We start from the raw sequence: 260,149 nt of genomic DNA, 5'->3' as shown, positions 1-260,149 counted from the left end.
TCTGCATTTGCTAATGCATTTTTATCAAAAGAATGAATTTTGTTTGGAGCAAGCCATGCATTAATCACTTATTCTGTGGTATCCAAGATCCTTGTGGATGTTAATTAAATGCTTGTGAGTGTTAGCCTCCCCATAGTTATGGCGGCATAATTACATTCCTGTCTTTCACAGCACAGCTCATTTGTGAAGCCCTTGTTTAAAAAGTAGCAGTCATCTAATCAGAAAACAGGAAGAATCCCACAAGATTTGGGTGACAAGTTATGATAACAAATGAAAATGCACAGCAAAGGGAGAGATTCACAAACCCAGTTTTGCAGTTGGGGTGTCTGGATAAGCATTACAACTACTGAAAAAAATCAGGACACTGAGACTAGGTCATGAATAACTATTAAAGCAGAATATAGCTAATTAATTATTTGAAAAGAACTGCTTCACCTGTGAGCCTCTGTGCAAAGAGTAATTACAAACAAAGAGTGTTACAGAAATCCTGTAAACTGAGAGGTATTTTGGAGCTATGGTAGATGAAAGATGACACATGATTTTCAGGGCAAGACTGAATAATGAAGGCATGTACAAAAAGCACGAAAAAGGAGTTATTGCCAGTTTTGTTGGGACTGTAAACATAGAAGACTTGATGCCCTTCAATTTGCCTTAAAAATCATCATCTGGATCAGTAACAATTGGTGTTCTCCATGATCGAAACATGATCAGGTCAGTCAACAAAGAGCTTGCCATTTGTTTTCAGCTTGGGTTTTAATTGCTTTATCAGAATTTCCATTCCCTGGATCACTGCTTGTGCTTTGCTTTCCTTTACTAATGGCTGCTCTGCCAAGTGAGCATTGCTTTAGAGAGCCTATTTCTAGCATTAAGTTGGGAAAAGTCTTCAGTTGTTGTTTTAATTATTAAAGACTTTCTAACATCAAAAGTTTGCCGCACTAAGTAGAAGTATTTGTGATCATTGATCTACAGTGCTGCAGGTGTGCAGGCTGCATCTGAGCAACATGATGGAGTGGGACATTCCTTGTAGGGTGCCGAAGCAGAGATCGTGTTGACTACAGTCCAAAGCAACACCAAATCAATCCCTCTGTCACTTTTGGTAAAACTTAATTAGAACTACTCTTCTAATTACCACAGGAATTCACATAGGCGAGTAATAATGCAGAACTTAACTCCAGCTGGCAAAGGTTCCCTCATAAGGAATCTGAACATTGACAATAAAGATTTATCATGATAGAAATCTAGGGGGAAAAAAAATCTGAAATGTAATTGCCAATCTGGAGAAAATGATCAAACAAATGACTTGGTGTTCCACATCACAGCAACGCAGGGAACATTAAAGGTTTCACTCACATTGCCACGGTGCCCTGAGTTCCTCATTGCATACAGGGAAAAATTCGAGTCTCCTCTGAAAATCTGGAGAAAAAAACAAACATTGCCAAAGCCATACAATGTGACCTTCACCTCTGAGCACTCTGAGGAGTTGCAACCGTGTTTGCAGTCAGAATCTCTAAACTGTATAAAGGATTGCACTGTGCTTAATCCCTTGCCTCTGGCCTCAATTCATCTATAGTGTAGAATTACTGACCATGGCATTGATTTTCCTCTATGGCTTTCTACTAGTGTGTCTTCAGACTCCCAGGCATGATACCAAATGGGATTCCGCTCTGCTCTGTTCTATCATTATGCTGTTGAAAGCAGTGAAATGTAAGCACCAGCTTGAAGACATTCCATGGTGAAATAAACGCAGTAAATGACTTTGAAAACAGTGTGTTTAAGTTGGTCAGAAAAGCATTAGAGTCACTTATATCCATTTAGCATCTAATGGCCACACAAAACGAATGTAACAGATTTAGCATGCATGGGGATTGTGTTAAACCTTGAAGCCTGGGGAATTTTTACCTGATAAGGATCTCCAGAACTGCTTCTGGAGCTCTGAGGGAGGTCAGCCACACATTTCATATTTAAACACGCATACTTACCAAAAATCAGGAAGTAAATACTTAACACATCTTCTGTCCAGCCTGCACCTAACTTTTAGTTCATACCATATATTTTCACAGTCAATCAGCATTTAATTTGCCATGACTCAATTAAGGAGCATGGAGCAGTAACCCTATAGGTGAAAACAAGCTTCCCTTCATTTTTTCTGCCATTGCTCTTCCCCAAAATTACCTCTTGCCAAGCTATTAACTACCAAGCAATTCAGTTCATTCTGAATGGGTTCTTTAAGCTGCAAATGAAGCTGTCCTTAGATGTGGGGAAGAAAATTTTACCCACTCCAGTAATGTAGCTATTGCACCAGAAAGCATACCCATCACTAGGGGTTCACCATGAAAGGAAGGAAACTCAAAGTTCTTCCTGGAAAGGAAATGACAAGGAGGAAATGACTTCAGTTTATAGCATAAACTCAAAAACCCACAGAAATCTTGGTGTTTAAGGCCACTTCAGATGGTCTTTTGTAATCTGCCTGCTATTAAACGCATCTTTTTCTCTAGGGAAGATTTGGTCTAGAAGTGCATATGTCCACCAGTAGCCAAAGGCAAGAGTGACGTTGACAGAACACTCTCTCTTCTCATAGTAAGTGCCAATGCTTAGGTAAAATGAGAACCTGTGAAGTGGACTAAATATGAAACCCATCAGCTGCCAAAACTCAAGAAAATGCCAACAAAATTAATAATTTTACAGTTATGACTCATTTATGTTAAGGAAAAACACAAAGTTAAGATAAAAGAGACATAAAAGCAGCGACATTCAGTTCTGATGTAAATCCATTCCAGCTCCATTATCCACTTCTTGCCAAAGGCCAACAGCACTCATCTAGAAATGCAAGAATTATGAAATTAGCAATTCCTAGAAATACTCTGCCATCTTCCTAGCCAGTTGTTCAAGAACTTCCTGAGCTGAAGACCACATCTGAAATAATTCCTCCTAGCCCCTGAGTGACCTGTCCCTCATAGGAATGTCTAATCCTACCTTTGTCACTCTCAGTCCTTTGCCTTCACCTGTTAACGATTGACATCAGTGTGCTGTGCACCAGTTGTACCACTATCCTTTCTTGTTTGTTTTGGAATTGCTTGATAATGTGAGCACAGAGCAAGACTCATGCTGTCAGAAGTGGTGAGTAATCTCTGCCTACCTGCTTTCTTGATTTCACAGCTCTAGAGACCTGTGTCATACCGCTGTTAGTCACCTTCTTTTCATAATAAAGACAACCAAGCTACAACTATTAATGAGGTCAGGACTTTCCTTATTTATTTCTTTTATGACTTCAATGCATTTCCAACTGAAGGAAGATTTCTAACATTATTATTTCTAAAAATAATATTGTTATTATTAAAAACAACAACAACAACAATATTATTATCCCACCCTACCCTGTTCCATGTAAGGTGATGCATCTGTGCTACTTTCCCAGATCATAACTTGCATAACACCTATTTAACAACCTTTTTTTTAGATATGAGAACAGTAGCAGCATGGGTCTCTTTTCATCAGGACTCAGAAAAACCGAAGAAGATAGTGCACAGTTCACGAGGCAAGCAGGTGTGCATGGTCACATTTTACAGCACAGCAGGAATTACAGAAGTGTCTGCTGCCAAGGAATTCCTCATGCAAAGCATCTGAGTGCACTGGTCTGTCTGATGGGCTGCAGGCATCAAAGAGCAAGCAGTCACACTGCATTTGGGAGAGAGGAGATTGCTAATTTTAACACTTAAATTATATAACAAAAGGAACAAGATCTCTGTACTATTTCCAGATAGGTTTCCAATATCTACTTCAAGAAACACAGTAAAATACTGCTTCAAAGAGCTTTGCAACCCAGAGTTCCCTGACTTCTGGTAGAGCCAGTAAGATCTATGCAGCAAAACTGCCATCACACCATGGGAAGTTGTCTGTCAACAATTATTGTTTTTAATTTTTGGCTTTAGTCCACTATAATATCTCAGAAGAGAGCCTGATAGCTTTGTCATCTTTTCTTAATAGCTTTCTGCAAATTCATACATTGACTTCTATTATCTCAGCATTCCCCCCCTTCCTAATTTGATGCTACTTTATACTAAAAAGGTCAGTCTTTTACACAGATGGACTAAAATCTCCCTGTCTGCTGTTGAAAGCACAGTATTCCCTGGCCAGCAGATGTGATGGATGGCATGTTGATGCGCTACAAGATTCAGTCTCATGCCATCCTGCCAGCCTTTTGCACTCTGAACTTGTGAATAGCTATTTTCCTTGTTTTCTGGAAGATGGATGAGTATTAGAAACAATCACATCACAGCAGTGTCATATCAGGTCTCCTGCCTTTTCCTTTCCCTGCTTTATAAACAGCTATAAACACTTGGGGACAAATTTGTGAGCCATTTCAGACTCAAAGGATGTGAACTTTACAGTCAGCCGAGAAAAGAACAGGGTAAGAAAATACACAATTAGGTGCCTTCTCAGCAAGCGCTTTCATTGTAAAATAACATCTGATTTATTTGCACCTTCTTTTGAATGTAATTACAGTATATTATACTGATTACATTTATGTACCTCACCAGTATTCCAGAGAATACTGGAATTCCTCTGCTAATGCTTCAAACCCTTCAAGAACTCGATCTGAACATCTTGGTGAAAAAACAATTCACAAATCAAGGTCGACCTGATGAGAGTTGCACTTAGGTTCTGCTAATCAAGCCTACGTTTTTAGTTAGGTATAGTCAAACCATGATTACTAAAAGTATTTCATTTGGGTTTCAAATATTATATGTGCAAATGCTTGGTTATGGATAGGAATAGCCCAAGAGAGAGCTCCAGGGAGCAGAGCCCTGCTGCATTTTTTTTGCAATGACTTTGGCATCTGAACATCTGAGTCCATGCCACAGAAAAGAAGCACAAACTAGAAGTCTGAATGTGACGAGAGATGCTGGAAATTTTATCCCTAGATTTAAGCTAACTGATTGCTTTATTCTGGCAGGGCTTCCTGCTCAGTCAATACAGCATGTCGTCAGGCTGGGGCTCAGAAGGACCTGGGCATGGTATTGATCCATATGCGGCTGCTCTTCTGCGCTGTTGCAGCCCAGAGGTGTAACAAAGAGAATGCCTGTTCAGTCAGACCTCTGTTGAATCTGGTCCTGTGTCAGACTAAATCATACTGAACTTTTAAATAGCCAGTGGAGTTAATTATGAGGGAAATAATCGTGCCAGGGACATCAAAATGAAGTCCTTTTTGTGCACAGTTCTTGTAAGAACTGGAGAGAAAAATGCAGGGCCTGTGCTGCCAGGGGTAAGTGGCTTTCCTAAGGGTTTTGACACTTAGTAGTTTGACAAATGCCTTACAGTTCTTCAGGATACACAAGGCTCTATGGAAATAAAATAGAGGCCATGTAATTGGCAAGCACGGTACAGGCTTCTGCTGAGCACACCAGAAATGTGCTGTGCCCTGTAAGCACTGGAACATGCTGCTGTTTGATCAGAGCACACAGGATTTAGTGTATACCTTTAATGTGCCTTTACAGGTAATTTACAATTGTGTTCTCATATATACTCAGAGAATCATAGAATGGCCTGGGTTGAAAAGGACCATAATGACCATCCAGTTTCAAGGCCTCTGCTATGTGCAGGGTCTCCAACCACCAGAGAAGGCTGCCCAGAGCCATGTCCAGCCTGGCCTTGAATGCCTCCAGGGATGTTGCATCCACAGCCACCTTGGGCAACCTGTTCCAGTGCATCACCACCCTCTGTGTGAAAAACTTCCTCCTAATATCTAACCTAAACCTAATATCTAACCTAAACCTAAATTTAAAACCATTCCCCCTTGTCCTATCACTGTCCACCCTCGTAAGCAGGTGTTGGGCCTCCTATTAGTTAACATTCATTGAAGTTAAACTGTTTCACTATATCTGAACCCTTCCATGCACAGAAGAAATACATCAGGACCATTTAAAAATAAATGTATTTTTTACAGTGAATATTGCAGAAAGATGCAATAATGTGCAGTATGGACAGTGAAGCAAAAAAAAAAGTGTGGCTGTTCTAGGGAGATTACAACATAAACAAGCAATACACAATAGCAACATAACCGAGGTTATTTATAGATGCATACTATACCAGACGTAGTGATGAGACAGGGATAAAACAATTTCACAGTTCCATGTACTGGATAAAGTTGTTTATATTTTTTCCATTTTCAAAGGAAAGATTTCCTATCTCTCTTTGAGAGTATATTCACTGGATTAGTATGTACCAATCCACTTGTTTTAAATTCACCAGAATTACATAATTGCATTAGATCAGACAGCAATTTCTTCTGGCTAGAGCGCCTCCTGTTTTTACACCTGTTTTTCCTGGAGGATGGAAGTTCTGAAATTCACAAATCTGTGGGGAAAGAAAAGAAACCTCATTCCAGGTCCCGAGGCTGCCGTGTCCCTATTTGTATGTTTCTCTGTTTTATTTTATTTTAGCGTTTATTCATAGAGCTGCTCCTCTGACAACCTGTAATTTCACTGAGTCCAGTACTGCTAAATAGGAACATTCAAAACATGAGGAAAGGTGCCTAACATCACAAGGTTAGCTTAAAAATATGAGTCTTCAAGTATTTTGGGTTTGGGTTTTTTTCATATTCCCTCTTGAACTTACAGCCTTTGGGATTTATATTCTTAAGATTTCTCTGTCAACGTTTTATTTTTCTAAATGAAAGCAGAGACTCCCAGCTAATTAAACAGGGACAGGAATCCAGAAGACTTGCAATAGAAACACAGATATGGGGTTTTTTAAAAAGGCAGAATTATAATGATTGGATCATTTCTGAGAGCTGCAAAGCAGGAGGGAAAGGAAAAAAAAACAAAACACTTTGGGAAAAAATATGCAATAGGGCACAGAAGACCGATGGTGAGAAATGTATAAGATGTCTCTTTGAATATTCCGAATTGCTGATTCATGTCAGTAATGACAGAGTCATTGATGGAATCTCCAGATTTTTGGCGCTGCCGGCAGTGAGAAGTGTTTTCATAAGATTTTGTCATGTTTTGCTAGATATTCTTCTTGTTATTCAAGGGAGCAAGTCCAGCCTCTTTTCAATGTAAGCTGGGTAAAGGATCCACTTGTGGGGTTTTTTTGTGAATCTCTGTGAGAAGCAGCAGCACTCGGCTACTGGGAGATGTTTCCATTTCATACAGGCAAGATGGCACATTAGTTCAGGCAGCGTTGGGTGATCCTTGCTAAGAAAAGTTTCTCGTGACAAATAAAAATGAAAGCATGAACTTTTTAAAAAGACATGACACCATTCTTCATGTTGTAGAAATAGATCTCTTTTGGGTGGTTTGTTTTTTTTAGCATTTGTTTAGTCCTGGATTATTTTTATGCTAAGAAACCACAGAGGGCTATGTGAAATCTGTTGCATTCATGGTGTCTGGTCTAAAAACATTTATCTAAATATATCACAGGACTGTGGGTTACAGTAGGCGAGTTTCAGAGCTGCTTAAAGTTAAATAAACATTTTGCATTTCATTTCTAAAATTATGTAACAAACCAAACCGTACCAACTTGAAGCTACGGCCAATTAAAATCAATCTTTGTATACATCTGGAATAGCCTGGGCTGTAATTGTGAGAGTGTTTATTTTGTATGGTGCTGTAACCTGATTGTATGTAATATTTAGACCTAGACATTGGGCTTCTGCCAGCTCAGGTGGGTGTGATGCAAGTACCAGGGACAGCATCAGTAGCAGAGCCACAGCCAAAGAGGACAGACCTGTTCTCAAGAGCCTCACTCTTGGGCTGGCTTTGAGTTTCCTCAGCAAGCAGTGCTGATGGGACTTATTTGCAAAAGCAGCCAATCAACTCATTTGCAAAAAACAACAGCTGACTCTAAAAAAAATGATGACAGTTTTTCTGCTATTTGAAGTGACACAAACACAACAAGCATACAACAAAGGTATTTCAAGACTCTACTTCTCAGACTCCTCTTCCTTCCCATCACTGACTGCATATTTGTTTAATAGGGCCTCAGTGCTAATCCAGAAGAATTTCCATACTGGCAAGAGAGGCCAATGAGCCCTCCTCTACAAAAACAGCGGGGTGTGAATGCTAGGCTCTCCAGGATAGCCCAAACCCAATGTGCACAGGTCGCCCCAAGCTGCCTTCAGCAGCAGTTGTAGCTACTTCGGTCCTTCCCCACATTCCTCTTTGCACAGCCCATGTCTGCAAAACTCAGTGCTCCTAAATGCACGCTCATGCAGTTTTTAAAATGTAAAATTGAAAGGCCTCTGTCCGTAGCAAGAGGTCCCAAAGGATAGGCAGCAGTTCAGTGATGCTCATTCGGACACACTCAGCTCATGTACACAAGCAAACAGAATGTCAGCACCTGTTTTTTGCTATGGATGGGGAAAGGGGCAATAGGACTTACTCTTAAGAAAGACCTAATAGCATCAGAATGGCAAATCAGACACACAGTTGAAGGGCGCTTGCTTCACCTGCTGCTTTTTCTGTCTGCATGTGCCTCTTTCATGTCCTCCTTTCTTCATGTGCTGCAGCCAGCCACCTCCGCTGACATTTTGTGGAATATTTCACTTCAAAGGCCATCTTTGCAATATTCAAGAGAAAACTGATTATTACAATCTATTTCTTGGCAGTGGTAAGAACGTCATCATAAAGAAACCAGAAACTTATGGGGTGACCAAGAACTGAAAGGATTAAAGGAAATTCTGAAGTCCATAAACCCGTAAGAAAAACAATCTTCTCAGGAGCTCTGAGGTTATTTACAGTGATGCTTTCCCAGACTTACTGCCAATTTCTCCGATAAAGGCTGAAGGATGATTTTTGTATCTTCTTTTCCAAATGGCTTTACTCTAGCAATTCTCTTGCCAGTTTCACCCAGCTCCTCTCTATTAGAAACAGAAACTTCTAAACTGCTTATAAGGTCACAACCTTTCTGAGTAATGATCTACATCTCTTTTTGTTTTTAATTCATTCTCACTTTATTTCTATTTGAATTAATTTCAGCTCCCGAGTACTATTCCCTAGGAGACTGACTCTACCTTCTGACCTTTATCCCAGCCTTATTCCCTAGTTTTAACATTATTCATGTTCTCTGTAGGGATGCGATGTCCTCTTACAACTCCATAGGGTTTTCTGACTTCTTTTCTCACACCACCAACTCACTCCAGTTTAACTGCAGTTTAACAGATATATATATCTGTATAATCTGTACATCAGATTATTTTCATGGCTTCTTCTCAAATAACACATTAGTGTTTTCCAAATATTACTAAAACAAGCATGCTTTTACAGAAAATGAGAGAAGTTAAAAATGAGACGCTGGAACATATTAAAACTACAAGCGCGAACACTGATGCACATATATTTCTTGTTACACACGTGGTATACACACTAAAAATATAGTATTTTGTGGTATTATCCTCAACAATTTTGTTTGTGAAGGTATTACAATGTAGGTGGTATAAAAAAGTAACTATGGCAAAAGGACTGGAGGAATAAGGGTGAATCCACTAACAAACAAAAATAAACCAGCCAACAGAACAAAAAAAATCTACTTTTTATTCCATTTTTGTTTAGCTTCCCACTGTTTCTTTTCAAAGCACAGGCTCTGCTCCAGCTTCACAAGCATTTCCAAAACTCTGAACCCAGTACCATCAGCATAATGTGAAATGGCCCACTATGTGAGCTGCTCCAGGATAACAGTGAATCATCACTCCAAGGCTAATTACTGCAGGGTAACAGCATGCAATAGGGGTTTGATATCCTCATTTCTAAACGGGTGAGGCTTGTCTGCTAACAGCTGTTGACTTTATATTAGTATTACTGTGAGACTGTGCCTGAGACACATGCCTAGGAATCTGTTTGACTTAGAGTCTCCGTTTGTTCAGCTGGGGCCACAGGGCAGCCCCAGCCAACCCCACAATGCATCCATTGGTACTGGCCTGGAGGTCAGTATTTGGCACACCTAACGTGGTGAGGTGGACTGGAGTTGGCTTCAGTGCTTCCTCACTATCTGCTTTCAAGCTCAACCTATTGCATTATAGAACCATAGAATGACTTGGGTAGGAAGAGACCTTAAAGATCATCTGGCTCTAAGCCCCAGTTCCAACCTCATTATGGGAATGCATCATTTGATCTAACACTACATCAAAGCTCCACCAGATCCTTGTTGTCTCATACACATTTCTTGTCAGGCTTCTTCATGGCAGAAAAAAAAGATGAACTGTTAGCCCCTAAAACAACTGCTACTTTAAAATGTGCCAGAACCAGGACAGCATTTGTCCTTCTGCATTTGTCATTTCTGTTTGCAAAAGCCTGTGTGTCCCTGCCTCACTTTACAATCAGAGAACACAACACTTAGTAATGTTAGTTCAAGCACTGAGAGCTTTCAGTGCACATGCAATTGGGATGTCTTCCAGGCAGAAACACAAAGCTTCACACAAAGAACATGTCTGGGGCTTTTATTGTTGGTTCCATTTTTATCAAAGCATTTCATAAAGGCTATTACTATACACATAGCACTGGTATATACAAGACAATCTAGCTAACTAATTAAGCAAAGTATTACACTAAAAAAGTGCTCCTGCAAGCATCTGTATTTTAGTATATATGTCACAGGTAAGACATGATGATTTCAGTGTCTTTTCAGAGCAAAGGCCAGAACATCAATGCAGAACAATAGTAAATGCCCATAGTATTTTTCCTTTAGAGTTTAGGATCTCACTGTTCCTCAGGAAGAAACTTAACTTTCTGCACTCTTATGTAGGTTGACCATCCCAGCATTCATAAATCTTTTATTATATCCTAAAATAGTTAATGACTGACAAAACTACTATTTGCAGCTTTCAGGGTCATGATTTCTTTATCAAGCTATTCACTGATAGAAAACTCTAAAACTGAGTCCAGTTTAGTAAGATTGTATTATCTGAATACATATTTGAATCAAAATGTACTCCCAATTTGAGTTAGTGCCATAAACCCCTTTTCTAAGAACATTTGATACTTGAAGATTCAAGAATAGCTCCTCATGGTCATAAATGTTGGTGTAAAAAGATAACATGAATGGGAAGAGGACCTCTTCACCCAGCCCCTCTGCTCCCTGTAAGCCTAAGGGAAGGTGTGGCAGAGTCCCTGCAAAAGATCTAACGGGCCCATGTGTAGAGCACCAACAGCACTGCCTCGTAGTAGTCTTTCAATGCCTTGGCCGTTGTTGTCCTCATTATGACACCGAGACACTGAATATTTGAGTTTTCCTTGCTGAAAGCTTTTTGAATTTTTCATGTGTGATGCTATAACTGTCTTTTTAACCAAAAGAAACCTTTTGATAAAAGGCGTTAAAACCCAAAAGAAACCAGCAGCAAGCACAGGCTTCATTCAGGCACAGGAAGCGGCTGGTAGCCAGCTTTTGCTGAGAGCTGCCAAGCGAAGGTTGATTGCTGTGCCTGGCAGCCAGGATCCTGTGCCTGACCTTGCCAAGCAGAGAGCGATGGGGCAAGGGCATTTCCATCAGGATGGTGCTGAAACCCCACTGTAAACTGACAATCCAACCATACAAAGCGGTCCAGGTTTGAGTGCTTCTGTTTAATTTCAGAGGCAAATTAGAGCCCTGCTGGAGCCCAGCTGAACTTCCAAAAAGTTGAAAGGCTTTTCAGTACGGTGCTCATTTTCTTTCCAATAGAGATCTAGCTATTCATCTTCTCTATTACCTTACCAACTGCGTGGACTTCCACACAAAGGGAAATGATGGAGGATCATGTTACCCCTTATGGCTGCCTGGTACAACAGAATCTACTGGACACTGCAGGCATGAGAAAGGTCATACTTACTGGGAAGCCAGCTGTAATTAACTCTTTTATGTTAGTCAGTAACTATTCAGTTTGCAGAGGGGTGATTTAAACACATTAGGCCTTTTTCTCCCCTGCACAATGTAAAATTTTCAGGCCATTTTCAATGCATTATCTGTGTTTCTGTATTCTGTGTTCCCTCGTATTTTACTGAACGAAAAAAAGTTTGACACACTTGCTTCAGCTGAATTTAGAACATTGTGAAAATCCAACCAAGCTGCCTCTGGATTGGAAGATTGATTAGTTTTTTAGCTTGGCAAGTCAGATCCAATTCTTTCCCTGGACTGCCAGAAATAATTCCCAGTGAAGAAAAGTGAGCAAAATGTGGTCATTCTGGTAAGTCTGCCACAATGCCCAGAACGGGAGGATCTTGCCAACAAACAGGAAGGATAGCAAAGATGCTGCAAAGGAATCTTTCCAGAGGCCACATGAGTTAATTTTACACCACCCCAACCTTTCGCTGGGGACACGGAACATAACAGAATCCTAGTGAGAGAATAAGTCACATTCCTTAAAAAGGCCAAATAACTCAGTACAAAATTATCCCTTGGTTTTTACTTGCTCCGTTGTTGACCAAATTTTCCACAGATGCTTCTGTCTGTCTGTATATATATCTTGGTATAAATGACCTTTGCAAAAGGCTAAGATCATGTACATGTGTACATGAATCATCTCAGAGACATGTCGTCCCCTACCACTAGGGCCATGTGGGGCTGCATTGTACACTTACATCACTTGTATTGAATATCATGCTTAATGGAATGTTGTGCAAGGCTCAGGCACATGCAACAAAACAGTCATTTGTGTCACCATGTCAGGTTACACAAGCTCTTCTTTTCAGGCAGAACTAATCCCATATAATATATATTTATACTAAATTGCACAGATCCCACCAACTATGCAGAAAAAGTTGTGTATACAGTCATGAGCAGGAATTTCATAAAATCACAGCATGTACTGCCATCTGTTAAGATTTACCCATGGTTTCTACTGACAGTCAACCTTTATTTTCAGAAATACAACTTTCTAGGCAGAAATTGCTGTTTCTAAGGTCAGAACTGAGTAAATCTGAACTTACTGCAATTAAAATTCCTCTGCTAAAGAAATAAAAGCTCAATCAGATGCTGAAAAACAACAACAACAGGCTGTAAGAGTAACAAAAGTAGGTTATTTTTATTTAAAGAATAAATCATTCTGTTTATAAAGGAGATGCATGTCAGGTTTTCTTTTCTCCAGCAACCGTGTCTCTGCTTGCAAATCAGTAACAACTGCAATTACTAAAACCCCCATGTCCAAAATCTGACAAACTTCTCATCTCTAAATAGAATTTCTCAGAGGTTTTCCAATTCAGACCCAGGCTATGATGCAAAAAAGGCATTTACTTAACACTGAGGAGAATTTAGGCTCTTGAAAGATTTAAAAAAAAAAAAAAAAAGTATGTCACAGAAAATAATATATTAGTAGGAATATTTTGTTCACGATATATAAATGAATATTGTTCCCTTTTGCTCCTGACATTTTGTGTAACACACACTGTCTAGAGTCTTGGAATCAAGATAGAGAAACAAACCTAAAACCCCAAGACAAGCCTACCTAGTATAACTCATTAAAACAACCGCTGGCTTCTAAATAAGAATCTGTTTCCTTTATTTCAATAGTTTGCTTTCTTCTGAAGTTCAGCTCCATGTCCCCTCTTTGAAACCGTCTTTCTTCTACAGAAAAGAATGTTTTTCTTTAGCAAACGATCTATGATAAGAATTGAACAATGTATTTTCCCAAACAACAATAAATAAACATTATTTTCTTCAACCAGTTTCCATAGATATGTTTAGGAGAGTCACTTTAGCTTCACTGAACGTCAAAACTAGAATATGATGAGGAGCAATATTAATTTAGCTTTTAGAGATTAATTTCTAATGCTAACAACAAACTTTTCAAAGCAAGGTTAATTGAATCATTTCTTATGATCCTCAGAGCAGTTGTATCTGGAAGAACTGATCTGGCTATAGAGATGGATCTAACAAGGAAGACAAATTCCTCTAATCTAGTTACTAAGGGGTAAAATAGAAGAAAAACATTGGCAAATTATGTGATGTTCTCTCTACTGTAGTCTCCTTTTCTGTCAAGGACCAAAGGGCAGTGTAAATTACACTAGCCACATGCTTCCTGTTAAAATTTAGGATAACATTTAGGATAATTACACGATCATGTGAATTCATAGAAAAAAAAATAATAATAAATGTAAGACTCCTGGAAATTTCCTATCATCTGTTTCTGTGTGAAAGGATTTAGGCTGCTTTATCTAAGCTTCCTGTTTTCGATGCCCAGCTTTGGTAACACAAAACAGAAAAAAAACATTCATTTAAGCTGCTTGCACAGCATAGACAAACACTTTAGAAGTAATCAGGATCAATTTGCAAACAATTTGCCTCTCTAAATGGTTCTTTCACTTTTAACAAATTATCTACAATGTACAGATCAATTAGCGTTTCCAGTTGTGTGTGCTTTTCAAAGGCCTTAAAAACTGCAAGACTGCCTTTTCTAAAAGGGCAATCATAGGTTAGGATGTCTGCAGTCTAAGATAAAATATTTTAATAAGGGCTAAAAATAATCCAATTTTACGTTTTCCACAGGAGACAGAACTTCCAAAATCAATGACAGCCTCTGAAACAGAAATTCCTTTACAACCTTCACCTGGTACCAGAGGTGCTGCTGCAATCATTTCAGGGACTAAAAAGTGGAACACTTTCTGTTTGCCACGGCACACTGAGCACATTCAGGATTTCATTGAGAACTTCTGAACTGTAGTGCTTAAACTCTCATATCAAACCCTTCTGAAAAGGAAGGAAAGGTTCAAAGGACAGCTGAAGGAATCTGATCAATACCTTTTGTGTGTATAGCATGGCTCACAATGTTGTGTCTGATTGCATGGAGACAGCATTTGGTGTAAAGAGCCTTTGCCGAATATCTCTGCCAGAACTGCAGAAGGAAACAAATTAAATTAGGAAAGGTACTGACTTTGAAAAAATGCTTGTAAACTGGATTGACTAAAACAGTTTCTGCATGGGAAATCCCAGCTGAGAAGAGCAATGGCTCTTCTGTACAAATGTTCTCCTATAAACACGCAGATGAAAACAGTACCACAGACCCTAATGAAGAGGGAAAGTGAATTATTCAGGCTTTGGATCCTCCAGCAGAGGCCAGGTTGAGGAGGATGATAACTCACAAAGTAATAAGAGGATTCCCAAGATGAGTATATGCACAGTGGGAAGCTGGTTAAAATAATTATAGAATTCAAATATATTTTTATAATTTAACTTCCTCCTTTTTTGTTGCTAGAATGTTAATGCTGTATCTGTGCTATTAAGTTGTATTTTATCTGTCTACCCGCACCTACAAAGTTTATACAGGCTACTTAGGTAAACAGGATAGAAAATGAGCCCCAAAGTGGATGCCCCAGAATTATCTTGCTTTTATTTATTTATTTATTTATTTTCTAATGGTCATCAAGACTGAGTAAGAATCAGGAATACTGAAGAGTTATCCCAACTGCTTTATTAATGAAAATATTGCTGGTTTCTGAAAGAATTTGTTAGCTTTTGTTTGGTTGTTTGTTTAAATCTAGACACTGCAACAAAGGGAGATTAGATAGGAATCATTAAGCTGAGTACTTGTTCTAGACTACACTAGCTTGGTACAATTCTGAAAAGAAAACTTTGCACTGCATGCATATATACTCAAACATACCAGAGTTTTTCATTTTATGATTTTCTTTGCATAAGGTCTATCTGAAATAGCATATGAAAATGAAGAGTCACAAGACCTTCTTCCATGGAATATGCAGGCAGAAGTACACAAAACAAGGACGTGTAGGAGAGAGGGCAGCAGCACTGTGGGTTTTCATGTAAGAGTCCAGAGGGTCACTGACTTAGGAAATGACTGTACCATCTCAACTAATAGAACCATGTTCACAGGAAGCCCAACCAGATTTGCAATTCAAAGAAGCTCTCTAACTTTGAGGCACTTACAAGAAGAGGATGTCACTACTCTGCTTGTGTGTAATCTGGGGTGGATGTGGGCTGGTTTGCACTAGGACTTTCTTTTACCAATAGTCGCTTACTCCCACAAAATAGCTGCTAATAGAATCCTTGATGGCTACTAAGGTGACATAACTAGGCTTCAAAAATTTGAAAACTCCTCATTAATGCTTCTGTCAGGCTACGGAAACACAGTCATTAAAGCATGGCTAGGAAGTATTTTCCTTAATGGGAACCAAACAGGATTTTCAAGTAACTCTCACCAACCATAAGGCTACATCTCAGCTGGATTTCCCCAATTCTTGCAGTACTTACCCCCAGGATGCCCTGCAGTCCCCCATGTCACACTGTGATCTGGAATGGTCTGCATCTGTGCTTTGCCCTTTCACCCCAGCCTCCTGTTCCAAGAATGGTGTAGAGACAAGAAAGGAAGCCAGAAAAGGAACTAGAAATCAAGAGTTATGAGCAGCAGTTGAAGGAACTGAAGCTACTTATTCTGGAGAAAGAAGGCTGAAGGGAGACCTCATCATTCTCTACAACTACCTGAAAGGAAGTCTGAGCGGGAATGTCGGTCTCTTTTCTAAGCCAGTGAGTAACAGAACTAAAGGAAAGAGCCTCAAGTTGCACCAGGAAAGGTTTAGATTACACATCAAGAAGGATTTCCTCAAGCATTCAGACAAGATGTCTGGGAAAGCAGTAGAGTTCCCACCCCTGGAGCTATGCAAGAGCCACGTGGATGTGACAGTAAGAGACAAGGCTTAGTGAATGGACTCTGTTAGTCAAGTTAATCATTGGATTTGGTAATCCTGAAGGTCTTTTCCAACCTAAGTGCTTCTGTGAATCCAGCCAGCACAGAACCCTAGCTCTTACTTCCCAGCAGTATGATCCCTGGGGTTTCACCACTGAACGGAAACCTTCCAATTCACACAGCAAGCACACCCATCCCATCACCACAGAACACTCCAACACTGTTGATATTAGTGTTGCCCCCTCCATGCACATACATGATACACTCAGTATTCCAGCAATTCCTTTCTTGTTAACAGAACTAACTCACCTTTCCTCATTTTTTTGCTTATTGCTATTTTCTGAGTTTCACAGCAGAATGGATGATCAGGCTAGACATAACTAATGCATGAACCATGCATGTCTTTCAAAATGGCTGACAAAACTCAGTGCACAACAATTCCGTACTGCAGAAGGTGCTATTAAATGTATTAGATGTTTATAGTATGTACAGATGTTAGCAACATCTGAAATTGCACCCTCTTGATTGCAAGATAATTTCTGTTGAGCAAACATTGAATAGGGTTGCAATATATTGCCCCTCTAAGCCTACTTGTAAGGGAAGTAAGGACATCTGTTTGAGTAAATTGCACTTTTCTCTAACCTTTTTCTCTACTGCAAGAGAAATTAAGCTTGTTGGACATTAATGCCTCTCAAACATGAACACAGCTCATGAGACAGAAGTAAATTTGGTGTCACGGAGATTATGTTTAGCTTTGCAAATCTGGTATTAATTCATTCTTACAACTAATCACAGGGTGACATAGTTTTGTTTTCTGATGATGCTTGATCTCTTATTAACATATACAGTAACATTATGAGTTGTTGCCTGAAGCTAAAATGTTGCCTTGGTAACAACAATTGAAATACAGATGCCCTCTAGGCCAGAAAAAAACTAAAACTCTTAATAGTGCAGCATCCTGCAGATTTAAGTTTTGCTGTTAAATGTTAACACATTCAGTTCAAAGCAAAGAATAATAGTCACTGACCTCTCCATTCAGGCATTCATTTTTAACATCTATGTGTCAAAAAGATTCAAACTGCTAGCAGAAACCTTAACATGAAAAAAAGAATATATGAAATAAACATGAAAGATGAGATCAAATAGAAACAAAAAATAAAAGAGCAATACCCATCACGGTACTATTTCTGTATTTATAGTTCAAAGAAGACTAAAACACACAGCTTCTGTACCTATGGCAAAGAATGCTTTCTGTTAGTGACCTATGCTGTGAACACTACTCTGTTCTGTACCACATGCCTATATGGTGATGTACAGCCCTATCCTTGATTCTCTTGATTAATGAACAGTATTCAATGGCCATATTTACCAGTACTCTAAAGTACAAAGCAAAGCAAATGGAGGCAATCAAGAGGCATAACCAGTGCCCACAGTATGTATCAGCCTGTTCTCCCTAAAGCCACTTTAAAGTGGACTGAAAATAAAACAAGAACGTAAGCCATTGTGGTCAAGGCTTATTCCACCCTATGATATTTGGGGAGCTCTTGTGGGTAGATAGAGAGATACTGATACTACTTAACACGGGTCATAGAATTCTTTCAGCATCTGATATTTAGTCTTTCTGTTTTATTCTGGGAGTTAATTAGGTCAATATTCAGCTGGAGAGTTTGGGGTGTCTCTGGAATGTTGCTTGCCTTTCACTTTCATTAGCATGTAATGCATAACACCAAGTGGCCCTTGGCATCAGTGTGAAATCCAAATCTGCGCATGACACAGAACATACCTTTTCATATTTTGGCATGCTACCTCTGCATATTTCCTTGCATCATGTCACAAAGAACCAAACCGTGTGCTGCTGTGCATGAGAGCATTTCCTACTGTGTGGCCTTTATATACGACACTGGATGCACTACTGAACTGCAAACAATAAAAGCAATGCCTTTATACACACGCTATCGCAACCATCCTGTTTGCACCAGTTGTGCTTCAGTTTTTTTTCTTTTTTTCTTTTTTTTTTCTTTTTTTAATCTCAGTGAATTATATAGTTGTCCTTACATGCATGTAGAGGAGTATATTCATTTCTGCACAGTCCATTTTTGCATCCTGGACCAAATACACAAATTTACGCCATGACAATATGATACAAAATCTTAGAAAGCATTCATTCACTCAGTGCGTAAGAAAGATTTTCATTTAATCTACATTTGGAGGGAAGGAAAGACACAGTGTGCCTCTTCCATAAACTAAACTAAATTGCTGCTCATTGACCCAAGTTACCCGGGGCACAATTCATTCTAACACAGCATTATTAAATTTGGGGAATGCAGCTACAGTGAAGTCAGGAGTAAAATAAACAGTGTTCAGATGCTATGCTGCAGATACACATTTCAGGTGCTGTCTTTGATGAATGATGTGCAACGAAAACAGTGTTTAGCTTGCTCCAAGAAAGCATCTTAAAAAACACTTCTGCTGTCTAATTACAGTAGCTCAAAAACATTCAAACTAGAAAGATCATCAACATTTTAAGCATGCATTACACCACAAGTGCATATTTCCTGATATTCCTACAGAACCTAATGGTTTGGAATGGCTCTTGGAAAAGTGATGGCTCAGGTTGTTGTTAATGAGCGAGAAACCCTTCACTTCTTGATCACTGGTCTGAATTCTGTCTAATCTGAAAGAAGCAAAGAACTGTCAGTGGCTGGTGGTGTTTACAAGTTGACAACTAGTCTTGATTTAGACTGCAGCAGAAGCATCTCAGTTTAAAAACATTTTCTTACCTTACTTGCCCCCATATTAACAACAGTTTCAGATATAACTTGGTCAGCAGTACATTGAAAACTATATATTCCACTAAGAGACAACACAGACAAAACATCAGTGGTGATTCACATTCATCCTGGCTTGCTGAGTTGACCTTATAGCTCACTGAGTAGACAAATGATTTCCAATAGATCTACTTTCACCAGGTCAGATTATGAACACTTACTTCTTCCCAGGGATACTACTGCGTGCAGAGAATAAACATTCTTCTTTGTGAATTTGAGTATTAACAAGTTATGGAATTTGCTTCAAGGACTGTGCTGCTTATTTCTGGAAAACGTGATGGCATTTCCTCCTCATTACCTCGCTTTCTTGCAATGAAGATTTTCTCAGCTCTCTTCTAAAATGAGTTTGAGGTAGAACAGATTACACAATCTGTGTTCTCACCACTCAGGTGTCCTGTGTTTATCCAAGCTAGAGATTGAGAGCAGACCAAGATTTCCATATGCCAGGGATGCCACCTAGTAGAACTAACTGTACCAAAGAGTGGAGAACTGAATAAACGCTTAAGTCTCGTCCTAATAGAAAGCTGGGATGTGTCTATATGGGATATACCAGTTATATGCACCTCTAGTCCCCAGAAACATATGGCAAGTGATTTTTGGAGTCTTTTTCTGTTAATCAGAAAGTATAGAAGGAAATTCTAACTCCGCTTGAGACTGCGACAAACATCCCATTGACTTAAATAAGGATAGCACATTTATTTGGTAACAGCGTAGTTCAGCTTCTCACTTCTTCTGAAAGTTCTTTTGGTTTGTCTCTGATCTACAACGAGGCCACAGTTTGCACCACCCACAGCTCTGCAGTCCCCAGATCAAAATATTTTGCTTCTGTTTTCTGACATTATCTTACTGTAGTTAAGTCTAGCAGCTGCCTGCTCAGAGAGACAGAATGGGAATAAGTGTGATAGAATGTAAAACATTGCTAAGTCTATATGAGAACTTTGGTGATTCTGCTTCTCGCTTTTCCTTAATTACAGGATCAATTGAGAAAATCATACCTCACCTAATTTTCCTGGCCCTCCATTTGCCTTATGCAACAGGTTACAAAAGTCAACTCAGTAGCTAACTGTGATTCAATATCAAAACTCATTCCAGAGGGATCTTTTCAGAGATTAGTATTAAAGAGAAGTTTTAATTAATTTGGTGTGGGATGGAGATTGTGGTACCACTTCCTTGAGTACAGTTCATTAGAAAAAAATAGGAAGTCAGGTGTGTTTATAAGCTTCCTAGCATTTAAAAATGGTATTTAATTAGCTAGCTGTCATTGTTATGTCTGTGTAAGTGTAATGTATGTCTAGACAGGACATGAACTTCAGCAGTAGATCATGACCGCATATATATTGATTAATAGTGTGCTGCCTGGCAAAGATCTGGTCCATACTAAATAGTCTTCTACCAAAACATACCACAGTATGGAGCAGCAGCAACACAGGATTAATTTCCTGTAAGTTACGAGAACACACTATATAAGGAGACCTTAGTCACATACATATGAGCTCTGAAATACCTCTGTCAAAGTAAAGACCCTGGCATTAAAATGTTTAGTAGTGTAAAGAGATACAAACTCATATGTTTGCATTGTTGTATGCAACAGGAAAACAGCATATGAAATAAATCGTCCATTTCTTGTCTTTCTAGAATAGAATTGATGTTGTGTCTTGCAAGGAGGGGCAAATATTCTACAGAAATAATATCAAATGAGTTAACCTTTGTTATTTCAGACTATTTAGACTATCTAAACATGCAATAAGAACTGTAGAAACCAGCTCTGCAGAAAATAAGTAGTGCATGAAGCAGCATGGATGTTCACCCAGCCAGGAAACATTATTCCAAACATAGATGTCTTTTCATATTTAATGATCTCTTATAAGCAATTATTTGTAGCTTCAACAGTAATGATAGAGCTGTCTCTGCTGGATCATCAAACAATACATTTCTAAAGTCTCATCCAAAAAGACCAAAAAACTGGGGTATGCACGTCATCCTCAATCATTACAAGGCAGATGTGAAGTACCACAGTGAAAAATGCAGGTATCCTCTGGTTTAACTACAAGATGGCCAGAATTTGGCACTCACTGTGTTATCCCTGGGTGAGGAACAAATCTCCCACCTTCCTGCCTCATGTCCACAAAGCCAAGCTGCTGTCCTTCCTGTCTAAGCAGGTTATCTTCAGGACTTTCTCCAGGCTGAGCTGTTTTGCCTGATCTCTGAAGAAAAAAATATGCCATTTATTCTGGAATTAAATTTTTTTTTTGAGAGAGAGAGATTCTGGTTGTAAGACAGACATTATATCAGGGACAGAAGTACTGTAACTCAAAATACGTCTAAAGCACACAATGGACAGGGCTTTTATGTAGGGTTTTTTGTTTTGTTTCTGTTGTTTGTTTTTTTTAATGCTAGTATGTTTAAGAGGTTGTATTTTTCCTGTCAAAATTAGCTGTGCTTTCAAAAGCACAAACACTCCTCGATTGGACAGTAGACATTCTTGTAAGAAACTCCAAATTGTTTCCTTCGCCCACTCCTCATTTTAGATCATCTTTCTCACGGGAACAGCTTCCCTCCTCCTCACTCACCTCCTCCTCCAGAAGAATTCTGACATCTGTTCCTCTACCTCTCTAGCAGCCACTCTCCCCCCATCACTTGCCTTTTATTTTATGGTGCCCACTTGTGCACTTCAACTCCATGATCCTCGGGGTATGAGCTGTTACCTGTGTTGCATTTCTAGCCCTTTGTAAAACATCTTAAATGTTATGGACATTTACAGCACAATATAAATGATAATGCAGTTAGACTGGGAAGGCAATTCCCTAGTTAACACCTCCCACATGTGGTGATTAAGTACTAGGCTCACAAGCATACAGCAAACCCGGCAAAGATACATTTCTAGAAAGAGACTGCAAATTCCTAACTCCAGATGGTCTGCAGTTGGTGAATAATTACATGGATTGTTTAGTGCTTCACTAATCAATCATGACAGCAACAAGGAGAGAAAGCGTGTCTGGGTAAAGGAAAATGTCCTTTGGAGAAACACCAAGTAATCATTTTGTGCATTTGATCTGCTCAAACATCATTTTTTTAATTATTTTTTTATTTAATTTTTTTTTTTTCCCGTTCTTTTTCTGGTCTAATGTTGTACTTAGTTGCTTAGGAATAAACCATGGAAGAAGAAAAAAAAAGAGTTGTTTGTTTTTCTACAAAATACACAAGAAGAGGCTGAACGGCAACAGCGTGACTGCAAAGCTGCACTATTTTCCATAGACTAAAAAAATTGTAAGTGGGCAGAGAATTAATCTCCAGCATTGGGTCTTGGAGACAACAAAGCCTCTCCAATAACTTCTGTCATATAAGCACAAACCCTGTAGCTTGAAATGTACAAAACAAAGACTAGGAAGAGAATCACAATCTCCAAATCTTTTCCTTGCAGCATGAAAGCACAGTTTGCATTGAAGAAAAATAACGGTACTAATCTAAACACTACCATCAGCAATTCATACGGGGTCAGTTTTACAAGCATACAAAGGATGGTCCAATACTACCTTGATTCAAACACTGACAAAGTCAATTTGATCTCTCCATGCTTCAAAAGGAAGGAAATGATGTAATGAAATACATGCAAGACAGAAATGGCTCCTGGAGATACTTCAGTGACCAGAAGTAAGACAGGTGTTTTGGAGGATTTAATTTTGAACAACAACCAAAAAGGAAAAAAAAGGCTAAAAGACCATTTAACCTATAGAATTGGTTGGTCTCCATGCAGACATTTTAGTGGTTACTTGCACATGTGTAAAGTATTTTATAAATAAGCATTTGCAAGTGGTCTGTTGGACAGCATACATTTTCTTCTACAGTAATGCCTTGAAGAGAAGTACAGCATGGCAGCAAACACAAGAAAATGTAATGGGTGTGATAAACTGCACTGTTCAAAGTTTGGACATTAGAGAAGCCACATGCTGTATTTCAATTTGCCTAGATTATCCATCAAATAAGCCAAACTTGTTTTTCAATTACTGTAGGTATGACTCAGAAAAAGTACAAGTGGGCAATATGGAAGACTGTGAAAGCAGTGAGGTAAAAACAAAACAAACAAACAAACAAAAAAAAAAAAAACAAACAAAAAAAACCAGAATAATTGGATTTCGGAGGTCTAAAATCACAGATCTTTCCACAGTAAAGTTAACTAACTCCCAGTGTTAATTAATCATGTAGCACAGAACAAAACCGATCTTTTGGAGGCCTGTTACTGAAGGGTGGATGCTGCACACTGTTGGCATTAATAACTCCTTACAGTATCAACCTATGTAATTTGCAATTAGATCTGTATAAATGATGTGACAACACTGCTGGTGGCAGTGCTTCTGCTGATGTTGTAGAAGATACATCTGGAACACAGGCTAAGATAAAAAAGTGTTGATCCGTGTCCATTGGGAAGAAAACTAGGTGAAGAATAAGCTTTTATATTCCTTTCTTCATTACTTTAGACTTAAAATGTCTTATAAAAAAAAGAAAAAGCAAACTTTGAACAATCACTAAACTTTGATTGTCCCAAAAGACCAAAGTTGCAATAAGCTGTTTTTCTATATCCATTGGCTTACAAAACACTATATGGTTTATATTACTAAACGCATTCCTTGAAAGAGAATCATCTGTAAAAAGTTGCTTCTAAGGTATCATTTAAAGAAAGCCCCTGAGAAGCTCACAAAAATTCAGGAGAACTTAGGGCTGCGCAAACCTGATCGAGCAGCAAAAGAGAAAAAGAAACAATGGATCTTGTTGGAAATATTTCTTACTGAATTTTAACCTTCTGTAGAAACCGCATTGTACAGCACATGTACACTCTATCTTTCTGCGCTGTCTAGTTGCTCTCAGCTGGTGCCAAGTACAGCCATTTCCTTCTTTGTAAACCTCTCGGTCTTCTTTGTCTTAAGCACCAACATAACCCAGGTCACTCGTGCTGATTTTGTACAAGAAACCACTTTTAGTGTTTAATATTTCCAACAAGCATTTCTATTCTTTCATACCATCAATATGCCGGAAGTCTAGTTCTCACATCACAGCATTCTCTCTGTGATCAGGCTTTGTTTCCCACAATTCATTTCAACAAGCCTGGATATAAAACTATTAACCTTTTCACCTGTTGAGCCTTCGTACATTTTTAAATATTTTCACATTTCCTCGTGCTTCTCTCCACAGGAAAATACAGCTGAATTCTGCCCCCACTTCCTTTAGAGCAACTCTAAGGCTGAATGCGATGTTCTCTGCAGTTGATAGCTGGGTAATGTTCACTTGCATCTCTAGTTACTGAGTCAGTGTATAGGCATTTAATTCCCTCCCACATTAAGGTCATTTTCACTCACTCCAGCATTTGCTGCCTCTTATCTATGACTACAGCTTTCCTTGTTCTCTCCCCAGGCATGTGGGTAGGAACCTTCCACTCTTTATTAGTTTGCAAATTCTATAGCCTCTATTTCAGCAGATTCACCATACACATTGAATAGCTCTGGGCAGGATGTGTTACCAAGTCTCGTGCAGATTAATGAAAGAAACAACAATTCATAGTTGTTTGCTTCTGATCACAGATGTTCAGAGCCCAATACTGACTGACCAGGACATGTTCATCAGTAGCTTGCACTCGGCAGTTTCATTCCATAGTCCATTTGGACTCACTGTCTGTCTCTCTGTGCCATACATTTCTGCATAAACATCCCATAGATTTTTCTGCTTCTGGTCAAGAAGCAATGGAGTATTGGATATCTTTCTTTTGAAGTTCTAAAAGCCAACAACTATATTCTGACTCAGAGTGATCTTTGCTTATTGCATGTTCATGCTTCAGTATCACTTGGATTTTAGCCAAGAAGTCATGCATATTTGTATGAATATCTAGGACATTCAACTTTGATCTTAAATTAAGAAGGAATAACATGAAAGCAATGAAGTTCAACCAAATGTCTCTTTCACTCAGTAAGCCCAGATGAGTAGTCACTTCCCATGACTTCTTTTGAGAACTTATGCACCTGACAGTCAAAACTTCACAGTTGCAAGGTCCCCAGTTGCATGGGTGAGAGCTTTGCCTCATTTTTAATGAATTTCTGTTCAAACTGCTGATAGAACTCATCAACTGCATCTCTGTCATCTGCTAACGTAGGAGTGTTAATCTGTTTGATCGACATATTGACTGGATTTGCTTGAAAAAGAACTGTAATGATTTTATCGCTGGTTGGATTACACCCAAGTATATACTTTGATCTCTTGGATATGAGGAACACAATGCAAGCTTCTTCCAATGTTTCTAATCTTAAGCAGACCCGGAGTAGCTGTTCACCATCCCAGGATGACACCTATTATTCCACCACAACACTGAGTCTATATTGAGTCTATATTTATCTACTTTGAGATTTTTCCAATTCTTTTGTTACAATAACAAGTTTTTTTGTTTTGTTTTTTCATGCATTTCATGTTCCTATAAAAGTTCTTGGTTTGCAAAGAATTGGTGTTATGATCATCAGGGGGTATAGTCCTGAAGGTTTAGTAGAGCCACAAATGCTCCACATGATCAGAACCTCTTCTGAAATGTGGCATCTTGCATTTCATCCATTTTCCTTATTGAGCACCCTTCTCCAGTCATCATCCGCACAAGGTACTGATCCCACCAGTAATGAGCTTCTCAACTAACAAAAGCTTGGACACTTACTATTTGAACAATGAAAAAGCAATGAAAATAGAGGTACAAAACTTAAAGAAAACATGGGTTGGGAACTGATACAGTGGGTCACAGAGCTGGAGAAACTACACAGTATTTGAAAACCAAAGGGAGAATTTGAATTTTGAACAAGTTACTCCAGGGAATGCACGTAGCAAATGCTGCTTAGCTGTAAGGAGTTGTGGAAGCACTGTGAAATCTCCCAAGTGTGTAAGCCTCATTGAAGCACCTGTGGTCAAGTCTCCTCTTGCATCTCAAATATTTAGATTTTATATGGGAACACAGCAAATCTCAAATTATTTTAAATCAGAACCCTACGAAGCTAAAATTATGACAAGTTTATTTCTGAACTGACGTCATGCTCAACACAGCATGTTCCTCCTTTGAAGGTACTTCTTTGCTATGGCACAAGATGGTATCTTAAGAGGACAAGGAATCACCTTCATATTCTTGAGCACTTACATAGCATTTTAAATATGTTTCTCTGTGCTAAAATATATGTTACATCTAAGGACAAACCAGCCACTCATATTTCCACTAAATCATTTTTTTGGGGGGACACAAATTAAAGCAGAACTTGGAATATTGATGTGTTCTCAATAATTCTGCATTATATTCTTCACTGGACTGCCTCAGAAGAACTTCCCGGATTAATATAGTCACACATTTAAACTGCTAAGAATGATATACTGGTGATCTGAAAAAAAGAAAAGTTTTTAGTATATACAAATTCATAACCTTTACTTCTGAAATGTAGCTAAGAGGAACTATATATTCCCCTCTACTATTTTTGCAGTTTCTTTTGAGCTTAAACTTCCTCTATGACAATTTGTGCCCGTTACTTTTGTCTTATCTTCCATGGGCATAGGAATAGTTTCCTTTTGCAGCAAGTTATTCAGCATTTGAAGAGCATAAGTGAATTTCTTCTCAAGTCTAAGCAGTATGCACAGATCAGGTGTGTTAACTTGTGTTTCAGAAATTGCTTAACTGTCTGGTATATACTGCATTTATTCCTTTGTCAGAGGGAGCATTCAGACCTATGAAGCCATTGTTAATAACAGACATTGTACCTCTAGGAACACCGCTGTTGCAACTGCCAGCTTCCACCAACAGCCTTTTCAGCCATCCTTTCATTAACACCTCCAACCAGAACACAATGTTTTTCTATTTAAAAGTCAGCCAACTCAGCTGTTTACCACTGATACACAACAGGGACACATGGCCAAGTGCCAAAAGGACTATTTAAATGTGAGATTATAGATTTACCTAAGCAACAAAGTCGCAGACCTGAATACTGGTTGGTGGAAGTCCTTCAGCAGATCGGCATAACGAGGTATTTTAAGAAACACCAGGAGCCTGTGGGGGTAGCAAGTCCACTACAAAGCTTCTCTACATTCAAGTGGGCTGGAGAGTAAGAAAACTGAGACGTGGTTACTGCTTTCTAACTACTGACAAATGAGATTTATTCTAATGAATTTTCCAATGAAGAATCTCGAAGCTCTTACTCAGACTTCCTTTTACTCTGCTTCCAAATTTCAAGATCTCTACAGAAGGAATAAGAACTGTCACGTACAAGACGTGCTTCCACACATAGACCGTGCCTTATGTCAGGACAATACAAAGCCTTAATGGGAAAGTATAGCCCAGTGTAAAGCAGTGAATAGAGGCGCTGATAAACTGCAGGCTGTCGGTGGAGCTGTGCTCCTCCAAGCTTTTCATGAGCAGGGATCCTTCCCTCCCCTCTCAACCTCTGGGGAGGGCCAACCGTTCTTTCAATAAGTTAATTCTGAATAACAAAAAGTGAGTTTAAGTTGAAGGGATGGGAGGAGCACAAGAGGGAAATGATTCATTACAACTTAAGTAGAAGAATAAGCCATTCATAATACACAAGGTCATCTGTTGTTCTGCGCCATTGTGCTAATGAATCAGCACTTGTTTATACACGGGGAGTAACACCTTACACAGGGGGGAAACAGAGACTATTTGCAGCGAGGATTATGCAAATAATTTTAGTGAAACCTTCTAACTGCGAAACACCTGGCAGAAGAAAGGGCTGTATTCATAACAGAACCCTGCAAGATTTCCCAATTCTCAAGCCTCTGAGAGATTTAAGCATATTTTTCTGTGGCCATCTGATCTGAAGCAGAATCTGACAGCACCAACACTGCTGTATTATGAGCTGCCAAAAGTACGAACAAGGGAGCACAATGTTTATGCTTCATCTGTAGTGTTAGTAGTTTAAAAGGGAAGAAAATGGAAAGGCTCTACTCAGTGACAAGGAATAAGTTTACTGGCAATATGACTAGTTTACGCTTCAATTTTCTACCTGTAGGTCTTCAGAAATAGCTTACCTCAGCTATGAGCCATCTATTCCAGTAACTCTTATTTTGGGTATTTGGGCATTGTCAGTATATTAAAGCATCACCAAAAGAATATTAACAGAGAAAGACTCTTAGATCAAACTCCTGAGAGACTCTCTCTCCTGATTTGATTACACTGTTTTGAGGGAAGCTTTCTGGAGATTGGTTTTTTGCTGCTTTGTGGATAAGGAAATCTAAAGGTCATATGAAACTCTATAATTTGATTAAAACAAGCGCCGAATCCCAGTTAAATCCTAGGTGACCAAGGGGAAAATAATAATAATAATAATAATAATAAAAATCAATAAAGTGCAGGAATATTTTTCCAATAAGAATTAGTTTTCTTCCTTAACATTTCTCATGCCTGTGCTTCTCCCTGCCCTTTATTCATCTGATTCAAGAATTCCTCTGGCCAAGTTCAAAGGTTTGAATGCCATTTGTGAGCTGAGCACAAACTTTAGGATCTCTCAAGGGATCAGGATGCAACCTGTACTGGATGAGTTGGTTGCAACCATGAATCCTAATCAAGGGCCATATTTGTCATCCTTCCTCAACTGAGTACTCAATAGGGTTGGAACCATATAGGCAAAAGTGGGAGGATTTCAACTTCTGCTTCAGGAATCCAACTGCAACCACTGTCAATGTATTTGGGAACCTCTTGTCTAAAATAATAAAAAAACCTGCTTAGGTTCTTAATATTTCTGACATTCTCAGGTTCCTGAAGCATTCAAAGACATGAAAAATGTTTTTAAATCATATATGTTTTGCATTTTGGAATGAAAAGCCTTCTCTACTAACTTGACAGAAATTAATCTCATCCCCATACACAACATACAAAAATGGCACGTTAGAAAGATCAATAATTATACACGTACAGAAGAATTACAATCAATGCCATTGCATAATACCTTTTTTTTCCCCCCCACGCTGCCACAGGTGCTCACTACACAGATGCTTATCCTAATCTTAATTGAAGCATTATAAAGCAAAACTGACATTAATAGAAGGAAGAATTCTGTCAGGAATTTTCAGTGCACCTCTCCGTAGTTCCAGTTTAACTACCATGTGATGGATGGGGAACATGTGCAGAGTGCAACTTGTGTTTTTTAACAATTGTTCTGCAACTTGCATGGAATTGTTTACATGCTTTGTGAAGCATAGCTATGCACTGCAAGTATTGCACTTCCTCAAATGCAGAAATAATCTAAGATTCAGCTATACGTTCCTTCAGACCCCTATTGGTTTCCTGGGCTTTTTCTGCCTCTGAAAACAACTGTACAGATTCTCACAGCTTTGTGGATCCTGAATTACACAGGTGGCATTGTAATACTTCAGCTTTCCATGCCAGGTTTATGAGCAAAGGGCAAATAAATATCCTGAAAAAGTAGCAACAGCATGGAGACAAATTCTTCATTTGATACCTCACAGAGCCAAGCATTTCTGAAAAAGTCTGGCACTGACCATTCATCTGTACCTGAAGATAACATCATAGTTATCTTGACCTGCTACTTATACAAGGCAGCAAACTTATGTTATTGTCCAACCTTCCCATACAAGCTGTAAGACCTAGGTTTGCTTCATCATTCCTTCCTCTAAACCTCTGAGAAATGAGAACAGAGTCAATTGTGAGGCTGCTGGTGACCAAGTCCAGTGTCCTGTTGCAAGAAAAAGCATGAAGGATAGCATATCCAATTAAAGACATGAACCAACAGCAACCAACAACAAAAATAAAATGTACAATTTATGATGCTAACACAGCTCAAGAGCCATTTCCAGTGAGCAATTTAGAAGGAATGCCAACAGCAGTCTGTACAGGGCATATACTCTGTATGTGCTTAATAGACATCTTCAGACTACAGGCACAAGCAGCCAGAAAAGCATGGTGAAAGGTTAGGGCATTGGCACAAACAAGGAATGACCATCCTATCATATATCAGTCCACAGACTGCTAAGTAGTAATTACAGACATTAATTTGTCCCGGCCATTCTCGCAGAACACCACTGATGGACCTAATACCTACTTCAGGCAATGGTGTCCCCTTCTCCTTGACATATGCGATGTAAGGCAGTTATTAGGACACGTATGCAAGTTTTATAAAGGACTGTACCAGAGTTCACTGAACAAAACTCTGCTGTTAAGTGCCCTAGAGTAACACACATCTGAAAGTCACTGAAGTGCAAGATAATAATGCTTACTAGGCCAGTGAAGCATAAATGCACGCAGTGTTAAAATTAGTTTCTTTTAAATGGGACAAATAAACATGCAGTTCTTATAAAGAACTCACCTACTGATTTGGTGAAAAAAGATGTGTTCAAATGTAACTTGATTGAAAGGATTATCTTGAATTTCAGTGTATTACAGAGAAATGCTATTGAAAGAGCTGAATTCCTCATTTTTTTCCCTCACTAGGGATGTTAATCAGTTCCTTCATGTGATATTAGTTGCATTTAACATGAAAGGAGATGGATTCACTCATGCATACATGATTAACTCTGCTAAAACATTAACAATGGAGCAGAAAATCTACCATCTAAATTGTAACTGGACTACAAAACTAACAAGGGCTATTCTCATATATTCAGAGCCATAAAGTATCAACATTTGTGTTAAGCCTGCGATGAACAAGAACAAATAAGATGATACTCTTGAAGCATGAGAAGGGGAAAAAACAATATACAACAAAACCCATTATTAGACTTAAGCCTGCAGTGTAAACGGTTTCTTTATCTGTTTCACCTATAATCTATTCTAAGCACATCAAGTTGCATTTAAACAACTTGAAATTTGTAATATCAGAGTCCTGCACGTTGCACATTCCACAAATGAACAGATGTTAATTTTACAAGGTGTTTTATTCCTTAGTACAGAATTATACTCTGGAATTAGATTTGCCTTGAAAAAGCCCTTGACTTGCATTGGCCAAAGGGAGAACAAGAGGAGGCTAGTTTACACTGGTGTATTAGAGTGTCAGAAAGTACCTCTGATTTCTCCAGTTCATAGATTAGAGCATACAGCACCAGGGGCTAGCAAACTCAACTCCACCATCCCTTTCCAGCCCTCCATCTTCCTGATTGCATGGTGCAAGAAATGTTTTCCAAAGGAAGCACAGCAGAGCACATTTCTCATGGAGGTCCAGTATTTCCTGCGTACTTCTGCACTAACTGGAAAGAAGCTCAGTAATCATCATCTACAGAGTACTAAGATACCTTTGCAAACTTGCCACTTCCCCTCCACAAGGAAAGGCCATAAGAGCCAGTTTTACCTGCTACTGCTAATTCTAATAATAAAACCAAACCAAAACAAAAAACAGGAAGTGGCACTGAATAACACATTTCACAAAATAAGTATCAAATAGTGCTGTGCTAATCGATTTGGTTGGTTTAGTCAAGTTTCCCAAGCACTAGGGTGAGGTTTCAGGATCTATATTAAGATACCTTTTGCCACATCAGTTGCTTTAGAATATGCATTCTCCCTGGCCTCTAGCTGTTATTCTACAAGGGCACAGGGCCCCCGTAGAGTTTGCAACATAACTGCACTTCACCTAGATATATAAAATGGCAATGGATGCTTTCGTTTAAATTTGTGCACATATGCAAATTATTTAAATTTTGAGGTATTTGAAATAGTCTCCTGTGGTGGCAAACTGGATTTGTTAGAATTCACATCAAATGAGGTGTCCCACACAGGGAATCTTCATTTTTTCAGCAATTAATAGGCAGCTGAACCAGGATGTTTTCCACAAGAATTGTTTTTTCCTCTGTCTTCAGTATAGCTCATTAGTATGAGTAGGTTGTTAGAGAGGCTGGCCAAGCATTTGTACTGCAGGTAGCCCAGAAAGCCACCACATCCTCTGCAGAAACCACCCCAATATGCACAAATACCTGTTTTCCTCCGTCAGTGAGTTTGTCCTTTCTCATGTAATGACCAGAGGTAGTCTGAGACAACCTGGCCACGGTCAACTTATTTAAAGATTAATAGGAGATCTGAGATTCCATTGTCTGCCAGTACACGGGAAACCAGAACCCCAAATCAGCAGACTTGGCAACCTGCTTGGCAGTAAATAACCAATCTTCCACATGTGACGGGAGTTACTGAAGCCTGATAGTATTACTAGTGTGACAGAAGCCCGATAGTATTACTAGTGTGACGGTACAGTCATACAACTAGATACTCTAGCTTAGGCATTTAAATTATGTTTGAAAAGACTAGCTTAGTAGACTGAAGAGGATTTTATTTGCTATTACCAACATGTCCTTACCAACACTGTGTATTGAAAGTCACAGCCCCTGAAGAAGCTGTTCCTCATCCAGCCCATCAAGCAGCACAATATACCTGTAACTGATGTATGATAGCCTGCCCTCACTAGATTTACAATGATTGAACGTGGAGTGTCTTTCATTATAGTTCAACACTTAATCTAGAAATACACTCATTCTTGAAAGTCAAAGAATTCTGCCTCGGCTGCTATCTCAGTAGCAGCAATACAATTAAAAGCAGGAAATTTCTTTCAATAATCCTCTGTTTCTTCTCTGTTCCACTTAGCAGATATTCAGTATTTCAGTGTACAGTCACATTTGCCCCAAATACTTAACTCAAAATGTAAAAACTTTAGGGTTTCTATCTCTTACATTGTAACACAGTGCTACAGGTAAGACAGTTTTCCTTAATTAAAGCAAATCACTAAGGCTGACTTAGAGTGCTACAGAAATAGCAGTGCATTAGAGCTTGTGTTTCTCTCTGACCACCGAGCTCGGTGAGCTCATGAGCCCATCTGAGCATCAACGATAGAACGAAATGGAAAACCTGTCCTTTCTAGATCACACACTGGCTCAGGCAGCGTGCTTGCACAAGCCTTGGCTGAGTTGCCATCATTGCCCTCAAGAGGACTTGGAGGATTGCCTCCAGAATCCACACAGCTGCTGCCATCAACAGGACTCCCACTTGAGAGCACAAGGTAGGTTTCCTACCAGTGACATTATTTGGTTTCCTATGGCTAAATCCACAAGCAATAGATCAAGCCAAAACTTCTCTGAAGGCATAGTTGCTGGGGAAAACTTCTTTTTTTTCCCTGTATTCTGTTTCTCCTCCAGTAGAAGAGACAAACAAATCATAGTCAACTTGCCTAAAAGCACGCACAGTGTTAATACCATGTTTTTGTTTTGTGCCTCGATGAAACTGCCTTTCCTTCAAAGGCCATATGTGCTGATATGCCTATCTGTCATCATATCCCCACAATTACTTTTGAACACAGACATACAGCAAATGCATACAGTCTAAAACTGTCTTTGCATACAGGACAGATAAGCTGTGAGGGGCTTTTTCTACAGAAAAAGCCCTGTGTAAAGTGAAGGAGAAAGTAGAAGCAATAGGAGGAATTTAACAGATGAAAATGGAAATGGCCTTAGTAAGAAACCTTTTGCAGCCTGACAGCCACTGGCTTATGGGTCTGCTTTTTACTGTTGGTCTCAGCATCCCTTGAGACACTCTCATCTGAGAAACACTAACCTTCTGCCAGCCTCAGCCAGCTTCAATTGCTTTAAATTGCAGAGACTGAAATAGGTCGAGTTCAAGCCTGCAAGAAACTACCACACCTTGGACAGTTTCTCAGATTTCCACATGCATACACCTGTAAGACTGCTTGGCCTGACTGATTCTGATCATGGTTCTGCTTTGCCTCTAACTTCATGAACTTAACTGTAGCTTTTACAAGTCCAATTTTTATCTGCACAATAAAATTGGGGTATTTATTTGAAATGCCCTCTTACTCATTAATATTGTATAAGCAGTACTATGTTTATTTACAACTGCTATTGTTACTAGGTTCCTGAATGCCACAGGGCAGTAAAAAATAACAAAAATATGTCTTCCTAATATTGCAGGGTTTGAGGATTCTCTATCAGCAAGCAACCTGATCTCAGAGCAGGATGTATTTATAAACTCATAGCAGTGAACAAGGCCTTTTACAAACTTCCTTAAGAATTCTTGTGCTGGTTTTGCAAACCGTAGTTAGTGTCTGGCTTAAGCACATGTGATTTTCTCCTTCAGGTTTAATAACAATACTTTGTAACCATAAGCACTTGCATTATTATTTTCCGCCCTCCCCAATCTGATGTTTAGGAAATCACTTAGCAAAACCAACAAACAACCACCACCCAACCACCACCACCCCCCAGCCAAAAAACACACCCAGCACCGCCAAAATCTCAGCCCAAAAGCAGATAAGAGGTATGCAAGATGAAATGATGTGATTTACAGTAGTAACAGACCGGAACTACCTGCTGCTCATTTTAACTACAAACCATTATGCAGAAATGTCATCAGTTATGCAACTTGATATAAAACACGTTTTTCCTTATCTACAAAGCAGACACAAACGACCAAAATATATGACGAGTTTGTTAATTAAAGTAGTGGCAGAATTCCAGTAGGACCACTTTATAAAGTTTATTATAATAGCAGTTCTTTTTGGCCTAATAATGAATGGTAAATTACCCTATCTTATTACCAGTCTGTAAAAAGATTCTTTTTAATAACACAACATGAAAAAGTTATCTCTAGCTCAACTCTTTTTCTTAAGTATTAAAAAAGATACTTAAAGCTAAGAACTATTCCTTTCCGATCTTTAACAGAATGCACTTGTGCACTGCATGCTAGTATATCTAAAATTATGCAAGAGTACACAGTAGGATTCTGCAGTGCATGGAAAGGGTTCTGTGACTGGCCCGAATGGGCTGCCTGGTACCAGCTGTCTTTGTATGTTTTGCTGTGCTGCAGCAAGGACTCAGTGCCTTCAGCTACTCAGGAATTGCCCAACTGCACTAAGAGCAAAGTACATTTACCATGAGTAGAATAAATTAATATCACAAATCTCTTTGTGCCAAAGACAGCTGGAAGACCAGGATAACAGAGCCTAGTTGGGCTTCCATTTTAATTAACTTCATGAATCTGGAAATTTAACTACTAATTCTGGCCAAAGAACTACCCCAAATGAATATCCATGACAAATGGAATTACTCTCACGTAATCTGGACCCTTCTTGATGTTTCTGCCTACTCTCTGTATGAAAAATGGTAAGATCACCTTTATGCCAGCCACCAGGGGTGCAAACTCCCAATTCCTATTACCTTAAAATCCTATTTCCTGTCTCTTGTATAAGCCATGAGCAGTCACAAGTTCGTACATCAGCCTGAGGTATCGTCTGAAATTTGGTTTTATTTCTTCATAGGAAAACTATTTTTTGCCACCTCAGAAACCCTATTTTGTCTTTACCTCCTCCTTTGTCCTCTGGAGAAAAGTCTCTACTCCCTGCAGGTTTATTCCCTCTCTGTAATTTATTTAGCCTCCAGAGTGAGCATGCTCCATAGAGCACACTTTGCAGGCAAACACACCTTTAATACTTTGTGTAAAAACCACATAAAAGCACCATTTCACCTTGCTTTGATTTTCTTTTGATCCAAGGCTTCTCTTAGTGTTTACTTAAGAGGATTAAGTACCCTTGCTAAATTACTTGTGCTAATCAAGTGATCTAATTTCTGACAGAGAACAAAGTGGTCTTCAGGCTAGTTTACCAATGCCGATCTTACACATATAGTATGACTTCTAACAGGGAACCAGGACATCTGCTGACAGGTGGTAACTCTCCCTGCAAGATTTCTCCAATGACCTCCTGAGGTTTTTCTTGGCTTACTCATTTATTTTCTAAAGAAAGAAACTGGATCCTTCATAACTTCTGCTTGTTAAGCCTGGCTCATGCATTCTCTGTTGCTTTGGCCAGGAATCACATGGCTAGCAGATTTATGTAGATTGAAAAAGGTTAGGACTCTAGTAAGAAATCCACATGACCCATCAGGTGTGATTTACAGGTCCTCGGAATGACCTAATGATTTGTTGAACGGTTATATTCTTTCAATCACTGCTTATCATCTGAAAACCAGAGTTTTTTCAGCTGATGCAGAAATGCCTTCACATCAGCACAGTAGGGTAAAAATTCTTAATGACAATTATTAATTTCTAAATCAAGTGTAGTGCCAGGCCATTATGATGAGCCCTGCCTACTTTGTACATATAAATGTCATAATCAGAGAGCTTTTATCTTACATTTCTGTAAGACTGCCTGGATACTTAATGTCCCCGCTGCCATGTCTAGGTGTTTAGCAGGGTGTTAACAATGTCTCTTTCAGAACAGGAGGAAAGGGTAGACATCACAGGAAGTCAAAGGAGAGAAGGGTTTATACCCCTAAAGAACTTAGCCATCCAAGGTGCCTGTAAACAGAATTTAGGACCACAGCCCTGAAACCTAGTTGTCTGTCAACAAACTCCAGAGCCTCTGACCTTTAAGGGCTGTTAGTGCCAAAAGCTCTCCTTTGAGAATATGCCAAAGCCTATCCTCATTGAACAGTGCATACTTCTTCAGACTTCTCTCCCACCTTTGTCTCACCATGAGTTAGAAGTTTAGTGATTGTCTCCTACATTTTTTTGGCATAAGTACTGATGAAAGTTTCTGGAGTGCTTGTCAGATGTCCCATATCCTCTAAGCATTCTGACCACTGTGCCATTGACTGCTCTGCTTTCTTCATAGTGCCACATCTCCAAAATACAGAGAGAAAGAGAATGCAGAACAAATGCAATCCTGCAGCAATTACAGGCCCAGTCTCTGCTCAAAGGACCAATTCTTCAGTTTTCAATTAAATATCTATGGGGTAATACAGTATTTTGGGCAGAGGAGCTAGAGACCTGCTCGCTCCTTCCCCTGTAATAAGCAGTGCTTTCCCTAATAGCTGACATCTTTCTCTTCCTGTCATACAGTGTGTTCATTCAGGGAAGGATGAAATCCTGGATAGAGCAGAGAGCAGAGCAAACAAGCAGCAAAGCACTCTGACAGCAATTATTTTTGGTAAATGATGTACATCTGGAGTATATACACATCAATTCAGTCCCAACACAGAAATAGCCTCAACTGAAAGCTGCTCAACCAAGCATCCTCCAAGGCCAATCCAGAGACTACACAGCAATCACAGGTGTTTTTCCATATGCCACTTACAGCTACATGATGCTGCTCAACTACACTGACTTGGAAAATACTTCTGGACAAGTACAGCATGACATTTCTATCTCTTTCTCATCCCTGCTCTTATATTCCCAAAAAGCCCATATTCCTGACTGATCACAGAAGTAGAGACAGAAAAATCACCTTTTGCGACGTACCATAAAACACAATACCTAATGTTCTAATAAAAATATATTAGAATCTACTTTTTCTTGCTTTGCTGTTAATAAAGTCCGCATGCAATAAATGTATTTATCTACTTCAGCTCCAGTACAGTTGCGAAATTCATGCAGTAATGTGACTGTCTTCTAGTTCCTCAGTGCATAACATGGACTTTTCAAAAGATCAAAGTAATTAAAAAAAGAAATAAGTATATGAAACTAGCTTCAAAACTGTCTCAGTTCTCCTGCTGTTCCTGATGCTTTTGATGTGACTTCCCCTACTTTCTTCTTTCTACATCTCTATTCACAGAGTGAATAGCGATGGCCACGCACAGAAAAGGTTTTTATATAGCTTAGATAAGAGGAGAGGCTTCCTTCTGCATAAATTGTATAGAGTTTTTTTAATCTCCACGGAGAATTACATTTATATTAGATTATCAAAGGATAATCATGCCCACTCTACCTGGGCTCTGAATTAAATTTGACTTCTGTTGCAAGAGAAGTAAAATAAGTTACTGCACCTAACTGAGCTGGAACTGATAGTGCTCACTTTCATAAACAGTATAAATTAGAGAAAATCCTTCGTCATGATCGCTTCTTACTGTCAGCATGTGGGAGAGACATTAAAGTCCATTATGTTCACTTCTGACTTGATTAAGATTTGTGGACCATATTCATATTCCAACAGCTTAGTTGCAGAAAACCAGCTCATTTTCCTATGAGATGAGATTTTGTGGACTCAGGAGCAACAAACAGAAATACAGGTGGTCCGTGGCTCAGCAGTTTTCCAGAGTTCATACACTGTTTCTTCAAGCCTTTTGAAAAGTAAAGCAAATACATCAGATTTTAGTTTTCCCAAAAAAACTTTTGAAAGTCTGGGTATCCATTATTGCAAAAATGCAAATCTTATTAAGGAAGTTGAGGATGTTTCCAGTCTTACAGTGCATATAGGAACATGCTGATGGATGCCAAAAATGGCATTTTGCTACAAAAGCTGCTGCCACTTTTGTTTCAAGGAAAGGAGGGGATTATAAGTTTTTCCTTTATTTTTGTCATGGCTGGACACTGGAGATTTATTGGCTTCTTAAAGCCATCTTTTTAATTGTAATCAGGAAACAGACCAGGGAACATTTAATGTGCTTAGAAAGAAAGATTTCTCAGCCAAAGTACTTCAGGATCTTTATCAATACTCATTTCTCTTCCTTGCTAACCGAAGAATTACTTCTCACTTTAAAATATGAATCAGATTTCTAAAACAGTATCATTCCAGTCATCTAATTCTCCCTGGTTGATTCACAATAGAGTTTAGAAACTAAGCAGAATTCTCATAAAATATAACTATACACATTACAGAAACAGTACAATATATCCATACTCAAATTCTACATAATATATATTCTATCAGGTCGTTTTCTTGTGATTTCTTTTCAAGAATGCTTTAGAAAACCTCAGAATTTCTCAGTCTGGTTTATGATCAGTTCTCACATCAGTTTAATTAACCATTATCAGGATTTTGGCATCGTTTCATCAATGAGTTCAGTGAAATATCAACTCCACCACAGGAAAAAGTGCTTTCAGAATGCTCGCATGATATACAACAAATTAGGGGTTGTATACCCTTAACTAGATAATCACACAAAGAAGAAATTGGCTCTTAACTTTTGTCTCCTAGATGGTGCATCTAATGTCTCCTTCAATCTTACCTCCTGTCTAAGGAATACAGTAGCCAAACCAGGAGTATGTGCACAGTCAGCAGAATTTGCCTTCCCAATAGTGTGCACCATTCCCTGTGCAGCCAAGGACAATTTCTCTACTGCTGTAAGGTCAGGTTATGCCAGATTCAGAGAGGTATCAAAAATATCCCTATCTGACAAGTATATTTGTTTGAAGGGGATGCAGAGTGGAAGAAATCTTTCTGCCTTAGTGCATCTAAGCCCTGTGTCACTGATCGTTTACATAAATTATGGTCCTGTTGCTGAGTTTTTGTACTTAATCTCCCTGCTTGATCCCAGCTATCTCTCAGCATGCAGAGGACACACAGGACTCACTTTCTCCCTCACAATGGATCACAAGTTGGTGGGTGGCTCTGACTGTTCTCTCTCTTCAAATGTCTCAGAACAAAGTGTGGTATTGCAGCCCATATCAGCTATACACTTGCCAATGCCAGCCATACGCAAAGAAAATAAATGACAAATGGCTAGAGCTTGTGTCCTATTTAGCACCACATGCTCACAGTCTTTTTGGTAGTACAGCTTACTTATGAAGACATCATAACCTGACTTTGCAAAACACATTAGCTGTTGAGCGCGCCATGAACATGAGCTCTTGACTTGAAATTGGGATGCTGCAGAAAGAACATATGGTCAGAGCTTCTTCTGCCATCCAGACCCTTTAGACTTTCTCCATAGCTTGGTCTTGAGTGATATTATTCTTGTGAGAGCCTACTAAACACATATTTTCCTGTGAGAAGGTTTGTTTTGAGGTGCACTTGGTCAGCTCAGGCCACAGAGAGAGGTGATTTTGTGTGTTTTGTGTTCTGAATATAAATAAACTGAGAGTATAATTTACCTCGGATAAAGAACATGGCTTTTACTGATTTGAGCTGGCTGTGGATTAGCATAAAAATTAACAGAAGAAATAGCTTGTAGTTCACATTCAGTCTTTGAACCATGCTGTTAAAACTTGCATAGATAAAAATGATAAAATACTGACAAGTGCCTTGTAGAAACAAAAGCATTTAAGATGCCTCTTAATAAACAAAGCTTGATATTTTTATAAGATAAAGAAGCAACACAGTCATGCTCAGCTTTGTGAAGTGTGTCTTATCAGTATAGCGCACTGAACAACCGACAGTTCACCATGGTTCTCCTCAAGGAGAGGAAAAACATTTGTTTGGGGTCTACAAAGCTACAGTGCAGCAGCAGAGACAAAAGCTTAGACCTGCTGATATGAAGGCTAAATGACAAAAAGGACTGAACATCCCAGATTTGTAAGACTAAAAAGGAGACAGAACAGAAATAAGAACAGTGATAAGCCACATAAACAAAAAGCAAAACGTAAGTAGTGATCTTCCAATTAAACTCCCGCTCCCTATCTCCTTTGTACTGAAAATATTTCTGCACTTGTCAGTGGCAGCAGACCAGCAGAGGGAGCCTGCATGGCTTCAAAAATTGCTGAAGGACTGTAAGATTGATGGATGAAAAAATGTCTGTTATTTATACTGCAACTAAAGAGCATAAATGAAGTCTTTATCAGATCTCACAGAAACATTTCACTCGGAAACCAGGATTAATGCGATGTTAGCTTGAAGCCTTGGTGTAAAAAAGACAGGAAGACATCCATAGTGAAAAATGGCATCGGACAATGTTGCAGTAAGAACAAGAGAAAGTGGACAGTAAACAACCAGCTACTTAAGTTTCCCATAAAACAAGAGTAAAAAAGAAAAGCAAAAACATGTACCTTCAACTCCATCATTTTCCCATTTCTGTCTGTGGGGCCTAATCTGCCTAGAGCAGGTCATTTCGGAAAAGGAATTCTCTCATTTTTGCAAAACTATGAACAAAATCATTAGAATTAATAAGAAATAAAGCAACAGATCTTCTGAACTTGTACTTCTTCAAATATTTGATTATACTTCAACAAACGTCTTTATGTATGATAAATCATATACTGCTGATTATTCTAAAAATAAGAGAACTGAAAGTGCCTTTAGAATAAAACTGTAGCTTTCACCTGCTGGTCATTAGATCTGCTTCTCTGAAGACAACCACTGTGCTTTCTGATATCCTGTATTCATGGTCATTACATTCTAAATGCAAACAGTGATTCCTTCTTAAACAAAACCACAAAATGCCGAGCTGATGTTCAGTGAAGTGGTAAGATCTATGAAACACTCTTTCAGAAGAAATTTGATGTTTCCTCTGTTGATTTTATTGAAAAGAAGATCAACATAATATCTCCCTAATAATATCGATGTTGTGGTAGCTACACATTTTCCTAGAAAACCTGGAAATTAAAAGGAAAGTGGGATAAAAGCACAAGAGACAGGATGGAAGGGAAAGAGAAGGAAATGGCAGATGAATCCACGTACTGTAGATACCAGACACTAAATGCAATGGTGAAAAAGGAAACAAAACAGCCAGTGTACCTGAGATGCCTGCATCCTCAATTCAACACCTGCGCAACTTCTGCCAGGGAAATAATTATTTGCTTCTGACACGTCGTTAGAAAGGCCTGCTGGCTTCTTGGGTTACATCAGTGCCAATATGGTTACGCTTTCTGACTGCAGTAAATGTAACATGAACATGCAGGTACATACTGCTTCCCTCCTTGTTGGAAAGGGCAATTAAGCTCATCAGAGGCCAATTGCCAGGCTGATTTCTGCTCAATCCAATAACCATCCTACGTGCAACAGGAATCAAAAGGTGCTTATCTGGAACCCAACATTTAGCAGAGATGAAAGTACTGAGACATGCTTAAGTCAACTAGTTACACTTACACCTTTCACTCTGGCTACTGGTAGGCTGACATAAAATTGTTCTTGCTTGTATTATTTTGATATGTGCTCACACTCTTTATTATACCTTTCCCAATGTCATTCTACACCATAAATGCCTCACATAAGTGGAAAAAATGCCACAGGTTATAAGAAATTGACAGGTTTAGTTTCTCATTTCTACACTTCTGTAGAAATAGCCACTATGAATGGGCTAGTTTGCCAGTTAGGAGATTCAATCTGTTAGGATACTACAATTTCAAGCATATCTCTTCCTCTTCTCACCATCTACAACAACATAGACTGGCAAAAGGAGCAGTACAGAGAGCTAAGAAACCACAAAAATGCCCTATATTCCCTCATCCTACTTACAGGACATCTGCAGTGCAGTAACTGGGGCAGCCTGTTTAATTGCTTCTGCAACTCAGCCAATTTGCTATATTACATGAAAAATCTCATAGCATTTGTTATTTTTTCATATGGTTCAGGTACTGCAGCCAGTATATTGCATGAAAATGTTAGTTTTCACTTCTGAAGAAACCGAAGTTTCCAGATGATGCAGTTCTGACTTACATCTAAGAATGCTGAAGATTTGACAGTATCTAGAAGGAATCAAAGAATTCTTATACACCTTACATCTTGTGTAATTCTTTGGGGCTACAAGGTGCTGTGGATTTCACTCGGCCTGTTTGGTTTTCTGATGATTTTCAGGTTTAATCATCAGAGGTGGTGATGCAAGGCTGATACAAACAGCCCTGATCATCTCTTGGATGAAGTTTCACCCAAAGCAATGCTAGCTTTGGAGCTTCAGACAGGGGATGTTACATGGAGGATTTCTTAGACTTTCTCCCTCTGACTCTTCTGATGGTTATTTCAGGTGGGCCAAATGGAGAAAAAGCACTCAAAAACTTTACAAAAAGCCAAAGAATGCAGGCAGGGACTTGGCACTGAGCATTCTAGTTGCTACATCTGAAGATCTTACATCACTCAGATCAAACAAAAGACTAGATTCAGAGGAATATGCGGTACTTTCAGCTCTTTCCTAATCCCAGTACTAAGAACACTCAGAAAGCAGTGATGATGAAAGAAGGTACTGTAAAGATGTAAGTCACCTGAGTATGAGCCTATGCATTTACGATCTGATAGCATGGACACTTTGTAGTGAGGAGCTGGTATCTCTCCATCTAGATGCTTCGTTGTACATTTATTACATGTCACAGGATTTTCTGTACTCTGCCTTGTGCTTAGCAAGACTCTGAGATGTTGCCTCATAGTGTCCCACCTACCATACAATCCAGATAAGGCTCTGTACCCACCTACCTTAAATAGCAACATTTTTCTAGTAGGAAAAAAAAGCAAGAAATTACTTGGAAAACTTATTAATTTGGAGGTTCAATTTAATATTATTTGGCATCTGCATTGTCTGAATAATCTGATTATCTCCTGAGGCCCGCAGCAGTTTCACAATACCGGTTGTACTGGTAGCTCAGGACATAGCTTGAAGTTTCTGAAGGAGTTTCTAACACCACAAATGAGGTAAAACCTTTGCATCACTTGTGCCCTGAATAGTTCAGTGAGTTGCTATGCTTTAATATCAATCTGTATTCGTATGTATTTTTGGTGATTATGTAAGAATGTCCACCTAAGGTACAATGCTTCCTTGACAGGAGCATCTGCTGGGTTCCATTGCAGCATTCTGACCATGGGAACAGGCCTGCTGCATTTAAAAAATACAGGACATTTTCCCTACAGTTTAATTGGCATTGAAAGTGAATACAGTCTACACTGAATAAGAAGGTAACTCAGCAAAGGAGATGTATGTGTGTGCTTTGTAAAGGTATCACTTTCCAAATATAAAGTGGCAGCTTTGGCTGTGGGAAGGAGTGCTATGTCTATTCACTTAAAAATGTGGGCAATATTTATAGCGTTCCTGCATTTTCATTTTTAGATCTCTACTTAAACATAATTGTCTACCATATACGTAATTCTAACTGCTTAACCCAAAGCTATTTTCCAATTTGTAGAGAATAAATATGAAAGAGAAATACAATCAGTATGTGTAACAAAATCCTGTGTGCAGTATCCACACTTACACATACACTTGTGTATTTCTACATTTACCAGGACTAAATAAATATACAGACCTCCTTAGAAGAGGTCAATTAAATCAAACAAATCAAATCAAAAATACTGTAATGAAATTCAAACCTGGGGAACCTTGATTGTAGTTAAAGACAGAAGAAAATAGTTTGTTACAACGCTCTACAATACATCCAAATTTTTACCTAAATATGTGAGGCCTGGATATGAAATATGTATTACATGTAGTGCAACATGGATTTAATTGGCATGAAATATACCAAGTTATTAACAAACAGCACTGCAATTAAAGCATAACAAGTGGCTTCCGCAACATCCACTAACCAGCAAGTATTACTCATTCTACACAGTTGTTTCAGAAACATTTCAAGGTGTTTATATACATACATGGATATATGGACCTACATTTATAAACACTTCAAATGCATATATTTAAATATATTTTATATTTTTTACATTTAATTTTACATTCTTCCACATCAAAAGCTAGCTACAGGTACTAAAAAACCAATCCAATATCCATATATTCAATACAATGAGCATCTTTCCACTATTTTCAATGGACTTGGTTAACCACATTGGCTTTGAAAGGAGAAAAAAAAAAAAAGTACAATAATAATAAAAGCTACAAAATTCCAGAAAAAAAACAGCTTTCTGGAGCACAGTACACCATTGCTTTGGGGTTTACTACTGGTTGGCTCTTTGAAGCTAAACCTTTCATTTCTACCTGCTTTCATTAAGTTCTGGGAAATAGATGTTGCGCCATAGCTTTTCCTCAGGCTGTCTGTCTCAACAGTAAGTATTCTTACTCTTAAAGCAGCCCTCACCACAATCAGATCTAAAAAAATATGACTAAATGGCTCTTGCATGCATCGTAATTTTAATTTTGATGACAAAAACGTTTTGCTCTATTCTTGAGATTTCAAACAGACGTTGTATGTAGTTGCTGCACATTATGCCACATCTTGTGTGCTGCACGCAATGTAATGGGCAAAAAGGCTCAGAGGAGTCCTTGTTTTCTGCACCACACAAGTCATTATGTCACTGCCTTCAATTTGCAACTTTTACTGCATTACTCGTTTGGTGTTCAGTAATCCCTGTGAGCCACAACGCTGGAGTTCCACATCTAAGCCACTTTCACACAGCCCACACACAACTCAGCATCCTGCTGCCACAATAGTCATTTCCAAAAGCCTGCTTTGAAACAGTATATGCAAAAGGCAAGCCCCAAAGAACTGCAGTGTACTAACAAAAGCCAAGACAATTTATTCCAAGGTGGAGGAATACAATGGGAGAGTCACCACTGCCTGAATCCTGTCATTTCATACCTGCAGGCTTATAGGATACTAAGGTATGTGAGTGAGAAATGTGTATCCATTGCTCTTTATGCAAGAGCACTTACATGCCTCCCTTTTGTAAAGAACAAAAACTACTTTCTATTCTGCCCTGAAGCACAGGGAAGCAGGAAAGGAACGGACTGTAACTTAGAATTTGTCTTTTTCTGCATCCAGGCCAGAGTATTTTCCTTCACCATTACTTTGAACAATTAAGCACACCTGCTACCATCTCTACCTGAGGTCTCTTCTTAAGCTCACTATCACAGATTGAATCTCACTACCAAAGGTTTTACCTCGAACACAGTAACTTCAGGCATGTTTCCAGAAGTCTTCAAATGGATTTTTTTTTTCCCCTTAAACTTTGATGCCATTGTGCATCACAGTGCATGAAAAGTACTTTGTAAAAGTCACTTCCTGTGACCTGTGACTCAGTGGAGTATCTCTGATTCACTGTGCCACAGGTGTTATGCAAAGGGTAAAAGGAGAACAGCATGCAGACATGAGCTTCCCAGAGCATGGAAACTGAAAAAGGTTGACGACATTTTTTCTTTCCTCTGCAATACCACATGCTTTTCACCTTGGCATACACAGCCCGTACCATGCTCTCTTTCCTAAGCAGTTCATACACTCATGCCTGTGGTCAGCCCACCTCTCTGGGATAGTGGGTCATGACAGTTCATGTGGGAAGTAGAGGAAGGAGGTAACAGGAAAGGAAAAGGAGGCTGGAGAGATGGAGACAACTACCTCAGTGAGATGGGCCCTGGAAATCCTCATATTTTTTAAACAGTTGCCAACAGCTGCAAAGTAGCCAAATCCGCAGACACACTGCAGGTCAAAATTAAAAGGCCACTGGTGTAGCATTACAGAAGGATTACATCACCTGGTGCTGGCTGCATGGACAGACACCCTCCAGTTATCAGTAGAAATCCCAGCAGCACCTGGTGCATCAGCTCCTTCTCTAGGGTAAAGACAGATAGCTAAGCTGTAAATTCCAGCAGCTCCCCCATCACATCCAGACAAATGGAAGAGCGGGGGAAGGGAATTCCTTTTATTTACTCTACAAGGAGATGCAATGGATTATTCAGCTGAAAACTTGTTTCAATATTCCCTTCAGGGCTGTTTGGCATGTGGACTCCAAATCATGCACAAGATGCTTGCATACAATGAGGACCTCAGGAAAGAAGCTACTTCAAGGGAAAAGAATGGGAAGTTATTTGCTTGTATCATCAGTGCATGGTATCTACTTCGCTATCTTTCAAAGAAAATGAATGGATGTTACTCTCACATCCTGAGGCCAGGTTTCCTGGGTGAAATCCTTAAGGACATCAAGGTGCACAGTGCACACAGACTTCCTTATGAGCCATACTAGAAGAAAATGATTTTTTACCAATACATATTTTTCCCTTTAAAAATAAATAAATAAATAAAAATTAAATGATTTCTGGAAACCTTCATCCCTAATTTCAGCTATCACATACACTGCAGAAATATTTTTTTTCCCCCTCTACTTTGTAAGTAGAATGAAAAACTCCTTTGTTATAACCTTAAATTCAGGTCATTCCAGAGCATCTTAAGTCCCTCAAAGAAAATGTTTTTAAAAATATAAAGTTTTCATACACAAGAAATAAGGATTGAACCTGCCCAGCAGTCACTGGATCTTTTCTCTTCCATTTTTATTTTCACGTATTAGGCGCACACTTCAGAGCACTAAGTCTTGTTGCAGTATTTTTCCTGGAGCCCTCAGAAATGTTGCTTGAGAAAGCCGTAGTAATATCTGGGGTGTGAAACAAACACCTCACACCTGTGCAGATATTGAAGGATACCCACTTCTTAAAGAACAATTTCCTTTTTCCAGTTTTAGAGCTATAGGATGTGTGAAACTCTGTTGTTTTTTGTGTTGTTGTTGGTTTTTTTTCCTTCTTGTAGCTTGCATTTATCCCTATTAGCATTAAGTTTTATTTGTACAAGGTTAAAATCTCTTCCGCATAATGGTCCTAGCATGTACAATGCTGCCAGCAAAAAATGAAAAGCTGCAAAATCATACAGTGCTGTAGAAGCTATCGCTGATTCATACAACATAAGCATGCTACAGTCTGTAGGTCTTCATGTAAAACAAGTCTTGAAAATGTTTTTAAGCGTTAAGCAGAATTGGGCAAACATTCTGGTAGCTTCTGGGTTTGTGGTTGTAGGCACATGCTGGATATTTGTACCAAATTTTGGTACAATTTTGGATATGAAACTATACTGACTATTTGTAGCACACACTATTCAGGTTACAAGCAACCGCACAAGCAACAGACATACAAGCACATTCTTTAACATGACTCTATAATTGCTAGCCAACATCTCAGCCACTTAGGATAGGCACTATTTTAACATGAAAGGAATTGCCACTGTGGCTTTCTAGGATTATATGCCTTGTTATTTATCTCTGATTCAACTTCAGAAGCTCAGCTATTAAGAATATCAGACAATTGTGGTTATCTCCATCATTTACCCCCTAAGCTTTCAAGTGAAAAAGTATCCAACAGGCAACCACAGCACTTAACAGGCAACATTAAAGTCTATCACAGAGTGGCAAGAGGGGTGGGGGGAAGAGAGAACACGCTCCTAGAGCACACTGCGCTGTGTGGGAAATTACATAATCTGAACGAAACATGATACAAGCATTTCTTTCTTTAAAATAAAAAGAATTATCATCAGCTTCATCTTTATTCACACCTCCTCCTCATCAAGCAAAAATCCTTCTGTCCACTGTAGCAGAACATTCTGGACATTTCATGTGCTACCCATAACTGACAAAAAAATACAGCATTTCACTGCACACGGCCTGGGTTACATAGCCTGCAACACTATCATATGTTCTCCAGTGGCCTAGATATCAGGGTGTAACTAGGATGTAGATGAAAATCTTTAGTTTTTAATTAATAATACATAGTGCAGCATCTGAAAGGCTATCTATAATTTATGTAACAGTGTCTCAAAAGCAGTCACTCCCACATTATATATTCAGACAGAAAATTCTGTTGCTTTTATTTTCCGATAGAAAGTATATTAAGATGTTATTACGAACCCTACAAAATGGATCAGTGCTACCCAGAGCTTCACAGCTCCCCAAAATGTCTGCTTCCACTGTGTTCTATCTGCTATAGGAGGCTGAATGTGCAAAAGCATTACTCATTGAGCACCATTCTCTAGCTCTCCCTTCTGACCGGCTTTTAAAAATGAGCAGATCATTCCTCAGATCCGTGCTAATTTACCCAGAATGTGAGGGGGGGGAAAGAGAGAAAAATGATTTAACAATAAGGATTTTTCCAAACCATACTTAAATGAAACCAGACATGTTAATATAACATGAGATTCTTATGAAATGCAGGAAGAAAAAAGCAATTTTTCAAATTCAACATTATGCAAAGCTATTACTAAAAGTGTTTAATATTAACAGGGACTCTCATCATGTTGTCCTATTTTCAAAGCATCGCCTACATATTGTTGCTTGAAAAAGTAAAAAAATAAATAGATAAAAAACAATGTGTATGCTGAACAAGCACCTCTTAGCGGTGCTGTATTTCCTTCTCCTCTCTAGCAAGCCACAAAGCCTAATACAGTAATACCAGGCTACAGAGGCAACAGAAAACTCAGTCTCTATCATGTTGCAAAGTGTAAAACAATGCAGAAGAGATGCCAGTGGCATGAAAGGAGCCCTCTCACCTGTCCCACATGCTGGGAGGTAACTTCAGGGAGTCCCACCAATCTGCCACAGCCTAAACTCACTCATGCCTGAGCAGAAATACATCACACCTCTTGCACTTTCCTGCAGCCCTTCCACATCCAACATGGTACTGATCCAAGCATGTTGTTTCAGACATGCACCTCTCCCATGATCTGGGCACCTAGCAAGGAAAAAACACTGTATTTTAAGTATAGAGGTAATCTGACTACAGCAGATATAGGAAATATTTTCCACCTCAGGTAAGCAAGGAGATTGTGAACCATTCAATATCTGTGATGCATGAGGATGTATAATGATTTGTATGCAGTGATACAGTGAAGTAGATGACACCTCAATTAATTGCTTCATAATCATTTGTCTTGATTCAATAAAAATTTAGTACTTCACAATGCATGATTTACCAGGTGGTTACCTGAACTCTGAAATACAGCAATCCAAATCCACCCTTGAGTTTTGTAATACTATTCCTTAATCTTGCAAACCATACATTCCAGCGAGTAAAAAGTTTCTAATTATTTTTCTCTCTGCTACTAAACATTTGTTTCTGTTTCATGCAGTTGCACCATTAGGTATCTTAAATCATCTCACACATTTTTCTTCATGTGAGTCCAATGTCAGCTCTCTGCAAGATGGTCAATGCTACAAAGTTGGATTCTTCATTGGAATGAAACAAGTGAAAAAGACACAGGATAGGGGAGAACAAAAAGTGATTTTGTCACATTTACCAGCCATTCTAACAGAAGCTCTGCAAATACCATAGGAAAGATCCTTACATACCAAAAGGAAGATCCTTACAAGTAGTTACCTGCAGGCAAATGTGAATACAAATATGCACCTAAGTGGCTTCAGCAACAGGAACCGTTAGATTTTTCTCATTACTTAAGAAGTAAAATATTGGCAAATTAGGCTATAATTTTAGCAAAAAACTCTTAGGTCTTGTCGTCCATTTCTTCTGCTCCAACAGGACTGAGATATTCAATGATGAAGTGTTTTTTACTACCAAATTCAAAAGCACAACTCCAATTAAAAAGTTAATTAGATCATTCCAGCAAAATGTTTTTTATAACTCATTTGCCACCTGCCAAGTTGTCTTTGAAAACCTTACCGTGAATTAAGTGCTTAAACTTCATGCTACCAGAGCATACTCCCTAACAGACATGTTATTGGTTTCTTCTCACTGCTTGAGTTGAGTTATATATGAAAAACAGTCCTCTTGGAGAATAACGATCATAATCTGTAGCAGAATAATTCCATAGTCAAAGGTACACTCATTACTAAATTAACAGGAGAAGGCTGTAATTCAACACTATTTTAACAAGCCATTACAGTACAATAATTACACTCTGAATAATTACAAACAGTACTCAACAAATCAAATCTCAGAACTGCATCAGGTTACTTGGCTACTGAGAGGGAAATGATATCACAGCCTCCTAGGCCCATTCAAGCAATGAGAAATGAGCACTGCCTGTTGATTACAGACCACACATCACCTTCATGCTGGTTTCACTGGATATCGCTTCTTGTAACCTCAAATATTAAGGTGAACTAGCTTCACTAAATACCTCCATTCATTGCTACAGCCCTACAGAGTTGCCTTTCCCTGTTTTCAACATACATGTCTGCTATCTTTCAAGAATGCAAGCCAAGTATACCCCTCCTTTATCTTTCAGACTGTTTTTAATAACCATTTTGTAATAAGGACCTAAACACTACTTCCGTGTATTTCACAAAGTTACTATTACTTAGTGGTAGATATTTCGATAGTTCATAACATTCTATAGGATACAAAGAAAGAAAGAAGAAAGACCATTGCAGAGGAAGGTATGTCCATAAACACCAGCCAATCCAGACAGACCAACAACAGTATGTATGCATCCAGTGATGCTTTGAATGAAGGTAAGCAAACACAGTATTCTGCTATTGGTGGGCTTAGACAGGCTTGAACAAACACTGTCTCTGGTCGTCGCTTTATTTGTGGGTTGCATATGGGGCATACAAACCAGCAGTTCATCTATGACCAGAATTTTCTTATAATCCATCATTCTCCCCTTTGTCTATTTAATGATCCTTGAGTTGAAATCAATCTATTTTTTTTTCCTCAGAATATCCTGTTGGGTGCTGTACCAAATGACTGATTAGCAGCGTAGTTCTTTGAGAAAGATTTTCAAATAGAGACATAAAACAACCATGATGGTAGGCATTAAAAATTCATATTTACCATCAAGTACCAAAAGACATAGGAAAAAAAGACATCATGTATTACCCTCACGAGTAGGTAAAAGTAACCTGCTGGATAGCATTACATTGTAGCATTGACTTCCTGCAGTTAGAGAGTGTATTCATGCTCATTTCTAATTATAATGTGATTAATGCAGCTCGTTGCAAATGAAGAGTTGATTGTTATGCAACTCAGATTTTGAAAACAAAGTTTGAAGTTCAATGCAACCAGCACACACATTCTAACAACTAAATCACCATAATAAAATTATATTCCACAGACAAGGAAAAAAAAGACTTCAAAAGTTTTTGGCTTTGCTCTCAGTTGAAAAGAGAAAGTCTCTTAACGGGTTTATCTATAGAGGCATTATAATGGATATGAAGTTTCTTCAAAATTACATAAAAACTCTGCAGAGACCATCAAGAAAACCATGGGAGGAAACAGACTTTATAAATACAACAATGAGATTAAAGATCATTACTAATCATTCTTATGACACACTGGCAGTGCTTTCATGTTTCAGGCCACCTACTTTATATTAACCTATATTTCATCTCTGTCTGTAACCATTTAATCAGAACGGCACTAGGGAAGTTATTTAATTTGTCTCATATGCCTTGTTTTTTTTTTTTTCCTTAAAGTAAACAGCATCTTGTTTTAGACTTGCATGTTTTCTTTTAGATCTACTTCAATACTTCAGCAGGTGTGGACAGCAGTAACAATACGATGCTCCCTACCACCATTTCCCTGCTTCCTTGAAACTTATCATACAAATTGATTAACACTCTCCTAATTCTTTGATATCTCTTCCAAACACTTAACCATTATTAAAAATAAATTGCACACTCAGTATCTCCTTTTCCTACTAAAGGTGAACGGACACAGCTAAATCCACTTTATTTCCTATAGTAACATTCGACACTGGAAACAAGTATTTGTGCGCATAAGTGGATGCACTAACATGACTACAGTAGGAATCAAAAACACTTCACGTGTACACATACTCCTGCTGAAATGCTAAAGAACAAGGCACGTTATCTAAAGTGCAACACTCCCAGCTGCTTATATGAGCAATTAGAGAGCAGTACTATCTGTACTGTAGTATATCATAATGATACTATCAGTAGAATTTCACAATGAAAACTGTGGGTAAAATGAAGTGTTAGCAGTGAAACGTGAACAAGTCTTTCAAGAGCACTTCAAACTCTGTAATAGATGAAAAGCACAGACTTGTAGGAAACAAACATGGCTGTTCTGGCAATACACTGAACATTAATTATATTCCAACAAGAAGCCACTACTCCAACAATAGCTGCATGTTCACAAAAAGAAAAACAAAACCAGTATTAGTAAGAAATTGGTATTAAGAAGATTAGTGAGTAACTAAAGCTAAAAACACTACAGAAATATAATTATCCCAAAATTAATGTTCCAACTCTGGTCTCTTTTGAGGTAAGCTAACACTTGAAGTAAGTTTAATGAAATCAAAGCTCAACATTTATATTGAGGACATTCAAACAACCTGAGCACAACACTGACATCACTCCAGAGGTATGTTTTTCACATTTCTGCATAGATGTCTTTTTGTTTTCCCTCCAGTATAACTCGACTTACCCCCTGGAGGGCCTCAAGTAGGCAGCAATCTCCAACAAGACACCCGTATCTCCACTGCCAAACCTTAAATGAGGTCTGGGCAAGGGTGGATTCTGGCTCTACCCCTTCTGGTGGCTCAGGCACATTGCATGCAACTGAGCTCCCCTGGGTTGGCCCTGCCTTTCTACCAGGTGTTAAATTACTGTTTCAAGCTGTGACTTAACATTTCTGCTACACCCATATTATTGCAAACGTTGGTACACGTGGTGTGCGTTCACAGTGCTCCACAATGGCTGCATGCTGAGCTGGGCCCTGTTTTTGGGGACTTGGTTGAAAGCATATCCTTCTACAGTTAATAGAATCCTGCCAGTTGTGTTGTCTGAAATCTGAGCAAAGCAAGTCCTCCCTTTTAGGACTTACTTAGGGCTTACTTTTCTCTCAGTTTGCAAACAGTGGTACTATCACAATTCTCTCAGCCTTATACCCAGGAAAAACTCTTCATTTTGTTTTTGTTTTAATTCAGTGTCAGAATCCCAAGTTGCACTTAAGTTATTTTTATATTTAATTACATTCACACTTCATAATCTTCATTTCCTTTTATGACAGCTTCTTTCCACAGTCATCATCATTACAGCTCACATTTCTAAAGTATTCCAACCACATCCAATCGCATCATCTAACACATCTTTTAGGAACATCAAGCATTCATGCTTTGGCAAAATAATCAGATACGATATTCCCAAATGTTTTGTCTTTCACATATCACTTCCTTCATTATAAGATATTTCTTTCCTGTTCATCCTGGTCCAGCCTAAAGACTACCAACACTCTAATGCTGGTTCCTATGTCCAAACAGAGTTCTGGAATGCAGTATCACCTAGACACTAGCACTTAAGTTCATGAAACCTTAGGTGAAAAAAAAATTACTGGAAATAATAGTGGGAGGTATTCTGGGCTCATCCTAAATCACATCTAGACTGACACAACTGATATTTGGGTTTTCCCCATGCATGTGTATACAGTGGTTTCCTCTGAGTGGCATGCCAGGCCAGAGCACCCACTCATTAGCAAAAACTGAAACAATAACAGCAACAACAGAACAGCTCAACCAAATAAAACCAAATTCCCACCTGAGTGATGACAGAAGTTGGCACAGCTCATGGTAGATCAGTTTTGCAAATACTTCCAGTGGACTTGCACAGCAGCACACAAAATCTTTGAAGAAGTAGTTCTTTCACCTAAGTCCAACCCTCTGTAGATCTGTGGTTCATGGTTGATTGCAGACTGTGAAGGCTTTGCTGTGCTGAGACACCTATAAAGACTGCCCATAGATGTGAACATTCCTTTCACTTACATTACTTGAATTCACTCTGCTGCCTTTCCTTCAGTCCAGGTGATGCTGAGCATTTACTTTCTACATTTTGGCCACCCACACGCCTGAATCCAATACTGAGCAACTTCACCTTTGAAGATCCTGAAAACCTTTGCCAAACATCACTAAAATCAGCCATGGAGTATTACAGTTCTGGCAGGCCTGGGGAACGCAGGGAGGTTCAGATGGGTGAGAGCCACATATCCACATGTGAAGCACAGCCAGAGCTTTTGCTTTCTTTGAAAAATGACTATTTCCTTCCAGAAGGTACCATTACCGATCTGCTAATCCCACTGTACAGGGAACTGCTTCTCCAGAGATGGGCTCAGCCTTTGTTTTGGACTTGAAAGGTGCCACACTCATCAATGGCTCCTGACTGAATCTGAAGGCAAGCTTTCCAACGGGCTGCTTTGTCTCACTTGTTACATTTTTCATCTGCACGTTTCAAAAAGTTAACACAGGACACAATTGAAAGGAGATGATAACCATGCTGCGCCAGAGCACCTTCCCGAGGAGGGGACTTCACCATCCTCGGAGCACTTCCCACACACAGCAGGGGCTCCTCGTGATGACAGAACTCCCACACTAAAGCCCCGAGGACACATGAGGGTTCGGTTCCTCCTTTTCTCCTGGTGCCCAACCAACTTTGAAGGCCGGGGGCTCTTTCCGTTCTTGCCTGCGGGAGAGAGGCTTCACGACGGGCACCCTCCACGGTCCCACCTGGATCCAGCCCGCGGCGCTTCCCCCAACCGAGGGAGGTGTAGAGGCCGGGGCGGTGGAGCGCTGCGGTCGGGAGGAGCCGGGGGCGGCCCCACGCTTCCGGACCGGTAGCGGCGACCGCAGTACTAGGGGCAGTACTTTCTGCTCTGAGGGGAGCGATACAGCCGGTGAGGGAAGCAGGGAGCAGAGGGCGCGGCGGGATGCGGCCCACAGGTCAGTGCGGGGCGAGCGACGGGATGGACGGGGCACGAGGCCGCCCCGCTGCGGCCGCCATCGTGTGGCTGGGGGCGAGGGAGGACGTGGGCATGCAGGAGCGAGCTGCTGTTCGGCAAGCGGTGGTGGGTAGGCATAGCGGGAGAGGGCTTGGGATTGGGTTTGTTTTGTCTGGGCTCTCTGCGAAGGAGCGTTTAGCTTCACCGGCTGTGTAGCCCTATCCGTGAGGGTACAGGTGGCTGTGCTGAAAGGTGCCACGCATGTGGTACTTTCGTGGTGTGGTCCAAATGTTGAGCTGGAGAGTGGGGAAGTTGGCATTGTTTTGTTGTGTTTTTATAAAGCTGGGTGTGTATTTGGTACATAATCTCTTAACGTGGCTTGTCCCAGCCAATTTTTCCTTTCATTTTCCTTTGGAAAAGTTTTTAGTTCTCCCCAACAAGTTAGGCTAACGTTTCTTCTGAGGAGGCTGCTCTTAGTACCTCAACACAGTTTTAGGTCACTTTTCCTTTAAAATGCCCCCCAGTTGCAAGTGCTGTTCACTGTGCTCAGTTTTGCCTTGAACTGTTCAATGCAACTTCTTTGAAGAGTGGGAAGTCTAGTACCAAGAAGTTAGGAAATGACAGAATGACCATCATATGAGCAATCCTATTCTGTCCTACATCTGCAGCCATTCTGGGATAGAGTTTTAATTGCCTAACAGCATGATGTGTAAATAGTTAAAATTTGATTGTCCTTTTTCAGTCTCAGCATGGTACCCATCCTTATTGTAGCGCATGGAAAATCCCCATAGATCTTACTCAGAAATATTCATTTCTTTATTTATATTTCCAGTGGTTCGTCACATTGTTTGAGTGCCTCAAAACTGCCAGCATGTATTTTGTCACTCCCTTGGTAGATGAGAATGTGTTATCATTCTGTTTACAGGTGGAAAAACAATAACAAAGAGAGAAAATGATTGATGAATGTCACATGTAATATAATGGCAGGCCTGAAACAGAATCAGGAGCTTCTGGCTCCAGGTTCCTCTGTTCGTTCTTCTCAGTTGTGTTTCTCCATTCACAGAAATACTGTGCGTTTACAGCTCCCACTTTCTTCAGATGCAGGAGGCTCTGCAATGTTTAAATCAAACCAGTGACTGCAAAGCTGGGCTCTCAAAGGGGAAATGAAAGATGTGTAGCCAGATGCCAGAGGTTTGGCTCATTTGACTTGCTTACTGCAGGGAATTCAGCTTATTTTATTTTATTTTGTTTTGTTTTATTTTATTTTATTTTATTATTTGCAGCTCTTCTACTAGTCAGGTTGACATTTCATCCTATTTTTATGAGGGCTGTTCCAAAAGTAATGCCTCCTTTTTTATTATGTCAGCCTGCTATGTCAGAGGCAGTTGCCATGCAACAAATGGCAGCAGCGAAGCAGTCTGACACAGTGGTGTCTGACATGGTAGTGTGTATGAAGCAGAGGTATAGAACTGAATTCTTCCATGTTGAAGAAGTTGCACCCATTAACATTCGCTGGCACTTGCTGAATTTTTGTGGAGACCAACCAGTGTATGTGTGCATAGAGAGGCAGTGGATGGTGTGTTTCAGCAGTGGCAACAATAACAGTGGATCACCTCCAGTGGTGCAGATTTTTCTGAGCACAGCACACAGTCTCCTGCTCATAGCAGGCAAAAATGCATAGCTAATGGTGGTGACTATGTTGAAAAATATCATTTTATAGCTGAGAATTTGCTCTATCAACTAGTGTTATTGTGCTCTTTGTATCGCTTGTAGTTTCCACAGGAAAAAATAGGAGGCAATACTTTTGGATCGATGTAGATATGAATGAGAAATTGAGAAATAGCGATCTGAAGGCTCGACTGCAGTAGCTCATGACTTTAGTTGACAGTTTTTGTCACTGTTTTAAAGGAGTACTTCAGATGTCATGGCAGTTCTTTGCCGAGCTGCCTAATATTTTGCTTGATTTCATAACATCAAAGTAACCTATTAGAATATTAGTTATCAAGTGAAACAATCTAGCGATATTAGCAGTGGAAGCCATGCGACTATGCTTATTATGAAGATGAAAACACAAGGAAGAAAGGCAAAGTGACTTTCCTGGCTGTTTTGTAATAAGACGGTGGTAGATAAAATAAATGAATTGAGGACAGCCTTGATTGGTACTCGGAGCTTCTTGTAAAATGAATATACTTATTTTACTCATCTTTGGAAGTTGATAAGAGAATTTTCTATTTAGGCTCCACTTGTGGTGCTGCAACCTTTTCTTAAAGAAAAATAAAGTAGTGTGCATAAGCAAAAATGTATATGTAGTAGCATTTCTAAATAGGCCTGTACTGTTCCAGTATACAACTGTGTGTGACCTGGGGGCATAGTCTGAAGTTTTGCTTTTTGTTGAATAAAGGCAGTCGGATTCTAGATATTCATGTGAAACTGCTGGAATAATTGCTGAGCAAATACATCAGAGCGTCATAGAGTTATGGCAAGTTTCCCAGCTGATTGCAGCTAGTTCCACATGTTGGCATTGGCAGGGGAACAAATGGCTGTGGGCTCAGCTAGCAATGGGCATGGAGGCCTTCTATGCTGCCATCATTTATCTCTGTTATTTTTTCATGTATTGCTCTACACAATCCTCATCTTCCACCTACAACCTCCATATGTCGAGTTTTCCCTTGCAGCTTTACCACAGCACCAAACTTCTTTTTTTACAATAGTGGAAAGAGATAAAGAGATCAATTATTTCATGATGGATGGACCATGAGCTATGAGGTACAAGTTGCTTTGGGTGGATTGCCAGAGGTCTAGCCAAGCTTGAATCTGAAAATTGTTTTGAGTGAAAGTTAGGTGAGACAGTCTTCTTGTCGTATTCGGAAGGAAGCTCTGGTCAAGATGAACTTCTTGATGCAAATTCCATTGAACATGCTGTATTTAGGAAAGATAAACCATCTGTAATGCCTGATTCTAGATGACGTCTGTCTGCACTTGTAGTGAGAGGTACTGACAGGATGACTTGCTAATGGCTGTGTTACATTTGAGTTATCACTCATCCCCAAACTTGTGGAGATGAATGTCACCACTGGGCTCTGCTGTTGTGCACTTTTCCTATACTCAGTGTCCATTTCTGTGCCTTCAGCTGTTTCTACAACTGTATTTATACAACAGGCATTCTGCACTGGAATCTAGCCAGTGAAAATAAACAAATATTTGATTTTTGTATTTTGTTGAAATTGCTTCAGTTTTTGGTAGCTTTTAAAGTATTTTAAACACCTTTAATTTTAGGGATAATGCAGTTCCCAGGCTACGACTTCATTTAAAAATCAAAGAGGATCTAGTGGTGAAGTTTGAAGTAGATTCAGCAGTAACATAGTGTGAATTATTCATATTAATAATAATGTTTCAGCAGTTTGAATACCACAGAAGCAAGTACTGCAAAAGCTGCTGACATTCATTTACAGTGCTATTTTGAAAGAAAGTCACTAGTTTTTGTTCATAATTAAGTATTTTGATATTTCTACAGTGATAAAAGAGTATAATTTTAGGGTATTTTGAAGCTGAAATTTGAAAACTTAGAAATTGAAATCTTCATTGTGCTGGAGAAGTTATTCTGATGTATTGTCCAGATGCAGTATTTACAGATGAGACTTCATGGTTAACGCAAAGATGTTGTTTGTCTTTAAAAGTGTTGGATATGGAATTCAGATTCAGAAGGTGATCCTGCTATTTCCTCTATGTGAAGCTTTTCCGGTCTTCTTTCTGCTGCTAGCAGTGATTACTGAAGCTTGCATATAATTGACCACCCACATTCAAAAAATTATGTTGCTGATGCCACAGTAATGATATAGAAGAATGAGCAATTACCTCAGTGTCTGACAAGAAGAATGTTTATGTTCAGGGGCTCGAGGAGTACAGTGTTACTGCTTTAAGTGTGTCACTTGAAGGTTATCTTTGGGCATTTGGTTAGTTTGTATAACCTATTATTTTCTCGTATGTAATAAAGAGAGTTTTGAGAGCCTAAGTGCCACAATGCAAAGGGCAGTAACAGTTTGTGATATAAACCTGTATACTGGGGAGCTAATAAATAAATGAATAAATAAATAAAAGAAAAAGAAACAAACAAAGTAAAGTTCAAGCAGAGGTATAGCTGAGTTTGGAATGCTTACTTTTGCTTTCATATCATATACATAGCAGATAAGATAAGACTTCATCCAAATACTTTATAAATAGCTACAGTTTGTGGTTGTGTGGTTCTTTGCTCCGTGTCATTGCTCGTCACCTCTAAGATTACATTCCGTACAACCCATTGCCACCTAATGACTCTTTGTTACTTCCAAATATTAACTAGAAATAACAGTAAGAACACTATATTTTAGCAGCATGTTGATGTGACTTTCATGGTGAAAGACAACTCTCAACAGCAACATGCCTGTAAGAACTACTCTGCTACTGAGTGTAGCCTGTTTTCACTAGCACCTCTGAGTTGTTCTCAGTTTCTGCTTTCATCAGAGGATGCTGTTAGCCAGTGTCATGTCTGAGCATTGATTAAGTGTAGTTGGAAAAGATGGCCAAAGTCATGACATCCACCAATATGGTTAAATCATGCTTTCCCTTATTGCCCGAAAAGCCATACTTTTATAGCAGACAGATGAGGGTGTTTGAAAATCACACATGCCAATTGGAGGGAAGCTGCTACAGTAACAACCCTAAAACCCCTTCAAAGCCATGAGATGTTCATTCTTCTCATAGAGGTGTCCTTGGTTCTCCTGTTGTTTATCCTGCTCTGCAGCTGTTGCTCTGTGAAGTCCTTATCTTGCTCCATAGCTGCTGTGCTGCAAAATCCTTCTTGTATTCCCACAATTAAGAGCATTCAAAACTTAAGTAGGCAGTAATGTCCAAGATCACATAGAGGAATACCCAAAGTATGAGTGCCTTACTGCTACAAACCTCTCTCCAGAGATGTTCAGAGAGGGTGATGGAGATCAGAGTGGAGATGTCTCTGCAAAGATGTCTGTGTTCTACCTTCCCTGTGGCTGATCCCATTGGATGTTTCTCAAACCAGATCTTGATGGTAGTGGATTTTTCCTGGAATGTAGCTTTAGCATATGCAGCTGATATGCTACCCCATAACTTTTTTCTACAGTGGAGACTTATGTTTCTGTTAAGTACTGATTCATACAGCCATATTTCAATGTTATTACTGATAAATACAATGTTAAAGTCAAGAAAAAAAAAAAAAGGCAAGCAAAATAAAATGTGTAATAAATTGGTAGGACGTCATTGGTTGTCTGTTGGCATTCTGGGTAGTCCTTTGCATACAGTAAGCATGATGTGCACATATTTGTGTTTATACCTAAAAATATCCTTTAACAAAAGGGAGTAGGGATTATCACAACTGCTGTTGCATCTGTTCAGTGTCTAAGGACAGTTCATCTAAGGCTATGAAGTTGAAGTGCAGTGTATTTGTCAGTTTCCTTATTTTATACTTCTGTACCTACTGGGAGGCCTACTTCCAGCAAGTTCCTAAATCTTGCAGATTTTTGTAGCTGAAAAAATAATTGCTCTATAATGTCTTAATAGATGCCTGTATTTCTTAATTCCTTCAGCTTATAAGAAAACGTTTGCTTCCTCTGAAGCCCTTCGCTCCTGTACACATTTGTTGCTTGTCTTTCTGCTGTTGTGAAGCATGCTGTAGCAGTTTCCTGGTTTTGCGCTTGAGTTTGGAGTAAGGGATTTGGAGGTAATGAGAGTGACTGCATTATTGTGTTCGAGGCTGTCTATCTTACTCTGTTATTTAGGAAAACCCACACCATTAAGCTATGAGGCTTTTATGGCTATGTTGTCATTCTGCTGAAGTGTACTGCAGCTTCTGTCTGTTCACATTCTTGGTGGCTTTGTTTTGTTTGCTCTCTAATGTCCAATCTTTGTATGAGAATACCCATAAGGGTCAGAGGGATGTGATTCAGAAGGTTGTGATCAGCAGTGCTGTCTTGTTTCAGGGTCAGACTGGGTGATCTACAGAGGTTCCTGACAACCTTTCTGATTCTGCAATCAGTTTGGTACTTGATGTACTCTGCTGCTTTGCCCTTCTGGTTTCTCTGTGTGGGGATGCATATGTGTTCAGTCTGCTGAGCAAAGCAAGCTATTTTCCTGTCAAAATGTAATGAAGTAGTGGTATTTTGATGTGACATTGATCATTATTCTTTCTCCCAAACAATAAAAATGCTGAATATTACTTTTTTTTAGTTATTGTCCACTCTACAGGTAGAATGATAACTCAGAAAAATAACCAACTCTTATTTTTTACTTTTACTGTATTCAATGAAATGTGGATGCTTTGTTTTTTACATCTCAGACTAGAGGTATGATTGAAATAGTTTTATTTATTTTCTAATGGAAAATAAGAAGCCTTTATAAAATAGAAAAGCGTGCTGAATGGTGTTTACAACTTAAACTTTTAAGAAATTGAACAGTGTATTTGTTGAAGTTTTTCGTACAGTGCACACTAGTATTTATTCATAGCTTTCATTTACTCACAAAACATTTACAATTTAAATAGCTGAAATGAAAAAATAATGTGCCTGGAATGAATTGAACAAGAATAATTTACAGACATTTGAGAATGGAAAATAAAAGTTCCCATCTTATGCAATGCAGTGCCTGGGTGGAGTGGAGTGAGGAGGCAGGGAAGGTCAAATACAGTACAGATGTGAAGCAGTTTTATGCTAAGTGATAGTGCGCAGGAAAAGAAAACAAGCAGTACCTGAAGTACACATTTCCCTGGATTTCAGGATTTATAATTCAGAGGTCAGCGCAGTTCGTCTCTCTTCATTAAGCAACAATTTGTGTGACAGACAATAATCTATTTTTAGTTGTTTTCTTGTTCTTATTGTTTATCTTCTGATATTGATTAGCTTCTTTTTGAAAATATGAAACATGGTGGGAAACTGGTAAATATGCAGTATTCGGGATAAAACCCTTAGTGTGATTTTTTTATTGTTTTTTTCTAAGGTTTCGTTCCTATGATTCTTTTGAAGTGTTAGCAATAGCAAACCAGCTTCAAATCAGCCATGACTGCTAAGCATGCAACAGTAGCCAAGAGTGTTTGCTTGAGTGCAAGTATGAAAAATCCACAGCCGGTGGCAAATGTAAATAACAACAAAGAAGCAGGCTTATACCCAATGAAGACACCCTTTAGAAGCTCAGTTTTGCTGCGCTTTTAAAAAGAAGATGGCTTCTAACATGTTTACAATTTTGGAGCCGACTAGAAAAATAGGAATGGCAACAATAAAGGAAAAAAGTTATCTCTGGAAAATAACTGATCATCATTATTTCTAAAGTGTTCTGATTTTTTTCAAGGGGACTGAAATGATTTCAGTTTAAGCTTGTGTTTACATCCAAGCAGGTCAAGCAGGCCTTTAAGTAAACCAAATAAACCACACTAAGTCTTTATGGATCCCTCCAGAGCATCACTTTTAGCAACTTAATCATATTTTTTAATGCTTGAAGATAATTTACATTTCATATTTATCTGATGTATTTAAATAATAATTTTAAAAAGTAGGTCTATGCTAACAAAAATGTAATAAAATCTTGCTCGGAAAGGATGATAAATATTATCTAAAATATTGTAAAAATGCAAAAAACTCAATAGTGCTCCATTCTTCTACCTTGTAAGAAGATGCTAAGGGAGCATTTCAGTGAATCTCAGTTGCTGCTGTAGGTTTCTTTCCTGTAGGAAAGTAAGGCCAATTCCACAGCTGATGCATGTCAGGATAGTTCTGTTCAATAAATGAAGCCTTAATCAAAGGGTTTTTGCCAGCGATTCTTAATCAAAAATTTTAAGGTTCTCATGCTTGCATTCCACTTTTATAACTCCATAATCTTATCAGAAAAACTTCCAGATTTCTTTGTCTCCATTATCGGTTCTGTTCCCTATTCAAGATTAACCATTTTAGAGGATGACAAATCTAATTTGGAGCTGAATGCACAAAACAGAGACTGTAATAATTAAATTAGAGGAAAAAATATTTTCTGAAGGTTTAAGGCAGAATGTATATTTATTGGCTTGGAAAGAGAAGTGTTTTGTGCTTACAGAGTACATTCAGGACAGTTTCATTTTAATTTTCCTACAGCGCTCTCGCCAAATTATTGTCATTTGATTTTCTGCAAGAGCTTAGAAACAGTGCTCTTTCATTGGCAAACCCACAGTGTATGTATTTCAACACTGAAGAAGTTTATAGAATTCGTTAAAGTGGCAATCCATATTCTTGTGATGTATTTTGCTGATAGATCGTGCGTGCTGTAAATTTGGTACTCCCACACGCTGTTGCGTCCATACTGTTCATTTTGGATGACATGTATAGTATTACTGTTAAATTTATATACAGTCTCTTCTTCAAATGATGCCTCAACATCCTAAAAAAATCAGAACTGTACCCCAAAGCTGTGACAATAGTCTCATTGAATTTAACATTTCAGAGACTTAAATGAAAAGCTAATCTTTTTTTCCCCAGAAACAGTTGAATGCTAACCATATTTAAGATATTAAAAAACAAAATTCTACTGTTCTCTCTCATCACAATTACATCACATACAATGACTGTAAAACTGAAATGATCAAAGTGTACATTTTTTTCCCCAAAGCAACACTAGTTTGCTTATTGTAGTGATAAGAGCCATGTTTTAACAAACTTACAGCAAATAAATGTTTGCCCGAAATAATCCGGAACTGGGTAAATGATAGTTATGTAGTTATGGTCTTTGTTGAAGAAGGGGTAGGATTGTTTAGATAAATTTATTTTCTTTAAACAACTCCTGAATGCATAATTCTGTTCTTAGTGTCATTTTGAAGTCTTGTTCACTGAACTTGAATGTCGTAATAAGCACTTCAGTTCGCTTCATTTTGTTTTAGTCCTAATTAGCCAATTCAGATACCTCTGAGTGATACCACAGGACTGTGGCATCTGCAGTCCATACCATGACTTCTGTGGAATTGCCTGTGTTCCATAACATTACTTGAATCACTTTCCTTGGCAGAAGAGTCCAAGAGTTAGATCTCAGGTGCACGCTCTGCAACCAAAGGTTGCTACTATTTTGTATCTCATAACCAACTCTAAGGACTCTTAGCCCTCTGTTTCATAGATACAGTAAAGCTATGTCCACACTATTTAATAGTGCTTCCAACAGAACAGGATTTGTGGAGACTAGCAGTGGACATGAAGCAACTGTGAGCCATGTAGTATATATTGAGTAGAGGCTTATTTTGGACTCACTGTACCCTTGTCCTGTGGCTGTAGCAGGTGGAATGCATTAGGTGTCATCCTGAAGCACCTGTTCTGCTTCAGTTCAATCTGAAGGGTTTTGGTATTCCAGGGACAGCTGGTGAGTTGAAGCAAAGCATAGTAGATGGGGACAATTAGATGGTGTATTTTGAAGGTATGCATTTATCTTAACTAAATATTAATGTAAACTTGCTCAAAGACATAGTTGTTGAAGTAAATGGCAGTAGTCCCCTTTATCTTAACTTCAGCAGCTTGGGTTTGTCATGTGCTTTGTTTTTGTTGTCAGCAGATGCATTTAGGCAGCTGCAAGGCAAAGCGGGATGTGATTATAATCAGAATGGTACACGTTGCTACAGTGTGTACAGGTAGCTGTATAGGAGAGATGTGAAGGGCTGCTGCTTTTGTCAGCCATTAATTTTTTTGTTGTTGTTATAGAAGATGCAATAAATGGAAGATGATGGATAGTCAGTAAATGCTTCAGATGTAGAAATGTAAGATTGTGTGTTTCTTCACATCTGTGCCAAATGTGGTTAGATATGATAAACAACTGGCATGGTTTGGCTTGTTAAACTCTGGAATATCCAGGAGTCTTAAATGTATGTACAAAGAAGATGCTGGAAGGCTGTAGTGGGGAAGTGGGGTAGGGTTTAATTCAGTTTCAGTAATGGTTCGAGCGGGATTTGTTTTCATTTTCTATATCTTTCTAATAAGGTATAGAAGGTTTTTTGCTTCCAGTTAACCTAACTATAGTTATGCTGTTACTATTCAACAGTGAGAATACATGTCAATGACAATGAAGCAGAGTTTGTAGGTATGATTTTTAAAATCCATTTGCAAGAACCTTAAAATAAAGAACTTGAAAGTGATTTATTCCCAGAAAGTAGTCCATTTGGTCAACGGTAGTAGAGAGAATTAAAGATGTCTTTAATGGCTGTCCACTGGAGGAGGACCCAGTGTTGATACCCAGATAACTTCCCAATTGGGTCCTATTTTAGGATCAGTAATAAGTTGAGAATTTGTTTTCTGTAAGCTGAAAACATAATTGCATGCATTGTACTAAGGAGATAAGCTTGCTGGAAAAATGTCTTTTGAATCTCAAGTAAGCTTTACCAGTATTTGGCCATTGCAGTTGTTTTTGCAGTATTGTTGATGAAATGTGCAAAGTCAGACTCACACTCATACAACTAACTTAATTTCTTTCTGTCTAATGGGCAGAAATAAAAATAGTTTGTTTTATAGCTGTGTCTAGAATTCTTGTCTTAAGGCAGTAGAGGGGAAGCTGAGGTTTTCTTATTAAAGAGAAATCTGCTTTCTATTGAGCTTGTTACAGAACATATTAGAAATTGTTTAATTTAGCTTGGTTTCTAACTCACTGTCTTGTCACTGCTCATTTTATGAAGCTATAAATTTACGTAACTATTTTCTATCTCATTTTCTTCTTTATTTCCCTAACGAACTTCCTTTGTTGCCATGAATTCTGTTCAAAAAGCTGGTACAAAAATATAAAGTGTTTGTCCAAAGCTGAATTGACATCTATCGTATGTTGTGGATATGTATTTTTGTTTGTATAGTTTGTTCTGTTTAGTTGGTGACCATCAGTTTTGTCAGAAAAAGACAAAAGGAAAGAGCTGGAACTAAAGGAGATGGTTTACTACAATCCAATAGCTTGAAGACATACATTTAATAGAGACCATTTCTTGCCATCTTTCTAATTTCTGGGTGAACAGTAAGTGTTCACATAGCATAGGTCCTCTTGTGATCGGACTAAAGTACTGGATTTCATATAGCTGTTTCCTTCTAAACTAATATCTGAAGATCAGGTTTTCCATTCTCAAAGTCTTCCTTGGAATACATTAAAAAATAGGAATTTGAGAGACAGCAGAGTGACAGTTGAATCCAATGTGGCAGAGGAAAAAAATGATGAAGACAAGAGGCCTAATTTTATACAGATAGAACAAATATTTGTTCTCACAAACAACTTAGCAATTAGCAATGGAAGGTGCATAAATGATGGAAATGTTCTTATTACATTCTAGTTAGTAGGCATTTGAGAATACAAGTGCAGCCACTCGGTTGGCTAATACAGTGACAGCGGGAATGTCCCATGCTTTAAGCTAATTGCTTTAATTGAAACAGGTGTGCCACAATGCTGCAGCAATTTAGCTACTTCATGATCTCACTCTAAGGTTTACAAGCAGGCTTTAATAATTTTCATTTCCATTAGTGGAAAGTCTCTGAGAAGCAACATGACTTACTTGAAAATGTTTTCCATTATCTGCAAGTATTTCTAAAGTGCTCTGTGCTGTCCTTCCCACGATGAATCCGTTTTGGCTTGCTTCAGTGGATTTGCCTTGCAGAATTCCAGCAACCAAGAGCTAGAGATGCATTTTTGAGATGCGTTTACTGGATGTGTGTCAGGTGAGCTGATGGGGAAAATCAATGCATTCAGGATGGGTGAGGAGCCGATTGGCCTTGGCCCGTTATGCCAAGGCCGCTGATCAGGGCTGAATTAAATGTTCTTTTTCTGCTTCCAAATTTTGAATTTCAGGAGTTGTTTTGATTGGAAAGTTTGTTGTTTGTTTCTTTTTATTACTTATTTTCTTACTGCATGCCATTTTAAGTGATGAGGGAAAACAGTATGAAGAGACGCATCTTTCTGACAAGATTATGTAGGGACCAAGAGATTGAATGTCTTTTGATTCTAATGCAAAGCTGGATGCACTTGGTGTATGTGCTCCTCATTCTCTCTACAACCCAAGTGGAAATGTCGTAAGAAGAAATGTTTTGCAAATCATGGCAAAGATGGAATTCTGAGGCACTTCTGCTTCTCATGCTGCATTTTTGTCATTGTGACATGACCACTTACCTTTATTTAGCAATCCTATGTGTTTTAACAAATTTTTGTTGATGGACAGTAGTTTATTACATGCTGACAGAAATTATACCCTTCTTTCCCAAACATCTTTAAGGCTGCCATTTCAAACAAATGAACAAACCCTCCCCTTTCCCAGCTGAGGGCGTCTGTTACAGGAAGAGATAAAGGGATGAATTTTTCTAGCAGTTTGTTCCCTCAAAACAGATTGTTTCAGAATGATTTGCAAGAGTTCACTCAGGTCAAAAGCTAACTGATTGAGGCAAGGTTTATAAACAGACTTGAGTTTCTCTTTTTTTTTTTTTTGGGGGGGGGGGGGGGGGGTGGGAGGGAGGGATGGGGATTGACTGTGAGAAACTGCTTGTGTGGTTACACAAATTCCTTGGCTGAACAACAAGGAATGACTGTTTTGCTCCAGTACTCTAACTGGAAAGCATTGTAGGTGACCTGAGAGATATGGTAATGCCTTTTTCATTTAAAACTTGAGTACATGATGGTGATTGTGTGGTGCTTTCTCTTACCAAAATATCCTTAGGCAATGGAACTGCAGACCCAGTTTTTAAACCCTGGCTGAGCTGAAATCATCCTCATTTAAATCAAACAAAATATGCTAATTCATTTTCTGGAAATATTGTTGCTTTTCTGAACGTAGTAGTGTTATTATCAAACAAAAATAACAAAGTACTTTGTGCTCAGTTCTAAGCAAACATAAGAATACAAAACTTCACGTTTATTAACTGAAGTGTCCAGTTGTATCCACTGGCTGCAAAGTTTTGTTTCCTCTCCTTTTCCTTTCTGATGCACTTTGCAAACTTCTTGAGATTTCCTTTCACTTTCAAATATACTTTTTATTATTATTATTATTTCTTTTTTTTCCCCTTCCATAATGTATCTTTTAATTGTTGCACAAGACAGAAGAATGCCTTTTTTACATGCGCCAGTAATTGATTCCTGCTTTGGTTGCAATAGACTGCAAAGATGTTCTCATCTCTTCCAGTTCTTGTAAGATTGAACAGGTCTTTTCAAAGGCTTCAGGTAGCATATTTTGTGAGGTGAGGGGTTTTTGTCATCTGCACATCATTAACTAGCCAATAGTTTTGCTTGTCAGAAGAGCCTTTCCGCAATATGGACGATTGCATAAATTCTCTTACTGTTTCTCAGTATTCAACTAATAATACACTTTATTTCTAGCTTTGAGTCAGTTTCCAAGTAGGAGTAGTTGAAGTATGGCTTAATTTTGTCAGGATATGGTAGTTTCTATTACATTAACTACCAAGGGAACAAAATTCATCTTAACTAGCATTATATTCTATGTGCAGTAACTTCAAAGAAATATTCATTGAGAGATGGAAGTAATGAAGGAACAAAAGCTCTATTTGAAAAGTTAAGAAACGTCACTATGTATTCAGTTCTGGGTAATGTTGCCTTAAAGCTAACTTTCAGCTTGTGTTGTTTCACACGAGAAATGGTGTTTTGACGATGGAGTTTGCAGGGAGCAGTGATTTGCAACTGGGCAGTGTTCAGGCATTTACATTGTAGTGACATTTCTAAAGGTGAAACACTTAACAGGAGCATTTAAGGCACATGATGTTGATTTTACGAGACTAAGTTGTACAAAAGTTTTAAAATAGTGATATTTTAATTTTTAATACAGTTTTGAGCAAGTAATATGTAGTTCTTGCATTCAGTGTCAAGGTTCATTTTGAAGGATGTTTTAATAACAGATCAGTGGCTGGAAAAATGTTCATGCATGTAATTGAGAACATTTGATTTGGTACAAGTAACTTAATAGCACTAGTTGCCATCTTCAAACCAATAGGCATTGTGCCAAATGGCAGTGTGAACCATGCGTCTTTCCTTAGCAAGTATGACTCTTCCCTTTCTGTGGGGGTAGAAAAGACAAATGAAATATGGCAGCTGTATTAAAGTTTGATGAGAGATTGTGAAGCCTTTCTTCCATCATCTGTGATATTCGTTTCACTTCATTTTATACAAGCAAAGCATTATTTCTCATTGCTCAGATTAAAAAAATCAATATTGTTCAACATACAACTGAGTCTTCAATAAATATCTCAAAAGTTCTTTCTTTTTCACACTTAACTAAGATCAGAGTTACAGATTTAGTTGCAGATACACAGTACAGAAAAAGAATTACTTCATCTGCTTCTCTCATTTCAGTGCAACTTGCTTTTCTCTTTAGGATGTCTTGAATGTTCAAGCCTTGTAATTTCCATTTGCACAAGGGTGAACTTCATACCTTCTGTATACTTCTTTATGATTATAATGTAGTGGCAGCTCTTTAGAAATATTTATCCCTAAAGAGTTGCATCTCCGTGCGCAGCACATTGGGAGCCCTTTAGCTGTGCTGAATGGTTGGATCCAGGAATTCTTTCCTGCTCTGGGATCCGGAAGTGCCTTTCAGGTGCCTCCAGTCTGCAAAGGAGCAGGTGCTGTTGTACTCCATTCCTCCCAGCTACTGTCATCATGGAGAGGTTGCAACCTATTGGCCAGGGGGTGCTGTGGTAGATTCCAGCACATCCTGCTTGTGCATGATGGAGACACAAGATTCTGTGAAGCAAGAAAAAAGAGTTTTTACCCTTCAACTTAAGCATGCTTTCAGAACTAAACCTATTTTATCCCTCCATGCAATTCCGTTCGGCTTTGACTTTACCCAAATTCATTATAATAGGAAAAAAATGCAACTGAGCATGAACTTGAAATGAGACCTTTTAATTTAGACTGAATGTGAACTTTCTGAGCATAGCAGAGATTATCTCAAGTGAGATTAATATTTTATTCTTCCTGTGTACTGTGTTAAGGAACTCCTACCCTGTATATGGTTTTTAGTTCCTCAGAAAGTCAGGACGGTTCACAGAAGTGCAGAAAGAGTGATGGGAGTTCTAAAAGCCTCTCTTTTAAGGGGAAGTTTGGCCTGTAACTGAGGCAAGGCTGAGTCACTTCATGAGAGACTGAAGACCTTAGGGAGAGATTTCAGAGAGCAGATAGTTGTTCAAAATTACAAGGAAAAAAACAAATAAAAATGTTTTGTGGCTGGAGGATGAAACTAAGCCATTTTAAATGCAGTGTAAGTAATGAATTCTTATATCTTTGTGGGTTAACCATCCTCTTTAAATAAAGAACATTTTTTTAATGACTACTACCACACTCTTAACTCTCGAAGTTAAGGACAGAAAAGAGAAGTTGCTTGGTGATTTTGCTTCATGTGATCATCAAACAGTCAAATCAGACTTGGAACTTCATCTGTGGATATTATTTCATCTTCTGAAACAGCAACAAGCCTCATAGGTTTTTTGGTTTTACTTTTGCTGTGAGAATTGAAGACAACCGAATAAGATTCTAAAAAAAAATACCATTGCAGCTAAGTGCTGTAAAACCATTAGTAGATTTCTTGTCCTTCTGTTATAGAAGCAATGTTGTTTTTGTCTGGTTTATGTGAAGAATATGCTACTATTTATCTATTTCTACAGTTACATTTTAGCATTCAAGCAGAAATTGGTATTTTTACCATGGAAAATGCAACTGTCTTCTTTTTGAAAATATTTAGACAATTGCACTGCTCTCGGGTGTTAATTAGGGTCAGGCATCTATCAGCCACTACCGTACTGAGCACAGCCCTTTATTATGTCCTGTGATAGGAAACCTCTTGAGGGGACAAGTATTCACAAGTCTTTAAAAGAGAGCAGCTATCCTGCAAGCAGTTGATAGACATATAATAAATGCAAGACACTAACCTACAGCATCCTTGTTCTACAAGTTTGTTTGCCTTCAATTGGGTGGACTTTGAAGTCTCCCCTAACAATGACCGAAGTTTAGAATGAATTTCTTTTAAAAAGAAGGAGAGTCCAATAATTAACAGGTTAATCCTGAACTCTGTGTTCAGTTTCTTATTTTGCACCAAGGGCTTTTGTAGGATTTTTCACAGGTGCTGTTGCTTTATTCTCCTGAGATACATCTATACTGTGCTTCCATCATTGCATCCCAGTATCCAGATATGTTGCGTGTGCAAGAAACCTTTTAGCTCCGTGTATGTGTACCATTTCTGTATCTCTTGATACTGACCAAGAAAAAACCTGGATATTCACCTGCAGAGGAGCTCTGGTGCATTGCAAGCAGTGGACGCTCAGATTGCCTGGCCTATCAGGGACCTTGGAGACAGTGAAGCCCAATGGAGTTAGAATGCAACAGCTGTAGCTGTTCCTCCATCTTTTATTGTTGTTCCATGGATCTGTGATTGTGACCTACTCCAAGGGTATTAAAACGTCCTGGCATTTTACAATGCATTGCATTGATTAGGAAGTACAATAAAGGAAGATCACTAACAACTGTCCTAACGCCATGCTGCCAAAATATCTTAAATGTACCAGTCCTGTTTCTAGTGAAGTCAGATCATGTGCAGTGATCAAATGTGTTTTCATTACTGCTGCAGTTAAAAGCTAATTGCTGCGTTTTCAGTGTTATTGCCTATTTATCAAAAATTTGAGTGAGCTGAATATGTGATGCACTCTGCTTTTCACACTATGATTTCAGTGGGTTGTTTTTTGTTGGTTTTTGTTGTTGTTTTTTGCACTACTAGCTGAATCTATTCTGTTTTACTCGTATTTCAGTGGATGATCTTTCTGCCTTGGTTTAGAAATATGCAGATGGTTGTAATTTCAGACTGATGACCTGTCCTATTTCTTGAGCTTCACAAGTACTTGGGGATGGGCAGGTAGAAACCAATGGCCTGGCATACAATATTTATAATGGATTTTAAATGATTTTTGTTTTCTTTTCCAGAGCATACAAAGGATATTCTTGTGATATATGAACAAGAAGCAGAAGAGTGGGCTCTATATTTAAAATCTCTTTTTGGACACATAGTGAATGAAGAAGGAATCTTACTCTACAATTTAGAGACTTTGTCTTCCAAGCATCTGGAGTTATTCTCTTTACCATGTTATAAATGTAAACTCCTGATACTATCGTATGGACTCCTTAAGTGCCTTAACCAAAAGAGATGCTGTTTTCTGGCAGATGTTCTTCAACCTCCAGATAATGTGGTGATCCTGCTTTGTGGGGTGGAGAATTCAGAGATGCTTTATGAGGTACTGACCTTAAGTGGAAGAAGCAGAGAGATCTTCACCGATCAGGAACCTGAGGACTATCTCTCCATTGTTACTGGAATTATTCAAACAGGTAATTTAAAAATGCAAACTTACTGTGATTAAGAGTTTTCTAGCTGTATTAATATCATTTGGAAGAGTTAAAAGCGATCATTTGAATTTCGGCCTGGCCCAGCAGTTTTGGCTTTATGCATTTGTCATTGCTGACTTATTGACTTATTTACATGTAAAGTACTGTCATAATCCAGTTTCAGAAGGAGGCAGCCTTGGGAAGTCCAAAAACTGCCACTGGTGCTTGTGAACCAGCTTGTCATGACTTGTGTTGCTAATGGCAAGATTGGGGGGCTGGCATTATATTTGTTTCTTTGTTTTCTGAGTTTACAAATCTCAGAGATGGTGCAAAGCTATGTACTTGTTTCATCTTTTTCAAAATGCTTTAACACAATGATGGTGTATGTGTATATATGTATAGATCTTCATATAAACTTGTCATCAAGAAATAATTACCTGATAAGACCCCATTTCATGGATGGTGTGATGTTCAGTGTGACACACAGGCTAAGAGTGGAAGCACCCTTTCCCTTTTACCAACAGAAGTAAAAAGTCTGTACTGGAAGGACTAGAATTGTTGAGTCTGTATGTATTTGTACGTTCATGAGAGCAACAGAGTAGAACTAATGTAAAAATTACTTCTGGAATGTAGAAAAACTTCTTTCTAGATAGTTAGAGAGAGTAAAATGAAATATATCGAAATTTTCCTCAGCATATCTTCTGAGCAGTCTCACAGGCTTCACATTTTGGAGCAAGATGTGGTTGTCTGCTATGGCTTCAGGAGGTAATAGTTGCCATTTTTGACCATGCCTGATCTTTAGTTTGAGGGGACTTCCTTGGCACCTTTTCAGTGAAATGAATACAACGGGGCTGTATCCTTTATGTGTGTGTATGTACAGGAAAGAACTGCGCCCAAGGACAACGAGTTAACTCATGGAAACTGGCAAAGTCTGCAAAATTACAAGCTCTCTCTGAAAAAAAATAAACAGTTTTCCTGAAAGGCAGATAATGGGTCTGTACATATACAAAACTAAGGCATCCATCTGTGGGATTTTGCTTGTATTTTATTGTTGTGCAACTAATAGGTACACAAATGGTCTTTTTTCTGGCAGTGGCCATCATCAGAAGCTTCAGATAAGAGTACAAAGGTGAATGAATGGATAGTTGTCAGATACCTCTATCACAATGTGTACATCTGTGTCAGACATGCACAGAATGACTGGGACAGAACAGTTTCAATTGATTGAACTAGTTGAAGGACTTGGAGAAGTGTGGCTGCCTGGTTCCTGTCTCTGGCCCCTTGTATTTCTGCTTTTGGAGACAGCAGTGAAAACAGTACAGTGTGTGTTCTCCATGACTTTCCCTTCCTTTTGTTACCTAAACATCCATTACTATTAACTTATTCTTCTATATTCTTCTTGTCTCTTTAGTATTAACAAAGAGCTGTCACTCTACTGAAGTCTAAAAATTTAGTGATGTACTCTAATTACAGTGATTAACTGGTACCATGCTGTTATTCACCGGCACAATTCAATCCTGTTAATCCCGAAGGACAGCGAGTTGTTGAGATTCTAGATTGGCTTGATGCCAGATTTCAGGAGTGATTTATAAGTAGTTATAGCAACTGAAGAAGGATGCTAAATTGGGTTGTCACCTGTTCTGAAAAGTGTTAGTGATAGTGTGTATGTGAAGTAATAGCAGTCACCACCATTTCACTGCTGCTTTCTCCATACTCTGCAAAGTTCTGAGGCAAAGTAAGTTCTTGGCTGACCATTCTCCCTTTAATGTCATTCTCTTTCCACTGTCTAAATAGTCTGAGATGGGAAGATTGCAAAATAAATCCAATTTTATAGTCCCCCTACCAATGATTTTGAAACAGCCTTTCCCCTACCACATGGTGTCTATTTCATCTTGGGGCTGGCAGCATTAGAACTTGCTTGTACCTCTAATGCATTATGTGTGCTGAAATTTCCCAGGAAAAAAAAGGCCCACATAAAATTCTCAATAAAACTAAACAAAATGCAAGGTGCAAGCAGAGAGCTCTTTCTCCCTGTAGTGTGATTCAAAATCTGAAGGGAAGAGTTTGTTATCCTTATTTGAGCATATTCTTGGGGGAACAAGTAGAGAACTGAGCCATGTGTGAACTGGACTTTTTTACAGGTTTCCTGATTGGTGACAGATTGTATTATATTCACCTTTTGCAGGGAAAAGAAAGCAGATATTTTTGTTGCTGTCAAAAGATTGCTGCAACAGGACTTGGTCACGAAATACTTCACAGTGATACTGCCTGAAATTCCTGTATTTAGATGTAAAGTTGGATTTTCAATTTTCTGTAGGTGACTTGTGCCATTAAAGATAATTCTCTGCAAGTAAAACGTGGAGAAATATTATTATTCTAAGCTGGCCCAGTGCGATCTAGTATTTTTAATTAATTTCAGTAGCTTTCTGTAATGCTGCAGAAAGCAGAATCGGGAGACATTTTGTTTACATTTAACTTTCCCTTATTCTTTCTACCATATCTCTTTTGTCTGATGAAATGTGTACACTTTTTTTTATATTACATGGAGATACCTATCATGTATACCTGTCATACCTATATCATTGATTATATACCCTCACATGTTGTTAGCCTAAACTTTATATATATATATATATATCTGTGATCCTGAAGTACTTGTACTTCAAATTCAGTCTGTTTGTTTAAGCGAATGAATTGTAAATAGGTATTTGCACCTAGTAAGTGTCCTAAATTCCTCCAGCAGTTATTTGTGCCTTGGTACTGACAATGTAGGAAGGAGGATAAGTCGCATCTAATACTGATAGCTTTCTGTGTCACTATTTCTAAAGTACGCTGACATTGTTATGAGATTTTTGTGGTGAGACGTCTCACTACAGCTCATTAGTCTGCTTGCTGTTTTATTACTGTTTGCTAACTGTTCAAAGAAAACTCTTGTCACTTTCAGTCTTTTCCCTAAGAAGAGGTAGACTCTTGTGTGTGAAAATGAACTATTCCTCTAAATGAGTAGTTGAAAACTGCTCAATAAACCTATGTGTAGCCATTCCTATTTGCTATTGTATCAAAAAAGTGGAAAGGAAGTACATTAATTAGCATAACCCAAATAGAAAGGTAGGTTCCGATTCTTTGACAGTCTTGGGAAGTTTCTCAGAAGGAATGTTTTTACCTGAGATAGCAGTATGTTATTAATTTCTACCTGCTAACAAATAAATATTCATACCAGTACACAGCCTTAATTACCAAGAAGAGTGTATTGAAAAAAGCTGCTTTTGCACCTACCCGGTAAAGTGTAACTGGGGTACTCAGATGCTAACATTTCATATTTGTCTCTTGTCTATGTAGAACAATCAGGCTGGGAGCTTAAAATAGGGCTTAACATGCACAAGACTTCAGCCTACCTCAAATATGGGGCTAATTTCCATTATGTAGATCACAGAAAAGAGAAATAGGCTTTTATGGTATCTATCTTCTGTTTCATTATGTTGGAATTGTACCAGGACTTTGAGTATAATGTTTGGATATTGAAGAAGTGTTTTGCATTTTGAATGGAGTGCTTTACAACTTCTGTAAAATCTCATTCACGTCAGTGTTCAGAAGTTGGTGATGATGACAATGCAAATTTTCTTAGGCTCTCAGCAGGGCTTGTGATGTTGAATCCCTCATTTAGGTGGAAACCATCATTTTCTTCAAAGGAAAAGTATTTCAGCTAGATTTTGATACTGACTTGGAGTCTAGAGAGAAATGAAACTGAATTCCCCTTGCATTTTCTGCAGAGTCTTGGCTTTACTTGTTTAAATGGTACTTGTTCCTTTACATCTTGTCAGACATGAAGGGCAGTAAACTTAAGCTTACCATAGTGTACAGCAGTGTAGAGGAACAAGCCTTGTTTTCAAATGTCCACCCACACATCTATACAGATGTATTCCCTTGAGGAATGTGGAAAGAAAATGAGTTTCGTCGGGGCATTTCCATTTTCCGTGAATTTCAGAGTAGAGAAAAAAGGAAGTCTCTGCAGAGCTTTTGCTTTCTGTTCCCAAAATGTCACATCTTGCTTGCCATGAAAAGGGAGCTATCTAATCTGAAATTTCAGATACAACAGTTCTAGTCACGTCACACTTGCACCATCAGACACTGTCAACCAGTGACCAGAAGAAGCACTGTGTCCACTCTTCAGCACCTGTTAACATTTGCTACTGTGGTTTATTTACGTTTGTCAAGACCCATAAAGAGTCTCACTGGGGAAAAAGGAAAGGCAAAATCTCCATTTATTCTGGGTAAAGAGCTGTTTTACGTATTTCCTGTCCCAAGTTCTTAAACAGCATTATATCTGGATTGACACCTTTTTGAAGTGTTTTGACTCAACACCGCAAGTTACTGCTTGAAACAGTCCTTGCAAAAGCAAGTGAGAGTTACCTTGGAAATCCTGGTATGGCAGTTCTCTGCTGCTGGACTCAGATTACTGCTGGGAGCCTGTCTCCCTGGCATGGTGTCTGTGAAGGACACTGCAAGCTTGATGGCTCTTGCTTAGTAGCGTGAATTCAGAATACATGATAGTCACCAATGGCATTTAGGATTTCAGCTTCTTCAAGTAATTGTACATGCTTTTATATACTTCAGTCATTCCTACTTACCCTGGTTTTGCTCACAATGCAGACCAGTCTTTGGACATGTGTCTTGGATACTTCTGAGGTAAAATTAAACTGGAAAGTGCTCTTGGGAAGCCTACTGGATGCACTTCAGGTGCTGACAGGTGTGTGCCTTACAGATCCAGGCTAGAATTATCTGAAAGTATCTTTAAAATGGGCGTAATATGAAAGTGAGTGTTTAACACCAAGCATTTGCTATGCAAAACCATCTCCTTTTGGTCTCACCTCCATTCCAGCAGCGACTGTCTTGATATTGCAGCTGTACTGGTGTGATCTTTAGCAGAAAGCTGCTGCGAAGCTGCACTATTTACCTCTGCAGACCTACTATCAAGATTTCTAAGGATGCCTTTTTCAGTCCTGTTCTGAATGGGCTGTGGCTCAGTGCACTGAAGAGGTTTGAGGTTTTGATATAAAGAAGGCTTTTTGTCATTAATGGATCATCATCTAGTTGCTCAATAAACTGACATCACTGTTCCTTTGATTATTAACTGGGATGCCCAGAAAAATGACTGTTTAGTAGGAAACAGAGAAAACAGAATTCTAAGAGAGGAATGAATCATGGAGATGTTTCTCTAAGCTACTTCTGCTTTAAACTGTGGGACATCATTCATACGAATCCTCTTCTGCTTTTAAATGGAAACTTGAAGGGAAGCATTGAGTCCAAGTTTTCCATCAACTTGGTGATCAATGTTGCAATAAAATAAATCGAACAAAAAAAATCCAAAAAATCTCACTTGAAATTTTTTCTGGAGGAACTGTCTGGACTGCAGTTCTCAGTCAATTTTTGACAGCTGTCTTGATAACACTGAATGTGTGGAAGCACTTAAGAAGAGATCTGAATTGTTGTCATCTTCTGTGGCAAATTTACTATCGTTTTCACCATTTGGGCAATTTTTCTACCACGCCGTGAGATTAGTATTATTCCTCCCTTCCTGCTGCAGCCTTCTTCCAGCTCATTGCTAAGAAATTCTATGGGATCTCAAGTAGATAGCAACCTCAGCTGTAGCAACTACAGATTAATAATGTTTAGGTATTGCTGAGAGGACCAAGGAGATTCTCAGCTGATTTGACATGTGAAAGGGCTGACTAGAAAAGAGATATACAGTAATAATACTCTGTATGTATGGTGAAGACTGACTTCTCAATGACAGCAAGGAAACACAAGGTCAAGATTTCTTCCTGGTGGTTCCACAAGGAGCAGTTATCTTGATACTTCTGCAGAACTTCAGAGGTAAAAACACTCAAAAAGAAACATTATTGCAAGTTTCAAAGTTCAGCATGTCAGTCTTTTCAAAATCGAGAAACTTGAGATGGCAACTGCAAATGAAACTGTGTTAGTGCCGTGTGAAAGTATGTGAACTTTCAGACAGCTAGGCAGGATTTGACTTCAGATGAATTGTGAAAAATGTATCCAGTGACTGCTTCTCTCTAATAAGAAGGTATGCAGCGGCAGTATCAATGGAGAATTTATAAATCAAGACAGTATTTTTTTCTGGAATCCTAAAACAGCATCTTACATGAGATCTTTAGTGGAGATTGGCTTGTGGAAAGCTGAAGCGTGCTTCTAGTGTACGTGTATGCAAAAGTAGAGATGAGCTGAGAAAAGATGGAATTTAGAGTTGATCTGGAATTAAAGTTGAACAGATCAGAAGTATGATGCTTGAATAGATACATAAAGCAGCAATAGTGGAAAGAGCACTGAGTGGTTGATAATACATTTTAAATATATATATCCAATAAAGCAAACATAGGTGAGGAATGAGAAATCACTAACAATCAGTAAGTACTGACTGACTGAAGTGAATTGTGCAAGGCGTTGAGGGAAGGGGACAGAGAATTCAATGGAAAATGGGAAAACAATATGATCACTGAGATCCTTTGGGGGAAATATGAGCTACAAGCAGATGTGAAAATAATTGATTTGTAGTATCTGTGAATGCTGGAAAAGATCCAGTTGTGGAATACTAATCACCATGATATGTATTTGTGAGGGCTTATTCCTTATAGGTGGTAGCTGAACAAGTTAGATCTTTAGCCACTTGTAGATATTATGGATTTGTTTCTGGTTTCTGTATTTTAAAAAAAGAAAAAGTCAACATTTAATTACCAGACAGCTGTATTTTGAGCAATTCCCTTGTTATTGCTTAGGAAATTTTCTGCTCTCCAAAGAATCATTATTTACAATTTGTACTAAATTTGGAGAATTGAAGCAACCTTACTCAGAACTGGATATAGTCTTGTAACTATATAGCTAAAAAATACTAATGCCAGAATGTTGAATTAACATTCATAATTTTTCCTGCAGATTAAGACTAGACTCAAATTCAAATGCCTGTTAGTTGATATTAACCTTCAGAAAAAAGGCTGTTCCCTTTTTGTTAAACAGCTTTTTCTTTGTTACTTTTTGCCTTTAAAGCTTGTGTCCAGATACTAATTAGCTGAATGACTGGAAGTGGGCAAACTGAGCACAGAAATACTAATACGTAGTAGTTGTCTACTCATGAAATTTATCAGCAGATGGTTTTTGGCGTTTCTTTTGACCCTTCTGAGTGGTGTTCTCAAAGCTAACATAAGTTCTTACTGCTATCTGTATCCTTAACCATTCTAAACTGGAGGAAGACCAGCACCTCATGACAAAGTTGATAGCATCCCCTTTAAAAGATAATAAGAGTTATTAGTGTACTTCTGCTCTGCTGTTCTTTGTGACAATGAGATCAAAAATTCTATTTTAGTGAAATGTGTGTATTCTGACATTGAGGTGCTGGATTAAAGGACAGTGTCTTAAAGGGTAAAGAACTCAGACTTGCATTCATATTCATAACCCTAACAAAAGGAAAATAAGCAAGAATTAGAATCCAAATGTGGTTTTTAGATGTCTGAAGTACTGTTCTTTATCACATTCGTAAGGATAAAGTGTTCTGTTTAGTTTACCTTAAGGGTCAGTAGATTTTATCTATTTCATACCAAATATGTGAGTAAATTGAGAAGTAACTTATCCCATAGTAAGTTGGTCTTGCTGACTAGCCATACTTTTTTTTTCTCTAATACCAAACGTGTCTGGTGAGAGTCTTTCTGCTGGCAGCAACTGCAGTAACATGGCATGAGGAGACACATGGTCTCTTAGATATGCAAGTCCTATGTAAATAGCTTCAACAAGTTATGCTATTTGATAAATGAGCTACTGCAGTCAAAGTAGTTTCTGCTACCAGATTAATTTAAGAGAGGCTGTAGCATGGAGCAGGTTGTCTTGTGTCAGTAAGCATTTGGACACTGTTAGTGATACTACATATCTTGTACTTTGCCTAGGTTGTAGGCTGAGGATATCAGCTACTGTGTCTCTTCCCCCTCCACCTCTTCCTATGCAGTTGTTAAAGGACTATTAGTTCCGTTGCATTTCAGCCATGTTGTTTCTTGAATTTTGACATTTGTAAAGGATTATTCTTCATCAACAGAACAATTTCAGACGTGGTCAGAAGAGTGAAGTTTGGCTGTTCTCTTGTAGTCCTCCGAGGCTGGTGTTTGAAAAGTCTTAAAGCCTGAAATCTGAGGTTTTGGTCGGCCTGCTAGTTGTGTTTCTTTGAGGTATGTCTTAATTTGAAAAAGCTCCCTTTTAGCTGTGCTCTTTTATATCTGCCTTATTCAAAATGTAGCTGTATGCCACTTCCAACTCTACACACAATGTGCTCTTTGGACCAGGCCAAGTGTATGAGGCTTGGAGTTTAGAAATAATAGGGCCACTAAGCAGCTGAAGGTAGCCTCTTAAGAATAACAGCAAAATCGCAGGTCCATCTTAAGAGACAAAAAAGTTTTGGATGTCTGCTTCCAAAGCTGGAGGCCTCTATTAGTCTGTATCTTCAGTGTTGAGTCAGCAACTCATCTTTGTCATTTTTGTTGAAGCTTCATGTCTTGGATTTTGGACAGCATTTGGTGCTGTATAGTCCTTCAATGAAAAAGAAAAGAGGTGTGTGTGCTGAACCACAGAGAAAAGGAGCAAAAGTCCCATGTTCTTACAGTAGTAGAACTCCAGTAAATCTGAAGTGGATAGATGGGTTCTTTAATAAAACATTAGTCCTTAATATCTGAGAACTGTTGGTGCATGCAGAGAGGCAGACTTCAGACTTCAGTTTGGCTTTCCCAGGAGGAGACGCAGGATGAAAGTACGTGGAATGTAGAAACTGGAAATAACAGGCTTGAGCTCCATCAGCACTCTGTTCAGTACCTAAATGACCTCAGGCAAGTAGTTATTATTTCCAAACTAATTGATGTGCCTAATAGCTTAGAAACTTGGGGAGAGTCTTACTGTGTGCCTGAAGTGCAGCAGAGTGGTCATATTCTTAGTGTGCTGCTGCAGCAACTGAACACCTTAGATAAGATTGCAGTAAAAAGAAATAATAATAAAAAAAAGGGTCCTAAAAAAAACCTAATCTAAATGTATGTATCCAAACCAAAAACAGTGATAACTGAGTTTGTCAGACCTATTTTTTTGCTACGCCACAAACCAGTTGGGAGCTAGTCACAGTCCTAAGTTGCATCAGAATAAATATCTAAAATCATATGAAAATTGTATATACAAACACCTGCAATTTTCTTTCTTTCTTTTTTTTTTCTTTTTTTTTTTTTTTTTTTTTTTTTTTTTTTTTTTTTTTTTTTGCTATTTTAGTGGGGGTTTTATTAATTTTTTTACAGCAGGTAAACAGGTGCTCTTATAAGGGCTCCATTAGGCAACAGCTGTATTGGAATGATAAAGTATATACAAAACTGTACCTGATTAATACAAAAAAAGATGGGTATGTATCTTTGCAATGAACATACTGAAGAAGAAACAGTCCAGGTATTACTCTGCTGTGGAATAGAAATAGACGTGCATGTAAATTGCAGCACCACCCACTGCTAAGATGACACGAACACCAAGTCTAAAAGCACAGACAAGGAAACACAAACACTATTCTTTATACCTCTAAAGGAACTGTTAGGTGAGGTTTATTTGCAAGAAAATTTTTTCACTATAAATAAAGTAGTGACCATTTAGGCCAACTCACAGAAAGCTGCTATTTTTGACAGAACAGCTCAACCATCAAAGCAGAAACTGGGACTGAAAATGATTTTGAGAAAAGCAAAGATAATTGTCAAAGTATTTGTAATAGATGAATCAGCAAAGACAGAAATGTTATTTAACACTCATTCAATAATTAATACATTTTCCTTGGTATGGAATTTATACGGTAGAGAAATGACAGGATGAGGGGAAATGGCCTCAAGTTGCTCCAGGGCAAGTTTAGGTTGGATATTAGGAAGAACTTCTTTACAGAAAGGGTAGTTAAGTACTGGAATAGTCTCCCCAGGAAGGTGGTTGAATTGCCATCCCTGGATGTGTTTAAGAGCCGTTTGGATGTGGTACTCAGGGATATGATTTAGTGGAGGGTTTTTAGAGTTAGGGTACTGGTTAGGCTGCGGTTGGACTTGATGATCTTTAAGGTCTTTTCCAACCTGGGTAATTCTATGATTCTATGAAAAGCAAAGGAAATAAAGTCATGTGTTTATATGTTTGGGTAATCATTTTCTGAGATTTTGAAAACCTTTTAATAGCTAAGGCCTCTCTCACCATCAGTAAAAGAAAACTTTTCAGCAAAGGAGAAAAGGGAATTTGCTTTGAAATTGCATCGTAGAAAGGATTTCTAGTAAAGATGAATAAATCTCAGTGTACAACAAGCTTACTGAATGATGCCCAGCATGAGGGATATTTTCTGCTGCCATGTGTCTCACAGCCTTTTTCAAGTCCTCTGTAGAGCATTTAGAAGTAGCTTTTATTCCTTCTCTGCTGCATTCTCTGCTGAGGTCATGTAGTGTTTAGAAACAGCCATAGTTTAAGATTAATTTTTGTCTATGATAGAATGAGGGTAAATTGCAGGGAAATATGCTGTGCCTAAGTAATTTTTCCTGATTTCTCTATGTTTAGAGGACTACATATTTGGGGTGTTCTTTTGTTGTTTGGGTGGTGGTGGTGTTAGTTTGTTTTTTTCTGTGTCTTACCTTTCTGTTCTCACTTTTGCTGTGTGCTCGTGTGTGAGTTCAAGCTTTGAAACTGAAAGGAAGCCAATTTTAAATGAGCCTCTCCTCAGTTATACCTCACAGAAGACCATAGGACCATCTCTGCCTATACATAACGTCGTGCTGGAGAGTGATCCCACTGGATGACTCATTCGCTTCACTTGCTGAATCTGGTCTAAGTGCTCTTCCAAAAATCATCTTCACTTCAATCTTTTGACACGGTGGTACCATGTCTTTTCTTTCATCTGGCCACATATTCTTAATCACCTTTCCATTCCTTGTCACCTTCCCGACCTGATTTGCCCTTATTTCTTCTCTTCTTATTTGTTGTGTGATATAAGGATACGTGAGCACCCCAAGTGAAACTTGCTCAAGGCAGTTTCATTTTTTTTCAGCTGGCATTGCTTTAGCAAGAATTAAGAAAGAACTGAAATTCATAAAGCTAGCAGGTGTTCTGTTTTTGTAAAACTAACAAAATGTTAGCTGTAAAAATAATTCCATGGGTAACCGTAGAAGATCTATAAATCTTTTATGTTTGTTTTCTGCTATTTTTAATAACCCAGATCTGTCACATGCATTGTTGACTCAAAACACGTAGCAAGTAATCAGAGACAGAGACAACATATAATCCTTGTATAGACTGCAATAGGGAAAGCTAAGGACTGTATTTGCAGAGTTAGGATTCTTTTTTTGGGAAGAGGTAGGATGTTATGTGGATGTTGTTCAGAAGCCTTGATGAGGCATTAGTTGTTGAATTGCACAAGAGAATTAGAAGGGCTTCATGAAAATTTCAGTGCACGGGAAGGAATGCAGTTTCAGAGTAGTTGAATGAATTTAGTTTGAAACATGGAGTTGAAAGCAATAATGCTTTCCAAAAGATTTTGTGTAAAATATACCAAACTGGTATATTAAAGTTAAGCAAATGAAGTAGAATTGAAAACATCAGTACTGTCTCCAATTAAATAACTTGTAGTAAATTTAGTAATATCTTACACTTCTATTATATTAATCACATTTACTTAAATATGAACTTCAGATTAAGAGCGCTCCTTTAGGCGAGGTGATCAATGATAGGTGTTTGTCAAAAACAATTCTGCAAAAACAGCCTGAAAAGGATGGAGCACTGTCTTGTGTATCAGATGATAATTCCCACCAGGACTGTCCTGAATGGAAGAGTATCATAGATTTTCCTTTATTTCTAGCTGCTAGCACATACTGCTGTCTAAGCATCATTAGCTATTGTTAATAATTTCTTATAATTCGGTCATGCATGAAAAGGTCCAATTTTAATCATCCATTATTTCAATCATTACTGCTACATTTTAAGAACCTCACGGATAGGTCACTAATATACAGAGTTAAAAGAACACATTTATCAAGCTTCACCTATCCTTTAATATATCTTTTCTCTTAGATACCTCAGGATTGTAATGATTTCCTTTTTATGTTTCTTTTAAGACGATCTTCACCTACAAATGTAAATTCTTGTTACATGATTATTTTTCTTAAAGCCTTCATGATCAATGAATCTCCCTAGCCATTGCTTTCTGGTTAAATTCAAAGAATATTTCCAGTGAAGGTGTCCGAAATTCAAGTGCTCAAAAGGCCTGTATATTGAACACCACCTTCTGCCCACAGTAAGCACAAAAGATATCTATACTTATGCTCCATCTGTATTTACAGAATCTTTTTACTGTGGTATTAAACTCTTACTAATGACATTGTTTTATTTAATGCTACTAATCCATGGTTTGTTTGACTGGTCCGCATCTGCAAGTAGGACTGCACTTGGTTGTTCCATGTTTCTCAGCATTTTAGGATAGGCGCAACCACTGGATGAAATGTTAAGTGCTGAAAATCATAGTTCTAGAATTTGGTCATTATACAGTAGTGATAATATCCCTGTTATTCTTAGGCTGCTGCACATCATTTCCATTGGTGCCTGTATAATGTAGGCCTGACATTTACTGAAAGAGGTTTTGCTTGATTTTATCTATTTATTTATTTATTGCTAATAAATTGCTAACCACTTTCAGTCATCAGGAGAATCCCTCATTCTATTAGAATGATATATGAAAGATGTCAAAGTTTGTGATATAAAAAACACATTTCTTAATAATTTGTGCAAACTCTAGTCTCAATTCTGATTGGACTGGAGCTATGATATTGTAGTTAAGTGTCACTATACATAAAATATATATATATGTATATATATATATATATATATATAACAATTACTGTGTGAGGAAGATGTTAAACTAATTTGAATCAAATTGTTAGCACTAGCATTGAGGTCATTGGATGAATTATTGCAGACATTAAAAGGTAGAAGTAACTGCTGTTGTTGTCGATCAGTGGAGTGCAGGCTGTTGAAATGCAGTTATCATGAACTTAACATAGATTAGAATGTGTCAGTGCAATCCTTGAAGAATGATAAATGACAGAAGGCTGGCATCTATGAATCCACTGCCTACCAGATTTATTATTTAGTTCTTCCATTTTGTCTGTCTGATAATAAAATGTTTCTTGTTTTCAGAATCCTGTACCTCATATGAGTTGTCTTCTGAAGCAGTTTCTATGTGCTTTGGTATGATGTTAGAGTGAACACAGAATATTTCTGAAGTACTTGCTATGGGTGTACACGATCCTAGATAAACAAAGCAAAAGCCATTTTCCCTTCTGAGGGTGCAGGTTTTTCTTTTCCAGAAAGGCAGTGCTGAATAAAGTCTGATATTGATAATCAGGTAAATTAACATACTCCAAAGTATTTGGAGACAGATTAAACTTCACCAAACTCAGGATCAAAATAGTCTGACATTGTTGTCAAATAACCCAATTGTACTGGAACCTTGACAGTCTGGGGGAGAGAAACACAAACATGGATGCTGTGAAGTTAACTCTCTCTTCCCCATTTGCTGCTGCATCACTTTCCTTATATATCGTCCTAATTCCCACACAGATGCGTATGCCTGCCATGCACCCAATACACGTGAGAAGACCTATACACACACCTACCCAAACCCCCACCTACTAGCTCCCTAATGTACAGGCCGTAACTCAACTATTCCAGAACATTCATCCTACTCAGAATACATTCTATGCACTTGTTAACCGTTACACAGAAAACTGTCTCCCAGGAATAATTTTTGCTCAATTTAATTTATTTCACTTTCAAAATAAACTAAAGCAAGGGGAATTAGAAGTGCTTTAGTTCTGCAAAGTGTGTCTACATGTAGGCTCAGTGTACTTTTACCAATCTGAATTCACTACTTTTCTGTACAGAGTGTACAATTCTGTACATCTACACTGAATTCGTAACTTACATAAAGAATTAGTCTACCTTAAAAGCATCACGATATAAGCAGGAGTAGACTGGGATAATTTTCATACCTGCTGATGAATGCTGAACCACTTACCATAGATTTTCACAGAACCTTTAGCTTTCTCACCAAAACACGGACAAATGATTTGTTTTTCTTCCACAACCTCTTTATCAAACATCATAAACCAAAACATCTCTATAAAAATTCTATAGAAGACACTGCTTACCAAAGTTTCTGCACTGCGTTCCACAGAGTAACTTTGTTTAGCTGTTGCATTTCTTATAGAAGAAATCTATTAAAATCTATGCCTTCAGAAGCAAAGCAGTGCTGGTAAAGAGAGGGAGCACTCTGTATCATAGAAACGGATGTATTTGAGAAAATAAATACAAGCAAGAAGTGGGGAAGCTAACTGTAAGTTGCCAACGCTCATGCTGAATGGTAGGAGTTTTGTGCTACTTGGGAGTGCCACGTGGTTTGTGTACCTCAGCGACTTGGGCTCTTTGGGAAAAAAGTCAGAATGGCTTTGGTACTTGCTTGAGCAGAGCCAAATTGCTGCTGTTCTGTATTCTGCCCATTGATAATTTTTATTAATATTCTACATCCGCTTAAGAGGAAAAGATGTGCCCAAGAAGTTGTGTCCTTGAATGTAATTGGCTGTGTGTGTTCTGTAGTTTAAAATAGTACAAGCTGCTGTTGCTATCTCTCAGGATATTCTCGAACCAGCCAGTCAGTATTTTTTTACTCTGGACTACTTGGGATGTTATCATGAAGCTAACGAGGTGACTGCAACATTCTGGATAATCCTGTGTGTTTAAGAACTGCTGCAAGTCCTTTGAGATGGGTGGCAAGAGTGTTCTGTACAGACTAACAGAGTGTCTGGAAAGGAGACGCAGCTGAGCAGTAGGAAGTGTGAAGAATGGCTTTTCTAAAACTCAGGCTTAGTTAGAGCTCTGCAGATACAGTTGTCAGCTCTTTTATATTTCCTCATTAAAACTCTATGATTTGGTGAAGAGTTCATTATGGCTCTTGGGCCTTTCCTGGCATAAGAAATGTATATGAGAATTTAGCCATAAACTGCCTGTGTAGTTTGTGTAGCATGCCCAAACCCAGTCTATTCTGCACAAAAATGTGCATACCTTCATATCTGTCTTCTTGCCCATAAAGGGGGTTAATGCCTATGGAGTCTTTGTGTCAAGGAAATGTGTGTCTGCTCTTATAGTTAGATGGTCACGTGTATAGCTGTTTTCATACAATTCCTCCTAGAGACAGGTGGGTTGAAATTTAGAGTGTAGTGTGACCCTCTTTAAATACAGGCGAAACAGAAGTGGTAAAAATCTCAGTTTACCCCAGTGTATGCTACCAGCAAGAGAGTTTATTCTACTGGAACAGCAAAACCACCTGATATCTGCAACCTCATTGATGATGGTAACCAGACTGAAGGCCACGTCTTCTTTCTCCTTAGTAATATGAAATATATAAATAGAACCTGTTCACATTAATAAAGATTGCAGGGTAAGAATACAGCAACACACTCTTTCTCTAAAGGTTAGCCTTCCCTTATTTAACTTAACAGACATTTGGCCAGGCTTTCACATGGTGCAATTAATGTGACTCCAAGTGCTATGTGAGTCCTCTGATCTGTTGTAAACCGCATCACTGCCACTTTTTATTCATATGGAATAGATAACAATATCCTCATTTCTTCTTGTTTATTTCAGAGTGCCAGGCTACCTCTCATGTTAACTTATCAGATACCAGAAGAGCACCAGAAAAAGCAGATCTTGGTTTTGAAACAGAAATACTTACTGAGACTATAGAAACTAATGAATACTCAATATTGGTGCTTCCAGCAAGAATATCATGTGAGGTAAGGCATTTCAGTGCTTTAAGTCTTTGGGATGAAGGTCAGCGTTCTCTCTCTCGTTCGTACTGTGTCACTTTTGAAAACAAATCTCAGATAAGTGTCCAAAATGAGAGTGCACTGAGACTGCAGTCAGATTTTTTTTGCTTTTGTCTCACATGCATACTGCAGCCACCAAATCTGCAAACTGAAATAGTTTTTAGCTTCTGAGAGATTCTGTTTCTATGAGACTCATTTGGCAGCTTGGATAGAGATGTTCCTGCCATGAGGACCTTGTAGCTCAAGAGGGAGTGTGTGATAGATGACTTTTGGAGGGATGTAGAGTGCCTCTTTGAAGGAATCCATAGTGAGTGTATACATAGGTGAGTTCTGCAATGAGTGCTTCTGTGAGCACACACCTTGCCTAATTTTCAATTGAAATCATGCCTAATCATTGCCTAATTTTCAACTGAAGTGAAATATTTTTTATATACATATCTAATGGACAGAAATGTTCCTATGTGTTCTTTGTTTTTTTATCAAGGTTTCTGTGGGAGTATATGTGAGAGTGTAAACATAGGAGGTATATTATCCAGTACTGCAGTATTTTATATAAGTGAATGGCCATGGTCAGATGAAGATTGCAGTGTACCTGGAATGTCATGTTTTGATTATTGTCTGTCAGAAGGCTGTTCTGCATGTCAGCTCTTTGGAACAGATTACAGCTGAATATCAAATAATGATGTACCATTTAAACCATATTCTATATATATATTAACAGTATATTAGTGTAAGTCACTACAGTTTAAAACAGTGTCACTGCTACTTGGAAACAGTGAAGTGTGAACCTGTGGAGGCAGAAAACTAGCTGGTTAAAGAAAACTGCTTCATCCCATGTCTTGTTTTCTCTGTTTGTTTTGGTTTTTTTTTTTTTCCTCTGCTTCAGTTTTCCTAAGACTATACAATTTGCAATGCTAAAACTGATTTATGCATCTTATATCTATCAAATGTGCTTTACACAAATTATTTCATTGTTGAAATCTGTAAAGTTCCAGGAGAGTAGCATCCCCTCTAGTTCAGAAGGCAGTAGAAAACTACTGGCTCAGGTTATTAGTTGTTTCCATCTTACTCCCCTATGATCTTGCCTTAAGAATTTAAGTGAGTTCTAAGTATTCTGGGTTCTTGCTCAGCTGAATGTCATTTTTCTAGGCTGTACAGTAGAAGTGTCATAGAAAAAATAACTATACTTGGATCTGCATTTAAAATACAGTTTAAGAATGTTGCTAGGTAAGCTGAACTTAAAACACAAGATTAGTGTTGTTGTTTGTTGTATATAAAATATTAAAGGATAACACTGAGATGGCAGCATGTTTTGGTACTGTTATTTTTTTGCATGAGGGTACTGGTAAAAGAACTTCTCTTCCAACTTAAGTTTCAGTTTGCATATAATTTCATGAAGGACTAATGGGAACACATTTTAATTTTATAGAATCCTGGTGAAATATTCATTTTGTTGAAAGATGAAATAGATGATGAAACTTTAGAAATTGAATTCGTAGCAGATAATCAACGAGTTAGGACACAGCCAGCCTCTTGGAATAAGAAGGTCAAGTACATGAAAGCACTAGGTAAGGAAAAAAGAATTCTTGTAAGTAAACAGAAAGTTTTTTACTCCCTTCGCTTTTTATAAGTAGTTTCACTTCCCATTGCTTTGTAGGTGTTTCCTGTTCACAGGTTTTGCATACAGAAAATTTATTAATAATGCAGAGAGGCAAAGCCTTGTGATTTATGGGAAACGAGGTTCTATTTGATTGTTTTTGTGTAGTTAAATGACTGGTGGCAGTCCTAAAATGTCATTGATTAGTCACTGATTAAAATTCTTCAAAAACACTGCCTAAAATGGGAAGCTAATATTCTTGTTACTCTATTACTGAAATATTTCATTTTATATCTAATGCAGTAACTTTGGTTATACATGCTCTATAATTCTTACTGGCATAGGAGTTATTTGTTCTTTGCTCTTTCTTCATATTCATATCATTTCTCTATATCAGTTGGATCTGCTGATGTCTAACATTTCTTTTCAACTGCTCAATTCGTAATCCTTGTTGCCGTTCTTTCCTATTTTGCCTGGGAAATGATAAACAAAGGGAAAAAAGGAACAACTTTTATCTCAGGAGACAGACAGTGCCTGTGATAACACTCACACCCTATACGTTCATCCATTTGATGAGAGTTATAAATTAAAACATTTATGACCTAAGGAATCATAGTATAGCTTGCCAGTTTATTGCATGCTGTGAATTCCCAAAGAAATTTGCATAACATTTTATTTTATAACCATTGCAATACAGTGTTAGGAAGAAAATAATTACAAAGGCTTCTTGATGCTGCTTTTAGGTAATTCTATGGCCTGATTTTTCACCTAGACACTGTGCATGTGTCCTGAGAATTCTTTAGTACTGTGACAGTGAAGAGTCTGTTTTCAGAGACCTGAATGGGAAGTACATCACCAACAGTAAATTTTCATTAGTAACTGGATTTCACAGAAGGAAAGCTCAGATCCTCATTCATAGTTTTTCCAGAATTGTTCTGTAAGAACATTATTGATCATGGTAAGGCTTCAATAATGGCTGAAGTAATAAGATATGAACAGCGAATAAAACAATATGAAAAGTGTGGCAGAGAGCTGCAGCCCACATTTTATTTCACTTCTTATATGTTTTAACACTTTTTTTATGTAGTCTTTGCTGTAAAATCTGGAAATATTTTTGAATAAATTCTTATACTGAGGGTCTAGCTAATCTAATGTTACTTTCAAAAATGTTTAAAGGTTTGGGCAGCTTTCTGTTTAAGTGATTGAAGTTAACATTCTATTCATTCAGCTTCTTTGTCCCTATTACTCTTCTCCTTTTGCAGGGTTGTCATTTTTAGTGGGCAGAGTTAGAATTTTAAGAGAACTGTGCTAGTGCTGGTATGGTACAGCAGGATGCCTGGCACAATGAATTCTAATGAATTATAAAACGTACTAATAAAGCGACTTCATGCTGCATGCACAGAGCAAGTCATACTTAAGTAACAGACTATACAAATGCCTTTTTCTATTATTTCTTTCTTTTGCTTCTTTCCTTTGTTTTTACCAGGTAAACAACTGGAATGGAAGTAATCAGTACTACTGTAACTTTTTGCAGTTTAGTGCCAGTTCAATTCTAAGAACCTTTCCTGCAATTAGAAAAATGTTTCAAAAGGTGATTAGTGAGCATTTTGTTAATTTGTTGATGTAAGGAAGGTGATTATGGGTCATCAGCCCAACAAAGGGTAGATGGAAATTGGAAGTATACTGTTTTTATCTACTTACTAACATGAAGCAATACATGAAGTCTATGTCATACAGATCTACAGATATCTGTTTTCTTTTGTCGACTTTATAATGCTTGACTGAAAGGCAACAAAAAACAAAACTGCTCAAACTAAATCATCTGTGAAATGCAAGTCCTACACATTTTCTGTGATATTTTCTTCTGCTCTTTTATTCATTCTCTCAGATTTCTGGTCTGGGGTTGTAAAATATTTTCAGCTACTGTTCTGATTTGTGTTTTATAAGATTTTCCCGCTGGCCCTGTATATATAAATGTCTACTGTGAGGGTGTCATTAAGACCACTGCACAGATTGAATATTATACTGCAGCAGAAGAGATTGAGCGCATCTTTCAGAAAGTAGCTGACCCAATAGCTTTCATTTGTCAGGTAAGTAGACATAGAATGTAAGTGCCAATTTGAGCTAAGAAAACATATGGCATGATGTAAAGACTTTTGATTGCATAGTAATTAATAATGATTCAGTAATAGCCTCGGGGCTAGAGGGGCCTGTCTTTGCTCTAACGAAAGCAGGCAAGTGAAAACAGACTTTCCTTTTTTTGTTTTTCTTTAGAATGACCTAAACATCTTTGGTGCTGTATGTGCCCAATGAACAACATCCTGCATTATAGAGGATGAATATAATAATAATGAGTAGCAATGTCTCTCTCCCTTCAGTGTTTTTTTGAGAATGTTCTAAAGCCACTAGAAACAAGTAATCGTAAGACATATCGCATTTGGAAGATTATTATTCATTCACTAGTAAATGGGATTTTTCTGGCATAGCTTGCATGGATAGCATCAGGTTGCAACTCATGTAGAGTCTGTATACAGCTGCTGAATTAGCATTCATGTGGTTTGCTGTGTCATGCAGATTCTTCACATAAATCTAGAAGAATGCAAGTTTGGAGCTGGGTTTTAGATCAGCATGGCAGACAGCAGTGCTTTGCAGCATCCTTTGCCAATAGCACATAAAAAATAATAAGAAAACATTTATTATAAAAGGACAGAACCTCAAGTATCATTTGTTGCATGGTGTGTAACCAGAGCAGACTTGTTATGATGTCTGTATTGTAATTGCAAAAGCAGAACAAAAATAATAGTCCCTCTTTCCAACACAGACAGTCTCATTTTCCCATGACAAATCTACCTTATCTACCACCTAAGGCATTATACTCATAATAAATAAATAAATAAAAAGGATTAATAAAAAATGATGCATTGCATAATTTGTATTCTTTTCAGAATGAGGGTTGATTGTTTCTAAATACAGTTCCCTTTTGCTCTAAGCAAACAGGCCACTGCACAGGAGGATAGTGTAACTCTAATACGAGCACATTCTTAAGATTCTTGTAATATCAATCCTTAGAAGGGACATCGAAGTAAACTTCTAACAGGTTTATTCAAAATTTTACATATAAGTAGTGTGTCCTAATGATTAAAAAATATAACTAGCATGGAAACTTAGATACCTACAGCACACCTGCTATTTCTAGTGAAGACTTATTTGTGTTGTTCAGGATTCTGGCCCTTCATTTAACCAGCATGCCTAATACTTGGTAAGACGCATGCAATTCAAATTCTATACAAATGCAAACATAATTATGTGCAGAGCTATAGCACCAGGAAATACAACTGTGGTGTTATCACTATCAGGTATGTTTAAAAATGTGCGTGCCTTTACTCATCTGGATAATAAGAAAGGATTTAAATGAGGAGGCATTGTATGCCTCAGTCTTAATTTCATTGTGTTGGCAACTGGAAAATCAGATAAAATTTTCATTTGCTAGCGGGTTTTACAACCCACACAGTATGATGGCTGCTTTGCAGGAAAGTACTCTAATGGCAGTTCTTCTGTAAGTTTGCTGGAAGATTTGTCATTGTATTTAATGATACCCACTGGGCCATGGAGTGAGGTATATTAACTGGCTGGGTAGCTGAACTATTTCCACAGACCTTTTAAATACTTTAAGCTTTCATGTAAACCTGATTTAATGGCAGTGAGATACATTGTAAAGATGCAATTTGCAGAACATGATTTAACTTAATCTTAAAAAATGTGTTCACACTAGGAAAAACAAAACAGCCTTGGTACTAATTAGAATTCCTATCAAGTAGCAGGAGTACTAGTAACTTTTATTTAACTAGAATAATTAAAACCTTTGAGACTTCAGCTCAAGATATCAGCTTATTTGCAAAAGTATCCTGGGGCAGTGGTGGTTTATCTATGCAAAGTAACAGTCAAACACAATAGAAAACTAAATTAAAACAAAATAGAAAAGCTTACAGCAGTAGTTGATCAAAGCAGTATTGTTCTGTGGTTCAAATAAAAGTTCAAGATTTTTACAAATGCTTGTAATACTTATAAAATTTCTGTGATGCAAGGAAATTGCTGCACTAATGCATTCCAAAGATATGATGCTTTGGTAAAACACTTTCATTTTATTGCTGACTTTTGCAGCAATTTTGAGGTGATATCAGTGCTCAGACTATTGTTCTCTTCTCCACTTTGGCCCCCAGTAAAACCAAACCGAACAAATAGACTTACAGATGTTCATTCCTTTCACTGATGGTCAGGTTAATTCATGTGCCTCAGTAGGAGACCAAGAAGGTACAGTAATACTGCTCCTATTAATTGTTCTTTATTTTTAGGTAGGAATTGAAGATAAGCAGTAGTTATAGTTAAGAGAAAATGGTCATTTATTGTGTGACATTCTTTGCTTTATCTGGTAGATTGTTATTTTCTACGTTCCTTATTTGTAAGAACCTATAACAGTATTTAACATTAGCAAGACATTTTAAGCAGCCAAACAAATATTGACAATTTATGAAACAGTAAAATTTTGGAAGAAAGCAATCTGAATATTTATATATTAAAGCAGAAAGAGTTGGGGTCATTATAACCGAATCCTAATTCTGAACACACTTGTATCAGAATGCATGGGGCTAGATGTCAGAAGGCCTCTCACTTTAACATAGTTCTGCATTGAAGCAACTCTCCCGAGGGGGGGTTGTGCTCTTACAGTAACCTGCTGGACAGACTGGTTTTAAAGTTTTTGAAATTCATAAATATTTTTTTGAAACTTCTTACCAACTTTTGATTTGAACATTCTGCTGGATTTGCATGTTGTATTGATTTTTTCTCTCAGACTTTCTACCAAATGCAATTATTGATTCAGTTATTTAGTGTTGGGAATTTCTTGGTACATTTGTTAGGTTTTCAATAAAAGGAAACTAAGGTCATATCCTTATTACTGAAGGTGGTAGGTTCCTTTTAGTTTGAGTGACTTAGAATGTCCAGAGAGATTCAGAAGATCTTAGAGAGATTCAGAAGGTCTTTATGAGAAACGTTGGCTGAATAATACAATTCTGAGGACCTGTGATTTAAAAAAAAACCAAACAACCAAACAAAAAAACCTCATAAAGCTCTTGAGATTTTTTTTTTTTCTCCTAGTCATCAAATGAGATTCCGGTTTCAGGGTTGATAAAAAGAAAAATGAAAATAAACTACCCCTTTTTGTATTAAAATTTGTGAGAGTTAGCTGTATGACTCATGTGGAGATATTACATATATATCTTTACCTGATCCCCTAAGATACTTCCTTTGAAACTGTTTTTAATATTGCTATGCCACATCAGTAGTTGTTATTTTAAAATGTTTATTTATTTATTTTCATCTAAATATGAAATCTCTCTATATTCCATCTCTGGCTAAAGTTGTGAGAAGTGCCTGCCTAATTTGAACCCTAGCCCTTGCTCTCTGGTAGAAGTAGTATATTGAAGTGAGTATAAAGCATTACCTGATACATAAGAACTACTGAAGTAGTTCATCTTTATGTAAATGTAACCTTGTTAGTACTGCTAAAGCCAGTGAAAAATATGTTAATTTACTGACTGTATGCTGTTTCAGTGGCACACATTTTCAGGACTTTGTTAGCAGTTATTACAGAATGTAGGTCATCTCATTCACAAAAGTAGCAAAATCTATGTTTACTCTTTCCCTTTTTTAAGAAGGTTTTTGATGTGATGCCCAGGTGTGATGGACAGCACTTGGGACTGCTCTGTTCTTCACAGCTATATACTGTTGCTCTAAGAAGGGAGCAAGGGCCTGGAGATAGTGCCTGCACCTGGAGAGGAGGTACTAGATAAGGACTGACTTCTGGTGAGAGCCCTGGAGTGTGTAGGTGGACTAACATTGAAGGGAATGCTTCTCTAGGCTCTAAGGCTTTGCTGTCCTACTCCTGATGGCTTTTCAGCATGGGATTTGGGCATAGTGTTATTGGGATTTCTCAGGAAGATTGAGGTCTTTAGACCTGTAGATAGTTGTAGAAAGCATATGACATATCAAAATACATAAATACAGCTGTAGAGCTGGGTGAGATCTCTAAACTAAATTCATTCCTGGTAGAGGTAGGTGATGACCCTTTTGTTGTGGAGCTCTCTCAGCTGGATAGTGAAGTGTGGTCCTATTGCTAGTTCTGTTTCACTGTTACTGCTGTTAAGTTACTGTTACTTCACATAACCAGGGGGACATAGTGGGACAGGCTTTCCAATATGTGAGATGAGAGGTATTAGCGTCACATTTTTGTAACAGTTAAACTAGATTTTCCTACCCTGTCTTTTTTGTAGAGCAAATCTAGCCATTATGATTCAATTTACAAGATAGCTTTTTAAACCATGTGCTTGAGACTTTAGATTCCAGATCCCTGGAGGAAGAGAAAAAAATTGTGATAGAAGACTTGAAGCAAATTGCACCGTGATAATCATGTGTAAGAAGGATGTTGTGCCTGCCTTTAAATTCCTAGGAATGGATAGCCTGGTCATTGTAAGTCAGGCTTGTTAAAGCATTAGAAATATAGTTCTTCTTCAATTTAGGCCCTTTTGGGAGGTCAAACATGCTAGTTTCAGAATCTTGTAGAAACTAAACTCACTAAATGTGGGTAAGCCAAGTAACTGTTTATGACCTTGAGCCTCCTTTGTCGTAACACAGCCTCTTCATATATGCTCATTTGATCTCATTCCTATATTATTGCTTGTTGTAAAATCTCAGAATGGTTTGTGTTGGAAGATATTTAGTTCCAACTTCCTGCCTTAGGCAGGGGCACCATCCATGCAATCAGGTTGCCCAAAGCCCTGTCCAACCTGGCTTTAAACACTTCCAAGATTACCTTTGTCCTAATCTGGTTTGAAACTTATTAAAGTAGCATCAGTGTTGATACCATGTCTAAAATACCTTCTTGGGATAAGAGAGGAAAGCATGGTTTCCTAACTGAGTTTTAGTATTATTGTTCTTCATAATTTTTAAATCTGATGAGGCTATTTATGTTAATAGGTATTTTGGGGGAGGGGAGGATGTAGGTATTTAGTAGACATTTATGAGGTTTTCAGTTCCGTCTGCAAATGTAATGCTCAGGTTAGGTCTTTATTCTAGAACATGCTTTAGGGCATTTCTTTTCTAGGAGGCATCATTTGGTTGTGTTTTTTTTTCTTGTACAAATACTTTTTTGTGCTTTTTTTTAAACAAGTCTGTACGGTAACAATTATAGAAAATATTCAATGTTGCAGTACAGAGAGTGTGAATATAGAAATAAATAGATCACAAGTTACTATCTACAATGGCTTTTATATATCAAAATTAATACCAGCCAATTTTGGTTTTTGGAAAAATGAGTGATCATATTTTATTGATGTTAACTCCCTTTTCTGCACAAACTTTGTCAACAAATTCTGGATCATTCATGTAGAACTCAGCCAAAAATATCATCCTGCCAATGCATTCAACTTTTTCTGATCACATAAGAACTTCTTTCTTATTCATTCTTATCAGCATTAGGAATTAAACTGCATGTTCCATCAGTAGACATCTTCCTCCTTTTGTCCTCAGACTGTCAGCTACTACATTTCTTTGTAAGCTTATATATACTAAGCATGTCTGCAGATACCTGTTAGCAATCCAGAGTTGTCTTGTCCAGAAATGCTTTAGATATGTGAAGCAAAACACATAATGCAGGGTTACTGACTCCCAAGCAGTGTAAACCAATTCTCTTTTCTACTGTTGCTGAGCTTCTTTTAGTGTCCAGTGCAGCTCAGGCTTTGCTAGCTCTCTAGTGCTTAGTTCTTACTGTTTGAATCCCTGTAATCACACTTCTCATCACACCAGGAAGAGTAGCATTTAATTATGACTACCTTGAGAGTAATTAGGAATGGATCTTGGCCTTTTGTCTAGACAAAATTAGGCAATCAGAAAATGTTCTCATAGCAGTCAGGATTTTACTTGTCTAAAGGCTAAGTACTTAGTAGGAAGCTCATCTAACTGATTGCTTGCTATCAGTTTCTTAATCTCTCAGCAATGTTAGACCATGGCTGATGGAACTGATGCTGTTTGCTACTTAGCAAAGTGCACATTCTTATTGGAAGGATTTTCAGTAATGCAGTGCTACTGTATTCCTTGAACTCATCACGAATTACTGCTATAATGACACCTTGAATTAATTGATAACTGGCATCTGTCAGACACAGTTGTCGTACAGATCCTTCCTGTCCTTACCCTTCACAGAATCACAGAATAGCAGGGGCTGGAAGGCACCTCCAGAGATCATGTAGTTCAAACCCCCTGCAAAGCAGGTTCCCTAGACCAGGTTGCACAGGCAGCCATCCAGGTGGGTCTTGAATATCTCCAGAAGAGAAGACTCCACAACCACTCTGGGCAGCCAGAGTGCTCCGTCACCCTTACTATGAAGAAATCCTTATACACATTTGTGCAGAACTTCCTGTGCTTCAGTTCATGCCCATTTCCCCTTGTCCCATGCACTGCTGAAAAGAGTCTGGCCTCATTGCTTTGCCTCCCACACCTTAGATATTTATAGACGTTGATGAGATTCCCTCCCTGTCTTCTTTTCTCAATGCTTAACAGATCCAGGTCGCTCAGCCTTTCTTTTGAATAATCTGATTCACAAGCAGCCCGAGGATAAAGTTAAAGTTGCATTGTGCAATAAATGCAGGTTTTATTTATTTGTCTTTTAAACAGACTTCTAAGTTTTCATCTGTGGAGAGGCTGGACAGCGTTCTGACTTTGTTACTGGAAAGCAAGATAGTTACTTGTGAATTCAGTGCATCCCAAGGTGAAGAGGGATACCATCAACAACCTAGTGAGTCCTTTCTTTTTTGCATTGATTTTTGTTACTGCTGCGATGGTTATTGCTTATAAATATTAATAAGACAATCTCCAAATATTTGAGACTGTTGGTGAAGTACAAAAGTCCATGATAAAGACAATATAGCCAAGGCAGAAATGGGGAAAAAAAAAAAAAAAAAAAAAAAAAAAAGTATTTTGTAAACCATTACTTCATGAGTCAGTACTTATGTAATTCAACTTGTCTGGATGTTTGATCAGCTTTGGATTAAATTCAAATTAGCAGCCTTTCAGCTCAGTAAACTTATACTCACAGAGAAAATAGGCAACAAGAGACATGATGAGGTGGCTGTACATTATGTATGTATTATTTTTCTTCTTAATTGCTCTTTTGAAGTACTCTCAAACTTTGCACTCTTATTTCAAGCTAACAGAGAAAATCAATTTTATTATTATTATTATTTGAAGAGAATGGGTTGCTTTTGAACTTAGAACACCATTAGGCATCAACATTGATTTTTAGTAACTGTGTACTTAATGGTTACCAGTTCCTCATTCTGGCCAAAAGATAATTACATTATTGAAGTATACGTATAGTGAATGAAAGTTGAATTTGTCTGTGAAGTAAATGCATTGTACATACAATTCAGTAGTGTACCAACAGGAACAACTGCTATTGGAGGGCTTGGTTGAATTAATTTTCCACTTATCAAGGATTCAAATTGTATTACAGTAAACCAAGAAATTGATTATTTAGTATGTGTTTTGAAAAACATCATTATGATGTTATTTCAGATAGAGGTAAACCTCAGGTTTTCTAAGAAACTGAAAGTTTACTTTCTGAAATTGTTAAGGAAGAAGTATTTGAGTTGTTGGCTGCTTTGTGTTTTGTATAACCAGGCTGGTGATTTTTGAAAGATTGAAAAAGGTAAAAATTGGGGATTCATACTGTTCTTGTTTTGCAAACCAGTATTTCAGAAAAAAGAACAAAAAGAACATTGTCAAAATGTATTTAGGATTATGCATGGATTTTACCTACTAGCATTCATTTATTTAAGATAAAGATTTTTTTCCAGCTTATTAAGGAGAAGAATGCTTATATAATAAGTGATATTTGACGGCATGATCTCTGAAGTTGTATATTCTGTACAAATCTGCTTTCAGGATATCTAATATATATATTATTCCTCTATAGTCTGGTAAAAGGCTCCAGTCAAAACACAGTAACAAATCCAGATGGGTATTTCAGGACTCTTCTTGAGTTGGGGATGTTCTAAATCTAATCTTGAATTTTCAGCTTTGTGAATTCTTGGTGTGTTCATTCCTGAGGTCAAAGAAAAAACAGCTTACCTGAGGAAAACCTACCTTCTTTTCTCTCTCAGTGGACTGACTGTTATCTGTTAACAGTACTCTAGATAAACTCACATGCTGAGGCCTCTTTAAAATTGTGATTTACTTAATTTATAGAAAATACTGCTTTTCATCACCTAGAACTACAGGCAACATAAATTTTATCCTGATTTCTCTGATTCTTTCTTTCAAGCTGAATAATCAGTCTCAAAAGAATTAATTCAAGATTCTAGTTGCTAGTGAAGCAAGGGGTGAAAAGACAGACAGGGAAACAAGTGCTTTAAATGTTTCCTTGGCTTAATTGATATTGACACTGTAGAAATCATCTTAAATGTCTATTTAAATTGCTAATAGGAATAATGTCCTATATCAGTAATTTCAGAAATAAAAGAAGTATGTCTTAAAAGTCTTCAGAAGTATAACTGTAGGCTGTTCTGTTTGCTTACTGCAATTTTATGAAAATTCCCACAGGCTAAGACAGTGCTATAATAAAATAATATTAGATTTTATGCTCTGTTTTATGACTGAGGTGTTCCAGAATGCTCTACAGAGAAGAGCAGAGAAGGGATTATGACAGGACAAAACTGCAACCCCCATTAAACCTTGGGTGTGCCAGCTAAACCATTTAAGAGCAAGCACTACTTCCAGAGTTAGCTGAGGAAGTTACCTTAATGAACTTAAAAATAAGCCATATGGTCACTGTCTCTGTTCCTGCTTATAGAATCATTAGGGTTGGAAAAGATCACTAAGATCTTGTTCAGCCACTGGTGCATCACCATCATCACCAGCTTTTGAGCTCTTGGTGTAGCTGCCAAATGATGGCAGCTTTTCTCCATTAATGTTCTGAAAAATAGGCTAAAAATGGTAAACTCCTGTTTACCCCAGTAACTACTACATTTGTTCAGTTGTGTATTTCTTTAAGTATATTGGTTGTCCAATCTCACAACTAGTAAAAGTTCCAGTAATTTTCCCAAATTCAATGTGACAAAGTTGCAAGTTCATAAATGCTTTCCTGCTTTAAGCATGTATGCATTCAAATAAGTTACGGTACTGCTACTGCACATAATGCAACATTTCAGTTACAAGAGCTAAACACAGTAAGGTACAAATTTCTATTCAGTCGAACATCTGATTTGTCATAGGAGCGCAATTAAACTCTGAATTAGCAATTTAGCAAACAATTATAATTTAAAAAATAAATTAGATCTTTCAATGTGTTGTTCTTAATTGTTTGTTTTGATAACAGTAGCTGTAGTTGTCACTGACTTTGCTATAATTCTTTAGAAAAGAGGTCCCTTCTTCACCTTTATCTAGTGATTTGGGAGGCATTTAAACAGCCACTTGTGCCCCTTTTCAAAATGAGAGCAAAAAGAAAGACCAGTAGTTTTCAATCCTCTCTTTTCAGGTCGTTAACTTTACTATATTTTTAAGTTAAATGTGCTGTTAGGGGAGGAATTTCTGGAACATCAGGTCCAAAAATGTCTCTGACCCCATTGCATGGATGTCAAAGCCATTAACTTATACAGAATGACTACTGATACCACAGCTGCACACAGAAATGGGCATTAAAGTATTATGGAGGTGGCTTAAGGGAACAGCAGCCCAGACAACTATATGTATAACATTTATCAACAGAGCGATCATATCCAAGTGGCCTCAAATACTCAACACTTTGAAGGTATCTATCACTTGGAGGACTTTGGTCCATACCAAACTTCGGCATCCTTCTTAAAATGTGGGAAACTGCTAGTTGAGTTTCCTAAAATGGCTTAGCACTGCAGAGTGTTAAAAACTGTTTTAAATGGGTAAGCTCATTAACGTCATGTGGAGGTTGTCACTATAACTTATGACAAGTCAGGGGCTTCCTAATCCCAGGTAGTAATCTATGTATCTTAAAAAATAAAATAGAAGAATTACTCTAGTCTTCAAAAAGGGTAAGGAGGATCCTGGAAACTCTAAGCCAGTCAGCCTCACCTCCATACCTCCAAAGGTAATGTATAATGTAAAATGTATTGTATAATCTGCATGTCTCATAAGGACTGGGAGAACTCAAGAAAAATAACTGAAAGAGAAACTAAATGAATTAGAGAAACTAAATACATTATTTGCATCAGTGTTTGCCCTAAAAGAAACTGTAGATTCTGAAACTGTAGTGCTGGTTGGGACACAAGAAGAAAGGGGCTGCAGTTGAAAGAATAGCAGGAATTCTAACAGCAGCATGCAATTTTTCAGTTTTGTAGTACTAAAAGATGTAAATGTGATGCCAAAACCAAGTTTTGCTAGGAACCTGACTAGGCAATTAATATAAACTGTAATAAAATAAAAATGCTGTGACATTTGAAGTGCGTGATTTTTGAATGTTCATAATATTGATAATTCAAATAATTTCTTGCTATTCTTTTTGATTCTGCAAACATCATCAATTCGGTAATTGGTTGCCTATGGCTGAATAATTTTTCAAAAACCCAGAGGTAGGTGGTACAAAAAATACTTAGCCTAATAGTGCAAAGCATTCAGAGTAGTGAGGATAAGGGCTGCTTGGGAAGTAGTGGGGAAAGGCCTTGTGAGATTTAATAACTGTGCCATAAGATGGCAGATGATATTCAGAGTAGGTAAAAATGAAGTGATTCAAGAATCCCGTGTTGTCATACAAAATGAGAGGCTGTGAGTGAGCTATTAGCACTCAGGAGTGAGACATGCAGTTGCATGATAAAATCAACTGGTTGCTAGGTAGCAGATCAAAAAGCAAATGAAATTAGGAATTATTAGAAAAGGAACAGAGAACAAAACAGAGGATATGATTATGACAGTTCCTAAATTATATAGTTCACCCATAAGTTGAGTATCATGTGCAGTTCTTCTCCTGTCATTTCAAAATAGTTATATTAAAGCTGGACAAGGTACAGAGAAGAGTAGTGAGGCTGATGGAATTGATTCTCTGCACGGCACAGCTAAGTAGACTGGATCTCTTCAAAAAGAGGTTGTGGGAATACATCATTGAAAGTATAAAGAGGGCAGATAGAGATGGGGAGTATAAAATGAATTAGGGACTAGCAGTAGAATCTAGCAGCGATCATGTTGAAACTGACAAATCACAATACAACAAGCAACAGATGATTAGAAAGTACAGTTTGAAGGCAGAGGGAGATACTGATTATGCTTAGTATCTCATTTGTAACTTGTGGCCTCTCTTTGAGTTTTAATATGACCAAGTGTTGAAATTATAAACTTCTGTTTAGCTTTGTCCCAGTTCTCAAAGGTGAAACATACAGATTGTGATGCAAATGAATATTGTGCTATTTCAGATAAATCCTGAAAACTTTTGTCTGATGCATCCATGATGTTTTCATTATTGATAAGCAAATTTTTGCAAGTCTTCGGTAGTCATGAGAATTTTCAGAAATGAATTGTAATATGAAAACATACTTTTTCATAGTAAAACAGTGCTTCCAGATTTCTCGTATGAAAAATGTTTCTAAATCATTACATAATACACACATTTGTAAAAAACATGTCTTTGCTGTAGGATTTTCTTCCCCTTGCAAGGAAACTTATTAATAGACTGAACTACCTTTTTTTTTAAGATAGAGGGATCTCTTAAGTATGCTTAATTATCCTTTATTAAGATATGTATGTGATTTGTATGTCTGGGTAGGCTGAATTGGTGGTCTGAATCCAATTGTATGAGCTTTAACAAGACCAAGTGTCAAGTCCTGCATTTCAGTTACAAAAACCCCATGCAACACTGCAGGCTTGGGGCAGCAGAGTGGCTGGCAGACTACAGTGAGTAGAAGGATCTGGAGGAGGTTAGGACTGGATATTTGGAAGAATTTCTTCTCAGTGGTGAGGTATTAGAACCAGCTGCCCAGGGAGGGGAGAGAGCCACCATCACTGTGGTTTTTGAGAAAAAGGTAGATGTTGCACTGAGTGACTTGGTATGGTTTGATGGTTGGACTAGTCGATCTTAGTGGTCTTTCCAACCTTTATGTTTCTATGATTTGTAAAAAAAAAAAAAAATAACAAAAATATATATTACATTTTAGTAGTTGTTCTTTTATCGCCAGTTCTGTGCTGGCAGTTGGAGAAACCGTTATTCAGTAGCACTAATATTCAGAAGACTTCTGTAATAGAAGTTAGCAGGTGTTTTAAAAAAGCAAAAATGTTTTTATGAAAGCTTTGGTGCTTTGTTGTTTTTTTTTTTACAGATAGCCATTTGGAAGAATTTCCCACTCTCCTTCACTGTGCAGCCAGATTTGGATTAAAGAACCTCACAACAGTTCTACTCAAGTATCCTGAGGCCTCAAAGGCATGTAAAATAACCAATATAGATGGAGATGTTCCAGCAAGTATAGCTGAGAAGCATGGACACAAGGAAATAGGAGAATTAATCAAAGAATTGTTGGTACGTTTATGTGTTCTGTTATTTGCCATCTGTAACCAGATAACAATGATTTTTCCATTACTGAAATTTCCTAATACTTCTTTTGTACATTGTAGTTCTCCTATTGTAAAATATTGCTATATTCTTTCTACCTCAAGAAGAGGGATCAAGATGGGGTACAGCCACTTTTTCTGCACTGTTGTAATGAAAGTAAGAGTTTCTATGCTGCTTGAATTTTGGGCACTAAATGGAAGAACAGTAGATCACTTTTCAGCACCATGTGATGGTTATATTGTGAATAGTCTAGCCCAGTCATCTGGATTAGTAGATACAGATAACTACTTCAAAATCACTTCAGAAGTGATTTCTGAACTCTCTTAGCATTGTCTCTCATTTGACAAAGAGAATGTTTGTCCTGCCTTAGTTGTTCGCTTTATTTTATCTCTCTTTGTTAAATGAACTACACCTTTTTTTTTTTTTTTTTTTTTTTTTTTTTTTTTATGGTAATGCAGAAGTGTGTTTGAGCAATAGTTGCCTTTCCATGTGGAAGAAGATAACAGAAAAATGTTCTATATTCTAGCAAGCAAGCTATTGCCAATAAAAGCTAACGTTATTGACAATACAAAAAGGGATGTACTGCAGTAACTTTTGAGAGCATTCGTCTATTTTAAGTCTTTATTGTGATAGCTATAATATGAGCATAGGTTGTAATTCTTGCCCCAGATGTTTTAAACCCTAGAGAAAAAATCAGAGTAATTTTATACTAGAGAGAAAGGCAGCATGTGAAGGCTAACGGAAGTAAGCTTATGTTGGGAAGACCTGTTACAGTTTTGCTGATTATGTGATTTTTTATTTATTTATTTTTGTGTTGGACTCCATCCGTTTTTTCCTCTTCAAAGTCTGTTGCAACCATTTGTCTGTGAACATGGAGTGAGAAAGCCAGAAGTTTTACTTGCTTATTAGCCGGACATCTTGATGTAACTATGGATAGACATAGAACTAAAGGTGAATTTGCAGAAATTTACCATAATAGTTGTGTAGATTATATCGGGGAGAATTTTTAACATGCCTGGTGAAAAAAGTGCAAGAAATCTAAAAGTGAATTAAGGTTGAAAATATATAGTAAAGACTGGAAACACTGGCTGACTGATATTAGCTATTAAACCGTTTTCTATAGTCAGTGTTGAACTATAAAGGGGACTTTAGCAGTGCGCTATGATCTGATCCTCTTGAAATGGGTTCAAGGGGAAGAAAATTGCAGTCTGTAGTGCCTGGAAGTAAGACATTTTGGCAGTGGCCAAGATGCTGAATGAGAATGTACTGTTTACCCTTTCTGTTATGGTTAAACAGCTGTTGATACAGACTTGAAATAAAAGTGAGGGAGGGAAAATACCTGCAAAGGAGGAAGTTCAGGTCTAAGAGAATGTGCTCTGGCCTCTCATCTGAGGTGACAGGGCATATTTCATTACATTTACTGATACAGAGGTGATGCCTTTATATCGGGTTTTGATGCAGTAGTTAGTATCAAAATTAACTGAAGAATATTTGGTCCTCCTTACCATCTGGCATAAAGCTGTCCATGAAACCATACAAAGGTTGTCTTTCTGGTTTAAAGAATGTGTATTCTTTTTAGGATATGTAGTATACTTCACATTTTCATCTGATTCGAATACCATGTCTCACTTATGCAACACAAGTAAAAACTGGATATTGCTTCAAGTCTGCTAAATGTCTAATATGGCATTTTAGAAATGTTAGCTCCAACCTCAGAAGAAAAATGGCTTATTTGTGTCCCTTGTGATAGTGCACTTAATAACAAAAACACTTACTGTACTTATGTAATTGATGGGAATGTGGAAAAGAAATTCTTGCATGGCTCTGAGCCAAGCAAAATTTAGTTTAATCATGATCCAGGAACTTCCTGTTACATTTGCAGTATTGAAATTGCTCATTATTAGAACAGAAGTACCTTTGTACTTCACATACCTCTCGCTGTTTTAAAATTGTTACCTGTGTTTTGCCATTCCTTTTAGCAATAGTTGCAAAATATTCACAGTAATTCATCACATCTATCTTAAAGAGCAACAGGGTTCAAGAAAAATGAATGTATTAAATATATGTTCAATTTGTCTAAAAACCTGAAAAGTGCCTTTCATATGCCTTTGTACTGGGGAGTCCATTGGGGAGTCAGAATTCTTTTAGATGAGTGGTTGAAGAGAAAGCAGCGAAAGTGGAAAGGGCTCCTGCAGCTTTTATTTATACCTTCAAATCCAGAGCTTTGCCATGCTGGCCTCTTTAGTGTATGCTCAGCAGACCTGTGCTTGGAACTTTCTGGTGATGGAGTTTTGCTGGTAATACCCTTTGTGCCCAGCAGGCATGTTGCAAAGGTGCTCATGGCTTTTTTGGCCAAGGAGAGCTGTAGGACCTAACTTGCACACTGATTCATCTGCAGTACAAGTTCCCTGTATTTGTCTAAAAATCTCTTTTCTGGACCTGGATGCTGACAGTGCTGATGTGGGGAATGTTACAACCACAGCAAACAGATCTGGCATGATCAGCTGACAGGCCAGAAGCTGATCTCCTGGTCTGTGTAAGTACAAAGCACAAGGGAGGGATCACGTAACATGTAGCATGCTTCTGTTGATACAGCTGCATGAAAGAGAGAGTCAGGAAGAGATTTTTCTCTTCTAGTATGAGTGTTAGATTCAGGAACATTTGATGCTGAAATGTCCCACCATTTAATAACCTGTATAAATGTGTGCTCCCCAAAGTGATAGTGTATGCCTTGTCTCTCAGAATTCTGCATTTCAAAAGCTCCTTGATGATGTCTCCCATGCATCAAGGGAACATTGCATGAATCAATCCATTTGTGTTAAAGGTACTAAGTTGATGGAGCAGTCTCTAAAAGAGAATCTGCTTAATAGGGATTGTGATAAAGCTCTGTCTCAAATATACCAGTAATTTATTAAGCAAATTGTATTTTTATTGTATTTTAGCACAAAACTACTTAAATGGGCATTCATTTTCAATTCTAACATGTGTTTTATTAGAACTTCAATTAAATTCAGTTACCTCTTCTGTGGCATAAAATAGGAATATTACTTAACATTCTGTGATTACATCCTGAATTGTCACTTTGTCATGTGATATTATTCTGTGGAATAAAGGAATCTAGGGCTTGAATGTTTTCCATTATTGCTTTTAGATTGAATTGTTATAATCAGGTCTGTGAATTTAAAACTAGTAAGAGGAGTTAGTAACTAGAAATACTGACAGGAGCCCCTGTCTCGGAGAATCTGAAGAGGAGAAATGATGAACCTTTTAAGCCATTGCTCCTGCTGATAGCTCAAATTTCTCTAAAAATGGTTTGGCCATTTTGATGCTCGCTGTTCCTGTTTCCAGTTGTGAGCTTTTAAATCTCCACAAAAGTTCTGTTTACAGAAGAAAAGAAATTCTTATCCAGCACACAAAGGAAGACCTCAAAAACTACATGAGAAGAAATTTTTGAGCATTAGGTGACTAATAAGGGAAGTATATACAATCTGTGACCTGACCCTTTAGAACTGGAGGTTGTACTAATAGCCCCTCCAGGCATTTAAGCTTTGGAATGGGTGTCATTCCTTATTCTGACACTTCGGGATGTTAATTTCTCACTTCCTTCGTTGCGCTAGGTCATTCAGGAAGATTTCTGTGTACCCCTTGTAGTATATGTCACCATTTCTATGAAAAACACAATTCAGAAAGTGCTTTATTTGTTGTTATTGCCAATAACTTCTGATTGTTGGCTGTGGCCTTTAAAGCAGTTTCTTAGTGGTAAAATAAATGTTATTTAAATATAAAAATTGAAATAATTGTAGTCAAGACAGCACAAATTCAGTTTGTTTTTTAAAACATCTTCTGGCATTCCTGAATTGGCTGTCTAAAATTTGAACCAGAAAATGGAGGTTTGTTTCTTTTTAATCAAGACCTGTGGCCAGCCCTGTGACAATACATATCAGAACAGTGGACTGGTGGAAGCATTCCCTCTGCTAACACTGTCTGGATTTCTTAATATTTTCTATGTCTGCCTTTTTGAGGCATCTCTCTTAGGCAGCTATTGAAAACATAATGAGTATTTAATCCTGAACATTTTAGTGAAATTTCTGTGAATTTGTGTAGACTGGAGCAGTCCTCTCAAGATAGGCCTTTTGTGAGAAGTCTGCTTTCTTTTCCAGAAGGGAGAGTCACATTAATTCTTTTCCAGCTGTTGAGGGACATCCTGTAAAATCTACCTTTGTAGTTATTGGGTTTTCTGTTTTCAGCAGTTCTCTCAGTAACACAGAAGAGGATAATCTTATAAGTGGGTATAGTTTTTGTTCAGAGCTTATTTTGTAAAGATGTGTTAGGTAAGTGTTGGGGAGGGTATGGGAAATTGGTAATCACAGCCTGAACCTCTGATTAATCAGCTGAGGCAAGTGTCGGGTCAGCTGTGGGAGCACAGGTGAGAGTAATTTAGCTGTGCTCCTGGAAGGGGTGGAGCTTGTCTTCACCTCCTCTAGACCTCATTTAAGGGCTGACCACCACTAAGGCATCATCTTTTGGAGATTGCTCCCCGGTGGAGATTGCCTCAGCATTTCCCAGTGAAGGTGTCCATATCAGTGAGTTTTTCCTTATAAATAACCTTTTGAATATCTGTTATCATCTTTGTATCATTCCACCTTACAGGGAGGAAATTGTTTCTGTGATAGCACGCTGAGTTTTTATAAATACTTGGGAGCTTAAAGGATGGGTAGCCCTGTAGGCTGACATAATTCATCACTGTACACTTCTCTGCTCATATCCATCTTATTGGAAACGACTGTTAAATCAGAATCCAGGATTTCTTCAGATTATTTTTTAAATAAGAAATAATCTAAAAAACAAACAAAAAACCAATGCATTGTGCAATTTGAGGGCACTTTTTTTCTTCAACTGGTTGATGCAAAATGAATATTTCCTGATGTTTTAGCCACCATCTTCAAATCCCAGGGAATCTTTAGGTGGCAGGAACCCATTTAACAATGGTTTGATAGAGAGTTCTAGAAGATCATGAAATATAATCTTTGTCAAATATAAAAGCATTATTCTTACATCAGTGTTTGGCTTTCTGTTTTTATAAAAGGCAGTATGAAAAGGCACAGCTCCCTGCCATGAAACTATTACGTGTTCAAATCTGATCGGTCTCTTCCTAAGCTAGTAATTTTCTGCTGGATAAGGATCACATGTAACAAGATGATGTGTATACATATTAAATAATCTTGAATGAAATTAACTTGATTGACCAATCAGTTGCAATCTCAGTATTTAATTCCTTTAAATGCTACTGTAGTGTTGCCCATTGCTCATTGCTTTCAGATAGCTGGGCGAATTTGTGAGAGAGAAGATTAATCTGGTTCTAAAATTTGTGCTAATCCACTAGTGACTCCTCCTTGAAGGCTGCTGGGATAATATTCTTTCAGCAGTATTTTAGTGTTGGTAGTATGCATCCTTTAATACACTAGAAGTTATTTAACTGAAATGAAGAGCTGAACATTGTTTTCTTTTTTATACTTACTGGTGAGTAGAATTCACAAACCCTTGGTGATGAAATCAAATTCCTGAGCTTCTTGAGGAATCTGAGCAGGAAAACCTGTGAACTTCAGCCAGCTGACAGGCAGAGATCGCCCTGTGATTTCATTTAGATGTTTGTTCACAGACACCTCTTCATTTTTTTTATAAAATTTCTTGTAGAGAGGCTTTGCATTATTAGTGCTTGGATTCTTGTAGGATTTGGCTGGGGACGGGGTATTATTTTTATTTTACTGGCCATCTCTGTTTCCTCCTCTCTTTACATGTTCTCAACGGGACTTGTTCTCTGTAATTAAAAACTGGCTGGAACTTACTGCCTTTTAGGATTAGAGTGTACAACTTATGTTTAATGAAGAGATGAAGGTACTGACTGAGCACAGAGTTTGCTTTAAGGTGAAAAGCATAAATTTCTCCTTAAAAAAAGAATTACAGACATTAAACACAATTTTAAACTTTGTGTTGACTTTTATTCAAACTAGAAACCTATGCCTTATTTTTAAATAGTTCAATCTTCTGTCATAACAACCACACACACAAAAAAAAGCTGTGGATTTGGTAACCTTTTATATGAGTTGCCTATTAAAATTTTTATATAATTTAAAATGAACAAGGATAGGGTTTTTTTGTTTGCTTGTTTTTTGTTTTTTTGTTTTTTAAAGCATTACCTGGTATTTTTCTGGTCTTCTGATATTCTCCTGCTACAGCAGTGGCACAGTTGTTTGCAATTCTGTGATTCAAAAAGCTTCTACAGTTTTTAGGGAAACTTGAATGCTAATGGAAACTCAGGCAAGATGCTTGTGAATTGGGTTGTTGGAGTCCTGCTGACTGTTTGGTGCCAAGGCAGTGTTAGCAAACATGTTCAGAAAGGGAACTTTGTGGGTTGTTGGTTTTTTTTGCTTGTTGGTTGGGTGTTGCTTTTGGCTTTTCAGAAAATAGTCAACCCAGCCAGTCATTTGCATTACTAGGCGCTGAATTTGATTGAACACGTGAAAAAGGGTTGGATAACTTTTTTATGTTAATAAAAATGCCAATACAGTGCTTTACAGAAAAATGAGAAAACAAAACTGACCACGTTGTGTCATCATAAAAAATCAGTGCCATGTTACGTCAAGAAGCATGGAAATAAATATGTTCAGGCAGATAGAGACTCTGCACTAGCCTGAAGAGTTGTTAGAAAGTATATGGCAAAGATACACAGAATAACACCTGTTTTCAAAGTAAATTAGCTGTTTTTGTTTAACCTCTCTCATAAGGGAACAAGCAAATTTGACATTAGCTGTAAGATGTAATTACTCTGTTCAGCTAGTTGAGCTACTACTGATGCCAAAAAAATAAGGATTCAACAGGCTACACATTTTGTGGATGCTGGAAACTTTCAGTCACTACATGTCAAGCTTTACTTTCATCAGATGAGTATGAATCCTTCACACAAGCTGCAGACCAGTTTCAGGAGGTTAAAGGAGCTGCTTCCTGGGAAGAAGCTACTCCACAGTTGTCCATTAGAACAATTGTTTCTGGTACCTTTCTATCAACTTTCCTAACCTGTGCTGTTCTATTAACTGTTAGTAGGTGAGCAGGTTGCTCTTCTAATTATTCCTTGGATACAGACATCTTGGACACGCTAATAACGCAAAGGAAAAGTTTAGATGATTTAAAGCTCATCTGCTTATTCCAGGTTTACTGCACGAGGGAGGAGTGCTGGTGCATTCCAGTGCAAAGACAGAAGCAAATTTTGGGTATTTCTTCTATTGGATGAAATGATTTGCAGCTATATGTATAGCTGCCAAAAAGCAGATGTCCTTCAAAATAGCATGTGATCTCAGTGAGACTATCTGGAGTATGCCCTTTGGCTGCCTCCCAATGATCTGCAAATGAATCAGATATCTGACTCATCTTACAAGTTGGTAAGTACAAGGAAAGATAGCACCATATCTAAATCACCTTCCTCCAGCCCCTCAGAAGGGAAAGAGGAGTAACAAAAAACATGCAAATAGCAGAACTATTTAAAGAAGGATTTCAGCATCACGAGGGAAAATGAACAAAAATGAGAAGAGGAAGGGAGCTGTTAGTTATTGTGGTGTCACGGCATTATCCCTAGATGTAAGTTCATGGCAGGGGGGCACAGGCCCTAGGAAAAGAGGAAGGAAAAAAAAAAAAAAAAAGAGAGAGAAGCAAAGGAGTGAAGGAAACAAAATGAAGGAGCTTTGCCACACAACCTGGCTGGCCCTGGGCCATGCTCTTCAGGAGAGAGCCAGCAGATCATTCTAACAAAACACAATAGCAGTGACCTAAGGAGGAATGGTAATTTACTAGATGTTCCAAATCAAATAAAATGAGAGAGACACAAGTACCTGAAGTACGAGTCAAACTATGGCAGTGCGAAGAAAGCATGTGCTCCATGGCGAGCTGAGATGGCCAGAGGCAGAGAGTGGCTGGGGTCCAGTCTGGAGTCCCATCCCATTTCCTCCACATGCCAAGTCCTCTGGGGATGCTGCACCTCCACTCCAGGAACCCAATAATGTCCAAAATGACAGTAACATGGAACCAGGACATGAACTGTCACTGTTCTGCATAATGTTCTGGTGTGGAATACTGACAACAGAAATGACAAAACCACAGCATGTGGTAATGTAATCTTTGATCTTGAAGCACCTAATTTTTGATTGCTATTGAGAAGTCTGGAAGGAAAGGTTTGATCTCCAAACCCAAAGAAAAACTCAGGGGAAAAGCAAGAATTAATGAATAGGGTTAGGTAAGATGTTTGCTATGTCTTTAACAGTCTGAAGCTTCAGAGCTCTGCACAGCTCTAACAGTAACTTACTAGACTTCCCCACAGCTATAATTTATTGCTTAATTAGAAAAATTGTCTTTAGGCCCTACATCAATAGAATGACCACTGGGGAAAGGCATTTCTCAAAGTTACCAAGCCCATTATATGAAACTGCTTTAAAAAAAAATCCATTTGTGCCCTGCATACCATTAGTTCTGCTTAGTACAGCTGTGAAAAGTCTCCATCTATAATTCTGAGGATCCTGCACAGAAGGCACGGTCTTTGTTTTGCTGCATTCTCTTCCCACCCACATATATTATTCTACAATAAATGATTCAGTATTTCATACCCAAGACTGTAGGGTACCTAGCAGTATTATTTTGCTTTTCCTGTATTCGGTGCAAAACTTAAAAATGGTTCCCATACACTAACTCAGAACAGAATATGTGTCTCTTGCTATATATGTTTACTTTCATGAAGAAAGACAATATGCTAATAGATTGCTTTATAATACATTGATATGCAGTCATTATAATGCTGTATGTAACAGGCATAGGCAGCCATCTCTTGAGCTATTTGCCCAAGTCCTTGTGAGTATAGAAGCAGCAGTGTATGTATGCCAGAAGTTTGGGAGTTTTTCTTAGGCAGCAGAAGTTAATGGTGAAGCATAAGTTAAGAGTGAAGCATAGAACAGGATCTCAGCACTCTCTGGTGAGTCACATTGACTTGATTTTACTTGGCTTTGAGATTTCACATAATTTAGCTGTTCCTCTGTGGTCATAAGGGTGATTTGGGAGCTATCCTTCAAATATTAGTGAACAGCTTAAGAATTGTGGTTGGCCACCTGTGGCCTTCAGAATTCCAGCTGAGTACATCTGTTGTTAATAAATAACACTTTCAGAGAGCTGAAAGAATGGAAGTAGGCAGGAAAGTCTCCATGTAGAAGATGCTAGCAAGTTCCCTTCAGGTTACCTAGGAAGAAATACACAAATCACTGTCTGAGCCAGACATGAAAGTAACTTAAGTGTGATTCCTAACATGATAATTTAGTCAAAAAACATTTTTAATGACATATATTTAAAAACAAAAAACAAAAACAAAAAAAAACTTCTTCCTGCTGATGAGTTTTCATGGTGATTGTCTATGACTCCTGGCTGCTTTACAAATTGGAGTCCTGTGATGCAATGAAAAGAAGCTAAAGGTGACAAAATCTAGTACTTGTATATAAGAACTGCAGTAAATTCTGGCCAGTTTGTTCTAGGGCTACCTATCATCAGTGACAACATGATCAGTAAACTTCATAGCTGTAAAAACTGGCAATTTTAATAGATGTATTTATAGATGCTCCTCTTTTTACAAAAGTCTTTTCCACAGAAATAGGCAAATGTGGATGGAGGCCTGAGCTAGCCATGCAGGCAAAGTACAAGGGAAGACCTCCTAGACAGTCCAAAAATGATTCTGAAAGCAAATGTGATTGAGCTTATCAGTGAGAACTGCTCACCTCATTTATTATTACAGGTTATTAAATAGAGAATAGCGCGTTATATTTAATTTTTTTTCTTGCTTTCCTGTGCAGCTATTTAGTGCACATGTGTAATATAAAATGAAATATATTATTTCTTTTTTTTTTTTTTTTTTAATTAAATGACGGAGAAGTAAAAAATGATGTGCAAACTTAAACAGTTCATTGAACTGCATTGTTTTTCTGTGGCTCATGAAATATGATGTGTTTAGTTAGAACTTCTGGCACTCTGAGAAACAGGCTTCATTCAACCCTTTGGCTGTGAATCATTACTGAAGAACAAATAATGCACAGTGCTGAGAGCAAAATGCAGTACATTTTTCAGGCAGTACCTAGCTATGAGGAATAGTTAGACTTGTGAGAGGTGAAATATCTGCGGTAAACAACTGAATAGGGTTTTTAACTCTGTAAGCAGTGGTTGCCAGCAAAACAAGTAGATGGTGGAAGTGCATGTGTAAAAGCTGTAAGCAACTGGGAAAATGCAGAACTGCTGAGCTACTTTTGAACAAAGATATCCATTCCACAGAGCAGAAATGAGCATATTCAGGATGTAAATGAACAAAACCAATTCTTCATCAGAGCTCAAGTTTTAATCCACCTACCAGAGCAGAGTAGAAAAAAGACTACACAATGATTTGATATAGAGAATTTTTTTTCTTAGGAAATGATTTCTGATCCAACTACTTAAACCAGTAACTGGGGATCACTGAGAATGAAAAATATGCATTGCACAAAGTATGCTGATGTAAGTAGAGATGAGATTACGAAGTTATGAGGTACTTTGAACGTGAGCATCAAATTAACTTAGAGTGTGGCACCCTGCTCATGTAAGCATGTAGTCAATATTTGATGTTTCTAGCTGAAGTAGCATGGCCATGAGTAAAAATGTATGCCATTATACCAAGTAAATGGAGATTTAATGGAGTTTCAAAAAGTTTAAAAGATTAATATGCTTTTGAAAAGGCATGTATTAAATGGAGTGGATCATAAAGTACTTTTGTTGCCTAAAAAGGTCTGTGATGACTCAAGGGAAGGCTAGCTACAGATGACTACTGGTTATAAAGAGCTAATCCAAAATACATATATTCTGGTTTTGGTAAAAGTGAACTTTGTGATCTGTTGCAAAAAAGATCTCAAAGATTTTGTGGGAAGTAAAGGTAACAATAGTACAAAACATCAGAAGTTGCACATTCTCAGTTATTACAATGAGATTATCTGCTACGAAGTTGGGATTTCTTCTAGTGATTCCTTTACTGGAAACTTTTGAACTATTTTGGCTGAATAAATTGCAAAATATGCAAAATGATAGGAATGAATTTAAAAACAGAAAAATCTATGGTGGGGGAGGGAGGAATGTTTTATATTTTCATTAAATAAACGATATGATTGGAGCCTCGTCTAAGGCTTTTCATACACATCAAAAATATAGGCTGGGTCAAGTAAGATAATTCATTGTTGATAGTTCGTGGAAAAATTGGCTCCCTAGACAAAAGTAGACACAGATTTGTTTATATTGCTGGAGCAGAGGAGATCATATATTCTGTGTTTTTGTTCTCATTTCCCTAAGAGAGCCTCAGAAGATGTTTCAACAGCTTTCACAGCAAATTTAGATAAACTAGTGATTGGATATATCAAACCTGTTTTTGCTGAATAACACTATGCTTCACACAGTAATATCTGAAAATCAGTGGTATTTATGTGTGCAAGAGTGAAATGCCTTGCAGTTAGATTTAAGAAATTCAATGCTGCTATTCGTAATTTTAATTCTTTAAAAGCCAGTGGGGAGGGGGGGGGGGGGTAGGGAGGAAGTATTAAAAGCAACTATAGACTAACACAGCTGTAGACTTGTGTTAAATCCTGTAAATTAGCAGAATAATGCAAATAACTCATGGAATGTCAGCATCTGTATCCAAAAAAAAAAAAAAAGTAAACATAAGTACTAGAGCAATAGGGAGTGGTCAGAACTCAGTGTGAATTTGGGATCTTTTCACTAGTATAAATGTTTTTATGGTGGACTATTTCGCATGCTGACAGGAGATTACCATGAAAAGCTGAGGCATCTACTGCAGGATCTAATCCATCCAGTAGAAAAGGAGTATTGACAGCCGTGACTTTGGCATACTTTACAAGACTTATTTTATGACATATATAGGGAATGGCATGGGGTGGTTGAATGCTACTGGTTTGTTAATAAAGTGATTGTAAAAAGTTTAATTGCCAAGAATTTGTGAGTCATTTGTGATACTCAGAATTGTAATTTGACCTTTCTTTTGTATTTCTCTAGTTAACAGATATTTCCATTTCAAATACTTAATAGTTAGGAAATTCTATTATGTTCATTATAATTCAGTTAGCTGTGAAATGTTAATTGAATACTGCTACATTTGTTTAGATAATAGCTCTAGGTTAATTTGCAGGTAATTTCTGATTGGAGGAAGTTATACGTTAGATTGGTACGCAGATTATTACAGTGTTGTTTTAGCTGTTATTGATTCCATCAGTACTACATCAGGCTCATAGTGTGCTAGTTTATAGGACAGGCATATGGCTGAGAGTTGTTGGGTGGTTTGTGGAGTAAATGCTTCCTTGGTTACTGAATTCTTCAGTTTTTGGTCCCAGCATAGAGAGGAAATGTATATGAACATCCTTATCTCTAAATAAGTGTCAGTAGTGAGACTTTACAAACCAGTTCTAGTCTTTGGCTTATAAAATATATAGTTCTGTGTTCTTAGCAAAATGTTTTCTAATTTAACTCTGATTTTGATTATGTCCTTTAAGCATTGCTTTAGATCTAGTATGTGTGTATTGGAGTACGCGGTGACCTTTGCTAGAGACTAGACAAAACATCATAGATTAACACCTGTTGTTATAAATAAGAACTATGAAATTATGAAAAACTGTATTTGACCTATATATGTAAACAATTACCAAGCTGTATTCTTAGATTTTACTCCAGCCAAAAGATGTTTCAAACATTTTATGCAGAGTATGTTTGCTGTTTTTCAAGAAGTAAAGCTTGTAGTATGTATGTATGTATTACACAGATTAAAAATCCATCATCTTGGATGAGCTGCAAGAATGACTAGAAGTCTAAATTCAGTGATGTCATTAGAATCACTGCCTCTGACCTGTTAGGCTTGCATTGTGCTTCTGAGTAGGGATAAGGGATGAAGACAAATTATTTGAGATAAGAATTTTACATGTTACTTGTAATTCCACAGTTTTGGGCACCTCGGTGCAGAAAAGACATTGAGGTGCTGGAGCAGGTCCAAATAAGGGCAACAAGTTTTGTAAAGGGCTTGGAGAATATGCCCTATGAGGAGAGGCTGAGGGAGCTGGGGCTGTTAAGTCTGGGGAAAAGGAGGCTGAGGGGAGACCTTATTGCTCTCTTCAAATACCTGAAAGGTGATTACAGTGAGAATGCGGTCAGTCCCTTCTCACTGGTGACAGGATCAGGAGAACTGGCCTCAAGTTGTGTCAGGTTGGCTATCGGGGCTAAGCAGAAATCAATGGGAGGAGTAGAAATCAGTGCAGAAATACAATACTTTTTATTAATATCTGCCAGTCCTTCTTCACAGAAATTACGTTATATTTGTAAAACAGGGGTTGGTGATTTCACCATTTGGGGTTTTTTTGTGTTCCCCGTGGTGATGTTTCTAATGCTTTAGGATAAAGTTGCTTATGAAATAGAGATGAATTTGTGGGTACATTCCCAGTTCTTTACAGATTTCACAAGTGACAGTGTGGCAAGTAGCTCTTGACACAAGTTTACGTCCTCTGAACTGAGTAGGTGCTTCTGTCCCAAGGAATCCAAAAGGTAAAAAAATCAACTCCCTAGGTGAATGCAAATATATAAAAGATAATTCTGAATTTTGTGGATTGTTTGTCTGTTTTCCTGTTTGTATCTTGGGGAATTTGATTCCAGTCTCCATATGTATTTGAGTGTGTCAGAGCCCCCAAAGAATCTAGGGAGATGAAAAGTGTGCTAAGGTTAGGAAAAAACAGGTAATTAGCAAAAACACTAAGTTATTAACTATAGAAAGCTTCATTAGATTTAATCTGGCTTAGTTTTTCCTTAAAAAGAGGTTTTATTGTGCTTCTTGATTTCTTATGTAAGCGAAGGTATCTGGCTAGTGCTTACTCAGATGCTGCAGCTTGATCAGATCTGACCTGCACTCCAGTTTCTATAGGGGCAGCGCTTTGAAAATTTGCGGTCTTTGACTTGGGTGGTTTTCTGTAAATGCTTGTTGTTAGAGGTACTTTAAACTTTGGAAAAATGCTGTTGGTGAGTGCATGTAGTACCTTTCAGCACATGTAGCTTTAACAGCTGTTGAATTTGACTTTCGTAGCCTGTTCTTTTTTCATCTTTACAGATAGGGTCTTTGTGTGACAGCACGAAACCAGAATTTCTGAGCTGATATACAAAAAGACATCAGTTCTAAATGTGAGATTTTGAAAGCCAGGGAACTTGCGAGTACCAAAAATAATGACCAGAGGTGAATTTATTTCAATTTAGGAGACTGTTTTGAAGGGTCTGGTTATTACCCTAGAGAACCTCCAAACAAGACAGACAATGTGTGACATTTTATACCTGTGTCTTTCATTAGCTATAAAGCCTTCAGTGGCATTAAGGCTGACAATCCACTTAGTTCCTTCACTTACAGAACAAGTTAATGATGACTCATCTAAAATGATATGTTTTCAGACCAATTAGCGGGTGTGATTTATACAGTATATTCTCAACTGTTAAAATCTAAATTTGCAAGTGTTATTAGGAGCTATTTCATAAAAAAAACAATGCGGAATTGTTGTATTAGCATAAGTGAATCATCTTTTTTGCTAGAAGTGGTTGGTTTTTACATTGTAAAACGCTTGATTTTTTTGTAATTTAATTTTTTTGTTGTTGAATCTGTTCAGTTTATGAACTTGTTCACAGTGATTGCACTTTTGGTTATAACTTTTTTCAGTAGCTGTATGTCCTCTATAAACATGTCACAGTTCAGGTGCTTTCACTGTTTTATTCTTACCTTGGTCAAAATTATGTTTGTTTTTGCACTGATTGGAGAAGTACAACATTCGTTAAGAAGAATGCCATGTATACGTGTGGATTTTGTTTTTCTGTAAATGGACATTTTGTTTAGTGCTACCTGAATTATTCTGTTTGTATAATGTGCATGTGTCTTAATTATTTGTGAGGTGGATATGTTAAGGAGGTCTATGTAATGTTCTCTCAGCCTTGTGTTAATTTTCTCTTAGCTAGTAGGTTACTGACCAGTGGTAGTAACCTCTGTCAAGGATACGGGAGTCATGTAACCTGATATTTTTATTCCTCATGGAGAAATATGTGGTACCTATAGACAGAAGATAGCTTTTTATTTTAAGGTTTGGGTCTCTGATTTCTCTTTCCGTCCATAATTCCATTTTTTGACCCACGTGGGATTCAGAAGAAATGCAGAAGATGAAACCCACATAGACTATCCCTAAATAGTTTCAGAAGGAAACTAGCATGTGTGCTTCTTTGAAATGAGAACTTACCTTGTTTGATATTGTTTGTGCTGCTTATCAGCATACAAAAAGGATAAAAGAGGAAACAGTTGGAGCGCAAGCTTTGAGTGGCATTTTCAGTGACAGCAGGCAAAGAGCAGTGATGTTTTTGTCTCTTTTCCACACTCAGAGGATTATAAAGTAGTTGAGTTTTTGAATTTGAAATCAAAAACACGGGGATTTGGAACGTGGGAATCTTGATCCAGGCTGTAATGTAATTAGGGAGTAAAGTCTTCAGACAGGAAGAGATTATTTGACAAGGAGTGTTTGTAAGTGCCTCCTGATCTTAGTCTTGTTGTAAGTCAATAGACTGGAGGTGAACAACTAGAGATGAATAGAGATAAAATGTTTATGTAAACGTGTTTGTAGATCAAATGCGTTTTTAAAAGTACATGTGCAGATGGACTCAGAGAGAAGAAATGTATAAACTTTGAGTGGGAAGGACTGAAGGAGTAAAATCTATTTTGATAGAAGTAAAATTCACCTTGGGATTTAGAAAAAGTCTGGGTAGAGTTTTGTGTTTGTTTAGTGTGTTTGGCCCAGGGAGATTTCTTTTCATGCTTTTCTGTAACGCAACCCATTTAAGTGGGTTAAGGACCAATAGAAGGAGATAGGCACAGCTGTGTGTTACAGTAATATTTCAAAAACACTTTGTAGATGAAGTCTTTAGTTAAGGGCTCAGTAAGAAAGTTAACAGCCATATTAAATCCAGTGACAACTGGGGTATGTTGTCCATTTATTTGTATTTAGATGATTCATCATATATTCTGTAATTACCAAGTTGTTCTCTAGTAGCAGTGAATAACTAGATTTAGATGATGAGAAACAGTAGCAATATATTTAAGCAGACACACACCAAAAAACAAACAAACCACCAGTACGGCAAAATACAAGAAGGAAACTTCAGAACAGTCTTAGTTCTGGAAGCTCTGTTTGTTGTCCCATAGAATCAACCTGACATAGCTCCTGCTTAGTTATTGTGCTGCCATGGCCAATAAAATGTAGTCAGCAAAGAAGGTAGTGAAAGACTTGTGGCTGTTTTGGCCTTTGAGTCATATTTTAAAAAATCATTTTGTGTGTGTTATCTCGCCTCTCATTTTCATAAGGAACTGTAGCTTGTTACTCAAAAAAATTGGAGGAAGTGAACAGAGTTCTGTGCCATCTATGCACTGAGATGGCAAGGGATTTTTGGGAAGCCAGACTCCATGGGGAGCTTGAGGAGAGGTTATGAATCTGCTGTCTCTCCAGTCTCCATGGTATAAAAGAGTTGTAAATGGGGAAATGGAAGGCAAAGGAAAGGAACTGTTTTCCCTGTCACTTTATTTATCCATCTTCTCTCTCTCTCCTTTTCTGGATAATTTTGAAGGATCTGAAGAGGAACAGATTGTTAAATTTAGTATATTCTAGTCATTTGTGTGCTTGCAGTTCCCAAAACTTGACCAAGGTGTTCTGATTGGGACTTTCTAAATGACGTTTACTGTAGCTAATGATTCAGCTACAGCTGTTACACCAAGTGTTACTTTATCACTTATACATCAAAACAGACAAATTAAGTTCGGCAGGGACTCCTGCTGTAGGAGCTCAAGATTTGCGAGGGATGGAGGAATCTTCTCTTTTTGGTGAAACTATCAGATAAGGCCATTTAAAGTGTCTGTTCTTAATTTCTAATATGGATTTGCTGCATCTCCAGTAAATAAAAGAACAGAAGGAAAAAGTCTTTCTGTCCCTTTCCCCTCTGAGACTGAGCAGAGGAATCATTTCTAGTTGGTCCATGCAGAGGTGTCGTACCCAGCTCCCATTATGCTACAGTGCACACTGAGAACTTTATGCTAGTAGGATCACAGCAAGCAGCCTGCATGTAACCATCACAAATTTCAGGGGGTCTGCAAGCCAGTGGGATTTTTACCACCTTGTTCTGATAACTGATAAATTGCAGAACTCAAATTGTGATTTCATACTACAACGGTTTGGAAAAACACAGGTATGTTTGCTGGGCATTCTGGAATAATAGTATGGATCCTGTTAGTGTCAGATTTACTGGAGTTTATGTAGAAAGCACTTTCCAGCCCGTTTTTGCTTGTCAGTATGTTTTTAATCCTATTTTGATACCAGTGCTAGTCTCAATTCACTAATCTAGATTTGATATTTAGAATTCCACACAGTGTTCTGGTTTTCCCATTCAACTCACAGAGACAAATCACCCTCTGCTTGTGTGTCTATTGAGGCACTTTTAGACTTGGAACTGAGTCATGAAGGAGGTTCTGCAGTCACATGATACAAAGCAAGCATGCTGGCGGTCGTCCCTACTTCAGCTGTTTGGGGAAAAGTCCACAGCACTTAATGGTTTTGAACTGAAGAGACTGAAAGGAGTAGTAGCCTTGATAAATGTGATTTTTAAATACAAATTATTATTTTCTGCCTAATTATAAGAATTACTGAGTTTTAGTTCTTAACCCACAATAGTTGTAATGAGCATAGCACCGCATTATTCCCACTCGTTACTAATATGCTCTAACATTAATGATGAAGATAATGTATTATCCTTCTGATTCATTACCCATCAAATTAATCCTTTGGGTACTTCTTTTAGTTTCATTTGCCTTACTCTAGTAGGTGGTCTGTCTTTAGCCCATTGTGTTCATGCACAGAGATTATAGATTTCTCAGTAAAGAATTTTTGTTTGCTTTTCCAGGAAGACCTACTTATTAGCAGAGAACTTGTAGTTAGATGTGGTTCTGTTTTGTGTGTTCTCCTCTTTTTTTTTTTTTTTTTTTTTTAAATTTTTTTTTTTTTTTTTTTTTTTATTTTCCGTGAATATTCCAGAAAGAAAAAACATATGGGTCAGAGATAGCAGGGATGTAATTCAAGGGTAAGTTGCATTCACAGCTGAGGGATCGTCAGCATCTGGTAGGAGACCTTCATGAGAGACCCTCATTTAGATGTGTATGAGACATTACAGCCAACGTAAATATGAACACAGGGGTGCATTCTGTGCAGAGCCCTCTTACTGTCTAATGAGCATCCTTAACAAAACAACCTTTCTCTGGAGACTTTAGTAATTACTATCAGTAGTTGAGAAACACCAATCCCTGGCCTTGCATGGTTGTTTATTTTAACGTTTGCATGTTTGTCTCAAGCTTTGCACAAAATGTTGTAGAGCTACAAAAAAACAGAAGCAGAGATGCAGGCAAACTTGTGAGGAATAGTCAAGCCAGCAGGGAACTTGAAAATATTCAAATTTTAATTCTATTCGGCAGTTTTGAAATGTTCTTAATGACCTGAACATAGTTTCTTATTTACAGTTCTGTGCATTTTTGTACATGTCTAAGATGCTGTATTAGCTGTATTTTGAAGACTTCAGCTAAAAATATTTGATGCTGATTGTCAAAATACTGCTGAAGGACAGAGACTGATTTTGCAGGACTTTATGTTTTCTAAACAGATGTTTCCAGTTTTTGTAGTACTATTGATCTTAGTTCTAGCAGTGCAGCCTGAACCGGTGTAATTATGTTCAGATGACATATGTATGTGGGAAGCAGTTTTGTCAGAATGTCTCAAACATGATTGTTCTGGGGATGTGTATGACAGCAGGTCACTGTTTAGCCATCAGTATTCATGGCTGAAGTATATTTTAGAGCACAGATTTAATTTGACTTGACATGTGGCAGAAGACATCTGTTATCAGTTGTTTTTATCACTTCCCCCTACTTGTGTACTTTTAAAATAATAGAAAAATTGGGGAAAATGTCTATTAAAATTTGTTTGATATCTTAATGCAGGTTTCACAGAAATTTAATGTTAAAGCCTATTATTTTTCTTTTGTTTTTCTTTTTAAAAATTAGTAAAAATGAATGTCTCTTGATGAGTTGATTAGTTTGATCTTAATTCATGGGACTAGTGCTGATAATTCAGTTGTTTTCATTCTATCAGACAATCTTAAGGGTTACCATTTTCTGCATCATTTTTTATTGTTCTGGTAGAGCAGCGCCCTTATTACATTTCTCCTATTTTTAGAAACAAGAGAACTGCAAAGAGACTTTCAACCTTAGCTGGAGTTATTTTTCATTTGGAGATGAGGAAGTTCCTGACCTGTGTCAGAACGTATCTGAGTAATAAGATAGTTTCCTCTAACCTCTGCACAAGTTGTAGTATAAAAATAAATAAATCAGAATTCTAATACAAACATAATACAGTATTGAAATGCAGATAGAATTTCATCCTCTGCAACACTCATCTGATTAAATCAGTTCCTGTTCATATACATATACCTCTGGATTTATCATAAATATTCTGTGTACATAGCTGAGGGAGTAGACGTGCATCATGCTTGCTCTGTATTTGTTGCAGTACTTCTGTTCATAGCATTGTGTACAGTTGGAGAGAGCCATGTTGCACACCATTTTACATCTTCTTTCTGCTACAAGAATGCCAAAATAAAAAAAATATTTAAAAAAGATAATTAAAAAAAAAAAAGGCTAGGGATGGTTTGTTTTCAGACAAAAAGGAAAATAATAATAATAAAAGACTTTCTTATTGGCTTTAGACCCAGGAGTAAAAGCTCTCTAGATAATATATGAAGTAGGGATTAGATATCCTTCAGTTTGTGGAACTGGGTGCTATTTAGGTTCAGACCAGTGTATCCAGTGCATCATAAATCCATTTTCTTGAGCATCTGTGTGAACACTATGGCAGAGGGGTTTGAATATCTATGGGACTTTTCAGTCTGATTCAAGATATTAAGTCTTCAGGAGACTGTAGGTGATATTCTGTCTTACAGGTGCTAATACCGTCCAGAAGACATTAATTTAACCATAGGAGAACCTATGCAGTGCAATTTGAAGCAGCCTCTCCCCGCACCCCCACCCCCACCTGTCCCAATGGATAGAAATCCAATACAATATCCCATTAAAGTACTAATTAATTTCATGATTTAAGTTGTAGAGGATTTTGTTGATATGGCCATGCTGCTAGAGTTTACATTTGAAGGTCAGAGGAGATATACCTCATTATATAAGTAGTCCGCATTGTTTATATATCTTACATTAATGCTACTGTGCTGACCTTTTAGTTCTGGAACTGATATGGCCCCCAGGGTTTAAGGTAATGTACATTCTCTGAATTCAGTTGAGTTTTGTAACATATTTGCTCTAAGCCATTGTTTCCCATAGAGCCTGTGGGTAGAAAAGAAGATAAAGGTTTTATGAGATTGTATTTATTCCCCTTCTCCTCTCGTCGCTGAGTCCCATAGCTGAATAATTCCCAGCCATGTTGGAAGGGAAGGTGTCTAGAAAGAATGAGGATGGGGCACAAAAAAGCATCACAGCCACTTTGGACATTTTTGGATTTCTTTCTTCTGAAATCTGAAAATGGATGCTGGCAGGAGGTTTCACTTTCTCCTTCACTTTGGAGTTTGTGGGAGGAAAGCAACAAATGATGGACAGCAGCAGCTCAAATCTCCATACTAGCTAGCTATACAGCACAGTGCTGGGCACTTGTCATCAGTGTTGACAGCAGCAAAGATGGGGGTGGACAACTGATTACTAGAATAGCATGTACATCACCAGGAGGATGTAGTCCACTGAATGTGGGAACTATTCCTACTTTCTGAACTCCTTACTTTTAATAGAAATTGGATGCACATTACCCAGGGGGTTAGGCTGCTCTGTTCTCAAGCCATCCTTTTGCCCTGTTATAGAAGAATGTCTGCTTTGCAAGGCATTTAATTTTCTTGCCTAATTAAACCGGAAGGAAAACTAATACTATTTTATAAACAGGAAGTTTTTCAGCAATTTACTGGAGGTTAAGTAAAAGTCTAGAAATTCATCTTTGTTGTGTGGAACTTAGTTGGTTCCTATCAGCAGTGATGTCTTGCTAGGTTACGATTCAAATCTAGCCCTTATCAGCAGAAACTGGAAAGTAGCAGCTACAAATTGAATTTCGTTCTTGCCCTTTGCTTTACTTTTGCAGAATATTGCCATCAATAAGGTTAATTGATGCCTTTGAAGTCTTACTGGAAAGGCCAAACCACATTCTCTTGCACGATGGAAGGCAAGAAGGCAGAGCTTATAGGTTAAGTAAGGCGGGAAGTCTGTACTGCTTCTCTCTTGTAGCTAAAGGAACAAACAGGCTTTGAGATGGCAACTTGCCATCTTAGTGAGAAATCCACTGGATAATTTTTACATGTGAAGAAAAATAGCCAACAACTCTTTAATCTGGTAGTTAATTCTGATTCCTGACAGAATGCTTGAGTAGACTATGAGCAAAACTACACTGCAATGCTATAATTAGTTATTTTTCCCCCACAATGTATAGAGTGTATTTCCTAGAATATTAAATGCCTAGCAATGTGACTCAAAGAAAAATTGCAGCCATGTTACAGAAATGTTGGGAAAGTTGAGAAGCAGCACTCAGCTGAAGAAATAATGCTGTGTGGACTCGTGGATCTGATGAGTAGATCTGCATGTAGGATGCTGAAGGTCTCGTCCACAGTGAGGGCTAACAGTTTGGTTTTCTTTTTTTGCTAGATTTGAGATTCTTGCTGTTCTGTTCCTTATACATGTCTGAAAAGATCTTTTCCCCCCATTTTGATTTTCTTCACTGGAAGTATCTCTGCTGGTTTGGAGCCCTCATTTTCATAAAGGTGATCTGCATTTACATGCACTCCTCTGTTTTTACAGTACATGCTGAAGTAATAGTAGTATATAAAAGTGCATATAACTTTGTCTCAACATTGGTTCATGTTTACTAAACAAAAAACAGAGTGCAAATTTCATACAGTTGATGGTGAAGTAAGAGGAGGGAGGCTCTGATGTGTCCAAACAGATCATTGTAATTAATTAGACAATAATGTAAAAGGAGAAATTAGTGATGTCATTTGGGCTGACTGCCATAGTAGTGCAGAAGACTGCACTACTTTAAAGACCTTAATTATATGACTTAAATACAGAGTAAAATATCATATGGGCAGATGTTCCCCATGAATTATTCCAGTAAGGATTCAGTATGAAACTTCAATATCCTGGAAGCCACAAATGAAGGGTTCCTCCCTGAAAAGCCCCATGGCTGTTGACTGATGCAGCTGCACCTGAAAGGTTCTTCTGTGCTTGTCTCTTCTCATTCACCTCCAAATGGAGGTGATTAGATTAACCAGTTCTAGCTGACAATGATGTGGTAAGACATGTTCAGAGTTTGGTTGGTGTTGCAAAACAGTCTAATGAAGACTCACTTTGACACCATCGACTAGGTTAAGAACAGAGTACATTGACTTCCAGTCTGTCAAGGAAGCAGCAAACTTAGAAGAATTTAAAGCATCAGCTGACAAATGGGAAAAGGGAACAAAACTTGAGACTAAAGTTTGTGTAAAAGCTGGTGCTTTTGCCAGTGAGAATGCAGGCAGATTTCTAGAATTGTCTTTTCCAGATTCACCCCAAACTACTGCTGTTAGACAGTATATGATGATTCCAGCATTTCATTGTGTCTGGCAAACTTTGTATTAGTTATACTTGTTTGATTTAACATATTGAAAGTAACATTCTTCAAATAAGAAGGACGTGAGTCAGATTTCAGGATGATACATTTTACTTAGATACCATTGGGATTTAAATGTCAGGCTTGTATTTAATTTTCTCTTCTGTATATTTGGTAGGCTTTCGGCTGTTGATTTTTACATGGTAGCACTGAACAATAAGTTGACCACTGGAAACTTGCTACTGTCCAGTGACCGAAAAAACTCTCAGTATGTCATAGTTCTACACACAGGGATGAGTTTGATTACATTGATTTAATATTTTTGTTTTTCTGTTCTGTCTTTAGTCTTTATTGCTTGCATCAGATAAGCTGGCAAACTGCTAACAGTAAAAATATGAAGTTGACTGTCTGTGTAAACAAAATTTTCTAGTAGTCTCAGTGGATCTCAGTAAAAAGTCAGTACTGCTGTCTCAAAAATAACATGGAAAAAGAAATACTGAAAATAGTGAAGAGAAGGTTCTGTTAATAAAAATACATTCGTAGCAACAGCATTATGCAGAACAGTATAGACTTGGCTTTTGAACTTGGACCTATGCTCCCTTACATCTTGTTTGTCTGTCTAGGATGATAATTATCTGTGTGATGGGTCAGAACATGGTAAGCATTGTAAAAAGGGGGAAAAAAAGAATGCATGAATATCCCTATTATGGGTTCATTATTTGTTATCTGCTTATTTGTTGTCAATTTCTTCTGTCAGCTATGTTCTAACATAAAGTGAAGCACTTTCAATCATAGTTAAATGAGTTAACTCTAGATTTTACATTTCATTGTTAACAGAACACATACTGTCTTTTCTTGTAATCTGTGTCAAGGGTTTCTTCAAGAACATCCTAAAGTCCGCAGGTCCTTTTCTCTTGGGCTTCCTACTGTTTATACATGATTCCTTTGGCATATATAATGTAGCTTGAAGTGAGGGATCCGTTAGGATAATGAGGACGCTTCCTCCTAGATTTTTGTCTTGAACACTGTTTCATGGTTTTGTTTTGTTTTGTTTTTTATTTTGGTTTTGTGTTTAGTCCTTTGGGAGGTGTATTTGTGCTATAGAGGTAGGTGATGATATTTAATATCATAATCTGTTTCTCCTACACCTTTCTAGTAGGGCTAGAAAAGGTAACATTGAGATGTTTGTCCATTGCTAAAATTACATTCTTTAGATTTTAGCCTTTTTGTGTTAGTGATGGGTGATACATAGTCTAAGATTTGAAGACTGTAGAATTTAGTTCAAAGCTGTATGGAAAACAACCCAGTGTGAGAAGCACATGTATGTCTTGGACTAGATGGCCTTCAGTGGTCTCTTCCAACTCTAAGGGTTCTGTGTCATTTACATGATTTTCCTTTTGCTCCTCTTAGCATAAAATATTAATATCTCTGCTACTGTTAGTTTAATTGTATTGCTGTAGGCCTTTGACCTGCATTTTAGATGAGAAGATGGAAAAGATTTGGGTATTCAACTTCATCCTAGGAGGTTTAAACAACTGTTTTTAATGACATGTTCTAAAGAATTTGTATTATACCAAATAACAAGCTTGGTGATCACAAGATAAATACTCTCTATAGATGGATTTTCTCAGAAGCATTTCTTGTGGCTGTTATGTAGAAGGACAAATCCTTAAGGTGTTATATTTGTTTAAGAGGCAGTTCTTTTCTTCTCTGATGTTTCATAATCTTCGGAAAGCCAGCCTTCACAACAGAATTACCACTTAGATTGCAAAATAAATATCAAAGTTCTATTCCATTGTACATTTTTCAGGGGAAAAAAAACCAAACAAAAACAAACAAACAAAAAAACTTGAGTTGATATGCTGACATCACAAGAGCAAATTGAAAATGATAGACAATCTTGAGGACTTGTGTAATAAAGCTACAAACTGGAGAAACAATAAAGTCCAGTCAGGAGGTGGTAATGTTAGAACTGCAGCTTCTTTTTTTTAATGTATCTGAAGTGTCAGAATTGTGAATTAATTTCTGAAACAATGTGCAGACCGTTAGTTTTCCACATCAGAATAAATCTTAAAAACCACATCTGCAGAAGGAGTCACTGTTTTGACGTGCTTCTTTGTGCCTAGCCGTTTAGAAGAGTGAGGCAGTGCACATAACCAGTTGTGACAGAGGAAGACTAATGTAGCGTGCATTATTAGCCTTGGTAGTGTGATAAGTATTTTCTCTTCTAAAGAAAGGCAAAGCTGAAAAGTGCAGAAAATGTCCTGCTACTAAAACCACTTCTATGTGCAGAGACTTACTTGTCACATTGTTATTGCATAATACCACTCTATTTAAAATACCTGTATAGAGAAAGTAATTCAAGCAACTGAGATATAAAACAGCTCTTGTAGCTGTGAAGATTGGTCAGCAACAGTTTAGTCTAAGATGTTGTTTCAAGTCACATCATAATGCAGTACCAGGGAGTATGTATTTCAAGATTCTCACTGCAGATAATATTAGTACAGAATGTATTGCAACCGTTTCCATATTATGTATACTTACTAGGAGTGCTCAGCTTGTTCAGTGCAAAGTCTTTCTTTCTGATTGTTCCCAGTAGTTTCCTTAGTTTATTTTTAATTCCCAGTAAATTCATAAGAGTGATCTTATGAGTTTTGCAGTAGCTGTAAATCCAAGACGGACTTTTGTTTATAAATCCATTTGCAATTCACTAAGCTGAAAGGCTTAGTATTGATGTAAAGAAATGTAACTGTTGTTGTCTTTAAAAGATACTTGTTTTCTGCAAATTTTGTGAGAGGATATGACAGAGGTGGAGCAGATTGCCTTGGGACTGAGCTCAGAGGGGAAAGTAGCCCATTGAGCTCATGCCCTGTTACTCAGCACTCTCACAAGTAGTTATGTGAAAATGCTAAAAAAGCATTGCTTACAGTTTGGCCATACTTGAAAGTTCACTCCTTGTTCCAGCTTTCTCTGTTTCTGTGGATAGTTCTGTTGCAGGCTCGGTATTGGTGTAAGGAGCAATTTCCTTTAAGAACAGAAACCAACCCTAAATCTAAATTTGAGCAAAATTTACTCTTGAAAGGAAGAGAAAGTGAAGACTGGGACAGGTAAGTGGTGAGGAATATAGAAGTTACGGTTGATAATTAGTTCTGACTTGGCCAAAACCAATGCAACAGGAGGGCACCATGACTAGAACTGATTTTTCATTTAGCGTGTGTGTGCAGAGTATCATAGGTGGAGAACTGAACTTGAGCTCTAAACTGAGAAGTGAATGTATGATGCAAATGTGGAGTCTGGTCACAAACAACAAGGGCACAAAAATGCAGTTTATCTCCTCTTTTCCTTGCTGTTCCTAAAGGTGAATTCAGCCCAAAATTGCTCAACTCACACTTATTTTTTCACTCAATTGCTGTCATTTTTTATAGCAATACTGAATTTAGCCAAGTTATTTTCACGGAAGTTTCTTTCTCTGGACCTTTTTCTTTCTGCAAAGTGGCTCAAATACAGTGCATCCTTAAATCTAGATAGTGAAATGACTGTGTTTACAAGCTAGCAATATGTTGGAACAAGTTTCCAATTGTTCATTTGATGTTGTTTCCCATGGGGCCCAGGCAAGTGAAATAAAAATTTAGTCAAACATTGACATCTCCAGGCAATATATTAATTCTGATGACCAAATCTATCAGGTGTTGTAGTTACAGTGTCTATGCTGACAGCCTGAAATGATGCTTTTGCCCTTAGACTGCTAAGTCTATCAGAAAAATTGTGAAATAAAGAAGCTTTGAATAGTTTGCTCGCAGCTCTTAGGTACTTTATGGTTTTGATGTTCTGAGGAATAATGCAACAGGAAAAGTTACTAGACCACAATGCATAATAATTTGGAATTAGCATTCAGAATTGTCCCCACTTTCATGCTATGCAGTTAAAAGATAGTTCCACTATATTCTTTCCTGAAAATATGCTCCAGTCTGATCGGTAAAAAGGCACACAATGATTTTTCTTGTTTCAAAACCAAAGGTAGTTGCCAAAGACTTTTTTTTTTAAAAAAGTCTACTTTAAATGGGGTCTGGCTCTGAAAGGCCCTTCAGTCTTCCCACTACTCACAGTGCTTGCCCTCCCCTCACCTCTCTTCTTCTATTGGTTTCAGAACTCATCGCATATTTGTCATAGTGCCGGACTTCACTGAAAAATGGCAAAAACTCAGGGTGCTGCTTGCTTGAATTCAGGGAAGTCCTAGCTATGAAATTCATTTGCTGATTGATCTGCACTCCTGGGCCAAAACATAGGAAATTTGTTTTCACTGGATGTGGTTTTGCAACAAAATGCTAAATTAATGCAGTGCTCTATTTACCAGAATGATGCTTAATACTGTTTTCTGTACTTCTGGAGAAAAATGAATGGGAAGCATGCTAGCAACAAAACACAGCTGCATTACCCACAGTGTTCATTAATAGTAGAACTCACTTGCATTGTCTAGGGGTCACAGCAGGCCTTGATGTGGCAGGTATTTGATGAGACTGACAGCAGAAGCATAGGCAGCACTGTGAGAAAACGAAAACACGATTGCCAACTTTCACTGAGCTCATTTACAACCTTTTGACTGTCAGTCATGTTTTAATTTCTTGTGTTCAAAACCTTGTAGAAGGCTGTTGGTCAAATTAGTGTTTCTGTGTTCTGTGATGTTTGGAACAAGACAAATAGTATCCATTTAAATGAGGTTATAGTACCTTGTTTATTGGTAGCTGTAAACATGCTTGCTCCTGCAAAATGATGAGCCCTGACTCGACAGAGGTTCTCTGTCCCAAGTTCATTGCAGCACTGCAGCACAGACTACTGAAATATAACACAACTCATGTAAAATGCATAAACTCATGTCCAGCTGAATGCAGTAGATTTGCAGAAGCATGTGTAACTCTGAACATGCTAAGCTGTTTTGATGGGACTTGGATATAAAAGCTTTTTGGATGATAGCGTTATTGAAAAGTTTTTCCCAGTTAGGTCATAATTGCTAATCTGTAACCATCTTATTCTTTTTACAGATAGAAAGCTGATAAGAACAAAACCCAAACTGGGTGTTTTACCTTAAAGATAACTCAAGAATTAAGAATAGAGCTTAGAGTATTAGTCTATTGATTCTTCTATGTGATATTCACTATACAGTGATATTCCTGCTTTATTCATTTTTAATTAGTGGAGAAAACCAGGCCTGGGGAGTTTTAACGTTTTCTGGGCTTTAAAAGGTGAAGAAGCAGAAACCACTGTGTTACAACAACTCAGTGATGGGAGGTAGTTAGGGCCTGCTTTTGACTGCATTACAACGTCTTGATCTGCAGTGGAATCATTTATGATTTATCCTGCAGATAAATAGCTGAGAATCAGACTGAGAGAATATAGATAAGTTTAAGCCATGAGTATTTTTCTGGTAATATGAGCAAGTGAAGTCCGTTATGGAAAATTTGTGGAAGAATGTTCAAACAATGATTTGAGACCGCTGTGTAATGCCAGGAGTACAGAGACTTTTCTTGTTTGGAACCCTGATTTCACAACTGCCATAAATACACCAAGATAGAGATTCAAGGTAAGTGATGAGAGGGTAGTGCAACTAAAGTAGTAGGTGAATTTTACTGACCAAAAACTGCCATGCTGCCTAAAGTTACTCCATGGTTTTTTGACTGCTAAAAAGTTACTTAATAATCCCAGTCCCCGTAAAGTTTCTTTAAAACAAGAATTTGTAATGTGGATAGAACTGAAAAGTGCTGTTTGCATTTCTGTATTTTATTGTTCAGAAACTGACAGAAGGATTTTCATGACACTTTTGAAGTTCAGAAGAATAAAATAGAAATTTGGTCAAGAACTTGACAGTTCTGTCAAGAAGAGTTTATAGGGCAGCCGCATTATTTTTTTTGCAGATTCATAGTTGCTAGGTGCATCTTATTTATGAAAGGAGCAACTTTCAGGTCAGAGTATTTGTATCAGTTAGAATGGTGATAACTTTTCTTGGAAAAGGGGATGAACACTGAGACATCTTTTAAATAATTTTTAGTCACGATAAAAACAGCAAGTATAGGTAAAGTTAGATCAAGCTTCTTTATCAGTCTCGGGCCAAGTCTGAGGCAAACCTACCAGAGGTTTAAAGTGAGTCCCTATGGTTGAAGAGAGATGGCGTTAGGACTGGGGAAGTGAAAAAGCAGAGGTTAGTAAGTGGAAGGAAACCATATTTGGCTCAGGAAATCTGTTGGAACAGTGTTGGATGGACCACTGATTTGACTCTGTATGTTCATTTTAATTTTCTAATGGAATAAAAAGCTTTAAGGCAGTTTTTTGCCCTGGGATTCCAGATGAGTTACTAAGTAGCAATAGTGTCTAATGTGTGTGATAATATCTTTCTAACAGAACAGTGTGTGGGAGCCACATCAGGCTCTAGTGGAGCTGCTGCTGGAGTTGATATCAAACCCCTTTCAGCACTGGCCATCAGCTTTCTTGCTTTGGTGGAAAAGGAAAGTGAGGTCAGACTCAGTAGTATGCTGCATTTCGTGGGCTCTGCCAGCAGAATTTCTTCTATTGTTTTAGCTTGATAAAAGTGATCGCTCTTCAAACTAGAAAGAAGAGAAAATGAGTGACAGCTGTGGATTCACAACCTACTGTGTTTACAGTTTCCCATGGTTAGTGTTTCTGCCTTTTTTCTTCAGGTGCCAAATCAATTCTCTAACGGGACTGGTTTGCTGTCTGTTTTAGAATCTTCAGCTTTTCTCATTTGCATCCATACCAGAACAAGAAGTCAGAGATAACATTACAGGCAGTCAGCCTTTTGCTCAAGAAACATTGGTACAAAGTTCCACTCACAGTATTATCTTCCTTTGAATGACATTGTTTATTACATTACAGTTATTGTGATTATAACTTTACCATTATTTCTTCTTGTCTGCTATTTTTTATTAAACTGTCAGACACTCAGATTAGTAGAGCCTTCTTTTAGCTGGAATCTTTCTATTCTTCATCTCCTTTTGTTACTTACTTTATTGTTTGTTAATTTATCATGAAACTCATTGTTTGAGATCAGAAAACTCAATTTAAGCTCACATCTTTTAGTGTATTTCTTTCTTGTTGAGCTTATTTTAAAAATTATTTCCTCCTTAAGGAAATGCGTGCATATAAATCATAAGCACGAAAGCAATTAGAATAATTGCAGAAGTTGTTGTTATCAGTAGATGATATAAGCTCTGTGCATTTCCATTACTTCTGCAGAATTCCGTTTTTGAGTCTCATTATATCAAGGTAGAGATTTGCATTTTAATGGGGAAAGCATGAAACAGGGTCCAGTAACTCTTGGATTGCTATTTAACAAAGGGACATTGTTCAGAGTGTGGAGCACTTTATTTTAAAGAGCTGGTGGTGAAGCAACATGGATGGAGGTGTACACTTTCTCTCACTGCAAAATATAAGGATATATACGTTCTTGAATCATGCATGCACCTCTTAAGCTTTACTATTTTTTCAACAATTGTTTGGATTGTTTTCTAAACCTGGACTGGACCATTCTCAGTTTTAAACAGAATACCTCAGTCCATAAAAGAGGTGGAAAACAGCTTCCATTTCATGTCAAAGCAGTCATAGAGGCAGCTGGAGCATTCTGGAGAAGGCAGCTCCCCTGGGAACTACAGTTTCCTCTCTCCTAAGCTCAAAATGAGGGAAGGGCTTTTAATTCCCACCTCTTCTTTTAACAGTCCCCAAATTCTTCCCTGTAGGTTTCAGGCACTGATGTTTTTCTGCCCTTATTTGGATTTTACTCTTCTTCACACTGTAATCTTTTTAGGGGAATGAGGCACTTTCAGTTTAGGGAAATGAGACAAACCTCACTGTACACTTGCATGGCTTCTGGAGTACCATGTTGGTGTTCCACTATTGGGCCATAGCTGGGACTGTGCTGTATGGGAGCCTCAGGTTTATTCAGATGTTTCTAAGCAGGAGGAATGCTCCTGTGCATATCTGTAGTTGTTTTGTATTAGTTTTGAAGTTCTGGATGATCTTAGAACAGACGTTACTGCATTCTTGCTTTGTTTATGTCATGTTGGAGGTAGTATTTGCAGTTTCTTTGAACACTGAGAGGAAAAGATTATTGCTACTCTTGCTTCAGCTAGGATGCTGCTTTTCTTCCCCGTTCACAATGTTTTTCTAAAAGGGAATTCTGTATATGTAATATAGCTTGATGTATAGGCTGAATGCAGTGAAAATCTGAGATCAGAAAAAGTGTACGGAGCATAGAAGTGACTTTTCTTGTCAAAATCTGTAAAAGAGTCTTCTGGAAACTAAATGTGAGGCCTGCACTTGGCTGTAGCCTTGAAACCTGCTGCCTGAGGAAGTTCACATGGGGATCTCATGGAGATATTACATTTGTTTCTGCTTGTTTTCTCTAATAGGGGAAGTAATTGAGGATAAAAATATGTTTTTTCACATGGAACATAAAATCACAATGGCAACGTGAACTTGTCATCTATCCAGACTACAGTAAGCCTTTTGCCATGGTAGCCCATAACATCCTCCTCTCCAATTTTGAGAGATATGAATTTGATGGATTTGATGGATGAGGAACTGGCTGCAAGATTGAGCCCAGAGTGGTGGTCATTGGCTTAATGTCAGGATGGAAATCAGTGATGAGTACTGTCCACCAGGGGTCAGTGCTGGGACGGATGCTGTTTAGTATCTTCATCAGTGACACTGACAGTGAGATTGAGTGCACCCTCTGCAGGTTTGCAGATGATACCAAGCTGGGTGATATAGTGGACGTGCCTGAGGGATGGAATGCGATTGAGAGGGACTTAGTCAAGCTTGAGCAGTGGGCCCAGGAGCTAAGTGCAAGGTCTGCACCTGGGTCGTGGCAACCCCCCACTACTAGCACAAGCTGGTGGGTGAAAGGATTGAATACAGCCTTGATGAAAAGGTCTTAGGGGTACTGGTGGACAGGAATCACAGAATGACCCAGGTTGGAAGGAACCTCAAGGATCATGAAGCTCCAACCCCCCTGCTTGGCAGGGCCACCAAATTTCCACATTTACTAGGTCAGGCTGCCCAGGGCCCCATCCAACCTGGCCTTGAACGCCTCCAGGAATGGGGCATGCCAGCAATGTGCCCCCACAGCCCAGGAAGCCAACCGTATCCGAGCCACATCAAAAGAAGCGTGGCCAGCAGGTTGAGGGAGGTGATCCTGCCTGTCTACTATGTGCCGGTGAAGCCTCGCCTGGAGTAACGTGTACAGATGTGGAGTCTTCAGTACAGGAGAGAGATAGACCTGATGGAGTGCATCCAAAGGAGGGACACAAAAATGATCCAAAGGATGGAACACCTTCCCAACAAAGATAGGCTGAGAGCACTGGTGCTGATAAGCCTGGAGAAGAGAAGGCTGTGAGGCGAACTAATAGCAGCCTTTCAGTATCTAAAAGTGAACTGCAAGAAAGAAGGGGACATTCTCTCTTAGCAGGGTCTGTGGTGATAGGACAAAGGGAAATGACTTCAAACTAAAACAGGGAAATTAAGGTTGGATATAAGAAAAAATATATATTTTACAGTGAGTGTTGTGGACTGGAGTGGGTTGACCAGAGATGTGGTGGAAGCCCTGTCCCTGGAGACGTTCAAGACCAGGCTGGACCAGTATTAGTGTTCTCAATATAATACAAGCTTTAAACTCTCATGAGGCAGTTCTTCACCTTGAAATCAATTTCAAGGCACAAAATCATTATTTGATGATCTGCCCCACAGAACGTAATACAGTTAAGGGTTGTGTGTTCTGTCATAAATATTCCACATTTTGAAGCTTTAATTATTGCTTAGGGGGCTTTGTTTTATTCTTATATATTACCACTCCTTACCATATTACCTTCCTGCTTTTAGGATAAGAATTAATAACAATTGTAAGGTCCACTGCGGAACCATTGGTTTATATTTCTCTCATGGAAATCTTGATATTTATTTTTATTTATAATGTTTTATTGAAATTTCTTTATTGTTTCACAATACTAAGTAAGGTGGGTTTTGGAAGTGTGGAAACACGGCTACAAGAGATATAATGCAAGTAAGCAAAGCACCCTTATATAAATGCAGTATAAATACAAAAAGGAAATTGTGCAATTGGTTTTGGAAGCTGAGAGTGCTCTTTGTTCTCAACGTAAGCTAAGTTTTGTTATTTATGTCATCCTATTGCTCTTTTTTTGTGTGATCACCATGATGGTGTCTGAGTATCTTGACTACATTTGATAGGGAAACACATCCTGGCCTTGTGCTGAGTTCCAGTCTAGCACGCACCTCCTGCTCACATCAGTGATGGGTGCTCAGAACACAGTGCCTTGTGGCCTTCCTTCACAAATCAGCCTTTGGACCTGATTCTTCTCCCACTGTACAGACATCAGTATCAAATATGGGACCTCTAACATGAGATTCTCTAATGAGGCAGATGCAGAAACAATATGCAGGCTGTATTTACAGAACTGGACAGACATGTTGCAGATGTCTCTTGATCTGTGTTCCCAGGTAGGATGTCTGGAAGGCTGTGTGGTGAGAAACATGAACACGAGTTTGGGGAGGAAGCATTGTACTTCCTGTAGGTCCATTCTGTGGTCATGGGCAACAGTTTAGTCAGATGATAAAAACTGTTTTCCAGCACAAAAGCTGCCATTAGAACTGCAATCTCAGAACAGTTTCCTGGGTCAGCTTATTTTGTGTGCTTCCAGCTATCTAACTATTTTAATTTGTTTTTATGAATTTCAATCAGCTAGATTATTTTTTACCATCTTGAAGCCAGAGTTTCCATGCTTTTATTCAGTGTCAGTAGTCCTTTATCCTACAAGTGTTTGTGCTGTAAAATATAGAAATATAATGCTATCTAATGAAAATACAGCTGTGGGAGATGATTCACTCCTGCAGTGAATGTATCCCCATTATTGAACCTTGCAAAACTGCTGTGGCCCAGGTGCTTGCTAAATTCATTTGATTTTTCTGATGTAAATTGACATTTGTATTTAAGGTCCTGATGTTATTTTGTCCTAAATTATCTCCAAAATTGAGCTACCAGTGCTGCAGAAGTGCCATCAGATTTCTTCTGAAGGAGTGGAAGTCTTCCCCTTAACTTATTTGGTAGCTGGGGCCAGAAGCAAGATTTTGCCATAAATCTTTATTAGTGTGTCTCCTACAGGTATCCTCTGTCTTTGTTTCCTAAGTTATTCCATGTGCATAGTTGGAGAAAAGGTAGCAATTTTGTGAGGAATGTGTGTTGTGAGGGTGGTATATCTGCAAGATAAACTATCTTAGTGTTAATGGCCAACACTATTCTTACTGGAAAATAGTTGGGGAATGCAAAAACAAAGCAAGGTGATATTTTGTATGGCATGTGTGAAATTCTTGGCTGGCTGTTAGGGACATACGGAGGATTTTGAGAAGCATTATATCACATTTTATAACCACTAACAACCTTCCCAAGAACACAGACTGAGGCTGGAGCCTGGCGCTGGTCAGATCTCGTACTGCAGACAGTTGTTTGCCCACAGGAATTGAGGAAGGGGAAAAGTTTTTCCCATTTTTTTCTGTTTCTCAATTCTCAGTTTGTGGATGCCTAGGGAGAGAGTCTAGAATAATTCAGCTGAGGCTGCAGGAATTAGTGTGGCTTAAAACTAACAACTGAAATGTATGACTCAGGCCTGTAACTTAAGGTTTTGGAGGAGGTGGAAAGAGGTCAGATCTGAGGAAACTTAAGAGGTTCTGTGTATAATTATAGTGGATTTGAGTTCTGATGGAAACAATGAAACACACTCATACATCACCTAGCAGCACAATGTTAGTATGTTCTAGGCAGATTCCTGTACTTCACTGCGGCAAAGTAAAAGCTACCATATTAGTTCCATGTAAAAGAAAACCTAATGTTTCAGATGTGTTCTCTATCTGCGTCAGATACTATTGGAATGTTTTTTCTTCAGTTTTTATGCAGTGTTTTTATGCAGTTTTTTTTGTGTGTGCTGGGAACTAAGTTTGCATCAAGCTACAAAAACCCCACTGGAAAGTGGTGCCTGGTTTCTTTCTTGGCAGCCTCAATCCATGTATTGTTATAGAATGTCCGAGAGAGAAGTGGGGGAGTATTCACAGTCCCAGAAAGTGAAAATAACAGGTCACTTTAAGTACAATTAAATGTATTTATTTAAATAGTGAGATATTTTTACAGAAAGTTGGCTATTGCCCCAGACAGATCATTTTTGAGTCTGAAACACTCAGGAATAGTAACTAGGCAACAGATCAGATGGTGGCACGTGGATCACTTAAGGAGGAGGATGGAAGAGTCCCCAGGTGAAGGGGATGGGAATTGTAAAACAAAGGTGATTGTAGTGGTGTGCTTTGGAGAGGAGGAGAAAAGGAAGCAGGCTTCTTCACAAAGGGGGAAGTGGTTCCTTTTTTATGAGAAACCCCATGTGCTGACCTTCTCATCTAAACACAAGGAGTGCCGATACATAACAAGGAATCTGAAATGCAGTAGGGCGTGTGAGCATCCGTTGTCTTACAGATATCTGATTTTATGTTGCTGCTAAAGGTTAAAAGTCTGAGTCCCCTGAAAAATTTAGGCAGTCTTTTCTTTAACTCTCCTCTGGGACTATGAACAGGGTGGTGGGAGCTATGGACGAATGATAATGGTACTTCAGGGTCGCAGGAGGCAGCACTTCCTGTATCCCTCCTACTGTAGTATCCAGTCTCTACCCAGCAAAAGCACTAGAGAAAGGAAATGGAGCTTTTGCAGAGATCTGAGAAAAATGAAACCGAGCCGTATAAGTGTTGTAGAACATGAAAGCAGAGATGAGGTTATTCAGTAAGCAGGATGTAATCAAGGCCATACAGCACCTTGTGAAGATAGTGTCATGGCTTGTTTACTTCTCTTAGTAGGAAGTTACCTCCCTGCCTATGCACCACTGTATGTTTCCCTTGATCTTTTCATTCCTGTTCTTTCCAGGTGTTGTACGAGAGTCTTTGTAGTTATCTCCAGGTACTCTCAATTGCTTTTTCTTTGTGAACCTCACAGAAGAGATGAAAGTCTTGTCCTCAGGTGGGTCTGCTAAGTGTTGCAAAGTGGAGGCAAATTGTGCTGCTCCACTGATTTTTAAGAAATTGCTACATTTGTGAAGTACTGCTTGTAATCTAACAACTATTCACCTTCAGCCACAAATCATAAGTGGTTTCATAAATAGTACGTGTAAATACAAAGCCCTCTTGTCGTGTGAAGAACATTAACTTATTTTCTAGATTTTTTGTTATGAGAGTCATCTCTTTTGCCAAAAGAGGAGTCAAAGATGACAATACTTCATGCTTTATTAATTTTACATCTGGAAAGTCATTCCATGTAGGCCAAGTGTTCTGTTCAAGTGGCAGGGTTGTGTTAGGGGGATGGTGATCAAGTATAAGACCATCATTTCAAATCTCTCTCTGCTTAACCTCCTTGATGGATGTATAACACGTTGCTTTTCAGTGAGAATGAAGATTTTTTTCCATTTCTGTTCAAACGCTTCCATATCTTTCCATAGCAATTATTCTGACCTCAAAGTGGTAGCATTTTGTGTTCAGGAAATTTTAGTTAAAAGAAAATGGCACGGCATTTCAAAATGTGAGGTTTTCCCCATTTCTTTACAAATGCAAAGTTAAAAGCATTCTTGACAAGGTAGGTTCTTTTTGCTTTTAAGTGCATGTGCATGGATTACCTGTTCTGAAATTTTGTGGTATGTGCTTTTAAAGTATTGAGTTCCGCACTTTAATGTTGCAACAGTTAATAACTATGACACATTTACTACTGTAAATAGAAAAGAATTTGGCTGCTAGATTAATTTCAGTCTTGTAATTCAGTAAAAGCCTGTTTGCATACATAGCATGCAGAGATTTGGGGGTGACTCGGGTTTTCCACTAGATGTGCTGACTTAGATGAACTGCTGCAACTACACTGCTTTAGAACACACAGCATGTTATTTCAGAGTACATCTCAAGAAGAACAATATTATGGACTATGATACTTGTGCTCATGTGGATTAATTTACAGAAAGCTACAATGAAAAACATAATGCATTCCCAAGATTGGCACTCCTTATAGCTGCTTTGTGAAACAAAACGTGTGTGAATATAATTTCTTTGACCAGTTTTTCTTTACTGGCTGCATAGGACACTGCGTGAAAATCTAGTCTGGTGTCTGGTCTTCTGGTATGTTGTTTAGATGGGAGACCTGCAAAGTATTAAACATGAAAAGAGAGAGAGCTTGTTCCATAAAATTTCTCATTGTTGATCCTAGTAAGTTTCTCTTCATTACTTGATTGAGTTTTAATCTGCTGGATGCAAAGTTTGGGCTTGAAGTTTGCATGGCAAGGAGTCTGGCTGGTAGCTTAGGTTGCACACTCCTGCATTGAGGACTGCAAGGTCAAGTTCTTTAAGCTGGTTGGAGATGCAGGATTCTCTGAAGGACCCCCTTCCGTGCTTGTACCTAGGGATTTTTCAAAGCTCTATTTTGCATGGATTTATATTTGTAAAATCATCTTTAGGTAATTTAGTAGTTTAGTACTTTAGCTTAGTACTTCAAGTACTAAGCCTTCCTTCCCTTAGAAACATTTATGTTTTGTCATAGAAGTAAGGTTATCATTCATCTATTAAAATTTTAATTGAGTCAATAAATAACCTCACTGAGTTTCTACACTGGAAGACTGCTAAAGTATGAAACCTCAGTTCAGTATCTTGTGTTTACTCAGTTGATTTTAGGCAGGAAGTTTGGTAGTGTGTGTTTATCTGTTCTTTCTGCCTTCCCATAAGCTTTATATTGCCTCGGCTCACTCATTTGAAAGACAAATCTAGGGCACAGAGGACCCCAGGGTTTCCAAAACTGTGCATCTGAACTTCATGGGAAAGAGGTATGGTTCTTTCTTTTACTTCTTTCTCCTTTATCCTTGTATGGGAAGGGAAAATGATGTGAGGTCTGCATCCTCTCAGCTATGGCTCCAGTTTCAAGATTTGCTTTCTGGCAGCATATGTGGGGGGTTATCAATCTCAGGCAGCTCTTAGGAAGAAGAGCAAGAGCAAGATAATGTACTTGTGTTTCAGTTATTTTACCCTTCCTTCCTGATGTGCTAAACCACCATCATCATTAGTGAAATGTTTTTAGTGAAGTGTCAAAACTTTACTTGTCTGCCTTTTTGCTGGAAAATGTAGGTACTGCTCATATTCCTTTGGTATTTTCATCATGTCAGTTACACAAGGTACTTCCATGACTGCAGAATCTGCTATGCTGAAGGGAAGCCATCTCATCTGAATCAGTGGAGAAGAAATAATGAAATTGGTTGGGGTCGTCTTAGTACCCATGAACTGTTCTTCATTCATTTAACTTGAGTTCCTAAATGTGAATGCAATAGTCTGTAACCACACAGGTAAGAGACATTGACAGCAAGTAACCCACAGGGCACTGAACTGCAGGCACAGCCAAGTGGTGAAGCTACGTGTGTGTCTACCATACTGAGTAAGACCTAAGATCTGGTGGTGTCTCTTCCTGTGCAAGTTTTCAGTGATATTGCTAGAGCCTGGTGCTCCACAATGTTGATGAATTCATGTCTTGAACCCCAATTTCCTTGTTGATCTGTCAATCTCTAGCTCTTTTATCAGTCTACCCTATCTATCTAGATACTGAGGCTAGAAATTGTTCAGAATGCTAAGACTTGGAGCATTTGAATATTTTTAATATTGGTCTTGTATCTCTCTTGCTTTTGAATTTAAAAATGTATTGAATGTTAAGGTTACTTTTTCACCCATTCCTGTTTCATCAGCAGAGTTCTGTCTCTAATGTTCCACAGCTGTCTGATGGGACAATAAGTAACCTCCCTTCAGTATTAAAGATTATTTGAAAATAGCTTCCAACCTCTGCAATAAATCCCACTTTTAAACTTTTTCAGCATGTCCTGCTGTGTGAAGTTGTACATATTGTGATTTTGTTCAGTGAAATGTGAATGGCAAAAGCAGCCCATTGCAGGAATCATGTGTAAGACTTCATACACAGTATTAGATTTTCATGAAAGGGGAATTCATACTGTGACAGAGAAACAAGGAACCTAGGCAAAGACATTCAGTAACCCAGTGAAAAGGAATACCAGAGTACTGTGGGGAAGAGTCGATACAGTACCATTTCTGCCTTGCTTGATTATTATTGTTGCCTGCCAGGGTTGCCACGTCGAATAGGAGGCCTTCTGCAATGGCTGACCTTGAGGTGATAGCTGGTAGCTGTGGTAGAGTGAGTCCATTTGCCTGGAACTTGTGGAGCAGTTTTTATGGGTGCATTTTATAAACCTCTGGGTTCAGAAATTCTGAGGTGGGAAACATTTCATTTAAAAAACAAATGAACAAACCTACAACTGTATATCCTATATTCCATCTTCCAGTACCTGAAAGGTTCTTACAGTGAGAGTGGGGCAGGTCTCTTCTCACTAGTGACAAGTGACAGGACGAGGGGAAATGGCCTCAAGTTGCACCAGGGCAAGTTCAGGTTGGATATTAGGAAGAACTTCTTTACAGAAAAGGTGGTTAGGTACTGGAATATGCTCCCCAGGGAGGTGGTTGAATCGCCATCCCTGGATGTGTTTAAGAGCCGTTTGGATGTGGTACTCAGGGATATGATTTAGCAGAGGTTTTTTTTTTTTTTTTTTTTTTTTTTAGAGATGGGGTACTGGTTAGGCTGCGGTTGGACTTGATGATCTTCAAGGTCTTTTCCAACCTGGGTAATTCTATGATTCTATGATCCTGTTTGGAAAAAACAAAATTCCCTTTAAAAACAACCAAGGTGAAAATGTGGAATCCAGTTGCTCTTAACTCCGGTATCTCTATTTGCTCATACTGCTCTTCTGTCATATAGTGTTGTATTATTGACAGTAGTGGCTGCAAGGTGTCTGGGAAAGAGATGGGAGTGGGGAAAAAAACAATCAACTAATGTATTGCATCCCAGGTTCATTAGCATGTTGCTTTACTCTAATGCAGCAGGTATATTTGCCAAATGAAAAATTTGGCCCACTGCTCTGAATTAAAAGCTGAGTAACTGAGCTTCTCTATCCTGACTGAATTAGAAAAATGTAAGTGACAGCAAAGCTAATTGCAGCAGTCTTAAGAGTACTGCTGTTAAATAAGAACACGATGCTGTAGGAAGCCACATGCTGAGCATCAGATGTAAGTTGAGTTCTCTTTTCTCTTTCTCTTCCTAGGATCTGTCCTCCTTTTATTTTGTTTTTTACTCCTTCTTTCTGGTCTTGAGAACTGAAAGTGCTCACCAAAAATGTTATGTTTGAGATCCATATTCTTATCAAGTTCTAATCCAGTAACAGCTGCCTTTAAAATGACTGTCAAATACATTTTTTGTGAGCTGTGCTTGCTAAGCATTTTCTAGTACTGATGTCATTAGCATAAAAGAAGGCTGATTACCCATTTGATTGGTTCCCCCTCCCCCCCCCCCCTTAAATGAAAAGTAGTATTAGATTTTTTTTTAATAGAAGAAAGTTACAATTTGTCATTATGTCTCTCTTGCCCTCTCAAAGCAGAATAGGCCTCAATGTACATCATGCCATTGAAAGTAATTTTTATAACTTTTAGCAGGTAACCAGTTGCTCCCTACCAGCAGCATTTGAATTATTTCAGCCATCAGTCAGAGGCTGCATTTGTTTTTCATTCATGTGAAACAGTCCTGTGTGTTTACCCTTTCTTCAGCAATGGCAGATTTTATGGTATGTATCAGATAATTCAACACATTAGGCTATTCAACCCTTATTTGCTCTCATGAAATTCAGAGGGCATGTAATGATGCATGTAACAGGTGTATTTAAATGCTAATGGGTTTTATATGGAAAGCAGCATTACAATTGTTGGCAGACAGGAACAAGAGAAGCAATGCATCACTATATATATTACAAGAGGTCATGAGAGTCAAAGTACAACTGGCCCCTGGTACAGGTCACATCTATCTTCTCTGTGAGAAGTATCAAAGAAGTGGCTGCACACTGTTTTGTGGCTGTTCATAGAGCAGAGACAGATATATGCGTTCCTTAAGATATGGGAGCAGGCAGAGGAAAGTAGTATAGAAGACCAGGACAAACTGACCCACTTCTTTCAGTCCTATTTCTGGTGAACTGATGCATCATATGGTGTAACTTTTGATCTAACATCAGGAGTTTCTCTCTCTAGAAACACTTAAATGAAACACAATGTTACTGCTGCTTCTTGCAGCAAATCAGTAAAAATAAATTCATTTTGTGAAGTTGCCAGTGTCATCTTTACGGAAAAAAAGCCATGAAGATGAACTTCATATTGCTTGCATACTTGTGCAAAACTAACCTGAATTAGACTGGATTTTTTGCCTCTTTTGGCTTAAAACTTGCTTGTATAGAGTTAGTAAATTGTGAGCTGCGTTTTGCAAAAAGAGGAGATAAGTGTGGAGTCTGTTTCTTGTTTAGCTCTTTATTGCTTTGACTACAGTCATTGTCCTTCAGTTTGTGTGTGATCTACCTGAACTAAAACAATCGACCACAGTCATCAGCAACAATTTCCTACTATTTGAATCTGAAAGCCAAATAAAATATGCACCAAGTTTGAATCTATTCAGCATTACACAAACTAAGAGAGGACCTTGGTTGGCCTTTGAAAACAAAGTTCTCCTGAGGCTAATAATATGTCTGATTAACTACAGATCTAATTTATATGATATGTTTTTCAAAGGGGGAACTGTGTTTTACCTTATTTCCTGCTTTTGTTTCTCATGAAGTGTCTAATTTTAGCACATGCTGTACCAATATTTTCACCACAGAAGAAATGCTTTGGTAGATAATTTTTGCTGGTGTGTGTACACACAGCCTGAAAGCAGCAGCCTTTTAATTGATACAGTTGAGAGCAGTACTCTCAATAACTGCTACTTCAACTGGTCTTCTCATCCTCTCTGAGCTGTTGTTTGGGAATATAAAGGTGATTTTTGTAACCTGAATATAAATGCCTGTATCTGAAAACTCTGACTATTGATAGCACATGTATGTGTAACTTATTCTAGAAATACCATGGCATTTCACAGATGTAGGCTCCTTATCCCACTCCTCTTAAATTCATTTCTAAAAATAATGTTGGCTAGACAGAGCAAAACTCCTGCTGGTTTCTATGAAAGAAGAAAGATTTCCAGGAACACAGCAGGATCAAGAGGAAAGAGCTAAATCTCAGAAGCCATCAGAGAGCTTAGAATATCCTGTTACTTGAATGCAGAACACAAGCTGTACTGTGACTTTATCGGCCTCCAAAATGTAATTCTTTTGATATAAAGTACATCATCTGGTTAACGCTGTCGAGCAACACTGTGCATTGCGTATTTAGAATACAAAGCAGAATATGGGGAATAATTTACTGTTGCTGTAGAGCTAGATAAATCATAGATGTTCTGATAGTAGCATAGGCACAACTGCATTTGACTCCAGTAAATAAGATGCTTTTAAGTAATCGTGAGCGCAGGGTTTTGAAAGGCACCATCTTGAAATACTGTATGCTCTTCTCCATCAAATTGTGTTCATCTTCATTGCACTGGAAGGGGGTTGGAAGACCCATGGGACGTATGCTTGTTGTATTTGCTCAGGGCCTTCCCCATCGTTGTCCTTGCCTTCCAAATAGTTGCTGGTCCAAAACCTTATAAAACATAAGATATTTCCACTTCCTTTTAAGCATAAGCTCTTCAGTTGTGCTAACATTAACTTTTCTGCAGGTCTTGCTCTTCCACTGTCTGGTTTCCATCTCAGATACCATTGTTTAGCTACTGTATCCCTGCTGAATTTTGTAGCCCTCATTGATATTGTGGTTATTTAAAAAATAATCATGCTTTACAAAGCCAAAATTCTCATATTTCCATATTATCATTGAATAAGAGAATAAAAGAGCTCTTCAGAGCCAATGACCTTTTTCTTCCTTTGCAGATAATATTTTTGTGCGTTTTGTTCATCTAGATGAATGCAGGAATAACTAGGTATAAGATCTAAAACTCTTCTCTTATTCCCTGTCATTCAGGCACTGCAATTGACTTTCTCTTTAGCTGAGGAGCCTCTAGAGCAAATAGAGCATTTTTGGATCCATCACAGGTGTGAGATGTGGAGGTGTGAGGGGCCCAGATGAAGCTGTGCCAGGGTTGTGTTCAGCTGGACAGCAGCTTCTGGAGAACTGTCCTAAGCTGATGGAAGCATTCATTGTGTGGTGGCTGCTACTGATGCTGATATGGCCTGAAAGGCTTTAGAAATGAAGGTTGTGCCACACATGTCCCATTTTAGAGGGTTATACTTGTCTGATGTGGTGGGTTGATTGTAGCCAGCAGCTAAGTGCCCACACAGCCACTCACTCACACACCTCTGCCCTGCCTGTAGTGGAATGAGTGAAAGATCATAAAGAGCAAATGCGAGAAAACTCATAAATCAAGATGCATACAGTTTAGTAGGTGAAGGAAAGAGGGGAAAAAATACAAGCAAAGCAAAGGAAGTCGTTCACCACCTCCCACAGGCAGTCTGAAGCCCAGCCAGTCTCCAAACAGCATCCACCTTGCAAGCTAGAGAGCCCACCCGCTTCTTCCTCCCCCCATTTTTATTGGTGAGTATGACATTATCTAAAACAAATCTAAAACACAGCACTATACTATGAAGAGAGTTAACTCCATCCTAGCCAGGCCCAGTGCATCTATACTTACACATAATATTCAGATACCTGTGGGGAATCCTTATGGAAAGGATTCTTTTTCTTGCAGCCTACACAATCCATTGTACTTAATGAGCCTTCCACCTCCTCTCTGCTACCCCATAGTCCACTGGGGGAGGAGTAATTTAATAACTACTCTGAAAGTTCAAACAGAATAGTTGTCATCAAGTGAAAGAGAAACTCTCTGGAGAATGGTTATTATTTGGCCCAGAAAAAATAATTAAGAAAAGCAAGGGAAAAAAAAATGTATTCTGCTAGATTGAAAAATTAACCTGTTGGTGAGATGGGAGTGCTTTTGTGGAGCTTGCAGTGATTACACAGCCTGTCAAATGGCAGTGGATATTTTGTTCAGCAGAATCAGTACTCGATGAGATTTGAAAGTCTTTCAGAGAGTCGTGTGGGTGTGTGAAAAGTGAAGGAACAAGAATTGTTGTTAAAGGAGAAATGAGCTAAAATGAGTCTGAGGAGGAATTTTATTTTTGAATGCTCAGAAGAAAAAATTCCTTGGTATTCAGTAGTTAGAGAACAACAGAATGCTTAGAAAGGAGAAAGTGGGCACAAGTTCTTCAGTGGAGAATGCGGTGGTTTGGTTGAGAAAAGCATTTTTGTATAAAGTGGTAAATGAAGTACAGTGATTAAAATCCACCCCCCACCCCCCTTTACTGCAGATGGGGAAAGAGAAAGAAATGTTTTTCTTTCAAAGCTGTGCTCTTGGAGGCTCTATAAAAGTAAACGGACACTTAAAACACACAGATATGCAGTTACAGATATACACACTGCTCTTTTACTTAGCTTGGTGGTGGTGATGGTGGTGTTTATTGGTTGTTCCTCTATGGTGATGAAATGGTTCAAAGGCAGAGCTTTTTTTTTTTTCCCAGAAATTCAGTTTCAGAAGTTTCAGAAAGATTGATAGACAGGCATACGGAGTAAGTGTGAAGTTAGATGAAATAAAGATGCAAATAAGGATCAGCTCAGGAATGTTAGCTGGCTGATATGTGGTGCGGTAGATCTGCTTGTGATAAGGTTACAGGCAGACATGCAAATGAAACAGTTTAGTACAAGAGCCCGAAAGGTTATTACATAAGATTACAATAGATTACTTCAAATGATGCAGTTCTTTCGCTCGTGTTAAAACAGCTGAACCAGAAGTTGGGTATCCATTGATGTTTTAGTTTTGTTTATTTTCTTAATAGGCTGCAGATCATCTGAGTCATGTATTTACTTCAACCTGATCCCAAAATCATTACATTCTGGCAGTGAACTCTTTCATGTCTCCTTTCTTTTATTCTATATCATTGTGCATCTTTGACAGCTGTGTGCCTTAATACACCTCGAGCACATTGGTGTGAGGTTCTAACGCTTTATTATCTTTTAGTATTGGAGAAGATACAGTAGCTGTTGGAACTTCTGGCAAACTGTATGCAGAAGGAATTTTACTAATTGCCTTGAATATCATAACATTATTTTTACTGTCGTTCTGTTGTCATACTTTATGTTCTGCCTAATTTAGTATAGGGTTGGTGGGTGTTGTGGTTTGTTTTTTTTTTTTCATTTTTTAGGAATAGTCTTGTCAGCAGTTAAATACGGTGGCCCATTAGATTGTGGCACTCTTGATGTGAAGCGAGTAGAGCAAGAAACTGGCCAGTGAAACTGAAATCCACACAGATAAATAGATTATACACATGCATGACTTAAAAAGACAAATCTATGCTCAGGGAAAGATGGTGCTGCAGTCTTAAGCAACAGGAAAACGCCTTTGAAAGAAAATTGTTTGTACTGCTGAGGATGAGGGTCATATTTAGGAGGTATCAACACCGCTGCATTTTCTGTGATATCCTGAGCACAGTCTGAGGTGTGTGAGAGCAGCACAGAAGCACTGGGGCATGCCTGCTCCTGCATCCCTGGTGAAATGGGGAAGGGAGCTGAGGGCCTCCTTGTGCACAGCAGTGCCGAGCTGGGGTGGCTCAGTCACACTGCTTGGCTGGGTTCATTGCTGCCGTGCAGCTCGTTCCAGCAGTTAGGGAGCATGCAGGAGAAAGCAACCTTTTGGGCTGCCAGGACAATACTGCTGTTCTTGTCTTTCTCTAAGACAAGCCTTGCTGAGATCAGAAGGTCAAGTTCAAGTGTTTCAAAGTTTAGATCCAGCCCCCAGGCTTCTCAGCACACACTGCTGTAAAACCGCTCTCCTTTTCTGCATTCCATGGCAGAACATGTGCAGCAGAACTGCTCTCCACCCCCTTTCTTCCCACCTGCCCAGCAGAACGAGGGCTTTGAAACCAGATTATTCCCAAGTGGATTTGTTCTTTTTTGTCTTTGATTGTGACTGTATTGAATGAGTTTCACCAAGCTTATGCTTTAGAGAAATCTGCATTGTCTCATCATCTGGATCTTTTTTTCAAGCTTGAGTTATCAAGCAAAGTAATAGAGTAGTACAAGTGTTTAACATTAATAAAGATAATGAACAGCAGCGTTGGTTCTGTCCTGATGCATGTAATCAATTTTATGAAGCTGGTTTCTTCAGTCCTTACTCCAGGTGCTCATACAGGGCCCTGAGAAGAAGCAATAAATACTTAAACACTCCCAATGCTTTGATGAATATTTAACATTGTAGAATATGTGAGTAATATGCAAACTCGAGAGACAGAAAATTTTTATAATCAGAGTGGTTGGTCTCTAGGTTGTAGCTCAGGAGTACAGGTGGAACTGAATGAAAGAGTTTTCCAAACTGTCTGCCTATGTTTCAGAAAATATTGAGAGTGCAAATGCAACAGATCTGCTAGAGTCTATCTGGTTCTCATCTTTGCATTCTGGAAAACTGTGGCAGACCCATGACAGAGGGCACTGTCTTGGTTGGAGTGTGCTGAGAGAGAGAGCAGGAGGAATAGCTGTGAAGATGGCTGCCAAATAGCAATGTGGTTATAGTGCTTTCTACTTCACTTGCTGGTGGGGGCTAAGCAGATGGGGCTGGTGGGTCTGAGGTGTGTAACAAGCATATCAGCTAGGCCTGGGGAAATGTCCAGCTGCTATGTTTCTTTCCAGCTTCTCCATCCTAAAAGAAAGAATACGACTTTAAAAACAAGTCTGTTAAGTCCATGACAGAGAAATGGAGGAAATATCCAGCTGAAGAAAGCAGTTTCTTCTTTCTTGAGGTTCTGAGAGGAGTTAGCCTATTTCCATCCTTTTTACTCCCCTTTCACTTCCAGTGAGAGAATGCTGTAGCAGTGGTTGTGGCCTGCTAAAAGATGCACACAATTCCCACCTCTGCAGTTTCTGCCTGACAGATCTGTATTTGCATCATCTGCAAATGCATTGAAGCCCTCTGTTTAATAAAGCCTTCAGAGCACAGGTGATACCTCCTATGGAAATAAATAACCTCCCAGGTATGTCACTGAATACCTCGTAGCAGAGGAAAACAGTGTTTTATTGTTCCTGCTGAATTCTGGCAGCAGCTGGCACAGAATTGTCCATCTCGTTCATGTAGGCCAGAAGGACAGCCCTGTCTTTGGGAAGGGCTCTCCACTCTGATCCCAGTGTTATGCTCTCACTGGAAGATAAGTTCGTCTTCTTTTATCAACAGTACTTGACCATCAGAAACTACCCTGAAATGCTCCATAAAGTTAGCCTTAAAATTATAATTCTACTAGGACATAGTTGGAATCTAATCCTCCTTTTGCAGAATTTAGTCCTTTCTAAATGAAATGTGGATGCATCACCCATCCAAAAACAGCTAACATTAAAATGCAGACAAAGTTGGCTGTGTAGAAGGCACTTGGAAGCAACATAGGGGTGAGAAATATATTGTGACTATGCTTTAACATTAAATAAAAAAGTAAACTGAGTTTTCAAATAAACCCCTTAGTCAAAACTAACAAATGATTCAGTAATGAAGCACAAACTGCTGGGATCATTTAAGAAAACATAGTTGTGCTCCTGAGATCAGAAGAACCAACGTAGGACACAGAATGTAACATGGCAGCATTTTGGATATATGTTTCTATGTCTTTGCAGTCTGGGTTAGCACTCCTTAAAGTAAATTTTGTGGGAAGACTTGCTGGGCTTTTTCTATGGGCCTGGTTTTCTGTGGATACTGTTTGTGAGGAGATCAGTAAGGTTTCAATTAGGTCAGGAAGTCACATGGAAAAGGTATCTAAAAGATCTCTTAATTAGGAAAATAGTTTCATAGTTTTCTCTGCAATTTATCTATATAAGATATTCCACCTCACACTATAGAGGCGTAGAGTAGATGAAAACCATTCCTTTCTGTGGGAGTAGAGAACTTTACATGATCATATTAGAATTTGTTTTTCTCAGAAATAGAGACTTAGGTTGCTTATGCTATCTCCCTTTTCCAGAATTGCAAATACTCATCTGTAGTGACGGGTATGTGTTAACAAACTGGAAAGGCACAAATTTATCTGCTATTTCATTTAGAGAAATGAAGCCAAAGAGAAATGGCAAAAAATGCTGCTTGTATATCAGCAGTGCATAGTCTTGCTCAGAGGTCCGGATCACAGAGAGATTCTGATAGACTTGCTGAGCATCCCCGGGGACAACCAAAGTGACTTTTAGTGTCTGAGACTGTACACTGCAGAGACTGTCAGACTGGAGGACTAAGTGAGCAGCTAACTTGTGGGGCTACCAAAAAACATTACTTAGCTGTAGTAAGGATTTTTTTAACTCTAGTTTGGATATAATTAAAGCAGGAGGCATTATCCAAAGCATTTGTAAATGTTTGGTTAATATTTGATACTTTAGGGGAAGGAAATAGTTAAAGGATTCTTTTCTCTGAACCCAAGCAGAAAATACTCATTAAGGATGTCCAGGCAGAAGATAAAAATCATGAGAGTGGTCTAGGATATGTTTGTATATACAAAGTTCTTACGATGAGAATGTGAAATAATAGCGGTAGATTTCAAAGGAGTGCAAATTTGCTTTGTCATGTAGGAAAGATTTGACGTGTAGCAAGAGACCAACTCAAATAGGAGAAAGAAGTGTAAAGAAAGTAAAAACTCTATCAGGTAACTGAGGGCAAACTCAGAAGTGTAGCAGAGGCACTTAAAGATCATTAGGAGAAAAGTTAGGTGCAAAATGAAATGCAGCTAGCAAGAGGAATCACAAGTAATGTGAAATGTTTGCATAAGGCTGTATTTCAGCAATTCATTGTCAGAGTGGAAAGGCATATTGATTAGAGTTGCATAAGAGATTGTCCTTTTTCCTCTACTGTTCAGTACTCCATTAGCAATTTAGATAATAGAAAGATTTTTCAAATTCTTCCCAGCTCCACAGTCCAAAAAGGTGATTTATGGCTGGCCATACTCTTATCCAATTCCATGAAGTTTTGAAGTGTTCCAAGCTCACATTTACTTCCAGGTTTACTCGAGTCAGTAGTGAAGAAGAAAAAATGCAACTGCAAATGGGCCCACATTCCCTTGGTTTTCATTAATAGTGATGGTTATAGAAAATGGAGCTCTTTAGGGAGCTTGTATGGACTGACAGCTGTAACAACTGTTTGGCAACTTGTGCTAGTGGCTTTCCAAAATAAATAACTGCAATCCATTCAGGCTTTGCATAAGTGGGACAGCTTTGGAGCTGTTCAAGAATTTGGCCTTTTTTTGATAGCTTTTAGCTCAACAGGAAGCTTAATCAAAATAGTTAAAATATGTAGCTGAAAGAAAGCTAAATACTTTTTAATTTTAGTCTTAGGACTTAAAATATCATCAGTCTGACAGAGCACTTTCAGTATTCCTGTTGCATCTTGAAGTAAGCAGATTTTACTTGCTGACTCACACTTGCCATTTGTGGTTGTCCTCCATTGGCAGATCTTTATGGACAGCAACTGCGTTTCTCCAGCTTTTCTATAATACCGGTTTCTGTTAAAGCAAGCTCTTCCTCCTGATGGTTGCTTGAAACCCATAAGAAATCCTAGTGTACACCAAAGAGCTATTTTCAGACAGTCTCAAAAGACTTCAAAGTTCATGTCTGCATGGATATTGTGTACCACACCCTAAATTCTACTGTAGGAACATCGTGCTGGCTGAGCTACTACATTCAAAGTCTGTGACGAAGTGCATGTAACACTCCAGTCCTGAAAGAAATATGATCGTTCAGGGTGGCATGGAAACATTTGCAAATTCTGCCATGGTGTGTTACTCTGATTCAGCTGTGTAACTTACTATCCTGAAACAAGGAAGGACAGAAGGGCACTCACTGCCTTTGGTCTTGCCCCATTTTCAGCTGCACAGCATTTCTAGGCATTGTGTTGCAGGAGGTTTCTAATTAATTCATACATTATACATAATCATTATACATGAAGTAGTATGAGTCCAGATAAAGAATCTCTGTCTATTCATCTTTTTTGTATCTCCTTTAGGAAGTGTAATAAGTGTCTAAAGTTCTGATTGTCATCCTGGCTTTTTTAAGATTCAGCATTATCAGAGAAGCCACTAAACTGACCTTTAATCCTCCAAAACATTCAGGTTTAAAAGATACATATTAAGCATATCTATTCTGTTGGCTTTCTGTGAGTTCCCAGGTTCCTTTCAGCTGAGAAATATGTATGTGTAATAAGAAAACAAGGAAGAACTAGTTGTTTCCTCTACTGGTAATCACTATTAACGAGGTTTATTTTTATGGCTCCATTCTCTGTTTCCATTTTGACCTCTTTCTACTATATATATATTATATATATGTGTGTGTGTGTGTGTGTGTGTGCATATTTCATGTTCACAAAGATGAACACCTTGAAAGAATTTTTCTGAAACAGTCCTCTACTATAATAGAGGGAGTGATTACATCTAGAGCTCTGCTTGCTTGATTTCTCCTGCAGAGATCATCTGTGTCACCCAAGAAGTACAGCAGAAGACCTGTTTTCTTCCCAGTTGAATGGTTACATTTAAGCACATGCAGCTAACCTCAGGACACTTATAGATAATCCTGTTTCTGTGAAAGATAGGGGAACCAGCTAAACAATGGGGAAGCTCAGATAGAATGGGGCTCTCCATTTGGGCACAAAAGACGAAGATTAATATTTTAGTGCTGGGAGCAGATATAACTTAGTGAAGATCTAGGCAATATCCTCAGAGGAGAAAAAAAGAAAGCAAGGGAGGCACCTGATGCATTGTCTAATGGATGCATTGCTGCAAGACTCACGCTCATGAGATGCCTGTGTAACAGAGCAGCAGGGAAGAAGGCATTCTCGCTTCCCCAGAAATAAGTTTCTTCTTTTTTTTTTTTTTCCCCTTTTACCCTTTGATATTAATTATAGAATTTGGGAACAAACTTCTTGAGAATCTGGCACAGGACTGCGAGAATCAGTGTCTGCAGCATCTGGAAAGATATCATCAGTTATCTCTCTTGACTTCTCCACCTTCTCGTCTACTTGCAATTAATCTTGCAGACTGGATGTATGGAGCATACTGTCTCCATATACTCATCTGGATTAACATGTTCAAACTCACAGAGTTAATTTTTTGTGCATCAGAATCCCTCAGTAATTATTGAGGTCTTGATTGAGCCTGTGCAGGATAGTTCTGTATTATATTCTCACTGGAATTGGGGTCCTGCTGAGTTCCTTGGAAAAAAAAAAAAAAAAACAAACAACAGTCATCTTTTGTGACTCCATTTTTTTCTGAAAATCAGCACTTAACAGGTGTGTTTTGTAAGTTTTAAGACAACAGAAGTGTCTGTGGTTGCATTATGAGTCAGTCTGCTCTTAGTGGCTGTGGATGAGTCCAAGTTTCTACCTCTTCTACTGGAAGAACTACAGTGATAGCATTTTAGAGAACCAATTGATCTGACCCTCTTGAGCCAAATTTTGAATATAATAGCTTTCTAGAGGAAAAAGAAGCAGTGCTTTGCCTCATTTGGGCGTTGAGGTGAAAATGCTAACATGCTTTACAGTTCTGTTTCTGGTTTTTCAATGTATATGTGGCTTTTGGTGCCAACCATTAGGATTCAGGAGCTGTTTGTAGTGAGCTCTCCAGAGATTTCTTGTACTCTGTGCACCCTCTGGCTATTCAGTAATGTCCTATAGACTTTCTGTTTTTCTGCTACTGATCTCTCTCATTACCAGTGGGTGCTCTGGAGTTTGGAATAAAGCTGAGAACTGATGGATGGCTGAGCAGAGATGATTTAGCTTGAATCTTTCCTTGGGTATTGCTTCATGGCAGTACCTCATGTACTTTATGTGTACCCAAATACACACATTCCTTCTGTCTGTACTAGGTATGTGTACTGCTGCATCAGTTGTAAATGCATTATGTTTTGGTCTCCTATTTAACCTTAGTAAAACATTGAAGATTTTTTTGGCAGAACCTAAATAAGAAAATGTGGCTGCTTCTCTCAGAATAGTGTTTTTTTCATTGACCTTATATGGCTTTGTTTAATAATATTGTTTAAAAATATATACCCTACTCTGTTTTGATTTGTAGATTAAAACAACAGATGATTTCACCAGCCACGAGGAGGAAGAGGAATATGAGGATGCTTATGTCCTTATGGGAGGCATGGAAGCTCGACCGGCCATGAGTAAGTCATGTTGTGAGACATCTTTCTCCGTCACAAATCATGTGCTGCATTGGGTGGGATTACTGACAAACACAGGGGCCATATTATTTTAATACTTGTAATTTCCATGTTATTCCTACTTCTGGGGAGGACAGATGTCCTAGGAGATGGGGGAAGGCAGGCAAGGGATTCAGTAGTAATGACAAAATCATCACTCAGTGAGACAATCACAGTGCAGTCAGTGTTCCTGGTAAATTCTGCAAATTTCTGGTCTCTCCTTCACATCTGGAAAACAGCTGAATTCTCCAGGTTCTCAGAGAAACTTTATGTAAGAGAAGACACTGTCTGCAGGTGTGGGAAACTCCTTTGTTTGGGGCACAGGTAGTAGATATTTTGCATCTTGATCTTCATACGCCTAAATACAGACTGATCATGGGTTTGTTGCTAATCTGTGTGATCATATGTATTCCCCTGGAAAAATGCAGAGTTGTTTGTTTGCATTTACTGATGACAGTTTCTTGTAGTTAGATATATTTTTGCAGCATCGTGGATTTATGAAGCTAAACTTCATCTTGTTTTTGTCTTATCTGTTTGTTGGCAATTTTATCTTTCCAACTGTCTCATATTCTGTATATAAATTTGCTGTGTTTAAGCCTGCTGTTTTGGCACGTCTAGGTATCGACACTGAAATGTGGGTTAGTAATCTATTAGCCCTGATATATATCTACTGTCTTTATCATGTTTCCTCTGTGTATGGGAGCACCTGAGAGTGGACACATGGAGAAAAAAGATGTAAATTGTAGCAGCTGGCCATGTTAGTCAACTACATGCACTAATCTCCCACTTAAATCAGTGGTGAAATAAAGACCTTCCCGAGGGGTAACTCAGAATGGAAAGAGCTCTGTATTACCAGCTCTGTATTGACTGTAATTCTGCTGACAGGCCCTTATAGTTTACTTTATGCCACTGAGATGGACTACCCAAATCTTGATGCTGTACTTAGCGTTGGAAGTTCATCCTTTCACAAAGCTGTGGTCCATAGCCCCCTGAAAACCTAGAAACCCCACAAAATTTCCACGGAAGTACAGCCACGTCTCCAAGGGCACTGTTTGTTTCATTTTACAGAGATAGAAATAAGCATCCAAAATCCATTGTAGTAAAATGAAGCCATAGCTTACACAACTGTGTAACGTGCTTTCCTAAGTAGTGCACCGTGCTGCACTGAAAATCAAGCAATACATATTTTGGAGGCAAGGTAAGTGTGTGTGATCTCATTCTGACAGCAGCTCCAGAAAAGTCGAGCGTACTGCGTGCACAAAGGTGTTGTGCACCAGAGTAGAAGATGTAATAAAAACTTCCACTGTTGATTTGGTAAATATTTTAAAAGCTGATCACTGGCAGTATGTATTTGACAGTCTTTCTGCTGCATTAGTTCATAAAAGTTTTATTAGCCATTGTGTTGCTTCTGTGGGAATCCTTGGAACAGAAAATGTTTCAAGTTAGCAAACGTTAAATGAAATAATGCATTCTTTAACATTACAAGTTGAGCAGAACCCAGGAGATCAACATGGAATCGGATCAAAATGTCAACAAGGAGCTGGGGTCGATAAGGAAAAGAAAGGTGATGTAGAAGACAGTGGAGAGGAAACTGAGGAAGAAGATTCCTACACCTTTGTCAACAGTCCTGACAATTTGTATGCCAGCATACCTGACTGTGATTATGAAGAAAACAGCAGAGAATGCTTCTTCTACAAGAAACCACCCCCACCTCCTCCTCGAAATCTGCCTGGCACCCTGAGACAGGATGAGCTGCACCATTTGTCACAAGGTACGATCTTGGCAGGAAAGTAACCACAGATACAAACATGAATGCAAGCACATTAAGTGTTGCTGTAGAGATTGCATAAAATCACTTCTAATAGTAGCAGTTAGTCAGTATGATCCTAATTCTGCAACACAAACATGCCTATGAAATTTGCTGTGTCAAGGTCTTTGTGACCAGGTAAGTCAGCTGCTACTGTAGTGCTGGGTTCAGGCTTCAACTTTTCCTCGCTCTGCACATCTCAGAAAGGTACTAAATAACACAAGATACTGGATTTACAATAGACTTCTGAGATGAAACACTGAACTTGCATTTTTTCTTAATTTTTAAGACTTATCTACATTAAAAATGTGAAATGCTATCATGGCTGAATGAGGTTTGTAATTTCACAGATAGAATGCAGAAATGAGAGAATGAAGTAACACAGTACTTTACTTCAGTTAAGCCAACGTTGTGCTGAGAAATCTAACACTATACTGTGTTACGAACAGAAAAGAGAGGGAGAAAATGTGACTTTTAATGAAATGCTTTGACTCTCTTCTTATTTTTTAAAATATTTCAGCCCATTTTTGATGATTTACTGTCATCAGATAGTAAAAATCGAAGATGTTTAGCTGTAGGTTATTCAAGTATGAGAAGCAGAAAATACTTTTTTCATTTATTTCAGGAGTGTTTACCTTTTTTTGCTTTTCTCATTGGGAAAAAATAAGTATGCGAAAGAATTCAAGCTTAAATAGCAGTCTTTAAAAATCATGTGGGAAAAAAACCTTGTTGTGGACTCTACCTGTAAGTGTGTGCACAAACTCTGTTTTTAAGTGTGGCATAATCTAATAGAATCCTGAATTACCATAATGAAGGACTTTGATGTTCACACAAGTACACAGAGATAGCCTTTCAGTTTATAGCCTGCTTGGGGTTGGTTTTCTCCTATTTTCTGCTGTGAAGGAAAAAGCTGGTTTTATGCAGCACGTTGCAGATTCCAAAACTAAGAGAAACAGGATAAAATTGCTACTGCAGATGCATTTTGCTTGCTATGCAATACTCAACTGTAGCTAAATATGTGCACAAATGAGGGGGCAAGTTTGACACACAGGATTTTTTTAGTGCAAGCTTGATATAAATGCCTATCTTGGGATAGCTCTTATATGGCTACAACATTAAGTAGTGATGCATTGCTCTCTGCCAAATGCTGGTTTCTGTCTATATATCTGCATATGGATACCAACCAGCAGAGAAAGCTTTTCTGCTGTGTAGTGTCCTTTGCTGAGTCCTGTGCTGATAAAGCCAGTGCAGCTCAAAACACATCTGCATGACTTGTTCAGTTAAGACGTGCTGTTAAGACATGCTGTGAATTTTCCTGAGGTGTTGGGCTTGGTTTCATTTCGTTTCATTTTGGGATGTGAGGATGGGGGTATCAGGATCCCTCTAAACTGGGATGATACTTACTTTCAAAGAAGAGCTCCAGTGAGTCACTGCTGCATATTTTTAGTCAGCCACTTTCTTCAGCTATTGCTGTGGAAGACCTAAAAGGCAAATCCCCTCTTTTGAAGTCTTTTTTAGGCAGTAGCATGAGAGTGCCCCCTGTGGGGGTTAGAAGAGAAAATTCTGCAGAGAAAGAAACAGAACTTCCATAGTGGAATGCAAACAAAATATTTTTCATATTAAATCTGGTAGCTTAATATTCATTTTGTGTTTTTGTTTTGTTTTGTTTTGTTTTTGTTGTTGTTGTTTTTAATATATCAGAGCAAAAATACGTGTTATTAATTCTTATTAATATGTATTAATATCACAAGCTGTTTTGAAAGGATGCATCTCATTTGTAAACGTATCAGGCTTGTAGGCATTGTTCAGCTTCTCCGAACCCACAAACAGTTAAAACAATTATTTAAATAGCAGCTAAAGGATTTAAAATTATGGCAGTGACCACAGCCATATACAGATACAGATGTATACAGTGCACTAACACACTAAGAAAAGGTGGCTCACTGCAGAGGTTTGCTGTTTGCACAGGAAGGATAGGGTCAGCACAAGGAAGGTCAGAACAACTATGGAACTGGCAGTTTCTTTAACAGCTTCCTCATTCTTAACAGTTTGTGGGAGTTTTAATACAAATAAACCCAAACAAACCCAGGTACGAGAAAACTTATTACTTCCTTTTAAAGCTATAAAATGCAAAACCTAAAGAGCAGCAAGTTCTGTTTAGATGTACTCTTAAATGTAGGGAGAGACCCAAGGAGATCACTTGGGTGTGGAGTATTGGATGGTCTTAGCATAATTTTTTTCATTTATCCTTTAGAGAGCTGTTTAATTTTTTAACCTTTCCCTATAGTACCTCTCTAGAAAATCCTCAAGAATAAACGGGACATTGAAAATGTTGGAAAGACAAAACCCAGTGTTTTACAGAAGTTTCCATTCTTAAGTTACTGTTGCAGCAGCAAACAGCAATTTCCCAAAATGCCAACAGCCACAGGGACTCCTTACTTGGCCACATCAGTAATAAAGGTGATCCTATGGCTCTTGTGGGAGAAACTGCAGCATATTGCTCTTAAATAAGATTTATTTTGGAGCTAATATATTAGCATCTAATTTTGATAATCTGATGTGAAATCAGGAGGAGGCCCTGGAGCTGAAATTATTCCTTTCAGATATCCTTCATACTGACTTAGATGATGAAGCCTGTGAAAACTGGAGTACCTTAGTTTAAAAGTGAAATTATAAGGACTATAAGTTACATTAGGAAAATCTGAAGCATAAATTAAGTTGTAATATCCTTTCTTTATCACCTATGGAGCATTTTTCACTTTTTCAGAGAGGAATTTTGTGGAGGAGAGAAGTGAAACAGAACATGGACTGAAGACAGCATGCTACAGAGAAGACCAAGATGCGTGTGAGGAAGATGAGGATGAGGACCACCCATACACTTTTGTGCAATTTGATGAATGTCTGTATGATTTGATACTGGATGAGGAAGATGAGGAGAAAAGGAAAGAACGCAAATCATTTATCATCAACAGGCCTCCTGCTCCTGCCCCTCGTCCTGAATGTTCAGGAGTCAGACATGAGAACACTCCATATATAGTACAAGGTTGGTGCTTGCTGTTTTGTATTTGCTGATAGAATGTGGACATCTGTTCTTTTTTATGAATAATATTTTTTTTAAAGACTAAGATCTTTGTTCAGTTATTTTCAAACCAGCAAATCAGTTGATTCAGTCTACCTATTCGCACCTTTCAAATGAGCTGAGAACATGTCTGACTAATGATACTTTTCAATTTGCATCCAAGATAACATGGCTTTTTTGGTTTAATTTTACAAAAAAACGTTATGACAGAGTGATGGAAGAGATTAAGAATCACTGTGCTAGATGCGAGTGTATCTGTTTTAACAGTATAATACAGAATGTACTATTCAAGCAGCTTTTCCTTTCAGTTTCTTCATCAAATTATTTTGCCTTAATTCTGAGAGAGATGTTAACCGTATTTCTTCATTAACCATGTTTTCCTGATGTGAACAGCAGAGAGAAATGCTGATGTGAGGACTCCTTTGAAATACCCTTATTGCAATGCTAGAAATTAGCATGTGAGAAAGGATTGTCTCCTTTTACCATTTCTGTGAAAAATTGTGAAAATTCTTGGAAACGTAATGCCATCTTTTAGCCTAATTCAGATTGAAGCCAAATTTCAAAGTAACAGAAGCTCTTGTGAACTTTCAGGGAATCTCTGCATAAGCCCCCAATTACCTGATGTTTGCGCTTCCAATCTTCTCTCTAAAGGAACCTTCCAGATGTGTAAGAACATCTGTAAGAATAAATGATAGAAAAATAGGTTTCAGAAGGAAACCAGAAGCTTATTTACTCTATCCAGTGAATGTTTGGCATTAAGACAGGTCTACTGCTACCCAAATATTCCTATCACAGAGAGAAGTACCTCCTTTGTAATTCCTGTTTCAGTCAGAGATCTGTTTTATTCTTCCTAGCTAGCTTCAGGCTGTATAACTCCAGGTGAGGGCTGGAATGCGTGGGTTCATGTCTTCATCATTTAGTTGCTCTTTCTTCAGCAGGTTTGGGAGGCATAAGGATGAATCATTACAGTAGATTGAGAGAGTAATGCAAGAATGGATGTGTACAGGGGGTCTGTTAAATTACAAAAGCCTTGAAATGCCTGCCTTTACTGGAATGGTTAGGGCAGTGTCTTGAATCCTGGTCTTCCATCATAAACATTCCAGTGACTTGAAAACCCTTACTGTGAAGATGCCTTATTTGGAAGGTTGCTTTTACTGTCTCCTGTTGCACTGAAGTGTTTCTGCTTTGTCTACCCTATCTGTTCGATAAGGAGGAGACTTTCAGCACAATTGCTTTGATGGGACTATGGTGCTTATATACCATATACGTGAACATGGGGTGGCATTTATAAGCAAGTAGCAGGAGACAAATTATTTTACTACTGTTCTGTGAAATCAGCTTCTGTTTCAAGTTAATTTATTTGCACCACAGATGAGAAAATTAAAAGCACTTCACTTGACCATTTAGGCCTCTGCTTCCCCTGCAGTCACACTGCTTCCAGCTCAAGGGTTTCTCACTCTCCTGTTTTGTGCAGGTATTTCTGAGACAGTGAGATGTTAGGCAGAAGTGACAAAAATTCAGCTAGAAGATTTCTCTTGCTATTTGTTGTCCTTTCCAGCAACAGTTAAAGTTATTCCTCCAGTCTAGCAATATCCCTGTCTCTGGTTTAGTATATTAAAAAAGCTTATAATCGGAACAGAAAAGATTGTTTCAGCAGTAAGAACTGGAACATTTTATTCAAATCCATCACTAAAATCTGCATGTGTTTGCATCCATTGCTTTATAATTTATCTGATGTAAAATAAAACTGCTGTGGCTAGTACATATAGGCATTATTCATCTCTCAAATGAATAGATGATGGTTTTAGGTTTTGTTTTCATATATTATGTTTAAAAGAACATTGCTGAAGATGCAGAGTCAAAGAATTAAAAAGTTATAAGTTAAGGTCATTTAGCAGTTTTACTTCCCTGCCACAAACATTAGGACATGACCCTTAAATATGTAACTGCATCCTGCTGTTTATCCCAGGTGTTTTGTTTCATCGGGTATTTAAAGTGGATGAGCATAAGATGCAAAACTCTTCAGTGTTTTTCATTCACATTTTTGATTAAAATGTGATTCCTGCCTGCCCTAGGTGCAGTGTTGTTCCTTATCCACTGAGCTTTTGGACACCCAGTATGAAGTAAATAGAATGCCGTGCTTTGGATAAACACTGCTCTGCAGCACTTTACTCATTCACAGCAGAGATCCCATTGTTTTCAGTGGCTGCTACAAGTGGTCAGAACTTCACATTCATTAGCATATCTAATCCTGAGTCAGCATCCTGATATCAGATACTCGTGAGCCTGTGCTAGTTTCAGTGGCTTGTATGGAGTTATGCTGGGGCCTTGATGGAGAGAGAAGTTCCACAGAGCGGCTTTTAGTTACCCAGGCATCCTTCTCTATTCTGTATTCCATCTCCATTCTCTAAATACCTTTTAAATTCTATATCAGATAATATTTGTGTAAGAAACGGGTCATCTTCAGTACACAGTTTTGGTTGATCTTCAGAACCATTGCCCTCTGATATTCATTAAGACACAGGTTCTGTGGGAAAAGTGGGGTTTGAGAATGGTTCACAGAAGAGCTGTATTAAGGCTGTGCAGTCACCTGTAGTTTGATCCTCATGTGCTCTGTGAGTTTGCAGAAGAAACAAGCTTTGAGCTCTATGACTTACAGGGGCTGTTGTGCTAATTCTTTGCAGAGCTGCAAGAGAAGGATTTCTTTCTCTCTTTGTTGGATCCACAGAGGGGATGGAAAACTGGGCCTGTTTATTGACAAAAAAATAGTGTAAGCATTGCATAACAAAAATGGATTGTGTTTTGGGGCTTCTGTTTTAATTTAGTTTTTCTGTCAATCAGAACAAAGCAAGTGGCTGAATTCCCATGACAGCGCTCAGAACACGCTGAAGTCCATAAAGTTATGAAAGAGTATCTTCTGCTTTTAGCAAAAGTGGCACTGTTTCTATGAGAATAGCAACAAAGAGAGCAAGCAAATAGCCCTCTTTGTAATTAGAAGTAGCATTCAAATACATGGTTGCACAAGCTTGCAGTAAGCAAAAACCCTGCTCTGTGTAGATTACCACTTGGTGCTGTGTAAATTAGGAGAGTGGAACTTTTAATTAATGGAGAGCAGGGCTTTGCAAACCCTTTCTGTTGTTGCTTTCAAAGTAGGATCTACCCTTTGAAACGTAGGCACTATATGCAAGTAGGCCTAACTGAGCTACTGCAATTTATTGTTTGAACAGCTGACCCGGATTTGCTGACAAATAAATCTGGGGAATATGAGTGACTTTAAAGATTTAAAGCATAAGTGTTCCAGTAAGTTTGGGTTGTTTTCATTTATTCCTTTTTCAACATTTTATTGAGTGTGCAAATTTTTGAAGGGTCACTGCTAAGCATACTGCGTTTGTTGTTTAATGTGGAACACTGCAAGAATTCTGTCTTATCTGGGGAAGGTTCTTCAGTCAATGGAGATGCAAATTGGTGCCTAATAACTAGCTGTCCAGATGGTGTGCACTCTTCATGTGCTCCCTTTCAATTCCTCAGCTGCTTAGTATTCTGTTGTTGGTTATTTCAGTGCTGGTTGGTTATTTGTTGCTGTTGTTTTTTAATGGTGTGTTGCCAAAACAACTGTTAAACAAGCGTATAAAGGTGTTGTGTTTTCAGTTTACAGTGAAATTTAAATACTCCATACTGGATACCACTTTGAGTGGGAAACCTAAGCCCACAGTACGTTCTCAGGACAGGTGTGTGGGTTTCTTTAATACATCTGTACCACTTCTGAAGTCTAACCTAGCAGACTCCCCCAGGGCATGAGGATTACAGCCCTGTCCCAGCTGGATCATTTATCTCATGTCAGAGAGCACCGAGACCAAAGGGTTTCTCCACAGCATGGACTTCTGTCCTACAGCATTGGTACAGGCTGCGTGGGGAAGTGGTAGAGTCACCATCCCTGGATATTGTTCAAGAAGCACAGAGGTGTGGTCCTGAGAGACATAGAGGGAAATATTGATGGTAGGTGGAGAGTTGGAATAGATGGTCTTAGAAATCTTTCTCAACCACAATGATTCTATGAACTAAAACTTCATATGTTGTAGCCTTTGCTGCTGTACAAAACACTCATGAATCCTTGAACAAATGCATCTTCCCTCTGTGCAATGGAAACATTTTACTATATAAAGATAGCTGTCCATGGAACTTCACACGAGGGTTAAAGAATTGGGGAATATATTTGCTGTTTACTTTTCTGGAAGAAAATAACATTTAAGTTGCTCATCAAATTCACAGGGTATGCAGAAAAAGTAGCAGGCGGTAAATGTTTTCAGGGAGGCAAAATAATTTATGTCCAGGATAGACAAACCCAATTGTAATGAGGAAAAAAAAATCCAAAACAGAATTGTTAGTATCTTAGAAAATTATCTGGCTGATTATTGAGAACTACAACGGTCATATCCTGACTTAAAAATTCTTATTATGCAGATGGTTTAAATGCTCTGAAGAGGATGTTCCCAAAGTGAAGCCTTGGAGCACATGCAAACTACAAAACCTTTATGTCCCACAAAGGGATTTTTTTAGTATTTTCCTCCAGTGGAGATAAAATTCTGCACTGCAGATGAATTTCATTATGTAACTCCAAGCAAAGAAATATTTTCCATGGAAAAAAAAAATACTAGGAACCGCTATTCATCTACCTTAGAACACCTTACAGAGATCTGGTGAGGAACTGGTCTGCCATGTGCTATCTTAACTTTGGTAGATTATAACATATACTGAATTAATGATTATTATACTGAATAAGGCCAGCAGATAGAAAACAGTTTTAGGATGCAGCCCAGTTGAAAAGTAACCCATTCTAAATGGCATTGTTTAGTTTAAACCAGATGGTCTTTCCCGTTTTACTTTTCTCTTCTGAAGTGGGACTGCAGAAGTATAATTATGTTTTACATGGTGGAACAGATATTCCTGAGAATACTGTTGGAGTCCTTCCACTTTCAATACTAACCTAAGTTTAACTGATGACAAGAGCAGCAGTGTGAGGTACAGCAAGTTCTCTGAGACCATGTTCGAACTCACTCTTTATCCTTTCTATAAAAGCCGTTCCAGTATTACTTTGGTTGTCTTACCTTACTGTAGGGGAAAAAATGTGCAGCGCCCTGTGGTCTCTCCTAATCAAGGTTGCTGTGATTCCAGCAGCTTTGAGCTTGCATTTGGCAGCTTTTGAATCTGACTGCAGACTGGAAAGAAAATTGCTGGTGTGCGTGCTTGGGTTTGCATTATTTTCACGTTGTCATTACATTGGAATTCTTCGCAAAGTCATTTTATTTTTCATCTGGGAAAATGGGAGTTTATCAGCCCTTACTCACTGATGATGCTGTACAAGGTAGAGGCTGACAACAGCCCATGGACTTGCAGTGGGCAGCTGATGCTGGAACTGTAACTCAGGCTACATGTATTTGCCTGCAAGTACTGGAGCAACATGGCAGTGTGGTGTTCCCATGAGTGTTCTTGACATTGCTTAGTCTTTATCCTGATGAAGTGACTGTTGTGTGCTGTCAGAAATGTCCTAAGAGTATCTGATGGTGTGTTTAGGACAGATAGATTTCTGTACCAGTGCAGATGTAGTCAAGGGTTTTCCCAAACTGGCTCAGCTAGACTTTCCCCTTCTGATGTTGTGAGCTTACTCAGACACTATCGCCACCGCAACAGTGTAGCTTCTGGGCCTTGAGCCACCTCTGCTACCTTGCACAGCACACACATCCCTTCTCCACAGCACTTGTACCAGACTAGGCCAGAGACACAGGGCTGCTGTGCTTCTGTTCAGTGCTCAGCTGCACAGCTTTGGAAAAATAAAAAAGGCCATACTGCTTACACTATCTCGTTTCCTTAGCTGATTTGATGATGTGAATCACCAGAATTTTTGTCTTAATCTTGAATATGAAATATTTTATATAGTTTTAGAACAGTCCTTAACCATCTCTGAGCATTGCATCTCCAGGGCTCACCCTGAGCAATGGATGCTCTGGGTGTAAGCAAACAAAACTGGCTACAGGAAAATGAGATCTAAAAAGATGTGAACAAACATCTGCATAGTTCTCATCTCCTGAATAAAAAGCATCATCCTACTATATTTTTTCCTTGCTATTCCCTGTGTATTTGTCATCCCTCACTGTGCTACATTTAATTTACAATCTAATCCATACCAAAAAAAAAAAAAAAAAAGAATTTGTGAGCTTTATTTGCCTTGGTATATGCACACACGGTTGGACTGTTTAAATATTGTGGCAGGGGGTAGGCAACAATAGGAGCCTCTCACTGCAGCACATCCTAGCTAGCTTGCTAACTGACTCCAGTTTGCATCCAAGTTGAGATGTGTTAATAAGTGCAACCCTGGTGTATTAATTAATTTGCCTTGTGTTTCTATAAAGATTTGGTTCCCCCCAGATTTTAATTTTGAGTGTCTCCTAAACAAAACAGGGCGGTAGATAATTTTGTTTGGAACACCAGCTCAACAAAGCTGATGAATAACTGCATCATTAATTTCCCTAAGCAAACTGAATTCAAATCAATGGTGGGTAGTGGTTATTTTGCTGTCTCTCTTCCTTTGCGTTTGTTCTGCCAAAAGCGTTGAGTAAATAGCATCAGGGTGACGGTATGATTAGCTCACATGTTCTTCTGGAGGATCAGTTCATCAGTCAAGCTTTACTTAAATCAACAGTGTAAGGTGCAAAACTGCTGTGTGTTTTCTTAGAAGTAATGTGGCTTCATAGTGTAGGCAGGTAAAGTAAAATCTAAATGACAGACCATATCCGTGCCTCTTAACAACACAAGCTGTCCCCTTTCATAATGTAACTTTCTCCACATTTTGATTGCCTGCATTTTTCATTATATCACTTCTTACTGGCCCATCATCAAGCAGTTTGTAAAATGTCATTGTGCAACTATGACTCCTTACCATCCCAGCTTTGTGTTAGAATCTCAGCTCATTCTGAAAATCAAATTCATGTTCCTTTCTGTCAAACTATGGCTACTGTAAAACATTGCATTCTCTCTTTTCAGACGCTTTCTACTCACCACAGTTCTTGTCAAGTTCTGTACCATTCTGTAGCAAGAAGAGCATTTTATGAAGCAGGAGACTTAGGTTTTAAATATTTTGGTTTTCTACTTAAGGTTTACAAAGAACTCCCTCTGTGTTGTGTAGCAACCAAAGGGAGGTATATTTAGTTCATAGTATTTGACCTGCACAGGTCCTTCAACCAGGCACAATGTGATTATGAATTGAAAAGGACTGTCTTTATGATCTTACAGATACAGTTGAAGATGCATGCTGTAGCAGCAGCACTGCAGTTTTTCAGTTGGGTTATCTATGGCAGAGAGGATCTGAAAATATTTTTCAGTTGAACAACTATGGCATTCTGATACCTACAAATATGCTGTATTGATAATATTGTTTTACTGAAGGAATATTCACCGTATTTTCCACAAGAACAGGACATATCTCTGTACACAGTGACCTGTTTACTTCATTCCGCTGAGTGCCAGCAGTAATTAAAAAGTGAGAATGAAAGAGTGAATCACTCGAGTCTTCCCTAACCTTGTGGCAGTCATGCAGCAGTGTGTGTTCATCTTTCCAGGCATTCCAGAAGCAGGAATAATTTGTTTTCATTTACTTCACCCACACTGAGTACTTGCTGCCAACTAAAATCACTTCAGCAAGATGCAGCACGTAAAGTGGTTTTAACAGTTTTACTCTGAAAAACCATAAGAGTAATTCCATTTCTGATTACTCCAACACTGCAAAACTCAGCAGAAATTTCATAGCCTATCAATTAAAGTACTTTCCAATCAGGGACATTGTTGAGTGCATCCCTCTTCCTCCTTTTGCAGTGAAATTCTAGCTGCCTGCATTACCTCAGCATTGGGATACTTCCACACTTCCTCTCTTCAAAGAAGTCACTATTTCAAGTAACGCCACAGCCACATTTAGGATGATTTTTTGGGGAACACAGAGAGCAGTATTACAAATGTTAAAATATATCAGTATTAGGCTGAAGTTAAAGATGTAACATCAACAGATTGGACTGCCTGGATAGTTCTTTTACCCTATCCATTTAACCTGTCTGATAACATTTTCAGGAACACCAAGTCTCCAGCTGTTTTCATTCATCATCTCCTCGTTAAACTGGCATACTCAGGAGTCCTGCTGTGTAGAAAACACCCTCTCAGGAGCTGTTCCTTCTTCACCTCTCCATATGGCATGTGCGGAGTTTAAAAGTCACCGTGCCCTTGATGCTCCATTTCACAAGTTTTCTTAGAGAAACAGGGCAGCCTGAGCAGGCAGACAAGGAACAAACTGAGGATGCTGGGTTTCCTTGGCCTGCATGAGCAAGGAGCCCAGCCTGCAGGGTGCCATGCACAGCATGCTGCTTGTGCACAGCTCTGCTGTACCTGGCCTTGGTTCCAAAGCAAAGATTTGTTGCACCGAAATGGCCACGTGCTGCTTTGCAGCAGTGTCAGTAAGGTGCCTTCTCTGCAAGGTACTGTTCTAGATTATCAAGGGGGTTTCACTAAAATCAGAACTGAGAACTAATAGGAATTAAGAGGGAAATGCATCTATAACAGTAGTTAAGTTAGAAACCATCTGGGTTTACATATGCTGCCTGCAAAAGTTTACAGCATTTCAGGGCACACCCAGCTGGCTATACTCAGGGCATCTCACAACAATGGAGTGATGGGCAAGAATTATGGAAAAAGCAGACAGGATTTGCTGTTCTTGGACCTTGTATTAGCTAGACAACAGTATGCCTGTATTCTGACTTAAGCACTATCATTCTTAGCTGGTACTATTGGTTTCCCTGCCTTAGCTTTCCCCCAAAATAAGATACAGGCTGTAGCTATCGTTGGTACCGTGTGAAGAACTCTGAGGTTGAGCTGTGTTGGTGTTTTTTTCTAAATAAGTAGCATCAATACGATAAGTCTTACTTTGTTTTATTCAAAGCTCTTTTCTTGATATCTGTATTATCAGCAATCCTACCATTCTGTGCAACAGAACAATTTTTCAAGTAATTAGCATTAGACTGACGAGTGGGTTGAGAAATACGTTTAGGCTAGAATAAGATGCATTCCAGCTTATTTCTGTGAGCCTCTGTCCTTCTTCCAGAATTCATATCTTTTATTATTGTTTTTGACTAACTTCCTTATGTTCTTAACTTTGCAGTGTTTCAGCAAAAAGCCACTCAAATGCCCAGTGACTACAGCAAGATGTACTGCAATGCCAGGAAGCACGGTACAGAATTCAATTTAGCTCTTTAACTTCTTTGGTGTTTTTTAGCAGAACTAGTGGAAAATTGCTACGACTTGATTTTGACTGATTTAGCATCTATTTTCCTGCATGTGATTTATATCCTTAATGCTATCACAGCATGAATAGAATCAGATTAAAGAAAGAAAAATAAAAGTTGCAGTCCTTTGGGAAAGATTTGTAGAGCCAGAGTTTACTTTATGCCTTTCTGTTTGCTTTTTCCATTGTGATTAAAACCAAGTAAAGTTAAAACTGGAGGGCTCAGCTGTGCTCACTTAATTCCAGCCATGGAAAGGCAGCAGTGAGTGGAGCCTAAGTTCTCTCCTGGGTGCCCCAAGATCCATGTAAAATGAATTACTGGTGGCATTCCAGTTGTTATTTGAGTTGTAGCACATCAAAATGTTGCTACCAAATTCCTTTAACGGTACCCTAAAGTAACTAGCAACGTTACATACAAAATGAATGAGCAGAGTGAATATTTTTCTTAACTGTTCTTCTAACTAGTAGATCAGGATTAAAGCATATTGAGCAGCATGCAATAGCCTGTGTTGTTCTGTGACAGGGAGCTGGAGTGCTACTGGCATAACCTGGCACGAACACTAAAACACTGAGGAAAAGAACGGCATACCCTCTATATCTTACTGCGTGTTTGGTCTGAACTCTGAATGCTCATTTCAGACGCAGGTCATTAGGGTTCTCGTTCTGTCAAAATGGAAACTGTTAGCAGAGATGAGAAATAAAAAATAGAGAATCCGGCCAAATGTGCTAGTATGGAGTGTGATCAAAAGGAGACGAAACAGTAGCTGTTTCTCTTCACTTTCTTCGCACAGTCCTTCCTCACTAAAAGATATAAATGCACAACATGGCAGAAATACTGACACAATTAATAACATGGTTTAAGTTCTCAATCTGCCTGCATTCTCTGTGCAGTTTGAAACAGGTGCTTCGTGGTCCCTTAGCAACATCCTCATACACAGATAGATCCCAGCCATCTCAACATCAATATCCTGGATACAGCCATGCTGCTGCACCTCCTTGGACAAAGCAGTGAATTTGATCGCATACATCTCCCTGACATTTCCCTTTGGTTGTGCACCTGCACTGTAATCTGTTGGAGAAGTAGAGATTCTGACATCTTCTCATCACTCAGTGTATCAAATAATTACCGCTGGGGAGAAAAAGAATCATGTAAAATCTCACGATGCTTTCTGACCAGGTTTCAACCCTCACGTTTTGAGAAACGCAGTGTTAGAAGTTGGGGAAGGAATAGGGGGAGAAACATTGTGGAAATGTTCTGTCTTAACATGTCAACAGTTTCCTTTAAAGTGTCTGTACTTATAGCTTTAGCACTGGAAGGGAATTATTGTGTGAGCTGTCACTAATGGTGAGTCTGTGGATACGGGCTGTAGTAATGATTGAAATGTTTAAGAAAGATATTGCTCTGCTGCCAAAGACTAATGGTAGATACTTCATTGATTCATTGGATTTCTCTCATTTGGGGAATTAAAAGAAAAAAAAAAAAAAGGGGGGGGGGGGGGGGGGGGGGAAATGAGAGAAAGAGAGAGAAGGGTGGGGAAAGCCACCCTATGGATGCTGGGTTTAACTAATGGCAAATGGCAAAATCGCACTTACACGCCTTTGACAAAATTACTCAGATCATAAAGGAATGAAGTGAGTTACTAATGTTTACGTCTACGTGTTGTGTTGTAGCAGCATGCAGAAGACGCACTGGCATGGAAGCTGTGAAACACAGCATCCCTGCTGAATGGGAAGATCTTACCCGTGTGCAGAAACAAGTGAAAAAGGGGGCAGCTTCTCTGGATGAAGTCCTTGATGGATGTAAACAGTGGCAGGATGAAAAACAGAGACTGCAGACCGCTCCACAGGTATGAGTCTGAATATTTATGTTTCTTGATGGAATCTTGGTCAGAAGTTTGGAAAACAAACTCCTGTATTTCTGCTCCTACATGAGATCAAAAATTAGAGCTGTGATTTATCTTGTCATGATTTATATGCCCATCAGCTCCCAAGGAATTTGCTGCTTGTGCTTCTGAATTGCACAGATACCTGTTTCCACTGGTGCTCATTGGAGATGCTTCCTGAATTTATTTTGGTTGAATTTAGGTGCTGCTGCATTTGGTTAAAATCCCAAGTTAAATATGTTGATCTCCTAAGATTTTTATTTTACACCGTTATGCGAGGCACAGGTACATGCATCTTTTATGAAACCACCATCTTTCTGTAGCTGAACAAAATAAATGTGCTTTTGAGCCCCGTCAGCTAACAAAAATACGACTCCTTCAAACATACCTCGTTAATATATATTGACTGCATCAGGCTTTCTGCCTGTCTGAAGGTGTTGATTCTACCTAGTGAAATTCACAATTCTCAGAAAAGCTCTTCAGCTCTTTTATATTCAGTGTATGGAGTAAAATGAGGTGCACAAAAACAAGATTTACAAAAGCCCACACAGTGAGTCACTAAAAGAATTGCATCAAAGCTAGATGATAGGCTGAGGAGAAAGGCACAGTGAAGAACTTTGTTAATTACTCCCAACAAGACATCTGGAAGAAGAGGTTATGCCCTCATTTTATATCAGGTCATCCATTAACAAAAATAGTTTATTGTTGCCTTTTGAGTAAATCTAGTAGAACGAAGAATACTAAGACTATTCTGCTGCTCTATGGAGTGGGAGAGCTACCAGGTGCTGCTAACAAGGACCGATGAAATGCCCTTTTGTTTGCATTTACTGAAAAAATCCTATGAGCTTTGTCATCACAATGGAATACTTATTAGCAAAAGCGTGAGGCCTTAGAACAGTTCAGGTGTACAGCCCCCAGACCACGCACCACCAGCACAGCATGAGCTGTTCTCAGTGGTGTAGGGGTGTCCAGTGCCCAGATGAGAACAGCAACACTGCTCCCTCAGCTGGGGAGGTACACAGGGAGGAGGTGGACTCTAATCTGTGCAAAAGATAACAGCATACAGCGCAAGTCTTTTTTGGTTGTTAACATGAAGATCATATTGGGGGGAGGATTTACCCAGCCTGATTTCCCTGCTTAAGGAAGATAGCTGTTTATATACTCTTCATTGTGTATGTTTTGTGCCATAGAAAAGTTTGTCACTGTTAACCTGCAACATAACGAATTAGCTTCACACTATCACTGCAGTTGTCCAATGTTAAAAAATTAAAGCTCAAGTCTCTGTAATTTAACCCCAGAATCAGTGTAACTTGCTGATAGAAAACAAACACCCCAGGACTCAAGGCAGTGTTCAGAATGCTAGAATCCAGCTTTATAGATTTATTTATTGTTTCTAAAGCAAACTTCCATTGATGATTCTTAATGCATGTTTTTTTACTTAAAGGATAAAGTGTGCCACCTTAGAGCCACCAGTACTGGGAAGAGACTAGAAAAGGAAAATCTGAATGGTGAGTTACACTTTCTTTTGGATTTCAAAACACCAAAGACTTGTAATGTTAATAAGTACATTGCTAAGGTTGGATACAAAGCATTGGCTTCATAATGAGCATAGCCTGCATCTTTTTACATTGAAGTTAGTATAGTGTAACCAGGACTTAGGTGGGGTTGAGATTGCAGCCCAAGAATAAGCTCAGCGAGAGTTAATGAGGGAGAAAATTTAGCAGGTCTTTGCAGCTCAGCTTTTCTGTAGTCATTATTTCCTACTGCTTTGTCAGATTAGATTAGATGATTCCTTTATGACAATTTACTTAATGACTTGGGTATTTGATTTGTGTATCAGCTATCAGTTAGCACTTGCAAATCCTTGATGAGCTTTCTGTTGCCACAATAGTTCAGAACTGTGATTCAATAATCAAAGCTATACCATTAGTCATTTAAAATGCTTTTTACCTTTGTGATTCAATGGTCTCTGCAGCTGAATAAATCACCTGTACTTCCTGCAAATTATTTTGTTGTTATGAAGAGATTGTTTTAGGTGTTACTGGCTTTAGGCCTATGATTTCTGTAAACTTCAGTATGTACAAGTTTTTGGAGAGAAAACATACTGCGGTTTTTTTGACACTGGATTTGGTAGTACAGTCTTTGCATTTAAATCAATCACATAGGTGATGTTTCCCTCTAGTACAAGAGGGGAAAAATAATGCACAGTACTATTTTGATTTATTCTATTAGCCAGTGTTATAACTACATAGACTCAATACCTGGGATGCTGTAAATAAGTGAATTTTTTACTGGCCCTGTGGCAGAGTAGCAGTTCAGACTATTTCAGCTTGGTAGGGTTGCAGCAGCCTGCACACATGAGTGGGCTGAGTCTTTTCAGCCTTTGTAAAGGTGCTCAGAGCTAAAATCTGTTCCCTGTAGACAAGGCAAAGCTCACTGTGACATGAGGTTGAATGTCAGAATGCATTTGGCTGTGGGGTTTTCTTTTTAAGGCCACATCAGTCTGGTCAGTGTTGCTGGCCTCTGTCCAGCATTCAGCTAGTCAGTAACACATACAGGCAGAAATGTAGTAGCAACAGCAGAATTTAAAGTTTGCTGTAACAATGAGGCTTGTATTACCCAGTAACTCAGATAATGATCACTATGTCCCCTTCTGATCTTAACCTCTCTGCCATCTGTTACGCTATTTTATATTCTATGATGAATATAAAGCAGAAATACAATGGGAAGAATCATTATGTAGGCCCTGGTTCTGTCCAGTGGTACACTATCAGAGATCTAAATCCTTGAAAATAAGTATATTTTTTTTTTACCAGATGGAACTCCATCTACAGCTGGAGCATATTAATGATGAGTAAGGAAAGGTGTCAGAAAAAGCATTATCTAAATCCCGATATGAATTGCCTGAATCAAAGATAATTGCATTCTTTTCTCTGTCATAGTTCTAAGGAAAGCAGAGCAGAGAGCATTTTGAGACTTTTTGTACCTTATGCCATTGAAGAAGACAGTGCTATGGATGTCAGCAGTTTGCAGATTCGTGTATCAGACTCTAATTTTTACACCTGCATGTAGATTCTCCAGCTGTACCTTTAAAATCATGGGCTTTTACCATCAGCTGCCATGTTTGAAATCAGGATTCAGATACCCATTTTCATAGGCTGTTTTTGAAGACTTGATTTGGAATTTAAACAGATCGTATCAGGAGCTTGTTAGAAAAGGAATTTGATTTTTAATGAGAGAAGAAAATATATGCTATAAATAAGTGAGGAACATAATTTTTAGTTTCTTGATAAGTTTGATCTTGCTTCCACTGTAATGAAAGTTTTTAATGAGAGCAGCAGTAAGTTCAGTCTTCCATTATAGCATTTGATGATATCTTGAAGTCCGCGTCTCAGTTTGCAACAGTTTAATATAGGATCTGAAAACTAAGAGTAGCCTGTTGCCTATGGGGAAAAATTGATCCCCCTTAGTTAGGCTTCTGTCTGATTTGGAAAGCCAGCAGAGAAGTGAGGCTTCTACAGGCATTCGGCATCCCTGTTTTGTAGCACACACCCATATTGTTTAAAAACCTACACAACGCTTATCCACACCTTTTAGATGTTTGAACTGCCTCTGTGAGCACTGCTTAGCCCTTCCTGAAAATGAGATTTAAATATCTGCTTTCTAGTTCAGTTACATTATGGCACCTTATGTGCCACATCCCACAGGTTTAGTCATCCAGCATCTAAAAATAAGTACAAGACTGCAAAAACTACAAGAGATTACTTAGGAATTGCCTATAGTTAGATAAGTATCTCTTCATAGCTGATCTCTGTGGAACCTGGAACTTGGTCTTGCATTAGGGATACAGTTTGCACAGTATTGCTGAATCTTACTATTGCATAAGATTCCTCATCACAATACGGAGTAACTGATTCTCTGTTCCCCACTGATCTCAACAAGAACTGAGTAGCAGGTGTCACTGCTTCACTGCTGGGTAATGAGCAGGACAGAGGCCACAGAAGATGAATTATAACTCAGATGGACTTCAAAAGACTAATACTGCGTTATGCAAATATCAGCCATTAAAAAAAAAAAAAAAAAAAAAAAAAAAAAAAAAGTCAGTAGCTTATACAATAGTTTTAAATGAAGGCAGATCTCAGGAAGCACCATCAGATGCTTAGTCCTCCAGTGACACCTATGGGGCAAACAGGCAATTCAGTCTCCAGCTCCTAGTCAGGACTGGCACAGCAGGTGGTCTGCTGAGGAAGGCAAAGGACTTTCTGCACAGAAATTTTGCAGGGAACTGGACTGAAAACTGTTTAAAAGCTGAGCTGTTAATCAGTAGGTACTTAAACAGCTGGTCATTAATCATGTCTCTCTGTCACTGAAAGTGTCCTTCATATCCAAGAAATAACAACCCATTGGTACGCAGCCCCACTCCTCTAAGGCTGTGCATACAGCCAGTCATCACTCCAGTAAGAGCAACCTCCAACAAAATTTCTTCTTCCAGGCTGTGATTTCCAGCTTTTTAGATGCCTATTACAGTAAAGCAGACAGTAAAGTTTAATTAAGTTTGCTCAGCCAGCTGCCAAAGACCAAATCTCTTCCTCAGCTTCATTCAAAAAGCACACAGAAGAGCACTACTCAGCTTTCACAAACTGTCAGATCATTGATTAAGTTTGCAATCCCCAACACTTGGCTTTGATCCTCAACCCTCATCAGCACCTTGCTTTAGTCCAAACTGCTAGCAGACTGCTTATTCAATGGTTGACTCCACTCCAGCATGCAGGTGGCTTTAAGCAGACATTTCCTGAACCAGCACCTCAGTTGGAGCCTGTTAACCAATAGAAAGAAGAACAAAGCCTCTCATTTTGACATGTGGATCACTGGAAACTCGGACTACCTTACCTAATCCTGTTATCACGGTTGAAATAGCTCAGCACTTTCAGTGGTATCTGTTGGACTTGTGAAGCTTCAGCTTTAGCCTGGTTTATTTCCAGCTTAAGTGTTTCGTAGCTTCACTTAATGCTTACAGTATTAAATATGTAAGCACATACATACGTAATAACAACATAGCAAACATAAATAACAGAACTCAGTTTCCTGCCCATCTGTCATCAAATCAGGCCTTTGTGAGGCAAGCCTACAGTAAAACTGTTGACTAAAGAATTCAGAAAGACAACTGACTTTTCTGTGTACCCTCACAAATGCACTCCTTCATCCACCCAGAGAGGCAATCCTTGCTGTTAAAAGTACAAAACTCATCTCATGTCATTCTCCCACACAACACTCGCCTATTTTTGTGGCTGCTCTATACTCCTCTGCTCCCAGAGACGTGCTCATAGTTGAAGGAAAACACACAAAAGTGACTCGTGTGTATTTTGTGAAATATTAACTTTGAAAGACGTTCTGTACTGGCCTAATTTATCTCTGCTATATACACGACTAGTCGTTAATTGCATCAATTTCTTTTTAGCGTCCAATTAGGACTCCAGCAGAGAAGGAAGAGATGCCTAATTAACAGAGGTAAGAGCATGTATACAAAAAAATACACAAGACATTATTTGTCATGGAAACTAATGCTTGTGGAAGTACTTTTCATCAGAGTTCATTCGCATAACAATAGAACGGAAGAGCATCTTGATCAGAGGTCTGATTTCACACACACACACAAAAAGAAAACAACCATCAGACATCCTGGTTTATATTAGAAATTATTCTGTCGGGCTTCTACCTGTTCTTCTGACAGGAAGGCAAACATGCAAGCAGTAAGTCCACTAAAAGGCTAAAAGCTATGTTAGAGTGTAGCCGTCCATACAGAACGCACATGCATGTCAAACATAATATTTAAATAAGATTTTATAGCTGGAAAAAGTTGTATAGAGGTGTACAGAAATGCTGATTAATCTGGAGACTAGAGGTCATTTTAGTGCTAGAAAACTTGCCCATGGCGAGACATTCTCTCTGAGCAGCAGGATTTCCTGATGTTTCTGGTCCTGATTTTGGCTGTCTTCCTTTTGGCACCTAATAAGATCTGGAACAGTTGGTTTTGTTATTGTTTTCTACCTGTGTCTTTCAAAAATAATCATATAGCATGTTTTAAAAATATATAACCTTTCAATGAAAACTGATCGCTAGGCTTGCTGCTAAGACATAAGAGTAAATAAATGCTTTAGAGTAGTCACTGCTTTTGCTTGTTTACTTGTATGCTTTAATCAGTTCTGTTTTCAGACTCTGTTCTGAGAACAGGATTACCAGGAACTGAACTCAGCTCAGCAGCTGAGGCTGTAGACAGACTTCATGGATTATCTTGCATTTATTCTGAGCATGGGATGTAGTGAAATAATCACCTGGTAAATTTACTTTGATAATCCTTCATTTATTGACAATGATGAGTGGATGCTGTTAAAAGTTTAAGGCCGAGAACAAGGATGTCTGCATCTTTTTAGCCTATCTATAAGTCTTGAGATCTTCACAAATTTACAGTACCTCAGTTTTCACAGGCACTGGATTTCTTTGGTTTGTCAGTCTCCACAAGAATATCCTGGGCAAAGCAACTCCACAAGTTGTATTTTCTTCTTCAGCTTCCTTGCTTTCTTTCAGATAAGTTTAGAACTTGACAGAGACGCTGAAAAATTCCAAAATTAAAGTTTGGGTTATGAGCAGCATTTTGCATTGTTTGAGTTATAAAAGGGTCCAAATGCAATCTGTTCACAACATCAAAATGGTACAGCTTACCTCTGGAGACTAATGGAATAAAGGTTTTGAATCAAAATAACTAATTATTTGCTTTCCCAACTTTTCCAAGGCTGGAGAATGGTATGTTTGATCAGTTGTAGCATTTAGGGCTTTTTTGGGCAGCACTGGAAATGGATCTCTTCAGTGAGGTCTCCCCTGCCACCCTTTTCCACATACAAAGGAGAGGGTGGATTCCCTCAGTGAGAATTGTATTCCTCTCATCACTGCACTACAGTGCCCACCGTAAAACAGGGACCTCCTTTCCTGCTGCTTATCCTCTAACATTATTTGTTCAAGCTTCTCCGTAATTCTCATAAAACTAAAAATATCAGTGCTCTGATGTGACCTGAAAACAAAAGAAATTGTCACTGCCTCTTCAAGAAGCAGCTCAGCTCCTAACGTGGGTTTTTCTTTATGGTTGTTCCTTTGAGTAGGGCTGAGGTCACCTACACCAAATGGCTAAAAAAACTCTGAAGCTGGAGAAAACGTTACAATTAACAATTTAGGTAATAGCAGAAGTGCTTGTAAACTGCAGCTTGCTCATGTGAGATGAACTGTTCAAGGAGGGAGGTGGAATTACCCCTGAGATTAGAACAGGTGGTCTCTGTCAATTTTAGAAGGTGAATTACATGTGGGAAAACTTAGAAAATACAATTTATCTAGCACATTCTATCTGTAAACTGTAACTGTAAAGCATCAGGATAGCCCTGGGGTGTCGGGTTTGAGGATTTTTCTTCCCTCATTTTTATTTCCTCATTCCCACATTTAGAGAAAAACAGCAAGGTTTAAAAGGGAATGTTCATTCACCTGCATAGACCAGAAAACTTGTGTGCTTATGGTGATGTTCAGCAATCCCCCAAGAAACCATGTTTGATGTTTATGGCGTCAATGTTCTCCCTTAAAGTAATGAGAACATCCAGTGCACACAGTGCCTAGGAGGACTGGACTGTTCCTGAAAGAAATAAATTAGTTAAAGTTAAAACCTGGGGGAAAAAAAAGAGTTGTTTGTTAGCAGTCCGGTACCGATTCCTATTGATGTATTTTCTTAGGAGAAGTCGTGGGGGAATCTGAGTGTTTGCATATTGCAGACCATCAACTACTGCATTTCTATTGTTAATATCCTGATTTCCCAAACAAACAACAACGCAGCAACTCTTAGGTATTTAACACTCAGACCATCGTACCTTTTGACCCAGCAGGTGGACTGCGCGGTTGAGTTTCTCACACTCATTTCAACCATTGCTGTGTTCCATCTTATTCAGAAAGAAAAAAAGGAAGAAGTCCATTCAGGCATGAGCATTATTCGTTATTTCTTACAGCGCAGCTCTTCAGCCAGCTGTGCATCGCTTTCCCCAGTCTGGCACCCCGTGTGGCTGAACCCCAAGAGGCTCCAGTGCTGGCACACAGCACAGCAATGCAGCCCTGGCTGCACCGTCAGCATCGTGGGATCGCTCACCTGGGCCAGCTCTGGAAGAAGTCCACTATCACTTAAAGCAAATGAGTACGGTTTCTTGTAAAGTCAGCACCGAATTTTAGTCTTTCTTTGCCAATGTTTTTGTCCAAATGACAGCTGAAGTTATATATAAGATATATATAAGATACATCACATGCTTTGATTGCTTTCAAACTGTTCAGTTTTTCCGTGATGGCTGACTTTTCCGTGATTGTTAAGAAGTAGATTTTATACAGAAAAGAGGGAGAAAATGAAAAGTTAAAGATTATGATTATATGAAGATTATAGGCAAAGTTTAGTTTTTACTTTCCATTAGAACGTTTTTGTATAAACTTTGTGTGCAGGTTTGTCTTCCGTAGGACTAAAAATTGTACTTTGTGAGTTTTAACACATATAGACAAAGTGAAACTCATCTCTGAAGTGAAACTGTACAAATTAAGAATGTAAATCAGTACTAATTGCGTACTACTGCATTCAAGTAATTAAAATAATTGTATTTAAAGGAAAACGTTTTGTCTAATAAATTGATTAAGATCAAGCGATACCCAGAATAAACCAAGAAGAGCTCTCATGGCACTTACAGAGCACAAGCAAAGACACAAATCACAATTAATGGGTCTGCATTTATGCAGTGTAATACTCCATTATTTAAGTGAGCGTGTGATGATACAGGAGCATGCAAGAAGGTTTGCTCATACACACAAGAGAAGAAAACGATCACATATCCAACTTGCAGAGGACGTAAGAGAATATTTGATCTTTTAAGTAGTAGCTCACAGAGACTTCTCCCACCCTTGTTATCTGAGCTTTCTGAAAACAGTCTTAACAAGCAGCTGAACATTCTACTGTCCCAGAAAGCCTCACAGAGATCATAATCTTTACCCTCCTCTCAGTCGCTTGTTATTCACTGGCATCTTTAGGAACATGAGATTTTCAAAGGAAGCTCCCCATCAGGCACGCTATGAGAGATTTAAGAGTTTTGTTAGGTAAAACTTTATAATCAGAAACCTCCAAATTATGCACAACTCCTGATCCCTGCCTACATGTTAAAGTGACCAAAATTTGGAAGGCGGGGGGTGGGTGGTGGTGGAGGATTTGACGTTCAGGCTTACGAGCCTTGAGGGTCATATTTCCTCCATTTCAATCGCTAACTTACTGTGCCAAGAACCATTACAAATAAAAGCAAGCCAAAAAGACATTATTGGGATTTTATAATAATGAGAGAATCTTGCGGAGGAGCATTAGTGTCCACATATGGTTTTAGGCTAATTAAAATTCTATTTTAAATGGGCTGATTAAACATTTTTCAGGAAATTATCTGTTCTCTGGGGAAACCTCCCATGTCTGTGAGGAACACTCCCACAAACACTGCAGATGTATTGCTATGGAGTTATAAATATTCAGTGGCTGCTGCTATCAACACAGCAGCACAGCTTTGTATTCTGTACGAAGACTTTTCTTGAGCTGCTTGAGCCACAGCAAAAGCCTTGAAATGTAGAATGCCTTCCAGATCTTCAATGACAGCCGGTGCCTATGGCCTGGGGAACCTGGCCATGTGGACATGGAGCAGGATATATTACTTGAAAAGCTTTAATGCATATAATCTGCACTCCATTTATTTATTTCCTCTTAAGCAGTATCTCTTAAGAAAAGTTGTGTTTATGTTCTTATAAACCCAGCTACCCAGAGTATCCTCCAGCAGTGATTTCCAAAGAGGCCAAACGTAAATGGAAGAAAAGAATACACACCGTGCAACATGTTGGTGTCTGGTGTTTTTCTCTGAAGTTTGATGTTTGCTTCCACAGCACAGGAGATGAATGGACCTTGCTGGGATCAGTCCTCTTGGTCCTCCAGGCAGGATCCAGGTCCACTGTGCACTACTACATGAGAGGCAACAGTTTCTTCACCCCAGTTAGAGGGCTCCTGGGAATCATTGAGATCTGGGGTCAGTGGTAAGAAACTAAAAAACTTTATAAAGTCACATCAAGGAAACTTTAGATGTTTCCTGGCAGACAAACTAGGAGCCATCAAAACCCCAAAGCTGTAGTTCCCCATCGGGGAAAGCAAGCAAAGTGTGTTCAGTTTTGTGCATAGGAAAATTTGGATCTATGATGTGTGGTACATGATATACCACAGCTTTCCACCCAGGGTGAGGTAGGATTACCCATAACAAAACACCTCATTCTCTGCTTTTGCTGCTTCATAGAAGTTCAGATCTGAGCGTACCAAGTACAGCAGTTCCGGTGTTACAGGCAGCTTCCTGTTCCAAGCCCAGCAGCTGGGAACACAACCAGGGAATTCCTTGTTCCTATAAGTTTAAGCACAGAAGAAACTATTGTTACACAGTAATAACAGTCGAGTTTTTAGAAGTATAAAGGCCAAATTCAGCTCTTTAAGAAGCATTCTAGAACCTCGGTGCTTTACATCAGTGAGATGTAAAGAGCAAAAAAGCTCCAGTAGTCCTCCAGCAGGAAGGGCCAGAGTCACAGGCACCTCGTATTTTTCAACAGTGAAGCATTTGTTTGTAGGGCATTTTCACAAGCAAACCCCAGCTCCCAAAGACACTGACAAATGGCAGGCGAGCCCTCCCAGCCAGCACAAAGACTTCTCTTTTTTTAATCTCCCCATAATTTCCTAAAGCAATGTCATTCCTTCAGGCAGCAAGTGCAAGGAGCATCTGATAGACAAAACGTCTGACTGTTGCACAATAGAAGCATAACAACAGTAAATATTTAAAACAGCTAAAGCTGTCACTGAGACAACTTCAATCTAGAGCTCCGATGTGCAAAAAGCAATTGCATTTCCAACTGCTGTAGCTGGGACTGCTACTAGTGCCTGTTGCAGAAGTACCGCTGTGCCGCAGCACGCAGGTAGGCCACAAAAGATCCACGAAAACAACAGGGAAGATACACAGTGTCACCTCAGGGAAGAAATACTTGCAATGCCAAAGACTTGCTCCCATCACTGATTCTCAGCTGGGGGAAGATCTGACACCAACAGCTCAATGTTTCCTCTGATTGCCGGCCTTTTAAAGGAGAACAAAAAACCTTTCAATAACTTATGTGCTATATCTCAGCTACGCAGTTGTTGTTATACAAAATCTCTTTTGCCAAGAAGGCTCATCACTAAGGCATTTTGGCAGAAAGGAAGTCCTGAAGTTCTGATAACCACATGTGTGTTACTAACAGGAAACACCACTGAGTCTCGTTTTAGCAGTGCATGAACAGTGAACTAAATCACAGGAACCTAAAAGCCCCGCTGACGTGAGATTCCTGTTAGTGAGATTCCTGTTGTAGGTGCTCTACAACATTATCTTCATTGCAAGCTAAAAGATTCACTAACTGACCAATCAGCAACGTAAGAGCTGTCTGTGAGGTAACCCATGGCTCAGACACAGTGTGCCGTCCACAAGGGTGCAGCATGCCCTTGCTGGATACTCACTCTACAAGCAGTGCAGCAACAATAGTGGGAAACGGCAGAACAAGGATGAAACTGATGGTCCTGCTTTTGTTTTATCAAAGAATCTATATAATGCTTGCAGGGATTTACAGATCTCCTCCATCACATTTCAGCCTTGGTTGGAGATCTTTACCACAAGAACAGGAGCAAATGACAAGAGCTGCCCTGACAGCCCTAGAGGGGAAGAGAGCACCAGGCACAGACAGCTGTTTGGTACAGTCAGCAGTGCCAAGAAAAATTCCCAAGTGTTACATGTGTTGGCTGCAGTTGTTTGCAGACAGAAGTGGAACAAGATGTGCTCGTACAGGATATCTAAGCTGCATCATTGTCTGAACAAATAAAATCATGCGTGAAGAACCGCTACCAGCAAGAATTAAGCTTACAGCTGCCACCTATGCAGAGCACGCATCTACCTGCTAAAAGGAATGGAAGGAAGAATCTCAAGAGCATAATCCATCTCCTGTGGGAAAAGCAACTGAAGATCTTTTTCAGCATGAGATGGAAGTAAGAGCAGAGCAAAAGAAAGGAAAGAGAAGGAAGCATTCTGTTCCGATCATTTCACTGCCACATCATTCCTTATTTTCTTCTGCCCCCCTAAAGTGGAAGTTTACAAGACATGAACACACGGTGAGAGGAGTCTTGGAGGAAAGATGCACCAAAAGACTCTCAGCAGGACTCTCTGTCCTCAGGTACCTTCTGTTGGTACATCCTGCTTGAGAGGGTGAGCACCGAGCTCCCTCCTGTCACACAGTACGCATTACACATCTGTGTGAAGCACAGCTCAGTCGCTCCCTCCTCCCATCTAAGTTCAGTACATGCCTGGAGGAAGAGATGCCAATATCACACCCACGCACTTCTCCTCCTGCCCGGCTGCCCTCCCAGCAGGCACAAAGGATGCATCCGCCTCCATGGTGAGGCAGCTAACACTGAGGCTGAGGGTTTATTTTTAATCTCTTCCCTTAACCTTTCTGCGTGTCCAGCTGCAACACAAAACCATCTCAGGGGTGGAAAGCTCCCTTTTAGCAGGAACAGGCCCAGCCCCAGATACTGACTGCCAAACTGAACAAAGTGACTGCATGCCCGCTGTGCCTCACCGATCCATCTGTTTGCCTAATGCTTCTTGCTTCAGGGTATTGGGGCACCGAGTCAGTCATTCAGCAGCTCTCATACTGCTAAGCACTCCTTATCCAGAGGGTGGTGAGATACTGGGACAGGTTGCACAGAGAGGTTGTGGATGCTACATCCCAGGAGGTGCTCAAGGCCAGGCTGGATGGGGAGCTGGGCAGCCTGGTCTAGTGGGTGGCAAACGTGCCCACTGCAGGGAGGTTGGAACTGGGTGATATTTGAGGTCCCTTTCAACTCTAACCATTCTGTGATTCTACAAGTACCCAGCGGGGAGCTCAGCAAGATCTGCTGTGCCATGGGAGCTGCAGCACATTTGCTTGGGAAATCCAAACATGCTTTGGAAAAACACAGCATCAGGGCTCTATCCTTGAGATCACAGAAACAAAGGCATGCCCAAGACAAAACCAACCTGAATTCCAGTGGCTGGGGGAGTAAAAACTCCTCACTGCTCTTTGTGCTCGTGTACATCGTTGTAGGGAACGCATTACAATGGTGGGCGAGCCAGCTTCAAGCCTCTGCCTTCCACCCACAGCTTCTGCTGCTTTTACCTCTGTTCCATCACTCATTCACACTCCCTCAGCCACTCGCCCACATACACTCCTTGCTGACAGCACAGCTGCATGTATGCATTCAGAACTACAGGAACTGCCTTTGTAATTCTGGTATTGAGAGAACAAGCAGCAGCAGCAGCAAGAGCAGGATCTGAGGGGCTGTGCTGGACAGATGGCTGCAGGTGTGCACCACACACTCATGCAGCGTGCTGCTGTTCCAGCTAACTGATGCAAAGCTGCTGAAACAGCCCCCGGGGGCTCTTTGCAAGAGCAAGTTCTGGCTAATTTTAGATCTGAGGCAGCATCAGTAACCATCAAATATGGGAAGTGGGGTTTTCAAAGAAGCTGAATGCAGCTGAAATCAGTGAGAACAAGCTGTTTCTTTCAGGCCCTCTTGAAAAGCTCAGCCCTGGCAGCCATGGGAAAGGCAGAACCCCACTGCAGTCTGCAGTGAGAGGCGATCCTGCTCCCCCAGAAGACACAGATATCCTGGGAACACCAGGCCAGATCACACCCTTCTTCCCGGGGGCAAACAGGGCCTTCGTGCCCAGGTGCACACTGACCTGGGGTGCAGGACAGGCTTCAGTATCACAGTTCTGCCTCACAAAGTGAAGAGCAGTGACCCAGCAGCAAGCTGTACTAACAGCCCCGCAAGTGCTATTCCAGGCTCCCAGAAATCCACATTATGAAGCTGGGTGTCACCAGCATGACATGATATATGCAATAGCAAAGGGAAGACGCAATGTGGCACAGACACAGAGCACAACAGCAGGAGCAGTACAGTTCCTGTACTTTGTCTTCATTATTTGACAGCTCGCCATCTCTCCGGGATGAAGCCCATAGTCTCTTATCAGCAGTATGCTCGGCTGATTGCAGCAGCACAGACCACAGTAGATTTTACAGTAGCCAATGTAACAACCCCCACTGTAGCTGCAGATTGGAAGTGCCACATTAATCGATTTGGGTCTCAGGATAGGTGTGGGCTGCTTATGAATCACCACACCTCAGTGCAGCAGAGGAGTGGGTCACAACTCAGCCAGGTAACCAGCAGCATGCACCATACAACAACACAATATACAGAGCGTGGTGGGGAAAAAAAAGGCATTCTCAGAAGGCTTTCAACCCCAAATAAACAAAACAAAGCTTCTAAATTATATAAGCCATTAAATAAACACACCAGTCATCTCAAAGATGGTGACTACCTGCTAGGGATACACTGCAAAATTCATGCTCATTTTAAACTGAACAAGGAGGAAAGTGAGGGATACTCTTGCTCTTACCATGCAGCTGAGGTTCAGACAGCAGGGCCTGCCAGCACAGTGCAGCAGCTGCCACACACAGCTTGATCCCGCATTGCCATTGTGAGCCACTGTGCTTCTCCAGAGGTGTCAAATCGAGCACTGTTGCCACCCCCCTGCTGTGGGTGTACACAGGTAACACACATTCCTGGAAGATCTGGTCTCTGCAACTGGAGCTCTTACAGGGCATGAAGGCATTAAGCTCTGAGATTCATCCCAAATCTAAGCACTGTCCTCAGAGCCCAAAGGACACTGTTATCCACTGCCTCACTTGAACATTTTGACTTCATCCTAAGGCACCAAAACCCGCGTGCACTGTAGGAAGGATCAGAATACCCATTTGTAAGAAAATAAGGGTGTGACACATACAAAGCCAGTTCTGAGTAGCACAACACAAAACCTGTGCCCATACAGGAACGCAGCCTCTCCAGGCCTTCTCAGGCAACTAGCAGTTTCCACTTAACTTAAAGAAGCATAAAGCTGCTGAAACAGGAAGCAAGATTAGGACAACAGCAGCACAGCACACACTGGTGTACAGTCAGGACACAGTGCACAAGAGGGTTTGTGCAAGTCCCCGTGTTGGTTATTTTGTCTGAAATGGTTCACTTGTTGCTGAAATGTGTAGCGCTTTCTCAGCTTTCCGGCCAGCTGCATTGCAGGTATGGCTGCATTCCTACTATCCACAACCGCTGCAAGCCTCCTGGAGTCAAACTCTTCACTGTGAAAGGCATCCAACAAACATAAGGTATTTATTAGCAGCAGCAGGGGAAGTAAATAATGGTACAGAGGAGCACTCCTCCTATGCCTTCAGATATTTAAATAAATGAGGCTTAAAAGCCATTTATTTTGGAATCACTGTTGCCAATGATTAACACGTTATAACTACTCAGCCTTGTGTTAATCTCTCTGGGCAGACAAGGAAACATCGCATTAACCTACACTGTTTGTTCATAATCTCCAATCTGAATCTTTGTTATGTTACCCTGGGGCCCAGAAGTTCAATGTAGATGGAAATGCTTTTTCAGATGCCCACGGCCCAAGACCGGCAGGCTTTGAGTTAGCACCTTGTGCTAACTGGCACGGCTTCTCATTGTGCTCACTGCAGAATGGGAATTATCAGAGCAATATCACTAGCTGTGCTAGAAAACTGTTCTAAAATTAGCAGTGTTGCCAGGAACATGCACTGCTTTTTCTTCCCCGAGATCAGTAACTAAGTTGTGGTAAAACCAGCAGAGAGAACTTATCATCATTAGCACTGTTGAGGGTTATTTCAATGATAATATCAGGGGAATTCAGATGTATGTGCAATTCAGGTGGTTCCCTTGTTGATTTGGGGTGGGGGTTTGTTTTGGTTGTTGTTTGCTGTGTTCATCTATTTTAGATCTGCTGATAATGAAAGGGAGCTCAGTGCTCCAGCAGTCAGCAGCAGGAGGGGGGGGGAAAAAAAGGAGGACGGATGATACCAGAAATCCTTCCACTCTAACCATCTCTAAACAAGAACCCGGAAAATACTTGAATTATAAAGAAACAGGGAAGGCTCAGCTCAGCAGACTCAATGGTGCTTGTCCATCCCTGCGCTGGACGTGAAAGCATGATTGTTATTAACGTTTTATCTGATGTGTTCTTCGTTAGAATTAGTATTCATCCAGAACCCAGCTTCTATTCTAATATATCCACCTAAATTCTTATCAAATTTTGACAAGTTGTTTTTCATCAATAGTATCTTTTTCATCAATAGTACTCTTGCTAAAAGCCAACTCCCTACTTGGCATCGCAGCATACCTTCAGCTTCTTTCAGATCTGTCTCGCAACGGAGAGCTCTTTTAGTTACAACCGTTTTTCCAAGTTCTTACAACACAGAACAGAGATCAGCGCTACAGAGAGTCCAACCTACATTAACAGTGGGTAGGGTTAACTGAGACTGCTCGGGGGAACCTGCAAACACCGACTCCAGAGCTCCAGCAATCAGCTCAGATAACTGCAGAGCAGCACTGAGGTGTGATGTAGTGATAGAGCAAGTCTCTTAGCAAGCCTAGAGGGGAAAAAAATAAATAAAAAGCATGACAAGCTTCAGGAGAAGTGAAGTCATAAGAAGATGAGATACCAGGCTGAGCTCACATTGTCAAATCAGGCACATTTTTCCCCCTCCTATTCAAGTAAAATATGCATTCCGCAGGAGCCTGGATGAGAAACTTGGAAAAAGCATCCAGCCATCTCCGTGATTCATCGAGGAATTCTGCTGAATCTGCAGTTGTTGCTAAAGCAACAGAAAGCTGATACTGAAGCAAAAAACTGATGAAGGATTAAAGCTGACAACACACCGCTACTTCTGAAAATGAGATAACATGCATCACCTCCACACATGCAATCTTGAAATCTATTGTTTGCCATGTTTTGCACTGTGGGATAATTGTGCGAGAACAGTGAGGCTGAGATCAGAAAGTCCAGTAAGAAAACACTGGAATGTGTGCGAAGGTACAGCAAGAGTAATCTCAACATGACTATCAGTTGTACTTCCAACATATAAAAGAGTGAACCCAAGAGGCAAGATTAAGAAGCAACAGAAAGAAAATACCTGTAAGTTAGCCACTGAACCTCTTGCTAAAAATATAGCTGAGAACAACAGTATACCAACATAAGGAACATTTGACATGCCTGGCACAGCTGGTCAGATTCACACCTTCACCAACATACCTCAGGACATGAGCTAGCCAATGGATGTTTTTTTCTTATTAGAGGGTGGGGGGAAGGGGAGGGTATCTATTTCATCTCGTTACCACTGCTGTATTCTGCTCTTGTTTTACTCTGGAACCAGATATATTAGCAAAAACAAAAGTAAGGAATCCCAAATGTTGTTGGAGAACATCCACAGGATTATTTGTGACGTGCTTTATATTGTAGCCTAATTTTTTAAAGATTAAGGCACAATGTTTGTATGCAGGAAAAGAAAAAGAGAAGTGTTACAAGCCATGGTAATGAACACGGGCACTCTGTGTCCTTTTGAAATCCACTGGAAAGGGAGAAGAAACATACGACTTTGTTACCAGGAATCAGTGCCAGGAGATACTTTGAAAGCAGACAGAGTTGAAGCCATAGGTCTTCTCCTCCCTCACAGCACAGCCCTACTGTGAGCAGAAACCCGTCCCTTCACAACATCAGGAAGCAGCAACATTGGGGTGGCGTTATGCTGTGGAGTGTTGCACAGCACCTGCCTCTGCACTTCAGAAGTGATGCAGGGGCAACCAAACCCCCCAGCAACATCAAACCAGCAGGCAGCCAGAGAAGAGGCTCAGCAGAACTGCACAAAGCAGATCTCATTCAAAGCAAATCCTGATTTGGAGAAGCTTTACCGATCAGAGCACATCTGTGAGGATTTCTTTGCCATCTTATACTTTGTGTAATGCTCCAGAAGCAAACAAGTAACAAATCATTGCATGGGGCAAATTTGGTAAGAGTTACAAGGAATACTGCTAATTGTTAAGGCTTCGGTTTCTTCAGAATTAACTTCAAGTATCTGGAAAGTGATGCACTGTTACACATCCCTTCCTATGAGTACTGCAGTAGTAAGCAACCTCAAGAATCTGTACTCGTGCTTCATCTCCCTCAGAGCCAAATGAGTCTGGAAAAGGAATATTTACTGTGGGTTACAACGTCATTGTGGTTGATGTGTTCTTTTTGCTTTGATACGATTCATCCAGATCCCTCTTCCTCCGCTAAAACAAAAGGAAACATTTTATTGTTTTCACTCCAAGAATGGTAAATAACTCCAAATTAACTCTCGTTTCCTTCCATCTCAACTCTTATCAGATTTTTATTAAGCTTTTGTTTGTTTTGTTGTCATCGTTTTGGTGTTGCTTTTTTTGTTTTTGTTTTTTTTTAAAATGGTGGTGGTTAAAGGTGCACATATGCAGGAACTTCACTGATCTTCCAAAGTAATCCATTATGCATTGAATAAGCCACCAAGTTAGAGCAATTTATTGCAGTAGGAAGGCAATAAAGATATTCACTATTTCTACATCTCCAGATCACACCTTCTATATCAAGAAACCAACAAAATCTTTGGTAGGAATTTAGGTCAGGTTAGTAACCTCATCTTCTTTACAACACAGAATCTAGTTGCTTTGTTTGTTTGTTCTTTAATATAAAAGAATGATACGCTGTTTGTGTAAACATGAATTCAGTGGAACCTTATGCAATACATACTAATCTTTGGCAAAAGGTGGGGGTTATTTCTCAATATACATGTAAAAATGCATCATTCACCTGCTTTTGTAGTGAAGCTCTATTTGCATTATTTTTACATCACAAAAATATTTAACTTTTCCTTTCCCCATTTTATTTTCCTTTTATCCCTTCCATGGAGCTATTGCAACTAGATTAGTCCTAGCATATCTGCAAGCCTAACCTTTCAAATTACCCTGATGTTACATACATTATTTACAATCTTTTGACAAAAAAATATCCTCTTAGAAGACACACTTTCCCATACAAAGAAGGCTAAAAGCACCAGCTCGTAAATACATGACAGCATCTAAGTGGAGCCTTACTACTAAACCTCTCCGTCTTGCACTTCGGGCAGTGCACAGTTGTGCAGCATTGTAGTAATTTTCTTTAATTTTACTGTTGTATACGATGTATATGTTATTTATTGGCTGAGGGAGCTGGGTGTTTCAGCCTGGAGAAGAGAAGGCTGCCAGGAGATCTCATTGCAGCCTTCCAGCATTTAAAAGGGGATTATAAACAAGGGGGGAATCAACTGTTTATAAGGATAGACAGTGACAGAACAGCGGGGAATGGTTTTAAGCTCAAGGAGGAAAGGTTTACACTGGCTGTCAGAGGAAGGTTCTTTACGGGGAGAGTGGTAACGTGCTGGAATGAACTGCCCAGAGGGGCTGTAGATGCTCTGTCACTGGAGGTGTTCAAGGCCAGGTTGGATGGGGACCTGAGCAACATTGTCTAGTACTGCATCTGCTTGTTGGTAGCCCTTGTCTGTGGCAGGGTGGCTGGAACTTGGTGATCCCTGGGGTCCCTTCCAACCCAAGCCATTCTATGAACAGTGAGACAGAGGCATTTTGTTTGCTAGTTTTTTTATACAAACATGACAAATCAGAGGAAATCACCTAATTTCAGTGGGTATCATGGATTTCAGAACCAAGTTTGTGAAGGCATGGAAGATTTTATTTTGACAACACAAAAATTCAGAAGAGTTTCTAGGATTACCAGGGAGGTGTCCTGCACTACCTAAGGCTACACGTTAGAAATGAAGCTCACAGCAGGTGACTGCTGTACTTCTAAGTGCACTCACCTTTCCTAGCTGCTGCTCAAGTTGGTGAGGAAGCATGTCTCATGAGGTGCAGACACTACTACATCCTCCCTGTTTCTCCTACTCACCCTTCCCAGCCCTCCTTTCCAAAACTAAATTTCTTTTTCTCTCACCTTCCCAATTCAAAATGTTGCTCACTTTTATACGCGTGTTTTCCAAAGCTTTTTGTGGAGAGCTGGGAGAAAATCCACCCCACCATTTACCAACACTAGCATGAAGCGTTGCTTGGGTAAGAGGCTTCCACTCAAAAACCACAGGAACATTTAACTACTCTGCCTCAGGTTTGCTTTGAAAATAGGATGCGACTAGTTTAGCCACTCTCACTGAAAGCAGTTGTGCTGTTGCTATTGTAAGTTACTGCCTACAGAGAACAGTGATTGAGCTTACCCCTATGACAAGAGAATACCATGTGATAGGGATAGAAATATGAGAAATATTAACTATAATTTAAAAAATTAAGAAGGTGGGGAAAAAAGTCTTAGTTACAGAATTTACAATGGTAGCACAGGGGTCAGTTCATTCACTGCCATTGCTGCTCCTGTCCTTCCTACCCTTTTGAAACCTTTTTTTCTCCAGATAAGAAAGAACACATAGAGTTTCCTTACATTCCTTTTCTCTTTCCTTCTTCCACCCACACCCTGAAAGCCAGCTCAGTGAGTTGCCAAGGATTATGAAGAGGCAGTTAATCTAGCTGCCAGAAAAGCTATAGTCCATATTTCGCAAAAACCTGGGATGCATTTCTGCAGGAAGATTATACCTGCTGCAGATTCACATACCCTGAGAAGCCATCTTATGCATTCATTGGACCAATTTAATATAGAAATCATATTTTTCAGTACATTCCACTGTGAAAAGTCACAGAACAAACATTTCCTAGGATATCCTATCTTTACCCTCGGAAGATAAAACATATCTTGAAGCTTTCCTTTAAAAAGGGAAACATCTAACAAGGGAAAAACCACTCTGTTAAAATGACCCCAGGTCTATCTCAAAAGTCTAGCCCCAAACCCATTCTGCTGCTTGTCAGCAATAACTGTTAGCAAAGGGTTCTTGTGGAATATCCTGCCAAAATGACAGACCTCTTTTCAGCTCTTCTTTAGAGGTTGTTTTATGACCTAAGCAAGCGACTAAAGTCTCAGCAGCATTCCGTTAGTGATGTATTTAATATAAAAGTGGTTATTTATACTACTGAAGTGCTAGCTAGAAGTGATCAGACTACACTGAGTAAAGCTGTGCTTTCAGACCATGATTATCTGTGCCTAAAGCAGTTTGCAAGGGGAAAAGAAAGCGCACTCTGTGCCCACGTGAGCTACCATCACAAAAAAGATGAGCAACGTGTGAGAACACATCGCTTACTTGCACAGTAACACAGAAACAGACTATTACAGCAAAAGTAGATGTGAGCTCCCACACTACATCCTACGTTTCATTGGTTAGAGGCATAACTTCATTTTCAGTATGTATTTAATTTTACAGCGAATTTGCCCTTTCTTCCACAGAGCATTATTTCTCACAGGAAGAAGCAAAGTAGTTAGGATAACTGTCCATTTCTGCATAGGAAACATAACTGATAGACAGACTTTTGTACTGAATAAAATTTGCTGAAAACCCAGGACAATGCCTATATTGCATGAATGCACCACACTTGTTTGACAGTATAGTGTGATATGAAAGCAGAGTGTTTGAACAGCAAGAAAGGATATCAAGACTGAAATATAAAGGTGAGGCAACTCTCTGAAATGAGCTTTAGTATTTCTAAGGCATTTGCAAACAGTGGCACAGAAATAGGCAGAGGACTGTTTGGTGCTATGCAACCATCTCCCATTTAGAACCACAGCCCTTTAGCCAAAGCACTGCTGTGTGCCAACTCTTACCCAGTAGAAACCAAGAAACAAGTGATCTTTCATTTGCCAAGCAGTAAAGCCCACACAGAATAATTAGTGAGCAACAGCCAATATGTTACAAACCTGAATTTGTTTCACAGCCATTCTCTCAGAGGCACGATTGCTGAATGTGTTTCAGAGATCTGGACTAACCTGGATATGGAGGAGGCTGCCTTATGGTGCAAGCACAGGTCTCAAAGAAAGGCCTTTCTCCCTACTGCTTGGCACCCCCAGGCAAAGCAGGATTTGAAATGAATGACTTTTAATCACTGAAATCTCTCTGTTCCTAGTGGCTCCCATGTATCTAAAGAACAATGCTATTCTGGAGCAAGCAAATCTTCCTTCTTCCCTCATGATCTTCCACGCCTGCCCACACTAGCTATGATAGAAATCACTGAAGAGGCAAGAAGTAGTTGGTCAGAATAACAACAGGCATAATGAGGAGGGGATGCCACAAGAAAAACAGAAAATCTACAGTTTGGCAGCTCCAAAGCAAGATCTCTTGGCCGGTATCTTCACCTCTTTGGGAACTCATTGCACCAAGACCATCAAAAGCAGCACTGCCACCCTATGTTGCAGTCAAAGACTGGGTTATTCACATAGCTCTGCACAAAAACAAAGGTATCCAACTCTGGAAAGGTAACCAAGAAATAAACCTTGCTTCACAATCTGCTCCAAGCAACATGAGCCACAGTATTTTGTATCCTTTCAAACTGTAAGGATGTACAGTAGAAGACAATGCTTTGAAAAGCTCTCTGATCTCGCATGGATAAGAATGAGAGCCCAGATGCTGTAAGACAGTAACCACAATAACCAATTCTCCAGCAGCATAGCTCTTGGGATGCCTCCAGCAGGTTTGCTTGTTGCTGCCAACATTTTTCTGGGAAACAGAACGGACCTTCTGGGGCAATACTCAACCCAACCTTTCCCACACAGCCAAAGCAGAGTACAAGATGGAGAAATGAGGGTACAGGATGCACGAGATGGCTTTTAAGAAGAACTTCACTGAAGACAGATTCCCCCATGCCAAACATTCTTATCAAGAAAGGTGCTGTGCTTGAACAATGATTGCATTCAGAACACACAGGAAGTGGAGGGTGGAATTTCATACACTTTGTAGTTATGATTTTAAATGGTCTTATCATCACAGGGTCTGAGCCATGCCAGGCAGGAGTGGGAATGTGGCTACTGAATCTCTTGCTATTAGGATCAACAGGTCTAAATACATCCAATACAAATCATACACAAGTCACAGCTGCTCTAAAAGCCAAGTCAGTTCATTCACAAGCAGGCTGCTGCCTTTTGTAAAGATATAGAAGCTGGAAAACTATTGCCTAGCAGCAACCTCCCATTACTTCTTCCAAAACCTACTTAACTCTCATCTGCACATGGATTTCTCAGTCTAAATAGCTGTTAATGAAATACAGCCATAACTGATACCAAACTTTAAGTCTTCAACATCTTCACTTGTATTTTTATAGGGAATGGTTCATTTCATTGCTTAAAAGTTGTCTGTGACAGGAATTGCCACTGCTGCCAGAGGAATTATTGCTTTTCAGAGCCAAATTAACCTTTAATCTAATGAAACTGAATACAATGACACTGCTCTTTGGTGAGACAAATTACTCAAAAGATTTGTCTGTAAGAAGAGCGAAGTAATTCTCTGTGACTACAAAATACAGTCTGAGTTGTGGCAGATATCACTATTAACTTGATTCTAATTGAAGCCAGCACAGACTAGAAAACTCAGATCTATGTGCGGGGCTGCACAGGCGATATGCTCAGCCCCTTCTACAGTTGCAGCTCAGTACAATTAATACATGCACACTCAGACACTTGGGCTCAGGATGGACTAGAAAAATAGATTAAACTTGTGCATTTGTTCTGGCAGAAAGCATTAATCGCTTGAGATTCACATTTGAAAAAAGCAGTTGGTGCTAAATTAGTACAAACAAATTCTTGCTTTTCAGCATGGTAAGCAAGTAGGCAACAGAGTTAAGTTAACCTCAAAGTCAGCAAGCTCTGCCTGAAGTCATAAGTACTGCTAGGTTCACATAAGTCTCAGGCTGAAAAGGATGGACATGAATAAGAATTTCTGCACATGCACAGTTAAGACAAATATGAAGCCTTACAGTTTATGAGTCAGCATCACTTTCTAAGCACTCTGTTGAATATTCAGCGTGATCTCTCAAGAAAATCTTTTGGACAGAGTAGGCCTTAGTGTAGCATGTGCTTGCAGTCAGTAAAAAGCTTCCACTCACCTCCGCATGAGCAAAATAAGCCTTTTCAATAAGCCTTCTTGTTTATCATACAGATACATTCTGTTTACTTATTTAGAAGACTCTTCTCTCTCCTGCCTAGGTAGGTACTCAGCAACTGCTGCACTGCTTTAATATAGTTGGAATATTTGAAGCATGAACCAGAAGATAATACTGCACACACTGTTTTGTTAGGTGTTTTATGATAGATTATACTCATTAAACCTGTGATTACTGTTTGCATTTACTGTGTTCCAAGGAAGGATTACAAAACAATTACCAATCCCACAGACCTGCTAGAAGGCTTAATTGCAGATTTGCTGTATTCACATCACAAATTAAAACAGCAGCAAGTTACATTCTTTTGGTAAAATTAAAGTTTGCCCACACATACATACATATTTTTTTTCCCCTACTAGTTGCTCTGTTTTAATCATACTTTATTATGCACTTCAAGTATACAACAGCCTCTGTTTCTATACACTATGCTTCAGGGATCAGAAAAGGAGAAATAAATGTAGTTATACAAGAATATTAAATTATTCATTGTAGTAATAGTCATTGGTAGCGGTACCTCCATTTACTTGGGCAGTCTTGATCTTAAGCTAGATTTAAGATCAAAGTCCATCCTGGTAATTCTGTTAAATTTTCTAAGGGTTGCACAGAGTGAATTGGTTACATGGAGTCCAATTAAACAAGTCAAAGTGTTTGCCATCATATTAAAAAAAATAAATGGTAGGTTTATGGCAAGTTGGAAGTCTGCAGAAAGGGATGAGAGCAGAAATTAACAACAAAGCAACACATCACCTTTCCTGCAGTAGCCAACAAATTGTTTTTTTACATCTCGGTAAAACTCAGGCATTGTCAGCTCTCTTCCTTCTGAAGGCTGGTGTTATTTATTCAGCACTTCAAAGGGACTGTACTTCATTGCAGCCTAAATCTCTGATCTCCTCCCACCTAATTGGAGTAAAACTGTTTCTGATTTTCAAGAGTTTTCAAGGTGGCTTTTTTGTTGTTTTTTTGTCCTTAGTATAGAGATCTTTTTAAAACACTGGTGTCATGTGGAAAATAGAGACATGTTCAGGCTAGCCAGGCAGGAACCCACACAACCCATCTGAAAGAAGCCATTCAGCAAAGCCCTTGCAACACTGCCATCTTTTCCACATCAACCAATCCACGTCTAAAGGGGCGCTCCAAAGGAATCACACTGAGTCATTTCCAGAGAGCACATCAGCAACCCAAAAAACAGCTCTCCGTAAGAACCTCTGTGTATAAAGTAGGTATGTGACAGAGGAGAACTGTGACAGGTTAACATTGTACACACACATTCTAAAAGTAGCGCATGCAGCAAGGCTGTAGGAGACCAGACCTGCAAGGAGTTCTGCTTGGAGGCTGCCCTGTAGCACAGGCAGGACAGACACTGTCACTGGAGGTGCAAGAACTACAAGTTAAGTTTGTCAGTGTTCACACATCAAAGATGAGAATACATTTGCAGGTGTTGAGTGACATCTAACAGAAAGGAATTCATGTTTATATCCAAAGAGGGTGCAGATGTAAGTCTTCTCCAAAATCAAGCACGCCTAGAAGTACTGAGTGCATCCATAACACATGGATGTCCACAGCAAAGACGACTCTGCATCTTAGAATTCCCTCCAAATTTTTCCACCACGGTCCATGACAGTCAGCTTCTTTCAGAGTCTCAAAGGTTTATCCTGGACCATGGCATCTTTCTTGCCCACTTCAGAAAGCCGCTAGCCACTACTGATTGATCCATTTCCTCACCAGTTAAAGCCATTCTAGTGTGCAATTACACAAGCTATAAATAAGCATGGGTTTTGTGCAGCAAAAACCTAATTGCAGCAGCACACCTATGCTGTGACAAGAAGTGATGCAATTAACAACTACTAAGTATCTGACAACTGATTGGTTTGATTTAGGTAACCTGAAATACCTTCCAGATCCTGCAGTTAGCATCCATCTCTTGCTGTTAGTTCTCTTCCTATAGAGGGGAAGATTGTTTCCAAACTTAAAGAACAGTCAGCATGCATGCATGCCAAACATCTGCGGTTAATCAAATGAAAAACTGTTTTCTCTGTCCTCTCTACCCATTGAATTAATTGCTGGCGAGTTCACTGCTCAAATCTTGCAAGGTGATACAAATTGTGATTAAAAATAAATAAATAAAATCCACTTTTAGCTATTTCCATAGGCTATTTTTCAGTAGGATCTTAACAGAAACTCATTATGCCTGTGAAGATGAGGAATTTCTCTTTTAGTGTGTGATTTCCTTTAGAAGTAAGGGAGACAGTCGCAGAGGATGGAATTTACCAAGGGAAGAATGTGAGCAGCCCTTATATTACAGCGCCATGGAGACAGCAGTCTGACAAGAATAAAGAACACTTGTTTAAGCCACAAAATCCCTCAGCCTCAGTTTACAAACTACATGCTTGTGGCTAAGAATTGGGGTGATGCAGTTGACAGCGTTAGTCAACTTCTTTCTCCAACACAGACAGTATTTATAGGAGGGACACTGAGAACTTCACAACAGCTTTCAGAGGCAGATAGAAGCCAACTGAGGAGCCCTCTTCCCCTCAGTCTATATATTGAGCACAGTTGTATAACAGCATTTCTTTCTGCAAAGTATCTTATACAGAAATCCAAAATGAGCGGACATTGCAGACACCAACACAATTTTCCAGTGGCAGTTCTCCCATAAAATTTGCCAGCAGCATTAAGGGCAATGAAAATACTGTGGAAACTGCAAAAAGCAGCTGATCTGTAACACAGACAAAGCGTTGTTCTTTGGTAGTAAGAAAGATGAGAAAATTGCAAAGAAAAAAGAAGTTCAAGACTAAGAAACTAATTTATCCAGCTGCCGCATCAACCAGGCAAAATGAGAAAGACTTTAAGACTTCAAGCTGATAACAACTCCTTGTCTTTGGCCTCTCCTGGAAACCACAACTAAGTAGCCAAAAGCAGAAGGAAAAAAGATCCACAGTATGCACTATATTAATTTTAACCTTATGTTTATCAAATGAATACCAAGAGCTATGTTAATTAGTTTGCCAACTGTAAGCAACCTTTGTTTCCTTCTTGTTACTGGGTTAAAGGGAACACCTAACACCAGACCTGTCATTCAAAAACACTCCTTGGTTTTTGAGAAAAGCACATGGATGCTCCTATCTAGGAAGGGCTTTAAGACAGATCTCAGATAGAAAAAGATCCCTAAGACATTCCTGTCATTCCTCTCAACTAAAATTAGGGCTCAGTAGACTCCATCCATCAAATGACCATGCCACAGACAAGAGCTTCATGAGCTTCAGCTGTCACCAAGAAGTTGCAGCACAGAGCACTGTTACCTGACATAGGAATCAATTCCAATGGGAAAAACAGGAGCCCAGCAGGAGGCATTTTATAAATCTTAATCTCAAGTAAAAAGTACAAGATTCAAGTTTAAGAATAAACTGTTGACTCCATTAAATCTCCTTGTACAAACACTGAGGTCAAACAGTTCCCATAAAGTTAGTAAGCCAACAGATAGCAACAAAAAGAATAGGTTGAATTTACCAAGGGAAGAAGTCAGTTGCTCAAGAGCAGCAAAATGCAAAGTTACAGTACATCTGTCTTCAGCAAGAGATGGCCTGTTTTGATTTTCTCTGCTCCCATTTATTTTGGAAAGGTACAGTACAGCTGTGGAAGCTTTTTTAATAGGGAGAAGAAAGGCAGTTGCAGTATCTTTTTTAGACTTGAGGACAAAATAGGTGTAATATGGCTAAGCTTGATCATATTCTCAATTCATTCTGTAGTAAAGCATTGTTGCATCCAGTTGCATGAGAAGCGTTGTCACCTCTTACACAAAAATAGCAGCCTAAGTATCTGTCAGTATTCCACCTGCAAAACAAAGGTCAATTCACTCTCTGCTTTGAGCCCCCAGCATCTACCACTTCAAGCCGTGACTCCAACTAGCTATTCATAAAATCGCTTGGTGCAGCTTGAGCTGTCAGCTAAAGCACTACAGTATAACATTGTCTGCTTTATTTCAGCCCAGACTACATTTTCAGGTCCCCTACCACAAACGTCTCAGTGCACAGGTATCTGCTGATTTGTCCCATAGCTTTCTGGTTTATCCCATAACTTATAAATCACACTCCTTCCGTATGCAACACTGTGTAATTCAGCAAACATTTCTCCCACACCTGCATTTCCACTGGCATGCATGTTGGCTCAGTACTTAGAAACTGCTCTGACCTGCAGCCCACACATGAAAACCAGACCATGTTTTGTTGCCAAAGGCCTGGCTTACCCGGTTATACTTGTCAGTCTGCAAAGGTCAACAGCTATGCATGAAGACTAGGCCTTCAACTTTCTTTTACCTAGAAAAAGCATGACAAAAGTCTGGTCTAACAAGAGCGTTCGAAGAAGCCAACAGAAACTGCTGAAAAAGATACACCCCATATATATTCTTACAGGTCCTACAGGAGTTACCTTAATCACATCGTTCAGAGAAAGCCTGTGTATTTGTGGTGAACATGGATTTTTAATGTGACTGGATTCAGCTATATGGCCCTACTAAAAGCAATACTACCAGGACTACTTTACCTGATATGAACCAAAGCATCAGTATGGACACAGATCTAGATGGACTGGACATCCTTCCAATTTTGCTCAGCCAGTTTGGATTCTTGTATCTGTCTATTACATGGAGACAGTCTCTATATTCTTATCTTACCTGAAAGAACTGAGAGCTTAAAAATTCAACCTAAGCATTTTACTTGCACAACTAGATTGTTGTCACATTGTTGAGTTGGATCTTAGCTTTTGGAACTAGGAAAGACAATGCTACTTAGTTTGCCAGACAAATCAGTGTTAATAGCTGTAGTCACCCATGCTAAATGCTACCCTTTGGGGAAGACACAGGATTGATCTGGGACTTCTCACTGAATATCAAGTTCTGACTTGCTGAACTGTGTCATTTTTGTAGAGAGGAATGCCTTGTCCAAGGGTAGTTAGGAAGAGCTGGAGGAAGGCAGATTTATAAACTTTGATAGACCTATCTTGATACACTCTATTTGAAATACAGAAAGACAGGACCACGAAAGTACTCAGAATCCTTTATAGGAACTCTTCTGACTACCACCCACACACCTCCCTATTGGATTCCTGTATATTGCATATACATATATATTTGTTTATTTATTTGTTCATCCCCAAGTTTATTCACAAAGTGCTTAATATTTTATTTTATTTTCCTTTTATCCTGACAAACTCCCCTGCAACCTGCCTGACAAGAATTAATACAGATGTAAAGCAGTGTTATACTTCCAAGGCTTGAAAAATTTATCCTTGCTTGGTGGATTGTTGAACAGGCAGCAAGTACCTCTGTTGCCCTTATACAAGTCATGAACTGGCTTCCCAGACACTGGCCACAGCATTGTCAGGCATGGGGTCACAAGTTGATCTAAGGCAAGTAGACACTGATGTGCTTTGATTTCCATGGTGAGAACAGAGTTACAATTTAATCTCACCCAAGATGGCTTTCATTTTTGAAGTGGTTTAAAAACATTCACAGTTTGCAATTAGCACTGCTCTGAACTGACAGACAAGATGGACAATTACTGCTATTTGGGAGCAGCAGGGGAAATGAAAGGAAAACTGAAGGGAAAAGTGAACCACAACACAAAACCACAGCAACAATCAAAGAAAACAAAGTTGACTTTTCAGATCCAACTTGAAAACCTCATTCTGCCTTTGTCTAAAAGCCCACAGATCTTCAAATTACATCATAAACCACCACACAGATGCAGCAGTATCATTTCAGGAGTAGCAAATCCATATGAACTCATATCTCATTTAACTAGACACCAACTGTATTATCGTCTGTCAGCTTTGTTCTGGACACATGCTGTTGCAGACCCCAGGGACATCAACATCTCTGTACTGTATTCCTCAGTGTCTCCATTCAGGAATTACTACATGCAGCATGTCACAGGGTCTTACTCCTCCTTCACCACTTATTTTCTAGAGAACACGGGCAACATTTAAATTTTAGCAGTTCCAAATGCTATGTCTGATACTCTGCATAGCATTCACTACACCAGGTACATATTCAGGAATTATGCTTATACTACTTCTGATAGGAGATTTCTGCCTTATAGGTCAAAGGTACAAAACAGAGAGCTCTCAACATTCCTTGCTACCCCGCACTTTAAACAAAGTATCTTCCTTACTATTCATTTTCTTTTTAAACTAATGTTGAGCGATTTCTTCTCCCCATCCCACCTCCCTTAACAGAGAGCAGGGACAGAAGTTGGTTCCACGTCTCCCCTACAAACAAAATCCATTCACATCCATTAAAATTCAGCAAAAATGATAATATTTAAAAGAGACCCAACCATTTAAGGTGCCTGGCACCCTAGAATGTCCACAGCCTCTAGTGCCTTAACTTGCACTGAAAATCTCAACAGCTTAAAGGATATCACCCTCATTACAAGGACTTAATCAAACAAAAAAGCAACTAATAAATAATAAAAAACACACAAAACAAAACCAACCAAACAAAAAGAACAATAACAGAACAGATGAACATCACACCTTTTTTCTGCCCTTTGCTCTCTACTTCCTGTAGTCTCCAAGAAACTCTTAAAAACTTCTCAGGTACCCAGCATATTTCTGTATTGATATACAGCTGAACATGTAACCTGGACAAATACTAGCAAGATGGAGCTACTTCTCCCTTCATCATTTTCTATGGTGCCCACAAGTTATACCCCACAGCCATGATACATTTACCAGCTCTTCCTGCAAGTCAGAACAAAATTCTACATAGATTTTTTTATAGAATCCCTTTAGAAACACCATACTGCAGCCACCACCACAGTATACTTATTATTCCTGGAGAAACCTGCCACTACAGTCCCTTTGCTCTTGGGATTTCTATACTGGGTTGGAACATAGCTCTCAGGCTGGCAGACCCAGGACTTCACTTCAAAACAATAGCATCATCCAGTGCAGGCTCAGAAAAGTAGGAAAATACAACACAGTTTCAGACTACCCACCATGTTACATTGCTCTCCAGCTTCCCCAGCTCATTGCTCACTCTTCCCAGCAACAACACCCCTCTTACCTCTTCCTCAGCTCACATATAGGCAAGAAATCCAAAGCAATTCAATATTTCACCCAAAGTTTCCTAGTACAATGCACAATCCAGTCACTCCCTTTTTAGATCCAGACATCCCGCTTCTTCAAAAGCTTTTGGTCAGCAAAGTCTCTCCTTTAACTCCCTGAAAGTATGAGGGGCAGTAAGATGCTGGCAAGAACCATCTGTTCTGTTATAAACAACCTTAGAGCGATTCTTTAATCTGTATCTTCATCAGTTACATACGTTGAAAAAATCCTTACAGCAGGTTTTTGCCTTCTCCTGCAAAAGGCTCAGCCCTCTTAGCTGCCTGATTCCAGCCAGCAGAAGCCGTGAAGGTAATTAGGACAGATAATAGCTTCATACACACCACCTGTGCTGGGGCAACTGCTCACAGCCCACATCAACCTGAGCTTCTTTCATTGATGTATAATTTACATTTTCTACAGCATATATGTTAATTACCTCACCCCAGAGAAGAATTACAAATTGGTAACTCTGTCATATGCCAAAGTCCATCTTTCCCACACTACAGGAAATTTACTTTCTTCTAGCTCTTTATAGCATGCACTCCAAATCCACGTGAGCTTACAAAAAAAAATCAAGAGTGAAGGCATGGCAGGCTGCAGTCACTTTCTGCTTGCCCTTTTCCAGTTTATGTGGTGCTTTATTCTTCTTTCAAGACATAAACCACTCAAAACATTACCCTACTTTCTCAGGATACCTGTCCCCAGACCATCCAGTCCCAAGTACATCCATCCTCCTAGCATGAACGTTGCCAGCCCCAAGGCCTGGCTTCACTTCATTAGTTTCTCACCAGTTGTTCCCGCTCCCCACAGGAGTTGCAGTTCCTCCTAAATTCCCTCCACAACAGAAGTTGTAGGTGTTGTGACACTCCATTCTCACACAGAAATGCTCTCTTCTTCCCTTCTTTGTACCCACTGCTGGGGATTCAACCTTGCACTGCAACCTGACCTGTTAGATCTGGGTGCTACGTTATGTGGATAATCTTGTTTACATAACAGTGAGACTTACAACAATTAGTTGAGCAGAACTCTCTTTTCCCTGCTCTGAGGGAACAGAGCCCAGAGGTGCTATCTGCTCCCATCCTTGGGTGATTTTCTTAAATAAATTAATTGCTGTTATTTGAAGTAAGAAGTACAACATTTCTTCGTCTCAAAAAGGAAGTTACTATTCACAGTACAGGGGGAAAGCTCTACTTGAGTCATCTTTCACCTTGTAATATTAATTGCAGCCATTAGCCCAGAATTACATTTATGTAAATAAAAGCAATTATAATTATTATTGTTACTGTGGTGCAATTTTATTGCTAATTGTGCCCACCCAATCATGATCACCCTGACTTTAATTTCTGGTGTTGGTTAGTCTTTACATATTTTTTTTCTCCCACCTCAGAAAGAATTAGAAAGTCCATTCAGTGCAGTCTGAAGCATCACTCCTCACACCCAGCATATCATCACCTCTCGGGAACTGGAAAAAACTATCCTACCCTGACCTGTTAGTACAGTTACTAATCTCACTTGATTTGTTTTTCAGGAGACAAATAGAGTAGATACAGCTGGGAGGAAAGCAGGATTGTAGTTAATGCAGTTTTTTTTTCTATTGTGTATTTTCCTACCAATATCAGTGTTTTCAGGTTTCTAATAAACTCAAACAGGGGTGCATTTCTGAAACAGAGCATAATCTTCAGTTACACATTCTACTCTGAGAAAATAAAAAGATGAGTGTGCTAAATTGAATTAAAGAGCGAAGATGTTGGTCTATAGGCAGCTGTTATCTCATAGCTGTGTTAGATCACTGCTATGACAGAACAAGTGTTTAGAGCAGTAACTCCAGTACTATAGACATTTAAGGCTGCATAATCTATGCCTGATGCTGTGAAAATACATAATGCTATCATTTCATTGAGATGTGCTATCACTGTGTCACAGAGATATAATCTCTTCCTGACTTTTATTAGGGTTGACTACCTCTCCATTATGTTTATCCTTTTTCCTGCATATGCTATTAAAGAACATAAACCGCTCTGTTGACCTGAGTTGGTACAGACCTCTCTCCACTCTTTATTTTGTGGCACGTTTTCAACAAGTCAAACAAATAGCACGCACAGTGCAAGTCTGACAGTGCCACACTGATTTCTAAATCCACTAATCAATCTTGAGGAAGACATCTTCAAAGACAAATTTTCAAGCACATAGTATATACTCATATCCTGAAATCAGTTATACGTCCCTTGCATATCTAAAGTTCCTCTGAAGTGTAGAAGTTTAAGTAATTCAGTGAACAAGGCTATGTGTTGTTACCAATGACAGCCACTTCTTTGATCTGCCAAGACAAGCGACCATAGATCTGGCTAAGATTGGAAGAGCAATAAAAATGCAAAAAGGGAGAAGTAATTCGTATGGACTGATCTTTTTTAAAAACAAGAAAGGGACAGGTAACACAATGCACCTCATCTAATCACTTACCAATTTAGCAGAACATGTAGCTTTGATTTCACTAATATACCAATGAGGTGAGAAATTGCAAAATCTCTAGTGAATGGAGGACAATTTCTTTGTTGGCAAAGAAAACCATGTTCTTTTAAATACAAGATCATTAGTCAAGATAAAATCATTTTTTGCACTAGAATTTGCTGCCTGCAACAGGAAATTTCAAGCAAATCACACCATAACGTACTTCTAATGAACACTTAACTATTGCAAATCACTACCAACATTTTTACAACCAAAAGGGGATCTGTATCATCGTACTAATAACTTATTAAAGTGGTCAAGAGCTTCCTGCAGACTGTAAGAGTACCTTGAAAGTTCAACAAAAAGAGACAGTACAAACTCTGTGATGACCTTTTCTGGATGTAATTAATTCTAGTGTTTGAAAACCTGAGAAATAATTGCAACATCTCAGCATCACACACAAGTGTATGTTATCACAGCTATAAAAGGGACACTCAAATGTCATTACAATTGTCAGCTTAGTGCAATCCATTGCCAGGGCAAATATATACAAATCATTGATACAGTAGCTACTTTTTTGTCTTACAGAAACAATCTGGAAATTATTGAATGTTCTGTAGACCGCATTTTGTCACTGTATTTACTGGGAGACCAAAACTACTATGTTTCACTGATGAAAGAGTGGATTTTAGTGCAGCTTCTCTATCTTTTAGGTCAAAGACAGCAAAACTATTTGGTATTTTCCAACAAAATATACCTGACTCATATCAGTTTATTTCATGTTTCTTCTAATTAGACTGGTTTTCTCATACTTGAGCAGCAGGAGAATGCCATTGTGCACTTTTTCTTCTCAAGAACCAGTTTATTCTGAAATGACTGCCGCTCCTTCTCCAAATTTCTAGGGCTAGCTGGATAAAGTTAATTTTTTTTCTTGGCCACAATTGTCTATACCATTACTGTTTGAAATAATTAAATATCTGGAATAAGAACAAAATGCTTTTACTGAAAAAATATTACTACCTATTATTTTCTTTATATTAATTTAGCATTGCCAAGGCCAACTCCACAAAACACAACATTGCTAATTTCAGCAGTTTTGTAGGTCCAACTATAAGTTCTCAGCAAATAGAATCATGATGGACTCCACAGCACTTGCTCAGATGGTAAGACAGTAATCTGGAATGGGCGTAGCTGCCATCGGGAGATATTGGCTGTCAGTGGTGAGGTAAACCCAAGACATAACAGACCGTATTGAGATGAACAAATTTGAGGTTTCTGAGAAGCATGACATTTTTTTATCTCAGGCAAGAGACATTCATAGATGTCTTTTTTCTTTTTTCTTTCTTTTTCCAGGTACACAAAGCATGGATTTTGCTGCTGGACAGTAGCAGCTATTTCTCCCTCAAGCTGAACCAAACTGATACATGCATCACTCCCAGAACCATTATCAACAACTGTATACACACACACACAAAAAAAAAATAGCTATAGGCATATAGCTATATATATAGCATATATTGCTATAGGCAATGAATGGACAGATTGTAACCAATATGTTTTTTTAAAAGAGGTAAACAAATGAGAAAGGAAAGTTACCGATGACATCAGCATCTGGGGCAGCCCTAACCTTTCCAGCTTCTTCAGGATAGCTATTCATGATTTTGACTTACTTTCCCCAGACGTAACATGTTATTTATATGTTAAACAAAATATTTTCATGTGGAATCGATGTAATAATTTAATATGCTTTGGATTTCTTTGTCACAATCATAACAGAATTAGAAAATATAGACTATTTTACATTCAAAGCTCAGAGAAGAATCCAACTATTATAGTTAGTAGAAGGTCAAAATAAAGGAACTAGGGCAGTACATCACAGGAAGGTTGGGTTGTTTTTCCAAACTTAAATGAAAATAATGACAGCCTTTTTCTGGACTTCAAAAGTATCAAGAAAAAGACAGTAATTCAGGTATATGAGAAAAATATTGGAGATTAAACCCTAAAAAGACACTACAGTGTCTTTGACAGATGTATTGTATCAATCACTAGCAGACGTGGCTGTCTACTTTTTGTTTTACTGACTTATCACACCATTACAGTTTGTGCTGAACTGCCAGATAGGGAAAGGAGAGTTTCTTCTAAAATCTTAGAGAAATAACTTGAGCATCAAGTATTGTAAGAGCTGATAAGAAAGCTACAGGGTTCCTGGAAACTTTGTGATATTTAATAGAATAAAAGTAAAAACCTAAAATAAGAGTTACGTGCCTATGCACATGTGAAACAGTTTGGTGGTATCTGCTGATGCATGCAGATCAACCGTTAGAAGAGTTAGTGCCCTTTACCTTGTGCAGTTCTGAACAATTTTTGACCCTTTTGAAAATGAATCACGGCATCTTGCACCTCTCACTTCGTCTGAAATCTCAAACACCTGAAGCTGGAGAAACATACTTAGGGCATTAGTCAGTAAGCTGACTAATTCTCATAGCTGTAGAAGGGAGAGTGGAAGCGCCTCTCTCGTTTCAAATTATTGTTCTTACGATAAAGACTAAGCAACTTCCGCTTGACTTGTGGGTTTTTGTGGTGGTGTTGTTTTTTTTTTTTGTTTGTTTGTTTTTTTAAGGGATCCAAAATAGTTCTCAGAAGATTTATTCCTTAGCATTAGTGTCTAGTGTTAAAGGAAAACCATTCTCAATTCATATTCTAAATTTAGCAATGGTTTACACTTCCATGAGAGTTAAACTTGGCTCAACACTCTTTGTCATTGTAAGTGGTTTCATCTGAATTACATAGAGTAGAAAAAGTCAGCCACCTCTTCTCTCCCAGGATTTAGCATTCTTCAAATTCACATACAGGAGTCTCTAAAATAAAATGCAAACCAACAAGTAAATACGTACATCTGTTCACCTAGCTAAAGGTAAATCAGTGGTTTATTCAAGAAGAGATCTTAAAAGAACATTCCTAAAAGACAATACAAAAATTATCACACAATTGATTATCTACATGCCTCAAATAGGAGAGATATTTAGGTTGCTATCATTAGCATAATTGAATGTATGTATGTATGCTCAATGCATCTGTAAACTATGCAGATCTGCTTTTATAGATCTTTTAACTGAGGTAACACAAAGCTTCAGGCAAGCTGCAAAACATGAAAGAGCAGCAAAGCAAATATTTCCAGGGTAGTTCCAGACTACTCTTAGGTTAGAGCTGACATTTAATTTAGCTTAAAATTTGATACCAAATTTTCAGTTTAAAAGATGCTCTAAATCTTTATTCACTAAAGATCTCATTGAAATGTCAAAAGCAATAACCCTAAACTTTAAGTACCAGTTTAATTTTTCAATTCATCTTTCCTGAAACCATAGACAGTTAACACATATCACATTTTTGACAGGTTGCCTCACATACAAATTCACTTTTCTGTATGTTCCTTCTTCGAGCAAGCAGGAGCTCTCCAAGGTTTATCTTTCATCCACATTATTGTTCTCTACATATTTATTGCCCCAAAAAGCATTGTTATTCTCTCTTTAGAGTCTTTTATAGGTATGTTTTTCCCCCCACCTACTTTAATGCACCTTAATGAAGTTAGTCTTGGGTCATGAACCACACCGTGAAAAAAACTTTATGTCAGTGAGCTTTTAGTGCTAACAGATTATTTCCTCAAGTGTATATTAGTCAGACAATTTGACCTATGGTGAAAACAAACACAAAAGTATATGAGAGCCCTCTGAAGTTATGTTATATATGGAATTTGCAACATGGTTGAAAAGGACAAAGGGATGACACAAGATGAACAGTGTTACTGATCATATCGATGTGAAAAAGAATATGAAATAATTTTCTCAACTGATTTTTGAAACTTTTAAGGAGTAACTTACTGCAGTCTTATCTGCAACAAAGCAGCCATTTTTGCTCATGTTTCTTCCTCACTTTGTGTATCAGCAAAACCTAGCAAATTGCTGGCAGGCCTAGAATTGGAATAGATTCATTTTATATGTACTGGGAAAACATAATACCAAAGTTCATACAGACAGATCTCAGAGAAATCAAAAAGCTTTCTTACCCGTGAAATATTCCACAAGCAGAAAAGGCAATTTCATTTGTGACTAATGCACTAGACTGAATATTAGGGTTTAATCATCTCTGTTCTGCTCAGTGATCTAAAGGAAGGTTATTTCAATGATACATTTGTCTCAATTCTTTTTCTCTAGTGAGATGATAAAAATCAAATCTCCTTTGCAAACTTTTGGATGTAGGGGTGAAAAGTACCACACCACTATATTATAGTAATCTGATGAAATAGGAATAGTTGATTTTTAGAAGTCAATGAACACTCAAAGTTATAATAAAGCATTCTTGAGACACGTAAGAGTAGCATTAGCAAGTAGCTTATATGCAAGGAGTAGACAGGAAAGAATATGCAGTGGATTGACTCTTCTTCAAAGACACTAAGAGGGCATAAGGTGACGCAAAAATCTACTGCAATTGTATTCTAAACCTGATAGCAAATTTTAAATTAAGTATCATTTATTATTCCTGCATAGTTTGCCTGTATAAAGTGGTTGGGTTTTGTTGCTGATGAGTTTTGTTTATTTTTAGTCAACCAGGGACCTAGAAAAGTCATTTTCCTAATGTAACTACAGATAAGATTCAAATAAAATATTAAATCATTTACCTCACAGAAAATATATTTTAATAGTAAATGTAAAATAAAGGATTTGTCCCTTCCTACCAGCAGGAAAGAAGCCAAGAAGCCCTATTTTCCTTGAAGCTGTAAAACTTGCCTAAAAATCAATGTAGAAGGTAACTAAGGTAACATGATAGTAATACTTCCTTCAAAACTTAGTGATGGCTGAAATGGTAAACATTCATATGAATTTCCACGCACACATTTTACAACATCAGCGTAGCTAAACTGTTTATTTCAGAACTCAAACATACAAACATGATTTTAGAAAGTTCACACACAACAAACTGTAATAAAAGTTTGTATATTTTAGTAATACAACTTTCACCAAACTGCGTACAAGAAAACAATTCAAATTGAAAAAAGATATCCTGGAATGTTGATTTTAGCAAGGTTTTTTTGGTCTAAATTCCACTTTGTGCAACTAAAAATATATCCTTTCAAAATTTTAATTCAAAATAGACTTTTTTATAGAGGAATATCTATGGAAATAAAATACAAAACGAAGCTATTTTCATAAAATACAAAATGCTTGACTTATTTTTAAATACTCATGTTTCTAAAAGGTTGTGGAGTTGATCAACTGTCAAAAATTTAACACACGCTCCCTCCAATTAAAAAAAGAAGAAAAAAAAAAAAAAGTGGTTCTGAGAATAAATCAACAATTCCCGAGTGCACACACTAAGAGAGAAGATCAAAAACAGTAACTGGTATCTTTCCTTCCAGTGTTTATTAGCAATTAAAAATCATAGCTTCATTAGTACCTACTTAGAAATAGTTGCTTTTTTGTTTTTAGTTTTGGTGGTGGAAGGAGATGTTACACAGACAAATCCTGTAGCAGAACTCATGAAATTAAGCAGTTTTGAAACTGCTTGTTTCCATCACAGCTACAAAAGGATATGGGAATGCATTATTTTCTTCCTTGAAGAGCTCAGCTTTCATTTGGTCTGAGTTGCATACGCTGCGTAGTTCTACTGGCCAAGTAACCCCCTTTTGCTCCATAACAACTCAGGTACCTCTGATAATTTTAGGCAGAAATAAAAGTATTAGAATCAGTTCCTTAATAGAGTACAGAAGTTGACAGATCCTACTATTTGGATCAATGGCAAAACGGGGAGAATGGAACCTGTCAATGTTTCAAAACCAAGAGGAGTAAATGAATGTCCCGTTACGGAGTTCTAATGTCTTCCATTCATAATTTATTCGACGTCTTCAACAGTGATTCCATTTTCACTTGCATTATCACAGCTGAATATTTCCTTCATACAAGGTAATCAACAGTATAGCAGCAAACCCCGTTAGTAAACCAGCATTCTGAATAAGGAAGAATGTGAGATCCATCTTTCTTCCTGTCACTTTCTCTCTCAGCATATCATTCATCTCTGGGAACTGAAAAAGCAGATAATTTTAGGTAAGTATTGCCATCTTGTGGTAGCACGTGTAACTCAAGGCCATTTCAGAACTGGAATGTGTTGCTGTTTTGTATTAAGTACCAGAACAAACAGAGGGTGAAGGCAGTCAGAGAATAAGCCATCCTAGTTAGACTGAAAAATTATTTCATCAAGGATGGAAAGCTGAAATTGAGTTTTGATTTTCTTCTGCTTTGGTCTTGCCTGGTTGGCTTTCATGCAAATGTCCCATTTTTTATTTTGATTCAATTATTGTTCCATATATTGCTAAAAGCAGCTGTCCTTGTACTGCTAACTGTTGTGTCTATTCCTTCACTAAAATGGACAGAAGTCTTGGTTCAGGAAATAAAGATTAGGATTCTTCTACTTTATCTATAAGCAAAAGAAGTGAAGCTGAAAACATGGACAGCTTCTCAGAAGGTGTGATGGGCTAAGAAAGTAGTGGTAAAGCAAAGAAGAAAGAAGAAGAATGATGTGAAACTGGTGGTAACATATAAAATGTTACCTTAGAGTGTAATGAAGGAATTATTTTTTTTCAAAACAGGCATCTAAATGGTATGATAATAGCAAAGGGTGGCTGTTAACTGCAGATAAAAGAGATATTTCCTCTGGGAGCAAATGGAGGTGGTGACAGATGAGTACTGGTGATAAAGGTTTGCAGCAATAGCAGGGGGGCAATTCAGGGTATGTGTTGCAAATAAAGTCAATTGCAGTTGACTTTTACTTACGTTTGTCAGTTTAAAATCTTTTCCTGCTGTGCTGAAAGTAGTATAGCTAGAGTGCAAAGAAGTTTGGTTTCAGTTCAGAAGCCTTCTGTTGGGATGACTCAGAAGTCTTATCTTTCCTTCATCTCAGTAGGCAAAAAGAACTACTGAAGGCAGTGCAATTCTTGAAGAACAGATTAAGGTAAGGGGGAAGTGGCTAGCCTTCCCAGAAATCAATCAAGAGCTCTGTGTTCCTCTTGCACAAGAGGCGAGAAACCAGATTAGCTTCATGCCATACAGCAAGGCTCATTTGTGCTCGCACACATCAGTGAACCCATTGTCACACACCCGCAGCTTCACCATGTGATGATTTTACTAACAAGGAGGCTAGATTTTGTCTCTGTTTAAAACGGAAAAGAACAGGGAAAAGGCAAGAAAGTAGATAAGACATTTTCATTAATCCTACCTGCTTCTACAAGCAGAACAGGAGTGTATGAAAATCGTAACAGAAAGCGAAAAGGCAGATCCCCATGCAAAGCACCCTAATTCAGACTTGTCAGGAGGGAGAAAAGCTCAGCTGATACAATCCAAAAACCTAGAAAACGAGACAGATGCAGGAAAGAAGAAGTTGGAGGAGAGTGTAGAGAAAGAGAGCATGCAGAGCAATGCATACAAAGAAAAGAACGTTACCTACTTCAACAGATTTAGTAATAATAATTTTAAATTGAGCCATGCTAAATTTATGCCATGAGTTCTGAATATCATAGTTGAATACACTATGATTCACTATAACAGAGTGAAACTAAATAAAAAGCATTAGTAATTAAGGTACTGCAAATTTAATAAAGAAACTATTTATCTTGTTTATTTAACACCAAGATTACTACTTATAAAATCCTCTGCTATTACCTAGACAACCACAGTATTTAATGTAACAGTCACAATAAACATGTAAGAGCTCTTAAATGCATGCAGAATGCAAACGAGGCTCTAAATCTTCTCAAATTCAGGCCTCATTCTGGTTCTATACCCAAACAGATTCTTATGTGGCAGCTGGAAACACCTTTGCAGATACATCTGATCCCTTAACACTTCAACTGAACATATAAAAGTTTTAACTCTTGAAATACCTTTTTCATTCTGAGATAGAACATTTTAAGAGTAACTTACAGAATACTTGTGACTACCTGTGAAGCCAGACTTAATTTTTAACATCTAAATCTGATGTGGATCTTAGCACAATTTTTTTTGCCTTGTATATTCTAGCATACTTTCAGAAATAAATGATAGACGGATTGTTTTAAACTGAGTTCAGCAAATTACAGGTATTTTGTTGTTGTTGTTTTAGTCTGAACCAAGAAGCTGGGTCCAATACAATTTAATTTAAACCAGAATGGAATTTTTTACCTGAGAAACTCCAAAATTCCTGCTGAGTTTACACAGACACAACTAACATAACCCTAAACAAAATATTTTAACATTTTTTTTCCTTTTCTTTCAGAAGATGTCTTCCAAAGAGGCAAGTTATTAATTTAATAATCAAAACACTTTAAAATGATTAGAAATATATATCTTTTTCATTCTTTAATGGAATCTATCCAAGCTCCTGAAAAGCTTTCCCTTATTTAAAACTTCTTTTCAGTAATAGTTTGGCCAGCCCTACTTATGAAATCAAAGGCTTTCAGATTTAATGAATAAGCATAATTATTTGTGCACCTCCATTAAGGTTATAATTGATTATTTAACAACTAATCACAAGAAGTCGACGATTCTCACGTGAAAGGGACAGCATACTAATTTGCATCAAAGAGGCTGCTTTTGAAGTATCTGTTTTCTTGGAGAAAATTAAATGACTGAAAAATGAATTTTTTTCTCACCATATCTGCCAGAGAGATGTACAGGAACATTCCACCAGCTACAGCAAAAATGATGGTAGGAGCAAAGTTGTTGCCTACTAATATACCGAGAGCCATCCCAATGTAACAGGAACAAGCAGACAGAAAGTTGAAAAACAGAGCCTGACGAATACTCATTCCAGCATTGAGCAAGATGACAAAATCCCCTAACAGAGAAAAAAGAGAAAAAAAGAGAAAACCATCTTTAGCAAACAGTACTGTTTTCTGATTTCAAAGGAATCAAGAAGGAAAATACATTATTTGTATACAACTTATAATCCACTGCTGTTTTTCCTTCATTCAGGTAAATGATGAGCATTTTCCTTCAATACTAAAATAACTGGAATATTCTACAGCAATTAGGCCATGTAGAACTTAGCTAAGAGTTTCTTTATGGCTTAGACCTAAAGAAAAAAAGGGAAAAAACATGCACAGGATAGCATGTATGAACTCTGTCCACAGCAAGTGAGTTGGAACCAGATGACCCCTGCGGTCCCTTTCAACTCAAACCATTCTATGTTTCTATTCATTGTTCTAGTATTCATTCCTAGCTTCCATCCACCTGCATTCAAGAACTTCCTACAATTAGATATGTATTTTGGTACTTGATGAGCACTTTTTCCATTAAATTGTCTAAATTTCCTTTCAATCTATGCCAAGTTTTGGCAAGTGTAACTTCCCACACTGGTGATTTCCACAGAAATCAATACGTTGAATGAAGCTTCTTACCCAGTTCATGAGGAAACTCTTCACACAAGATGGCTATAGAGGTACTAAGTCCTTGAAACAGAGACAAAGTGAAAGAAGCACCGATTGCCAAACCATCTAAGAAATTGTGTACGGCATCACTCAGTGTTACCATCCAAGCAATGGTTCCAATCTTTGACAGTGGGCGCCCACCAAGACATTTACACAAACCGCCCTGGACTGCTTCTTCCTGGAAAAACAACATGATAAAGTAACTACATAAAACAATGAATAAAGAAGCCATTGAGACACACCTCAGGCTTTAAATGAATGCTGAGCACAAAATAAAGCACGAGTACATAAGAACACCAGAATGCTTAGTCTAAGAAGAAGATGGCATAGGTAACGGCAGCAAATGTTTTCTGTTTCAACAACTTAAGTGAAGACAGAAAAAAAAATCCAGATCACAGTGTCTGAATGTCTCTCTAGAAGTCTTGCTCCTGATAAAGATCTTCACAGCTTCCTCAGACACCTCTATTAATTGCATACAATAGGAAGGATCTAATCACTGTGATTGAGAGCATACATGTTTCCTACCTAAAACAGACCTGGACCAACTACATGCTGTTACCAGCATATCATGTTCTTAGAGACAGATGCATCCACCACCAGTCAGTAGCAGCCAGCTAGCTAAGTGGGAACCTAGACACGTATCGAGGTGGTCTACTAATTTTATTCCTAATTTTGATTGATGATAGTCAAGTCCAGCTATCAAAATCAGTTTTTCAAGTTTCATATTTAATAAGATCATACAGTGACTAGTTCTGACTGTGCAAGTTGAAGTCTCATAGCATGAAAAAAACTGACTGACGTAAAACTGCAATGCATATATACCCCAGGGCTCTCAATCATTCCTCCCAGAAGTGGGAGTAATTTATATATCTGACATCATGAAATAATGAAACACTTGATGAAGATAAAAGGAACTGCCATTTCAGTTGGGAGCACAAATAATCTTTGCTAAAAAGAAAAAAAAAAATTCTAATGACCCATTTCAATAAACTTCTGTACACACATATATTGCAGCTATATTATATTTGCAAACATTATAGTATTTGGGGGTATTAAAAAAAAAAAAAAAAAAAGATTTTCAAATACAGAAACTGTTTTATCTTAGTCATATCAAAATAATAATGCTGCCACAGAACTGAAGTCTGAACTTTATGAAAATATAACAATTAATGAATGCTTTCAATATCCCTAATGACAGAGCAATAAGGTCTGTCTCATACTTTGCCCACTATATCTGACATACTGAACCTTTCTGTGTAGGAGCTGCCTTGGGACAGGATGAAAGTTCAGATCAGGATTTCCAAGTCAGACATGTATTGCATTACTTGGAATTTGTAGATAATAAAGCTTTGGTTAAGAAATGGTACAAATACCATAAAGAACAGTTATAACTTCTATTCAGTGCATAATAAGTCCCAGATTTATAACTTTATGATTTGAAATGATAAAAGGCATAAAAAACAGAGAGCTTCCCTGCAAATTGAAACACAGCAGAAATGATGCGTATGTCTACATTTCTCTTTGGGCTGTAGGGGCATAACAGGCTTAGCCGAGAATTATATAAAGAACTCATTTTCGTCTGCCAGCTGCACAGGTGAGAATTCCAATTAAACTCCAAATCACTGCATACATATTTATGACAAATATAAAAGTCTGATCTCAAGGACTTTTCTGTTAAAATAAATACTTCACAAACATACACACTGAACTTTTTATGCCTCTATGAAGAAAATGAACACTGGATAAGAAGATGATGTTAAGAGTTAGCTGTAGAACTCATGAAGAACTGAGATGACTTCAGAAACGAGCTGAGGTCTGGGTTATCTACGGATTTTCTTTTACTTTTTTACAGTAGCTGCAATTAAATTGGGATAGAAGCATTGAAAGTAAAATTACTTTCTTGATCCAATCTTTCAAACTTTAGAGACAACTGTAGCTTAAAAATTATGAATCAGATTTGGAGAGATTTCTGTTATATGCATATATATGTCTATCCGCCATTTACTGTGTAGCTCTGAAGTACAATTCCTGCCTGTAATCTATTTCAGATAACGACAGGACTGCTTTCCTAAATCATATAAAGTACAAGGACATTGCTCATCTGGGTTTACATTCTGAACTTTACTAGACTGTATGTCCAATAGAAATAGACAAACAACTAATACATATACTAAATGCTCAAGGCAGACTACTGATAAATTTCCCTTACAAATACAAGGGCTTCAAAAGTGAAAATGAACATTGTCTGTCTCTGCAGGACTGTTCCATCTTTGTCATGGCACTTCAGAAGAGATCACAGAAGAAATGTCAGCTAAGGAGCTCAGGAACACCCAACAGATCTCTATCAGGTCTGCCTTTTATTAATGATTAGCACAGTTCTATATCACCACAATTTATGTCAAACCAAAGCTAACCTTCCTATTTTTGCTGTTTGTTTGTTTTTTTTTAGCTTTCGAAGCGATGGTCTCTTCTTTGTTTCCAAACTAAGAAATGATACAGAGACTCTCTTATTTTATCTCATCAGGTTACTATTGATATTTCTAAAGAATCTGTGACTCCCTCAGACATAAGTCGGAATCTCAATTTGTTAAAAGCTAAGAAAAAGGAAGAGTAATATTCTGCACACTAGCAGAAGATCCAATAGCAGTTAGAGCAATACCTCTCTGCTTAAAACATCTTCCTTAGATACCCTTTAGCATCCTCTGGGACTGCCAACAGGATCAAGTAGAAACCCTAAAATTGCCTACAGGGCATAAATAAAAGTCACTATAAAGTTTTATTATATATGTCTAATGTTAAGTGTTGGGACTACAGGCATTTTCAGCAATTGCTCTCTGAAGCAAGTTTAAGAAAAGTTACTTGTTGTCAAGTCATGTAATTTTCATAGCTACAAACAGCAGATACAAATTCTGGGTCGGCACAAAAGAGGTTTCCAAGACTGCAATTACTGCTGCAAGTGAAATATGAAAGTATGCAACTAATCAAACATTTACATTTTCTCTGTCAGTCATTCTGTTCAGGTATTAAAACAGAAAAGTTATCTGGACACTCAACAGTTGAAAACAGGTACTGCACTCTGACACCATCAGACTCCAACCTCCACCCTCATAGCCTACATGATGCTTTCTGTTCATATTGTGTTTGCCCCTATTCTTGAGCTTTGGATTAAGAGGACAGTCAAATTCTAACATGTATATATTGTCTTATCCCAAGTGGATCCCTAAGTACCAAAAGCATGTAAAATTTGATGCTGACCTACTCTACTGCACTGCCTTGTGAAGAGCACAGGCAGTAAACCAGAAATCCTTGCTGTGAAAAATCTCCCTCAGCCATCTTACAGTTGTTGCTATGGTTTTCCACTTTGTTTTTTGTTTGTTTGTTGCTTTTTTAAATAAGGGACTGTTCCACTCCTCTGTTCACAAGGAAAAGAATAAAGAAGTTCACCAACATTTTCTTCCTGCTTCCATTTTCTTCTCAGACAAAAGGAGGCTACATTTGTAGTATAAAAAAAAACAAAGAAGTATAGAACAACAAATCTGAAAAAAAAAAAATATTTAAACCAGGAGGAACAGCCGCTATCTATTTGCTCTCTATAACTTCCTGAAAGGAGGTTGTAGTCAGCTGGGGGTCGGCCTTTTCTCTTGTGTCATTAGTGACAGGACTAGAGGGAATAGTTTCAAGCTGCGGCAGGAGAGACTCAGGCTGGACATTAGGAAATATTACTTCTCAGAAAGGGTGGTCAGGCACTGGAATGGACTGCCCAGGGAGGTGGTGGAGTCACCGACCCTGGAGGTGTTCAAGGAATGACTGGATGTTGTGTTGAGGAACATAGTTTAGTGGGAGCTATTGGTAATAGGTGAACAGTTGGACTGGATGATCTTTTAGCTCTTTTCCAACCTTGGTGATTCTATGATTCTATCTCAACCTATGATACTTCCATAATTCCTACAGTATCTAAGTAGACTGGACTAGCACAACCAGCATGACAGTTACTGTACCAGTTTTCCTCATAAATCATTGATTCAGAGAAACCAAGTTCTAAAACTTCACGTTATGTGTACTCAGAAACACAATATGGATCACGTAGCATTAAAATACGCTTCAAACAAATCATTAACAAAATCAAAATTAACAGAATTAACTGATTTAACATTTATCTCTGTCCTATCTACTGATATCTACTACCTTTTTTAGCTGGCTACCAATTGAATCCATCGTTCAGCTTTCCTAAGTTTGTCCCAGAAAAACCCATACATTTTTATAGGGCTCAAGCAAGCAATAAGCTAAAAATGTAGAAAACCTTCACAAAAGCAATAAAAATTCATACTCTCTCTTCGTCATATATGCTTGCATAATAGGTAGGAATAAAAGATCGTTTTCATACCTGTGCTGAGACAACACTGATGCTGTCAAAACCAAAATTTCCATTGCTCTCTACGATGGCTGAATTTGCATAACAAGTCACCCCATTGCTGGATGATGCTGGTTTGGAGGGACTAGTCTTATCCTTAGACTGATTCTGTTCACCATTTTCTATGTCGCTATGGCCAGGCTGGATGACAAATAAATAAACAGGTAGCTTATTAAATAAGAAGTGAAATAACAAAGAAATATGAACCTTAAAAGAAAATGTGCTGGGCATCACATTCGTGTTACCTTGCTTTAAATACCAAGCAGAAGTTTAAATGAGCAGCAATAAATATTTTAATATTTAAAATTTTAGATGAGCTCCAAATTTATTTAAGTTCCCAACATACTTCTTACTATTAGCTAATCAGAAAAGTCCTCAAATACCTGTGGACATTTTTCATTGTTATACTTTTATACAGAGCCTCCCAAAACCAAATGCCTTAACCATTAGCATCAACATTTGCTAGTTATTCACTGCTGCTTACCAGGTAGAGCTGCTACCAGAAATAAAGTGCAACTTCTTTTTCCCCATTTTTCATATAGCCATTGCCAACAAGGTACAATTGGATCCTTATTATTTTCAATAGCAAGATCAGTTTGGGAGTAAAGACCCAAAGCAACATAAGAGTAGGAATAGGAACAGATGACAGTCTTCTTGGCAAGACATGATTAGAGAGTCCAAAAGGTTTGAGAGGCCTTTGTCTGAGACAAATTTAGTCTCATCCATGTGAGCACCCAGAAATAAAGTACTCTGACATACGGGTAGAAAGCAGAGCCAATTATCCATATTGTGTAGTATTTGGATAATTGCAGTGTCACTAGAGCAGGCTTGTGTACCAGAGCATGTGAAGCACAGAGCTAGTCGCTGCAGGTGAGATTCAGGAACTGTCAGCACAAACAAATTGAACTTCACAGATGAATAAGAAGATGTATATGTTACAGTGATTTCCCCTACCAGACAGGAGCTGCAGGGGTGTACTCCATTCTCTTCAACTTTTATATATTTCCACTTTTTTACTTCTGATGTTTAGCTAGCATATTGCAGACTTGGCCCTTGAAGCCAGCTAGAGTACATGCCAGTGACAACAGACCACACACACACACCTGGATTCTATTTCCAGTTCTGCTTGTAACTTCCTCAAAAAAGTGAGATTGCTTTACCTCTCCATATGGATTTTAAACTCTCCATATGGATGAATCAGAGCACTCAGTAATGCTGAAATCCTCAGGGGGGAAAAAAAAATCCCATATCTTATTAAACTATCGAGAATCTCATAAAATATAACATGTACTTTAAGGTAAGGGTTGCACAGTTTAACTTTTGTTACCTGATTGTAGATCTTTAGTATCACTTTAAGAATCCTTTCCACAAAGAAGAGAATATAGAATCCACCAAACACAGCAACTGCTTTCTCAATGTAGTTATCTACATGGGAATCAAATCCAAATGCCTAACAGAAGACAGAAAGCAATGCAAATTAGACTGAAATCTTAGTACATTTCCATAACAATTTCCTCCACCATACACAAGCACTCCACAAAAATACAGTCTTTCTACCAGCCACAAGTTTCAATGAGTTTCAATTAGGAAAGATCCTGATCCTTCTAGATTTTGTTTTTGTCAATTAGGATTAAATATCAGCAGTCTTTTAATACAGCAGAATTTTACATACAGGATGTAGTAGTTAACTGCAAAATTAAGAGGTCCAATTTGGAACAAATATAAGACCATTAGAATTTTATCCAATCCATTTCTCTTTCTGTCTAGAGGCAGAATAACCCTTGGTCTTCCCCAGGTCATAGCAACACGTGGATCTTGATGGCTCTGCCCGCCCAGACAGAAAGAGAGGGAAGCTACTGTCACTGATGGACAACCACAACCCTCTGGGGATTTCAACCCACACTCTCAGAACACCACTGCAGCATGCTTCTAGAATTAATGCACTTTAGAAACTATCATACAATAAGGTAAAGATTTTCCTTGCTTACCTCTGGAATGAGCTGGAAAATTGCATTAGAAAAGAGAGTACCAACGGCCAAGCCCACAAAGTAGGTTAAAATCTTAGGGAAATAAGACTTCTTTAAGAGAGGAGTTAAAATAAATCCCAGAAGCGATGCCAAGTTAATGATAGTCACAGCTAGGAACCCAAATCCCCAAACTGCGGATAAAAAACAAACACAGAAATATTTAAAAAATTAGTATAAAATTCACTTAGGGCTGCTTGTAATTTTATATAACATCTGAATTGATGTGGAATTGGGAAAAATAATTGTTCCCTACTTGCAAGTATATTTTACAAAGACAAAAATTATAAATGCACAGATATTTAAGGCATATACCCACAGATGGGAAATACATGGACATTCTGTCTGGGACTACCATATTAAAAACTGAAATTGTGCTAGTACAATATCTGGGATATATAATATCTGCTGCAGTAAATCAAATCTCTACAGTCAGTGAAGATTAAAGATTTGGGCTTAAGTCAACAGTCCACAGTAAGTACAGCATAGGCATAAGATGGAAAATCTTGTGTGTCCCAGGGTTAGATCCAACTGTCATTTCCATTACAAACTTCTAGATAGAAAATCTTCTGTCTTGACTGCACAAGGCCCAAAAGTCCTTCCTGATAAAGAACGATCCCTTCAAATCACCCTTACGTGGTAATGTGTTGTTCCTAACATTTCTCCTTTTCCCATCGTTCAAGATACTTCAACTTTGCTGAAAACTACTGTGTAATTATATACTATATAATAAGACCATCACTACTTATTAGACATGCAAGGTGGTAGATAGCTAGTAACAGATTTTAAAAATAGAGAAATGAAAGTATGTGAAGAAGTTGTTCTGTGTTCAAAAAGATGCACACCAGGAGAAAAATCTTTTTATTTTTTTTTAAGAAGTGGGAAATGCACCTGCTTTGGCCATCATTTAGCTTCCTTCACCACATACACATAGTTTTATGCTTTCCAAGTTCAGACACCAGGACCTGTAGTTACTTTGGTGTCTGACTTGCGGGTTGCAGGAGTTTTGCTGTTGTGTGTTGTTTTTTTTTCTAATAAGCATCAAAACATTTTGTCTCTGCCTGGCTACAGTTCTGCCCAGTTCCATCTCAAGCCCCTGTGAGTACAAAAATGCCTTATGGGTTGCACTGATAACGTCTACAATACTGCCTCAAGTGAGGCCACAGAAACACAAAGATATGCACACGGATGAAGAGTTTGTCTCTAAAAATCAACTACAAATTACAATCAAAGCCAGCACAGCATTGGATATATAAGTACAGTTTAGTATAATCCAGAAAGCTACATCAATACAATAGCCTCATTATAAGTTTTGCTACATGTACGTAGAGAAGTTACCATAAATTCCTTTCTGCATAGCAGAAACAAACAGACCAGATTGCAATCTGCATCCCAACTTTCCTGTAACACTAGATTGGCAAACATACTGGACCAGGTTCATCACCCACAACTGGGATTGCTACACATTGTTTGCACAGAGATACAATTTCTGTATGCGATGAGTTTCATATTGTGTAAAGAACAGGAAGAACAGACAGCACTGGAAGCATTCAAAGCATTTGCAAGAGGTACATCAGTGCCAAGTAAAATATTCACTTGCCATTTTCTAGAGAGAAGGAGAGACAGAGAGAAATAAATAGACCATTATATACAGTTAGATTCACTAAGCAGCACAGGAGCTTAACTCCCACTGCAATACAGGACATTCAAGCTTGTAAATGTCTTTTAGAAATCAAATCTATAATAAATAAGTGTCATTATGAGTCACACACCGCCATTTGGGATTACTACAGAAAAGCAAGTCTCTCAGTTTAAGACAAAAACAATTCCTAAATATTTACCATGAGTGAAATACACATTTTAAATTGAGCTAACAGAACTAAAAACAAATAAAATATTTATCGGATATGAGGCATTTAGGTCACACGCCCAAATTACTTCACTAGACACGGGAAATTAGAACAAGTTTCAAAAATTACAGTTAAAAAAATCTTGTCACTACAAATCACTTTCTACAACCAATGGCAAAGAGGATAAGTTCACAAACTGTGCGTGTAAAACAGTGGATGCCAAAACAGTAGGAGAATGGAGCTTAAAAGCAAGCACATTAAAACAGGGTATTGCCAAATTTGGAAAGTTCTCACAATACTACATGCTTCCCCAATGTATGGTCGAACAGTCATGCTGGCACTCTTTGTTCAGAACAGCCGCATGTACTGGGATACTTAGTGCAATAAATGAAATACTTGTCATCACTTTGTATGCTTAATGTTCTAGATCTGGATGGCTCAAAGGCTTTGGAATTTAGCATACTGATTTATTGCTACTACCATATTAACCCCATGATTATACACAATTATGGGAATTGTTACTTTAAGAAAAATATTGCAAATGGAGGAGGTGGGGGGGCTGGAGAATTGATAAGATTCCAAGATAACCATTGTTGCCGAAGTTGTTTTATTGCTGAATTATAAAGCATATTTCACCATATCACCACTGTTCACTGTTTTTATTCTCTAGGACTCCATCCACATTAAGCCTTCCATGAGTGCATACACCCTAGAAAACAGGTTTGTCTGGCATCACGTAACAGAGTAGAGCACTGAAACACAGTCTACCCTGAGACTGTGACATGGACAGCTTCCACCAACAACCACTCTATCAGTCTCTGGAACTCCAGCCCCAACAAAGAGAGTGCCAAGATGCCAAATCATGAGAAATTTAAAAAAAATAAAATAAAAAAAAAATAGACAGCAGGAGAGCAAGTGCCCCTCAAAACTCTGGTGCTCAATATTATTCCTTACAAGAAGTGAGGAGCCCTGCTCTAGGCTTTCCTGAGGCAGGCTCAGGCTCCTCACGAGCCATTTCCTAAAAAGAAGAGGAAATAAGGCTGTGGAAATCTTTTTAAAAAGCCAAGCAGACTGCACAGAATCCAACAGCCTTGGACAGAAGGAGTGCCATTGGGCTTTTACGGCTGTTTCATGCTGCTCTGTACTACTCCCTATCACATTTCAGAGAGGTGAGAAAGGATAGGAAGAAACAAGTGTTTCAGCTAGGTTAGATATTATTAGGTTAGATATTAGGTTAGATATTACAAAGCCTAAGGAAAAAAGATAGATTATACTCTGTCTTTTAACTTCTACTTTGCTTATACAACACCTTTTTAATGCAAGTAGCTGCCCCATGAAGTTGTTTGAATTAATTTCTTCTCTATGCCTTATCTGTTCATATTTTGGAAGACAGGATATTCTTAAAATGTGTGAGAGTCCCTAAGCAGAAAACTCAGAAGCACAACTGGAAACATTCCTTGTGAATTTTGCATGATGGACAGTAATAAAATCCACCACTCTCAATACTGACACAGTACAGATTCACTTTTTTATGGGGCAGGATTGGGGACAACACATAAATTTACAGCAGGATCGATATGCATTTACTCCTACTTTTGGCATTGGATCTTTCTGTGAATTTCCCTGTCACAGTCTCACATGCTTGTGTTTTTTTAAAAACTCTTAAGTATGGGCCCTGCAGATTTCTTGAGCTGCAGGCAAGGGAGGGGCAGAGAAAACACTGCCTTGCTTATCTTCCTACCGGACACTGCTTCTGAGCCATCCGGATAAAAGAAAAATAGGAGCGGTGGTCTAAATGGTTTAGGTGATCAGCTATAGATCGAGCCTTCTGCATACAACCAATCCAAACAGTGCCCTCAAAAATAAATAAATAAACAAACAGAACAAAACAAAAAAACAACAAAAAAGATTGATGTTGATACTAAAAGCCTCCAGAAAATATGTGCCCTCATATGGTATAAATAATTTAAAACAATCATATATCGATGCTGCAATGTCAGTGATTAATCAAATGTAGTTCTTATTATTCACAGCAACAGTTAAGTTTTAGGAATGATCAATAATTCCTAAAAAACATTATACTATTTATAATCACTTATGCTAATTGAAATGTTACTAATGCTGGTATTTTGAAAGTTCTGAAAAGCATTGCAGTACCTGTGCTAATAAATACTCTCAAGTGGCACATGCTCACTGAACACCTTATCTTTTACATCGAGTCCCCAAGAACAATGAATCTGGATATCACACATTTGATCCTTACCAACGGAACCAGAGACTTTGTCAACCAGCTGATTCTTCTCTATCCTATATATTATTATTATTTACCATACTGTAGGTTCCATGCAATCTAATCAGAGTATCAATGAAATAACTAACCTTGCAAAGAATGCGGTCTAGATGCATCCACAGAATTTTCCTGATGATCACATGGGTGAAAAATTAGCTGTTGCAAAACTGCAGGACATATTGTAGAGAAGTCTGAATTTGATATGTGACTGTTGTTGGGTATTCCATGCAAAGAAAAAATTTCCTCCCCTGTCAGGCACTGCAACAAAAAGGATTTTTGGCAACATTAATAATAATAATAAAGTAAGCCATCCACAGAGAAACCCAGGAATTATGACATACAAACACTCTTCACTTTGCCTTCAGCTCATCATCTAATCATCTAATCATCTAATGGTCAAGGATAAATGTGCACAGCTGTGCTAAACAAGGCCTTTCAACCAAAAAGATAAAATACTCCAACAATAAAATGCTTAAAACACATATTTATGGAAAAAAATGAGTAATTTTGTATTAAATGTTCCATACCACTAGAGACTTCCATCTAACAATTTCCACGTACTCACATTCATGTTCTCCCACAATGATCAACAAATACACAGCTTCAATTTTTTGTCTGCAAACTAACTTAACACGCTGATGTACAACATACACATCCTAAGGATGAGTCTCAAGACAAAATGTGCTTTCTTTCTATACAAGACACCAATTCAGCACACAACACGCTCTGTAGTGTAACTCAGTGTGACTGCAAGTGTAGAGCACTGGAAGCCTTAACAATTACAAATGGTTACTCCCTACTCTGCTCCGTTTTACCAGCCTTTAGACTCCCCTGCACTTCCCCAGTAATTTAGGATTATTCATAAAGCAAATCCTTCTGGAAACGAGACAAAGTAACTACAACTCATTTATTTCAACAGAGCTGCCTCCATTTCCATTAATAAATGTTTTTCTAATACTGTCCAAAAGGTGAAAGTTATGCACATATTACTTTCATGAGACTATTGCATGTTTAGCTGAAAGGAAAAGAATCGGTGGGCCAATTCAAGTGACTTCAGCCAAAATATATCCGGAATGTTTCTGCCCTGCTTCTTGAACAATCCAGTCTAATTTTTTGTTGTTGTTTTAAAGCATGTTGACCCATTTAGTCTTACCGGTGGTAGTGCACAGAGAAACCATCTCTGAAGACAGGGGGTTTTTTACAGCTTGGTAGATGAACTTCTGAAGATTGCTAGACTGTTTTTTTGTTTAACCATTTTACCCTTAAATGTTCATTATGAAATAATGTGGAATATGTGGCTAATATTACCAGTATAATACAGAGGGAGGACAGCTGTGGTCTATAGGAACAGTTCCTATACTGTGCTTCTTGTACTATCAGCTAGCTCACAGAGCCATTTCTGTAAGGCTGCAGTGAATGGCTGTTAGAAAAACAAGCCAGTGTGCACTGAGGTTCATGACGTGGCTACCTCAAAGATAGTTAAATATCTCTTTCCAGAAATATAGAATGGGTGACTAGTAATTTTAAATACTAAATTGTTAATATTAGTTTACAAAAGAAAACAAACAAATATTATTGTTGGAGCATAAAAAGTATCAATTTGACAAGCATGAATTAGTAAACTTGTAGCTTACAAAGAAATGAGAAATTTCATAGGACAAGAGCTCTTTTATGCAAGGGCAAGAATCACAATTTTATTAATTACTATTATTATTTTGATCAGGAGCAAACCCAGATGATAGCAACTCCTGTAAATGATTCACTGTTATGAGTCACGTCATCCTCTCAGCAACTCCTACATTCATCCAAGGGCTAAAAAGCAAGCTTGTGTGAGTTCACAGACACAATTAAGAGACTAATTAAAAGATCTGATCACTTAGAAGCCTTGGATTGGAGCAACTCATGTTTGCACACTGCAAAACTCTATTTATCTTTGGAGGATAAATACATTAAGACAATCACATTGCTATAAAAACTCAAGCTATTTATTTTGTAAGACTTACAGATAATCTCAGCAGAAAGATAATTTATCCTCATGGAACAGGGGACTGAGGATGACATCCTGGCTTAATGAGTCTACCATCATGCCTGTCCCTTGCTATTCAGTAAGCCTTGTCATGGTGCTAAAAGTGAGATGACTGGCTATAACGTGACTGTCACCTAGTCTTTAACTCACAACTTCAAAGAAGATACAACTGACCATGTCTCTGAACTGACCAATATGGGATTTTCTTTTAAGACTGTAAATGAAATAAAGTGATGTTCAATTTCCTACAATCTTTTCACACCAGCATAGCATATATCTATAATCAAAACGCAGACACACCAGATCACCACATTATTTACAGGAAGGAATGAGATAATTGCTCAGGCAAAAGTAATGCAAAGAGCTTTTTAATGGGAGAATGAATTAAAAAATGCTACAATGCCAACCATCTTGTAAACTTTTCATTCCCTCTTCTGATTTTCTGGTGTGTTCTTATCTTTGCTCTACCTTTATCTGTAGCATTCCACATGTGAAGCACTGAGATATGCAACAGCAACCAGTCATTGCAGTTTCTAGATGCTAACAGATTAAATACTAGGCTAGCCCACACTAGGGCTGAGCACTGGGTCGTACAGTAGCAACAGCAAAGAAGGAATGTGGTGGATACTTTTCTGACCAGTGTGCTTTTTTCACTCAGCCTGAGCCTGGATAAGGCACAATAAAGACAAATAAATATGCTTTTCTCAACTTTATTCTAACAAAAAGCATTTACTACTGATGCAATGACATTTTTTTGTCACACATCACAGGTGAGAAGTGGATGCTAGGACATGATCATGCAACCAATAAGCAGCTCTGTGAGAAACAGTCCAACCATATGAAGCTGCCTGAATACATCTGTGTGCTTTGGGGATTTCACACACACCCCGACATATTCAAGTAGCTGTTTATGTGGGGAGCTTTAAAATGTCCATGAACGTTGAAATTCACTGCAGATATTCTAGTAAGTAAGACATGTATAGAGTAGAACAAAAAAGACTATTTGTCTTCTGACTGGCTAGGCAATGTCAGATCATGGTGATGGATCAAGACAAACCTTCTTTCAAGAAGCACCAGAAAACAAGCAAACGCTACCTAAACAAATGAAAAAATAGCAGATACCAGCCTGGTTCTAGTTTATCCAAAATGTCAAACTTAATGTTCTGATTCATCTTGAGGTGCAAATGCGCAATATCTGAACACTAATGTCAATGCAGATTTTGACTTTGTTTTGTCCAAAGTGTTGTTTTAAAAACAAAATACACTGCATTAAGACAATATTAAGGCATAACACAAAAGCTGGGCATAAACACAATTTTAGAACAGCCAAAATATGATTTTAGCACCTACCGACTACCCCAAAGTATAAAATAAAGGCAATGACAAGAGGCTTTCTTCCTTTCCAACACCCACACAACTTTCTGCATATTCTCTGTCTACAACTTCTGAATACTTATGTATGCCTCTTATGTGACAATGAAATCAACAACAGAAGATAAAGTGTAGCTTTGTTTTTACACCTCTTCCTAGCAATGAAAAGGACATAGTGAGTAAACACACTATCATTTATTATCTTGAAATCATCGCTAGCTTAATAGCTATTTGTAGGACTAAAATGTGTTGGAATTCCACAGTGAAGTGTGAAAAAAAAAAACACAACAGCAGAGAGCAGCATTTGAGTTTCCTCAGTTACCATTAATTCTCTTCAAGGAAGTCTTAGCTTGTACATTAAGGGAAAGCGATAACAGCAAAAAGTGAACAGCAAAAAAACTGCGAACACAAAATAAAGAGATTTATAAAAATTCTCAATGGAAGAAAATAAAGGAGCAAAAACATGAGGAAATGAAGACAGCTCAACCAAAAACTCCAAAACATTACTCAAAAAAAAAAGGAGGGGGAAAAGGGAGTTGTTGTCAGATATGACATTTATACACAAAAAAGTGTCATATTGGACTTCATATGGTGTAAATTACCATACATGCCTACTAAGTTTTACTTAAGTGTATATTCAAAATCCCATAACCTACAAATTAAAGCATTTTTTTCCTCCTGTCTTATATTTTGAAATCAACCTGGAAATAACAGGACCAAATAAGAGGCTGTTCCTTCCTGACAGTTTTTGAAAGGTTCTGTCACTGTCCCTTACTGATCAGCTCTCCACTAAAAATGACCTCAGGTTTGGATGAGGGGCTCTTGATAGCGCAGGGGTGCGTTATCTTCACTGAAAGAAAGGACCCAGAGCCATCCCACTAACTCTGGACACTGAAGTTAGGAACTGAAAGTCTAAGATAATCCCTGTTTCCTCCTACAGTCAGATATCTACGCAACCTCAATAGATGACGCAGCCTACCTGAAAAACACATGATTCACTCTACAGAAGTAGTTTTCTCCATTGAGATTCAGTAGAGTTTGGGCCCTTGGTGCCTTACAACACACAAACCTGGATTAGGCCACTTTCTGGTTTTCTTTCAAAATCAGCGGGTACAAAAAATTATAAGCTTGAAATCACAAAGTATGAGTCACAGTGTCAAAAAATGGCCACACGAGTTACTTACAATGGACAGCACTGCCCAAAGTCACAGATATACTTAACAGCTCCGAGGGATCAAGAACCAAGATGGCAAATACACTTGCTTAAATGGCTGAAAAGGCAATTTTAAGGGGTACAGTTAACTTAGCAGAAAAAGGATACACATTTCCGTATGGCACCCTAGATATTTTTCAAAAGGACACAATTAGAGCAGGTCTGTTTGAAAGAAAAAGATTGTTTCAGTTAAGCTTCAAATGACTTATGAGGAATAGCATTGGGCAGTAATAAGAACAAGCATTATTATTTTTTCCTCTGTAGTCTGTGTACGAGGGCTACGTGCTTTTGCAGAGGGAAAACCTGAAGGACTAAGGAATCTGCTCATTTTAAAGCCCTTTTAAAGAAAGATCCTTTTCACGACTGTGTTTAACACTGCAAACTCGTATTCAGCATGTGTGGCAGGAAATGATTATACACATTTTTTTAATCCACCGTGTTGGAACAGTGTTTATTTGTGAAATCTGAAATAGAAGCACTGACTGGGAAATACTGCCATGCTTACACTGAATGCTATGTTGATTTCAGTGGCATTAACTTCAAATTAAGCCCCTGGTCAAGGGAAAGACATCAAAATCACACTGCTTCTAGAACAAACTTTATCCAAGGTTTGTGTCCATTACTGAGCAAGCACAGAAGCTTCTGCTCCAAACGTGAAAATGAGTCTCACGGTGCTCATAAAAGTACCTCCTCTGTTTCTTGCGGGGTTGAACCAAACCAGAGCAAACAGCCACCCCAGCTTTCCGTTCCTAAGGACGTCTCCAGCAGCCTAAGGATTCCCCTTCAGGGAAACTCAGGTATTCTCAGACACCACATAGGTAGGAGATTCTGTCTGAATTTTGTATCGAGACATTACACTGAATCAGTAATTTCAAGAAAAGGGATCGGTATTCCAGTAACATTCAGTCAGTACATTAAACAATGTTTTACACAGATTTCAGTAGATGAACTGATGAATGCACACTCTGCACTCCATTTAGACGAAAGATGTGGGAGTTTCTGAAAGTTTCTTCAAGCAAGTGGCGACCAAGTCCTTGCTACCGCACAACAGCTTCACGTTAGCACGTCCCGGAGTTGTGCTTACATAAGACCCGAAGGAATACTCGAGCAGCTTCTCACGGGCTGTTTGCCCACGCCAAACGCCAGGTGGAGCCGACCCAGCGGGCAGCGCTCAGCAGCCCCCGACGGATGGCAGCGGCTGTCCCGCCGCGGGCCGCTCCCTCCGACCGGTGCCGCCGCGGACCTTTGCTCCCTCCTTCCCTCCTCCCCAAGGGGAACCACGAAAGTTCCGAGCCGGAACCCCGCGCTGCAGCCCGGCCCTCGCGGCGGTACCCGTACCTGGTTGTGGTGCAGGTGGGGCAGCGGCAACACGGCGCTCAGCGCGGGCGCGGCGCCCAGCCGGCTCAATAACGCCGAGAGCTGCCCGGCCGACAGGCTCCGGTTGCTCCCGAAGACGTGCAGCACGTCCTCGGCGAAGGTCGCCGCCGGGCTACCCCGCACCGCCGCCCCCGAGAGCATCTCCGCGCCGCGGCGACTGTGGCCGGAGCGCGGCCCCTCGGCGGCCCGGCGGGGCGTGGGAGGCGGCGGCCCCTCCCCGGGGGGCGTAGTGGGGAAACGGGGCGGCCCCGGCGCGGCGCCTCTCCGCGACACCTCCGGCAGGAGCGGGCTGGGTTGTGGTACGGGGCCGTCGGACACGAGCTTTGGGACAGAACGGCCTCACCGAAGCGCCTTACGTGGCGGCTCCAGGCTCGCTAGGCGCTCCCCAGCGCACGCCTGCCGGCCGGGAGCGGGCCCGTCACTGCCGCCGTGGTCCCGCAGACGGCCGCGAGGAGCCCACAGGCCAAGGTCCAGCTCCACGTCTAGCCCCGCTGCCCTGCCACACGGCCCCGGCCACGCTGTCCCCGCGGCCGAGGCACCCGGACCTTGGAACACGGAGCGGCGGCGCCCCTCTAAAGCTGGGCTCCATCCGCACTACGCAGAACGTGCGTTTCCACGTGGCCTTGCTAGCAAACGAACGAGGGAAGTCGCGTGCGGGTGCAGGGATATTCCCGAGGCCATCACCCAAGTGAGTTAGATACGAGTCCTCGTGCTGCAGTACAGCAGCCGAGTGACAGCATCTGGATGAGCCGTGCAGGTTGCTCTGTAACTCCCTGCTACAGAATTTCACATCTGAATTGGTACTGCTCACTAGAGGGGTATGTATTTTAAAGTTACACTTTTAAAGCAGATTCTCATTTGGACCTCTGTGGAGACGTGCTGAACTGGATGAGCTGACACGCTGTCCCTAATCCCAAATTTTCCAAACCCAGCATTTGCACTGTGAGGCAGGCATGGTTAATATACTTCACCAGCAGTGACGCTCATCTGGATGAATGGTTCACGAGTAATTTTCATACCATAGTGCACGAACAATCAAGCGGGGAAAAAAATATAATAAAAAAAAGGCACAGTATAACCAGCTACCAGAAAGATCCAGAATGCAACAACCATGAACATTCTGCTATTGGAAAACCTAAATCCTGACTTACAGAGCCTGAGCAACTGAAGCACTTTCATTCCTCGCTGGGAATTGGCAGGTGCGGGCTCAGGCAGATTCTGGTCCAGCCCAGCTGCCCGTTGTTACAAATGACAGTACCTGCCCTGCCTGAGTTGTACCAACAGAAGATGCTCCACCTACCCGTGGCTCTGCTTACACATATGTGCATTTTTCGTATCTTTGAGAAAAATAAACACAAGTTTTCCTCTGCTATGAAGGGAATCAGAATGCAATGCAGCTAGCAGGAGCAGAGAGATCATCATCCCCTGCACTCAGCACTGGTGAAGCCACACCTCAAGTATTGTGTTCAGTTTTGGGCCCTTCACTACAAGAAAGACATTGAGGCCCTGGAACATGTCCAGAGAAGAGCAACAAAACTGGTGAAGGGTCTGGAGCACAATTCTTGTGAGGAGCAGCTCAGGGAGCTGGGATTGTTTAGCCTGGTGAAGAGGAGGCTCAGGGGAGACCTACAGCTTCCTAAAGGGAGGCTGTAATGAGGAGGGGCTTGGCCTCCCAGGCAACAGACAGGACCCGAGGAAATGGCCACAAGTTGTATCAGATGAGGTTTAGACTGGACATAAGAAGGAACTTTTTCTCTCAGAGAGTGGTCAGGCACTGGAATGGCTGCCCAGGGAGGTGGTGGAGTCGCCATCACTGGCAGTGTTCAGGAGGCATCTGGATGAGGATCTGTGAGATATGGTTGAGTGGCTTGTGATGGCAGTGGTAATGGGAGGGTGGTTGGGCTAGGTGATCTTGTAGGTCCTTTCCAACCTTATGATTCTATGATTCTTCTTTCAGTACGTGAAGTGAGTCCTACTAAACCGTGACCTTGAGTGTGTCTATTTCTAAACACAGCTCTAATCCCAGTTAATTACTGAAAGCATCCTGAGATTTGAAAGTCTCTATATTGAAGTGTTCCCTATGAACAGTAGATAAACTGGAAGCGAGTGCTCTGGCTAAAGCAGCTACATCAAAACAGGCTGCTGGTGCCTCAAAAAGATTTGTCAGTGCTCTGTAGAGCAGGGCCAAAGGGTTAATTTCCAAATTGATTTAGTTTTCAAGGGATTCCTTTTTAATCAGAAATATAAATGATTATTTAAATTAGTGTAATTAAGCAAATTCAGATTTGCATACATTCTTAGACTCATATTTGCATAATGCTGAAAAGTTCAAGGAATTCCTGGATAATTCCATTCAGAATTATTCTCTGTTGCCGATCCTCTACAGAATAAAAATCCTACTCTATTTTTGAAAGACAACACTTTTCCTCAAGGAATGATGCATCTGTACCTCTCTACTTGAAAAGAAAAAAAGGTTCCTAAAGTGGTTATTACTGAAAAAGACTGCAAAAATCATAGAATCATTAAGGCTGGAAAAGACCTCTATGGTTACCAAGTCCAACCATTAACCTATCACCACCATGCCTACTGAACCGTGTCCCTAAGTGCCATCTAACAAGACCTGAGGTCATGTACTTTCCCAACTGTTTATATAGCACTTGAAGGATTACTTCAGATTTTTTATGTAGCCCTGTGACGTACAGAATCAATCAGGAAGTCTGATCTTTGCTCATCTCGAGCCTGATAAGGCCTAGCCAAATTCTCACAGAGCCAAATTCTCTCAAATGAAAAGAACAACTTTTTTTGTACACTGTAAAACAAATATTTCCCAACAGTACTCCACAGTCCTGATTCACCATTGTTTTGTTTCCTGCTCTGTTTACACCTGTGTAACGTTACTGTCAAACATAAACCAGCACCAGGTGCCAGCACAGCAGATGGTGACTGGCAGTGCGCAAGATGTCAGTCAGCTTCCCTGATCTCCTGAAGGGCCAAATCCTCTCTGAATTGGCTTTGTTTTCAGAAATTCAGTAAAGCTGTAACTTCACATCAAAGCTAGCGTAATTTGTGATCTTCTTTCTTTTCTTAAAGTGAGAGGAATCCTGTGTGTTTATTTTCATTCAAAACAATTGAACTAATCTACTTGAAAATAGCAGTCATGATCCCATAGTTTGGCAGGTAAGACCGACACATTCATTCCTTGCATTACTGTTTGCACCCCTTTTCTCTCAATTCTTTGTTGGACTAACTACTTACATAGGACTAAAAATGCTATCCTGTAACTGCACATCCTTGAATACGATGATGTATGGCAACGGATATTTCAAAGTATCTAGATAAAAATATTAGATTGACACCTCCAGCACATTTTTTCTCCAAAAATATTTTTCTTTACATGATCTCTCAACAGTCCTATTCGTTCATATTTAACTTATCCAAGAAGACTCCAGTAATCACAACAACTATATGTAACTTCCTATGCCTCATAGACAAATCAGAGATTACTTGTATGTTACAGTAGATACTTGGCTTTCTACCAGTTCAGGACTCTTGCAGCTCTCCTGAACTCTGGGATCTTGCAAATACTGAAAAAGAATTTGGGGTTTTGGAGAACACAGTCAAATGATACTGTGAAGAATGAAAAACGAATAAGAAAAATAGGAAGTATGCTTTGGTTTAATCTTATGTTTTAAAAAATAAAAAATTGAATATCATCAGTTTGATGATCCTGACTCACTTTTGAAAGCCTGGTCATAGTTTGGCAATAGAAATACATCCTTGTAATGGTACAAAACATTCTGTAAATATAGAATTTAAAGGGATCTTTCCGTTAAACCACAATGGTACAGTAAAATACTCAAAAGGAAAAGTGAAATCTCAAGTTTTGCAAAAGTTTGATTCTGTAATTTAATGGCTTCATAGAGAATTACAGGTGTTAGAGCCATTATGTGGATCTCAAGCTATGAGAGAAATAATGGCATTGCTATGGTAAATCAACCATAGCTAGATTCTTTTCTGAGGCTGCTCAGTGTGAGACTGCACATTTGAATATTGTTTACCACCTTAAGAAGCTTGGCTTGTGCAAAAGGTTAATATTATGCAATATATTTCACCCAGCAAGAGGCGTTACTCGTTCTACAGCCTGCCATTAGCCATCTCATTAGCTCTGACTCTGTACAACTGTAAAATACTCAGTTTCTGATGAGAGGTATGTAATCAACCTTTCCCTTAAGACTGGATATTGTTTAAGCAAGTATCTTTAAAAACATCTCTGTAATAAAATGTGCAGATGAAAATCTTCATCCCTTTGTTTTCAAGTACAAATATATACAGATATTTAAAGATCCATAACAACATCAAGAATGTGAGTACTTTTCAATAGAGGGTGTGTAGATGTCATAGCTGTTCACTAGAAAATAAATGCAATTCTAATGATACTTTAGAAATATCATCTCTCTCCTTGTTTCCATAGGGTCATGCCTATTTCATGGAACCGAGGTATAGCAATAGAATAATGTATAATATTTCTAGTGTCAACACTCAAAATTATTTTGAGTTTTGAGATAGCCAAGTGCCATCTCTAGTTTTTAGTCTGTAAGTATAGACCTGTAACTTACAAATTCAGTAGCTGTCGAGCTACTCCTTAAATATCAGTATAAAAGTTAGGTAGAAGCTTGCTTGTAGGCAAGCTCACCAAGTTTGGATTTTATATGTGCCAAGGTGAAGCCTCTAATACACCAAGGAGCACACTAGGCCAAACTAAGGCAGTTTCTCTGAATTTTTAGATTACGGAAACCTGAAGCACCGTGTGTGAATTACTATGGATTTAGTTCACACAACTGTGGAATGCATTTCCATTTACATCTAACTAAATACGAGTGTGTATAAGCACAAGAGAAGTATTTAGAATATTCTACAATGAGATAATTTATAGGAAAAGCTTGTAACTTCCATTGTTTTAGAATACTAGTCACCTACAAAGCAAATACACACAGGTCAGTGAAACAGAGCTCATACTGTTTCCAACGTTCTGTTCACTTTCACTTAGGGCATGAATGCATCTGACTTCAGGGATTTAACTGAGCTAATGCATGTGTGCTAGAAATCACTAGAGAGGAGTGAGCACTGCCAAAAGATAATGCTGATGCTGGGTCTACCTTCAGCAATTTGAGCAGAAGCGCAGAGCAAATGTTTCATTCACAGTCACACACAAAAATCAATAAATAGATTTTAATTCTGTACCAGCTCGTTCTAGACTCCACGAGAATTTATTGAGGGAAAAAAGCAATAATAAAGCAAACAACACCCTCTGTTAGGGTTTCTCGGGAAGGCTACTAAACTTCCAGTAGCAAGTAGTTGTTTACCTATCTTAATACACAAGTTTCTCCTTTCCCTCTCTAATTAAAAAGTGTTTTAGCATTCACCTCTCCCATAATCCTTTATTTTGCAAGACACTTCCCTCAGCTAAACAAAGTATGAGAGGACAGAAAATTCATATATTCCCTTAGCATTCTCACTTATCACCAGAGGAAAGTTGTGCATGTGTACAGTGGCATAAACAGCATACTGTTTATGTTAGAATTTCTAATGTAACTGTCATGACACTTATTTTTAGAAGATTTATTTAGTGCTAGAGTTGGATGTTACAGTGTGTGTGTCTCCATGGAACCACTGGTTTTCTTTATCACATCTCAAACATGGAAATGAGTGTCTCAAGCCTTATAAAAAGGCATTACATTCAAACAAAATACCCACCACAACCCTCCAAGGGTTTACTCACAATCAGCATGGAACAGAGGGTATTGAAATGGCTACAGGATAACACTATGCAAACATCTAGTAGGAGCACATTTCCTGAGCAAGTTAAAGATTTAGAAGAAAAAAACACTCAGGAATTTACAACTTAAGGTCAGATGAAAGAAATCACAAAAGAAATCACAGAACGATACCAATACCAATACTGTTGTTAATGATAGCAAAGATGGCTGAAGAAGTGCATGATAATCAATAATTTTACAATTCAATTCTCACACTGGATCCTTATCCTAAACCTAAAATCCTATTGAGGTTTAACAATTGACAATTAATTAACATAACAATTTAAGTCAATTAGCAATTTCAAAGGTTTTAGAAGACCAAATACTATGTTAAGTCCTTTGGGTCCATTTAAGCTCTATGGGTACAAAGCAGAAAAGAGACTGTCTGGAAAAGTAGAAGAGAGGATGAATTAGAAACACAGCTTGTAGGTGGAGAATTAAGAGAGTTCCACAGTCTGTTTGCTTGGTGGCCTACAAAAGGTTTCCTCGCAAGCAAGTCCAGCAGGGAGAAAGGAAATATAATAGTTCAGGACACTTTACTCCCTGTGTTTATGAGCTTGTGAGGTACACATGTGGATACAGAATGTTTCTAGGCCTTAAGCTTCAGAAGCAGATGATAAATTGCCATAGATAAGGAAATGTACAGTTGTCAAACCATACAGACATGAACTGATCTTAGGACTCCAAAGGGTGGTAAAGAATTTTGTTTAGCACATGTGCAGGAAGAACTAAAAAACTTTGTGAGCAAATATCACTAAGTGTAAGAAAGCAAATGAAAGAAAAAGAAAAAAAAAAAAGGCCTTAGGCAACTGTCCTAGCAATGATTCACTTTGGGGGGTGAGTGTAAACCACCATATGATAGAAGAGCACAGCATAACCAGTGAGAAAGCTTCATAAGTAAATAATTCGCAGTTTACTGCTTGACACCACAGAGTTGTTGAAATTCCTAACATAGTTGCTGGCTGTTGCTTATGATTCGTGAGGAAAGAAAGATTCACCAGCCAATCCCTGTAGGTTAGCACAGTTTCAGACCTCACAGAAGTACAACTGAAGTAATAGTTTAGCAGCAGAAGGCACCTCAAAAAGACCACCATCTGAGGATCTCAAGACTATGGAGTTTAATGTGAAGATCTTCCAAAAAACTCTGCAAGTGAAGGCAATACTACATTTATTTTTATAGATTGGGAATGCGCAGCTCAGAAATAGTTATGTACAATGATTTAAATATAAACAAGTGCACAGAATCCTCTGTCAATTCATATTTCACACCAACCCCTAAGGAAGAGCTTTGTGCAAACACCGTTCAAGAAGGCAGTGAAGTCTATAGGATTAAACTTCTAAACGAGAGAAGCATAAAAGATGAGACCAAATTTGAGAGATATATCAAACACCATGCCAAGATTTCATTTTTAAAAGAATTCACCTGAGGACATAAAAAACCCTATTACTTAAGGACGTGCTGTAGTTTTGTTGCTTGGAGGTAAGAAAGCCAGGTTAAACATTGGCTGACAGTAGAATCAACAGTAATGTGGGAGAAGCACAAGGACCTCCTATTTCTAGCAACATATCACTTTACACAGGTAAGAGATGACACTCCCAAACTGTTTTAGTCTTTTAGATGATGTCATTTGTGGGGACACATTCATCACTGACAACTGTGAGATAAGCAGCAAGCAAAGGATTTGATGTGTGGGCAAAGCTGACACATAACTGAAATAGCTGTTATCAGGTCAAACAGCAACTGCAGAGAGGCCAGTTTTCTTCCAAAGACCAGCTAAAGCAGAGCATTAGAACACGATCTTTGGATTTCACAGCATGGAAGAAATAGGAAGGGAAGGATATGGAAAGCATGACATAATTATTTCTGTTTGGGAGTGGGAAGGCACAGGGAAGACGAATTTCTACACTGCAAGAGGAATTAAAAAATGGATCTCTGCTGTGGTCCTACATCCTAATGTTTTTGTGCTTTTATCATCTCCAGCAGAGCACAATAAGAAATGTGATACAAGTCCCAGCATAGCCACCCAGATGGTGTTTGAGAAACCTAAAATAATCTCACACAAACCAGGAACATTAGAGGCTCTCAGAAACAGAGAGCAAAAACAGACAGGGCTTTTTCCTACACTGCCCATTGCAGATGGGCTAGTAAGCTCAGCAGAATAACATAGTGTATTTTCTTAAGATGTAGAGAGAGCACTATTAAGAGTAGATAAATTTCCTTGTACTAGTCTATCTTACAGCACTTTCAGGTTCTAAACTCAGAGACTTTGAACAATATTCTCAAAGTATCTCACATTATACCATTAAAGATCCAACAAAATACGCAATTTTTGCTGTGTGAAATCACCAATTTTGTGACATTTTAGGAATTTCCTGGACCCTTATATTACCAAGTGATGTCATACATGCTCCATTCTTCAGGAGTACTTTATTGGCATTTTTTCATCATTTTTCTTCACTGAAGTGTTGAAAATGTTTGTTGCAATTCAAGAGGAGTTAACAAATGTACAACACAAATTCAAAATGGATTCACTTATATCTAGCTAGGTGATTGAAAATAAGAAACAAAATGCAGATAATCTAATGATGAGAATACGCACCTTTGCTTATGGAGGAGAGATTCCATCACAATGTCAACTACATAAACATTGTGACTCTGTACTTAGATACTTGCATCTCAATACTTTCATTTTCTTAGGCATGTTATTTTCTTTTCTGCTTATAATGAAAACTTTCCCCTCTCTGTTCTTCACTTGACTCCTTTGTAACATGAGAGTGTTTAAAATTCAAACAAAACCTCCTTGTCCTGAGAGTACAAGGGGAGGAGGAAGATGCAGCTAGAGAAATAAGTTATTCATAGTGCCTTATGCCACCGCCCTTTGACAAAAGAGAGGACACTAAGGAGGCCATTCAAGGGCAATAATTCCCGGGTCCCTTGCATCTAGCTTCCTCTCCATACTTTTTATTATGGAGTATTTTCTGGTGAGTGGACTGGAAGATGAAAGTTATTTCATTATTCATGCTTAACAACAAAAAAACAAATAAACAAAACAAACAAACAAAAAAAAACAAAACCCTACAACAGAGACAAAAACAAAGCAAAAGAAAACACCTATTCTGAGATATTTTGATAGCTATTAGAAACACAGGGAAGAGATGTTATCCTCATGACGCAAAAATGCTATGACTAACACCTGCTCTAACACAACTAATTTGCAAAGTTTACTAATGTTGCCAGGCAAAGGTTCCTGTATTCAATTGCACATACCCACAATGTTCCTTTCAGCCTTTTCAATCAAGTGAAAAGTGTTGCTTGACTCTTGATTATGAAATACCTGGCAAATATATGATCTTTTAACACAAATCAGAAGCACACGGGGTTTGATTATAATGTTAAATCTTAATCTTCTGCTACCAGATTGAAGGAATAGAATAACTTAATATTAACTGTGAAGTTGTTCCCATACTTGTGAACAACAACTGCGAGCACTAAAGAAAGATTGTTAAACAACTGGAATGCTTCCAAATAGTTCATCCAAAATAAATTTATATTGGGAAACTGCCATTAACACTTAGTTCTTAAAAATGAACAGTTGCTCTGGTTTTAAAGCCATTTCAAATTCCTGATATAAACTTCAGATTTTACATTATTTTCACTTGCTGTCACTAACTACATTTGTCTGAAACCCTTCCAAACATGCCAGTGAACACTTCTATCTGCTCCTTCTTTAGAGAAAAATATCATAGCAGATCAACATTATTGATTGTCAGATCAACAAATTTAAACAACTGAAGCAAAACAGCCAAATGGAAATTGAATGAAAGGGATGGCAGGGAATAAACTTTGGTAGAAAGAGTTCCTTACACTGAAAAGCCACAGACTCCATTACTGCTTTTCTGTATTTTGACAGCTTTTTAGTGCAGTATCTGAGCCTGGATCATACTTCAAAACAGTAGCTATAAACCCAACACTTACTGGTTTTAGTTGCTTTTAACACAAATGCATATCATTGTATCTATGACGTCCATTAAAGAGGAATTACACAGCAAAGAAGCATGAAGTTTTAAAGATATTGATAACATTCTCATAAGACCTAGATTGCATTCTAATGCCAAGTGAGGAAAATAGTAACAAAAAGGAACAGCTCTCACAGGGATGCCAATTCTTCTACAAAATAGAGTAAGAAAGAATATTTATGTTTTAAATCACAAAAAAAAATATGTACAGCAACAAGGTATCTGGAAACTAACATAGCAGCCTAATCACGGAGCACATTAGTGTATGACCAGGCCTAGGAACAACTACGTTTTAACCATATCAGTATACCTTTAACAAACTATATCCTTGTGTTTGCTTACAATAATCAATATTCTTCTCTCACTATTTACATAGATGTTAATAACACTAAGCAAACTAAGCTTTCACCTTACTGACAACAAACTCCTTCTCTCCTATCAAAGACAGGATTTGTAGCTCTTATAGGGAAGGGACTGGAAAATGAGGACCCAAATCAGTTTCACCATTTCTAAAAGATGCTCAGAGATAACAGATAGGCATGGATACCAGCCACACTGTAGCCATAGCTACCTGTTACAAGAAGAAGAACAGAGAGGAAAGTCAGGAACTTAAATCAATTGAAGATCCAGTAAACAAGTGTGCTGCTGAGCAGGGAACTAGAATTGCTCTGAGACAAATCAATGTGATGTTACTTTAAATAGTGTTGTCACTTTTTTCCCTAGAAAACTGTATGAAATAAATATTTCATGCAGTGATGTACTGCAATTTTTCCTTTAATCTCTAAGTCATTTATTTACTTTGTTAGGACATTGACTTTTAGCCTACTTATAGCAAAGTCGCAGCATCATCAGGGAATACATGGCACAGCTCCTACCAAGAGGAGATTCATAGCTGTCCTCTTGGCCTGTCCCCATTCTTGAATCCCAGTGACCTGCTGAGCAACAGCCTGGGTTGTGCCCATGCCGTTTGTTCTGCTCTGGCAGGTGCTGGCATTTGGCAGTGTTCCCAGCAAGCAGACAGTTGCAAGGAGATGAAAACTTGGCTGCAAGTCAGAAAGCCAGCTCACAGAAAGAATGGAAGGATCTCGAGGATGCAAAGGTGTTAAACCCCTTCCGCGTTTTCAAAGTCTTGAAGCTGCCTGCTCTATACTATGCTGTCTGCCAGTAGTTGCAGTCATTTTTACAGAAGCTAGAACATCAACAATAAAAAAATTCATTTGAAATTAAGCATAGCCAAATATTTACCAGAAAACCCAGAGGATATCCTTTCCTTATCTTCCAGCTCACGACAGACTAAATTACATGAGCTACCCAAATCATGCTGTGCAGATCACTTGCAGCTCCAAATCTGACTTGAGGCAAGAGATCTATAGCTTTTCCCCAAAATGAAGTTCAGCAAGGGCTCTTTTGCTTCTGTTGTTTAACAACTGCGACCCTACAGATCCTACACTAACAAATACGACCCCTTTGAAGTTGCTAGCAAAGCTACAGACAATCCACTTGCAAAACTGAGGATTTTTTTTTAACTCATTGTATTTTAATGTTGAGGATTCCACATCTAAGCAGTGCAAAAAGCAGCAAAGCAAATTATTCTGCCTTCTCCCCCTGCTTCCTCTGTTCACACATTTTCAGAACACTAGCATAAGAGCAGCCCTCAGCTGTTGACTTTGGGCTAAACTTAAACAAGAAAGGGTAGTTATCCATTTAAATCCCTTTGTACTACAACTTACTAAACTAATTGTCTTAATTGCATGTAGATAGGAATGGGCAAAACATGGTTATCATCATCAGGAAGAGATGAGCAGTAACATCAGTGAGAAGTTACTTCAAGCCTTCGCAGCCAGCTTCAACCTACTTTTAACACATCAGCTCCCCCTGGACTGATGTTGATCCCTGCTCATTCAACTTACACTAAACAAGAGTTATATTATCAGGAGACCTCTGTGTGTAGACCGCCAAATCATATAGACAGTGCTTCTCAGAATGAACCATAAAAATACTGATGTTGTCATCCCACCTGGAACTGATGTTTTGTCTATTTGGACAGACCATAGTTGTTGAAAATAGGCATTTTAAGGAAGTGGCACATTGTTGTCAGCAACTACAGTGTATGCTTCTTAGGTCACAACCACACTGGATTATTTGCAGCTATGTGAAAAATCCAAGAAGATTCAAAGCAGAAAGATTTTTGTCTCTCTAGGATACATGGTTAATGGATAGTTACATTCCAACATTGTACATATAGTTTGCACAAATAAGAAACTATGCAAGGTTTATGATAGCATAAATGGGACAGGCACCCTGTAATGACCTGAGACTCCATATTTTAGAGTTATTAATGGTTATTTTAGAACCATAGAACTGCAAATGAGACAGAACTGTAAAAGAAATCATGGTAAATACAGGCAGATTTGTAACACAGAATTTCTTTTAATAGTGTAGACAAAGAATGCAAGGGTATTTGTTTTGTTGTTGTTGTTGCTTTTGGTTTTGGTTTTTCTTTTTGATTTTAATCTAAACACACAAACAACAACAGTTTTTCCACCCTTGCTGGAGCAAGAGCTAATACATCTCATTTATACTGTGGTTAGACACTACACAGTTCCTAATCCACAGAAATCTATCCCTAATGAGTGAGTAACCATGCTGTAAAGTTAGAAACCAGGATATGAATGCCTTCAATGGGGAGCACTGGTTTATTTCCAGAGTTAGTTTCAAGAAGGCTCTCCAAAGCGCTTGGGCAGCATACATATTCAGACCAGTGTGAGTACAGAGAAAACCTGATTTTCCAAAACACCTTGGATAGGGACAGGTGGGGTAGAAAAGGCATTACCATTGTATACTCATGCTATATGCAGTTAAGTATGCACATGGATAAGAGCACTATTGGGGTGTGGGGCAACTACAGTTTTTGAGGAACTGAAGGTGTAACAAAAGAAGTCAGCCAGGAATTCAGATTCAAGTTTCTACCACACAAGCAACAGCTTTCAGTTACTTACTGGGAACACCCAGTCTATCCTTAATAAGTACTTATTAAGGAGCCATTAATTACTATGTATCCAAGTGCTAGAGTATTTCAGTTCCCTCTGCTCTGATATTGTTGTTCTTGATCCACCAGCACAGTAACTTATCCTCAGGCCTTATGGCTGACCATGTATTTGCTTTTAGTGATATAATGTGCTGAATGTTTTATAAGAAACATGCTGTTAAAATGACCATTTAAAACTCCTTGACTTGTTTGGACAACTGAAAACTTGGCTGTCCCTGTTATGGCCTTCTCTCTGTACAAACACAGCAACTCCGAGGGAGGAGAAGGTGATTTCAACAAACACTATAAAACAGGAATGTGGGGGTTGTTGTGAAGATTTCTCAAGAAATTTGGCAGTGCTCTGTGCTTCCTCAGGTCCAGTTCCACAGAATCCTTCCTGCCAGAACACCTTTTCCTTTTCCAGTACCCGTGCAGAACCAAACAGGGTTTCTACTGCCTCCTCTGCTTCACACTACTTCCTCTCCTGTTGTTTCAGTCCTCCAGCTCTAATAGTATGGGTGCTGGAATCAAACTGACAACATAAGCAGACTCAAATTATGGCTTCTCAGATGCCCCTATCTGTCCCCGTAGTTTCAGTAACCAGTAAAGGTATGCCAGGATGTGTGTATGAAGAGAGCAAGCTATGACTGCGTCACTAGTGACATGATTGTGACTCATCCTCATTGGGAAATATCTTACAGCTTGCATAAACATAACTTCCAGATGCATTTTGTAGATGCCTTGGTTTAGAAAACATTCCCATTGTGTAAATGAACCTGACATTTTGCTTCTAGACTTTAAAGCAGAAATGCTTACAGTGGTGTACAGCTTTGCTAGCTTAAGTTCCTTGCATATGCTCTCTTCAGCCATTCAGTTACTACAACTGCACTCAAACTAAACCTTGGTGAAAGCTTAGCTTCAGAGAGGTACCATTCCAAACAATGATATTACTAGATTTACCTGTCATATACACCATCTTCAGGAAACAGTATTTTTCTGTATACTATGTTGTATATGTACGTATGTATATGTTGTATATGGGCCCACAGGAACCTAATGAGATTCAACAAGGTCAAGTGTAAGGTGCTGCACTTGGAACAAGACAATCCCAGATACGTGTATAGACTGGAAGAAAAACTCAATGAGAGCAGCCCTGCAGGGAAGGACTTGGGGGCTCTTGTGGACAAGAAGTTTGACATAAGCCAGCACTGTGCACTTGCAGTCTGAAAGACCAACTGTATCCTGGGCTGCATCAAAAGAGGGGTAGTCAGCAGGATGAGGGAGATGTTTGTCACCCTTTTCTTTGCCCTTGTGAGGTCCCATCTGAAGTACTGTGTACAGGCCTGGGGCTTCCAACATAAGAAAGTCATGGAGAAGGTTAGAACATGTCCAAAAGAGGGCCAAGATGATGATCAGAAGACTGAAGCAGTTCTCTTATTAAGAAAACTTAAGGGAGCTGGGCTTATTTAGTTTGGAGAAAAGACTCTAGGGAGACCTCACTGCAGCCTTTCAGTACTTAAAGGAAGCTTACAAACAGAAGGTAGACTGACTTTTTACATGGTCTGATAGTGATAGGAAAAGGGGGGGTTGTTTTATGCTAAAAGTGGGACAGTTTAGATTAGATATTTGGACGATTTCTTTACTCACAGGGTGGTAAGACTCTGAAACAAGCTGTCCAAAGAGTCTGTGGATGCCCTGACCCTGGAGCCACCCAAGGCCAGGCTGAATGGGTCCTGAGCAGCCTGATTTATGCTACCCACAGCAGGTGGGTTGGAACTAGATCTTCAAGGGCCCTTCCAATCCAAGCCATTATATTATTTTACACCACAAGGTCACAACGGACTTCTTCACAAACACAATACAACTTTATTACTTTCCCTTTGTTATATATAGCCATTGGAAAGAACATTGACCTGAACTGAAGAATGGCTCCTTAAAACCAGAAACAATCAGATCAACTGCTAGATACCAGGAACCACATAAGGGCACAAGCTGTACCAGCTCATTCGTGCAGTCAACAGAACAGCTGCAGTTACTGGTTACTGTCTTTCAAAAAAAAATTCAGTGCTTAGTTAAGAGATTTTCCATTCCCAGTCAGCTTGAAGACAGAGTTTCTCTGTTTGACATATCTCCATGAGTCCATGTATGGCTCCACGAGGCTTAGTCTTCATCCTGCTTAAGCTACTGACCTGGACTCAGTTACTGGATCCCAATTTTTAATTTTATTCTGTCCTGCTAAAAATAACCAGTTATCCAGCTCTATATTGTTCCTTTCCTGATGAAGGTAAGATGTGTATATGCCCAACAAACCTAGAAAGCAGCAGCAATGAAGCAGCAGGAGAGAGGTCTTGACATGTTTGTCTCTTCTTCTGCTACCACCATTACCCTCCATCAAAATATCTACCTCTTCGCATTTCAGAACAGACACATCTACCCAAATGAGTTTTGGAAAAAAACTGAACTTTTGGTGGTGAAACCACCCAACGTCCTGTGAGGCACATAGCTATACAGCAGTTTTCTCATGAGAAAATAAACTAACTCTTTGAGTGGTTCCAGATGGAAATAGTGTAAGCTAGCAAACACATACAGTTAAGACTGAGAATCTCTATGTATTCAGTGTTTGTTGTTTAGCAAACAAACACTAAAAACATTTTTAGGATATGATTCTCAATAGAACTTTCACAACCCAACCGAAGGGGAGACACTAGAATACATGAAGTTGTGGGGAAATGAAAATGTTTTGTGCTACTGCATCATGGTATTTTTGTATGGAGATACATTTAAATGATCAACATCTAATTTATTTTTTTTTCCCCAAATGCCCCAAAGTAGCACTAATTTATGCACATTAGTGAGACTAACAGTATGCCAAGAAGACGTCAGAAAAAAGCTTTCTGCATTGGAACTCTTTGATCTGTTCAAATAACAGTTTGCTAAATTATTTAAGTAGTTGCCTTGTACCTTCAACAGGACATATGATCAAAGGTTTTCTGATCTATGAACTGGGGAGACACTTCTTGGCAAGAGAAATCATCCGTTGTTTGTCAAGTCATAGAACTACGTTGACTACCTTAAACTTAAAATAATTATCATAAGCAGATGCACAAATTAAGTAATTCAAAAATTAAATCAGTTGGTTTATAAGATTGTTAGGGTACGTTTGTCATTTCAAGGCAGCAAAGCATGCATTTTGTAAGAAAAGTTGAAAAGTGGAGTACAAGATTTCTGTTTCTAAAAACAGATACAAGAAAACTTCTATTTAGGAGTTCGTGAAGTTTCACTGATGATTACAAATGAATTTTGGAACAAATCTGAGTCTATGCAATAAACTTTGAAAGTGTGCCTTTGATTTCAGCAATGGCAGTTATGTTACTGCTTATTCACTGTGTCTTTTTCACCCACTCAGAATTTTCCTAAGAATTCTGAGAGAGTACACAGCTTTACTCCACCTTTCTTTTTTTAATACATACTGCTGGTGTTACTTTCTGCTTCATAGGAAGCACAGTTAACCATTAACCATTTTTTTTCCTCTGTAAATGAAATGGTTCAATTTCTGTTCACAAAAAAAGTTTTTAATAAATTGTTATATCTTAAAGCACCTAAGATCTCCACTTCAACTAAGCAAGTCCCCCATGCTAGCAAATAAAGTCTTTGAGTCTCCTATCTTTAAAAAGAAATAAGTAGAGGCAGCTACAAAAACATATGCTCCATGCAACTATATATTTTGACTCTTTAATTTACCCACGTTAGACCAAAAACAACCTTCACTGCTGCAGTTCAGAATATATTCGAGATTCTTGAGTAGATACTGTACAGAAAACTTTGTCTCATGCTGAAAATTCAGTATCAAAAGTGTTGCTTGTCCTTACAGTCAGATCTAATATCTTAATTTTTGTAGCATGATCCATCCTGAGATGTGTCAGGTGTTATATCACCCAAAAGCATGTTTATGACTTGTACCATTTCTGTTCTTCACACCTCCTAGTACGTCCTCCAATGGTCTTAGTGAGTTTGGGATCTGCAACTTCAGGTGAAAGATATTTCCAAATAGTTTCAGGAGGAAAGGAAATTACATAGAAAGTTATAAATATTTCAGTTAGTTATTCTTTTTGCTTAAGGAGCCCTTAGATCATCTTTGCTTTACCACTGTTTCAGTAATTTGAAGTGCTTTACCATCCTACCATCTCATGGCAACATTCATCATGTTTTATTCTTCTTATCAACTCTACCAACAAAATTACATTATTCCAAATGGTACCATGCAACTGCAAAAGATAGTACATGCATAGCACGTGCATTTTGGCACTGCCACTTGCTTGCTCTGGTAAGCAATTTTGCATACACATTAACCAATGCAGTGATTAATATGCATCTTGAAATGCTGTATGTGGCTAAATAACTACATAATACATAGTTTTCAGCTTGTGAAACAGGATTTAGAAATGCATAATGCTCAGTAAATCTTTTTCATAAAGTCGAGAGGAGGCAAAAGGGGTACATTTTTGTCATGGAATAAAAGTTCAGTTTACAGTTGAGTCTCTGAAACCTTTGTTTTTAAAAAATAAAACATTGTTTGAAGATAAATGTAAGTTGCTACTGTGCCTTGCACAAGAGGTCAGATGAAGATACCTGTTACTGTATCTTGTAGTAAATGTCCCCAGTCAGAAGAAAAAAAAATAAAATAAAATAATCATAATTACAAACAACAATTTTAATAGTGGCCAAACTGTGGCTTGCCTGCTCAACTACCAAAATTAAATACTGAAGAGTGCTACAGCTTACATAAGCAGTTTCATACGAATCATATCCTTGTACCTAAGTCCTCAATATTGGTTACAGAAATATTTGACAAGTATCACCAAGTGGTGCAAGTAAAGTACTGTGCTGCCACCACCAGAAGGTACAACAGGTTTGTATTACGAACCCTTTGCTTTCTGGGAAAAGCATGTTAATCTGGTTTCCCATCCACTCTCTGTCAGTGAAAAAAGTATGCCTCAAGCACAGAACAGAAAGCTTGTATCTTAACACTCTTCTGTGGCTGGGTGTGGTGATTTTCACTACTCCTATAGATTATCGTATCTTACTGCCCATTTTGACTAGGATACTGCTGGTTACACCACACTGGTGAAAAAACAGCCCTTAATGAAGAGCTTCAGCAAACTAGAAAAGCAAAACTGCAGCATGGGAAAGAAATACCACCCTCAAAAAAAGAAAAAGAAAAAATAAACAGGACAGAAATAAACTAGGGGACAAATCTGCAAGAAAACTCAAGTGCCTAGCAGCCACTTGACTCAGTAAGAGATATGTGTCTAAGTCCTTCTATTGGCCTTGGCTTGCATACTGCTTGCAACACAGGCTGTCACAGAAGCAGGAATTGTATCCATGCTGTCCAAGCACAGTAACCACATGGAATGACCTCTGATTTTACGTATATAATCTCAGTGATTATTTCATTACCAAAGAAAGAGATAGAAAGTGTGTTGAACAGTGAAGTATCCCAAATTCCCAATTAATATTGGCTTATTTGATTTTACAACTTACTATCAAAATCAGAGGAATAAGAAGACACTTCAGTGCCACAGATACATCACTCATCAATTCCAGAATTGCTCACAGCTTGATTTTTCTCCATCAACAAGCTTACAGCATCTGTGAAGAAGGCAGTGGCAGCAGCTGCCAGGAGAATACACACAGTGTCCTGCTGGCTTACCTTTAATTTCTTACTCATGTGCTCTGATTATGGGAAAGGACTTCATCATTTTGCAAAATATGAAGTTACACAGGTGATCATTATTTAACCTAGTGAAAAATTTAACCTACTTGACTAGTTAGGACTATCTGAGTTGAGTTTGACTATTTCTAAATACCTGACAAGAGGGCTATAGTCTGACAGACTTTTAAAACAGATGAAGTTTGAGCTTAGTTAACAGAATTAAACTAGCCTATGCTTTCTATATTTATATCGCCATCAAGTGGAGCTGAGTGTACTATTACAGTAGCCTAAAGCTTAAAAAGAAACCCATCTGGTTGTGAAATAACATGTTCAATACATCTTTAATAAAGAGGCTTCACAAAAATTTATGTGCCTGTGTTACTTCTGGAACAAATGTAGTGAAACAAATACCACCACTTGAACATACCTTCAGCACACTGGATGATCAAAAGGGTGGGGAGAGAGAGGAAACATACCGTGTAACTGATCTGAGCAGTTTTGAGTATTGTCTTATCCCCAAAGGTAGATGACTATTTCCCAAAGTACATGCTGTCTCCTGACTTCCCAAGACTAAATCTTTCAAATATTGGCTGACATTCACTAGGAAAAAAAAGGAAAAGAAAAAAAAAAGGGGGAGTGGGGTGGGGGGGGTGGGGGGGCAGGGGAAGAAAATGTTTTTTCCTGGCAGCGACAAGCAATTTGCCAAGGAACACAGCCTTAAATTCCCACTCCCTGCAGTTCTTATCTTCATGATTTATTGGGACTCTACTTCCAGATCACTTCTTTCTTCAACTTATTGCATTCTCAGTGACAGAGGGATCAGACACAGCTACTGTGGGCATCATCTCTTCTCAACAAAGCCTTCTAGAAGCTTCTTCTCACTTCCCAAGACATGCCTAATATCAGCAGTAACTCATTCATATTAACATCTGGTGTCTATAAAAAATGGATTGCTGCAACACATGGAAAAGAAATTTTAAAAATTTTAGGATGCAATTTGTTAGCATTTACAAGAAAACTCGACTATAATATAATGTAAGCTGGAAAAATAGGTGATAAGATTTTCACAAAGGCATTTCAGGATGCTTAGGTGAATCTCGAACGTACCTTAAATCACCAGCATTGTATTGTAGTGCTTTCCGATGGGATGACTAAAACTAAACTACTTTCCCTGTTCTCTCCCCAAGGCTGGCATTTTTACAGTCAGACTGTAGGTGGCAGTAGTTCGACAGCTATTTGCTTTCGTGGTTCGCGAAATCAGTTCGTGGGAGGACAGAATCAAAAGGATTCCGAAGGAAGCCTTCTCTCTCTGGCTGTCAAAATACTAAGACGCTGACTGTTCTCTTTACTTAAGGTGTTTCTGTTGTTTTTTTGTTTGTTTTTGTGGATTATTTTATTATTATTTTTATTTATTTACTTTTTCTCCTTCAAATTAATCGTGTTCTGTGCCTAAGAAAGTATTTCTCTTTGGAAATGCTGCAATATTCATCATTCTCAGGGGAGGGAGATGTACTATAATGTTTTCAGAACACAATTTACAGTTACATAGGCCTATTTTGATATCTAGAAGCAATACTGTAACATTTTCTTCAGAAGTATATTGTTCTGCATGCTGTATTAAGCGCACTTCGGAAAATTGTGTATGAAGGTTCTACTTCTTGATTTTCTACATCACAGCCTACATTTGTCTGCAGAATCTCCCTGTGTCACTGTTAGCATTCTACCAGAGTCAGTCCCTCTCTACCATTTCTCAAAGGCTCAGATTGCTGAGGAGTACCTGCTTTCATACCATGCAGATAACCGATAAGTCTTTTTCAGATTCTTAAAGCCTTTCATCCATTTACTCTGACAGGCAGATCATCTATAACAGTCTGCAGCTGAACTCCTGCCACTAACACTGTTCTACTAACTTTCCTTGTTGGGCCTTTCCTTGGACGCCATCTTGCAGAATTCACCATCAGTACTACAGTTCTGTTACTTCCTGTGAATCCCATAAAGGCGTGGCTTAAAAACTCTGGCAGGGCACAGACCGATGCTTTCAGAAAAAGAGGCTCCATGGTTAAATTATCTAATTTAATTAGGAAGTTCTAAATCCCGCAGGAACTTAAATATATTCCTTCCCACACAATCACAAAGTACGTGAGTTCTTTGGAAATAGAAATCTTTTCCAAAGCATTTCTCATCATTCCATACTTTTATTCAGAACAAAAACATTTACAGATTAAGAAAGATGGGAAAAAAATACAGCACAGCATCTTCCTTGGAAATGATATGCTATGATAGATCGAGAGAACAACATTTTCTGCTCCTGTTGAGGCTCTTCAGGCTGTCACATGATTTCTTAATTAGCCCCCTGGCAGGGAATGGGATCTTCATCAGGTGACTCTAGTGCCAATGTGTCTTTGCCGGCATCTCCAAATACACAACTTCTTCTCTGTGGTAATCTACCCTTTAGAAATCTCTTAAATTAATGTTCATTTCCTTAGTTCTCTGACCTTTTGTGCTGCAGCTCTTTGGTACTTGGTTCTGTTGTGGAAACCCTTCAAGTTGTGGCAAGCAGAGTACCATCCCCAGTTGTCTGTGTGGGATAGTATTTAATGCGCTGGATTACGCGGAAATCCACTGGGGCTTTTTTTGTTTGTTCTGTGTCAAGCGTGTCTCCTTTCTTGCCTAGCCAAGACAGACACTGACAAATATTGATGCCATTTACTCAGAATTTCCTCTGTGTTTTTTTCCCTCTGGTCCTCATTAAACAAATTCAGATTGATGAAGGAAGTCTGACACACTGCCTAGGTTTTTTTAAGATGCATTTTAGCAAATCTGGAGATTCCAGAGCTGCTGTTCGTAGCTTGGGAGAAGTACTTGACTAACAAATGTCTGACACGTGGGCATTACTAAATCTGGAAATGTTGGAAATGGTTCAAAGTGTCATATGCTTTTTTAAACCAGAAGTTAAAAACAGAATACATCAGTTTTCTCTGTGGATTTTGAGACAGGACTAAAATTTGAGGGATCTCTATTAGATCTGTCTTTTCTGTATGAACCACTGCCTTACACATTTTATTTCTGTTGCATCTGCTCAGTAACACAAATGTTTCCATACAAGCCAAAATGGAAAAGATTTAGCAATCAAAACCAATGGGAGTTTTTCTTTGTAAAAATGACCAGCAAGAATTTGGCAAAGTAATCTATTGATTGCATGTGCTCTAAAGCAGAGCCCAGAGGAGGCTCTAACAACAGCCTTGGCACCAAAGCACATGCAGGAGTTAAAAGGAGTCAGAACTGAGTTGTTGGGTTTTTTTTTCCACAATGATATGGCTTTGAAACATGCATTGAAGAAGGGTACTTTGCATAGCTATTAAGGCAACTTAATAACAAACATAATAAATCTAAATAGCTGGTTTGGTTTTTTGTTGTTGTTGTTGTTGTTTTTGTTTGGGGTTTTTTGGGTGTTGGTTTTTGTTTTGTCTTGTCTTTTTTGCTAAGGGTTGAGATGACAGAAGAGAAAGATTCGTGGTTGGCTCTGGCCATTGGGTAAAGAACTGTAACAAGTTTGGGCATGCACTTCAGGTTATCAGGCCTCTCTGCTGAAATCTCTGACCTGTTCTGTGACAGACATGGATCACAGCTGGACTTAGAAACACCGCTGCAATCTACAGAAAGTCACTAAGTTGCTGATAGTTTGAGATGACAACGTCCAAATTTGTGTTACAACTTGATCATTTCATGACTTGACAGTATTTTATCACAAATAAGGAATCATGTGCATACTTTGGAAGAGGAATGGTGGGAGAAGAAAAGGCTACCAGTAACTTCAGAAACATTTGTTCACTAAAAAAAAAAAAAAAAAAAGCTGAGGATAAGAATTCCTCAGTTTCAGTAACATCAAAAACTAATTAGAGTAGACACTAAGACGCGATGGCGATTGATGGCTTCAGGTAATATTGGATTAAAGTTAATAGAGGTGGAGTTTTTTTATGTAGGTCAAAGCAAGAAAAGACATCAGTGTTTTATGGCTCATTAATCCAGTTTCCAGGCTTACCTTCCTACTCAGTATTTGTGTTTCAATCTGTGCAGTTCATGAGCAGAGCATCTTCTAGAGAGGGAATCACTAGTTCTAGTTTCAGAACATTCTTTCAATCAAGAACTGTAGGAACAGTACTTTGCTACCGATGACACTACTTCCTCACATAAAATATTGATAAAGTAGATGAGTCATATGTATTTTGATCAAATCTGGCCTGTTCCAGTTTCAGGTTTATTCAATATTCTTTCAAGGTTTTAAAGCCATGCTCCTAAAAGACGTGGCTCAATTAAACAATTGGTAGTTCAGGAGACTGATGTGCTGACATTCAGATTTAATGCTTCATAGCACTGGTGTCTTATGCCACCAGGAAAAATAAAATAAATCACACTACTGCATGGCAGTGGAGAATCAAACCAAGAGTAAGTGTTTTGGTATCTAAGTCAGCAAAACCACAATTTGGAGACATGTTTACTTGACATCTTGCTTGTTTGTTTGTGAAATGGGTAAGCATTTAAGGATTACATGCACTACTGAAGGGGAATAAATCACTTCTACTTTTCCCACTCTTTTTTCAGGCTTTGACATAAATGACCAGGGTTTGTTCTGGAAAGTTACACTGGAAACCTATAGAGAAAAATTCTTAGACTTTTTCCTCTAACCACAAATTTGTTTTTTAAATGTACTCAGCTCCAGTCATAATATTGGTATTATGAGTCTATTGTTGATAGGCAATCATTTTCAGCTCATAACTTAACCAAAACCCCTTTGTTTTTATGGAAGTTACCACTGCAGGGCATCTCTATTGAGCTGAATTGTTAGAACAGATCTGCTCATTTAAAAAAAGAAAAAAATAAATAAATAAAATAATAATAATTTAAAAAAAAAAAAAAATTGCTTTCCATAATGTCTCCATAAGGCAAAAAAAAATCTAGTATGTGCAGAAAAGACAGGATTTCCTCCTTCATTCTGACACAGCAAGCTGTTACATCTTCTCTGCTGTGCCAGAATTTTTTCATAATGCTAGTCATATCACTTAAACTTTTCACAGGTAACCTGCATTGCTCATTTTATAGCTGCTGAAGACATGGAAATCTGATTGCAGAAATACTGAAAACATCTGCAACAAAAGTCAGTGGTGGCAAGGGTTTGGAAAAAAATATTGATATATACTATACCAGCGTATTAATATTTCTAGTTGTGCAGGTCCTGTAGCATTGTCTAGTGGCAGATGAATCTTTCCTAGTGGCAGAGCCACTTCCATCAAACATTGTCATGGGATTGGGAGAAGACACGGGGAGCTCCAGGGCCATATGATCTGCCCAAGTGTGGTGCACACACAGATAGATCATAAGTTATAACGTGGCCACATGCATTTATCTAGTGATAAGAACTGTGAGGAAAGAAGTGAGATTTTTCACAATACAAATTCCTCCTAACATTCATATTTTTGATCATCATCTCCCTGGACTTTTGTTTTGTGATGCAGCACCTGTGTCACAAAAAGAACAACTTTCTAAGTTGGCTAGACCACCATCAGAAATCCAGTATGACCAGCCCAGAAGCATTTATGATGTCACCATGACTCCCACTTTGCCTTCTTCTCAGCCTGGAGAAGAGAAGGTTGCGGGGTGACCTCATTGCAGCCTTTCAATACCTGAAGGGAACTTACTCCCAGGAGGGGAGCAAACTCTTCGAAAGGGCTGATAATAGCAGGACTAGGGGAAATGATTTTAAGTTAAAAGAGGGAAGATTTAGGTTGGATGTTAGGGGGAAGTTCTTTACTAGGAGAGTGGTTAGGTCCTGGAACAGGCTGCCCAGGGAGGTTGTGGATGCCCCGTCCTTGGAGGTGTTCAAGACCAGGTTGGACGGGGCTCTGGGCAACCTGATCTAGTAAAGGCGTATGTTTGGTGGCCCTGCTAGGCAGGGGGGTTGGAACTACATGATCCATGAGGTCCCTTCCAACCCGGGTCATTCTGTGATTCTGTGATTCTGTGATTCTTGCAGAGCAATACAGTGCTTGCAAAGCTAAGTCTGTTTGAAGAAAATACTTGAGCAGTTTCACAAATGCTGCTCAGTTTTACAGTCACGTGAATCCAGTGTTAGGATGATTTCCAATTCTGCAGAAAAGGCAGAAATCCTTTCTGAGCTACCAGCCATACATCCAGGCAGGTCAACAAATTTGACACTGACCTCAATCAAGCAGCAGAGTTATTACTCTGCTACCTAAGGAGCGTCTTTGGACACAGCTGACTGTTGGCAGCACTACGCCAAAAGCTGGGCAGAGTTGTTGTAAGTAGACCCAAGGGCTTAAACAGTAGTCTCATAATTTTTAATTGGATGACTAGGTAAATAGCAACATTTGAAGACAATGAAAATCCACTTCCCTACCCTCAGGTCAGAAAACTCACACGCACATACAGGTGAAGTCGCAGCAGTGCAGGGACCCTGAGCCTGCTCAAGTACACGCTCCTAATGTATCATAGCACTACATAGGGTTCCTTAGTCTTTAAAGTAGGGCAGACTATAAAAGCGTGACAGCATCCAAGCCAATATGCTTGGAAACAGTAACACAATTACAGGGTCATACCAGTGCTGGCTTTGGTGCCAGGGTGTTTATTTATAGCTTAGAGTCCACATTCTTAAACAGTGAAAGAGAAGGAAAGAATAAAAACCTCCACTGGTACTGTTGCTGTTGTCGCAGCTTTAACCATAGAATACTTTCCTCAAAAAGAATACTAGGCTGCATAGCTTCAGAAGAAAGGTTATAAATAAGAGGTTTTATGGAACCAAATCCATGAGTTAACCTTCCTTTCCTATTGCCATTCAAGTCTTTTTACTAGGAGGCCTGATCATCATACTAGTGACTTGTCTTAGTCAGTGCAAGTTTTCCATGTGGAGGTACTCATTTCTACACCTTTATTTCATATGTATTTCCATATCACTTATAGAGTTGTCAGGCTGCCTCCCTGCTGCCATTTGTCACACAGCAACAAAAAGTGATGGAATATTGGTGGGAAGGTTCAACCTCTATTGTCATACCACAAATGTACATCCCTGATGCTGCAGGCCAACGTGATCATATCGAAGGAATTACTTTCAGAACAGCCCTCGCATATAAATGGTGAAAGCCTTATAGCAGAGGAAATATATTCCCTAAATATTTCTATGAAGCTCATTTGTCTGGAACACCTTTCCTCGATTTGGGCATTAAAGAGCACAAAATAACAGTAATAAAGAGTCAAAATAGCTAATTCTGCATTCTCTAGGGAGCTCACATCAACCCTATTCAGTACACCTGACCCCAAAAGATCTCATGAACTGAGATCAACATATATCTAATAAAAGTAAAGTTTAACAAAAAGCAATGAAGTAGTGAATGAAGTTCCTGTTTGCATTAGTTAGTTGTGCGAGACATTGCTGGGTCTCTTAAATCTGCAGCCATGTAATGGGAAGAACTCATGTTTCTTGGGAAATTGGTAGGACCCCTCAACTGTGTTCTGATGGGTGTAAACATGAAGATTAGAAGTGTAAATGATTCAGATATGCAAAAGACTATGAAGTGAAACCAAACCCACTCATGCAGGAAGTACTGAGCATAGTGCAAAATGAATCATAACATGGCAAGAGTAGGTGGAAAGAGAGGGGACTGGGTGCAGTGGGTTGGTAAGAATATGCTGTCACTGAAATCAAATGGGAAAAGAAAACTACAAACAAAACAAGAATAAAACCATCCCTCTGCCTCCAACAGCTGGCCAAGGTACTAGATAGCCAAGTGATGAAAGAGCAGTCTAATCACAGTCTGCACTAAGTCTTAGTCTGGTAGATTATTAGATTTATTACCAGAAATCACAGTTTGCAACTGTGATTCTCCCTACTACAGCAATTTGCTTTTTGTTCTGTTAATACTTGTCGTTTACACTGTTGTTCCACTACATATCACGGTAAATGATTTCTACAAGCAGCTATTTATGTTCTGAGAATAGATGTACACAGGTACTGCTGTGTACCTCTATTACATGACACGGGTAACAGTTAGGGAGCAGTCCCTATCTTTTGGATGAAGCAGCTTCAGGGGCCAGGCAATTTACTTAGCTAGTGACTTCTCACAGTGCTCTGGGTAGCTCTCCACTGAAAGCTATCTTACGGCAAAGTCCACATGGAATGTACAAACTGCCATTTAAATGTACTCAAGAGGTTTACTGCAAAAATGCTCCTAGCATTACACAGCCATACTGAGGGATGGCAAGGCCACACATTCTAGCTCTCTCTATGTATGCTCTCTCTGCTTGATTCTTTCTAGGTCTTTACATAAGTGATATCCTATACCATATCACAACTATAAGGTTAAATATTGAGCAGGTGTACACTAATCCTATTCAAGCTTTCATGATTTTCGCTGTGCCTTTTTGGTTTTATTTATTTTTACACTTTTTCTGCTTTACCAGTAGCTCTCTCTAGAGCTACTCTCCCCTTTGTCTGCAAATCACACTTATCATCTGCCATGCCTACAGCCACATGGTAACAAAATAATGTCTACCAAATCTTCCCCCTCCATATTCTCAATAGCTTTCCACTATTTAAATCTTTTGCTACAACTCTAACACTTTCACCGACGTCATACTGGAACTTCAGCCTATTAGCTATTGGCTATAGATCGGAAACACTTCAGTGCCAACATGAGATCT

General features: G+C 38.7%; 2 protein-coding genes and 1 long non-coding RNA gene across 4 annotated transcripts; 1 reads left to right on the top strand and 2 right to left on the bottom strand.

Annotated features, from left to right (window-relative positions):
* The first annotated feature begins 55,191 nt into the window (after positions 1–55,191).
* On the top strand, positions 55,192–181,699 carry BANK1 (B cell scaffold protein with ankyrin repeats 1). The gene is made up of 15 exons (XM_072335627.1): positions 55,192–55,477; positions 72,421–72,819; positions 88,549–88,697; positions 90,160–90,298; positions 92,275–92,417; positions 99,055–99,175; positions 104,715–104,911; positions 156,945–157,041; positions 158,564–158,848; positions 161,652–161,927; positions 171,160–171,228; positions 172,954–173,129; positions 174,610–174,673; positions 178,635–178,673; positions 181,205–181,699. Exons 1-15 carry the CDS (start codon positions 55,465–55,467, stop codon positions 181,375–181,377), a joined length of 2,340 nt encoding a protein of 779 aa, XP_072191728.1. The 5' UTR covers positions 55,192–55,464; the 3' UTR covers positions 181,378–181,699.
* LOC140251629 (uncharacterized) lies at positions 179,473–204,560 on the bottom strand. Its single transcript, XR_011903441.1, has 5 exons — positions 204,359–204,560; positions 183,565–183,646; positions 183,087–183,261; positions 180,693–180,837; positions 179,473–179,775 (listed from the first exon to the last, which is right to left on the bottom strand). It is a non-coding gene; the product is annotated as an uncharacterized lncRNA (long non-coding RNA).
* A 7,182-nt stretch (positions 204,561–211,742) lies between these two features.
* On the bottom strand, positions 211,743–233,041 carry SLC39A8 (solute carrier family 39 member 8). 2 transcript variants are annotated; one of them, XR_011903445.1, is made up of 9 exons: positions 232,825–233,041; positions 226,966–227,134; positions 222,701–222,870; positions 222,040–222,162; positions 220,686–220,853; positions 216,272–216,479; positions 215,525–215,709; positions 214,114–214,242; positions 211,743–212,923 (listed from the first exon to the last, which is right to left on the bottom strand). XR_011903445.1 is itself a non-coding variant. In XM_072335652.1 (8 exons), exons 1-8 carry the CDS (start codon positions 233,002–233,004, stop codon positions 212,777–212,779), a joined length of 1,350 nt encoding a protein of 449 aa, XP_072191753.1. In that variant the 5' UTR covers positions 233,005–233,041; the 3' UTR covers positions 211,760–212,776. The 2 variants fall into 2 exon arrangements, 1 of the variants encoding a protein (XP_072191753.1); XM_072335652.1 differs by lacking the exon at positions 214,114–214,242 and having other exon boundaries at positions 211,760–212,923.
* Between the last annotated feature and the right edge of the window lie 27,108 nt (positions 233,042–260,149).

The sequence above is a fragment of the Excalfactoria chinensis genome, chromosome 4, assembly GCF_039878825.1.
Source record: "Excalfactoria chinensis isolate bCotChi1 chromosome 4, bCotChi1.hap2, whole genome shotgun sequence".
Lineage (NCBI taxonomy): Eukaryota > Metazoa > Chordata > Aves > Galliformes > Phasianidae > Excalfactoria > Excalfactoria chinensis.
Note: the sequence above shows the minus strand (reverse complement) of the source record. Positions and strands in the feature narration are given on the sequence as shown.

What these genes read in the sequence shown, in the direction of transcription:
- BANK1 (XM_072335627.1), top strand. An exon ending in TACTGGAATTATTCAAACAG is followed by an intron (nt 72,820 to 88,548) that starts GTAATTTAAAAA and finishes TGTTTATTTCAG; the next exon opens with AGTGCCAGGCTACCTCTCAT. An exon ending in CAATAGCTTTCATTTGTCAG is followed by an intron (nt 92,418 to 99,054) that starts GTAAGTAGACAT and finishes TCTTTTAAACAG; the next exon opens with ACTTCTAAGTTTTCATCTGT.
- SLC39A8 (XM_072335652.1), bottom strand. Translation starts at nt 233,004, where the DNA reads ATGCTCTCGGGGGCGGCGGTGCGGGGTAGCCCGGCGGCGACCTTCGCC. An exon ending in TAGACCGCATTCTTTGCAAG is followed by an intron (nt 222,871 to 226,965) that starts GTTAGTTATTTC and finishes TTTTATCCGCAG; the next exon opens with TTTGGGGATTTGGGTTCCTA. An exon ending in ACATCTCTCTGGCAGATATG is followed by an intron (nt 212,924 to 215,524) that starts GTGAGAAAAAAA and finishes CTGCTTTTTCAG; the next exon opens with TTCCCAGAGATGAATGATAT.